Below are 238,902 nucleotides of genomic sequence, written 5' to 3'. Positions count from 1 at the left end.
CTATGAGAAGCCTTCAGCTAACATCATCCTCAACGGGGAAAAACTGAGAGCTTTCCCCCTGAGATCAGGAACACGACAGGGATGTCCACTCTCACCACTGTTGTTTAACATAGTGCTGGAAGTCCTAGCATCAGCCATCAGACAACAAAAGGAAATCAAAGGCATCAGAATTGGCACAGAAGAAGTCAAACTCTCACTTTTCGCAGAATACATGATACTCTGCATAGAAAACCCGGCAGACTACACCAAAAGCCTACTAGAACTGATCCAAGAATTCAGCAAAGTTGCAGGATACAAAATCAACGTACAGAAATCGGTTGCATTTTTATACACCAACAATGAAGCAACAGAAAGAGAAATCAAAAACGGATCCCATTCACAATTGCCCAAAAAACCATAAAATACCTAGGAATAAACCTAACCAAGGATACAAAAGATCTGTATGATGAAAACTATAGAAAACTTATGAAGGAAATTGAATAAGACACAAAGAAACAGAAAATCATTCCATGCTCATGGATTGGAGGAATAAATATAGTTAAAATGTCATTACTACTCAAAGCAACCTACACATTCAATGCAAACCCAATTAAATTACACCAGCATTCTTCTCAAAACTAGAACTATCCTCAAATTTGTATGGAACCACAAAAGACCCCAAATAGCCAAAGTAATATTGAAGAAAACCAAAATGGCATCACCATCCCAGACTTTAGCCTCTACTACAAAGCTGTCATCATTAGGACAGTATGGTATTGGCACAAAAACAGACACATAGACCAATGGAACAGAATAGAGAACTCAGAATTGGACCCAAAAGTGTACAGCCAACTAATCTTTGAAAAAGCAGGAAAGAGTATCCAATGGAAAAAAGACAGCCTCTTTAACAAATGGTGCTGGGAGAAGTGGACAGCAACATGAAGAAGAATGAAACTAGATCATTTTCTCACACCATACACCAAAATAAACTCAAAATGGATAAAGGACCTGAATGTGAGACAGGAAACCATCAAAACCCTAGAGGAGAAAGCTGAAACAATCTCCTTGACCTCCACCACAGCAATTTCTTACTTGACACGTCCCCAAAGGCAAGGGACTCAAGAGCAAAAATGAACTATTGGGACCTCATCAATATGAAAAGCTTCTGCACAGCAAAGGAAACAATCAGTAAAACTAATAGGCAGTTGACGGAATGGGAAAAGATAGTTGCAAATGACATGTCAGATAAAGGGCTAGTATCCAAAATCTATAAGGAACTCACCAAACTCCACACCCAAAAAACAAATAATCCAGTGAAGAAATGGGCAGAAGACATGAACAGACACTTCTCCAAAGAGGACATCCAAATGGCCAACAGACACATGAAACGATGCTCAGCGTCCCTCCTCATCAGAGAAATACAATTCAAAACCACACTGAGATACCACCTCACGCCGGTCAGAGTAGCTAAAATGAGCAAATCAGGAGACTATAGATGCTGGCAAGGATGTGGAGAAACGGGCACCCTCCTACACTGGTGGTGGGAATGTAAATCTGTGCAGTCCCTCTGGAAAACAGTGTGGAGGTTCCTTAAAAAATTAACACTAGAACTCCCCTATGACCCAGCAATAGCACTGCTAGGAATTTACCCAAGGGATACAGGAGTGCTGATGCATAGGGGCACATGTAACCCAATGTTCATAGCAGGACTCTCAACAATAGCCAAAACATGGAAAGAGCCTAAGTGTCCATCAACTGATGAATAGATCAAGAAGTTGTGGTTTATCTATACAATGGAATAGTACATGGCAATGAGAAACGATGAAATCTGGCCATGTATAGCAATGTGGATGGAACTTGAGGGTGTTATGCAGAGCGAAATAAGTCAGGCAGAGAAGGACAAATAACACATATTTGCACGTATAGGAGGATTAGGAGGAACTTAACGAAGGACCATGGGGGAGAAGAAGGGGGGAAATAGTGGGGGAGAGGGAGGGAGGCAAACAATGAGAGACTCTTGAATACCAAGAACAAACTGAGGGCAGATGGGGTGGGGGAAGGGGGAGGGGAGTGATGGGCATGGAGGAGGGCACTTGTGGGGATGAGCCCTGGGTGTTATATGGAAACCAACTTGACAATAAACTATTAAACAAAAAAAGAAGAATGAATGGGCTAACCAAGAACTTAAAGAGGAAATTAAAAAGTACACAGAAGCCAATGAAAATGATAACACCACAGCCCCAAACCTCTGGGATGCACAAAGGCAGTCATAAGAGGGAAGTCTAGGTCTCAGATACACAACTAACCTTACAGCATAAAGAGCTGGAAAAATAACAGCAAATAAAACCCCAAGCCAGCAGAAGACATGAAATAATAAAAATTAAACCAGAAATCAATGCTATTTAAACAAAACAAACAAACAACAAGCAAACAAACAAAAACAAAACAGTAAAACAGATCAATGAAACCAGAAGCTGGTTCTTTGAAGGAATTAACAAACCTGATAAGCCCCTACCCAGTGTGATCAAAAAGAAAAAGAAAAGGACCGAAACAAATAGAATCAAGAATGAAAGAGGAGAGATCACAACACAGCAGAAATACAAACAATAATAAGAGAATATCAGGAGCAATTATATGCCAATAAAATGGGCAATCTGGAAGAAATGGACAAATTCTTAGAAACATATAAACTATCAAAACTGAGACAGGAAGAAATAGAAAATTTGAACAGACCCATACAGGAAAGAAATCGAATTAGTAACCAAAAATCTACCAAGAAAACAAGAGTCCAGGGCCAGATGGCTTTCCAGGGGAATTCCACCAAACATTTAAAGAAGAATTAACATCTATTCTCTTGAAGCTGTTCCAAAAAATAGAAATGGAAGCAAAACTTCCAAACTCTTTCTATGAAGCCAGCATTACCTTGATTCCAAAACCAGACAAAGACCCCACTAAAAAGACGAAGTATAGACCAATTTTCCTGATGAACAGAAGACAGGAAATATTTCTGGATGCAAAAATCCTCCACAGATATTAGCAAACTGGATCCAACAATACATTTAAAAAATTATTCACCATGACCTAGTGGGATTTATACCTGGAATGCAGGGCTGGTTCAATATCCACAAAACAATCAATGTGATACATCCTATCAATAAAAGAAAGGACAAGAACCACATGATCCTCTCAATAGATGCAGAGAAAGCATTTGACAAAATACAGCTTCCTTTCTTCATAAAAACCCTCAAGAAAGTAAGGATAGAAGGAACATACATCAAGATCATAAAAGCCATATATAAAAGGCCCAACAATAATATTATCCTCAATGGAGAAAAACTGAGAGCTTTCCCCCTAAAGTCAGGAACAAGACAGGATGTCCACTCTCACCACTGTTATTCAACATAGTATTGGAAGTCCTAGCCTCAGCAATCAGACAGCACAAAGAAATAAAAGGGATCCAAATCGGCCAGGAAGAGGTCAAACTTTCACTCTTTGCAGATGACATGATACTCTATATGGAAAACTCAAAGACCCCACCGAAAGACTGCTAGAACTGACCTATGAATTCATCAAAGTCGCAGGATATAAAATCAATGTACAGAAATTGGTTGCATTCCTGTACACCAATAATGAAACAACCGAAAGAGAAATCAAGGAATTGAGCCCATTTAGAATTGCACCAAAACCCATAAAATACCTAGGAATAAATCTAACCAAAGAAGTGAAAAATCTTTACACCAAAAACTATAGAAAGCTTATGAAAGAAATTGAAGACACAAAAAATGGAAAAAATATTCCATACTCCTGGATAGGAAGAACAAATATTGTTAAAATGTCAATACTACCCAACCTACATATTCAATGTAATACCTATGAAAATAACACTAGCAGTCTTCACAGAACTAGAACAAACAATCCTAAAATTTGAATGGAACCAGAAAAGACCCCAAATAGTCAAGCAAATTTGAAAAAGAAAACCAAAGGCAGAGACATCACAATCCCAGACTTCAAGCTGTATTATACAGCTGTAATCATCAAGACAATATGGTACTGGCACAAAAACAGATACACAGATAGAACAGAGAACCCAGAAACGGACCCAGAAACATATGGCCAACTAATCTTTGACAAAGCAGGAAAGAATACCCAATGGAATAAAGACAGTCTCTTCAGCAAGTGGTGTTGGGAAAACCGGACAGCTACATGCAGAAAAATGAACCTGGACCACTTTCTTACACCATACACAAAAATAAACTCAAAGTGTATGAAAGACCTAAACGTAAGACAGGAAGCCATCAAAATCCTTGAGGAGAAAGCAGGCAAAAACCTCTTTGACCTTGGCCGCAGTAACTACTTACTCAACATGTCTCCAGAGGCAAGGGAAACAAAAGCAAAACTGAACTACGGGGACCTCATCAAAATAAAAAGCTTCTACACAGCAAAGGAAACAATGAGCAAAACTAAAAGACAACTGATGGAATGGGAGAAGATATTTGCAAATGATGTATTAGATAAAGGGTTTAGTATCCAAAATCTATAAAGAACTTATCAAACCCCACACCCAAAAACCAAATAATCCAGTGAAGAAATGGGCAAAAGACATAAATAGACACTTCTCCAAAGAAGACATGCAGATGGCCAACTGACACCTGAAAAAATGCTCAACATCACTCATAAGTGGGGAAACACAAATCAAAATCACAATGAGCTATCACCTCACAGCTGTCAGAATGGCTAACATGAACAACTCAGACAACAATAGATGTTGGTGAGGATGTGGAAAAAGAGGATCTCTTTTGCACTGCTAGTGGGAGTGCAAACTGGTGCAGCCACTCTAGAAAACAGTATGGAGGTTCCTCAAAAAATCAAAAATAGAACTACTCTACAACCCAGCAGTTGCACTACTAAGTATTTATCCAAGGGATACAGGTATGCTGTTTCAAAGGGGGACATGCACCCCAATGTTTATAGCAGCACTACTGACAATAGCCAAAGTGTGGAAAGAGCCCAAAAGTCCATCAATGGATGCATGGATAAAGAAAATGTGGTACACACACACACTGGAGTATTACTCAGCAGTAATACTGAAAGAATGAATCCTTGCCATTTGCAACTATGTGGATGGAACCAGAGGGTATTATGCTAAGCGAGATTAGTCAGTCAGAGAAAGACAAATATCCTATGACTTGACTCATATGAGGACTTTAAGATACAAACCAGATGAACTTAGGGGAAGGGAAGCAAAAATAATATAAAAACAGGGAGGGGACACATAAAAGACTCTTAAATATGGAGAACAAACGGAGGATTGCTGGAGGGGTTGGGGGGGCAAAATTGGTACAGGGCATTAAGGAATCGATTCCTGAAATCATGGATGGAGTATATGCAAACTAACTTGGATGGAAATTTAAAAACAAATAATTAATTAAAATAAAATAAAATAAAATAAAGGCAGGGTGGTAACAGGTGAGCAGAGCAGCAAGCCACCTTTGAGAAAGCAAAGATACTAGTCAGACAGATTAAAGCTCTGGACATCTTTCAAGCAGGGCTACCATTTGAATCAGATGTGTCTGTGAGTCTAGAATGTATAGGCTGGGCACTATAGAGGGGATAACAGGAGAAAATACCTCTAGGATTTTGGTCTCAGTTCTGGAAAGAGGAAAAACCTGGTATACCTCCATAGAGCAACGGTTCCTAGCAGTGTACACAGTGCTCCTGCAGATAGACTGTCTCACAAAGAAAAAGCATAACATATTAAGGCTTCCCTTTCTATCAAGGGATGGATAGAGAACATGTTCCATTGACCCACTTCTGCCATGGCTCGGACTCCCACTCTGACTAAGCGATTATGCCTATGGACAGCAAAGGAGTACCCTGTCCACCAGCCCACTGTCTCTAGAAATGTGGGTGCTACTAGGCCGAATAGAACATATAGATCCTCCAAACGCTCCCACCCCTATTCCCGTGGCAGCCCCTGAAGAGGGAATGAGGAAAATTCCTGCTGATGCCTGATAGATCTAGTCATGGGAACTCTCCCACATGGAGTGCAGAGGCTATTCACCCCAACACTGACACCATCTGGATGGAAACAGAAATGAACCACAGCAGCCAGTGGGCTGAACTCAGCAATTTAGCTGGTAATCACTGACTGACTAGCCGTGGCCATTAACCCTTCATACTGACAGTTGAGTTTAAAGAGACTAACCCTATGGCTTAGACAATGAAAAGCAAAGGTGTAGATGATCATAGATAAGCCCTTATGGGGTCAAGAAGATTTACCTGCAAGAACCTGAGGTAGTCCTCACCGTCTTCCACGTCCCAGTTCATAGGGCAATTGGGAGACTGATTCCCTAGCTTGGGTAAAAGCCCTCGCAACTGACTTTTTAGTAGATACAACACAGTGGACACATAGAAAGAGAGGCCACCACAACACCCAGATTAAATGGCATATTACCAAGGATGTCAGATCGCCCTTAAGATGCAGTGGCTTGCTTAATGCAGTAATAAATGCTGTGTGTTCTCAACAACACTCAAGGCACCTGCCAAAGGAGTCTGGGACCATCCATCAGAGTCCCCAGATGGTGAAGGATTGGCAAATTGGTTATATTTGCCCCCTCCATCTGAGTAAGGATTCTAAATATGCCTTGGTTCATGTGGGCACTATGTCTGGCCTCATCCAAGTTTTCCTCTGTGGCTGTGAAAACCAGGCTTCCACCAACAGGGGATTATAGAAGCTGAGCACCAGGTACAGATACCCTCATCAAATAAAAAATGATCAAGGATCACATTTCAAAGGCCATGATATCTAAGAGGGGACAAAAGATCATGACATTTAGAAGCTCCATCTCCCCTGTAACCTGCAAGCAGCAGGACTGATGAGAAAAAAAGAAATATTAAAGCAGCAGATTAAATTACTAACAAGTAAAACCACCTGGCCAAGCAAACTAAAGTACTATCCCAAGCTTTAATACGTTTCATTTTCTTAAGTTGTTTATTTGTTTTTGAGAGAGGCAGAGACAGAGAATGAGCAGGGGTGGGACAGAGAGAAAGAGAGACACAGAATCTGAAGCAGGCTCCAGGCTCTGAGCTGTTGGCACAGAGCCCAGTGTGGGGCTCGAACTCATGAACCGTGAGATCATGACCTGAGCAGAAGTCGGACACTTAAAGGCTTTAATACATTTAAATGATCAACAGTAGGGCCTATTACCCAATATGCCAAATTAGAAACCCCTGCCAAGGCCTCCAATATCGTAAAGGTATAAAAGTTGAGGGAGACAGCCATTGCCCTGAGTCCCACCGTGGATCACTGTGCTATGATGCTGAGAACATCAAGCCCAATCAGGCCTGGGGAAGGCATTGTGTATGGGATTCTCAATTATACAGTCCACCAGGATAGATGAATACTTCCCAACCCTGGGTGAAAGGGAACTGCTCAGTCTCTAATGGGATCCCATCATCCTGCTATGAGCCAGACCTGTTGAAACACACTATACCCGGAATAGAACATGCACCACTGAAGGAGGGGAGAAGGTGAGGGTCGTGGTCTGGCATATCCCGCCTCCAGTCCTGCCTGCTTCCTTCCCCAGCCAACAGCATGGCATATATAACCAGGTCCAATTTCTAAAGCTACAGCCACATTAACATCTAACAATCAGGCTGTGCGTGTAATTCTTAGAGAAAGGGGAGAGACTTTCCCATACAACTTCCTGTTAAATAACTGTCTTGTCAACCTTACACATCGGCTGCCTGTAAGGTGTCCATTCATGAGACAGACTCCTAATATAAATACCTTTCCACAGTGGGCCCACTTGTATGCCCAACAAAAGAATCAATCTACCTTGGATATATGAGCAGCTGCCCCTTTCTAGCTCATCAGGATTGTCACCACTCTGGGGAATGGACTAAAAAGTCCTTGGGACCCCTGGATGGCTCAGTCAGTTAAGTGTCCGACTCCAGCTCAGGTCATGATCAAGAGTTTGAGCCCCACAAAGGGCTCTGTGCTGACAGCTCAGAGACTAGAGCCTGCGTCAGATTTTGTGTCTTCTCTCCCTGCCCCTCCCCCGCTCACGCTCTGTCTCTTTCTCCCTCTCTCAAAAAAAAAAAAAAAAAAACATTTAAAAAAATTTTTTAAAGAGGTCCAAAGCAGTACATTTAAAAAAGAACAGGTCAGGACTAGTACTCTTAATTCATCTGATGTCACCAATACTACTCTAGAAATCTGGCCTCTGGCATACAGCATCTGTAACACTGGACATGAGTAGTATTTTCCTGCCAATCAAACTACACAGGCAGCCCATCAAACTGCTGGCCAAAAGGGTCCTAAAAAATACCATTTGTTACTACATGATTCCACTTATATGAGGAATCTAAAACAGTCCAGCTCAGAAGCAGAGAATAGAATGGTGATTACCAGGGGCTGGGGCTGGGGGAACATGAAGTATTAGGCAGAGTACAAAGTGTCAGTAATGTAAAATGAATAAGTCTTAGAGATATACCATGCAGCAACAGAACCTACAGTTAATAACAGTGAATTGTACGTTTAAAATTTGGTAAGAAGGTAGGTCTTATGTTCAAAATTCTTATCTCACACACACACACACAAACAGATGATCATCATCATCATCATGATCATCATCATCATGGCAGGAGGAAACTTTTGGAGGCGACAGATAGTTTTATTGCATAGATTGTAGTGATGGTTTCACAGATGTGTACTTATCTCCAAACTCATCAAATCGCATACGTGAAATACATACAGCTTATCATATGTAAATTATATCTCAATAAAGTGGTCTAAAAGAAAAAAAATACCATTTGAGCCATGGGTGACTATGCTCATATTTGGGATATATTCACATGGCTCACCCCAGGCTATGGACATTTGAGCCCTGGAACACCAGGCACCCCTATGTTGCGAACAGAAAAACCACTCTAAACATAACCAACCCGGCTGTACCAGAAATATGGGATGGATGTCGCTGGATCTATGCAGTCATTCTGTCACACTGAAGGATAACAACTAGTTTGACACTGACTGGTCACAACACCTACCTGAATGGAACGCAGTGTATGTAGCACAGATCTTTGGCCGCAGCTTCCAGCTGGGTGATTGGGCCACTGCACTCTGGCTTTTCCCTGGGCACAAAGGAGAATCCGCCCCATCCTAATAGCAGTTGCCAACCCCATTCTCCTCAAGGCCAGATGGGCATGTTCTGTTCTCCACTGGTATGCTCATCTGGCCACCATTTTCCTTCCACTGGCCCGGAAGACATCGTGGCACACCAAGAAGCACTTACTGAATCCGCCAAGCAAGCCTTAAATGTCAGCCAATAAGGAAAGAGCCTGCCCTTACTGAGCACTAAAATATCTCTAATGAAAAAAGCTAAGGGCACCTGGGTGGCTCATTTGGTTAAGTATCCAACTCTTGATCTCCACTCAGGTCATCATCTCATGGTTCCTGCGATCGAGCCCTGTTTCGGGCTCTGCACTGACAGCTTGGAAACTGCTTGGAATTCTCTCTCCCTCTCTGACCTTCCCCCGCTGGAGCATGCACTTGTTCTCTCTCTCTCTCTCTCTCTCTCTCTCTCTCTCTCTCTCTCAAAATAAATAACCTTAAAAAAGAAAAAGTCTATCCTCCAGGATCAGGTGAACATTCTCACTGCCTCTCAAGAAAGCATCTATGCCATTATCTAAACAAAATGCTTGTGTTAATACCTGATAAATCAGCTAATGTACCATCTTTATTAAATCACATAAAGAAACAAATAAATATCCTGAGTTATCTGACCTCCAACCTAGAGGACTTAATAAATCAATGATTCAGATCATTGGGCTCTTAATTTTAAAAATTATTACTTATTTTGGGGGCGCCTGGGTGGCTCAGTCAGTCAAGCGTCGGACTTCAGCTCAGGTCACGGTTCAGTTCATGGGTTCAAGCCCCGCATCGGGCTCTGTGCTGACAGCTGGCTCAGAGCCTGGAGCCTGTTTCGGATTCTGTGTCTCCCTCTCTCTCTGACCCTCCCCTGCTCATGCTGTCTCTCTCTCTCTCTCAGAAATAAATAAAAAACATTAAAAAAAATTTTAATTATTACATATTTTGGAAATCATGGTCTTAATCTGTGTTTCTTCTTGCATGTGCCTAAACTATTTCTGTGGCATCTGCCTCCAGTGCGGCCAGATAGTCACCAAACACGCCACATCTATGCTGGTAAAACCCGGACTTCTCAGGGCACTTGACCAGTGCACAGATCATTATAAGAGCCAGTCACAAGAGGTAAGACCCTGGAGAAGGTCATTGAGAGGACATGGATGCCATTTGACCCACGAGCTGGACCCAGGCGATTGAGGCTCTTCTCCACCTCCCCTGTCCATGAAGTACGCGTTCTGCCTGCTTTCCTGCCCTAAAAGCTGCCTCAAGGGCACAGACTTGAGATTGTAATGTGCTGTTGAGATGTCTGGATATAATGACTGGATGTACCCTCTGGTAGACATGACTGGACCCAGTTAAGGCCTCTGTATAAACTTTTAAGGCTCTGACAGGTGGGTGCAGAGATCTGCTCACTTTGCAGCCGACCAAGCCAACCCTCATAAGCAAGTTCCCTTGTTTATTAAAACTGCCACCTCCCAATCTGGAGGGGTCCGCCTCTTCTTCAGTCTGCCCTTGCCTCCCATGTGCAGGGGCCAGTTTCAGATTTCACCCGGGAAACTCCAAGGTTACAAATCCACAGGGCGCAAGAAGAGGTTGTTGCCAGGAGAGGCCACCGGCCGCTGGGCGCTGCGGGTCGTCATGCTGTGCGGGAGCCGGGCCCGGGGGAGGCCGTGTGCGGCGCGGGAATCCGGTGTAGGAAGAGCTGCTCGGGCTGCAGCAGCCAGACCTGAAAGCCCCGCTCGCACCTGCGCTGCAGCAGCCTGCCAGGGAGCCTTGAGAGCCTGCCAGGCAAGCACGAGCGAACCACAGGCACGACTCCTTTCCTCCTCCAGTATCTCTCTGGCACCCTCTACCGACAAGGTTAGCATCGTGCCAGCTGGCGAAGGAAACATTGAAAGGACCCAGATCCATTTCACAGTCTAGGCGGTGAAGGGAAACGTTGGTGCTGAGACGAGCTCCGCTGGTCTTCAGGGAGAGACTAAAGCTAAACAAAAAGCCATTACAAATCTGTAACGAAAAGACCTACAACCCTAGAAAGGAAAAAAAATACAGAGACGCACAGGGAAAAGCAGAACGCAGAAGGCGAGATAGAGAGAGACAAGACGTCTGAGGACCTCGGCTTTTCTTCCTGTGGGCTCACTGCATCCCTGTCCTTTGATGCTAGGGGACTCCTCTGTCGCTTTCTTTTTTTTTTTAATGTTTTATTTATTTCTAGGAGAGAGAGAGAGACAGCGTGAGCAGGGGAGGGCCAGAGAGAGAGGGAGTCACAGACTGAAACAGGCTCCAGGCTCTGAGCTGGCAGTCAGCACTGAGCCCGACGCGGGGCTCGAACCCACGAACCGCGAGATCATGACCTAAGCGAGAGTCGGACGCTTAACCGACTAAGCCACCCAGGCGCCCCTCCTCTGTCGCTTTCTAACGAATGCCTCCTTTTTTGTCAGCTTACACTAGCTTGGGCTAGCTTCAAGCCCTGCGACAAAGTCCTCCTAGTCAATAAGAAGTGACTGACTTAAAATCTCAGTTACTAATTTTATCATTGCCAAGTCCTTGGAAGAGGTTACAGTTGTTTGTACCTGCTGTAATTTTGTCCTGTCCGGTTTGGGGAAGCACTCTTCCTTAGCCGAAAATTTCTGTAATTAAAAAATTGAAATCCTTTCCTGTTCTATTCACTCTGAGTGGCACAGCTGGATTTCATCTGGGCCTCGTTGTCCATTTTCCCTGGACCTCACCTCAGATTCCCTGTTACTATTAAGCTCTTGTAACACCTGCCAATTGACATTTTAGAGCAAGACTATAAAGCCTTCCTTGTTAGTCTTTACTTTTTTTTTAGGCGGGGTGAGGAGCAGGGAGAGAGGGAGAGAGAGAATCCCAAGCAGGCTCCACACTGTCAGCGCAGAGCCCAACGCGGGGCTCGATCCCACAAACTGTGAGATCATGACCTGAGTGGAAACCGGGAGTCGGACGCTTACCCAACTGAACCACCCAGACACCTCTGACCTTTTTTATGTCTTGTCATGCAGGGGATAAATAAGATCCATCTGCAGCAATAATTGGGGCAAGTCTTCTACCACCTTTCCAGAAGGCGTCTGCACAATGCCGTAACACATTGTCACTTGTTCCTGCCTAATCATTTGTAGGACGCTTTGATGTGGAGCCATTTATTCTGCACTTTGTTTTATTGGTTCTTATACATGGGCTGCTTCACGTTACTCTTCCAGTTGACTGAGTCAGCTCATCAGCCCCATTCTTCACCCACCATAATTAGCATGTTATTTTGCCTTTGGTGGTAGGGAACATTCCACCCATGGGGGTTTTCTTCAGCTCCTTCAACAGGGCTGTTTTGTTCCCCAGGCTGCTGGTAGGTGGTTTCCATCCTCTCGTGTCACATCTCTCATCTGATCATTTGTTTGGGTTTGGAGGACAGTACTCTAGCTGTGTTTTAATGTGTGACTTTAACTGAATTTTCAATTTTCTCAGCATCTGTTTTTCTTTTCACCAAATTCCTTCTGTCTCGTTCACGATGCTCATCTCTTCTCCCGGTGTTTCTCATTACCCTTGTTCACACGGTCATAATCCATTTTCATCTTAAAGTACTCCCCACAAGCTTCCTGGCTCATTTACATCTCTCTATTCTGTTCTGGCTGGTGATCCCTTTTCATTTTCATGCAAGATCCCGTGTCTTGTTGGGACAGGCATTTCTTCCACATTTGTGAGAATGATAATGACAATCCCCTTAGTTGCAGGACAGGTGTCACTTAATCCACCCCCCCCCCCACACCCTCACTGTTCCCTGCCTCTTTCTCACTGGGCCTGAGACCACCGTAATAGGAGAGAGATGTATACAGACACTATCGACTGGCCCAGTGGCTCCCCAAGTGAACGACTACATCAGAATCCTCCTGTGCTTATTAAAACAGATTCCTGGGTCCCACCCAGCCCACCTGAATTCTAACCTCTGGAATGGAGCCTACAATCTGCATTTTAACAGTCTCTCCAGGTGACTTTTCTACATCCTAAAGTTGAACAGATGGGAGCAGTATCGTGTTCTGAGAGTGGAAGGGGCTGGTCTGAAGTTAGGGATGAACTTCCACAAAGTTACTCCAGACCCTGACGTTTCCAGCAGGTATTCTCTCTGCCTGCAGAAATAAAGATCAAAGTCCTCTTCCAAGGACCCCTGCCCTTAGGCATCATAACCATGTTTCAGAGTTCATCTCTGGAACCTAATCCTCGTTCCCGTAGTGTCCAGTTCTGGGGAAGCCAAGAGAAAGCCCACAAATGACAGGTAAGCTGTAACCAAGCAAAATGGGTCACGTGCACATGGTGGGTCTCCACCTGCAGGGGCATAACTGACCGATGGCTGCAAAAGTGCAACACTCTGAAATTGGTCACTGTTCCATGGCTCGCAGCAAAGCCAGCCTTCCGACGGGCCCCCGCCACCTGTGACTGGTGCAACAAGGATAGACATTTTGGGCTCATCCTCATGATATGTGGGACGCCCCTGGTGGGTGGCCTTGGCCAGAGGGCTCCCAGTGGCCTTGCTGAACTTTTCTTAGGACTGCACTGACGCCAAAGACGCCTCCACCCCGCCTCGATTCCTCCCACTCCTCCTCCCCTCGGGTCAGGCCGCACCACAGTCTGACGGCTCTAGGCACTCCCGGCGCTCTGCTTGCTCTCACAGGCCTTTCCCCGCTCTTGCTGTCCTGGTGACTGCTTTGCCAAGTGGCCACGCTGACACCCATGAGTTAGCTCTTGCAGGAGCAGTCCCAAAATAAGAAGTCTCTTCCCCACCCCAGCACTGGTGTGGAAGAGCAGCGGCAGGGGCATGGATGTGGGACCGACAAGCCACCTGTTAAAGAAACATTGCACCAGAGTTCAACAGGCAAGGACGACTTTATCCAAGACTATTGCAGTAGGAGAGAGAGATTGAACTCCACTTCACACAGAACAGGGACACGTGGGGATTTCTAGCCAATGGGCAGCGGGAAGGAATTGGATAGAAAATTACTACGAAGAACTTGGTTAGCTAACAAGGTCTAGGGGGGAGCAACATAACTGGATATCAAGAGTGGGGGAGTTCTCAATAAACCAATTTAGCAGGATTCTTTGCTAAACCTGAGCTGGGCAGGCCTACGACAGGCCAAGGATGGCATCTCGCTGAAAAGAGGGCTCAGAGGAGCTACACCCTGAACCAGAACCCCTGGCCCACCCAGCGGGTCTATTCAGGAGGGCTGGCAGGGGAGGGGCTTGAACTGAGTGTGCATCGAAGTTTCAGACAAATAGGACTGAGTCTGAATTGAATTGAAACGGCTTGCGTGACTGATAGCTGCTGCAGACTTACAGAACTAGACCACGATTGTTACCAGAGCCAGCTCTTTGCCTCCAAGGGGAAAGAAGGGCTGGTCAGAGCATAGCTGGTAGCACCACCGGACACGGCAGGCACTCAAAGAAGGAGACTGAGGGGCACCTGGGTGGCTCAGGCAGTTAAGCATCCGACTCTTGATTTCAGCTCAGGTCATCTCACAGTTCGTGAGTTCGAGCCCTGCACTGGGCTCTGAGCTGGCAGCATAGAGCCTACTTGGGAGTCTGTCTCTCTCCTCCCCTGCCCGCACAAAAATAAATAAATAAACTTTAAAAAAAAGAAAGAAAGAGAGAGATTGAAGGAAAACCTGAGCGTGGCCGTAGCAGGAAAGCCTTTCCCGATGCGGCAGGGAGAATATGGCCTCCAAGATGTTCAGGGGCTGCTATGAGCTGCTAGACACTGAGGTGGGGAAATAGGTATCTGGACTCCTAGGAATGAGCCTTCACCTGGAGGTGTGCCCCATATAGTGGGGGGAACACCTAAACCCAGAACCAGATGAAAGGTGAGCTCGCACGGCCCTAGGAAGGTCTGAAGGTTTGGAGGGACCGTAACTGGCCTGCCTGAATGTTGTGCCTCCAACAGCACTTTCCTACACATGCAGATGTCCGGCCTCTGTGAAGGCTCTGGGGAATCAGTGATCCCCAAGATTCTAGAAAGAAGCCCTGAACCCAGGAAGCAGTCAGATCTTGTGGTGTAGACAGCATGGGGTATCTGTGGGAAAGACGCATCTTCACCTGCAGCCGCGGTGTCTCAACAGACAGAACCTTAACTCTGATTGCAGGGCTGGGATGAGGCCCCACACAGCAAGGATGCGGCGGCAGCAGCCCAGGGAAGCTGCAGACACGGATTCTGGGACAGCAACGCCAAGCTGGGCAGGGAAACCAGAGAGCTGGGCACTCGGCTGGCTGCTTCCCTGGGCATCTAGAGCCCCACAGTCCAGAACTCGCCTTCCTACTGACGGCAGCACATCCACTGAATCTGCGTCAAATTTAGGTTCCAAACTGAAATTTGACTCTGATTCTTTAAGTGACGTGGGGATAACAGTAGTGCCTGCCTGAATGGGTTGCCTGGGCATCTAAATGAGACCATACAGTCCATTCTGCTGCTCACACGTGTTTTGGAAATGGAAATTTGGTCCACTGCAATGGATATATCCCGGGGAAAATGAGAGTAGAACACAATCTGCACATTTGATTATACAACTCATCCAAGAGAATTACTAGGTGAACCCAGAAAACCACGCCCAGTTGAATCAAGCTGCACGGGAACACACAAATCGCTCGGCACACACCTCACAGCCGCCAGCTACCCCAGCAAACCATGTGTGGTGAGCCACACCCAGCCACATCCCTTGTTCCCACCGTGCCCGAGCGCAGAAAACTCTTGTTGCACCTCTTCACAGCAACACACACACGGCAGTCCTTCCAATGCCTGCGTCCACAATCAAACTCAGGTCTGTTTCAAGGTAAAAAAAACCAAAACCAAAACCAAAACAACAAAAAAAGTATCTGCTGTAGTATTGACTTCTTCATCATTTAACATGTGTAAAACTGTGCTACCGTTTTCATCAACCTCCTTTTAATTTGTATGTGTCACTGACGAAGTTTCTGAGTGCCGGGTCCCCGGCCCTATTTCCCATCAGCCTCATGCTTGCACAGTTTTGTGTAGCATTATGACTTTTACTTTTTTAATGTTTATTGTTTTGAATGACCTCTCCAATCACCTTTTTTTTTTTAATGTTTATTTATTTTTTAGAGGGAGAGAGAGAGAGAGAGAGAGTGCTGGAAAGGGGCAGAGAGAGAGGGAAGACAGAATCTGAAGCAGGCTCCAGGCCCAACATGGGGCTCGAACCCGTAAACTGTGAGATCATGACCTGGGCCAAAGTCAGACACTGAACTGACTGAGCCATCCAGGTGCCCCAGTGCTGTGATTTTTAGGAACTGACATGCTGTGGGCATGTCAGAGGACTGAGGGCACATGTAAAACACTCAGCTCACGGTAAGCATCCAGTGAGTCATCTACTGAGATCATAATAATAATGATTAAATCTCGTGCTTGAATAACACTTGCCGTTTTTTCAAACTTCTTTCTCCACATGAATGGACTTTATCCTCATGCTTTGCTTGTGGATTATTTTTCTGATTGGACACAAATGAAAATGTAAACCCAGAGAGGGCACTTGCCCAAGATCACACAAGCAAGTCCCAACAGAAAAAAGACCTGTTCCCTGCCTTCAAATTTCTTAAGAAACAAAAAATACAGATATTACTTCTAAGCCTATATCCAAACACGAGAGCAAAACGTACATAAGAGCATGGCCATTTGGGAGTCAAAGGTGGACAGGAGAGAGGGCATTTAATCATAAAAGAATCCTCGAAGAGGTAAATTGGGACTGTGGAAAAATAGTGGGCAGAAGGAAGAAAATTGTAGAATGGAGACAAGTCAGTGGATATCAGGGGTCTCAAACTCGGATGCCTACAGGGGCCAAGCAAACAACAGGGATGAATGGAATGTTCCAGGTGTAAACAATAGAGAATGGGGGGCGGGGGGGACTGCAGTGACTCAGGTGTCACCAAAGGGGTAGCTGCTAGGGAGTGCTGACTAATTTGCGTCACTCCTAAGAAGATCCAACATCTGTTTTTAAGAGAAGCAGAAAATTCAGATTTTATATGAAATTTCTAGGTTGCGTTTTTTGCTTTTTCATTTTAATTGTGGTCTAAACATCAATTATTTTCTAAACATTGGCAACGAATTCAAGTATTTTAAAAACACTTTTCAGGCCAAACTAACACATCTACAGGCCACGTATGGCCCACGGGCTGCCAGTCTTCAGGCTCTGATGAACGATGATGCCCAGGGCTCAGGGCCCCAGGCAAAGAAGTCTGAACAATGATGGACACAAAATATGTTATTTATTGTCAATTTCTGCAAAGACACATTTAAGCAACAAAATATACATTTGTCAACCTTTTAGAATTTGTTTTATACATTAACAAATACAATGTGCTACCATAGCAATAAATTAAATGTACATTATTTACATTACATAGGCAGTCGGGGTCTACGAATCACCTCCTCAAGAAGAGGAAAGAAAGAAAAGTCATCATCACATGGATCATCATTTCCAAGCTACACTTCTTAGGTTCTATCACACAAAGGGATCTCTTCACACTAGAACATCAGCACTCCCCAGGCTGGAGCGTGGAAGGGGGACACCCAGGACAGGGGAGAGTTGGCATACATGCTAAGGAGTGGGAAGGAGGAACTGACTGTTCCAAGCAGAAATATCACAAAATCAAAGATGATGGCATTTAAATTCCAGTCTTCCAGACAAACACCCTCTCTCTAGGGCTGGTAAGGCACAGGACAGAGCCACTGCCCCAACAGCCTCTCACTAGGCAGGGCCCCACTGTCCTCGGCCCTAGTGGGGTTGGTCTCCTTCCTCCCAAAGGGGCAGATGGCCCAGCTGAAGGGAAGGAGATGTGGGGTTGGGACGGGTAAGGGGCTAGTGGTAAAACAGATAGCAGAGCTTACAGAATGCTCCTTGGCAGCCTTGGCAAACTCCACTGACCCACTCTCACCTTTGAGAAAGAGAGCAAGGGATCTGGGGAGAAGCCGTGGGGTCCCAGGCATGGCTGGATGGCTGGGTCCCAGCCAGCCACCTACTTGACCCCTGACCATCCCCCACGATGACCAGTCTCTGTGGACTCACAATGAAATGAAGAAGGTAGTGTTTGCACTGGCACCTTGAACAGCCAGGGGAAGAAAGCGACGGTGGCTCTCATCCCACCTCGTCACATGAGCCTACCTTTTTACTAACCACCGTTAAGGATCAGGGAGAACAGCAGTTTTCTCTTGCCACTTTTCTTAACTTAAGAGGGGGTTTAGTTAGTTAACTGCATCTCTGCCCTGGCCTCCACCCCCACTACAGGGCGGGGTTGAAGAACTGATGTTACCCGGAATAGTCCACTAAAATCTCTTGCCCTCCTCATTTTCTCTGCTCAAGCTGCATCCAAAACCCCAGGGCCCTCACTGAAACACTGAGAGACTATCCCTCCTGTTGAAAAGAACAGAGACTGAGGCCCCACCTTGACTGCGGACAGCTCCCAACCAGTGCTCCGGCACCAGCGAGGCTTCTCCAACACTCAGGGCTCCGGCAAACGCAGCCACTTGTTGAAGCGACCATGTAGGTGGAGCAGACAAAAGGCCCTGGGTTGTGGGTTCTAGTCCCAGCTTTGCCACTCGCTGGTCGTGACCTCCACTGAGTTATTTCCCCACTGGAGCTGAGGTTTCTCAGCGGGACGATAATCTGGATGGATTAGATATCAAAAGGGGCCCGGATGTCTGGGACACTGAGATGATGCCAACAAGGCTGAACCACAGGGTATTTTCCACTCATTTTTCATTCATTCATCATTTTCCATTCATTAGAAACTCTAGCTAAGATTTTCTCTCTCAAGTCCTTTCTGCCTCTGTTTTTAAGCAGCAACTGAGTAGAAGCTAATGGGTACCCTAAAGAGCCTGACAAGCATTGTTTCCTCCATGAGTCAGGCAGTTCCCAGAGGCAGATACATGTCCAGGAAACACTCCTCCTGTGTCCAGGTCACAAGCAGAGCGCCTCAAATACCAGCATGAGCACCGTCAGAATGAGTCTGGTCACAGGGACCGAGGAGACTTGAGCAAATCTTTGAGCCCCAAGAATGGGCGCAGCAAGTAAAGGAAGTTTGGGGCCAGAACAGATGCAGGAGAATATGGGGGAGGAGCCTCCAGGAACCCAAGCCGCCTGCCCCATGGTCAAGGGGGTGAGGTAAGACTGCCCACTCCCTGCCCTCCTCCCCCTCAGCCCCAGGATATAGGGGGGCTGGTCACATATACTCTAGAAGCCACAGGATGAGCTTTCTAGGGAGGGTAAGACAGGACCCAGAGGGAGGGACATTTCAGATCCAGCCCAATGTAACCCCAGCAGCAAAATTTTGTGGAGAACCACCTCTCAGGCCTGCTTCGTAGGGAGCACCCCCGTGCCTCTCAGTTTCCCTGGACACGGCCCACCATCCTGGCCACTGGCTCAGAGGCAGGGACAGGCCCTCCCCAGGTGGCGGGGGCTTGCGGGAGCAGCAGCGAGAGCACTGGAGGGAGGCGGGTGTGAGGTCCCCAGGCAGGACAGCGTGTGGACAACCTGGAAACTCCAGGGGACCCCAGATCACAACACAACACAGCACAACAACCAAGCAACTGTAAATACCAGCTACCCAGAGAAGCAAGTGGGAACCTGGAATCTTTTTTTTTTTTAAATGCAGCTTGACCTTTCAAGATCCTTCAGAAACTCAGCCAACAGCACGCTGCCAGGGTCCGCAGACCTCGTGCCAGCAGCGGGGCCGCTCCGGTGATTTTCAATAAAAGCTACACAGACATGTGTTGACCTTCTCACTAGAAGAAATTTCAGCGGACTAGTACTTTAAATAAACACATTTCCCAAATAGTGTGAAGGGAGAGGTCTACCCAGCCTGCGAATAGGACACCACAGCGTCCACGTGAGTGAGAGACGAAGGGCCAAGGTTTTGCTCTGATGGCAAAGGCAACAGGGAAATTGTCACATCGGTCAAAAACAAGTAGAACATTGACTTGGGGTTGCTTTGACTTGGGAATGGGCCCAGAACCCAATGCAAATAAAACATCTGGTAGAAATCCTTGTCATCTGCTCCTTAAAGTAGGAGGCCAGCCTGAGTCACCGTGGCTGTCCCGTGTCACAGAGGCCCTGCGTGCACTTGAAGATGTGGCACCTCCGAGGTTCTGCTACCCAGACCCCATGTTTTACTTGACACCCCACCATAACTCCCACCGGGCCCGTCAGCGGAAATGACCTTTCACACTACAGACGGGGAAGGGCAAGAAGCACGACTACGGGGCGACTCCTGAGAGTGGACTGGCTCTGCCCGGGGGGGGGGGGGGCGGGCAGGCGGCATCTGAACCGCACCCGGCTGGGGTCCAGGTTGTGAAAACCCCAGCGATGTGACCACTGCCTACAGAGGCAGGATTGAAGAAGAAGGCTGGGGGACCAAGTGCCAACATGGCCTGAGGGCACAGCAGCTGGAAAGAGCCCCCTAGGTAGCACCGGCCTCCCCCCCCCCCCCCCCCGCAGATGCCAGAAGCACACACTGCAGAAGGATGTGGCCCCTTCCCGCACACCTACATTCCATGCCCACACACAGGCCTGGCCTCCCCAGCCCTGCCCGGGTGGTGGGCTGCAGTAACTCTTCTACGAGCCTCTACAGTCGGCTGGGACCCACGGCGCAGCACAGCCCAGCACAGCCCGAGGCCCCAGGGGTCTCTGCAGCCCAGGCCCCGGGGCGCGGCTCGCTGGCTGGCTCTCCCCAAATCCAGTCCGCTCCGGCTGCCCGCCCCGTCTTGGGGAAAACACCTGCTTGGAGCGGAGAGATGAGCAGGCTTGCTTCTCCCACAGCAACGACCACCAGGTGTGCTGACGAAGAGCGCCTCACACGCACTCGGCTGGGTCTCGGCTCAGTGCCGGCACAAGGGACAGAGGTGGCACTGGGCCTGTGTCAGCAGGTGGGCAAGGAAGACATTCCTAGCACAGAAGCACACGGCCGTGGGGGCAACACAGCCGGTTTCTATCAGGACATCTTGGAGGGTGCCTACAAATCTCTGTCCCTGGGAAAGTGGTCCCTCCGCCAGCACTACATGTATTCCCTGTGCCTGCCACATCCAGGACACCGTGCCACCCCACCCCGGGTGCCGCGTCCCACTGGAGGCCTCCGCCCCCCGCCTCACCACTCTCTCTGCCTCTCCTGTCTCTGACTGAGTCTCTAGGACCCACGTCCCCCCCACCCCCCGCCCAACTGTTTCCTCTATGGACAAAACAAGATGACAAAGGACCCAGACACACATCACACGGGACGGTCAGGCGCAGGGGGGCCCTGGAGGAACGAGGCCTTGTCCAGAGAAGGAGAAGTGCTTCCAGGGTGCCTTGGCAAGGGGGACAGGCAGGACCGTGGCCGGATCGGGACACTGGCACAGATAACTGGTCTGGTGGGCAGGGGGCCGGCGCGGCAGCAGGCCTGTGAGTAGTGGATGGCACCCCCAAAGTGCTGGAACAGGAGCCTTCTCCAAGACTGAATCAGGGCTTCCCTGGAGGAGACAAGGAGGGAGATGATGACCAAACGGTGGGTAAGGAAGAGGAGATCACGCGCCCTGAGGCAACAGCCTACTGAACGCGCCTGACAGAACGGCCAAACGCAAGGGTGCCGGACGTTATGCAGCCGGAGAAGTTGGGCACAATCACAGACTTGGTGAGGAGACACCTCCGACGTACACAACGAGGGGTGGAGACGAGCGTCAGAATTCCCACGGTCTCTTCTGCCTTTTCATAGATCAGGCTTATATAAAGTGGGCGGAGCTGTGCCCCCCCTCCCCACCTTGGTTCCATCTGCGACTCACACCCCCAGAGTCCCATGGCAGGGGGAGGGTTGGGAACTCAAATGGGTCTCCAGTAACTTTCCCAGCAGGAGGTCGGGCCTCAGCAGTGTCAAGCTGGACCCGTGCCCTGCTCTGCTGAAAACCACACACTCCCTCAGCTGAGGCTGGGAACGGAAGTCCTCCCTGAGGTCTCCAGCACAGTGTTTAGGGGCCTGGGGCACCTCTAAACATGACTGGGGGGGACACATTTCAGCCCAGGGCCCTGTCCAAAGACACAAGGAGGGAAAGACTGCCAAGAACAGGGAGGCAAGGGGGGCAAATTGCAGACTCCCCCTCCAGGGGAGGGGACCCGCTCTGGGCTGCATGTCTTCTGCCTGCTGGAACCAGGCACCTCCCAGGGCACGGAGACAACTCAGGGAGCCTGGCCCACTCCTACCAGGACACCCTCCCCAGCCACACCGAGGCCACCTGCAGTCCTCGCCATCCGGACCTGAGCGCCACCACAGAGGCTTCGGGGAAGAGGCGACCAGCCCTCCCCAGCTGTCAGGATGTCTCTGGCCATTCACAGGTTACTAGGCCACTAGTTCCCTGGCCTTAAAGCAGACACACTTTGCCTCATGGCCAACGCAGGACAAACACACAACCCACCTTTGACAAGCGAAGGAATCCTCTTTCCCATTAGTGACCCTGTTTCAAGAAAAACCCACACAAGACTTGTAAGTACCGAGACAACGTAATCTACAGCTTCTGTGCAGTCAGCCCTCAACTCCCTGGTGAGCTCAGGAAGGGACATGTGTTTCCGGCTCACACCTGTGTGTCCAAGGGTGTGACTCTAACACAGGAGGTGTGGCAGAGGTGGCTGGCACCCCTTAGGCTGATGCAGGGACGTCAGCGTCACCCCCAGATCAGATCAGATCAGATCAGAGTTTTCCTCCCACAGTGTGATGGGTGAGGCACCCCCTTCCTCGGGCCCCAGGAAGGACAGCTGAGTTTTGGAGGAGGCTGAAACGTGGGAAGTGGGAGGCTCTGCCCACTACCCTTACTCCCCTAGATTCTTACCGCACTAGAGCTGGCATGGCTGAGCTTATCAAAGCGGAATTTCAGGTTTGACCTCGGGGAGTTTCTGCTTTTGGTATCTAGGAGAAACAGAAGTGCCCGTGAAAAGAGAGTGAGGCTGTAGTGGTCATTAGGGCTGTGTGTTTGGGGCAGGGGTGCCGTACAAGGGAGGGCAGGAGCAGGGCCTCCTCCCTCCCCTAAGCACTCCAGCTGACTTGCAGCAGTTTGCCAAAGCCAACTCTTACATTTTCCGAAATGGGAGCTGGTTGGTAAACCCGGTCAGTTAAAAAAAAAAAAACAAATTACATAAGCTTCCAAGTCCATAAATTATATTCAACAAAGGTAATAAATAGGGGCACCTGGTGACTCAGTCGGTTAAGAACCAGACTCTTGGTTTTGACTCAGGTCAAAATCGCCCTGTTCCTGAGCTCGAGCTTCACATGGGGCGCTGCACTGAGCACACGAGGCCTGCTTGGGATTCTGTCTCCCTCTCTCTCTGCCCCTCCCCCTCTCAAAAAGTAACAAACACTTTTTTTTCTGTTCATGATTATCACTTTGTTTTTGGGGAGGTTTTTTTCCCTTAAATAGTTTATTGTCAAGTTGGTTTACATATAACACCCAGGGCTCATCCCAACAAGTGCCCTCTCCCATGCCTATCACCCCCCTTTCCCCTCCCTCCACCCCCATCTGCCCTCAGTTTGTTCTCAGCATTCAAGAGTCTCTCATGGTTTGCCTCCCTCCCTCTCCCCAACTATTTTTCCCCTTCTTCTCCCGCATGGTCCTCCATTAACTTCCTCCTAATCCACCTATATGTGCAAACATATGGTATCTGTCCTTCTCTGCCTGACTTATTTCGTTCAGCATGACATCCTCAAGTTCCATCCATGTTGCTACACATGGCCAGATTTCACTCTTGCTCATTGCCATGTATATTCCACTGTATAAATATACCGCATCTTCTTGATCTATTCATCAGTTGATGGACACTTAGGCTCTTTCCGTGTTTTGGCTATTGTGGAGAGTGCTGCTATGAACATTGGGGTACATGTGCCCCTATGCATCAGCACTCCTGTATCCCTTGGGTAAATTCCTAGCAGTGCTATTGCTGGGTCATAGGGGAGTTCTGTTGTTAATTTTTTGAGGAATCTCCACACTGTTTTCCAGAGGGGCTGCACCAGTTTACATTCCCACCAACAGTGTAGGAGGGTGCCCGTTTCTCCACATCCTCGCCAGGATCTATAGTCTCCTGATTTGTTCATTTTAGCCACTCTGACCAGTGTGAGGTGGTATCTCAGTGTGGTTTTGATTTGTATTTCCCTGATGAGGAGGGACGCTGAGCATCGTTTCATGTGTCTGTTGGCCATTTGGATGTCCTCTTTGGAGAAGTGCCTGTTCATGTCTTCTGCCCATTTCTTCACTGGATTATTTGTTTTTTGGGTGTGGAGTTTGGTGAGTTCCTTATAGATTTTGGATACTAGCCCTTTATCTGATATGTCATTTGTAACTATGTTTTCTCATTCTGTCAACTGCCTATTAGTTTTATGGATTGTTCCCTTTGCCGTGCAGAAGCTTTTTATCTTGATGAGGTCCCAGTAGTTCATTTTTGCTCTTGATTCCCTTGCCTTTGAGCCTGAGATTAGCCACGGCAGGGGCATTTACACATGGAAATCAGCAACGCCACAAACCCAGGGCTTGACTTATTGTGTTGTTATCTGGGCTTAAACTGTGAAGATGTTAAAAACATCAAGAAAATTTGAAAATGCATTGTGTCTGTAGCCATCACATTATGACCAGCACCAAAAAATGAGTATTTGAAAACTGGTGTCTGATTCAGCAAAGAGGCTGCTTGTGTCACTGACAAAATATCAATCATCATTCATGTCAGAGTTATACTTGTTGTTCATCAGCAACTTTCAGTTGCCTACAAATAACAAGGTCAGACAAATATCAATAAGAATATGGGATTTATAACAAAGATTACTTTTTATAAATTGTGTGCTTCAGACCCTCTGTATCAGTAAAATTTATAGTAAATGTGAGTGTGTGTGTGTGTGTGTGTGTGTGTGTGTGTGTGTACAGCAGGAGAGCCAGTTGTTGAACATTTCCCAGCACACCACCAGCAGGGGGGGCCACTGGCTTTCGGGTTTTCCTCTGGCCCAAGGACTCTGCACATCAGTACTCTCCACTCAGAGGCTGCTGACTTATTTCTGGTGCTTCGAATCAAGGGGTCCCACCCAGCACTGTGAGTCTCCCAGTACGACCTGCCAATCCCCTCTCAGGTCCCAGGGAGCCCAGGTGTGACCTGAATGGTTGGGGCATCAGAGACTACGGAAGCCTGAAGTCCGGCCCTCCAAGACACCTCCCTCCACTAGGCCCCGTCTCTCCCCAAGCACAGCCAAACAGCTTAAAACAGGTTTCCAGATCTCTGCAAACTGATGCTGGTCCTAGAGGCACCCAGCTCAACTTCTGCAAGGCTGGGAGTAGGAAGTGGCCCTGAGGTTAAATAACGCGCAGGGAAAGGGGGTTGAGGGAAGCATGTGGTGAGGTGCAATAAGATGGGATGGAGTTACCAGGCCCACTTGAGGTCCCCTTCTGCCCCGGGTGACCTTCAGCAAGTAGCAGACACTCTCTAAGCCTCTCGTTACTCAAAATTTTATTTAGATATTTATTTAATACCAGGTTGGAGCCAGGCTTGTTTATAGATTCTTTCATTCATTCCTTCAATATTTCATTAAGCCTTATTTTTTAAAAATCAGGGAATCTGTATTACTATCCACTTTACAGATGAGGAAACTGAGGCTCAGAGAGGTGGACCTGAGGCCACAACCAGGATTAGAACCCGGCTCTGCAGTGGCCCAGCACAGGGGGTTGAACGAGAGGAGGCGCATGAACCAGCTCTTTCCGTGTTTCTATCGTTTGACTAGAGTTTCTCAGCCTCAGCTCATTGACATTTGGGGCCAGATAATTCTCTGTTGGGGAGGGCGGGAGCTGCCCTGCAGCATCCCTGACCTCTACTCACTAGCAGCACACTCTCCTCCCACAATCCTGAAAATCAGAACTGTCTCAATATTGTCAAATATGCCGTGGGAAGCAAGGGTGCCCCCTGTCGAGCACCGCTTACTATTGTTTATTCCTGTTATTTAACAAACATTTAGGTTAACAGTTCTTTTCTTTTTAATTGTTTTCTGTTTATTAGGTTTATTAGTTTATTTTGAGAGAGAGCGCAAGAGCAAGCACGGGTCGGGAAGGGGAAGAGAGGGAGAAACAGAATCCCAAGCAGGCTCCGTGCCATCAGCGTGGAGCCCGACATGGGGCTGAATTTCTGAATCATGAGATCGTGACGTGGGTCAAATTCAGGAGTCAGACCAACCAACTGAGCCACCCAGGTGCCCAATGGGTCTAAGTTCTGACTCTCTAGGCTCATCTAATGTTCACACAACCAGCCAGAGGAAGCAGGAACTACTTGCTCCCTCCATTCTTTGCTTGGGGAAACTGAGGCACGGAAAGGTTCACTAACCTGCCCGATGTCACATCACTAGTAACTGGTAGAGCAAGGATCTGGAGCCAAGCTCCACAGTCCTGCACCTGTCCCCACACCACGCTGCCCTCCTCGAGGGCCGGACACCAGCAGCAGATTTCTGGCACCAGCAGTGCCCTGCAGTGCCTACCATGCACGTCCCCTCGGATGACCATCCCCTCGGGCTCCAGCCCTTCATCCCTCCCCAGAGGGGCCACCTCCTGCTCTGCCTGATTGCAGGGATCACAGACCCCCAAAGGCCCAGGCTCTTTGCTCTCCCTGAAGCCCTGCTACTGAGCCTCCCTGACATCTCCTGGATCTACATCCTTCTCCCATTGCTCCAGGCACCCCCTGATCCACAGCCCAGCCACCCCGCACTGCCCACCACGACCCCTTGCTGATCTCCCTCCCTGCACCCCTCCCCATTGATCCCTTCTCCTCAGCCAGCTGCGGCCACCGGAAGAGTCCTTCCCTGGTCCAGAAGCACTGCTCTACCTAAGACCGTCCAAGGCTCCCCTCGCCAGCAGGACAGCCAGCTCCTGGCCAGGGTCTGCACGGCAGCCCAGCCTGGCACCCCACGTGCCGTCTCCTCTCACATCTGTCCTTGAGATGGGCTGCAGCCCAAGGAACCGCATGCGGTCCCCTCCACCCGCCACACTCGTCCCGCTTTGTACCCTTGCGTTGTCAAGGTCACCAGCGTGGCACAGGCACCCAGCATCAGTGACGGGTGGGGCAGAAGAGCCTCGGCTTTCAAATCCCAACTTCTGCACCAAATCATTGCACTTTCGGAGCCTCAGTTTCCCCACAAGTAAGGTGACGACAGGAACACAGGAGTCTTAAGGCTGATGGAGCAGGCTAGCAGAGCTCAAGGGCTGACCCTTTGGGGCCAGAGCAGAAACTGCCTGATTCAGCGTGGCTGAGGCTGACGCCCACGAACAGTGGTCAGGGCACAACCCTGCCCCCTCCCGTCGGCCCTAGGGTGCACATGCCCAGACGTCACTGACCTGTAGGACTCCGGCTCATGATGATGGGGGTGGCAGCCGCCCCCAGGCTGGGGCTTTCGCTGCTCGGGGTCGGGCTGTAGACAAACACCTCCTGCTTGAAGGGTGAGGTTGTGGACGGCTGGCTGCTCTGGGGAGAGAGGCTGGGTGAGCAGGGCCAGCTCCACCCCTGGCCGCCCCACAGGGTGGCCCGTGCCGTGGCAGGCCTGACACAGGTTCCAGCAAGCTCAGTGCAGTCCCTGCCTCCCACTGTATACTTGGACCTGCTCTTTCTGCCTCTTCTGACCCTGCCCCAAAAAGTGCCTGTGACCCAGCCACAGGGAGCACTGGCCCTCTCCTCTCCAGCCGGGAACCCCACGGCAGGGACACAGTTCAATGTGGCCTCCGGCCCTCTACTGCTGGCCTTGTGTCACTCTGAGGGAGGCCCCCTGAGCCACTGCTCCCGGAGAGCAGAGACGGCTGACTGGCCCACCCCTCACTTCCCTACCTCCCCTTTCACCCGCAGACTCTGGCTGGGGCTCTTGCCACAGCAGCTAGTTTAATACATATTGCAGGTGTCTGGCTGGGCCCAGGGCACCCCTCCCTGCTCCCCAGGGTCGGACGGAGCCACGCCTACCCCGCTGTCACATTCCTCCATGGCCTCTCCCTCCCCCGCCGTGCTGCTGAAGCTGCTGGTGCTGGAGGAGGAGCGGGAGATGTTGGCTCGGCCATTCTCTTTCAACTTTATGAAGGGCCTGTGGGAACAGGAGTAGGGCGGGCCCCGGTCACTCACCGAGACCCCCTTCACAGGCAGGGCAGACCTAGCGGAGACTGAGCCGGCCCACCAGCGGCTCCCCATGCCGCTGCCTGTTGCCTTTCATGTTTCCAGAGAGTCCTCAAGGCAAAACTGCTGCCTCTCCACAGACGGCATATTCCAGGGCTCCATCCCAGGGCTCCGTCCGAGTGGCTAACGCCAGCCCTCCTCCCACCCTCACTCTCTTACTTCTCCTTGTTGGGGCAGATTTCCGGAGAGCTGGGATTGGATGAGGCCTCAGACTTTATCTCTTGAGAAGAGTGTGCACCCTCCGGGGTCTTGGGGTTGCTGGATGCACTGTCACTAAGGAAACAGGAACAAGAAGGTGTGAAGCCACGGGGCCGGCCCCTAAGCCTCCGTCCCACCCCCAGGCTGAGACAGCCCCAGCAGGCTGTCAGCGCCACCGGGCCTGTGGGGTCACAGCACGCCTACCAGCGCATGGCCACCGCCTCCCTGAGCCCCACTCAGACAGCAGGGGACAATGGGGTTTTTGGCTGCTTCAGGCGCTATTCTAGGCGCCTGCATGAGCCAAGACCTATCAAGCAAGAGTCCTCGCTTGATGCTCCTGAGCCCAAGTCCACTCTCCACCTATGCTGACCATCCCCCCGGCAGAGCTCTAAGTCAAGAGCAGGCCACAGTGGGGATGGCGTGAGGCCTATGACATCCACTCCCACAGCAAGGACACAACCCAGTGCACTTGGACTCCTTGGCGGTGCAGGCAGGGGACTGTGCCTAAGTCCAGGGGCCACTCTCTATACAGACCACAATATGAGCTCCCCGGATCCGTGTGAAAGGCCACCTTTTATGCTGGGAAAGGGCATCTTGGTAAACAGGCTACTCTCGGCCAAGGGACCAAGGGCATTCTTCTTCTGTAGTTTAACAAAGACCACGTACTGACATACACAATTTGTCCTGTGCCCCCTAATGGAGACAAGCCAGCCTTGTCCTCAGGGCACTTCTATTTTTATAGCAACTTTACTGAGATACAATCCACATATAATAATTGACCCATGTAAAGTTTGTAATTCAGTGGTTTTTAGCATATTCACACTTGTACAGCCATCACCATGATCTAATTTTAGAACATTTTAGACCCCTATAAAGAAACTCCAATCCCATTCCTAATAACTCCCTGTCTCTCCCTCCCCAGCCCCTGGCGACCAACTAATCTACTTTCTGTTTCTATGGATTTGCTTCTCCCGGACATGTCACTTAGTCGGAATCACACAATGTGTTGTGGTGTTTGGTGACTGGCTTCTTTCCCTTAGCATAGTCTTTTCAAGGTTCAACTAAGTTGCAGCATCTATCAGTGATTCACTCCTTTTCACGGCAAAAAAAAAAAAAAAAAAAAAAACCCATTTGATGGCTACACCACATTTTAATTATCCACCTTGGGCTATTACGAATAATGCTGCCAGGAACATCTGGAACTGCCGGGTCATATGGTAACTCCATGTTTAACTCTCTGAAGAGCTGCCAAGCTGCTTTGCAAAGCAGGTGCATTAGTTTGCGGTCCTACCAGCAGTGCCTGGGGATTCTAATCTCTCCACGTCCTCTCCAACACTGCTTATTATGTCTCTTTGATTATAGCCACCGAGAAGCACGAATGCCTCAATGCACTGTTAATGAGGGTGCTAATGACCTCCTCATTGTCCACCCAAGCAGGGGTTTGGGTCACGGTGCAGGGCTTCTCTGCACGTTGACACTGCTGACTCTCCATCCTGGAATTCCTCCTCCTCGAGCTTTCCCTCCCTCATCTTCCCTCCTTTTCTTCCCTTGCCCCTCAGTGCTGGTGTCCCCCAGGCATTCTACACACCCCCTTGAGTGGTCGTATTCACTGATCTGTCTTTGACTCCCTGCTGCGGTCAAGGCCTCTCTCCTAAACTTAAGACCTGCATTCTGGCCACTCACAATTCTGCATGTCTCTGCCGGGGCCGCAAGGACTCTCACATGTACTGGTTCCGGAGGTTTTCATCCCTCTCCGTAAACCCACCCCTCACCCTGCACGCCCCAGCTCGGGGCCTGGCGCGCCCATCCGCGGCGGCAGGCAGACAACCTGGAAACCTGGAAGTCAACCTAAATGCCTCCCTCTCCCTCGCAAGACTGTAAGCTTCTGGAAGGCAGGTTTGTGCCTCCCGTCGCTCTTGCCCGAGCACTCACCCCAGCACGTAGCAAGACGTGTGCTTGCTGAATTAAAGGTCAAATGGTTCACCATTAAAGGATCAGAAAGACAATGAGCAAGAACAGGTTAACACAGTGCAGTAAGAAAGCTGCTTTCAAAAAGAGAGAAAACATTCTAGAAGCCTAAGGAAAGTTAATTCACTGTCTTGGCAGAATCAGGGAAGCCTTCTGTAAGAGGGAACATTTGAGTGAGCTTTGGAAAAGGAGGCAAAGAAAGAAAAGAATCCAAGCAACGTTTCTAGTTTGGGTCCAAATATGACACGGACAATTCTGGAAAGTCCCGCACAGAGACTGGCCAAATCTGCCTTGGTGGACAGAGTGGAGTGAGACAGGTGCCTGAAGTAGGGACCAAGGTTAGAAGGACATCGTCTCCCAAAGCAGCACAGAGCCTCCCCTACCACCGCCCCGAGGCTGGGCATCTGGCAGCTGCCATGCTGGAAGGACCCTCAAACCCGCACTGGACAGTTACCATCGTGTCCGGCCGTCGCCTTGGCCTTCAGAGCCTGTGTGCAGACGGGGGAAGAGCCCCGAGCGCCGCTTGATGGGGCTCCGCGACTGGTTCTTCGCTGCTGCCGCCGTCGCCACTGGAGGCTGCCGATGAAACCACCAAAATGAGTGTTTGTGGCCCGCCCCGACCCCGGTGTCCTTCCCTTCACCACCCATTTCTGGTCTACAAATAGCCTGTGCCCCCAACCAGCCTGGATCCCACAAACAGTGAGACTGCTGGGAAGGCGAGGCCGCCATAGCAGGAGCTGAGACCCCACAACTCAAGCCATTTGCAGCCCATTGTCCTGTGTTCTTAAGCCAAACCTTGTGGCCCCAGGTAAGAATCACCAAAGACCAGATTCCTGGAGGAACCAGGGATCAGAGCCACGGTAAGGAGAGCCCAGCATATTGAGAAGGTCAGGATGATTCACGGGGTCACACACTGAGAACCAGAAAGCTGAGAGAGCCTGGGGGTGACCTGGTCCAACTGCCAGCTTTACTGGTGAGGAAGCTGAGGAGTAGGGGCGAGGGGACTGTGCTAAGGTCACACAGCAAATCATGTCAGGACAAGGACAAGAGCCCAGGCTCTGACTCTCCATCCGCTCCTCACAATAACCGGGCCAAGCTGGGCATCTCGGCAATAAGACAGAATGAGAGCGGCAGAGTCGGGTCCACATGCACCCGCAGGCGGGGAACCCACCCAGAACATGGCTCTGCTTCAGCCACGTGCAGGGGGCAGGAGCAAGGGGTGGGAGATTGAGGAGGGGGGACTGCAGACATCCTTGAGAGCCCTTAGACCTCCAACCCAGGCCCCAACTTCTGCCACTTGTGTGCTGTGCAACCTTGGGTGAGTGGCCAAGCTCTCTGGGCCCCAGTCTCCTCTCCCACATAATGGGGGTGACTGTCCTGCCCTGCCCACTTCACAGACCTTCTGGGTGGAACAGACAACAGTATGAAATATTTGGTAAGTTAAATGAATTATGTAAGACCACTTATAGTGCCAATCCTTAGTATCATAGTGGGTATCTATCTGGAAAGAAGGGGGAGGGGCAGGAGGAGGGGGAGGGAAGAGGAGAGGAGACGAGGGGAAGGGGAGGGGAAGAAGGGAAGAGGCAAGAGGGGAGGGGAGGGGAGGGGAGGGGAGGGGACGGGAGGGGAGAGAAGAGAAGAGAAGAGAAGAGAAGAGAAGAGAAGAGAAGAGAAGAGAAGAGAAGAGAAGAGAAGAGAAGAGAAGAGAAGAGAAGAGAAAGCCCTACTCTATCCGAATCCAAAGTCACTTTGCTTTTTAAAAGGACCAATTACGTAGTTCTTTCACCTGGCCAGTCCCTGGTGCAAACAGACCAGACCCAAGCCCACAGACACACCAGGCTCTTCCCCTGGGAACTGCGTACACAGCGATTAACAGCAAAGACTTTGGATCAGGGAGACATGCACTCAAACCCCAGCTTTTCGGCTTAGCTCGGTGACCTGTGGCAGGTTACTAAACCCCTCTAGGCCTCCCTTCCTCAAGTTTGAAATGCAGAACACATCAATTCCTGCCTCGAATAGTTGTTACAGGGATCGGATGAGGCAAGGCCCAAGAATCACTTAGTTCAGTCCCCAGGGCACAGCAAGCCAAGGGAGTCTACTGTCATCATTAATAACAAAGCAAGGACACCCCTCCTGCGTCCCCAGCCCCTGGCCAGAGAAAAGTGCCCCAAAATGATTCTGCAGGGTGGGCCCTGAGGAAGAGGCCCAGTCGCCGAGGGAATGAGGAGAACAGGATGATGGAGAGCTGGTGGTACAGTGAGAGCAGAGCCGCCTTCTGGAGAACAGGGTAACGGGAAGGCTTGCGGTCCGGGTCAGCCCTAGCTGTACCTGGGACGGAGGCTCCATTTCACAGGCAGGGCCCGGGGTCACCCCCAAACAGCCTCAATGTCCCCCGTTCCTGCTCAGGTCACCTGGCCCAAGCCTGGGTGGATGCACCAGCCTTCACGGGCCTGGTGGGGGTGGGGGGCCCTGCCCAGGAACCGTGCGCTGCCCAGGGGCTGGGGCGCTCACCGAGAAGGTGGTCTTGGTGACGTCCATGCTGTTGTGGGAGATGCCCCCACTGAGGCTGCCGGGGATGCCCGCGCTGTGCTGCTTCTTCTGGCTGCTCACCATGGTCTCCATGGAGTGGCTGCGCACACGGATGGCTCTCTGGGGGAGAAGACACGGCGCCCTGATAGCTGCAGCCCAGCCCACCGGACGCCCCTGCCCTCCTGGTTGGGTCTGTGATCAGAGCCCTCAGATCATGCACACTTGGGCCACTCAGGGCCACCAAGGAGGAAAGGGCACATCAGCAAACAGCCAAGTGTCCAGGAGGGGACACCCAGGATGATCAGGGGCTTGTCAGAGCGTGGGCACAGACAGGAACAGAGAAAATCAAGGCTGCTAAGCCTATGACAGGGACAGGCCTGGGAAGTGGCAACGCTCCTGCAGACCACTCAGCAGGTGTGTGCTGCTCTGGAACCAGGACCTAGAGAAGCGGCCATAGTGAGGACAGCTAGTTAACAGAGAGGGAGCACTCCCACAGGCCCTGGGTCTTTTCGTGTCACCCTAATTTTAGGAACATGTCTTGCTTCCCTAGATGACTTCGTAGAGGACACTTCTTGGAGGCAGACATCAGGTCTGACATTTCTCTGACTCCTCTCCTGTAATTCTCCCAGCTCCAGCACAGGGATGGCGCACGGGAAGCACACAAACAGAAGAGTAGCCACATTTACTGGGGACTTACGATGCTCCAGGCCCTCTAAGAGCTTCAGCTGTATTCTCCCAACAAGCCCGTCGTGTGGGTATCCTCCACCCCACTTCACAAGTGAGGCTCAGAGAAGCCAAGAGACCTGATCGGGAGCACCCAGCTAAGAGGCGGTAGAACAGAGGGCCCAGAGGTAAACCCCAACATATGCCAAGATACAGAGATGGAGATATTATATGAGTTGCACACATAAGAGTGCCAAACCAAGCATATTCCCCAGTGCAAAGCCACTGGCCCAATTTTCCCTCTTCCTCCACAGGACAAGGGAGTATCGTGATCAGTCTAAGGTGGTCATGTAACCAATCCCCTTGCCAGTGGGGCATGAGGGGGTGTCTGATGGGAGCTGTGGGGAAGGAGTTCCTCAAGGATTCCCAGGGGCACTGGGTGGCTCAGTCAGTTAAGCATCTGTCTTCAGCTGGGTCATGATCTTGTGGTTGGTGGTTTTGAGCCCCGCGTCAGGCTCTGTGCCGACAGCTCAGAGCCTGGAGCCTGCTTCGGATCCTGTGTCTCCCTCTTTTCCAGTCCATCCCCTGCTCGTGCTCTGTCCCTCTCCATCAAAAATAAGTAAACATTGAAAAAAAATGGTTTTAAGGATTCCCAAAAGAGATGTGACATGCTGCACCTGAAACTGCGTGGCCACCCTGGGGCCATGAGGGACCAAGCCTGCGGGACAAAGCTGACAGGCTGGGATGGCAGATGCCAAGGGCCACACTGGGCCATGAGCCCCCCAAGTGTCCTTGTTAAGTGGGCTCGTGGGTTTTCCTTGCTGTGGGAGCCGGCCGAGGTTCTCAGACACTGAGCTTCAGAAAACTGACTCAGAAGGACAAAGGCATGGATGCAAGAAGCTGATTCAGGACAGAGGGCCACTGGCAAACACGAATGCTCTGGAGACAAATCACTTCTGCAAATGAGGCACGGAGCCACCAGACTCTTAGCCCTGATGTCGTCTAGCCTCTCCCGTGTGAGTCAAATACACTGCCTGAGGGACGTCATCTCGGACCCATCTTTTTAGACCACAGAACAGAATCGCCTAGCAACAGTTTCCAGCCAGTACATTCTATTCATTCCATCTCCCAAAGACAACATTAAGTCATACACCCTCTGGAAAACTGAGCGCAGGAATGGTGTGGCGCCACACCGAGGTGTCCCTAGATAAACAGCAAGCCTCCCTGAGCGAGTCAAGTGCTCCATAAATCTCAGCGTCGTGACATGATGCCGCCGCCACCACCACTGTCATCAACAATGACTTGTCAGTTAATCGTGTATGTTCTGATGCCCTCCCCACGGTATCTTTCCAAGAAAGATGTGATGTGGTTTGATGGGATCTGGTCTACTGGGTTTCATACACATGAACTCCCTGAATCCCTGCAACTCTGAGATGCAGACAGGACAGGCACCGATAGAAAAGGTCCCAAAAGACAAACAATCACCCAAGGCCACTGCAGGTGGGAGACGGAGTGAGGACCCAAACCCGGGACCCTGGGCTCCAGATGAAAGGCCCCAGTATCCCTGAGATGGTCCAGATTGAACGTACAATTGAACGGGCTGATCGACTAAGGGTGATCAGAAACCAAGGGCTTTCAACTCTCCTCAAAAGAAGTCTCCACGGCCGATGTCAGGAAGGACGTTTTCTCCTCAGTGCCCTTGGTGCCGCTGTGTGAGCCGGCAAGATACATCCGAGGAGACGATGGCTGACAGGGACGTGCAGGGTGGCCGTCGCTGCTGGACGCTAACAGAAAGAGGTTTGAGTCCTGGTCCTCCCGGCACAGTGTATGAACCTCTCTGACACATGGCTGCCTCGTCTGCACAACGTGGTGACAGTCCCGCGTGAGGAGGGCGTGAGACCGTGTGTGAAACCCACTCACTCAGGCCCGGCTCTCCTTCCCCGCTCTCGGGGATGGAAGGCGAGGGACATGACGATTGCACCAAAACCTTAAAACAAAGCTGCGTCTGGACAAAATCATCCAGTGACGTGGTCTAAAGTCTTTTACACTGGATCTGCTGTGGAGCTGGAGGCACTAGCCTTCTCAAGCCGGGCGGGAGAGCCAGGGAAGGGCAGAGTCTCCCCTCTGCCTGCATCCTCTCAGGGACAGGCTTTCAACACGGCCTGCCCCGGCGGCGGACGGCCCGACCCCTGCAATGGCCTTCTGTGCACCAAGCTGCTATCTTGCCAGTTCTTCACTCTTAGACCAGTCTGTTCCATATTTCACACACTGTCCCTTAACAAGTGTCCTCAGAGAGTGCTCTCCTCCCAGCTAACCACTGCCGCCCCGGCATCCCTGCTCACGGTTTTCCAGCCCTCAGCTCGCCTCACGGGTTACCTCATGTCTCACCTTCGAGCAAGCTCTCCTTTCGTGGGGGGAGGGGAGGTGGTGTCACTTTCTATCTGCTTCTGTCGCTTTGTGTCAGCAGGGGTCTGAGCTACCAGCTAGTGTTATACAGGGAGCAGGTCTCCTCTGGGCCAACCACAGCCTTGCCTCCTTGGGGGCCTGTGCTTCCTCGTGATGCCACACGGGTTTTGCGAGTTGTTTCAATGCAACACACTTAGGGGACACAAAGCGCAGATGTGAGCGCTGAGGGGGATGCGCCTCTCTGCATATGGCCAGCAAATAAGGGAGGGGTGCTCGGACAGAAAGATGCCAACTGCTCGCCTCCTGAGACGGCTCCTCGTCAGGAGGTGCCCTGAGGCCTGGAATGGGCTCTCCTGTCCCTCCAGCAGGGCAAACAAAGGATGCAGGCTTCCAGGAGGAGATGCCCCTCCGCCTCTCCACAGACCAGAGCTCCCAGCCACGAGCACCCAGGCTGCCGCTGCCTGCGGGTACCCTGCCCGGGAAATTGCAGCCTCGTGCCCTTCACCGGCCACTAGGGGTCACATCACACCAGTGCATTAACTATCGCTACCCCTCAAAGGCTGGAAAAAGCGGCTGTCCCTGCTTGCTGTGGTCCCCATTCTGCCACTGGGCCTTCTCTCCATTGTCCCTTCGGCACGATGAGGTAACGGAGGGCCGGGCCAGCTCAGTGTTTCTCAAAATGTGGCTTACACGTACTTTGTGTACACATCACGGAGCTACATCAAGGAGTGTTACTTTTTCTTTTTTCTTTTTTAAGTTTTATTTATTGGGGGGGGGGCAGAGAGAGAGAGAGAATCTAAAGCAGACTGTCAGCACACAACCCCAGGTGGAGCTCGATCTCATGAACTGCAATACCATGATCCGGGCCAAAATCGAATCAGATGCTTAACCGACTGAGCCACCCAGGTGCCCCTGAGGACCATTACCTTTTCTTTTCAACTCATTGTGGACCAGTAAAATTTCAGCAGCAAGTAGCAGTGGCCAAGAATGGTACTTGAAAACAATGGCCTAGAGATCAGTATTTTTTGAAGGTGAATTAATGTATAGTTTTATTTTTATTTTTTTTAAGTTTATTTATTTTGAGAGAGAGAGAGAGAGACAGTTGAGCTGGGGAAGAACAGAGAGAGAGAGGGAAAGAGAGAATCCTAAGCAGGCTCTGCACCATCAGTGCAGAGCCCAACATGGGGCTTGATCTAATGAACCAAGAGATCATGACCTGAGCCACAATCCAGAGTTGGACGCTTACCCCCAGGCATCCCGCAGCTCTTTTATAAAGAAAAATACTCTTGCAAGACCAAGAAAACATCCACAGGCCACCACGGCAGTGGTCCCATGGACTGCACCTACAATATATTTACTTCTTCCACAGAAATGTCTTTTAATTGTGAGTTTCACTGCATAAGTTTAGTCTCTATAATTGGAAATATGTATATTTTTAGGTTATCATCTAAGTGAAAATGCAAAATTTTTAAGTGTTTGTAGAACTGGCAGATTCCTGAGACTATCTCCAAGCACTCAGTTTCAGAAGCAGGTCTCGACATCCATAAACCAACTGTTCTGTTTCTCGTGGAAGAAAAGCTTAAATTACAGCCAGTGGGACTGAGGTAAGAAGTGAGAACTATTCTACGCGGCGTGAGGTGCCAGGCAGCATGATCTAGGGCAGCGATGGGGCTGCTTCTCCAGAGAGGGACAAAGGGCCACTGCTCTGTAGGGGGGTGGAGGGGAGAACGGTCCCCAGAGGCAAAGGGATGGACGGCTGGGATTGCTTTTAGTCCTGAGAATTCTCAACTGTTTCCACGTGAGATGAGACCTTTGACCAGAAGGAGATAAAACACACAACTTTTCTTTCTGGAATCACTTTGTGCACCACTTCTTTCCAGAGGTGCAGGTGAGGAGCTGCATGAGGAATACCACTAATTCTGACACCACAGCACCGCCCCAGGAGTGCATGAAGAAATACGACAACAATGAGAGGTAGTTTCCCGAGCTGGGTCAGGCTGTGTGCCTGGCCACAGGCACAGCCCAGACATCAGAAACCCCCAGGCTGCTGGGCTCTCTGCCGCTGCTCCCGACAAGCCCCCAGCTCCGGCCTCCACGGCCTGGGAGATAACCAGGTAATGGTGGTGGAAACAGGGTAAAAGAGCTCCTGTTCCCAGCCTGGGGTTTAAAAATGCTCATCATAATGACCAGAGCTCTGAAGGCTTGCTCCGTGTGACCGATCGTGACCGCCCCTCCCGTACCCCACAAGCGCTACCCGGGGCATGCGTGGAAGCAGAATGCACCAGCAGATGTCTTCAGCCCACAGGTGGAGGGATTAAGGGTTGAAAAGAAAAAGATCCTGGACTACTGGATCAAAGATGAGTAAATGTTAAAATCTGGAAGCCTCTCCTCTGTGGGAAACCTCTTCACTCAGACCCACTGGAGTCGAACACAGATCAACTGCTACTCCCCAGAGGCGGGGGACTGGGCAAATGGCCCGGGGCCACCCTCCTTTAGACCCACAACCTGCATGTAGCTGCCGGGCCATTTTATCCAAGGGCACCGTGGGCAGTGTACACAGCCTACAAGTGTTTCCAGGTTATAAAAACAGTTGAAAATTGAAAGAAAAACGACCATGAGCTTCAAAACACAGAAAGAAACTTACAAAACAACACGCTTCATTAAAATCTACAAACTATCACATTATGTTAGCCACCTGCAGCTTAAGCCATATACAAACTACAGTTTACCCCACAATGTGGGAGCACAGTGATGTGCTCGATATGATGGGGGGGGGGGGGTGCTACAAAAGTTTTCCTATTTCCTGGGCTTCACATTCCCCCTCCGCTTGCTGGGCTAGCCAGCCTGGCCTCCCTCTTTCCTCCCCTGCCCCTCTTCTCCCTCAGGCCCCTTCTCTCTTGATCTCCAATTTCTCCTGTTGCACCCTGGCTGCTACTGTCCATCAGGCCTGAAACAGATGTGCCAGGAATCTCCCACCAGCCTGGACAAGCAGCTCGGGTCCCGTCCCCACCCCCGTGAGGAATCCCAGCAGCTGCCCCGACTAGGGCCAGCAGAGCCATGCCCTGCTCTCTGTGGTCCCGCTGGGCAGCCAGGGACGGACCCCAGGCTTGCCCAGGCCCAGCTGACGTGGGTGGAATCCTAACTGAGTCGGGAACCAGAGGCAGCAGCACACAGAACACGGGCTCTGCAAACCAGCAGACTCAACTCAACGCTTGGATTCAAGTTACTTTGTCTCTTTGAGCCTTAGTTTCCTCACACATAAAACTACACCCATAATTAATAAAACTGGAAATGAATGGTTATCCCCATCATAACAGCCTTCCTCACAGGGCACAGAGGGCATTTGTGACGCTTTAGATGGGTTGGCGCACGTTAAGCTTTCACCTTACGCAGCAGTTACAGCTAATGCTTTCACCAAGCCCTTGCTGTGTTCCAGGCAACAGGTACCCCCAGGTATTACTTCAGTGAATTTGTCCAGCACCTCCAGAGGCCCAATTTACCATCCGTGAGTTGTTGAGCAGTACACTGCGGCTCTAAAGACCAGGCCCAGGGTCACACCGAGCTAGGATTCTAGCACAGGCAGGGCTCACCCTGACCCCACACATGCTGCCCCCAAGACGGCAGCCTGGCAAATCATTCTGCAATGGGGGATCCAGCCGAATGCTAACCTAAGAACCAGAAAGGCTGAGTTTGTTTCTCTACCTCTAAGTAGGTGTAAGGTTTTGAGCAGTCCTGCGGCCCCTCTCGGCCGCTGCCCTCACATGTGAGTGGGAATAACAAGACTTGGCCTGTTAACTACACAGGAATACAGCCACGGTCAAGCGAGAGGCTGGACGTAAGAGCTGTGTGGACCAAAAAGCACTTCATAAACATGTGACGATAAACAATAAACCTCCTGTATCTCACACTGGCTCACACTGCTGCCCAAGCTCTACTTGAATACTTCCAGGGACAGGGAGCTCACTACTTCTTTTAGCAGCTCGTTCTGGTTAGAAAGTTCTTCCTTTTGCAAAGTCCACAGGGATTCACTTGCCTGTAACTCCATCCCACTGGCCCGGGGCAGATCCTCCAACGTCCTGCCAGGTGGATCACTGAGGTACCACACACTGGCTGTTAAAGACCCCTGAGGTTTGTCCTGGCTCTTATCATCCCGTCCTGGGCTCCTCATCCCGACACAGAAGGAGGAAGTGGAAGGCAATAAAGTTCCTGGTTTGTGCTGGCTCCTCTCCTGCTGCCTGCTGATAACTTTTTCCCTGTCCCTGTTTCTCAGACCCCTGGGCCAGGAGGAGATGATCCAACTCAAGAAAGGATGCAGAAGACACCAGGGACCCAGCTGGCGGCTCTGTTTGCTCACCCGTCCTGACATGTGCCAACACTGTGATCCTGGCACTTGGGCTCTGGGGTCAGGACCACAAAGACCTTGGACCCCCTCCCTTGTTTGTCCCACCCTCACCCCCACCAGATACAATCCCCAGCCACTCCTGTGCCCGTACCTTAAAAGACTCCAAGAATCCCCCATGGCCCCCATTCTCAAACTTGTCCTCTTCTGGGCCCAGGCCCAGCATGGCCTGTGTGTGGGTGTGAAGCTCATCGTGAAGGTTGTCCAGAAGGGCGGCCCTGGTCCGGTCCTAGAAAAAAAGAGGGTAGGGACGATGGAGCTGGCACCGAGCACAGAGATGCGCCCGCTCCCAGGGGCTTCAGACCCCTGACCACCAGCATCCCAGGTGACAGCATGGACCTCGGCCTGGCTGGGCTCCAGGCTCAGCAATACTGCAGTTCACACCACCGCTCCGTGGCTGGCCTCCGCCCTCTTCCCCTGCCCCTTCTCTTTGAGCCATCCCACAGCTCTACCCTGCGGAGGCCCAGCTCAGATCTCTGCCTCCAGCTCCACAGCTGCAGACCCAGCTGCCCTTCTCCATCCAGAGGTGCGCCAGGGCCAGGCACGCAGCCTCCAGGGGGCGCCATGCACACACAGCAGGACCAGCCCTTGCAGCAACCCTTGCCCGTATCTCTAGGTCAGCAGATCCTAACAGACTCATCTCCTGATGGTCTTCACTGACTTCCCAGGTCAGTGAAGAGCCCAGGCCGAAGGCCCAAGAGCCACCCTGCAATTCCCAGCCTATACACAGGAGTCCTTCAAGTCTTCCTAACCCCGCCCCCAAACCATTTCCTCCTGTGGCCGCTGCAAGCAAGCCGTCATCATTTGTCCTGGGCTCCTGTAACAGCCAACTTGCCCCCCTTCCTGCCCTCCTCCCTGGCAATCTGCCCTTCTCAGCACATCAGAGTCATTTTCTAATATGCAAAGCAAACCAGCACTCTCCTAAGTATTTTATTCGCACTTCATCACCTCTAGAGTTCAAAGCCCTTCCTGACCTGACCCAACCAACCTCTCCAGCTGACTCTCCACCCCTACATGATTCTCTCTAAGGCCATGTCAAACCCTCTGGGGTTCCCTCAAAAGTCATGCTCTGATCTGCCTGGCCTTTCCTCATGCTATTTCCCATGCCTAGAATAACCTTCCTCAATCTTTCCTCCTGGCAGAAGCCTTGTCAGATATCCAGATTCAGCAGTTCAAGGGCCACCTCCTCCAAGAAGCCCTCCCTGAACACATCCCAGTTGTCCATGGGCAGAAGCAGTCACAGCCCCTGTGATGGCCTCCATCACGGCCCAGTGCGGACACCATATCATACCTGTCTCTTAAGTAATGGCTCCTTCCCACCAGCCCCAAAGCTCTGTAAGGCAGAAACTGTCTCACCCCTGTATCACAGGGAATAGAACAGAGCCTGCCACACAGCAGGTGCTCAATAAATGACTGGCCAGACATAATGTTTGGATGAAGTTTCTACAAGAGGAAAGAGTTCCTTTATTAACACAGGACTGAAGGCTTACTGGGCCAAAGCCATGCCCTGCACCTTAAGTGCCCCCAAGAATAGACCCCAGGGACAGGCTGGCTGAAAGCAGCCAGGAAGGAAGGAGAAAGACTTACAAAAACAGTGCTCTCACCTCCAGCTTTGCAAACTTGTCCGACTTGCAGCAAGCGTTCTCTGCGTTGGTGAGCTTGGTGAGCAGAAACTCCCTGAACTCCGGGCCCTGGAACAGACACGACGCTCTGGGATTCTCCCAGCTTCAGCTGTGGCTGAAAGGGCTTTCAGCAACAGCCATGGGCAGGCGGAACAGAGGGCCCGAGGAGAGTCCCTAAAAGGCCCCCTTCTGACATGTGGTCATGCTCTAGCCCAGGCCAGGCCCACCTAAGATGCCAGCGTGGAGACGGGCTCTCCTGCTCCCAGGAAATCAACCCCCTGCCACACCGTTTTCATTACTGAAGGCGATTCTTGTCCAAGGCTTCTGGGACTGAGGCATAGGTAAAAAATGCTTCTTCTAGCAGAAAGGCAAAGCCACTGTCAAACACTGTGACAAGAGGCGCTGTACTAGGGCAGGCTGGCGGCACCGGGACGAGGGGAGAGGCCCCAAGTACGGACATTCTTCAAGCCTGCCTAAGGCGCTTCTGATGTTCCCAGCCCAGATTCGGCCCCACTCCAGCCACTGCCACTCAGATGCTGAAACCTGGAGTCAGGGATAAGAGAAGAGCAGAGGGGAGTTTCTTACCTTCTGGAAAACAGGAGGACTGGGCAGAGGTGGGCCAAAGGCGGGCACATCTTCCCGTGCGGTGACTGACACCTGAAACAGAGTCTCAGTGTGGGCCGGGAGGGAAGGGATCCCGGCTGAGGATGATAACGCATTCGGAGCCCTGGCCCTAGGGAAGCCCACCACCCAGAGCAGATTCCTTCCCCTCCCCTCTCCCCGCTCCCCACAACTCAAAGCCAGCGCTCCCGTGATCCATCACCAGCACGGCCCAAGTCGTTGTTCCCAGAAGTGGGGCCGGACTGCACAGAGCCACATCCACATGCTCTCAGCTACATTCCTGGAGGCCAGAAACAAGTTTGGCAAGACGACCGGACAGGACTGAGGAGTAGCCTGGGACCCTGCTTCTAATGCCGTACAAGTGCCAGGAGGCCTTATCTCGTTGCTTCATTTGACTGGATACTAATCCCACGGAGAAGGCAAAGTGCGAACTGTCACCCCTGTGTTACTGACGGGGACACAGATGCCCAGAGACTGGGAGCCATCTCCCCTCAGACACATAGGTGATTAGCCAGAGAGATGACCAGGGAATCCAGACCTCCTGACTCTGCTCTGGGTTCCTTTTCCCACAACACTGACTCCCAAACCTGGCCATACACCAGAATCACTTCCAGTGTTTAAAAAATAAACACCCATGGCATGGGCTCCGCCCCAAACCTACTGAGTCACAGGCTCTGGGGTGGAGCCAGGAATCTGCAACAGTTAAACACTCCATAGAGCTTTTGTGCGGTTGGCTGACTACTGTTTGGGAGCCCTGGCCCCACACACAGGGTCAGACAGTCTGGCGAGGCTCAAACCCACAGAGCTGGGAATTGTGGGTAGGGGGACATCACGGTGCTCCGTGCAGGGTGCCCCCAGCGCTGGGTGTGGTGGCCACTTCCGGCCGGCCTGGGGAGGTAGGAACTAACGGAGTGAGAGCACGTAGGTGCTCCCTGTGGGGGTGTCCCAGGCCTGGGACAGGCCCAGCATGACCAGATGCTCTCGCTGTGTGGATGTGCCCTGATTTCACCTGCTCTCAGCCCACAGGCCGCAGGCCTCTCTGGAGACTCTGCCCTCTCCAGCTCCCAGACTGCCGCTGACGTGAGCCTAGCCCTGGCGTGCCGCCAGCCTCCCTGGCCTATGAAGTAGGGCAGATGCAGAGAGTCTGCCAGCCCGGGAGAGCAGGCAGCTCGGAGCTGGGCCAAGGGAAGGCCCTGCCAGGGTCTGGAAGGAAACAGCGGGAGAGAGCTGGTCAGGATTGCTTTCTCTCCCCAGGCTCAAGGCTGTCTGCATGCCCAGAATTAGGAAATGGTGTGTGTTCAGCTGACATGATCTCTGGCTGCTTCCAGCTGCCAAACATAGTCCCCCGCCTTCCACCACCCACTGCACATGGGAATCTGAGGTGAGGGGGCCAGAGGTCAGCCCCCACCCCCCCAGCAGCCCTCCTTCTCGGGCTTGCTCCAGAGTGGTCTGTGCTGGCTGGGTAAGGAGCTCCACACGTGCTCTTCAACCTGCCGCGTCTCCCAGTCGCATAAACCACCAGAGCAGCCATGTCAGAAAAGCAGGGGACACGATCCTCCCCAGTGACTGGCCATGCATCTTCTATCCCCATTGTGTTCCCTCCCCTGATCCCTTTCCAACAAAGTGCCCGGGTCTTTGCTGTTCCCTCCTCTTGAGGACAGGTGGGTTGCTGGGCTGAAAGCAGAAGCTGTGGGAACACAGCCCCACCTTCTCGGTTTCTAAATTCAGTGCGGGCCTCCCAGCAGGGGGCAGGGCAGGGCTGAGAGAGAAGCACAGGTGACCGTGGGGAGAATTTTCGAGGCTAGAAAGCAGAAGGAGGCTTGGGGCCTCCTTGTGAGTTCAAGGATACACCAGGGAGGTGGGGAGCCTCCAAAGGCTCCAAACTTGAAAGGCACAGCCAAATGTGGCCTGGGAGTCTTGGAGAACTGTGGAGGGCTGCCCGGGCAGCAGATGAGCAGTGAGTGGAAGGGGGGCACGCCGGCAGGACCCCTCCCCAGTGCTGTGCTGCCCACAGGATCCCTGAGACCTCTGCTGGCCGTCAGCCATCAGGAATCAGGGGCAGGGTGACCTGAGACAGGAAGAGGAGGGAGTTCTAGGGACGGTTCAACTGGACTTCCCTTCCCACCGGGCAGGACGGGGACAAGATTCCTGTCGGAAAAATCATCCGATGTAACCTTGCATTTACACCTGGGCTTTGGAGCCAAGCGCCCACCTGCTCCGACGGCTCAGTTACGGAGATCACAGGCAGACCTGGGCACACTTCAGCTCCACCACTTCCGGGCTCTGCGGCCTCCGGCCTCAAGTGGCTTAGGCTCTCTGCCTCAATTTCCTTCCTGTCAAATAGGGCTAACAAGTGACACTGCCTGACCAGGGGTTCGTGAAGGTCCAAGAGGCAGTGCTTCTAAGGGCTGAGCACAGTGCCCGGTGCAGAGCAAGCACCCAGTCAGGGGGAACCTGTTACCTGGGGCTTTAGGTTTTTTACTTCCCCTGTTGACCTGCACCTAATAAAGGACACTTGAAATACTAGAAAGTTCTGCTAAATCATTTCCTTCTCTCTGACTCTCTCTCTCTCTCTCTCTCTCTCTCTCTCTCACACACACACACACACACACACACACACACCCCTCTTCCCCAAGTCCCCCGACCCCTGACTCCACTTCCCCTCCCGCAGCACGTCAGGGCTGGAAGGAACTCAGAGGTTGTCTAGTCCAACTTCCTCATTTCACAGATGGAAGCTGAGGTCCAGAGAAGGAAGGAACTGGCTCAAGGTCATACAGCGGTCAGAGGCAGGGCCAGGACCAGAACACCCAGCTCCTGAGCCTCTGGGCCTGGGGGCCTTTCTTGTCCTTCCCTCCGTTTCCTTTCCTTTCCAGTTTATCATCCCCAGCGGAGGCCTCCTGGGACACTGCTCAGCCCATGGGGACATCTTGGCCTCCTTTGCCATAGCCCCTAAATCTGCAGCAGTCAGCGGAGGTCCCATTCCACCCTGGACCCGCTGAGGAATCTGACCAGGTGCTCCCGGGTCTTCTCACCACCTGGGGTGCCGCCGGGGATACGAATGGACAGTGCTCTCGGGAGCGTGTTGGAAGGCTGGCATCCCGCCCTCCCGCCGCCCCATTCACGGGTCTGCCTTCCACTTGGATGCTGGCCCGGCAGGGGAACCACACAGTCCCACAGCCTGGGGACAGAGCCTGGCTCTCCCTGTGGGTCCTGCTTCTCTGCTCATTGCCACTCTCTGTGAGGACAGTGCTTCTCCCTGGACCATGGGCTTTGGCTGGGAAGACTTGGTAAAGACTTCAAGCATCAAAGCTGGAGGTGGGGTGGTGTTTTTTTGGATCTCTGCATTTTCCCACCCCACTAAGCTCTTGAGAAAGTGGAGAAGCCAGTTAGCTGAGTTCCATTTCCTATCGGGAGCTAAAAACAAATACTTAAGCTCCATGAGAGGCCCCTTCTGCCAGCAGAGGCCCAGCAGACAAGCCAGGCGTCCGCACATGACTGCCTCGTGGGGTGTGGGAGCCCCCCGGACCCTCCCCAGGGGCTCTCTGCCTCCACGGGCTGTGAAAAGAGTCAGCTGGCTGTCCGAGTGGTCCAGTGGCTGAACTGCACCCACTGGCCCTCTGTCCCTTCCCTGTAGGTCACTTCATGTGTCCCACCCCTAACACAGTGCCTGGGACACAGGGGGCACTGAAGGAATAAACTTGCTTCCATCAACAACTCAAACGACCGTTTGAAGGGAATGACCATTTTGGTCTAAGGAGGTGATCCTCCAAGGAAATGCCCAAAACGTGGCTTCTCTAACTTTCCAGCTAGAGCTGCTCAGTGACAGAGGAGCATGAACACGAACATGAACATGAACACGGGGATAGAAGAGAATCAGCTTTCCTCACAGGAGAGAGTGTGGGGTTTTGTCTACAGTCTCATCTCTGGTTTTAAAGTTGATGTGCATTTTGCACTTAACTACGTGGGTTTCTACTGATGTACTAATTATACGTCATCATTTTCTTTTCCAGAATCTTCAAGCAAAGTGGATGCTTCATGAAGATGGCCGTGAAGCACTCGAGCTTTGGGAGCCTAGGAACCAGCACTGGCCTAAGCTATTACACAGGTAGTCCAGTTTCAGATCATTCCAAGTTCCCAGTAGCAACGACAGGCTCATCCCCCTCTCCCTTAGAACCGCAGTTCCTAACTCTTGTGGGGAACAGGGAGCCCTCTGAGAATTTGACCTTTGGTCTCTCTCCCCCTAAAATGCAAGGAAGCACACGAACACAATATCTTGAACGTAAGTGTTCTGCATATATCCGCAAGAGGTTCAAAGACAAACATCCACCTTAAAGGCCCTGCCTCAGTCTGTCTCCCTTGGAGCCCACAGCCCCCAACACCAGTGAAATAGAAACTGTTGCCCATGAGGTCAGAATTGCTTCTCACGGAAAAGGGGAGGGGAGGGGAGCGCTGGCGGCACAGGCTTCGGGAACAGGCAGGGTGAGGGCTGCCAGGGCCTCCCTGCAGCGGGGACACTGAGCCAACCCAGAAGACCGCTTATTGATCTGGAGGTTTAGACTCAGGTGCTTACAACCCCCCCACCCCCCTGGGAATCTTCAAATTAAGACCAATCATTTATTCCAGAACAGCTAAACGAGAAGGGCCCACCCTATGGCCAGGGTCTACCGGGCCCCCTGCTCTCCACCGCTGTCACCATAAACACTTCTGCTTTCCTTTCTTCCCCTTTGTTACCACACTTCTTCATCTCCCTTTCCCGATGGTCCTCCCCACCCTCCTCTCTTTTGCTCCTCTCCTCTGGCTCTGCCTTAGTCCAGCCAATGGCATCACCAGATTCCAAACAGAGGCACTGGGGGCTTCTCAACCCTCGAGTTGGATGCTGTTGAACCTGGAGGCAGCCAGATGGAGGAGACGACCTCAGAAGGCGACTTCCACCAAGAGTCCAGTTCCCAAATCCCAAAACCTGGGATTTCTAGAAAATTGATCATACCAACGCTAGGAGTACCATTTTGGAGAATGGCCTGAGGAGCCATTGAGAACTAGTGGTTCTTGATTTAACCAAATCCACAAGGTGTGGTGAAGTGCCTGGGCCCACCACTTCCTCCAACGTTCTCACCTTGTAGGATGGGGTCTCTGTGCCTGGGTTCTCGACCTGCACGACAATGTAGGCATGTAAGAAGTTGGAGGCAATCATATCGGGGACAAACGGTGTGTTTTCTTCTTGGAAGATGATGGCCACAATGTCATTCCCAATGTGTCTCTTTCTCTGGAGCTAAACAGAAAAGTGTTTCATTGTTATAAGCCAGTGAGGAATATCCTAAAAACAGAATCATCTATATAGGAAATTCCTCATTACTCTATCTTTATACACAAACCCTGAAACTCTGGGATCTACCTCTCTAGGGCCTTTCCACCCCCACCTTCCCGATCTTTAGAAGGCACCAAAAAGAAAAACTGGGCAGGACCCCTAAGATGTTAGGTAGAGGCTAGCAAGCATCTTACTGAGCTCCAGAGCATGCAGAGCCCTGACTCGGGGCTCACGGAGGATCTCGAAAAGGTGAGGGGATGACTTTCGCCCTGATAAAGCCTGTAACTGATCCAGAGGAGACACAAACTCAGGTGAAACTACCTGAGAACAGTAAAAAAGGCACCGGCCAACAAGTGCTAAATCAGCTGCCACACACAAAGTGTCCAACACTATGGAGGCAGAGAGGAGAATAAAATCAGAGGCCTGATGCTAATCTGAGAAGGCTTCCTGGAAGAGGAGATGGGGGAAGACAGAAATGTGGATAGAAATGTGGATGAGCAGGGAGGAGCGGGCGGATCATTCTATACCAGAGGGAAGGAGAGCCATGCTCAGAGAAAGAGGGCAACCTGGCTTGGCAGAGGTCACGGGAGAGAAATCCAGCCCTGATTCAGAGTCCCAAACTGTGCCAAGTGCTTTCACAGGTGATCTCGATCACTGAGCACCAACTATGTGTCAGAAGCCACGCTGGGCTATTCACACGCATGATTTCAAATGTTAGGGCCCTCCTGTACACTGAGTCCTGCCTAGGTGCTTAGCTACATATTTCTTCCTTTATTAAGCACCTACTGAATGCAAGCCCTATGTTCCACATTGAATTTCTCATTTACTATAAACTCGCCCTGTGCTGGGCATTTTTACACAAATTGTCTCACGTATTCCACCCACCGCCTCCCATTTCTTGGGAAAAAAAATTAATATTTATTCAGTCCTCACAGAAGGCTCTGTATACTTCCCACCAAATACAGATGAGACTAAAAGAGCCCCAGGCTGGGGCAGGGCGTGAGGAGTCCATGAGGGAACAGAGACTAAGGTGAAAACGTAGAGAGAAAACCTACTTTGGATTCAAAAGGAATCCTGCTCCCATTTGTTTCTGGAACATTCAGCGGTTATTTTAGAGCCAAATCACAGTCTCGTTTGCCAATTTCCTTTTTTCCTAAGAAGCCAGGCACTATGTTTACAGTATTACATCTGTGCTCCCTCCTCAGCTCCCTGCTCAGAAAGCACTGGGTCAGAGTCTGGTGAAGAGCCTGGCTTCCTTTCTGATTTTCCTGTAGACTGAAAAGGCACAAAGAGTGGGAGGGGGCAGATGGTGCAGTGGCCAGGCCTTGGCTGCTGGTCTCAGGGTCCATCAGAAGCCACATACGAGAGGGAAGGCGGGAAGACCCTGGACGCAGAGGTCTCACCCCAGTTCAGGTAAAGGCCGAATTCCTGCACACAGGCAGGTGTGGTGAGAGATGAGGCCCACGAGATTAGAAAGGCTGGAAGGCGAGGGGTGTCTCAGGTGATGGGCACCTTGCCATCCACCACTGGGGTAGGAAGGAGGAGGACAGACAGCCCAGTGGCCTGCAGAGCAGACACGTGTCAGGAAGGAAGCCTGCCGCGAGCCAGGCAGCCTACTAAGTGCCACATTCAGAAGCTTCTGTGATGCCCACAACAAGCCTCTGACTTAGGTGGTGTCACCCCCGCTGTACAGCCGAGGGACACGAGGCCGCGAAGGTTACCCAGCTTGCCTGGAATCACATACCCCTAAGTGGCATCGAGCGGCCCTGTGCAAACTCCATCGGGTACTGTTCACCAGCACCCTACAGGGCACGGCACTTGAGCTCTGCTCCCAGCTCCACCCCTCATCAACTGGGACGTGGGTTTTCACCACACTGGGCTGCAGGTGCCCCACCGATTGAAGCGGAACCACCAGGAAACCTGTCCGGCCTCCTCCAAAGCCTGGGGCAGAAATCACCACGGAACAGACTTCCACGAGAGCAACTTAACAGACAGGCCTCTGGATTAGAAACTGGGGAGGGGGCCGCAGTCCCTCAAGGGTCTGAGACCAGATGCCGCTGTCACCTCACGCGCCCCGTGCTCCCGAAGCCCTCCGGAACCAGGTTACCTGCTGGGCGTCTCCTTCAGTAAACGGCAGCTTTGTGGAGACGTGAAACATGATCTCCCTGTCCCGGAATATCGTGTATACTGATTCCACCCCCGTCTGTCCGTGGGTCACATCCAGGCCACCTCGGAAACTGTCGGTAAAACAGGGCAAGAGCAGGGAGAGAAAGGGTGAGGAGAGGTGGGCTCCCTGGTACCACCTCCCCTGCGGATACGGGATAGGAGCGTGGATGAGAAGACATGGGAGAGCGAGGGCATAGAAACAACACTGCGGGCATCGCAGGGAGCTCCGTGCTTCTGGGCAGACGAGCCCTGAGGTTCCAACCGCAAGTCAGTCTGTTATTTAAAACAAAGGCAGAACATCCCTATGGTCACATGGGAAGGGAGGTCGCCCATCCACAACCCAAGACAAATGCCCTCCAGGTGCCAGTGGCCCTCAGGGCTGGGCATAAGCCTCTCCTCTCTGCAAGGCCACGTCCAAGTCCTCAGCCCAGAGCCAGGACAACCAGCCATCCTGTCGGAAGCATCCAGAGTGAGCCTGAAGAGACGACAGATGCTTGGACTCCTACCCAGTGAGCCCCTGATATGGGGACCCAGCCACAGCAGCACCCAACATAGATGTGTCCCAGGAGCCCCTCTCTGGTTATCTCCTCAAAGGCAGGAAAGAAAAGTACTAAGGAACATATATCATCATATATTATATGATTCCATTTATATAACAGCTTCTGGGAACTACCCCTTCTTCCTTTACAGACATGCGGCTTCTGGCCATGGATCATTCTTCAGCAAGGGGAGGAAGGTGGAGGTTCCTTTAAGAAAATGAAATAACACAGACCCTGGACGTCAGTCCCCACAAGCACTGTCATACAAACCAGAAAATGTGTTCAGCCTGGCATGGCAGAAAGCCCACCAGGCCAAGAGTCAGGCACTCCAGGTTCAAAACCTGCTTCTGCCACCAAGTCAGCACATGATCTTGGGCATACCACTTCATCTGTCTAGGCCTCAGGTTCCTTTCTCTATACAATAAAGGGATAAAAGTACATGATCTCTAGGTCCTTCTTGGTTTTAACATACTTTATTTCATGTATTCTAAAATATTTTTAACTCTTATTTATTTTTGAGACAGAGAGAGAGTGTGAGCCGGGCAGGGGCAGAGAGAGAGGGAGACACAGAATCCAAAGCAGGCTCCAGGCCCTGAGCTGTTAGCACAGAGTCCAACACAGGGCTCAAACTCACAAACCATGAGATCATGACCTGAGCTGAAGTCGGATGCTCTACCGGCTGAAAGCACACATTTTTTCATATCTTAACATCTCTGAAAAGCAAGATGTATCTTACAATGAAGGCATCTCAGAGTCAATGGAAGGTGGTATAAAAAGTGCTTCACATGCATTTTTCTACTTTAATCCCTTAACAACGTGGCGGGGCCAGTACTATCTTTATCTCCCTTTTACAGATGAGGAAACCGAGGCTTCTGGAGGTTATTCACTTATTCAAGGTCACAGCACAGAGCCAATAAGTGCTGGCGGTAAGATTGTAACTCATGTGACCGACTGCAGATGGCAGTGATGACCTTGGACGGGGAGGAAGATGGGGGGGGATAGAAGATGGAAGAGTAGGAGAGGAGGGGGTGGAGGAAAAAAGTGATTACTAAACACCTACTACACACCAGGCCCAGAGCTGGTGGGCACTTTCGTACCTGTTAGGAGGTCCTGTTAATTTGGTCACTGACATGGGGCTCAGCAGTGTTCCAGCCACAAAGCGTAGAACACGCTGACCATGTCTGAAGCCCCTTCTCAAACGTCACCTTTGTCAAGGAAAATCAAGGGCCAGAGTTTTCCAAGCAATGGCCCCAATAGTCTTTCTGTCCACTTAGAGACAGTTGCATAAAGTCTCGCCAGGGAGATGACTGTATTTCTACCAACTCTTAATTATCCAACCTTTTTATATATTACATGAAATGGGCCACTTCTCTCCAAATTACACAGGGCCCTCTTTCCTGAGGCTCATCAGGCCTCCTTAAGGCTGGCAGGTGAGCAACAGGGAGGGTGGATTCATTTCCCTCTTGGTCAGAGCCAAATGTAATTAGGGGGAGAAATCTGAGGTGGAGCTGTTTCATCATTTATCAGAAGGCCAAGGTCATGCCGCTCAGATAATGTGCCATTCTGGATTCTCCCCCACATCACCCGTTTCCTTAGGAATGCAGGTGAGCATTGATCACTCGCTGAAGACTAATCCTAAGTTTCTTGCGTATGTTTTTACCTCTCACATACCCTTTGAGACTCAGCTGGCACCCCTCTCCCTTCCTCTAGGGTGTCATCATTGGGGCCGGAGCCATCACTTGGCTGAAACCCACCCTTTGAAGTCCTGCAGTGTGATCGTGTCCCCCAACAGGTCCAAGAACTCCTTGAAAGCTGGGCTCTCTTCGTTGTTCCCAAATAACTCCTCCTCCAGGGTCTGAAAGAGAAACAGAATCAGCTGTAAGAGTTTAGAAAGGCCTTCTGATGCCTTTGATGCTTCTTGATGCCAAGGGATAGAATGTGATTGTCCAGCTACCTGGTCCTTTTCTTCCTTCCTCCCCACCCCCGCAACATTCGCTAACCAGTGGGTCTGCTTGACTGGAGGAAGGACAAACAGAGGCTCGCTCACTCGACAGAGCTGACTTTTTGGGCCTAGGTGTTGAGGACTCTCTATTTCAACAAATGCTGCTGGTCAGTACAAAAGGCAAAGCTGAAGCAAAGAATTCTTAGAGTTGATACCAGAAGCCAATCTATAAATGAAAAATTAATAGCTGGACTTCTGATGAAGGACTAGTATCTAGAATATATAAAGAACTCTCAAAACTCAGCAGTAATCAAAATCACAGTGGGATACCATGTCACACCCACTGGATGGCTCTAATCAAAAAGAAAGACCAGAACTGTTGGCGAGGATACAGAAAAATCAGAAGCCTCATACACTGCTGGTGGGAATGTAAAATTGTGCCATCTCTTTGGAGAACAGTCTGGCAGTTCTTCAAAAGGCTAAGCATAGAGTTACCATATGGCCCAGCAATTCTACTCCTAAGAATATATCCAAGAAAAATGAAAACATAAGTCCACACAAAAACTTGTACATGAATGTTAATAGCAGCATTATTCATAATAGCCCAAAAGTAGAAACAACCAAAATGTCCATCAACAGACAAATGGAGACATGAAATGTGGTATGTCCATACAATAACATATAATTCTGTCAAAGGAGTGCAGCGCTGACTCACACTACAATACGGACGAACCCTGAAAACATGTTAAGCAAAAGAAACTAGACATAAAAGGCCACATACTACGATTCCATTTATACAAAGTGTTTAGAACAGGCAAATCCCTAGAGGCAGAAAGGAGCTTTGTGGTGACAGGAGCTGGAGAGAATGGGGAAAGAGTGACTGCTAATGGGCACGCAGTTTCTTTGGGGATTAATGACAATTTTCTAGAGTTAGATAGTGGTGATGGTTTTACAACTCTGTGAATATACTCCAGACCACTTTATTGAGATCTAATTCTCAAACCGCTGTGAAGAGTATTGTGAGTTATACCTCAGTAAAGCTGTTATAAAAAAGGTTTTGAACAGTAAAAAAAAAAAAAATTAATAATAATAATCCAATTAGGAAATGATCAAAAGAGGGATGTCTGGCTGGCTCAGTCGATGGAGCATGAGACTCTTGATCTCAGGGTTGTGGGTTTGAGCCCAACACTGAATGTATAGATCACTCAAAAATAAAACCTATCTTATAGGGGCGTCTGGGTGGCTCAGTCAGTTAAGCCTCCAATTTCGGCTCAGGTCACGATCACACGGTTCGTGGGTTCGAGCCCTGTGTCAGCCTCTGTGCTGACAGCTCAGAGCCTGGAACCTGCTTCAGATTCTGTGTCTCCCTCTCTCTCTGCCCTTCCTTGCTTGCACTCTGTCTCTCTCTCTCTCAGAAATAAACATTTAAAAAAAATTTTTAAATAAAACCTTTATTAAAAAAAGAAAATGGTGAAAAGACATGAAGAGTCATTTTGTGCAAAGAGATGTACACAGATGGCAAATAAGCACATGAAAAGATGTTGAACACCATTAGCCGCCATTAGGGAAATGCAAATTAAAACCATTATGAGATATCACTACACATCTATCAGAATGGCTTAAATTAAAAAATAGTAACAACAGCAAATGTTGGTAAGGATGTAGAGGAAATGGATTACTCATACATTGCTGGTAGGAATGCAGACTGGAACGACCACTCAAGAAAACAGTTTGGCAGCTTCTTACAAAACTGAATGTGTAATTACCATATAACCCAGCATATGCTGCTAAGCATTTACCCCAGAGAAATGAAAAACTTATGTTCACACAAAAACCTGTATACAAATGTTCATAGCAGCTTTATCTATAATAGCCTCAAACTGGAAACCACCCAGTTATCCCTCAAAGGGTGAACAGTGAAACAGACTGTGGTATATTTATACCATGGAATACTATTCGGCCATGAAAAGAAATAAACACTATTGATACACTTAAGAATTCGGATGAATCTCACCGAGGGAAAAAGAGCCAGTCCCCAAAGGTTATATACTGTATGATTCCATTTATATAATATTTTTGAAATGACAAAGTTTTAGGGGTGCCTGGGCAGCTCAGTCGGTTGAGCATCCAACTTCGGCTCAGGTCATGATCTTGCAGTTCGTGGGTTCGAGCCCTACATCGGGCTCTGTGCTGGCAGCTAGCTCAGTGCATGGAGCCTGCTTTGGATTCTGTGTCTCCCTCTCTCTCTAACCCTCCTTTGCTCACGCTGTCTCTCTCTCTCTCTCTCTCTCAGAAATAAATAAAACATTTTAAAAAAAAGAAAGAAAGAAATGACAAAGTTTTAGAAGCTGGAGAATAGATTAGTGGTTGCCAGGGTTTGGGGGCTGGAGGTGGGAAGGGATCATGGAGGCAAAAGGGGCGTTGGCATGGTTATGAAGGGGTCACACAAGGAACCCTGGTGTTGGTGGACTTCTCCTGTATCTTGACTGTGAAGCCTACACACACGATGAAGTTATATACAACAGGGTGCCTGGGTGGCTCAGCTGATTAAGCATCCGACTTGGGCTCATGTCTTAATCTCAGATCATGTGCTGACAGCTCAGAACCTGGAGCCTGCTTCGGATTCTGTCTCTGTCTCTCTTTCTCTCTCTCTCTCTGACCCCCCACTCGCGCTCACATGCTCTCTCTCTCAAAAATAAATAAACACAAAAAAATTATATACAACAAAATACACATACACCCCACAGATGGTCACACATAAAACTGCAGAAGTCTGGACAAGATCTGAGGAATATGTCAGTGTCAATATCCAGGCTGTACTATTGCACTACAGTTTTATGAGACCTTACCTTTATGAGACATTTACATTTACGTTTATGAGACATTACAAGAACTCTCTGTATTCCTTCTTATAATTGCATGTCAATCTACAAATAGCTAGGAATTAAAAGTTTAATAATTAAAAAAGAATAGAAAGCAAAGCTGAAAATAGTATTAAACTCTGCACTTATGACAGACTTAAGACACCGCATGGCCCTGCCTGATCGACAGGCTCTGCCCACCATGGCGGAATCAGCAAAGAGCTGAAGGCTTTGCAAATGTACATAGATGGCAAGGGCCGCAGAGGACACAGGGAAACCACTATGCACAACCACTGCAAGGAGAAAGTTCCTAATAAGTGATCCTTTCGCACCTCCTTAACACCTCCTTTATAACAAAAAAGAGCAGACTTCAGGTTCAATGCCCTCAACAGGAAACAGAATCTAGCTAGATTTCAATAACTCTGTTCTTTATAGTATTTCTTTTTAGAGCTACCTTCATTTCATACAAGGGATACTGATTTTCTAATTAGAGTAGTGGCACATTTCTTTAAACAAGGCATTGAAGGTGAAAAAACAAACTTTTTAAAGAAAATGTTAAGTAGTTAATAGTACAGGCATGAAAAAAGTATAATGGAGGCATATGGTAGACAACACGATCTTGAATATCACTTATGAATGTCTGAAGTTTGGGAAACATTACTTTCTAGCAGGGTCAGCGCACTATAGCCCACAGGCCAAGTCCAGCCTGCTGCTTGTTTTTATAAATAAAGTTTTATTGGAACACAGCCAGGACAATTCATTTAGTGTTGTTTATGGTTGCTTTCGCACTACAAAGGCAGGGTAGGGTAGTTGCAAGAGACAGTATGGCTCGTGAAGTCTGAAACATTACCTGTCCGGCCTTTTACAGACGTGCGCTGACCCCTGCTCTATAGCATGCCGCAAAGGCATCACGCTCTGACCCAGCATGCTGTTTACCCCACATCCTGAGGCCAGAAAGTGGGAGAAGAACTGCTTCCAGGCAACGTACATCTCCTACTGGGAAAACAATGCAGCTTATGTACTTGGGTGTGCACTCCTCTGTAGGATTTACACCTAGCCTGGTATTAGCATTGTCTTTATTTTTACCCTGGCCATGAGTTTGACCATGCGCTCAGGGAGGGGGTCTTAGTCATTGTCGTATCCCCCGTGGCACTTAGCACAGTGCCGGACACACAGGAGAATGAGATGGGACTTATTTATATCCTAAGAACGGCACACAGCTATCATGCCACAAATGTTTGTATTAATAGCCCCGCAAATATAGGTTTGCAAAACAACTTTTTAAAAAGTGTTAAGAAAAAACAAAGACTGGGGTGCCTGGGTGGCTTAGTCGGTTGAGCGTCCGACTTTTGCTTAGGTCATGATCTCGTGGTTTGTGGGTTCGAGCCCCGCGTCGGGCTCTGTGCTGACTGCCAGCTCAGAGCGTGGAGCCTGTTTCAGTCTGTGACTCCCTCTTTCTCTGGCCCTCCCCTGCTCACACTGTCTCTTTCTCTCTCTCTCTCTCCTAGAAATAAATAAAACATTTAAAAAAATTAAAAAAAAAAAAGAAAAAAGAAAAAACAAAGACTTTTATCTCCCTACGTGCCTCCACCTTGGCTCAGCAGCATCAGGTAAAAACACAACACGCAGACCCCTTTTCAGAGGTGGACGGTTAATGTTCGGTAATTACAATTTTGCTGGAACCCTGGATTGTAATCACCTGATGAGATCTGCTACGGCAAATTTCACAAGCAAAGAACTTTAATTAGGGGGGTTGTATTAGCAGAGCTGTACAAAATAAATATGCAATATGGAAAAATAATTAGAGCAGCTACCTGAATAATCTCCCTTCAATTATAAGATTCATCTGTGTTGGCCTTTCGGCTCCTAAACTCTTCACTTAATTAGAATGTTTTTAAGCAAACACATGTCTCTTGTGGTCTAATGTCCTCACACAAGGAAGTCAGCTATCATCTAGGCAAGAAAGACATCATCACACAAAACAAACAAACAAAAGCCCCACAGATAATACTGAAAAAGATCCTATCAACCTACCATAAGAGCATCAAAACTTTTATCCATTAATTCACACAGCAAAAAACTATGAGTGTATTTCTATAAAATCACCACACTAGGCTCTTGGATGATAGAAAGATGAAATAGGTGTGGAACCCTCGAAAGATACAACCTAAGTGAGGAAAGATGGGTGTGTTCCGCAGACCACTTCTCAGCATGTTAACAGATGTTCACCGTACGTAAGGTGGGAAGTCTGTGGTCAGATCAGTATGGGAAACACTGAGTTCAACAGTTATAAGAGTTCTTGACCTTATAAATTTATAAAATTGTAAAATGTTCCCACAAAACTGCCCCACACCCACGAGTCATTAGTTCACAGAGTACCTCACAGATTAGTGTCCCACGGAACACACTTTGAGAAGCACTCTGACCAACTAACCCCCAGGCAGCATCTAAGTTCTACAAGAGACAGAGGAGGATGAGCAGCGGTGCACTGATATATTTTTCAACAACCGCCTTTCGACAGAGGGAAAGCGGAAGCCCGGGTTTGCCCATTTCCATGGTGTAAATACTTGCACCGCAGCTGGTCTCCAGCAGCCAGCAGGACACGGCTAAACTCCACGCTGGGAAGAGGGGCCCGCCGTGCTCCAGCAACCTAGGGAAGTTCGGGGACAGAAAACGAACTCCCAGCTAGGAGGACAGGCAAGGAGAAAGCAGCTTGTGTTGATCTGTTCCCTCTGCCCAGTCTGATTTTTCCTGCGGCAACAGCCCCCAGTTGAGGCTGCCAGGAAGAATTCGAATTTACTGTACAGAAAACTTTACTGCTGCTTAAAGACCTGCAGGCCTGCTGGTGAGGAGCAGCCGCCTTGATTCTGTCGCCTCCAGCCTAACTCCCACGTGAACGGTGGCTGCCGTGTTCAGCCCATGTCAGACCCTGAGGCAGGGCTCCTGTGCCTGAGGGAGGTGAAGAGTCCCGCGGGGAAACCACGGCATCTGGTGACCGCTTCAGATTCGTGGTGCTTACCTGCCTGGCTTTTTGATAAATGACCCCAAATTTGAATGTGTTGTTGACATCGTGCTCATCATAGGACACAATCATTTGGGAGGCCTGGGAAAGCGTGGAGAGAAAAAGTCAGGTTATTTACTAATTTGGAGGTAAACAGATAGGGAAGCACCCATTTTGGTGGAGAATATGCGCCCCCCCCACCCCCGGCCCTGCGGTGTAACATCCGTGCATATGGAGGGAGGCAGCCAGAGGTTTCTGCTCATTCCCAGACCCGGGCATCCCCCCACGAGGGCCAAACTTCTGGATTCCCACTCCATTCCCACCCAGATCTGCCGGCCAAGGTCTGGGCACACAGGGAGCCCAGCAGGGCCCAAGCAACGGACTTACTCCAGTGCCTTCGTTGGGGTGTAAAAGGTGAAGCCAGGACCCTGGGACTGGTCAGTGAGTATGGCGCTGGCTCTACTTCCACCTCTGCTCAGCAGTATGATTTTGGGCAAGGCACCGCTTATGCTCAGACTTCAAACCCCCCTACCCACCAAATGAGAGGTCTCTAAGGAGGGGCATATGGCCCTAATCCATATGCAAGGGGGAGGGGGAATAAAATAAAAGAACCCTGAGCACTGGTTCTATTTAATTTTCTATTTTGCTTCAGAGTTGGTGTCCAGGGCTCAGAAACATGAAACTCCAGAACTTGAATCCGCTGCTTTTAGCTGTATAGCCCTGAGTGTGCCACTTTACTTCTCTGGGCCTCAGTTTCCTCCTCCATTAAATGGAGATGTGTGGTTGTTAAGATTCAATCAGATCAGGCACATAAAGTGCTGAGCACAGAGCAGCATCACTATCACCATCATCACCATCATCACCATCATCATCATCACCATCAGTGTAACCCTCCAGACAGATTACAGCTGAACCAGCTTATTAGGAAAGGGGAAATTTGGGTGTTACTGCGATAGTCTCTGCAGTAAAAAGGGGGGACCTGACCACGTGTTATACGACAGGAAGAACGAGGCATGACTGTTGGCTAGAATATGTGAGCCGTGTGAGGCTCTCAGCTGCCTGAGGGAAGGGACGCTTCACCGCTCCCCCTGGGACAGCACCACTGCCCAACCCGAGGGAGCCCCCACTCCCGCGTGGAATGAGCCAAAGGTGCAGAGCGGCTGTCGTGCCAGGGAGAGGCATCCAGCCATGGATACCTTCCAAGGAACGTTCTCGGCTCAGTGGATGTTAAACACGCACACACATCTCGGCCAGATGAACATCGCGGCCGGACCAACCAGTCCTTCAAATACAGAAAACATGGAAACACAGCCGCTCTTCCATTATCACCAGAGCCCGAGGCTTTCCAAGTTACAGAGAGAACCGCGCAGATGACTGTCACTGGGTTCTCTCAGCGCATGGGATTTGATGACAAAAATTGCCAAACTTGTAGTTTTCATGTTTGGTTATATCTCACTAACTCAGCTTTAATTATAAGGGGGAGAGCAATCTGTTTTGTTTTGTTTTTGTTTTATTTATTTCTAGGAGAGAGAGAGAGAGACAGTGTGAGCACGGGAGGGTCAGAGAGAGAGGGAGTCACAGACTGAAATAGGCTCCAGGCTCTCAGCTGGCAGTCAGCACGGAGCCCGACGCGGGGCCCGAACCCACGAACTGCGAGATCATGACCTAAGCGAAAGTCGGACGCTCAACCGACTAAGCCACCCAGGCGCCCCAAGGGGGAGAGCAATCTGAAGGACAGAAAATGTTCAGTGGAGGGCGGCTTATTACTGGTAAGTGCCTACAGATGCCCAGGCTAACAAGAGGTGTCTGAAAGAAGGGCTTGGCATGTTCTCCGGGCAGGAGAGGACCCTGCCATCAGCTCTGCCGCTGCACAGGGATAAACGGCGTCGAGCCCAACCGTGCACATACGAGGCCTTTGTTCCAGGGGGTTCTGGATGTCTCAGCCAGGATAGGGCCTCTTCTTCCCCACCAACTTCTCACCTCACGGTCCCTAGCTATCAGAAGTGGGACTCGGGGAAGGGACTGAACCAGCCCCAGCAAGCCTCAGCTGCCCCAGAGTCGGCGCTCTGCGCGCAGGCAGCTCTGTTTCCGCTCCCAGGCCCTGCAGGCCCGTGAGGAGGCGCTCAGCGCGCTGGCTCTCTTCCTGTGGCCAATTTAAAGCAATCCACTGTCCGTGAGTGATTTAAGTCCTGTCATGCCATAATTGTTCTTGAGTGGGTTTGTTGATTTGTTAAGTTATTATTGCTCCTCTGCCCACCCCCATTCCCACATCATAACTGGGGTCAAGATCAGGCCAATCCTGAGGAAACTGATAACAGAGAACCAGCCAGTTTATTAACTAGGGCTTGGCAGGGGCTTGTAAGGCCTCGGAGCTGCAGGAACACTGGCAATGGGGAGTCATGATCTGGCCTTTTATTTCTTAATGGGGGTCTGCCATCTGCCACCCTCAACCTCCGTGATGGCAGACCAGACGTGTGCTAGCCCCCCAGCTATAGGTGGAATCAGTCCCCACCTCAGTACTGGCCTCCGGGAAGCAGGACCAGTGTAACCTGGAGAGCTCTATCACCTCCACAACAGATGGGGACCGATTCAGGTGGGTCTCTACCCAGGCATGGCTGATGACACGTTCCACCATTATGCAAAGGGGTGGGCAGGGAGAGCAGGAGACACGGAGGTTTACTGGAGGCCCCCCCAACAAAACCCCACCAAGATGCAGAGAACATCCCACAGAGCCAAAGGTGTGCAAATCCGTGCCGAGCTCTAGAGCCCTGGGTAGGGGGAGGAGGTGAAGATCCTCACCTTGGGGTACAGGACAGCATTGAATTTCAGCCCCACTGCATCATCACAGAAAGCCTAAGTGAGAAGAGAGAGACACATAGTTCAGGGGCCACTTCCACTGAAAACGTGTGGGCTCCTCCACCCACCAAGAGGAAGGGCACAAGAGGGTAGGACCTGCAAGGTCAGAAGGCCTGGGGTTGAGTCCTGGCTCTGCTCCCTAACGTGCAGCTAAGAAAGTTGACTAACCTTCCCGAGGTTTCCTGGTGAAGTGAGGACACAGAAGGCATTCGGCACAATTCTGCTTGACATTTCCATTCCCAATGGGTGGGTCCAACCCAACCCAACCCAACCCAACCCAACCCAACTGACCATCCTTGTCAGCCCACTTTGCCGACTCAGTTCTCAAGTTCCCATTATCTCAGAACAGTGACATGGGTCCCTCCACCAGCTGATGAACGGCTCCTTCCTCGAGGGGGTCCTCTGTCTGGACCGACAGTCCGGCCATCCTCCAGCCCATCTCTCCTCTGCTAGGAAGGCTCCCCGGCCATCCCACCCCTTCCTCCTCTCGAGTGCTACAGCACTCTCCATAGCCAGCCCTGTCTTTCCATCTCTCTGGCCCCCTGAACTGGCTGCAACCTTGGGGGCAGAGACCATGAGCAGCCTCAGCTGTGAGGATGAGACGGGGAGGTTGTAGGGAAGCTGAGGGCATCTGTCAACAGCCCTCCCCACCCCATCCATGCAGTCAAGGCCCAAAGAGTATAGTGGCCTTCACCTCTCTAAGGGCAGAGCCATCTCCAGACAAGCCTGCAGTCCCACCTCAACCCCAGGCTGAAAGAGGAAGCCACCTTCTCATAGGGGTTCGTTTTTACCTTTGCAATCTGAGGGACGCTGGGCAACTTGCTCAGTCCAGCCAAGGGGATCCGCTCATGCACGGTCTTCACTTTGGACCTGCACACGTGAATGAGGGTGAGAAAAGCGTGTCCGCAAGAAAGGGAGTCCACTGGGAAAGGGGCTTGAGATGGCGCCTGAGATCACACAAGGCACAAGACACACAGCACACTCACTCTGTGTCTCCCTGCAGTCAGATCTGCCGCATTTCACCCAGGCCATGAGTTAGGTGCCACACTCAAATGGTGAGAAAATGGAATTTTGTAATTATCGTGGAGGAGGAGGAGGAAACTTAAAGAACCTGCCTGAGATAGGGGAAATGCAAATAGTCGCCTTCAAGTTCACCATGATTTTTTGGGTTGTTGTGGGGCTTGTGTTCTCCCAAAGAACTGGGCACAGCTTCTGGATACACGTGTATTCTCACATGTGATTAAACCTCTTATGAAAAGAAAATCTAAGATTTGAAAATCTGGATTTACTCAAAATATAAACGGGATGAGAGTTGCTTTATAAAGGGATTTACCGTAAGACTCTAAATTTAGCCTGTTCCCTGATTCATTTAGCACATTAGGAAAGTGTTGAATTTTACTGAATGCTTTTCTGCATCTGCTGAGACAGTCATATGGTTTTTAATCTGTTAACCTGGTAGATTAGATTTCTGTTGAGCCATCTTTTCCGTCCATGGGTAAAACTCACTTGCTTAAGATGTATTGTTTTTTTCATATCCTGCTGACTTTAATTTGTTAATATTCTATTGAGACTTTCACATCAATAGCAACACTGGCTTTTTTTTTTTTTTTTTTTTTTTGCACTTCCCTTAGGTTTTGATATCAAGGTGTTATCCCAGCCTCATAAAACTGCTGAGGAGTTTCTGATCCTTTGAAATAGTTTGTATGCCATAGGGATTTTCTGTTCCTTAAAGGTTTGCTAAAATTCATCTGTGAAATCTCTGGGCTTGCTGGGTTTTGCGTAGGAGGATACTTCTGGCTACCAATTCAGTTATTTTTTTTAACGTTTTATTTATTTCTGAAAGAGAGAGAGAGAGAGAGACAGCGTGAGCACGGGAGAGTCAGAGAGAGAGGGAGATACAGAATCTGAAACAGTTTCCAGGCTCTGAGCTAGCTGTCAGCACAGAACCCAATGTGGGATTCGAACCCACGAACTGTGAGATTGTGACCTGAACCAAAGTTGGACGCTTAACCAACTGAGCCACCCAGGTGCCCCTCAATTCAGTTATTTAACGGTGAATATTTAAGTTTTCTGCTCCTGATTGAGTCAATTTTGACAATTTATGTTTTTCTATATAATTATCTATCCGACACAGGGCACTGGGTGGCTCAGTTGGTTGAGCATCTGACTTTGGCTCAGGTCATGATCTCGTGGTTCATGAGTTCAAGCCCCACATGGGGATCTCTACTGTCAGTGCATAGTCTGCTTCAGATCCTCTGCCTCTCTCTCTCTCACTCTCTGCCCCTCCCCTCACTCATGCTCTCTCCATAACATTTAGAGAAAAAAATTATCCATCCAATGCATTGATATACAATGGGTTTTGGTAAGAACTTAATCTGTACCTAAAATTGCATCCCTTCCTTCACTGCCATAACATTGTTTGTATCTTTACACCTTTAATCAGTCCTTGATGGGGTGTATCAATTTGATTAATCTTTTCAAAGAGATACCTTTTGGTTTTGTTGTCTCTATTCCTTTTTATTGTTGCTTTCTACTTCCCTGGACTTGCTCTTGTCTTTTTTATTTTCTGCCTCCTATCTTCTTTGATTGTTTTCCCCCTACTATTCTTTTTCTAACTTCCTGACTTACATGCTTACACAGTTATTCTTTTTTCTTTTTTCACAAATGCATCTAAAAGTATACATCTTTTTCTAAGTACCACTTGAACTGCATCCCACACATTGGTAGGGAGTATTTTCATTGTCATTCAGTTCTAAATATTTTGTCAGTTCTGTTGCAATTTCCTCTTTAGCCCATGGGTTATTTAAAGGATTTTCTTCTTTTCTTTTAACTTTCTAAATGTATGATATTTTCCTTTGGTATTTTAATTGTTGATTTCTAACTTAATTTTCTTATATTCAGGGAACATAATCTGTATGTTATCTTACATTTGTTAACTTAATACACAGAGAGTTTTTAGGTTCCATGTGGGCTTAAAAACAATGTATTTTTTTTCTTTTGTTGAATACGAGAATGTATGTTACAAAATCAGATTTGTTAATTGTACTGTTCAAACCTTCTGTAATCTTACAATGGCTGTCTGCTTGGTCCCTCCGAGTGTAAAAGATCTTACTGAAATTTCCCACTAGAGCTGAGGATTTGGCAATTCCTTATATTCCTATCGGGTTTTTTTTTTTTAATTTTTTAATTTTTTAAAACTTTATTTCTGAGAGAGAGAGAGAGAGAGAGGCAGCATGAGCAGGGGAGGGTCAGAGAGGAAGATGATACAGAATCCAAAGCAGGCTCCAGGCTCTGAGCAAGCTGTCAGCACAGAGCCTGACGTGGGGCTTGAACCCACGAACCATGAGATCGTGACCTGAGCCGAAGTTGGATGCTTAACCGACTGAGTCACCCAGGTGCCCCCAGTTTTTGCCTTTCTAAATTGAAGACTCTATTGCTAAGTACAACTTCATGACTGTTAGATCTTCTGGGTGGACTGTCCTCTTTATCGTCATGTGGGCTGAGGCCTCCACGGGTCCAGTAAAGGGCACTTTTCTCTGCCCAGGCAACAAACAGATTCAGAAACAAAAAAATTAAGGGTAAGGGAGCTGGAAGCCAAAACAACTCCTTTGTTACTGATAAAGGCCACCCGCCTTAGTGTAAAGATGAAATGAGTCTTCTAAATGACCCCCAGGATTATCCACCAGGTCACAGGCAGTGGGGGCAAGAGGCAAGCCTCTGGAAGAGTCTGCCCAGGTGGGCCCTTCAGCACACAGGAGCAGAAGCAGCACTCTGAGGGCAGCTAGCTCCGAGCGGGGGGAAAAAGGAAAGACCAGGGCTACACACGTCTAGTTCTTGTTCCCAAACTCATCTGTCAGAGAAAGCAGAGAAAGCCGGGGCTGTTACACAGAAATGTTCCCTCCACACAGCAGGAAACATCAGGACAAGTTATGAAAGACCACACTCCCTTTATCCCCACCAATGCTTTTTTCCTGAAATTCTATTTTGTCTGATTTTAATGTTGCTACACCACTTTTCTTGGTTAGCATTTTCCCAGCATATCTTTTTCCATTTCTTTATTTTAAATATTTTGATATTGTTTTTCTTTGGGTATGTCTCTTATAAGAAGAATATAGCTTGGGGCACCTGGGTGGCTCAGGTAAGCGTCCAACTCTTGGTATCAGCTCAGGTCATCTCACAGTTCATGAATATGACCCCCTGTCCAGCTCTGTACTCTCCCTCTCCCTCCAAAATAAACTTCAAAAAAGGGGGGGCTGCACCTGGGTAGCTCAGTTGGCTGGGCAACCAACTCTTGATTTCAGCTCAGGTCATGATCTTACCACTGTGAGATTGAGCCTCATGTCAGGCTCCATGCCGGGCACAGAGGCTGCTTAGATTCTCTCTCTCTCCCTTCCTCCCTCTGCCCCTCCCCCACTCTCTCTCTCTCACTCACTCTTTCTCTAAAAAAATAAATAATAGTAATAAAATTTTTAAGGAGAATATAGCCACCACCTATTATAATCTAATAATCGCATTGCTGGGTATTTACCCAAAAAAAAAAAAAATACAAAAACACTAATTCAAAGGGATGCACCTCTATTTTACTGCAGCATTATTTACAACGGCCAAATTATGGAAGCAGCCCGTGTCCATCAATATATGAATGGATAAGGAAGATGTGGCGTGCACGCGCGCACACACACACACACACACACACACAGAGGAATATTATTCAGCTATAAAAAAAAGAATGGAATCTTGCCATTTGCAGTTAACATGGATGGAACTAGAGAGTATAAAAAAGTCAGAGGAAGACAAATACCATATGATTTCACTCACATGTGGAATTTAAGAAATAAAACAATCAAGCAAAGAGGAAAGGAGAGAGAGAGAGAGAGAGAAAGAGAAAGAGAGAGAGAGAGAGAGAGGCCTAGAGCCTGCTTCGGATTCTGTGTCTCCTTTTCTCTCTGTTCCTCCCCACTCGCATTCTGCCTCTCTCTCAAAACTAAAGATTGCTCCCTCAAAATTTTTTTAATAATAAAAAAAATTTAAAAATGGCAAAGGGGAAACATAATATAGCTGTATTTTTAGTCTAATCTGATCGTCTGCTACATTCATATGCTAATTTAGTCTATTTATATTTATTGTGATTACTAATGTACTTGGAATGATTTCTGTTATTTTGTGATTTCTATTACTCTGTGCTTTCTTTCCTTTTTAAAATTCCTCCTTTCCTGCCTTCAGTTTAATTTAAAAATTTTTAATTCTCTTTTTATCCCTCTGCTAATTTGAGCTGTAGATTGAATTTTTATAACTTCCAATATAGACATTTATACATTTTTCCAACAAACTCTACACTTCCTTGCTATCTCTCTCCTGAGGAGGGAAGAGGAAACAGTAACTATTGAACACTTCCTTCTTCATTGTCTTTCCTAGTTTTGTTTATTAATTTAGTTCAAGCCTCTTTTTAAACACTCAAAAACTACTTTTTCCCCCCAATGGTAATTAAATGTATCAACACAATTTACCTATTTCTTGCCACTTTTTAATTGCATCTTTTCTTTCGGTTTCTCTTAGCTTCTGGCTGAAGGATATCCTTTAGTAATTCTTTGAGGGGGAGTCCGAAAACAGTTTTATTTTGCTTTGTGGATAGCTTCTCTGGGTATAGAATTTTAAAGAAGCTTCCTTTCCTTCTTCCCTTTCTTTCTTTTCTCCAACATTTTAAAGATACTGTCCTATTGTCCCATGGCTGATAGGTCTGCTCACAGCCTGGTTGTCACTACTTCATAGATGAGTGTCTTTATCCTTAGGCAGCCTTAAAATTTTTTTCTTTCTCTCTGATGTTCAAATGTTTCACTTCAATGTGCCCAGTAGTATTGTTTTGTCTTAAAGTCATACTCAGCACCACGCTGTGTGCTTTCTTCAGTTCTGAAATATTATCAGCCTTTATTTCATTGGATATCTCCTCTCCACTGGCTTCTCTACTCTTTCCTCTGAAACTCTAAGACAAATGCTGGGACCTATCCATCTATTATCCACATGTCTTCCTTCTTCTTCATATATCCTATCACTGGAGCTGTGCTGTGCTCTGGATGAATTCTTTGAGACTATCTTCCAATTCAGAGATTCACTCTCTGATTCTGAACAGATTATATTAGACTAGATTTTATCCCATATATTGAGTTTTTTGTTTGTGGGGGGGTAACTTTGTTTTTGGGGGGGTTATTTATTTTTGAAAGAGAGAGGGAGAGGGAGCATGAGAGCGAGTGGGGGAGGGGCAGAGAGAAAGGGAGAGAGAATCCCAAGCTGTTAGTGCAGAACCTGACACGGGGCTCAATCTCACAAACCGCGAGACCATGACCTGAGCCAAAATCAAGAGTCAGACACTTAACCGACTTAGCCATCCAGGCTCCCCTGTATTGAGTTTTTTAATTTCAACTATTTTTCTATTTCCAATAATTCCAACTGTTTTCTTTTTGCACCCATGTGTATCTGTTCTTGATTCATTTCCATTCATGGACTGTATCATAATTTATTATCCTATTTATAGATGCTATTTATTCTTTACCTTTTTCAGATATAAGCCATTTGAAAGTGTACCACTACTTGTATTTTACCAGCAGTAAATCCAGCTCTCATTTGTTGATGTTTTCAGCTGTCTTTCTTAATGTCAATTTCCCTGAGTGTTTTGGAACCTTCCACTCATTTCCCTCTATCCTCAGTGCAAGGCACCCTGGTTCAGCTTCCAACAGAGTTTTTGGTTTGCATAGTTCTGGGGGCAGCATTCACTTTAGGCAACCTGGTGGCCTGTATAATCACTTGACTCATCACAGCAGCCTCCTGATTCATCTTCCTGCTTCCCTCCAAGACATTCCCCTTAATCTAGCCAGTGATCATTCTACAATGCACATCGTATCATGATATTCTCCCTTCAGGAGCTCTCCTTTGGCTCACAGAATAAAATCTCAGTTCCTAGACACAGTCCATACATGATTTAGCTTTTTCTTTCCTCTCCAGCATGACCTCTCAACCTTACACACACTCACACATATATGCATTCAGACATACACTCCACATTCAAACTCTTATAAACTTCTTTCAGTTCTGCCATACTATCTATTTCTGAATCACCCTCACTAGCCTAAAACAATCCATGTCCATAAGAAGATGAGTGAGAAGAAAAGCAAGAATAAGAGTACCTCGTATGTAGTGAATGTTTTCTGTAGCCAGGTAATAAGAGATGAGCTTTTTCCTTACATTAGCCCTACCCCTAGAGAAAGTCTGGCACATATTAAGCCTTGATTAAACAAGGCTTTATTTTTAATGAATAGGCAATAGCCCTTTTTGTCACACTGATTGCTTTTTGGCCTCAAATTCTACTTTTCCATATTAATATTGCCAACTCTACCCTTCTGTATTTGATATACCTTTTTCTCAACACTTTTCTTTTTAAATATACTGAGTTACTTTCTTTATTAAAATACAGATACACTGATTGATCCATTAGTGGGGGCAGGGGGCAATGGAGGGATGACTCAAACTGAGAATCTTTGCTGTTTAATAGTGGAATTTAACTCATTTATATTTATTATACATTACATGTATTCAGACTTATATTTATTTATGTTCCCTTATATTCTATTTTTTGGCAGATGTTAATGTTTTATATTCTTTTATTTTGGAGTGTTTTCATTCTAACAATGATTTTATACCCATGGAATATTACATTTTCATCAAAACATGTCAAGCTATTAGTTTCCTTTCATTGACTTCATCTGATATTGGGTGAGTCATTTTAATCTGCAGATTTAAGTCTTCAATTAGCTTAAGAACATCAATTATCCACAAGTTTAATTCCTGCTCACTATCCTCCATATTTATTATAATTTGCTCATCATTCTGGAGTTTTTGTGTTTTCCTCTGAATTATGTGAAAGCATCCTCTCATTACTACTAACTGGGTTTTCCACAAAGTAGATTCTTCTATTCTTCTCCTTACTGCTTCTAATATCATTTAAAAGTCATTTTTTGGCTGTTTTTAGTTTTCTTATATTCTTTCTCTAATTTAACCAGCAACTTTTTCATCTCATTTTGTTGCCTTATTTTATCTTTTGTTTTTCTTTCATATGATTTATTTTTTCTGGAAGTTTGCTGAAAATACAAAGTTAATAGATATCTAAATTTTACTTGGCTTTCTATAGTCAATAATCCTTTCTAAAATTTAATTAGTCCCTACCTTCTAAATGCTAGGGTATGCCTTTTTAGATGCAGACTATTTCCTTTCACCAACCTGTAAGGCGTTTTTTTCTCCCCTACTTCTTTACATCCAAACTTAAAAAAGAAAGAAATCTACGCAGGCTTGTTACTCATTTCCAGTTGTGGATAGACTCTTCTTGGCTACTCTCATAGCACATACAGAAGCTGTCAGAATACTCTTCTCAGATTTTAGCCTGGAGACCTAGTTGTTTTAAGTTGTTTTAATTATCAATTAAATAATCCAGAAGCCTACAAAGAACGAGGAAGAAGCTGGGACAGGAGTCACTGCCAACAGGGGAATTTCACCTCTGCGTAATTTTTTCTTTGTGTCTGGTAAAGCTTCTAAAGCTGTGGGGCCAATTTTCTTATGTCTGGTTTTCAATTTGGCCTGGCCATCACTCCAAGTGAGATTAATGATTGTCCAACTTCCTAGCTAATGTATGGCTTCTCCCAACCACCCCAGTCACTGATTTTCTATTTGAGAAAGCCACATTTGAGATTGCCCATGGGCTCCCCAGGGGATTGATTTCAAATGCTGTTAACCTAAAACAACAAAAGTGGTTCCATGTGGAAAGACCCCTGACTGTTCCAAGGCTCCTACTCACTTCTAATGAGTACAGGACTCAGGATGCCTGGGTGACTCAGTCAGTTAAGTGCCCGACTCTTGATTTCAGCTCAGGTCATGATCTCACAGTTTGTGGGACTGAGCCCTGAGAGTCAGGCCCTGCCCTGACAGCACAGAGCCTGCTTGGGATTCTCTCCCTCTCCCTCTCTCTCTCTCTCTCTGCCCTTTCCCTGCTCACGCTCTCTCTCTTGCTCTCAAAATCAATAAACAAACATTTAAAGAGCACAGGACTCCCCCAGAATTCCTAATTTCTTATATCCCCACGCTAAACTGCTCTGTGAGGAAGATGAGCTGGGGTTCAACTCTCAATACTATCTACCTTGTAGTCCTAACTGCCCCATGGATTATTTTTTAAAATGTTCAATGTGTGTGCTGCATTCCTGGCATCTTTCTCATGTTTTCAGTTCTGAAGCAGCATTTCAAACAGGATACGGTATTGGAAAAAGGGAGTTAGATCCTTGTGTTCAATTGTCAACTTACTCAGAAATCCTACCCAATTTAGGTCTGATTTTTATTAAGAAAGAAAACAACTTTCTTTTTGGAGACTCACCTAGCTCAAAATCCTGTTTGGAGTTGGGGATCCACATATTACTCCCTCAAAAAATCTGCTCTAGCAATTTAGTTAACTTCTCCCTGTCTTGCAAATATGATTCCTGGCCAAGTGAACCTCCGTAAAGAAACTGCTTCCTTTCTTAATAAAAAGCCAAGACTGGATGGGTGCTGACAACTTCCTTGTGCCACCCCCACACACACCCCTCTCCCACAGCACGACTATGTGCCCCTGCTCCCTCCCATATTTATCTCAAAATTTGGGCAGGAAAAAAAAATGTTACTGCTTCCTTCCAAATACCATCAAGGACTTGCAATCAGATTTGACAAACATGGACTGGGAGTTTGGCAGGTTCACAGCATTCTGCTAAGCACTAACACTTGGCCTTCCAGGCTTTTCCACCAGCTCCCCAGGGGCAGAGACAAATAAGATATAGACTCTCTGTGCTCCTACAGCATCCTATGCATATCACTAAAATAATACCAATGACACATACTAAAATCCTCTGCTTTTTTCTCCTACTGGACCATAAGCCTCTAGAAAACAGACCACAACCCAACCATCATTGCATCTTGGTACCTATCAGACTCCCTGGTAAAAAGGCAGTTTTGCAAAACAGGTTAGTTCAACAAAACAAAAACCAGTCCTTGCTCCTGTCCCTGAAGAGAGAGAGGTACCATAGCTTAGTTGTAAATCAGTGCTCCCGCTCTGACCACCTTTCCATCTCAAGGAACCTCGCATGCACACGCACACATGCACGCGCACACACACATGCACACATACATACACGCACACAGAGGCTTTGGGATCTATCTCCCCGACTGGATGGCAGTGTTCTGGCAAACCCTCTCCCAGGCTGATTTGGAGTTGTATATCAGCAGAAAGGGCCATCTCTACTTTTTCTTCCAAAATTCTTCAAAGCCACAGTCCCAGCAAGGCAGAAAGGCAGGTGGGGGTTTGATCTAGGTGACCTTGAGAGTAGGATACGACTCTGACTCCCACAGTTGGCCGCTGGCATAAACACCCAGTCTCCTTGCCTAGCAATGCAACATAGCCCCAGGATTCCAGCCAATCTGTTCTCCCCAGCACACCCAGACCAGACTGGTCAGACTGGTATTTCTGGGTCCCTGCCAGGAGAGGCGTGGCCTCCAGCGGTGCAGCAGCCCCACCTGAGAATGATCCGTAGGTACTCAATGCCCTCCGCCTCCTCATACTTGATGGACAGGAGTAAGTTCCCCAAGCTGCTGCCAGTGCAGTAAAAGTTTAGGTGATCCTAGAAAGACAAATCAGATATCAACAGAGTAGGGGACCTTCCAGACATGGCCCCCCCAAATCACCTTCTTCGCCAGAAACGAGAAGTCCCACAGCAATGAGGAAGAAGGCAAGGATGCTGTGGCTACTATTGATGAAGAGGAGGAGGAGGAGGAGGAGGAGGAGTAAAAGGAGGAGAAAGAGAAAGACCACAGGAGGAGATTCCAACTCCCCAGTCATCGGGATGCACTGGGTGTGGACTAAGCACTTAACACCCACTGACTCCTTAAATCCTGATCACAACTTTATGGGGGATATGACATCATCACATCTCCATTTCATAGATATGTAAACCGGTGTCCAGGGAGGTTAAGTACCTTCCCAGGGCCACACAACTAGTAAGGGACAGATCCAGCGTTCAAGCCCATGTTGAGCACTGAAGCTCAAGTTCTTCTCCACAGGACCCCGCATCCACTTCCTTGCACCCAGGAGGCAGCTCTTGCCGATTCCAACTGTTCGTGGGAATACAGCTAGGAGGAGCTTTGGCTCCTCCACCCATGGGGGGCTCCTCTGGACAATGGGTCTCTCTCAGGCTCGGGGAGCCCACCCCAGACCTGCCATATCAGGGTGGGGCCCCGGAATCTGCATTTGAACAAGTTAGGATGGGGGCTCTGACGCACCTCCCTCCTTCCTGTGAGACGCTGCAAAACTGCCTTAGACTGGAGACTTCCAGAATCTGCCCTTGGGACTTTCGAACCAGGCAAGTCTGAAGGGCAGGATGTATTTAAAGAAATGTAACTTTGTCACTTTTAAACAATCAGAGGCTCACAGCACATCACCCAGGGGACCTGCTGGGCACCAGGAGGGATCTGTACTAGGTGCACGGAAACAACTTCCCAGGTGCGAGAACATCTGCTGGGGGTGGTGTCCCCAAGGACACAACACACTGAGCCTTCCTGACCTCTGCACACCCCCCGGGCCCCCGCCCAGCAGCAGAGCCAGTCGGACCTCCCGGGCCAGGACAGCAGGACAGTGACAGGACCAGGAAGGAGAAGAGACGGGGGGAAAGGGGCGCTGGACGAGGCCGGCCACCTGCGCTGGCAGCTATTTTCGCCCAGGGGCCCTCAGCCTCACCTTCCCTAGGAAGTGCCTGCGGTAGGCCCTGGCTTCGCCCTTGCACTCGAGCTTATAGCCAAATGTGCTGGGGCTGAGACTGTCCTCTTCCTCCTCCTCACAGATGCTGCTGCCAAGGGAGGTCGGCGTCCCCACGTTCTCCGGGTCTTCGATCCAGTAGCCCCCAAACTGGGGCAGGACAATCAGGGGGTACGGGCCTCCCTTCTCCACAACCTGGAAGCAGAGAGGTCTTGCACTGCGGCCCACCCTGGCTCTACAGCGGGAGGGAAGGGGTGGGGCGCCTGTGGCGGTATCTCCCCACCTCTGAACTGTTCCAAGGTGGAGACCCCCGTATTTGAGGCCAAATACAGTAACACAAACCCCAAATTTGAGCCCAACATCTGCTGCTTCGCCTGGAGGACTGGAGTTGCAAGGCTTCGATCAGCACCCCAGGCTAAACATGGCAAAATGGAGGCCACAAAGGAGAAGTCCCAGGCCTGAGGTTCTCTCCCAAATAGGGCAGAGCGGCGGGGGGGCGGGATCAGCTCCCCCAGCCCCACCCGGGAGCTGAGACCCAGAACAGGCTGCTGTATGGCCAGGGGGCTCCTACCTCATCAATGCTGGGATACGGGATATAGTCATCCTGCAAGACAAACCAGACAAGGAGACCGTTAGCCCCGGGGGCACCCGTGAAGTATGACGGCTGTTTCCATTCCCCTCTCCCAGGTCGGGGGTGGGGGCTGCCTGGCAAGCTGCACAAGAGCTTTGAGGGCATCTGGGGCGCCTGGGTGGCTTAGTCGGTTAAGCGTCCGACTTTCGCTTAGGTCATGATCTCGCAGTTCGTGGGTTCGGGCCCCGCGTCAGGCTCTGCGCTGACTGCCAGCTCAGAGCCTGGAGCCTGTTTCCGAGTCTGTGTCTCCCTCTCTCTCTGACCCTCCCCTGCTCACGCTGTTTCTCTCTCTCCTAGAAATAAATAAAAATAAAAATAAATTAAAAATTAAAAAAAAAAAAGAGCTTTGAGGGCATCAAAGGGAACGGCAGAGAGGTGGCTCTGGGATGTAGCTTCCATTGAGTGCTTCCCCAAACTGACAGAACTCGAACGCAAACCTGGCTAGCTGAAGGTAGACTGCACAAAGGCTCTGAACTTCATGCCTTTCCCCCCTAATGAATGAAGGAAGATGGGCCCCTGATTCCACCATGCAAGGGAGCTGACCTCCAAGTGACGGGCTACAGCCCTGGGCCTTGGGAAAGGAAACTGCAGCAGAGAGCTGTAGACCACTGGAGCCCAGAGCCTGATACCCCTAAATGCCACGTGTGGTTCTTTTGCAAGAGCAGGTACAGAAGAACTAGGCTGAGTCACAAGCCGTAGGTCTCACTGAAAGCCTCCACCACACCCCCTCTAAAGCTTCCCTACAGGCATGGAGCTGAAGCCCCTTTACTGCCCACCATGCACCAGTCAACCCGGGCGCAGCCACTTAAGTAGCTCTTGGTGGAAGTCAGGTGGAAGACAGGAGACCCCAGCACGCTGGCTGTCCCCCTCTCAGGCCCACAGGGCTGTCACCTCGTCCACACAGCCCACCTTGTTCTTCTGGGGTCCGGGCTTCTGCTCTTCAAGCTTGATCCCCTATGGAAACAAGGAAAAGAGGATTCATGAAAAAGCAACGATCACAAAAAAAAGGGCCAAGTGGAGACTGGCAAGCACCTGCCTTGCTGAGGCTGGCAATAAAGCAACAGCTGGTGTGTACCTGGTCCTTACACATCACACACCTTGTCACACTCAGTCGCCACAGCAGCTCCAAGTAAGGCGGTAGGGCAGGCAACTAAAAGCATAGACTCGAACCAGATCAGCAGGGTTCAAATCCCAATACTGGCACTCAGGGCCTTGGGCAAGTCACAAAACTTCTGTGGCACCGTGTTCCCAACTGTAAAACCCGAACGGGAATAGCAGCTACCAGTGTGGTAAAGGTTAAATGTTGATGATGTTGGCTACACCCTGGAAAGAGTGACTGGTTTGCCTGTTAGTACCGTCATCCCCAGGCAGCATTAACGTGCCGGCACTGAAATCTCTCTGCCAGACTCTTAGAACCGGTAGGTACGGGGCAAGGATGGGAACCCACGTCTGAACGGTGGCAAGGCCAGCACTCTGGACCTGGCGCCACCACAGCTGCCCCCTCACCTTGGGCAAGAGACCCCCAGGTGTCAGGCAGGTGGCCTGATGCACATTCATTTCTGGGAAGCAGTGCCTTGTCCAGGGGTCCTATGGTCAAGATCTGACTTCACTGGGTTTTTTTCAAGAGGGGAGCACATATTAAGTTAGACTGAATAAATTAAATAAGGGTATGAGATGATGGGATAACTAGGAGAGAGGTCCTCTCTGGAGAGAAGATTGCCCTAATCATAGCATAACACAGGGGGATTTTAATCTTCCTCAGTGTCCTCCCACGGTTGTCGCCTTTGAAGCCCTCAGCATCTTTATACCAAAGGGAAACTGAGGCACAGGGAGGTGGCTGCTTCTGCTGTTGCACAGCTAGTGAGTGGCAGGGCTGGATTTGAAGCCAGGCTGTCTCTCTAGGCGCACAATCATATCCCATAGGCCTTGGAGCCCAGGGCCCCTGCTCACTGGCTGGATTTAGACTTCGGCTTCTCCGGACTTCTCCGGGCTGAGTCACCCTGCAGCATTGCTCAGGAGGGTGTGGGAGGACCCCTCCCACTGGACAGGTGCTCCTCTCCCCCCACAGGGAGAAAACCACCTGGGTGGCCCTGTAGACCCTGTCCATGGAGGCAAACTGGGCAGATGGGGAGGGGGGGTGATGTCAGAAGTTTGTTTTGTTTGTCCTGCATTAGTCACCCCTACCTGGGAACAGCCCTGGGCAGGAAAGCAAACCTCCTCCCCACTCCTCCCCTCCCCGATGACAGAGCCATCACCCAGCTCTGGGCCCTCTCCTCTCCTTTCCATGTATCTGCCCTTGCAATTGTATTATCATTAACCCCCCTTTTCCCCCACCATGAAGAAATCAAGGATCAGACAGAGTGACTTGACCAAGGACACTTAGCTATAAAGCGCCAGGGTTAAAATTCGAACCCAGGACAAAATGGACCTAATAGAGCTTGTGTACTCAGACCCGGTTGCTTCATAGGGATTGTGCCCTTCTTCCAGTTCCTCCACTCTCAGGTTGGGGGGGTGGGGGATCTGGAGTCCCAGATCAGAGTTTCAGCTCTCCACGACTCGTAGAGTGCCCTGGGCATTTGACAGCTCGGAAGTCAATCTCCACACCCACAGTGTGAGAAGAGGTAGCACCCACGCCCAAGGACAGGATCTGGCCCCACCATGCCACCATTTCCCTACACGCGAGTTTTGTACATACGGAGGAGCTGGGAACTGTGGGCCCCCTGGAGGCCAGGGCCCAGCGGGCACATGGTAGGGACCTAAACCCCAGGAAGTTTGATTTCAGCCCCGGGCTGTCCCAGTGGAGATAGGTGGGCAAACAAACCCTTGGGTGTCTGCTCCCACAAACATACAGAGGGAGCATCAAAACCAGACCTCTGCCCTCAAGAGGGTCCCAATCTAGTTGAGAAGTCAAGCCCAGAAGCCTGGAAGCAGAAAAGACAGACAAGCAGGAGGCAAGTTAGGTGGGGCTGAATTGTGTGCTCAGAGAGCCCTTTGCGGGGAAGGCGGGGGCCTCCAGCTGCGGGTGAGGGAGGGATGGCTGGATTGTGGGGACAAACGAAGAGAAGGCAGGGTGAGCGGCAGGGGATTTCCCTGAGGGCTTCCCAGAGTGCTGGGATTTCACGGGCTCTGGTGAAAATCGCAGCTTTACTCCAGGCAGCAGGGCACGTGATTATACACGGCCTCCCACCCCTCGCTGCCAAGGCGCGTGCCATCCCCGTTTCCACAGCCCGACTGTAAGCTCCCGTAATGTGTACAAAATTTGTTTGCAGTGCACACACTGCTGGGCACAGAGGAGGATCTTAATAACTTGCAGGTGATAATGACACAACCATTAACAATATTTTGCCCTCAAACGGTCCCTCCCCTGCCCCATCGTTAGGGAGACGTGGCTTTCCTGTGAGCACCCCAGCGGCTCCACCCGCATCGCTGGGCCGCAGTGACACCTTAACTGCCTCTCCACTAGAACTTCCACACCATTACCACGAAGTCTTCCTTCCTTCAGCCTGTAGCATCTACTTAGGGTAGAAAGCATCATAACATAATGGCTAAGCCTTCTGGCTCTGAAGCTACTTACTAGCCACAACCCTTGAGTGCTTTAAGTAAGATCTCTGTGCCTCAGTTTTCTCACCTGTGAAAAGGGGATAATGATAATAATATAGCTACTTCCTGTGGACTTTATCAGGAAGAAACTAGCCAACACTTGTTACTGTCTGAGACAAGAAAAGTGCTTAAAACAGATAGGCTACTGGGGCGCCTGGGCGACTCAGTTGGATAATCCAACTTTGGCTCAGGTCATGATCTCATGGCTCGTTTGTAAGTTATAAGCCCCGCATCAGACTCTTTGCTGTTAGCACAGAGCCCACTTCGGATCCTCTGTCACCCTCTCTCTCTGCCCCTCCCCCACTCGTGCTTGCTCTCTCTCTCTCTCTCAAAAATAAACATTTTTTAAAAAAATTTTAGGGGCGCCTGAGTGACTCAGTCGGTTAAGTGTCTGACTTTAACTCAGGTCATGATCTCATGGTTCATGGTTTTGAGCCCCACATCGGGCTCTGTGCTGACAGCTCAGATCCTGGAGACTGCTTCTGCTTCTGTGTCTCCCTCTCTCTCTGCCCCTTCCTTGCTCATGCTCTATCTCTCTCTCCCTCTCAAAAATCAATACACATAATAAATTCTTTAATTTTTAAATATATTGGGGCGCCCGGGTGGCTTAGTCGGTTAAGCGTCCGACTTTCGCTCAGGTCATGATCTCGCGGTTCGTGGGTTCGAGCCCCGCGTCGGGCTCTGTGCTGACTGCCAGCTCAGAGCCTGGAGCCTGTTTCAGAGTCTGTCACTCCCTCTCTCTCTGACCCTCCCCTGCTCATGCTGTCTCTCTCTCTCTCTCTCCTCGAAATAAATAAATAAAACATTTAAAAAAAAATTAAAAAAAAAATAAATAAATATATGTGCTGTTGTCAGCATCTTCTTCCCACCCATATCAGCTAAGCCTTCTGGATGTCCCCCCCTCCCCCCAGTCCCCAGGGCACCAGTTCTTACCTGTGAGCCCTGGCCCCTTGGTGAGGAGTAATTATAAAGGCCCCCCAAATCCATTTTGAACACTGATTTTTTTATGCAATGCTTATCAAGTATTTACATACATTATTTTATTTCATCCCAACAACCTGTGAGTGTGTGGGTATTTCTTTAATATTTCTAAGGGCTGTGCCATGATTTATAGTAATAAATATTTTGGTCTTCACCCATTCCTGGCACAGAACTCCTAAAATCTGTTGAATCTCCTAAGTGATGAGAGCAATGGGAGCATTTGGGAGCATCTTTTGTTACAATATTTGGTCTTTTGTCCTTGGTTCCTGAAGCAGCTCCAGAGCCATAAAGGTAAAAGGAAAACCAGAAGGTTATTCATAAGTTTGTCAGTGAGGTGACTTTTGGGACACCCCTAAGGATGGAGCTGGTTGCCAGGAGAACCAACCACGATTAAAGGGTCCAAACCTTCAGTCCCACTCCTCCAACCTCGCAAGAGGGGAGAGGGGCTAGAACTTGAATCAATCTCCAGTAGCCAATGGTTTAATCAATCATGCCTAAGTAATGAAGCCTCTGTAAGAAACCAAATGATGGGTCAGAGAGCTTCTGGGTTGGTGAGTACATGGCCGTGCTGGGAGAATGGTACACCCAGAGGACATGGAGGCTCTTACCACCTTCCCACATACGGTGCCCTCCGCAACTCTCATCCGGCTCTTCCTGGGCTATACGCCTTTATAATAAATTGATAATCTAGTAAGCAAACTGTTCTGAGTTCTCTAAGCCACTCTAGCAAATTAACAGAACCAGAGCAGGCGATCATGGGACCCTCAAATTTATAGCCTGTTGGTCAGAAGCATAGGCGACGACAGGCATCTGAAGCGGGGAGGGACAGGCCTGCGGGACAGAGCCCGCGCCCTGTGGGATCTGACACTCTCTCTGGTAGACAGTGTCAGAACGGAGCGGAACTGCAGGACACCCAGCTGTTGTCACAGAATTGTTTGGTGGGGGGAAAAACAACCACACATTTGGTGTCAGAGAGAGGTGAAAACAGGGCTGTGAACAGACAGAAAACAGGAGCCGGGAGGCTCAGAGAAAGGAAGGAACTTGTGCTAGCGAGAGTTCAACGGTCAGGGTTTGATCTCGGGTGGGTCTCTCACTCTTGGCTCAGCCTCCCAGATTCAAGATGCACCCGTAGGAAGGGGCTTTCTTTTTACGACTTCTTTCCCACCCCATTCCAGGAACTATGGACCCTTTCAAGCCCTCCCCACATCTGTATGTGCATCTGCTCTGCCAGAGGGGTTCTTTCTTCAGGCAGTAGTTTCCCAGAATCCTCCTGCCTTAGGTAGTTCAGCCCAGGGGTTGTGAGTTCTCTCTTCCCTTCCCTCCAAGGCCCCCAAGTTCTGCCTGGTGTCGTATCCCCCAAGGTCAGGGCAGCAAGCATACCCGCCACCCACGGCTTGGCTTCCCCACTTTGGGGACGCTCACCTGCATTTTCTCCAGCATCTCGAAGAACTCCGCCGACTGAAAGACACAAAGAAGATACAACAGTCAGGAGGTCTGCTGAGAAAGCCTCCTCACCGTCTGTCTGCAAACTTAGCCCAGGGCTTCCCGGGGGACAAGAGTCATTTGGATCAAGAGAGAAGGTAATTTGATTTTGCCCCTGCAGGGCTGGAGGGCCAGAATACCCCATACAACAAAAGAAAAAAGAAAACGAAACACGCCCAGGCTGGCAAATGGCCCTGGGGAGAGCGGCCACTCAGGCTCTGTCAAGAGAGAGGAGCCCTGTGGGGCCCCTGGGAAAAGCCAAGTTCCCTAAAGCACCTGTCAGCCCGGGGATGCAGCCTCCAGAAGGAGTGGTGTTTGGAATGTTTTCAACCCCACAGTGGAGCCAAGGAGTCCAACACAAGTAGTGTCCCAGTTTTTGTGGCAACACAGCCCTCCCGGGCCCTCATACAAAATCTCGCTGAGAACAACACAGAAAACCGGCTGCCAGGATGGCCATGGGGGCTTGAGCTCCTCATGTGCCTGCCCCCGTCCCCTGCCCCCAAAGCAGCTCCTTGGGACCCTGGAGCTTGTGATCAAAGCCTGAAAACCACCAAACTGCAGCCGCCAGGGACCTGGGTAGATTGTTTTAACAATCTCGAACTATGTAAACCCAAATTTTTAACCTGCTTTGCTGCCACCCTTGCAAATTCCAGGTAAAGGCAAAAAGAAGAAACAGGAAGTGGAAACAGGCGGTGAGGGGCTAAAAGCTCTGGCCTAACAAAACGCGTGCAGAGAGCTCTCAGCAGCTTCCCGTCCATAAAAATAGCTACACTGTCTTGTCACAACATCACTGCCCACGTCGGGGCACTGGCAAGCTGTGAGTTAATGAGCACCCAGAATACAGTCCTCAGATGAACTGGAAAGAAAAGAAGGCAGTGATAATGAACAATGAGGATGTCTTGTCACTCCTTCACACAGAGGTAGGGCATCCCTCCCTTCCTTGGCCGGAATCACCTGGAGCCCCTCTGCCCTCAGAATTCCAAGAGAACCACCGCGGAAAGGACCCTGGAGGAGTCACCTGGCTTCATCTGACCTGTTCCAGACCAAAGCTTGCCTGTCAGGGGCAACGGTCTCTGACCCACCAGCAGTTCAGGCTCCAGGCTCCGGAAACCCCACGTGTCAATATACAGAGTGGAGGACAAGCTTCAGGCACCCACATCAGCACCCCTGACCAGAAGGAGCCGTGAAACGTGCAACTCCCAAGCGCATCCTCCCCACTGACTGTGCATCCTTACTAGCTCCAGCCTCCGGGAGACCAAGATTCCTGGACAGAAAGAACATATACAAATCAATACGGCTAGAAAGATGAGCAGGAAGAGGATGAAAGGACAGAAACCGTCAACATTTGCACACACAGACTTCTGACCCAGCGACTGGTCTTCTAGGAATCTGTGCTGTGAACGCGCTTCCGTGGGAAGACGAGGGTGGAAGTTCACCACGCCACTGTTTCGTTATGATGAGCGACGTTCAAATACCATGAATACTAGGCGTCAATACATTAAATAACTTTGATGAAATGGACAGTTCTGAGCAATACACAAACTACCCAAATTGACTCACAGAAATGGCAAATCTAAAAATATCTATCATAAGTAAAGAAATGGAATTAGTAATGAAAAAGCTACACAAAGAAAAGCCCAGGTCCAGACGGCTTCAGCTGCAAATCCTGCCGTTAAAGACGAATTAATACTAATTCCTCAGAAACCCTTAAAATAGGAGAGGGAACACTTCCCAACTTATTCTAGGAGCCTAGTGTTACCCTGACACCAAAATCAAAGTCATCACAAGAAAACTACAGACCAATACAGCTCATGAGTAGAGTCACCAAAACTCTAAAAAATACTAGCAAACCAAATCCGGCTCCTTATAAAAAGAATTATACATCATGACTGGGTGGGACTTATTCTAGTAGTATAAAGTTGGTTTAATATCCAAAAATCAATGAATATAAAAACCAGAGGAATAGAATAAAAACAAAAGCCATATTATCAACTCAAAAGACATAGAGAAAGCATTTGACAAAATTCAAAACCCTTTCTTCATTAAAATTAAAACACACACACACACACACACACACACACACACACACACACACCAAACTAGACAGAAGGGAAATTCCTCAACATGATAAAGCACATTTATTTAAAAAAAAATCACAGGTAATAATATTCTTAATAATGGAAAACTAGATACTTTGTCCGTAAAAGAAGGAATAAGACCAGAATATCCACTGTCATCATTTCTGTTTATCAACGTACTAGATGTTTTAGCCAGAACAGTTGAGCAAAAGAAAAAAACACACACACATACACACACACAAAAGCTATATAAAAGGTATCCAAACTGGAAAGAAGTGAAACTCTCTCCATTCACATGATCTTATATAGAGAAATAAGAAATTCACTAAATAAAATCTATTAAAAATAATATAATAAATGAGTTCAGGATGCAAAACACAAGATCAACATACAAAAATAAATTGTTTTGCTATATACTATCAATGGACAATGAAAATAAGAACTCCAATTATAATAGCATCAAAGAGAATAAAATACTTAGATGTAAATTTAACAAAAGAAAAGAAAAACTTACACTCTGGAAAAGCACAAAACATTGATGATAGAAAAGAAAGAAGTTATAAACAAATGGAGATAAATCCCATGATCACTACTAGAAGGGTTGATATGCCTAAGAGATCTATACCCTCCAAACTGATCTACAGATTCAACGCAATCTCCATCTAAATCCTAGCTGAATCCTTTGTAGAAATTGAAAAGTGATCCTAAAATTGACACTGAAAGTCAAGGGGCCCAGAACAGCCAAAAGAAGAACGTTGGAAGACTCAGACTTCCCAATTTTAAACTTACTGTGAAGCAAAAGCAACTAAGACAATGTGGTACTGATACAGGCTAGACCTACAGGTCCGTGAAATAAAAGCTATGATTCAGAAACAAATCCATAGATGTGTGGCGATCAGTCTCCAACAAGGGCGCCAAGACGATTCAATGTGGTCTTTTCAACAAATCATGCTGGGAAAACTGGACAGCCATGTGCAAAAGAATGAGGCTGGATCCTTAGATCCCACCATCCACAAAAATGAACTGAAAATGAATCAACATCTTAAATGTAAGAGCTAACATTATAAAACTCCTAAAAGCAGGGATGCCCGTGTGCTTCAGTCAGTTGAATGTCTGATTTCGGCTCAGGTCATGATCTCGCGGTTCATGAGTTCAAGCCCTGCGTCCAGCTCTGTGCTAACAGCTCAGAGCCTGGAGCCTGTTTCAGATTCTGTGCCTCCCTCTCTTTCTGACCCTCACCTGCTCACGCTCTCTCTCTCTGTCTCTCTCTCTCTCAGAAATAAATAAAACATTAAAATTTTTTTTAAATATTTAAATAAAATAAAACTCTTAGAAGAAGAAAACATAGGAGTGGGTCTCCGTGACACTGCATAAGACAGTGGACCCTTAGCTATGACACCCAAAGCATAAGCAACAATGACAACAAAAACAACCAATAATTTAGATTTAATTTAATTTCACCAAAATTAAATTCAATAGACACTATCAAGTGAAAAGACAAATTCACAAAATAGGAGAAATATTTACAAATCATATATCTGCCCCTCCTCCCCACTTACCCTCTCTAAAATAAAAAAAATTTTAATAAAAAAAAGATTCAAGATGCACTGCTAAGTAATACAAATGGAATTTAAGTGATCTCATTTTTTTTTCGATTAGATATAAAAAACCTGTTTGTGTGTGTATCCCCTCTATGATATATACAAATAGATATCAATATACAGGTATAAAATACATAGATACGCATAGGTATGTTGGTATTGATACAAATAGGTCTGTGTGTGCATATACACACCAGTCATCCAGACAAAAAAATAATAACTTGAAGGATAAACGCCAAAATAAGTTACAGGTTAAGGATTTTTTGCTTTTTTCTTTTCAGTATTTTTTAAGTTTTCTGTAACAACTATAAATTATTTTTGGAGTGACTTGTTACCCAGCAATAGGTTTTAAGGCTTTGACACCACAGCAGAAGCTCTGGCATTCCTTTCTTCCCTGAGGGCTTCCCTCAGCCCCTGCCTCAGGCCCTTCCCTCGTCTTCATTACCGGGTACCCAGGGACACAAGTACACTGCCTCTGGTGTCCACAGAAAGCCCATTTGTTTCCGGCTCTAACCGTGGCTCTGTGGCTTACAGACGGAGGCTCTCCCGAATGACCCTCCAATCCAGTTTACTCGCTGTTATTCATGTAAACTGGCAATCAAAAAATCTTTTGTGGGAAAAGGTACCTATTTGTGTGTTCTTAGATGATGCCCTTGTACTGTTTAATCAGTTAACCCCAACCGATGAAGCACCTGCAAGGCATGGCCTAGACACTGAAGGACTAGGTGAGGACTCAATTTCCAGGGCATTTGATCTTAATTATGAGACAAAGCTGTCTAGTGTTCTGTTACAGATGACCAGTGCCACAGGGGCTCAGAGGACGCATGAAGCACTTCTGGCTGGAAGCTCAAGGGTATGAGTTCTCTACTGCTGCGTGACAAATGACTACAAAACTTAGCCACTCCAAATTTCTTTGGTTCAGGAATTCAGAAGCCGCTTCATTGTACGGTTCCAGCAGGGAGCTTCTCAGGTGCCTGCAGTCAGGACATGAGCTGTGGCTGCATCACCTGAAGCCCTGACTGGGGCTGAGGGATCTGCTTCCAATGGGGTGCACTCACCATTGGAACTGCCAGGCGGCCCCGTTCCTCATCACACGGATCTCTCCAAAAGCTGCTCCAATGTCTCAAAATACTGCAGCTAACCCCCGCCCCTCGCCCAGGGTGAGTGATCTGAGAAGCAAAGCTATAGCCTTGACTGTGAAACTGTACACCATCCTTTCCCCTTTGTCCTATTCTTTGGAAGCTGAGTGTCCACAACCAGCCCACACACCAGGAGGGGAGTTAGCTTCCACCTCTTGAGGACGGAAGTGCCAAAAAATGTGTGGACACATTTTAACACCACCACATCAAGGAAGGCTTCTGGCAAGAAGTGGGATCCCACTAGACCTTAAAGGATAAACAGAAATCGCTTTGCTAGAGAGGGGGAAGAGGCCGTTACAGGCAGTGGTTACTGTGTGGGCAAAGGTGGACAGATGAAGAAACATGATGTGGGCTCAACAAACAGCGAGTAGATCAACATGGCTGATGGGCCTCTGGGTCAACATCCTGAATCAGTGGAAAGAGGTGCTGGGGTCTAGATCTGGGAGTGCTGGGAATCCAGGCTTAATCTGCAAGGCCACAGAGAACTACACAAGTCTGCATACAGTAGGAGGATGGAGGAGACAACAGAATCCAGTGGTCAAAGCCAGGTCTGGGACGTGGCAGACCCGCCGCTGCCCAGCTGTGCGGCATGAGGCATGTTACTCGATCTCTCTTAATTCCCTCACCTGAAAACAGAATCAACCCTGACTTTCAGGACTCACATGAGGAGGAAGTGAGAATGTGGACAGGAAGTACCCAGCCAGGGCCTGGTCCACGGCGGGCACGCAGTTCCTGCTGGTAGTTGCTATTTACTATTAGAAAGCTTGCTCTGGGCTTGCTCAGTTGGTTAAGTGTCCAACCTCAGTTCAGGTCATGATCTCACAGTTCATGGGTTCGAACCCCACATCGGGCTCTGTGCTGACAGCTCAGAGCCTGAAGCCTGCTTTGGATTCTGTGTCTGCCTCTCCCTGCCCCTCCCCGGCTCGCAGTCTCTCTGTGTCTCTCAAAACTAAACAAACATTTTAAAAAATTAAAAAGAAAGCTTGCTCTGGAAGTGGACTGTGTCCTTTTGAGAGATGGTCTGGAAGCTTTAGGATAGTTCCAGATTTAGAACACAGCTTTAGCAGTCTTCCCAGAGGCAGTGTGTTTAGATTACTGTTTAAAAAGGGCTTGCATTTCCCGAGTGAGGATGCTGGGGTCGGCGCAGGTTGGGGGCTGACAGGGCTGAGATCCTGCCTCGCCCCTGAGGAATGCACGGGGCAGCGACTCCTGTGTGGACAGTTCCCAGGAGCAGAGAACAGTGGCACCTTGGCCTTGGCTATGCCTGCCCCACGTCTCGGTGACTCACTGATCTTTCCAATGGGACGGTCCAGCCATGGCAAAGAGCAAGCCTTTTTTCCACACAGAAGCAGGGTGACTCAGGCCAGCCTGGAACGGCAGCTCTGGCCACTCAGACCTACCACCGTCCACACCCCCGAGATTGCATCACACAGCCCAGAGCACACAGAACGCACTCAATAAATGCTCACTGACTCACTAGCACTGTCCCGTAGGTCCTTCGGGACAGAATGAAGTCCGCCCATGGCCTCCTCAGGAAGGGAATCCCCCCTCCGTCAGGAAGCCAGTGTTGGATTTTCAGAGAGAAATGTAATTCAGCCTCCTCATCAATAGTGTCCGCTCAGCTGTCCCATTTATTATTAGCAACGACGGATGCCACCCAAATCCAAGCCACAGCCAGCATGTTCCCTTGGGCTCCACTTTAACAGCCAGTCAAGTAAGTCGTGAGATCATCACAGAGAGCCAGCGCTTAACCAAGGAAGTCACAGATTGGGCCCAGGCTTTTGTCTGGGTTCGACCCTTGTCCTCTCCACCTCCCAACACAGAAAACATCTGGTCTTCCTTTGGAAGGGCAAAGCCAGTCCTGGGGGTGGAACGCAGTCTAAGGCAGCAGGAGCAGCAGTGAACGGGACCGCAGCGCCAGGTTCGAGAAAGCCTACGGATGCCCCTCTTTGTTCACCTGGGTGCCAGTCCCCTGCCCAGGCGATGCGGAAGCCGCCAGGAAGGAGCACGGTGTGTGCGAGAGTAGGAGGCCACCGCCTCCCGTCTCGCCGCCCTGCGTCCTACCTCCCTCTGGTCCACGGCAGCCTTACCTCTAGGTACGGCCTTTCCCTGCAGACAAGTGGCCACCTGTTCTTTCCTTCTTGCTGTATCTCAGCTGGGGACGTCTCCAGCAGCACAGTCCCCTCTTGCTCCTCCTCCCTGACCCTAACTGGAGAAGGGACACTCGCCACCCCCCACCTGCTGCCCATCGGGTCCCTGCTAGGCACGCTGCCCTAGCTCGGAGCTCCTTTCCTCCCCTCCTGGAGACAGGACGTGCTTACACGTGAGCAGCCTTTCTATACCCCCTGCCCCGGAGGTACCACACTCCCACAGCTCACGGCATGGACGGTGTCGTCCGAGCACCCGCGCCTCCAAGTGGGGCTGTGGTGGGCTAACGTGAGCCTGTCTGCGGAGCCTGGCCCAGCACCCAGCACAACACACTCGTGAATGGTGGCAGCTCTCTCCTTGTCCCCTGCCTTTCTGAATCTAGGACACAACGAAGGGGCAAAGGCAACAGCAACAAGAGACATGGAAACAAGACAAGAATGGAGGAGAAGGTGGTCCCAGGAAAATGGGATGGAGATGTGGGCTGGGCGGTGCTGGGGGAGGAGGGAAACAGAGCAAGCTTGTTGCCCCCCGAGGCAAGGAAGACATTGCAAATGAAAAGCATTTCTGGTGGGGTTTTTTTTCTTTTTTAATGTTTTATTTATTTCTAGGAGAGAGAGAGAGAGAGACAGCGTGAGCAGGGGAGGGTCAGAGAGAGAGGGAGTCACAGACTCTGAAACAGGCTCCAGGCTCCGAGCTGGCAGTCAGCACAGAGCCCGACGCGGGGCTCGAACCCACGAACCATGAGATCATGACCTAAGCAAAAGTCGGATGCTTAACCGACTAAGCCACCCAGGCGCCCCTCTGGTGGGTTTTATGAAGAGATTTTTGGAAGGTTGGGAGAGCTAGGAACACAGAGCGTGCGCACGCACACACACGCACACACACACAGACCATGGGGAGCCTAACCACAGTGCAATGCACTGCCCTAACACTGCTGCTGGCCTAGAGGTCCCCATCCACAGCACTGACAGGATGAGGGGGCCAGCTGGCCACCAGCCTAGCTGCCGAAGCCTCCAGAAAATGCTGGGGATGTTCCCCACAAGAAGACAAGGATAGTTCCCTAGAATAGAAGATCCTCATAGTTAGGGTCTTGATTTTGTTCACTGCTATGTCCTTGGGCCTAGAATTGCCCAGCACATAGGAGATGCTCAAGAAACACTTACTGACTGATTTCTCTGCCAAGGAAGCCGAGAATGAAGCAGGCAGTGGAGGCTGTCTTCGGGCTAGGCATGTGGGCCGCAGAGGCCAGCGTTCATGCCAGTAAGTACTGTCTGCTCTTTGGCCGCAGACTGCACCCCTGACACTGGACAGCCAACCCTATCCCCAACAGGTGCCTCCAGTAAGTTGCATCCAGGCACAGGGACCCCAAGCAAGGCTCCCTCCCCTTCTCTCCCATCCTCCCTTCCTGCTCTTCTTTCCCTTCTTTGGTCTCCAATCCTCCCAACTCATGCTGAGCACAGCTCCCCGGCTGCTGGCGTCTGGACACACTACTTCAGCTCTGTCACCTTGGGCCAGGAGCCTCCAGGGCTCTTTATTTTCTACGACAACCGTGATGCAACAGAACCACTGGGAGAGCTTGTCGAAAAACAAGTTTGGGGCCACCTCCCACCCCAAGTTTCTAATTCTTGGGCAGAGAATCTCCATTTCTAACAAGTTCCCAGGTGACACTGATACTCCTGGTCTAGGGACCGCACTGAGAACCACTAACCTGCAGAATTCATTGTACTTAATGCAGGTGATGTGTGACTGGGACCAACCTGGCCAGAGCAGAGATGGAACAGTGTCAGGAAGAAGGGGAAGGTAGCTGGGTTCTTTTGTACATCTTAAAAGTTAGGCAGAAATCTATTTAAATCTCTGAGGCAGGATTCGAAAATGCAAATGACTACAGGTACCAGGCAAGTAACATAAGAGTGAGGGGCTAAGTAAAGAGATCGATTCAATAATCAAAAAGCTCCCAACAAAGAAAAGTCCAAGATCAGATGGAATCATGGTAAACTCTAACAAACATTTCAAGAAGAATTACCACCTGGGTAGGAGGTGAAGGAGGAGGAGGAGGAGGAGGAGGAGGAGGAGGAGGAAGAGGAGGAGGAGGGAGGGGGAGGGAGAGGAAGAGGAAGAATTACCAGCAATCCTTCATAAACTCTTCCAGAATATAGAAGAGGAGAGAACACTTCCTAACTCATTATCAAAACCATACAAAGAAACTACAATGGCAGGAAACTACAGCCCAATATCCCTGATAGATATAGATGCAAAAATCCTCAACAAAATACTAGCACACAATATTGAGCAGCATGCCACATGCCATGGCCATGTGGGATTTATCCCAGGCATGCAAGACTGGTTCAACATAAGAAAACCAATGTAATAGATCATATTAATAGAATGGGGCAGGGCGGGGGGGAGGACACATGATCATCTCAACTAAGACAGGAGATGAACTTGGTCAAATCCAATAATAAAAACGTTTACTCAGGGAACTAAAGTAGAAAGAAACTTCCTCAATATAATTAAAGGACTTTGTTTAGTTTTTTTTTTTTTTGCTTGTTTTATAAACCCAAGTCATGCTCAATGACACTGAAAGCATACCAAAAATTTATCCATAAGACCAGGAACCAAATAAGGACACCCACTCTCACCACTACTATTTAGTGTACTAAAAATTCTAGCCAAAGCAATTAGGTGAGAGAAAAAAGCAAAGGCATCCAAACTGGGAAGGAAGAAATAAAACAATCTCGATTAGCAGATGACATGAACCAATATAGAACCCAAAGCCCAAGTGCGTGCGTGCATGCACGCGCGCGCGCGCGCACATGCACACACGCACACACACACAAACTAAAGCTAATAAAGGACATGTAAAACCATAGACTACAAGTTCAACCAACAAAAGTCAGTTGTTTTTATATATGAGCAATGAGAAATCTGAAAAGAAAATTGAGAAAACCATTCCATTTGCAATAGCATTTTTAAAAATCTAGAATAATTTAACCAAGGAGGTAAAACACTTGTACACTGAAAACTACAAACCAGTGATGAAAAAAATTTTTTTCTTTTTTAAAAATGTTTGTTTATTTTTTGAGAGAGATGGAGACTCAGTGGGAGCAGGGGAGGGGCAGAGAGGAGGGGAGACACAGAATCCGAAGCAGGCTCCAGGCTCTGAGCTGGCAGCACAGAGCCCATCACAGGGCTCGAACTCACGAACCACGAGATCATGACCTGAGCTAAAGTTAGACACTTAACCAACTGAGCCACCCAGGCACCCCATGAAAGAAATTAAAGAAGACATAAATAAATGGTATGACATCCCTTGTTCATGGGTTAGAAGACAATATTCTTCAGACAGCAATACTACCCAAAGCAATCTAGAATGCAACCTCTATTAAGAACCTCAGCTGGGTTCTCTGTAGAAATTGAAAAGCTGATCTGGAAACTCAAGGGAACACATTCTGCCAAAACATTCTTTTTTTTTAATTTGAGTACAGGTGAGTTACATTAGTTTCAGGTGTACAACAGTGATTTGACTAGTTCATACATGTTGCTACGTTCACCAACAAGAGTAGCTACCATCTGTCCTGATACGTCGCTATTACAATGTCACTGACTGTACTCCTTATGCTGTGTCTTTTATTCCCGTGAGTTACTCATTCCACAATCAGAAGCCTGTATCTCCCACTCCCCTTCACCATTTTGCCCAATCCTCCAACCTCCTCCTGAAACTGATGGCAACCATCAGTTTGCTCTACGTATTCATAAGTCTGATTCTGCCCTTTGTTTGTTTATTCATTTGGTTTTTTTTAGATTCCGCTTATGAGTAAAATCATATGTATTTTGCCTTTCTCAATCTGACTTATTTTACTTAGCATAATGCCCTCTAGATCCATACATGTTGTCTCAAATGGCACAATTGCATCCTTCTGGCTACATAATATTCCACTGTGTACATATATACCACACCTTCCTTATCCATTTGTTAACAGACACTCTGCTTCCACATCTTGGCTATTGTAAATAATGCTGCAATAAACATAGGGGTGCATATCTCTTTTCAAATTAGTGTTTTCATATTCTTTGGGTTAATACCCAGTAGGATGACTGGATCATATGGTGGTTCTATTTTTAATTTTTTTGAGGAACTTCCACTGTTTTCCACAGTGGCTGCACCAATTTACATTCACACTGTCAGTATATGAGGATTCATTTTTCCCTATGTCCTTGCCAACACTTGTTATTTCTAGCCATTCCGACATGTGTAAAGTGATATCTCATTGTGGTTTTAATTTGCATTTTCCTGATGACGAGTGAAGCTGAGCATCTTTTCATGTGTCTGCTGACCATCTGTATATGTTCTTTATAGAAATATCTGTTCAGGTTCTCTGTCTGTTTTTTTTTTTTTTTAATATTTTATTTATTTCTAGGAGAGAGAGAGAGAGACAGAGGGACAGCGTGAGCAGGGGAGGGTCAGCGAGAGAGAGGGAGTCACAGACTCTGAAACAGGCTCCAGGCTCTGAACTGGCAGTCAGCACAGAGCCTGATGCGGGGCTCGAACCCACGAACAGCGAGATCATGTCCTAAGCGAAAGTCGGACGCTTAACCGACTAAGCCACCCAGGCGCCCCATCTCTCTGTTTTTTAATCAGACTGTTGGGTATGTGTGTTTTGTTTGTCTGTCTTTCATTTGAGAGGTTGGGGAGGGGGGAGCATGAGTAGAGGAGAGGAACAGAGGGAGAGAGAATCCTAAGCAAGCTCCACACTCAGCACAGGCTGGATGTGGGGCTCAATCCCAGAACCCTGGGATCATAACCTGAGCTAAAACCAAGAGTTGAACACTCAACTGACTGAGCCATTGGATAGGTTTTATTTTATTTTTGGTGTTGGATATTAACCCCTTGTCAGATATATCATTTGAAAATATCTTCTCTTATTCACTAAATTGTCTTTTTGTTTTGTTGATGGTTTCCTTTGCTGTGTAAAAATTTATTTTTTTATTTTTAATTTTGTGTAATGTTTTATCACTTATTTTTGAGAGATAGACAGACAGACAGAGTATGAGCAGGCAAGGGGCAGAGGAAGACACACACACAGAATCCAAAGCAGCTCCAGGCTCTGAGCTAACAGCACAGAGCCTGACATGGAGCTCAAACTCACAAGCTGTGAGATCATGACCTGAGATGAAGTCAGATGCTTAACTGACTGAGCCACCCAGGCGCACCAAAAGGTTTTTATTTTGATGTAGTCCCAATAGTTCATTTTTGCTTTTGTTTCCCTTGCCATAGGAGACATGTCTAGAAAAAATGTTGCTATGGTCAATGTCAGAGAAATTACTGCCTGTGTTTTCTTCTAGGATTTTTATGGTTTCAGGTCTGGGTCTTTATTTTGATTTTATTTTTGTGTATGCTGTAAGAAAGTGGTCCAGTTTCATTCTTTTACATATAGCTGTAACTATTTCCCAACACTATTGAAGAAACTGTCTTTTCTCCATTGTATATTCTTGCCTCCTTTATCATAGATTAATTGACCATACAAGTGTGGGTTTATTTCTGGACTCTCTTTTCTGTTCCATTGATCTATGTGTCTATTTTTGTGCCAGTACCATACTGCTTTGATTACTACAGCTTTGTAGTATATCTTGAAATGTGGACTTGTGTTACCTCTAGTTATGTTCTTCTTGTTCAAGATTGCTTTGGCTATTTGGGGTCTTTTGTGGTTCCATACAAATTTTAGAAGTATTTGTTCTAGACATGTGAAAAATGTTGGCATTTTGGTAGAGATTGAACTGAATCTGCATACTGGTTTGGGTAATAAGGGCATCTTAACAATATTAATTCTTCCAATCCATGAGCATGGAATATCTTTCCATTTGCTTGTGTCATCTTTAATTTCTTTCATTAATGTTTTATCATTTTTGGAGGACTTTCAACTCCTCGGTTAAGTTTATTCCTAGGTATTTCATTCTTTTGGTTCAATTATAAATGGAAACTGTTTTCTTAAATTCTCTTTCTGCTACTTTGTTATTAGTGTATAGAAACGTTACCAATTTCTGGGTATTAATTTTGTATCCTGTGACTTTACTGAAATCATTTGTTACTTCTAGTAATTTTTTGGTGGAGTCTTTAGCATTTTCTATGTATAATATGTTGTCTGCAAATGGTGACAATTTAACTTCTTTACCACTTTTGATACACATATATATACATATATATTTGGGGGGGGGGTCTCATTGCTATGGCTAGAACTTCCAGTACTACGTCAAAAGTGCCAGGATAGGACATCCTTGTCTTATTCCGGATCGTAAAGTTAAAGCTCTCAGTTTTTCACCATTGAGTATGATGTCAGCTGTGGGTTTTCATATTTGTCTTTTATGTTGAGGGATTTTTATCCTTCTTTTTGTTGATGTGGTTTATCACTTTGATAGATTTGCGATTATTGAACTATCCTTGCATCTCCAGAAAAAATCCCACTCGATTGTGGTAAACGATCTTTTTAATGTATTGTTGCATGCAGTCTGCTAATATTTTGTCTAGGATTTCTGTATCTATGTTCACCAGGGGTGCTGGCCTATAGATTTCGTGTGGTGTCTTCAGCTGGTTTTGGCATCTCAGGATAATGCTGGCCTCATAAAATGTATTTGGAAGCCTTCCTTCTTCTTCTACTTTTTAGAATAGTTTGAGGAAAACAGGTATTAACTCTGTTTTGGCCAAATCAGCCCACAAGACAGAAGTTCTGAGCTCTGCCTTGTACAATAGGAAGCCAAGAGGAATGTTCCTGAGCTGGAAAATGGGATGATATAAGCAAAATTTTAGGAAGCCCCAAGGTGTCCTCTGTTGGGCACCCATGATGTCCCAGGCACTGAATCAAGCACTTCACAGATGCCACAACAAAAGCCTCACAAGTGCCCGGGGAGTAGGTGAGAGGGTGGAAGGGTCAGAGCAGTTAAGCAATCTTCCCACAGTAAGCACCCAGGAAAGGGAGAACCCAGAGTCAAGTCCAGATCCATCTGGGTCTGCCAACTCCACACCTCACACAGGTCTGCTGGGCATCTCAGACTTCTCAAGGCCCAGTGGAACATCCATTAGAACTCCCATTAATGTTTTTCCTTGAAAGCCTTCCTCCACCCAACCTGAAGCTCAGGACAGATCTCCACGGTCGTCATTGGATTCTTTATGCCTCATTCCCCACCCGAAATGTGACTGCAAGTCCACTGTCAAAATATATCCCAAGTCTGAGCACTTGTCCGCATCCCCCCCCCGCCCCCACTGCGTCTACCACATCTCAATGCCCCTCAGCAGGACCACACAGCAGCCTCCTCACGAGGCTCCCAGCCTCCATACCAGAGCCTCCCTAATCAGCTCCCCATATGACAGTCACATGGTCTTTCTGAAACATAAATCAGATGACATGGGTCCCCAGCTTAAAACCCTCCAACAGGGGCACCTGGGTGGGTCAGTCAGTTAAGCGTCAACTCATGATTTTGGCTCAGGTCATGATCTCAGGGTTCATGAGATCGAGCCCAGCATCTGGCTCTGTGTTGACAGAGCAGAGCCTCCTTGGGATCCTCTCTCTCAAAATAAATAAATAAACTTTAAAAAAAAAAAAAGAAAACAAAAAAACTCCAACATACCACTCCACACCACTGCCAAGGTCCAGGGGGTTCAGGCCATTTCTGCTTAGTAACGGGGTCACTAGGCTCACCCTCTCTCCTGGAACTAGCAGCAGCATGGCCTCAGATATGGAGGGCTCCTTAGCCCCTCCCAAACAAGGGTCCTATCACTGCCCACATGCATCCCTAAACTGTCACCCTCAGCTCCCCTAGAGAAAGGAAGGTAACACAGCCCACCCCAGCCTGCAGCAGACAGGTCTGTGAGTGAGGAAGAGCCCGGCAGTCCCAGCCTCTCCCAGTCAATCTAGGTCCCCCATGTTCCCTAGCACGGTATAAAGGGCCTGGCCCAGGGAAACAAGGGACCCACAGAGTCTTCAGGGAGAGGATCTTGACTCCTCAGGCCAGCAGGGAACATTACACACACACCACTACCTAGTGCACACTAGCTGCACAGCCCTAAGGCTCTGTGACAGCACGCTAAGCCCCTGCCAGGGCCATCCAGAGCACCCCAGCACAAAGGGGAGAGGGGGCTGGCCTTACAGGGAAGGCCTGGCCAGCTCCAAGTACGTGCAGCCAGGCGGAAGCCCAGCTCCAGCGCCCCTCCTCCTCCCCTCACCTGGGCCTCCCCCACCTGCACCACAGCCTGCAGCTGGCCAGGGGCCCCTCAGGCTCCGGCACAGCGCCAACAGGCCTTGTCAGACCTGCACTGAGATGAGCTCTGCCCAGTCCCGTGCCAGGACCCCATCTCAGATCTCCAGGGCAGGGAGGAAAGGCTCTTGTCCCCAACTCTGCCCCACGGCCTCCCACAATCCGCTCCGCACACATAGTCCCCCCCCCCCCCCCCCCCCCCCCCCCCCCCCCCCCCCCCCCCCCCCCCCCCCCCCGTCTCTGAGCTATGTGCCTCCTCCCCCTGAGTGACAGGTGGCTTCCATGCCCCATGGTAGGCCAAGAGCCACCAGGGGATCCCTGCCAGGCGAAAGGAGAAGGGACTCTGGCTCCTCCCCCGCCCACCCACTGGGGCAGCAGAGCCCCGACAGGCACTCCCCCCAAGCCTGGGGACACTCACCAAAAGATTCTTTAAGAAATCCATCATCTTCTACCAGTGCCTTCCCTGCAAGTCAGGGGGCCCGTCTGTCTGCCTGAGCACCGCTGTAGCTGCTGCTGCTATAGCCCCAGCTGCTGGGCTGCTGCTGACGTTGGACAACTTCCTTAAGATCAAACAAGGAACTGCAGGATTTGGGTGTCCGCCCGGAGCTGTTATTCCATATTGACTAGCCCTGACCTTTGACCCCTCCTTTGCCAGTGCCGGTTTCCTGGGAACCCAGGGCTGGTGGTCATGTGTCATCAGAGCAAGGGGTGCCTCCCAAGGGGTGCATCACTCCAGCAGGTTGGAAGGGGAGACCCACTTGGGAGCGTAGGAAAGTCAGGGTGCAGGAAGCATCCCGCCCTTCTATCTTTGGATGAGTTCTCAACGCTGCTGGTCTGCCATGGGGGATGGAAGGCAGGACCCTGTGTGCTTGGGACCTCAATGTTCTCATCTGTGAACTGGGAAGCCCTATACACGAGGAGAACAAGAACCAAGGAAAAGAACAACAGCAGATACCTGTGACTTTAAAGGCCTTCACGTGAATCCCACAGATTCTGAACCATCGTCCTGCTCAAAGGTTTGAAGAACCACCTGAAAGAGTAAGTGTCTCCTTTCCAGAAGGGGCTTGTACGAGGAGGGTAGAGGCAGGCCAACTGCTTTCTTTCACAAGCAGCCTGAGGGGTTTGTTCGGTTTTTTTTGGAATCATTACATGCATTTCTTTGGGTAAAAAACAAAATTTTTAATGTACTTTAAAAAGAGAGCAGTCCTCGTGACCTATGGTTATCCCATATGGAAAATTAAAAATACATAAAGCAAATGGCTTGGAGAGATGCACTTGGCCTGCACAGCTCAGGGCCCAGAGGCGCCAGAGCCCCGTGCCATTAACAAGAGCACAAGTGTAGGAGCGAGGAGCCAAGCCCCGGAGCTCAGCCCAGGGCTCACCTGGGTGCGTGAGTCTCTTTCTAACACTAATAAACTTATCACTTTTAACAGCCATCCACATCCATAGGTCCCATTCCCTCTTTGGGCAAGAAAGCAATGTCCCAGGCTCAGAAGGAGAGGAATGAATTTTTTTAATCCCTCCAAAAGAGGCAGTGTGGTGTGGGGCAGCCCCGGACTTGCTGTGCGGCAGACAAGGTTTTAACTCATGGCTCTGCTGCTACAAGCTGTGTGAGCAGCTTCTGAGCCTCAGTTTCCGTATGTGTAAAATGGAGAGATCTGCCCCACTTTGCAAGGTGTTTTAGAATAGGATTGTGGTGTGTCCCGTGGAGGACAAAAGACAAAGACCTTCAGCCTTCCAGCTGATAGCGTGAGAAGCACCCCAGCACCTGCTCCGCGCCACCCCAGAAGCTGATCCCGTCCCTGCCTTCCTCCTCTGACCCAGCCCACCACCAGGCGCATGGCCCATCTCCTCTCCCCAGCCCAGCCCCACCCTGCTCCTGCTTGAGCTTCAGGAAATGTCCCCAGAGGCTGGAGGAGGGCAAAAGCTCAATGGAGGTCAGAGAAGCCTTGGCATGGGTCCATCCCTGGGGGCTTGAAATGACACCGGAAGTCATAAGGGGTGGGGAGAGAAGGGCAGAGCTCTAGGATATGCACACAGCTGTAGGAGCCGTGAGCTAAGGGGAGCCCTGGCTGCAGAGAAGGCTGTTAGTGTCCCTTCCAACTGCCCCCCAGGGAAAAGAACCCAGAGGAAGGCTCCAGACTCTTCAACACCTGCCCTGTTCCCTCCTGCACCTGCTTCTGGCTCATCTGCATTCCTGCTCAGAGCCAATGAGTCACCCCTCACCCCGCCTTGCCACACCCACTCTTGCAGGCCAGCTCCCCGGGACACCTTCCCCAGAATACTTCTGCAAACCCCCCTGCCACAGTGCCCCAGGGTCCGGTGAGCCTTGGGTCCAATACCCTGCCCCTGCACAGCAATGCATTCGGAGGCAGCAGCAGTGAGGAAGGGAAGAGGGAATGACTGATCCCCTCTGAGGCAAGCACTGGCTTAAGGCAGGGCACCCAGTGAAGACCAGCCTCAGTCACTCTCTTACCTGCTCCCTTTTATTTGGTTGATTCCTACTTGCCCTTTACGCCTGAGCTTGCAAATCACCTCTTCTAGGAAGCCTTCCTGGCTTCCATCCCTTCCCCAGGTGGTACTCCCACAGTATCCTGCACATGCCCTAGGGAATCCCTTCTCGCTCTGTATTGTAATTTGTTTGCTCCCCCCACTTCATCTGTAACCTCAGCACCTGGCACATAGGTGCTCAGTAAATACCTGCTGAGTGAATAATCGAATAAAAGAACTGACTTCCATCTAGTGACTAAGACAACCACCTAAGTAAAGAATTACAACCCAATAAAAGAGGAGCAGTGATGGGGATAAGCCTGCACGGATGCACAGAGGAGTATGCTACAAAGGAAGGACTTTCCAGAAAGGAGTTACTCTGCCCATTCCGCAGGTAAGACCATGGAGATACAAGGAAATTAAGTCCTGCACCTGAGGATGCACAGTGGTAGAGCAGGAGTCAATACCCAGGCCTAGGATTTGTTCCCACTACCTCCCATTTGACTCTTAGGATAATCCAGTTGGGGAGGAGGTGGGAAATGAAGCTCAGAGAGGTTAACTGACCTGCTTAGGGTCACAGAGCCTGTGAGAAGCAGAGCCAAGTGTACCAGGTGAAAGAGGGGACAAGGTGGAGAGACCGGAGAGGAAGGAGGGCAAAGGGTGGGGGGAAGGTGTCTGCCTTTGCTAAACTCAAGAGAGCAGGAAGGAGTCTCGGGGCAAGGAGGCCCACGGCCCCTGGCAGGGTCCTGAGCACCGGTGGCACCAGGACTGCACCCCGGTGGCCTCTCCAGAGCGGGCAGCAGGGCAGGCCCACAATGAGTCCTGAGGACAGAAGGAATGAGGGCCAGGGAGACAAACAGCCATGCTGGGGGGACGAAGCTGCCCGCCGCCCATGCGGAGGTGGAGACGGGAGATAAAGGTCTGGGCAAAGCTCCCCTCTGTCATATTAGCCTCCTGTGCCTTTGAAATGAGACCTCTCTTCCATCTACACCAGAAAATACACTATTAAGGACCCCCAACAAGGGGGTGCCTAGGTGACTTAGTCAGTTAAGCTTCCGACTTCAGCTCAGTCATGACCTCCTGCTTCGTGGGTTGAAGCCCCACATCATCGGGCTCTATGGTGACAGCTCTGAGCCTAGAGCCTGCTTAAGAGTCTGTGTCTCCCTCTCTCCCTGCCCCTCCCCTGCTCATACTCTCTCTCTCTCTCTCTCACTCAACATAAATAAACATTTAAAAAAAAATTCTAAAGGACCCCAACAGTAATAATTTGATTAGAAAATATCCCGCCTGTAGCAAGTTCACCTGGATCAGCAAGGTTTCCTTCCCTGCCTGGAATTTTTCACCAGCAGCTGTGGTCCAGGAGAAAGAGCACCAGAGTGGGAGTCAGACAGACCAGCATCCAAATCCCAGCCCAGCCACTGGCCAGCTGTGTGACCTTGGGCCCCATTTTCTTCATTTGTAAAATTGGAATAACGATCTCCACCTTCCCGGGTGCTTCTGAAGATGAAATGAGATGATAAATCTACGTGCTCCTAACACAAGGACAGCAACCGATCAACAAGCGTCTGCTGAGTCTGAACCTTTCAAGTTTATAGACTCTGCATTCGTGATGGGAGCATTTACTGGGCTCTCGTGACATGTGCCAGGTCCTGGACTCTAATCTTCATGACTCCTAGGAGGCCGTCACTATTATTATCCCCACTCTACATGTGTGGAAACTGAGGCTGAGAGAACAAATAACTAGGTCAACAGCCAGCATCGGCGAGACAAATACAGTCAGCCTCCGGAGTCCAAGTTCTAACCAGCATGTCAACAGGGTCGCGGGGCAGGGTTTGGATCTGCTGGTGGGTATACATGCAGCAGAAGGCTCAGGCTCCAAACCCCACCTGTCCTTCCCTAAAATCGTTCTGAAAGCCCTCAGCCAGAATTCCCATAGCACTTGACTTGATTTGGGTATGTACTATGTCCTGTTTGCCCGTAATGGCTAGGACTGGCTGATCTGTCCTCTCAATGAAGAACTCCTGGCAGGCAGAAGCTATGTCTATCCACACCAGATCTCACCACATCTAAAAGTGATCTCCATTGTAGGACACACATTATTTTATGCATCACTAACAAAGCAAAACCACCACGAGCCACAAACTCTGACGTGCACTGGTAGTGAGATGCAGAGGATTTCAGAGACATTAAATGGGGGGCTGGGGTGTGTGTGTGTATCTTAGAAGCGATGAAATACAGTAGAAGCTGCACGGCAATTATTTGTACTCAGTAATTATTTCTTGGGGTAGCAGAAAGAATGCTGAACTTGAAATCACAAGCCTCAAGTTAGTGTCTTACCAGCTGGCTAAGGGGAGTGCTACATGTCCCTCTCTAAAACTCAATTTTCGCATCTATAAAATGGGGGAAAGAAATGTTCCCTTCCGAGGTAGTTGTGAGAACCAGAAGCATTTAAGAAAAGGCATCATAAACTGTAAAGCTCTGTCCCAGCTACAGCATTAGCAGGATGTACGGTGGCTGATAGACATCATCAGTGGTTACAACCGAGGCCCGGAGACCCTGCGAGTGTTTGCAAGGGGCACTGCCTGGGGTGACCCAGCCCCATTTTCCAGGAAACATCTGAGGTTCCTCCTTCCAGGGTGTCCCTACCTTGGAACAACGGCATGACACTTGTCCCCAGGCCTGCGCTGGTTAAGGAACTGTGGAGTCTACACAGTAGAGGCTCTCCAAGCCAGCCTTTGGGGTGCCGGGCTATACAGCTTCTGCAGCTGGTCTAGTCTGTGGCCTGAAACTTCCAGGCTCTCCAGCCAGGGCGGGCTCAGCTTCAGGTCCAAGCCTCCTGGTGGAGGACTGGACACACAGCTGTGCAAATCTCATCAGGTTATCAAGTTACAGGCCTGCGCAGGGCGAGGCGAGGTTGCAGGCAGCGGCCTACACAAAAGCTTATGAGCAGGAAAGTGAGGGGGTTAGCCGAGCTCTGGTCTCGCCAGTGGCCACACTGTAGCCCGCTGCTTCTGTCTATCCTGAGGAACAGGAAATATAGCAACCCTGAGGCTGAGAGGGTGGGAGCAAAGGGCAGTGTCGGCCTCCAAGAAAACCTCTGCTTCCCCCCCAAGCCTTCTTGTCCCTGAAATGCAGCGTCCGTGGCATTTCTCTCTCCTAATTGGCGCTGGTGGGTGGGTGTCTGGCTGAGTGTCAGAGACATGGCTCCTTCCCTCCATCACTCCTTGGTGGTCTTTACTTATTCCTCGGGCAAGGTCCCTGCACAAACCTGGGTGCCTGACCAGAGCTCAGTTCACTCATCTCCAGGATAAAGATTATTCCTGGTCTCACTCCCCAACTCACTCTGAAGCTTCGGGCAAGACTGAGTGGGAGGATGCCAGCTCCACTCCATTTCTAAAGCACCTACCCTAACATATACCACATACCGACTGGCCTTCTCAACAGGCCTCTCCTAGCTCTGTGCCTCAGTTTTTACACTCATTCAGAGTATACAGGGATCACCCTCCCCTCCACAGGGGCCACGCTGCCACCCTAGGGACACAGACCCTCCTCCCTGGGAGGTGCTCCCAGCTGGACAACCCCTGCTCTGAGACCATGAAGAAAAGTAAAGCTGTCCCGCCCCCATGCCCACACCAGCACAGTTACTAAGTGGCAAGAGCGAGGTTTAGAGATTATCTAAGCCAGAATTTCAATTATCCGGGCTCTTCCTGATAACACTTCCCTCCATCCAGGACAACAGATCCCTGGGATTTGGCTGAAGCCAGTCCCTTGCTTAGAATAGAGCAGGTTCTCATCAGATGCACTGGACTGAGAACTGAATAAATCAATACATGTTTTTGTGCCGCTGGGCTTGGCTAAGCAAAGGGCAGTATCAGAAAAGAAGTCATAGGAAATGGGTAACTTTGGGGGCTCGTGCTCCCAATGTGCCTGAGAGATGCCATGTGAGTCATCCTCAGGCCTGGTGGCCCCTAAAATGCCCAACTGTCTCCTCCCCCAGTGGGAGAAGGCAGAAGGAAGGCTGGGGGGAGGGGGAGGGCTCCAGCCTCCTCCCCCCTCTGCTGAGGGTTTCGTTTCAGGCTAACCTGCAGGAAGGGGATGTCTGCAAATTGCACGTTCTTTCCCTTCTCCATCTTCCAATTAACAATTACCTAAATAAATGCTTCAGTCCCGAGCGATTCTAACAGGCCCAGAGCTCTAACAGCCTAATTATACACACACAGCCGCGTGGGGACGGTGACACTGAACAGCTCTTTCCCATAAACCATATGTCAAGTTACATGACTTCCCGCTTGCTTTTGCCAGCTGAGACTGATGAATGGGTGCAGGGGCCAACGCAGGCCCTCGTAAGATTGGGGCAGGGCCGCTGGGCTGCCCACCTCAGGCCCAGCCATCCTGGCTGGAAGCAGCAGTGGGCTACAAATACAGCACACCCACACGGGGTCCCATGGCACCTACTCAGACATAGACACCCAAACAAGGGATCTACAACAAAGAACAACCCAAATGTTCACATGCACCATACACCCACCCCAACACACACACACACACATGATAAACACTCACTCACGCAAACACACACGCCTGGTCCTCTGGGGTTTGGGGGCCCCCGAGGTGAGGACCATTAGCCAGCTGCACACGGCCTCCTGCAATAAACAGTTGTATCTGCTGCTGCTTCTAATTTGTCTGCCCAGTGGTCCCGCCTCAAAAGCAGACAACAAAGGAGGGTGCTCAGAGTGAAGGAGGACCAAGTCGAAGACCTTAGCCTTTCTCTCACAATCCACTTCCTCTTCTACCAAAAGATCTGTGTGTCCAGGGGATACGCTGGAAGCGGCGTGGGCGCCCGGCTCTGAGGGCCGGTGCCACCTTCCGGACCTCACGCTGAGGCTGTACACAGGGCAGGACTGACACCGCGGATGAGCATGCGGTGCAGGGAACGTGGGACCCGCAGCAGACGCACCCATTCTGCCTGACGAGGTGCCGCCATCCCCGCGTACGCCAGGTCTCCCTAAGGATGTGTTCAGGAGCACCTGGCTGGGGAGGCAGGCAGCAGACACGGGGTGGGACCCGAGCTGTTGGCAGCCTGACCCCCAGTCTGCCCAGCTGACTTAGCAGCCGGTGGCCCCTGAAGCCCCAGCCCTGGGCTGCTGGCTAGTGTTGGTGGTACTGGCCACAAGGGGGCCTGGTGAGCCACATGGAGAGTCCAGACCCACAGCTGGGCTCCAAGTCCCTCCCTGTGACGGGAGGATGAAGTGGAGACAGGTGATGCCGGAGATCCATCTAAAGAGGGTGCTGGCCTTTTACAGACCCAGACACACTTCCAGGACCTTTTCAGGTCCCCAGCGGGCGGGTGATATGCCCTAGCCCCAAGGCATAGCCCCACTTCCACTAAATTGGGAGTTCCTTTTGGCCAGGAGGCTTGGGCTGGTAGGCCTACACTCACCCATATGACCTCTCATAGCACCCCCAGGCAGCCTGGATTTGTTCCGCCCTGGGAAACAGTGAGTCCTGAATGCGAAAGGAGCACTGCCTTCCCAGGGCAGGACAGTCACAGGGCCTTAGCCACCAGGATAGTCTGGCCACGCACAAGAGGCCACACCTCCAGCTCCAGCTATGCTTGGCCAATTTGGTCCGTTCTGTGGAATTCTGTGCACCTTACGTGACACAGTCTTCCTGTCTCCATGGCTAATCAAAGTGGCCCCAAAGCTCCCCTGAAACCACTCTTTTCAAGGTCACCAATGACCTCCATGTTGCCAAATCCAAGAACTTTTGCCCTTATCATCATCTCTCAGCACTACACCCGCTTCCAAATCAGCATTTCCAAATGCGTATTTGTTTTCCCACTTCACTGTCTCATGAATATCCAAACACGGCCCCTCCAAAATTGAGCCCCTGATCTTCTCCCCAGAACCTTTCCAAGCCTTTCCATCTCAAAAATATGGGACCAAAACACCCATATAAGCAATGGCTCAAGTCCCGTCTAGGACAACGAGGCACCTAGCTTCCGCCCCCGTCCAGCCCAACAGCACATCCTGTTGGCTCAGCCCCTTTAATACAAGTTAAATCCATCCATTTCTCCTCATCTCCACCACCAACCCGCCCCCAGTCTCAAGCCTCCTCCAACTTTTTGCCCAGACTAGACCCCAGTCTGATCTCCCTCCTTCCACTTCTGCTGATCCACAGTCCACGGGGCCCATGCCCACCACACAACTCTCTGTGCAGTCGAAGACACAGTCTGGACGCACAGCCCCAGAGCCCCGACCTGACCCAGGCCACCAGCCCCTGCCCTCAAAGCCCCAACCAGCTGAGGAGGCCAGGCCAGCCCCAGGGTCTCTCAAGAGTCTCGCCCAGGTGACCAGGGTGATCGCCCTCCTGGGGCTGAGGCCGTAAGTCCCCCGCTTTGTCCCTGTCCCTCACAACAGCTGATAGCCAATTCCCAGAAGAGACCATCTGGGTCTCAGTGCAGAGCACCCCCCATGCTCGTGCATCATGGAGATTTAGAGATTATCAGTGAGCTGGAAGGCCCCGCGAGGGTGTTTGCATACCCGGTGATATTGAGTTTTAAACATGTGTGCCTATTTACTCTCCCAGCCAGGGCTTTGCTGGCCGCTCTGTAGCCAGGCAACACTATCTGACCTGGGGGACTGAGAGGGGGACTTTCCGTGCCAGGCAGGTCACCTGGGGAGGGTTATCTAAGTGCAGCCGGTCTCAGCATAATGAAGCTCCTGTCTCCGCTCCCACACCTTGCCTCCCTCACCCCTGGATAATCCGGGCCCCCAGGCCCCCAGGCCTAGAGCAGCCCACTCTGATGAGAAGGAAGAAACTAATGGGAGGAAGAGGGCAGGCAATGGCATCACCTTTCAAGAAAAGAGTGGACACCTCCACATCAGGGCTGAGGGCAGCTCACATAAGTCACTTTTTTGCCCTCAAGGCAGGGTACTATTTCCACCTGGATGAGGGAATCAGCAAATGGCTGACCTGACGTAGCAGAATTGAGGTCATATCTCAGCTCTCGACAGCATGAGTGTTGTGTGGCCTTTTCTCTGTGGAAAAGCTTAGGGACAAACGACACGCCTGCCCTCAAAACCCAAGATCAGGGAAGGACGTCTGAACTCATATACTTGGTCATGGTCTCACAGAGCAATGAAATCAGGCAGACAGACCATCAGCCACGGAACTATGGAACCCACAGGAAGAAGACATACTGTGTGTTGGGCTTCTAGGATTTCCTTAGGAAGTGGGTACAAATCCTCCATCTTATAGATGAGGAACTCAAGTCTTAACAAAGCTCAGTGTCTCCTGCTGAACTGTGGAGGTGGCCTGACTTTGTCATAGGCTGAATAATGAGCCCCTCCAAAAGATGCTCTTGTCCCAGTCCTCAGAACCTGTGAATGCGGAAGGTTACGTGGCCACAAAGGGGAATTGGGTTGCGGATGAAATTAAGGTTGCTAACTCAGCTGAACCTAGGGTGAACAGGACCCTCGATTACATAGGTGTGCCCACTGTAATCAGGAGTCCTGATAATCCGGAGGCCAGAGGAAGAGAAGCAGAGAGATGGCAACGTGAGAAGGACTTGGCCCAACGTTGCTGCTCACAATGGAAGGGCGGAGCCCCGGCAACACCTTGATTTTAGCTCAGTGAGACCCACCTCGGACTTCTCACCCCCAAAACTATGCGGATAAATCTGTGTTATCTTAAGCCACTAAGTTTGTGGTCATTTGTTTCAGCAGCCATAAGAAGCTAGTACTGACCTCTTGACAGGAACCGTGAATGAAAGGGAGGAGCACGACGCCTCTCACTGGGTAATCTCTCCTCACTCCTCAAAACTGAAATGCTCTGGCACATATTCACAGCCTGGGGCGAACTTTTATTTTGATAGCTGCCCTGAAGCTCTTTGTCAACCTTCAAGAAACCAGGTGGGGACTCCTGACCGCCACTCGGCCTGGGACTCATGTGGCAAGAAGACTACCCAGGCAGGTGGCAAGGAATCAAGCCATGCAAAGAAGAGCTGGGGCCCTGCCTGTCCACAGCCACGCAGCTGGTGTGATGAGCTGGGATGCCCGGGTCTCCTGGCTCCCACCTCCGCTGCCAGCACCAGCCTCGGGGGCCTGGGGCTCTGGGCCCCAGTATCAGCCTTGCTCTCTGGGTGACCAGGTCCAACCCTGACACTTACTAGACCCTTCCAGTGCTGGAAGAGCCACCTTTCTACTCCCCAGATCTGACCGTGGTTCCTAAGCTACTTTCTGCTTCACTGTTCTGGTGCTTGAAGGATTTGCTCTGGGGCTCCCAGACCCCAGGATCCATCCCCTCATGGGGAAGTGGCAGAGCCTCATGCAAGGATTCCCTGCCTTTGTGAGCTTACCCGGGCTGCTCTCGTCTTCACACCCAAGCAGGGACCACTGGACCCTTTAAGGAAGGTCATGTCCCATCTTGGGTCACTCTCAGAGGTAGTTTCTGGGGCTTCTGCCTCCTCGCAGCCATCATACCCTCAAAGAGTAGAGATCATATCTTCCCAGCTCAACAAAAGGTCACCCAGTATGAAGAGACAGAGATAAATAAGCCATAGCTCCTGCCTCCTGTTTCACATGGCCTGACTCTCCTGACCACAGAATGACCACCTCAAAAGGACACTCAAATGCTGTCCCAAATTCTATCTGGACATCCAAGGGGAGGTTGGGGGGACGGGGGAGGGAGCGGTGGGGATCTGGCTGGATTCTCAGAATCATCCTGATTCCCAATGTGTCTGTGGGGTGAGATGCAATTCAGATCTCCTAAGCCCAGGCCCCCCACCAGGACTAGCCCCTGAGAAGGGAGAGCTCTAGAAAAAGCAGGTGGACATCTGGCAGAGGTCTTAAACACAGCCACTTTCAGGAGCCGGGGAAGATATGAGAAGAATGTCTGTAAGAGAGAGCACATCCCTTCCAATAATACTGAAAGGAATCTTTCACCATCATGGTGGTCAAAGGAAGCCTATGCGAGGACTAACTGGGGCCAAGCCCACCAGCCCCCCCACCTCAGCTCTCCCACCCCTTTCCACCCCTTGTCTTGCCTTCTCACCCTCCACCCTCTCCTTGCCTCTTCTCCCCTCCCCACACCCTCTTTCCCTTGTCTCCAGTCCCCCTTTCCCTCTCCTACCGCACATGACACCACCCGGCCATCTACCCCTCAGTCCTGCTTTCCATTTAGAGCCAACCAGCCATTATATTAACATCTGACATTTCAGGAACTTCTCTATCCTGCTGCCAAATCAAATCAGCTCAGCCCAATCATTTGCTAACAAACCCAATTCACTCCCAAAACAGGTTCCTTTTCCACGTGTAACTCAGCTGGGGGGGAGGGGGCGTTCAGAAGCCTTCCCTCCATGGAGAGAGGCCCTGCCAGCCCAGCCTCCTGCTAAGGGCAGGGCTGCTCCCATCCAAGAGTGTGTCATGTCTGCTGAGGGGCCAAGTTCACAGACTTGAGCACCCCCTCCCCTCCAAGGAGCCAACCACGGTGTTACAAAGTTGAAATAATTTAGCAAAATAGTAATAATGTCTCCACCTTCAAAGATTTGTCATTGTTCGTTTGCTTTAATCTTTTACCTCATCTTTAAAGGACTCTTCTAGAAATTAGTATCTCTTACAGAGAGGAAACCTTTACCTAAACTTCAGCAATTCCTTCTGAGCTGCCTGGTTTTTTTTTCCTCACTGGTTAAATGCAAGTAAAATCAAATTTAACTCTTTATTACAAAGGAGCACAAGCGGTGAGATCCCATTTATTTATGCCTCTATCTGTGTGTACGATGCCGCCGAGAGGTCTGTATGCTTAGCAAACGGTAGGAAGGAATATGTCTGGATGGTAGGATTAGTATTAGGACTTTTTTCCTGCTTTCTTTGTATTTTACAATTGCTCAATTTTTTTAATAAGAGGCATGTATCATTTTATTAAAAATAGTTTGGGTTTTTTTGGTTTTTTACTCACAAAAAGGTCTTATGAAAATTCTCCTCCAAGCAAATATTGGGCTTTTATGTTCAATGCCACATTCTCAAGGCTGGATCTGTCAATGAAGATTCATAATCATCTGTTATGAATATTTATTAATGTTTTTTAATGTTTATTTATTCTTGGCGGGGGAGGGGCAGAAAGAGAGGAAGACAAAATCCCAAGCAGGCTCCAGGCTCTGAGCTGTCAGCCCAGAGCCCAACACGGGGCTCAAACCCACCAACTGCAAGATCATGACCTGAGCCAAAGTCAGACACTCAACCAACTGAGCCATCGGGCATCCCTGTTATGAATATTTATTAAGCACTGACCACTAAGTGTTTATAAAGCACCTACTGTGGGCCCCTAACGTACTAGGCCCTGTGGTAGCAAGAATGGGAAGAACATGCAGCGCTCCCTCCGGACAGAGCTGGAGCTGCACTGAGCCAGTCTCTCCTGCCCCTGCCCCTACCCCCCCACCTCCCCCCCCCCACACACCTCCAATCACACTTGAATGACATCCAACTACACAGGTGCTGGCAGAACTTCTGGGCCTCACTGAGCTCCCATCAGGAGTTGCCAGGAGTGGGCAACCCATGCCCCAGAGTGGGGTAAATGGGAGCCCCCCAAAACATATGTCCACCCCCAGGAACCTGTGAATGTCACCTTATTTGGAAAAAGGGTCTTTGCAGAAGTAATTCAGTTAAGGATCTCAAGATGAAAGCACCCTGGATTACCTGATGGCCCAAACTCAATGATGAGCATCCCACTAAATGACCCACCAAGCAGAGGCACCCGGGAGCAGAGAAGGCCAGTGAGGACAGAGAGCGGGGTCATGAAGCCATAGGCCAAAAGGATGCGTGGATCTACCAGAAGCTGGAAGCAAGCAAGGATCCTCCTCCCCCTTAGTGCCTCTGGAGGGAGCACAGTCCCACTGATGCCTTGAGTTCAGACTCCTGGCCTCCAGAACTATGAAAGAATACATTTCTGTCACATGAAGCCACCAAGTTTGTGGCCTTTTGTTACAGCAGTCCCGGGTAATGGTATACACTCCAAGGCCTGGAACTCCATCTCCACACTCAGCGAGGAGCAGAGAATCTGCCAGGGGCCGGGGTGGGGTGCAGAAGCCAACAGGAGAGAGACACGCAGGAGGTACCCATTGGGCTCATCACGTGGGGGTAACAGCTCTTCAGGATCAAAAAAAGAACCCACCATCCACTGTCCCCCAAAGCACCAGACACACTGGGCTCAAGAGTCAGGTAAATGACACATATGCATGGGAGAGGGGGAGTAAGGCGAGGCCCGGAATCTGGGAGGACCCACTCCCGAGCCACCCTCTGCGAGGAAGTGTCTATGTCAGCTGGAAGAGAAGAGTGGGCTCATCAATGAAACCACCCCACAAGCATTTAGCTCACTGCCCACAATAATAACCACTGGTATCCCCTACGTACCAATGTATAACATGTGTGTGTGCTTTGTGAAGCCCTCACGCCCCCACTTCCTTCTGTAATCCTCGCGGCAACCCTGTGGGGTGGGCTCAGCCTACAAATGAAGGAACTGAGGTCCACAGATCGCTGAGCTGCACAGTGTCACACACTTGCTACATTCCAGGCCCAGGCCCCAGGCTCTGTCCCACACATTCATCACAGGAGGCAGGACCCAAAATAAGCAGGGATGTCAGAGTTGGGGGTGGGGCAGCTGGTCAAGCCTTCAAAGGCAGGTGGCATGAGGAGGGCTGGAGTGGTGAAGGAAGCATCCCCAGGGAGACTCCCGGAATGCCACTGCTCTCTCAGGGCACAAGACCCATCTAGAAGCATAGGCTCATTTTAATATTAGCCATAGGCAACAGGAATTAGGAAGGACACTCCTAACGAGGACAAACATAGTGAGATGCATTCCAAGGCCAACCCTGGACTCCCCAAGGCCCTGAACTGCCCGGGTCTACACTCAGTCCAACCCCCAAATCCTTCATGCAGATGCTGCCCTTGCAGATCCTTTCTGTCACCATGGGGACCAGCCTCGCCTGTCACCCCTGACTGGCTCTGGGCAGCCCAACCAAAAAGGATGGAAACATGATCCAGAGGGATACCCTCTCCCTGAAGACCCTTGCCCACGTCTGAGTTTGCTGGGCAGGACCCTTGGTTTGGGCCTTTTTCCAAGACCCTCACTGTCACCCACATTTATCAGGCAAGGTTTGGGGTCTGAGACACAGGGCTCAGGTGGGGCCAATCACACAAAATGCAATTTCAGTCTGGTTCATTGGACAGGGAGAGGCACCTCAACCATGGTCACCAGACAGAGCAAGAAATCAAGAGAAACTGAGAAGAAACTATTAACAACAGAACAATCAGTATACTTCCTTCTAGACTTTCCCTCTAAGCATTGCTGCTCTCTGGAGGAGTCATAGTGACTAACATTTCTGGAGCACATGCTAAGTGTCCCTATTCTAAGTGATAAGCATACATCATCTCAATTAATCTCCACCACAACCACATGAGGCAGCTTCTCTTACGTCTCTATTCTACCTATGAGGAAACTGAGGCACAGAGAAGTTACACAGCTAGGAAGTGGTAAAACCCTAAGCCCAGGCAGGCTTGCTCCAGAAACCGTGTTCTTAACTACTACTCAATATTGCTCCACAGCTTTGAGAAAGAACCTCAAAGGGGCCCATGTCCAGGTCAAAGAAATGAGGTTTACCTCCACAGTGGGGGAGACCACACAGGCTGTCAGAAGGAAAGGGGGATGGGCTGGAGACTCCAAGGAGAAGGGAAGAGGATTCCCGGAGAAAGGATTCTGGAAGCCTAGCCATTCCCCCCACACAAGGGAGAGAAGGAACAAAGCCCAAGTGGCCCACATGGCTAGTCCAAGTCCTGTGGCCTAGGCTCCAATTAGCAATGTCTAGGAAGCAGGGTTCCTCTCTGGTGCCTCCAGTCCAAAGGCCAGGATCCCAAAGCTACCTGGGAACAGGCCGGGGATGCCCATGTGCTGGTGGCTCCCAGTTCCCTAGAGACAAGCCCCCTGACTACATGTTTCTCAAGGGCAAGAACCACATCATCATCGTCGTCATCATCATTGTCGTTGTCGTCACCATCATTAGCGTCTGGCTAGCTCAGTTCATGGAGCATACAACTCTTGATTTCAGGGTTGTGGGTTCGAGCCCCATGTTGAATATAGAAATTACTTAAAAATAATTTTTTTAAAAAAATTACCATCATTATCATCACAACCAATTACTGACCACCTACCATGTGTCAGGCACTCTACTAGCTATCTCATGGATTACCTCACTACTGCTCACACCTCCTCCTCCAGGTCAGATGGCCATTGTCCCTCCACTACAGGAGAAGAAATCAGAGGTTAGGGAGATTAAGTAACACACTCAAATGATTCACGCAAAGGAGTCTGGAATAGTGTTTAAGACAGCACAGGCTCCAGAGTCTCACAGACAGACATGAATCCAAATCTGGCTCTGCACACACCAGCTATGGGACCTTGAGCAAATAACTTAACCTCCTCTGACAATTTCAATCAGAGATGCCAGAACTAATTCCTCTCAAATGTCAACTCCAATGACTGGCGGCGGCTGCCCGCGGTGCTTCGATGGAGAGGATTCTGAGACCACATCCAAACTCATAGGAAAGAGTGCTGTGATCAATCACTAACATCCGCCGTGGGCCAGGAGGATGGAGTGACAGCACCAGTGTCACGTATTTGCCATTCCCCATCTAGAGAGGCATCACGGCTTGTAGAAACAACCATACAGACACACTGATATGGCCAGTGGACCTTTGACTAAAGCACCAGAGCAATTCAAAAGTCTTTCCATAGCTGTATGGGAATACATGGACTGAGATTCTATACCATGCTGTACACAATTAAACTTCAGTGGGTGTGAGACCTACAGCTAAGACCATAAAGCTTCTAGAGGGAATCATTGTGATATGGACAGAGCACGCACTTCTTAGGACACAGAAAGCAACAGATATAAAATGAAAAATTAGACATCGTCAAAATTAAAACTTCTGCTCATCAAAGGCACTGTTAAGAAAAGGTATGAACTGGGGCGCATGCCTGGCTCAGTAAGCGGAGAGTGCAACTCTTGATCTCAGCATTGTAAGTTTGAGATCCATACTGGGTGTAGAGATTACTTAAAAATAAAATCTTAAAATAAAAAAAAAGTAATGAACTTGTATCCAGACTACATGAAGAACGGCTACAATAAGACAACCCGACTTCAAAGGGGAACATGGGGCAAAAAGAATTATGAGATGGGGGCGCCTGGGTGGCTCAGTCGGGTAAGCCTCTGACTTCAGCTCAGGTCATGATTTCACATTCCTGGGTTCGAGCCTGACGTCGGGCTCTGTGCTGACAGCTCAGAGCCTGGAGCCTGCTTTGGATTCTGTATCCCCCTGTCTCTCTGCCCCTTTCCCTCTCATGCTCTGTCTCTCTCTAGCTCAGAAATAAATAAAACATTAAAAAAACTAAAAAAAAAAAAAAAGAAAGAAAAGAACTATGAGATGGTCCACAAGGATGTGAAAAAATGTTCAATGTCATTAGTCATCAGGAAAATGCAAACTAAAACCACAATGAAGTGCCCCTACATGCCCACTCAAGTGGCTAAAATTAAATAGACTGACAATGGCAAATGTTGGTGAGGATGTGGAGCGATCGAAATTCTCATGACATCGCCAGCGGGAATGTAAAACAGTACAACCATGTGGCAATTGGCGGGTGCGTATAAGGTTAATCATCCACCTACCCGTTGACCCAGAAATTTCACTCTAGATATTTATCTAAGAGAAACGAAACACATCTCTGAAAAACAAAAACAACAAAACAAAACAAAGCAAATCAGAGTGTGCATAGCATTTGGCTATTCATTACAGCCAAAAATTGGAAATGACCCAAGTGTCCGTCAACAGGAGAATGGACAAATTGTAGCATATTCACACAATGGCAGTAATAAGGAACAAATTACCACCACAGTCAGCAGCTTGGGCACATCTCACAGACCTTAGGCTGCGCTGGACACAAGGGAATACATAATACAGGATTCATTTCAAATGAGCTCTAGAACAGGAAAGATAAATTTATAGTGGGGGAAAATCAGACCACTGGCTGCTTCTGGGGCCGGAGGAAGTTGTGGGGTGGGGATGGGGGGATGACTAGAAAGGGATACTGTAGAACATTCTGGGGAGACAGAAATTTCCTATCCCTGAATCAGGTATGGGTCACATGAACATATCCATTCATAAAAGTGTACAGTTAAGATCTATGCATTTCAACGTAAGCAAATTTTTTAAAAAGCAGTTACACTTAAAGTGATGTGCAACAAGTGTAAGCCAGCTGGCCTTAAAGCATGAACAAAATCAGGACAACATACATGTGTGCACATATGCACACATGAGGTGTGGCACCCTGCTGGTGGTGTGCACAAACATCTCCATGTCCTGAAAGCCTCCGAGGCGCCCCCGCAGACACAGATCCAGGAAGGTCCTTCCTCACGGCCGCACTGTCCTTGGGCTTCTGGGAAGCAGCTCCCAAGGGGATGACATCTAGACAGGTGACATAAATGTGGTCTATGTGGGGAAGAGAGACAGCTCTCCCAGGGCCCAGAGCATCACCGAGAACCTCTGCCCTGATGGTGGTAATGAGGGAACAAAAATGTCTCCTAATTCCCACATGCCCCTCCGGGGCTTGAAGAGGGACAAACCAAACCTTCCTGCTATGTCCTTGAGCCCTTTTTGGCCCAAGAAGGTCCCCAACATCCTTCCCACAAATGCCTCCGGACCTCATCCATACAAAATGGGTAGAGAGTCTGAGGGCAGTCTCTCTCACACCTTAAAGCATGAGCCTGGGAGGAGGGGAGGAGGACCTGCACCGCTCTGCCCAAAGGGAATGAAGAGGGTGCAGAGAAGACCCCTCGGATTCCATTTTCTCTCCTAGCATCTGGAGACTAATACCTGCCTGACCTACCCCTGAGGGCTTTGAGGGCATTCGTGAGTCATGGAGAGTAGAGTACCAAAGGAGCAATGTAGGAACAAGACTTCCACTCATTCCCACAGCAGGAACCCCAGGCTCCCATTATCATCTTCTAGAAGAGACAAGATCTGAGAGGGGCTGCCCTCAGACTCACACAAAGGGGCTGGAGAAGGTGGGGGGCGGAGGGGGGCTACCCTCAGACTCACTCAGGGAGTATGGAGGAGACTGAGCAAGGGTCACCTCCCAACTTCCCAGGCCACCCCAGGCCTGGTGGGGATCCAGAGATGAGTACAATCAAGGTCACAACAAGTCCCAGCAATGTCACCTTCAACGAGACACCCAGACATTTACTGTGAGCTGGGACAGAATCGAAAGGGTCAACCCCAACCTGTTCACTTCACGAAGCCCAGAAAGGCTGTCGTCTCCTGTTAGTCCCAGGGGGTTAGCCAAACCTCACACTGGCCATCAGGGCCCTCCCGTCTCCCACCGCCTCCTCAAGAAGCCATCCTCACTCCTCTCCACCCCCCTGAGGAGCCACATGCCACATTTGAGCTCGTCACATGCTGAGCCATATGGGTTCTTCTGCTCAGTGAAGGGAGGGGTGAGGACCATGGCCTCGGTTTGACCCCACAGAGCCCAGCACAGTGCTGGGCACACACAGTGGGCCCTCTCTAAATGCCTTTTGACCATTTGGGCATGAAAACCAGATCACAGTAAGTGTGGACCTGGAAGCAATCCACAGCATTCCCAGGGAGACAGCCCCAAACCCCTCTCCCAGCTCACCCTGCACCATCCACAGTGTGAGTTCGGGCTGGAACTGGGCTCTCGTTCAGCCCATCTGCTTAGCATCTCTTTGGTTGCTTTTTCTCAGTTTCACATTAGAAAAAAAAAAAAAGGAGAAAGAAAAACCCTGAAAAATGCAAACAGCAAGGGGGCGGGGGAGGGGGAGTGAAGACCAGTTGCACCAGGCACCCAGTGCAGGCAGGGGTCTGGTTTGAGGAGGCTGGAGGCTCCCGCAGCCCTGGCAGTCCCTTCCTGGTGGGAGGGGCGACCAGCAGCTGTCCCGGCTGTGAGGGCCGGGATGAGGGGGCACTGTACCCAATCTGGTTTGGGTCTTGGAATTTAGCCTACTGTGCCGACCACAGGAGAAACACAACTATCGTCAGGGGGACCTTCGGTGAGTCCAATTTCCCACCCAATCTACCTATAAAAGAAATGAATCGTCCATCCCTGGCATTCTGTGACTCCCAAGCTAATCCACCATAGGGGTGCCACCCCTGCCCCAGGCCTTCGGGGCCAAGGGAACCAGGGGAGACCTGCCCCTGCGGCCCAGATGCTGGGAGTGGGGCAGGGGCGGTGCTGAGACCCGGGAGAGAACCTGGCCTCCACACTGGATGTCTCAGCCCTTGGCGTGCAGTAATAACCGGGGGGCGTTGGACGGTATCAGCGAAGCAGAGGCCTGATCCCACCCTGGACACGGACATCACAAGTGTGAGCCCAGGTCCATGCAGGTGAGACCCCACCTAAAACTGACTAGGAAGGAGGGAGCCTCAGGCATCTTTAAGAACGCATGTGTGAGGGCTTAATTTAGAAAAGCATCACCCAGAGAGAGAGTCTGCTGCGATGTAACATCCAAGCAAAAGCAGAGGAGCAGCTCTGGCTCCTCCGAGCACAGGCTCCTCCGACCTGATGTCCCTTACAGCCAACACAGCACGAACGTCTACCAGGTGCCACCCCAGCCAGGAGGCCCAGCGACCAGGATGGGGGCTGCCCTCAAGGAGATCCACGCAGGGAATTGTTGGGATAACCAGCAATGTGACTCGGTACGTGCAGTCACAAAAGGGACGCTCCCTCTGTGATGAGCAGGCCGGCGTGAGGCTTGTGGTTTTAACCGTATGAGTCAGTCTGCTTTGCCAAAGGACAAAAAATATCCCAGCCACAGACAGCCTAGTAACCGCAGCCACAGGCTAGGTCTGTGCCACAGAATAAGCCAAATAACAATCATCAAGAGACCGTTAAGTCCAAGCACACATGCGCACGCGCGCACACACACACACACACACACACACTGACCCCCAATACCAGCCACAGAAGGGTCTCAACCCCAATGTGAGTCCTCCGGGTGACCCCTCACATCTTCCTCTGAGTCCTCAGCTCTAACCTTGGCCTTGGGGCTTTGGACAGTACAGCTGCCCTCATAGGTTGCCACTCCGCTCTGAGGATGCCTGGAATCCCCATCAGGCCAGCCTTCCCTTACCCCTGGCCAGCCTGCCGGGCCCTGTGCTGGTCAGAACAGAGCAGGGTCAGGTACCCAGGGTACAGTCATAAATAATTTTTTGAATGAATCACTATGTTAACTAGTAAACTCTTCCTTGTGCTCCAGATTCGTGATCGGCTCCCTCCCTCCGATACCCACACATCCTCCTGGCTCTCCCCTTTCAACATTTCCCCTCACTCCTCAACACACCCCTGCCTGCTGTCCAGTTCTCCCTCCCCGGAACTGTTCTGAGTCACAGCAGCAATGCCACCAGGCCGCTGTGCGCTCGGCGTACACTTGGTCTCTCTGCAGCTCACATGGCTGCCCGCTCCTCCTTTGAGAAACGCTCCTCCATCCAGTCTCCAGCCTCCTCCACATCAGCCTTTGCCTGGGGGAGCCCCTCAGCGGCTCACTGACAACCCCACTGGGGTCTCAAGCATGTGCAACATAGCACTTAGAACTTGAACCCTCAGCCTCCCTTTTGGGTCCACCATCTCAGAGAATGGCTGTACTATTTATCAGCTCTTGCTCCAACCTGTCCCCACACCTTCCTATCTAATCAATATACCTCCTAGGAAATCAGAGATCTGATCACTCCCACAGACCCCTCCGAGACAGGCTACTGTCATTTCCTATACCCCCTCAGCACCGGGACTCCTTCACTGGCCTCCCAATCCCTACCCCACTTTCCGCTCTGTTCCTCCTACAAATTCTCCACCCAAGGGCCAGGGTGATTTTTCCAAAAGCTGCATCATCTAGCTAGTGCTCTGACTAAAATCTTCAATGATATCAGTGCCCTTAAGTTAGGATAAAGCCCAAAATCTTCACTTGATCTTAGCCAAAAGGCGAGAAGCTATGATAAAGCCCAAAATCTTTAACAAAACTTCTAAGGGTCGAGGTGGGCAGAATGGGCAGAGTAGGTGAAGGGGATAGAAGGTACAGGCTCCTAGTTATAGAATAAATAAATCACAGGGATAAAAGGCACAGCATAGGGGCATCTGGGTGGCTCTGTCTGTTAAGCATCTGACTTTGGCTCAGGTCATGATCTTGAGGTTCATGAGTTCGAGCCCTGCTTCAGGCTCTGTGCTGTCAGCCTGAAGCCCACTCTAGATCCCCCTCATCTCTGCCCCTCCCCCCACTCTCTCTTTCTCTCAGAAATAAATAAACATTAAAAAAACAGAAAGGCACAGCATAGGGAAGATAGGCAATGGTGCTGTGCCAGCGTGTGGTGACAGGCGGCAGCTACACTTGCGGTGGGCACCATGTAACATGTAGACCTGTCCAATCACTACGCTGTACACCTGATACTCGTGTAACATTATGTGTCAGCTACACTTCAACACACAAAAATGTTCTCAGATCAAATTTAAAAAAACAAAAAATAAAATAAAACTTGAAAGGGCCTGCCTCTCCATCCGTAACTGGATGCTTTGGCAATTCTGCCCTCTTTCCTGACCCAGGTCCCATCCCTCCTGGCCCAGGGCCCCTTCCCTCCCACCCCAGGCCCCTTCTCTCCTGCCCGAGGCCCCTTCCCTCTGCCCCAGGGTCTATCCCTCCTGGCCCAGCTCCCCCACCCCCACCCCCAATCCCTCCTGCTCCAGCCTCCTGCCCCTGGCCACTCAGAGCCTCCATCTCTCTGGCTGCAATGATTGGTTCAGAGATAGCCAGGTGACCTAGGCTAGGCCCTCGAGCTTCCTCCCCGGAACTTTTGTTAGAACTGCTGGGGGAAAGATACTCTTCTTTCCACTGAAGTTACTTAGCAGGTAGGAGTTACTGTCACCATCCTGCCACCACAGAGACAGAGCTTGACAAAGAATGAAACCAACACAGAAGAGAAATAGAAAGAGACAGATCCCAGATGCAGCCATGCCTGGAATCTAGAGTTGCCATTAGAAATAAAGAACTCCCTTTTATGCTTAAGCCAAAGTGAGTTTATGCTTCAGTCACTGGTACCCAGGAGTCCTGACTAATACAACATTCAAGCAAATACTGGGTGTTGAATGAATTAAATGAGTATGTGAGTAAGTGAAGTCTGCCAAGGGAACTCAGGGACTCCTCCTAGGACACCCTCAGGGTTCTCCCCGCAAACTCCTACCACCCACGAGCGCGGTGACAAGCATCCCACATCCACACTTGCAGACCGAGGGGCTGACACCCAGAACGGTGACGTGCTTCTCGGCATTACCCCTTGCAAACTGGCTGACACAGGCTGTCTGGCCGTCAGTGCCCCTCCAGGTGGAAAGCAGGGCTGTTCTCACGCAGCCCTGCGCCCCACCCACTCCTGAACCCCTAATCCAACCAGGGCAGGCTCTAGTTGTCTTCCAGGATACTCCCCCTCGATGCACACCACACGGCTCTCCACACGGTGGGCATTCGATATGGGATGATAATGGAAAGGTGGCTCCCTTCTCCTTCCTCTGGGAGGGGGTGGTATCACTGTGCAACAGATTAGGTCAGAGAAGAGGGGCACAGCAGAGAGCAACAGGGGAGAGATGCTTAATCATTTCCTTATGAGTCATTTCATAGCAGAGCCCCCTGGACACAGAGGGAGGCTGGCCTAGATGTCCCCTTAGATGACTCAGTAAGCAGGTGACCTCTTCAGAGCTAGTCGTCACCTGGCAAACTGTGAGAGGGTGGCAGAGAGGGAAGGAGGTGCCTTGATGCCTAGGCAGGAATACTGGCTGAGCCAAAGTCCTCCCTGAGAGCCAGCTCAGGCCTGTGACCATCCTGGCAGAGGGGGCAGGCTGGGGTTGGGGGCTGAAAGGTGAAGGGGTGGGTAAGGGCATGGTGGGCAGAGCGTATGGTGGCCTCAGCTCCGCTCCAGGAATGAGTGGCCAAGGCCAGGGTTGGGGGTTCTGGGAGGTGATCTCCCAGGAAAGAGACTTGTGAATGAAGTGCTAATAGGAAAAGAATTACCCCAGAAGCTCCAGGGCAACTCTCCCACATGGGGGTGACAGGGCCAGCCCAGGAGGGCCAGTCAGAGGCAGGAAGACCAGCATGCAAGTGCATTCAGGTCCCAGGAGGGTCCCACCCCACAGGACCCCGCCTTCCCCAGCCCCAGAGCAAGGCTGCCCTTCTGGGCAGTGCTCCCTTAAGGCACCAGGCTGCATCTCCAGGCTTACTCCTCCTGCCTGGGCCCCTTGTGCCAGACACCACAACTCCCCAAGACCTATTGCCAACCCCATTCAGCCCCAGTCTATTTCCTCACCGCTCCTGACACCCCCAAGTCTCAGTCACACTTTCCTCCCATGCCGGTGAGCTCAGGAGGACACTGCCTCCTAAGGCGTCAGGACACTCTATGGCTCCCACCGGACGGAAGCAGCCGGGCCTGGAGCCAATGGGACAGCCACCTCCCCTGCCCACTCACCAACTCTAAGCTTCTTACCTTCATGGTGGGAGGCGCAGTGAGAGGAGGGGACAGCGGCCGGTCTGGGAAGGTCACATCCGAGCTGTTGGCCAGCTCCTGCTTCCTGTGAAGAGGCGACAGAAGAGATGAGTGAGAGCCTGCCTGAGCCAGTCCCTCTCTCTGCCAAGAGCAGCTGGCCACGGGGACCCGGTCTAACACACACTGCGTGAGACCAGAGTGGCATGCATCCTCTGCTGGGATGTCCTAACCCTAAAGCGGGGCTATTCGATGTGTGGTTCCTGCCCCAGCCACATCAGCATCCCCTGGGAACTTGTTAGAAATGCAAATACTCAGGCACACACCAGAGTCTCCAGCCACGGGGCCTGGGAATCTGGGTCTTACGGTCCCTGCAGGCAATTCTGACGGACACTGAAGTTGGGGGGCCACCACTCTAATGATATACGGGACCCACAACGCCTAAGGGTCTCCAAGGCACCAACAAATGCTTCCAGGCATCAAAGTAAACTGTTTTAGCACAACAGCAAAGTTTGACATGGTGGAAGATAACTAGGCCCTGAAACCATAGCAATTACCATTTATCATGAAGTATTTTCATTTGTCACAATGATAGCGATTAATAAAATACTGTACATCTATACATTTAGGAGATGTATTTCAAATACATTTGAATTTAAGGACTAACAAAAAGAGAGAGACAGAAGAGGAGCATAAACGTTTGTGAGTCATCCTTCCTGGGTGCCCTTGGCCCCTACACGCACACACATACACACATATGCGCTCACGTGCACACACTCACTCACGTGCACACCACGGCCAGAGAGCTGACCTCTGCAGGATGGGGCTGCCTGCTGTGTAAGCTGCAGGTAGAACTAATTTTAGTCCATGTGGGCTAGGACCGTGGAGCAGCAGCTAAACAGAGTTGTGTCACCATGACAACATGACTGTGACAAGTTCACTGCTCTCACACGCTCCCCACTTGCCATCTGGCCCTTGCTGGTGACCAGGGAGTGCTAGTTCGCAGTCTGATCACCAGGCACAGTGTCTGCAGTGGGATAAGCCTTGGAGCAATGATTATGCAAAGGGCCAGCTGGGCAGAACCTGGGGGAGGCCCCCTGAGGGGTGGTGTCTTTGACAAGCCCCAGCTGTCTCCCGGGACAGCAGCAAGAGGTGAGTATTACGGGCCCAAGAAGACCAAGCTGGGCCTTCAAAGCTCCCAACTCTGCAACTGTGTCCTTCCCCGGAAGCAGCCAAGAGGGTAAGCGTGACACCTGGGTCACACTTACATGACTCAAGGACCCCACTGCCACCTTGACAGAATGCTTCTGTACTTTCCAGCCCACATCTGGCCACAGGGATGACAGCCCCAACCCCAAGCCTCCTTCATGAGAGAGGCCTGGTCTCCCCACGGAGCCTGGCCTCCGCCTTTCCGGAGGCAGCCCTTGCCCTGAGAGCCACACACCACCTCCGCCTGGCTCCCCTCAGCCCACACGGTAGGCCCAACCTAAAAGAAACCAGGCCAGGGGCCGCGGGGCCCTGTGTCCCCTGGCAAGACCCTTACCTGCCCCTGTAGCCAGCCACGCCTCGTTCTCACCAGGCGACCAGAGAGAGGGGCTGAGGGAGCATCCTGGCAGGGGACCCACAGGACCCCATTAGCCTCAACCTGCTGATCCCCCTTTCTGATCCTCCATTTGCCTTCCTCCTCTTGTCTTCCTGGACTGAGTCTCACTCTGAGGGCGGGAAAGTTGGGGGGCCCCTCCCTCCGAGTCCAGGCTACAACCGGCACAGGAATCATCTGGGGCCACGACTCGGCAGGAGTGCGTGTGCACACGCACATAACACACACACACACACACACACACACACACACACACACACACACCAAGGGATGAATGAGGCTCCTTCCACCTCTCAGAGCCGCTGCCTCCCCTTTGTGGCCTTGGACCAGTGTGGGGTCCAGCTCAACTGCTCTGGCCCTCACCTGCCTGTGGACCCCACAGAGCTGAGTCCCAGCACAGACTCACCCCTCTGGCCACTGCTCCTCAATGGGCCCAGCCCCTAAGAGCCATGATAGGAGAAACTGAGAGGGGGAAAGATGATCAAGGATGGGGGCACCACCCTCGGGCCCCCTGAGGTGACAACGGACAAGGGCAGCTCCCCTCAGGGGCTGGGAGCCAAGGAGGAAGAAGCAAGCCCCCTCCCCAAAGTCTACAGGCCTTCGGGGGTTAGCTGAGGACCTCTAGACTAGTGCCCTGGAGGAAGCTGTGGCAAACTTGCCTGACAGCAGCTGGAGTTCTCTGGGGACACTAATCCTAGATTAGGTCAGCTGGTCAAGGGACGCTCGTATACTAGTCACTCGTCCACTTCTCTCCCTAAGGCACATGCCGTCCTCTCCCATGGGCCCAGAGCAGACCTGATTATTACCCAAGGTCCCTGAGTCTCGGGCAAAGGACCACTGCACCCAACACTCCTGGGCTGAGCCTCCCTTCCCTGCACCAGCCCATTTTCCCTGGATGCTGCAATAAGCCCCTGGGCCCAGTTTCCAGGGAGTGGTGAGGAAAATCCAGGAGGAGCACAGGGCGTCTTCCAGCCAGAAGGATTTCCTGAATGGTGTCTGGAGCCTGGAAGGTGCTGGAGCAGGAATGAGCACCAGGGGCTTGCAGCCTCGTACCAGTTCCGGCCTCTGTCCGAGATGCGAGCCGGGATGCCCGGGGCGGGGGGGAGGAGGCAAGACCGCTGCTCTCAAAAAGATCCGAACTGATGAGGCGCCTGGGTGGCTTAGTCGGTTAAGCTTCCGACTTTCCGACTTTCGCTTAGGTCATGATCTCGCGGTTCGTGGGTTCGAGCCCCACGTCGGGCTCTGTGCTGACTGCCAGCTCAGAGCCTGGAGCCTGTTTCAGTCTGTGACTCCCTCTCTCTCTGACCCTCCCCTGCTCACGCTGATTCTCTCTCCTAGAAATAAATAAAACATTAAAAAAAAAAAAGATCCGAACTGAGAGTACATTCAGGCCCCTGGTCGAAATCGACCCTGCCCTGATTGGTATACCGATGGCTCAAGTGGTCTATGGGAAGGGATGGGACACTGGCCCCTTCCCCATGCTCAACTCTGAGGAGCCAAAGGTACTTAATTAAGAACCACCCGCCTGTTATGGGTTGAATCATGTCCCCCCAAACAATATACTGAAGTCCTAACCGCCAGGCCCCATGAACGTGTCTGTATTTGGAGATGTAATCAAGAGACCCTTAGGGCCGCCCCTTAATTCAACCTGGCTGGTGTCCTTACAGGAGAAGGCGGCCTTACAGGGAGAACGCCACGTGACAACAGAGGCAGAGACTGGAGGGATGTAGCGGGTCGCCAGCCACTGCCAGAAGTTGCAGGAGGCAAGGAAGGAGTCTAGCCCAGAGCCTGCAGAAGCAGCAGGCCTGACAACTTGATTCTGGACTTCCAGCCTCCAGAACAGAGACAACAAAGGTCTGCTGTCTTAGGGGCCGGTCTGTGGCACTTGGTTACAGCAGCCCTGGGAGACGAATGTGCTAACCAAGTCCCAGGTGCTAGCCTTGGCCCTGTAATTAGAGGACCAAAATCAAAGACAATGAAATCCCCGCTTCGGAGTCACCAACCCTGCCATGGTCAGCAGGGCTCAACCTCGTCCTGCCCCCGCTCTCACAACCAGTGACATTCGTGTGGGAGCCACCTTCCCAGGGACAGCCGGGCCCAGCCTGGTCACCAGCTGGTGCTGAGATAAGGCAAAGTCAGAACTTTGGTGCTCAGTGCCATTCCACGCCTTTCTCAGGCAAACAAATCATACAGAAGTAGGTGAAAGTGACACGACTGTACCAAGAGATAACCTTCAGTCTGCTCTCATTTATTAGAAGCATAAGGCAAATTATTAGCAGAGGTACGGTCCTTACTATTATTCATAACAACTTTCTTGAGACCCACAGTAATCCTGACATTGCCGTGGCACTGAAACTGCATCACTGACCAAGCCAGCCGAATGTTCATACACAGCTCTGATGACATGGGACCCATTGGGGGCAGGGGGGAAGGAGAACAAAGAGGGAGCAGATGGGAGAGGAAGAAGATTAAACAGTCAGCTAAAAGAGAAAGGTAAAAACAGGCATGCAGGGGAGGGTCCGGGGCCTCCTCCAGCCTCGAGGGGTCCTGGAGGTGCTACCCCCTCGTCATCCCTCTGCCCCAGAACCACCTGCCACTGAGGGTCTCTGCCCTGGGATTCCTTCCCCAGAAGCATGGGCGACCCCGGGGCAGCTGGGAGAGGGCCTGGCTGGCTTTAGCCAAATGCGAATCTTGGGAGGAGTGATCAAGGGACCTTTAGGAGAAGCTGAGAAAGCCAGGACATGGGTCACTACATGGGACTACTCATAGGGCACTGGACACACCCCAGGAGGGGGCCCTACTTACAGCACCCAGGCCTCCAGCTCCTCCCCATCCAGCTCCAATTTCTCTGCCCTAGTCCATCCGAGGCCACTGCAGCCACTGTGAGCCCCGCCCTTCTATGAAAGTGCCCTACGCTTGGGATCAAGAGACTCCCGGGTTCCGGTCTGGCTCCGCCTGCCACTCCACTGCCTGACCTTGGGTAGGTTACCTCACCTCTCCACATCTGCAGAGATGGGGGTGATGATGTTCTGAGGAGTTAACTGTAACAGCTGTGAAACAAAACATAAAGTCCTTCACAATGTAGACCATTGTCATTACCATCATCTTTATTGTTACTATAACCCAGACAACGGTGATCTGGTCTCCAAGTGGAGAGAGAAGCAAGGGCCCAGGACTGTTTAATGCCTTTGAAAACATTTCTGGCATTTCAAATAAGCACCCATGCTAGCCCCAGGGATCTACTCTCAGGATCATAACCACTGGTTAATAATCAACAACAGGAAAAGCATTCACCTATCAGCAGATGGCTCTGGGGCCAGGTTTAAGCCTTCCTTCTGGCAGAGAGTTCTCCCAAACCTACAAACCCCCTTGGTCTGCATCTCTTACCCCACCACATCCCCGGCCACCCAGCCACGCTTTGCTCTGCTTTCTACCGTCTTCCAAATAGCCAAGCTGGAGCAATGCAGACAGTGGGCCACTTAAGAAGCATCCCAGGAAAACCCAACCAAAAGGGAGTGGGGCATACCAGGCACACAGCCAAAAGGTGGAAATAATCCAGTGTCCATCACACAATGAATGGATAAACAAAATGTGGTCTGTGGGTGGAATATTACTCAGCCATAAAAAGGAACAAAGTACTGACATATGCTACAGTGTGGATGAGCTCCGGAAACATCATTCTACATGAAGACGCCACACACAGAAGGCCACGTTACATGATTCCATTTACATGAAATGTCCAAAACAGACAAATCCAGAGACAGAAAGTAGACCAGCGGTTACCAGGTGCAAGTGGGGAGTGGGGAAGAATAGAGAGTTTCTTTCCAAAGTGACAATAATGTGTGGGAACTACATGGTGGTGATGGCTGCACAGCTTTGTAAATAAACTTTTTAAAAAGCACTGAATTATATGCTTTAAAAGGGTGGGTGTTATGGTGTGTAAATTATAACTCAATTTTTAAAAAGGAGTAAGAGAGAAGGGGCTACATGGGCTCTAGTTCTGTCATTTCTGCTGCTTACTTTCCTCTCTGGCTCCCTTTGGTGCCCACAAGGCCCCGGGCTGTGCGCAAGCTCTGGCTGTGTCACAATACTTCAGACACTGACTGGGGTCCTAGCCACGCCCTTTGTCCCCACTGCCAGCACTCAGGGGTACCTGCACTGGTCATTTATTTGGAGAGATCTTCTGAGTTCTAGCTTCTCACATTTCCTCACCCTCTACAACCAACTGGACCATAAGCAAAATGAAATAACATAAAAGATTCATGAGAAACCATTGTAAGAATCAGACACAATGAGAGGAAAGAATTAGAAGCCTGACAAGCTGACCCTCCAAGTCTCAGTCTCTTGCCTTTTTCATCTGCAAAATGGGTGGGTGACTAGTGTCTTGACAGTTTTTATGGTAGCAGATAATTATGTGGCCCCTGGGTAAGGCGGGCCAGGGGGAGGGATCAGCAGGGGGTACCAGGCTGGGTGCAGGCTGAGGGCCCATACCCAGAGCAGTCTGCCTTGCCGGCCACAGAGACCCCACCCAGCGCCACAATCACGTACCCCTCGTTCTAGCAGCCAGCAGCGCTGGGGCATCCGCCTGGGTGGAAACACACTGGAGAAGCTGTGAGCAGGCGTGGTCCGTCAGCTGGGCAGGAGGCCGGAAGCACAGAGGGCCAGGCTCCGGCCTCGGGCAGTGCATATAGTATATCAGAAGCACTGGCTTTATGGTCCAACAAGCCTGGATTTGAACTCTAGCCCATACCCTGATTAGCTATGCGACCCTGGTCAGGTCACTTCGTCTCCATGGCCCTCCATTTCCGCATCTGGAAAATGGTATAACTAGTCTCACCTCACCAGTGGCCTGAATAAGGCCTGTAAAGCACTTAGCACAGTGCCTGGCACACAGCAAAAACATAATACCTGGCCGCTGTTGTTGTTGCCAAGGCTGCCAAAGGGGGGAGGGAGTGTGTGCAGAGGAAGGGGGTCAAGGCAGAAAGCGAATCAGAGCGCAGAGGGGAGGCAGGGACAGTTTCCAATCTGGGGGAACTCGGGTGCCCACATACTTTGGACCCTAAGCCTGGGAGGCAGGGACAGGAGAGCCCAGCCACCTTGTGGGGGCCACCAGGTTGCTGGCACACGCGCATGGCTTGATTCCAAGCCCCAAAGGGACATACACACAGGTGAGGGTGTTAATGTCTGTCCTGTGCTGGGGCCAATGTGGCCAGGAGAAACACACAGCCTGCCGGGGCTGGCAGGGTAGCTAGGGGACAGAAGGGGGCACAGGGTTAGAGAATGAGAGGCTCCGGCAGGGGAAGGGAGGGAGACCCAATCCCCACTGCTTCCCCTTGAGAAGGAGCAGCTACTGCTCACCGGGAGCACCTGGCAGGGTTGACTTTGGTGGCATGTCCCATCCCCGTTCACACTCCAATTGGTTCCTGGAGATTCGGACCCCAACTCTGGACCTTTGATGACTCAAAACTCCTCAGGGATGCAAAATGGCAACCCCTCGCCCGCACCAAACCCACCCAGTCCTGGGGTTCATGGACATAGACCAGCAGCTTTGGGAGAAACCATTAGAAGCCATTCAGCAGCCTAATCACACAGGCAGGACTCTGAGGCCTGCAGAGGTGAGGGGAGATGCCCAGAGAGTGCCGCTCCCAAATCACCTCAGCACAAGAGTGCAAAACGTGAGCAGGTCACGCCCCAGGAAGAACCCATCAGGAGGTACAGCTGGTTTAGGGACACCCACTCATAAAGCATTTGTGTTGGGGCACCTGGCAGGCTCAGTTGGTAGAGCATGCAACTCTTTTTTTTTTTAAGGCTTTTTAAATAGAGCGTGCAACTATTGATCTCAGGGTCATGAGTTCAAACCCTATGCTGGACATAAAGCTTACTTAAAAACATTTTTTTAAAAAGGCAGGAGCATCAGGGTCCGCAGGATCTATGGGTCCCCCACAAGGAACGCACTGAGGCCTGCAGAAGCCAGGACAGCACAGGAGGTGAATAGGTCACACCCTGGGCGATGAGAGGGGGGCTATGCATGGGACCAAGGGGAGGTCTGGGCGATGCCTCATGCCTACAGCTTCAAAGAACACACTGGCTTCTCTCCAGATGAGTTGGGGTAGGATGGCACTGCCCTTCCCTGGAGGGCCCTGAATCCCTCGACTGGGCCAGGGGTAGGAGAAAGGACAGACACCAAGAAGAACAGGACAGGAGGGTGACCCTGCTGGGGAGACCCGGCCATGGCCCCTGGTTAGGAACAAGTGAGCCTTACATCTCAGAGCTGATGGACCAGCCTACACACACAGGCACATCTCCACACTCCTGGGAAAAGCCTTACCCAACAGACAACTGTTAGGACTGACTGACGCTGTACAGCTCACACATGAATAAGCGCAGACTCTGAGGGGTTTGGTGTGGGCCTGAGAGTCACGGAGTCAGAAATTTGGGTGTTCGGGGCACTTGGGTGGCTCGGCCAGTTAGGCTTCTGACTTCGGCTCAGGTCATGATTTCATGGATATGAGTTCGAGCCCAACATTGTGAGTTCGAGCTGACACCACAGAGCCTACTTCAGATCCTCCTCTGCCTCCCTCTCTCTGCCTTTCCCCACCCTCATGCTTACTCGCTCTCTCTCTCCTCTTTCTCTCAAAAGTAAGTACACTTTAAAAAACTAAAAAGGATCACTTAGTGATATAGCAGGAAGAAGAGAAGCTAAAAGCCTGGGTGTCAGAAAACCAAGTGATGGGTGCTTCGAACAGGACACATCTGACGAGAACTAGGTTTGGAGAGACAGATGATAAAGTGTTCATTCTGGACATACTGCAAGTCAGGGGGCGCTGGGAACCCAGGAGAGATCAGAAACGTCTGGAAGTCTTCGCAGAGTCAGGAGCGAGCAGAAGAGAAGCGCAGATACGCGTGTCACCCCACCTGAACGTGCTGTGTCACTTGGAAACTGCCGAGCAGGCAACTTCCCTCACGTGCTTGGCCTCAGTGCTCAGCCGCTCTGCTTGGCACCGTCTGGCCTCAGTTGAAGGAGCAACATCACAGTCAGGACAAAGACGGCCAGCTCACAAGGTCACGGCCTCAGATAGCTTCAGAATCAAAATCACAAACCACAGAGCCACGAAAGCAGAGAATATCAGCATTTTCCCAGCCTGTTAGTATTTCTTGACCTAGATGGCAAGTACGTGGGTGCTTACTGCATAATTCAGTTAAGATGTATGGCATGTATTAAAAAAACAATTTTTTTAATTTTTAAATGCTTGTTTATTCTTGAGAGAGAGAGAGCGTGCGTGCAGGGGAAGGGCAGAGAGGGAGACACAGGATCTGAAGCAGGCTCCAGGCTCTGAGCTGTCAGCACAGAGCCCGATGCTGGGCTCGGACCCATAAACCACGAGACCATGATCTCAGCCATAGTGGTACACTTAACCAACAGAGCCACCCAGGCACCCCAACAAAAAATAATTCTTTTTAAAAATTCTTGGGGCGCCTTGGTGGCTTAGTCGGTTAAGCGTCCGACTTTCGCTTAGGTCATGATCTCACGGTTCGTGGGTTCGAGCCCCGCGTCGGGCTCTGTGCTGACTGCCAGCTCAGAGCCTGGAGCCTGTTTCAGAGTCTGTGACTCCCTCTCTCTCTGACCCTCCCCTGCTCATGCTGTCTCTCTCTCTCTCTCTCCTAGAAACAAATAAAACATTTAAAAAAAATTCTTTTTTAAATTCTTTAATTCTCTCTGAGAGAGAGAGAGAGAGCAAGCATGAGCAGGGGAGGGTCAGAGAGAGGGAGACACAGGATCTGAAGCAGGCTCCAGCACAGCCTGACGTGGGGCTCGAACCCACGAACCATGAGACCATGACCTGAGCCGAAGTCAGATGCTTAACCGACTGAACCACCCAGGGGCCCCCAAAAAATAATTTTTAAATACTTCTCTCTTACTTCCTTTGGGAGAGACAGATATAAACATGGATACGGATACGAACATAGAAGTAGAGACAGACTGTATCTGTCTATGTTGAGACTTCCATGATGAACATATCAGACTGATTACCTGCATTTATTTCGCTTCTTCTGAAGCCCCTTAAAATGATAGTTTTTAAAAAACAAGTGTGAAATGACAAGAGCAAATGTAACAGAAGAGAAAAATTCAGGCTTGTGCCTGGAAGATGGGCTGGAATGACCCCAGGGGAGTGTTAAGACACGGAGCCTTTGGATAGCTCCCCAATCTGTCACTTCCTCAGCAGCTGGATGACCTTCCCAACCCCCACAACCATACAAAACTGAACAATAATCCCTGAGAAAAGACATCTGGACTCCAATGGGAAGGGCAGATTGCTACCTAATCATCACCCTGTATGAAAGCTCCCAGGTGGCATGGCAGCCCAAGCACAAAGAGCTCCCAACCCTGCCTCAACTCTTGGTTCCTCTTGCCTCACTCTTGGGTCCAGAGAGACAGCCAGGGATGGCCAGACGGCTAGGAAAGAAAGACTCCAACATCAGGGAGAGACGTCAAAATACTCAAGAGGAACCTGAAGCTAACAGTCAATGCAAAGAACCAATGGGGACCTCAAAAAAAAAAATACTATAAAGTAATATCCCCAGAGAGATGACAAGATTTTGTATCCATGACACAAGGAGAGAATGCTATAAAAAATGGACCAATCAGGAAAGAAAGAGATCTTAGAAAATAAAAATAGGATGAAAAGACTAAGTCAAAGTCTCCCAGAAAAGCAGAACCAAAAGACAAAGATGTAGAGAATGAAAAAGAAAAAGTAAAAACATTAGAGGATCCAATATCTGACCAAAAGTGGTTCCAGGAAGAAATAACAGAGAAGAAGAGAGGTGTGGTGATGAGTACATCACTTGATGTTGATACCCGTGTACCTCCCCTGGCCTCGAATCTGCACTGGCCCTGTGACTCAGTTTGGACCAACAGAATGGGATGGAAATAACATTACTCAACTTCTTCCAAGGCTGAGTCACAGGAACGCTTGAAGCTTCCACCTCAATCTCTAGGAATATTTACTCTAGGGGAAACAGCCAGCATGTAAGAAGTCCAACTACCCAAGAGTACCATCCTATGGCCAGTCACACGGGGACTGATACAGACACCGGCCAAATCCCAGATGTTTCAGACATCCAGCCCACACCGTATACATGAAGAAACCATCTTGGACATTTCAGCAGCAGCAGATGCGACAAAGAAACCTAGGAACCAAGCCAGAACCGAGGCCCCAGACGTATGGCCCCAGCTGAGTGCCCCAAGCCATCTCCAGCCGTGTGAGCCAATCAGGATGAGGTCTCAGACACTGTGAAGGAGACATGAGCCAGCCATCTTGGATGTGCCCTGCCTGAAACTCTAACCAACAGATTTGGCGCATTATAAAATGTCTATTCTTCCACCATAACAGGAGCAGTAGGGGATAGAGGGCTCTGGAAGTGAAGTCTCCAGATGAAAAGATGGAGCTGACAGTATATCTAATAGGTGCAAACTCCTGGTAGAAAAAAAAAGACTATTCAAGGAATTATGATAGGATAAATAAGAAAGGTAAAATGGAAAAACAAAAATAAGTACACAGAAAACTATGCTAATGGAGGAAACGTGTTCATCATTAATTCCAGGAAAAACAAAAGCTTCTGCAAGAAAGGAAACACAATTATAGTGCCCTCCGTGGCTCAACAATAAGCGATTCTTACACAATCGTAGTAAGGAAACCTTGACTATTGAATTGAACCAAAAACTGATGCTAACATAAGGACATACTGCTTACTCTGTGGTCCCAAGTCTTGGCAGAATTCCTGGTAGACTCTAGGAGAGAAAGAGCCCCACCTCCTCGTGCCAAGCACAGGCGTGTGTTACACCATCCATGCAAAGAAACCGCCCAACTATCTGCTGGCCTTGGGGTCACCTCACTGAGCTATCACTGCACCCCAATCCCAGACTCTGCCTCTTACCTCTTAACTCTTCTGAATATGTTATTACACAGTAACTTGCCAGTTAGAGAGTTTTATGATTGGTTCAAACTATCGAGTCTTGGTGGAGACACACCATAGAATTTCAGGGTAAATATGTACGGTCTTTTCAATTAATAACGTTATTCCCAATCTCTGAAGGCTTCATTCATTAGACAAATCCATAGAGCCATTTTCCAATACTGACACAGAGCACATGGCCCCTTCTCATTTTTGCCCTTTCTTGTTGGTGACCTTGGTACATGGAGGTGAATGGCCAGGGCAAGGGGGATCCACCCGGAGCCAAGCAACCAAGCATAGCTGACTCAGCCCAGGGGGCCAGGGCTGCCATCTCACCTTACCAACATGCGCCAACCCAACCTACAGAGCCTAATGCCGATGAGCCAAAGCAGTGATACCAGCCCCCTTGTCTCCTACTAGCATCAGCGGCTTTCCCTGGGACAGGAAGACGGAAGGATAGGATAACTGCGCATTCCCCAGGAACACACGGGAAAACAGGCATGCCCCTGGCAGTACTGTATGGCCAGAAGGTTCAGAGAAAGGACTTGGCAACTCAGAGCACCACTGGATAACCAAGATCTCCAAGCGATGAGCAGAAACTCACTCCCCTGGCCCGGCCCACTTCCTGACTCAGTGAGAACAGAGGGCCTTGATGGGCCGACCCTGTCCAGGCCCCTTCCCTGGGCTCTGGCATGAACCCTGCCTGCCAGGCCAGCCCCCAGCACAGTGACCGGTGATGAATGAACGGTGAATAAGCAAAATGAGGATCTCACAAACCCTCAGAGCTGGAGGGCTAACAGAGCAGCACGGGACGGGCCAGTGGTACCTCCACTGCAATGTGGTCTGAGTAGACCAGACTGTTGCTTTGCCTGACCTCAACTTCCTACTCGAGAGGCAGAGGCAGAGTTAACCCCATTCCCTACTAGATTGATCTAAGCTCATGTCATTCCCTTGATCTTGGATTACTCCTCTGGATGTGGATGGTAAAGATAATAAAAGTATCGTTCATCATCCTCATCATAATACTAGCTGATATTCATTTAGTATAACGTAAAGCTCCTGACAAGCATTATTTCATTTAATCTTTTCTTCAACCCCATGAGGGAGGTACAGAACCATGCTCCCATTTTACACATAAAGAAACTGAGTCTTAGAGAGGCTAAGTGACTTGTGGAAGGTCCTACAGCAAGTAAGTGGCAAAGCTAGAATTCTAAGGAACCCTGGGTGGCAAGTTCTAAATGGCTCCCCACCACAGCAGCCCTGGTCTCTGAGAGCCGGCAGCTCAGACGCTAAGATCATTGGCTACACTCTGTTGGGAAAAGGGTAGTTCATGAGCCTTGAGGGTTCCCTCCTAGACCAACATGATGCCCAGAAGATATGCTGCTTGGGAAAAGAGCCTGACAGGAGTTATTTCGGTTCTTGAGTTTTTTTTCAAGAGAAAGCTGTTTTTCATCTGCTAACTCCCTACAGAAATATCTTTTAAATATAAATAACCTACAATAACCTGGATTATTTCAAAGGACATTATTGAGGGGCACCTGGGCAGCTCAGTTGGTTGAGCGTCTAACTTTAGCTCAGGATATGATCTTGCAGTGCATGGGTTCGAGCCCCACATCAGGCTCACTACGGAAGCATGGAGCCCGCTTCAGAACCTCTGTCCCCCTCTTTCTGCCCCTTCCCCACTTGCACTCTCTCAAAACTAAATATTTTTTTAAAAAAGGGTATCACTGAGTGAGAGGCCATCATTCTATCTCTGAATTTTGCATTTTTATTATAAATATCATCACATACTCATTGGGGGGAAAAATTCAAAGAATCCAGAGGCATCTATGAAGTGGCCTGGGTGTGGGGAAGGGCTTGCCACATCTGCTTCCTGCAACCCATCAAGCCAGAGCCCATGAGGCCTCAGGGAGCAGCCCTGGCACCTGCCACGGGGAAGCGGGGCTGAGGAGAGGCTGCTGCTGTGGCCCCCTGCTGCATCATTTCCAGCTGCCCCGGTCACTTAAGTGACAAGCCGATGCATCAACGTCAGTAACACTGGAAGGGTCTGTCCACGGAAATAGCATTATTCTCCCCAGGAGGCATGAAGTCGGCCTCCACAGGCAGCTGGGGCCGCTGAGAATTAAGGGTCCCTGCCCAGGACCTCTGTCACCCCCTCCCAGATCCACTCTCTGCCCCCCCTGGCCAGACCAAACAGGAAGAGGTCACAGCTAGGCCAGCCACAAAAATCATCCAGCAAATGAGCACTGCTGAAGCCCGTGGACTCAGAACCTGAGAGCGTGGAGTGGGATGTAGCGGACATAGAGCCTCCTTCCACCAGAGGAGCCAGGCACAGCTTCAAGACTTGGGGGGCACCCGGGCCCCTTGCTGGCCTCCAGCGTGCACCGAAACATTGCCTCGTTCCTGTGGCCACTCAGTAACTATCTGTTGAATGAATTGAAGAGCTTGAGAGCCATGCTGGGTCAGTGCCCCATGAGAAAACATGATGAGAACCTTCCAGCCAGATCCTCCATAAAATGTGTCTAGTTGCAGGCCGGCTATACGTGTTCTGAAGGCAGGGACCCCGCCAGCCATCTCTGAATAGCCCATAGGGCCCAAGGCTGCATTCCTTCACTGTAGGCCTTCAAATAATAAGACCTTACATTTGCATAATAATTACACTGATGAGGCTTCTCATCACCTTCTCTGTCAAGCACAGTTCTGTGAACATGATCAGGACAAGGAGATGCTTTCATCTTCTACATACGTGAGTCAGCTGGGGTTTAGGAAACACAGCTACTTCCTGGAGGGAGCCCAGAACTCTAAACTCAAGAAGTCTGACTCCACGATCTGCGGTCCAAGCTATCCCGTTCACGCAGCGAGTGAATGAGCAGGCCCAACAAAAGCAAAGACAGCTGCAGCCCCTCTGCCCCACACCGCTCCCTCCGCCCTTGGGCAGCAAAGCATGGACCTCGCTGAACTTCCTCTTCCCTGTTCGTCAGGGTCCAGCCCTATGAGCAGAATTCTCACTGGCGGTGCAAACTCCAAGCTTCTGAGGACACCCAGCGGGCTCCTTACGTCCCCCTACACCTCCCATGGTGCTGAACACTAAATCCCCCTCTGACCAAGCCAAGGACATGGCCATGTGCTTGTTTGGGTAGCTCCTGCTGCTGTTGCGGGGAACACAATGAGCCATGGGGCGGAGGTGGCCCTCCCCAGCAATCCTGCCCTCCAGTCCCCACGCTCTCCCTGGAGAGGGGAGAGCAGTCAGACGTCCAGTCTGCCAAGAAGCCAACAGGCCACCCAGGCGGGGGTGGGGGGGTGGGGGGGGGGGAGGTGCTGCGGCAGCCTGCCTGTCCTTTCTCGGTCCCCCTCTGGACCAGAAGGTGAGCACAGAGCCACCCACCCACCTATCTGGGCCACAGCCTCTGAGGCCTGACCGACAAGGCCGGGGGCCACATGGCAGTGCCCTGGATCTCTCCGCCAGTTGTCCCAACCGCACAAACAGCTTATGCCCAAAGCTCAAAAGCTGGCTCCCGAGGGAGGCGGCAGCTTTCTCCTGCTTTGAGCTGCACATGGAATAGATGAATGGGATTTTTTTTTAACCTGTTTGTTTTACAGATTTGCAGAAGGAGATTCGGGGTGGGGAACCGGGCAGAGGAGCAGAGGATGAACAGGGAGAGAGAAAAGAGAGAAGAGGGGGGAGAGAGAGAAAAAAAGGGAAGTTTCTTTAAGCTTTTAGATCGAATGACACTTCCCTCCCTATCTAGGCCAAAATCCATCATTAAAAGGCCGCAGAGCTGGAGAAGCCCCAGCAGGTCAGGTAGCACCCAGAGGCAGGGCCTGGGGCAGGAACGTCAAAGAGAATCGCAATAAGGGCTGGGTCAGGTCTTTCTGGGTCCTCCAGAACCCGACCACGGAAGCCTCAAGAGGGGAGGAGACCTACTAGCTCTCCCTGGGTGTCCCTGGAGGACCAGTGGGGAATTTCACACGGCATGGCCTATAAGCAGGAAGCACTTTACCCCAAGGCTGGGGACCCCAGAAAAGACTCGATGTCCTCAGAGGTGCCAATCCAGTCCTAAATGACCCCCCACAGGTTCACACCCTCCCCCAAAAAGCCATTCTCTCCAGCTCCCCAGCCCCACCCATGTGGTCTCCTGAAGCTGGAGACCTGGAAATGAAGAAGGATGTGGGTGGTCCTGATCGGGGGGCTCTGTAACCCTGAGCCTCCCTCCGAAGAGGGGCTGCCCGAGACCTCTCTTCACCTTCCCCTCGAAGACCAAGGACACTTTCAGGCAGTCATGGGAAGGGCCATCCGTAAGAGCACAAAGACCTTCAAAGGCCCCATTTCTCTTCCTCGGGAATCGAGTGTTGGGTGAGTATTTTTAAAGCACCCACTAGGTGCCGACACAGTGCCAGCCTCCAGGGATATGATGTAAGTCATGCTTGAGCCCCCTCTTCCCCACCCAAGGCCTCCAGTGCCTCACTAAGTCCTCAGCACCTCCCAAATCGATTCTATTCTCTCCACCCCACTGTCACCTATCAATCTCTCACCTGGACAACGGCCACCCCCATCCTAACTCATCTCCATCCACTGCACCCCTCAATCTACTCTCCAGACACTGGGATCTTTGTAAAGTGAAAAGCTGATCACACCCACCAGGATAACCATAATTTTTTTTTAAATAACAAGTGTTAGCAAGGATGTGGAAAAACCAGAACGCTGTACAAAGCTGGCAGGAATGTGTAACTGTGCAGGTTCTTTGGAAAACGACTGGCAGCGTATCCTTCAAAAGCTAAACACAGAGTCAGCACACGACCCAGCAATTCCATTCCTAGGAATATGTCCCAAAGAACTGAAAACACAGGTTCAGACAAAAACTTGTGCACAAATGCTCACAGTAACACTACTCACAATAGCCAAAATGTGAAGATAATCCAAATGGCTATCCACAGATGAACAGATAAATAAAATATGCTATGTCCTTTAAAAAGACAATATTATAATGAGCCTTTAAAAGGAATAATATACTGGGGTGCCTGGGTACCTCAGTTGGTTGAGCATCTGACTCTTGATGCTGGCTCAGGTGGTGATTGTGTGGTCGTGAGATCGAGCCCCACTTTGGGCTCTGTGCTGACAGTGCAGAGCCTGCTTGGGATCCTCTCTCTCCCTCTCTCTCTGCCTCTCCCCTGCTTGTGTGCTCTCTCTCTCTCGAAATAAATAAACTTAAAAAAAACTTTTTTAAAGGAACGATGTACTAACATAGGCTTTAAGACGGAGAAAACAGGATGTCAGGTGAGAGAATTAGTCACAGGAGACCACATATTATAGGATTGCATCTAAATGAAATGTCCAAAATAAGCAAATCCGGAGACAGAGGGCAGATTGGTGGGTGGTTAGGGGGTGGAAGGGAAAGGGAGAGACTGCAACTGGGGACAGACGTTCTGTTTGGTGATAAAAAAAAAAAAAAAAAGTTCTGGAGTATAACGGTGGCAATAGCTACACAGCACTGTGAGTAACCTAATGCCACCAAACTGTACACATCCAAATGGCTAAAACTGTAAGCGTTATGTGTATTCACCACAAAAAAAAAAAAAAAAAGAAATGAAAGTGGAAGATGAGTGCAAAGTAAATGATGGCGCCCTCTTTTCAATGGCTCCCCTCCATCATTAGGACCAAACCCAACTCTTTAACATGCCCTCAAGGGCCCCTTGTCATGGGCCCACCCAGCCTCATTTCATCCCTCTCACGTCCGCTCCTGACCTGCCCCCCTGCCCACAAAACCCATCCGCTTGTCCACTGAGCCACCTGTCACTCACACCAGAGCCCTCCTTCCAGACCCTTCTCCTTGCCCACAGCCCCTCTCCAGACTTTGTCTACCTGGGTCCTGTTAATCCCCTGGGTCCCTGCTAGAATGTCCCTTCCTGGAGATGGTGTGCCCACCCTGGGTCGGGACCCCTGTGTCGTCTGCAGCTGCGGTACAGCCTCCTGTGACACAGCACCCAGCCCCTCCACTACAACCACCTGCTGGATCCCTCTCTTCCCCTCCCGACGAAGTGCTCCATAAGGGCAGGGATCAGGCCTGCCCCATCCCCACTGGGTCCTCAGCACCTCCCCAGCCTCAAGGACAGAAGTGCAACGGGGGACTGGACGAACAGATGGACACCACCCCCAGGGAGTTTACAGCCAGGCTCAGAATGGAAAAGTAAATGGATGAGAGACCAGCCTGAACGTATGGGCACCAGCAGGGGTGTGATTCAGAGCAAGAGAGATCATGGGGACTGATCTAAATGGAGGGAGAGGGCTCAAGCCCAAGAGAGGGCGGGAGGAAGCAGGACCATCATCGTGAGAAGTGTTTGGAGGTGGGGCCAAGCCAGGCGCATACGGGGGAGTGGGGAGAGGGGCGTGGGCAAGGCCAGTGCCCATCCTGACCGTGCGCACCTCTGGAGAGAACTGTTACAACCTTGTAGCCTCTGGGTCCAGCATGTTATACACAACATCTCACTGACCCTCTCAACCACAGCTATCAGTACCGTCATGCAGGCCCAGAGAGGTGATGTGCCTTGCCCAAGTTCGCCTGGGAAGTGGGAGCTGAGACCAGGTTCGCCGGAGTCCACACTGGGGGTCCAAGGCGGCAGAGCACCCAAATGTTCCAGGACAGGCCCATCAGGACAGCTGCACCGAAACTGGAGGATGTCGTCCCTCCTCCTTGACAACCAGAGCTGTCTGGCTTCCTTCATGTGCCCTGGGCTGGCCACTGCCTTCAGGAAAAAGGCTCCTGCTCATTTTCTTTGTGAGGCTATTAGATCCCCAAGGTCAGAACAGTATTGAATGAACCTAGTGAAGACATCTGCCCCACATCCCATTAGGTATCTTAACCAATGCCCTTGCCTTGGCAATCCATCTTTCACGGCAGTAATACAATTTCCAGAGGGTAGGGGTCCCCATAGCCCTGACCACCCTCAATGCACCCTGTCCCTGCCCAATCTCGCCCACAGCAGGGCTGCGTCTGCCATCCCTGTGAGGACCCCCCCATTGTCTGTCTCCTGCTCAGGCCTCTCCTTCAGCTTCAGACCCCACTGCCAATGGGGGGGGGGGGTGGATCTCCACTTGGGATCTCATAGCACCTCCAAATCAACATGCCCAGAAGGGACCTCCTTTCCCTCAAACCATTCTTCCTCCCAAGTTCCGTCTCCCAAATAAAGGCACTGAGCACCCCTGACGCTTCCTCCTGCCTTATGCCTGACATCCAGCCCCTACTACTCAAGCTGTGTCATGGAGCGGCAGCAGGGGCATCCCCTGGAAGCTGGTCTAAATGCAGTTTTTTTGGGCCCACTCCAGACCCGCCAATGGGAATGTGCATTTGACAAGATGGCCAGGTGATGTGCGCACACAGTAAAGTTTGAGAAGCACAGCTCCAACAATCAATGGTCCCTTCATTCTGCCTACTTCATTTCTCCTGGACCCATTGATATCCCTCCATCTCCCACCATCATCAGAAGCCACTGACATCTTCCTAACCAGTCTCTACAAGCCCACTCTTGTCCCCCTTCAATAATTTCTCCCCAGGAGCTCCAGTAACCTTCAAAATGTAAACCTGATCATATGAGCCCGCCACATAAAGCCTTGAGATGTCATCCTGTTACCCTCCCTATGAAAACCAAATTTGATTCGTTCATTCTTATTGAGCATCTTCTATGTACCGGCACTATTCCAGGCCACTGAGAACAATGAACAAAACCAACAAAAACCTCTGCCTTCCTGGAGCTCATATTCTAGTGGAGGAAAGAGGTAATCAACACCTAATATTGTAAAAAGTTTAAATATGAGGTGTATCTAGGGGCGCCTGGGGGGCTCAGTCGGTTAAGCGTCCAGCTTTGGCTCCGGTCATGATATCACGGTTTGTGGGTTCGAGCCCCGCGTCGGACTCTGTGCTAACAGCTCAGAGCCTGGAGCTGCTTCAGATTCTGTTTCCCTCTCTCTCTGCCCCTCCCCTGCTCACGCTGTCTCGCTCTCTTTCTCAGAAATAAATAAAAAAAATTTTTTAAAAATTAAAAAAAATAAATACGAGATGTATCCAATGCTGACAAATGCTTTGAAGAATAAGGCAGAGAATGGTTTGTAAATTTCAACAGGGTCATCAGAGAAGGCCTCAATGAGAAGATGACATTTGAGAGATGACTTGAAGGCAGTGAGGAAGCAAGTGGTGAGGGCATCTAGGGAAAAGCATTGCAGGTAGAAGGAACAGCAAGGGCAACTGTCCTTAAGTAGAAGCATACCTTATAGTCAAGAAGTCACAAAGGCCAGTGCAGACAGAGCAAAGAATAAAGAACACGGGCTGAGGGCAGAGAAATCATGGGGAAGAAGGAAGGAAGGAAGGAAGGGAGGGAGGGAGGGAGGGAGGAAGGGAGGGAGGGAGGGAGGGAGAAAGAAATCACAGAGAGCAGATCATGTAGGGTCTGTGGCCATGATAAGAACTTTGGCTTCTTCTATTAGGAAACAGGAAGCCATAGAAGGCAGAGTTGTAAGCAGAACAGAGATGTGATCCGACTTACAGATTCAAAGGATCATTCGGCCACAGTGTTGAGAACCGTAAGGGGGCAAAAAGTGGCAGCAGGGAGGCCAGTGAAAAAGTCACCTCGAGGCATCTGGGTTGCTCAGACAGTGAAGCATCTGACTCTTGATTTAGGCTCAGGTTATGATCTCACGGGTCCCACATCGGGCTCTGTGCTGGCAGCGTGGAGCCTGCCTGGGATTCTTTCTCTTCCCTTCTCTGCCCCTCTCCTGCTTTTGTTCTCCGTCCCTCTCAAAATAAATGAATAAACTTCAAAAATAAACAAATACAAATGAAAAAATACCAAGTCACCTGAACAAGCCAGGGCAAGAGATGCTGACGGGCTGGACTGCACTGACAGTCATGGAGATGGACTGAATGAATATGAACGAATATGAAGGCAGAGCCAACAGGATTTGCTGACCGACTGGATGTGGGCAACAAGAACAATACAGAGAAGTCAAGGGTGAGGCCAAGAACTTGGGCTGAGCAAGTGAGATGGCGAGGGCTACTGGAGGGATGAGGAGGGGGCTGGAGAGACAGCAGGAATTTCACTGTGGACCTGCTACATCTGGAATGACTTTCAGACACCACTGAGGAAGACACGAGGAAGCTGCCTGGGCACAATGCGTGGAAGTCAGGGAAGGAGGAGGAGTTGGACTTGCCTGGAGACAGAGGGAAAGTGAGAGGGCGAGCTTTTCACCAGCAAAACGGAGAAAGCATTCTAAGGAGGGACCACTTAGCTGTGTCAAATGACTCTAAGCCGAGGGCAAAAAGGCAGCTGCATGCAGGGTGCGGAGCAAAGCCAGAGGTGGTCTTCTAGAAGCTCTGCTGTAAAGGAGAGTGGAGAGAACAGTAGCTGGAGGCGGATAAGGGGCTGAGGGAGGTCGGGGCTCATTTGTCTGCGATGACTGCCTCACTTTCTCTAGTTTCAAACCTTCATGCTTGGACCTCTCAGCTAACCTCAGACTCTGTCCATCTCAGGTCTGATCCTCGGCTGCCCTTTCTCCCTTCTCCTAGCTCACCCCCCTTTTTTTCCTTAAATAGTTCATTGTCAAGTTGGTTTCCATACAACACCCAGTGCTCATTCCAATAAGTGCCCTCCTCCATGCCCATCACCTCCCTTTCCCTACCCCCCCAACATCAGTCCTCAGTTTGTTCTCAGCATTCAAGAGTCTCTCATGGTTTGCCTCCCTCCCTCTCCTCCACTATTTTTCCCCTTCTTCTCCCCCACGGTCCTCCTTTAAATTCCTCCTAATCCACCTATATGTGCAAACATATGGTAGCTGTCCTTCTCTGCCTGACTTATTTTGCTCAGCATAACACCCTCAAGGTCCATCCACGTTGCTACACATGGCCAGATTTCATTCTATCTCACTGCCATGGAGTATTCCATCGTATAGATGAACCACATCTTCTTGATCCATTCGTCCGTTGATGGACACTTAGGCTCTTTCCATGGTTTCCTAGCTCACCCCCTTTGCACACGCAGGTCATTTGTTCTCCAGCTCCCAACTCAACCACCTGGGGGCCAATGGGGAAATCAAGGTGAAAGTTAAACTCTCCCAGGGAAATGACAAGACCTCATTGTCCCCAGATAGGAGCTATAAATTTTTCTGAAATTGCGACCATTCCTCCCTTTGAGCCTAGAATGTTTTCAGTCTTATTAAAATGCAAATGTCCCAACAAGAGGGGAGGTGGCAGCGCTCCTGTGGCTCTCCCCCTCCCGCGGAACTAAACTCACAGGAAGACCCACGTTTCCCAGGCACCGAACTTCATCCCAACCTCTCATTCGCCCTCAGAATACAGATTCTTTTATTACCCCCACTTCCAAATGACTATCCTGATTCGCTGAGAAATTAAACAACTGGCGCACAGTCCCAGGGCTACAAAGTAGCAAAGGCAGGATTTGAACCCAGGTCACTTGACTCCAGAGCTCACACTCCATGGGGTTTTTCTGCTTGGTTATTTTTTTGGTTTTTCGACTTTTTTTTTTTTCAGTCTGCTGACTTTTTTTCACTCTTAAAATGGTGGTAAAACATACACAAAATTTACTACCTTGACCATTTTATTTTTTTATTTTTTTTTAAATATTTTTTTAATGTTTTTTTTTATTTATTTCTAGGAGAGAGAGAGAGACAGCATGAACAGGGGAGGGTCAGAGAGGGAGGGAGTCACAGACTGAAACAGGCTCCAGGCTCTGAGCTGGCAGTCAGCACAGAGCCCGACACGGGGCTCGAACCCACGAACCGCGAGATCATGACCTAAGCGAAAGTCGGACGTTTAACCGACTAAGCCACCCAGGCGCCCCAACCTTGACCATTTTAAAGAATACAGTTCAGGGGCACCTGGGCAGCTCAGTTGGTTAAGCGTCTGACTTTGGCTCAGGTCATGATCTCACAGTTCCTGGGTTCAACCCCACATTGGGCTCTGTGCTGACAGCTCTGATCTTGGAGCCTGCTTCAGATTCTCTGTCTCCCTCTCTCTCTCCCCCTCCCCCACTCACACTCTGTCTCTCTCTCTCTCTCTCTCCCTCTCTCAAAAAAAAAAAAACACTTAAAAAATTTTTTTTTAAGAATACAATTCAGCAGCTTCAGGTACATTGGCACCGTGTGCAACACACACTGACAGAGGACTTCTGGCTCCCGAACTTGTTTATCACTCCAAAAGGAAACGATCTGTGGATTTTTTAATAATACAATAATGTAGTTCAAAAACCAAAATGTATTAGAAGGTATATGGTGAGGAGCGCCTGGGTGGCTCCGTTGGTTTAGTGTCAGATTCTTGATTTCACCTCAGGTCATGATCTCACAGTTCGTGAGTTCAAGCTCCACCATCGGGCTCTGTGCTGACAGTGTGGAGCCTACTTGGGATTCTCTGTCTCTCTCGGTCTCTGCCCCTCCCCTGCTCACTCCCTCTCTCTCTCTCTGTCTCTCAAAATAAACATTTTAAGTGTATGTGTTTAAACATATATACATATGTGTGCATATGTGTGTGTGTGTGTATACACAGTATACAGTGAAAGGCATTGTCTTATCCTGTCCCAGTCTGTGCAGCTCCCCAGCCACCTCATGAAATGGTGGTTACATACCCTTCTGCAGTTTCTTTATGCAAACATAAGCCAACACAAAGATGGAGTCCTATTTCCCCCTTTTTTTATACCAAAAAAAAAAAACAAAAACCCAGTATACATCGTACATTCCATCCTGCACCTTGCTTTCTTTACTCAAAATAACTTGGGAGAAGTTTATGTTGGTCCATAGAAAGCTTCCCTATTCCTTTTTAAGTCACACGGCATTCCAGGGCATGAATCCAGGTGCCCAGTTCTCTACTGATAGGCATTCGGTTGTTTCCAGCACTTTGCTGTCTCAAACAATATTGCAGTGAATGACCTTGTAGTGTATCGTTCCACATATGTGGAACTACAGATGTGGGATCGATTCTCAAAGGGGGTTCCCCGGGTCGAAGGGGCTATAGATATGCATAATGGTGATGGTTGTTGCCAAACTGTACTGCTCATGGGATGCTATTAATCGATCTTTTGTTAAACTGGTATGAGAATGAGGGCCCATGTGCCCACTCAAAACACTGTGCTAGCCCCCCAGGGCTGCAACCAATGCCAAAGCAACTTCTGTCTATGGTTGCCTAGCCCAACTCACTCTACCCCTTCATCTGATAATGGAACTCCCCACTTTTACTTTAGGGATCTGCTCCTCTCCCAATGGAAGGGACTCTTACAGTCACAACACCCACACCGGCCACAGGGATAAGCCCTGACTCAGGCTGGGCCACGCATAAATCCCCACCCCAACCCTCATGTAGGGATGAATGCAGATGGGCATGTGATCCAAACCAGTTGGAACTCCTTGGGGTTTGTCTAAATGGAGCTGGTGGAAAGGAGATATATTTTTTTTTCCCTCTCTGGAGGAAAAGCATAAAAATGTTAAGCCCACAGTGGTCTGTAACCATGGTTTCCACATCAGAAGTAGAGATGGCCCATGAGAATGAAGCCAACACAGAGAGAAACACAGACACAAGAGACAGAGAGGAAGAGAGATTGCTCAAGGTCCTGGATCCAGCTGTTCCTGAGGCCCAGCCCTTTCTATAGATGGGTTAGGACAGCCAATACCTCCCCCCATTTTGTTTAATTCCACCTGGGCTTCTGACACTTGTCCCCAAGAGTCCTGACTAATACACTATATCTAAAGTATAATCCCTATTTTGTTATAATATATAGAAACAGATGTAGATGCAGATGTAAATACATTGTGTGGGAGGGTATGTGTTTAGAGGGAAGAAAAGACCAGAAAAAAATATATTAAATGTTAATAGTGGTTATCTCTGCAATCCCCCATCTGGGATTGCAGATGATTTTTATTTTAGTCTTTGTACTTTTCTGTGTTTTCCAAATTTTCTGCAAGGAACATGGATTTTAAAAATATAATAAACATTTCTTTTTAAAAAATCAGATTGGCAAGAAGCAGCCCAGGAAACGCTCAGAAGAAGGTTCTAAGCCTGTGTGATGGTCAGGAACGGCAGAGATGTTCACCCCTGAAGCCTGCTCTCCATGCACAGCACCCCCTGGAGTGGCTGCTGTCCATCTCCGGGCTGGCTGGCAGTCACCGAAGGCATCCATGTTGCGGGCACCAAACCCAAGCCTTCTGTTGTGTGGCCACAGGCTCTGATCCGTGCCCAACGTCAGCTCAGAGCCAAGACTCCTCTCTCCACACTCCTGTTGGAACCCATGCTGAGCCCTGGAAGTCCCCACCCATCCACTACCAGTCCCCTTGGCCTCCAAGGAGAGCCCCATAAGGCACTGGCAAACGCCTGTCCAGGAGTCCACAGCTGCAGGAAAGAAAAATGCTGGGACAAAAGGTGAGCTCACCCAAGGTGGCTCCAGAGCCTTCTCCCTGAGCCAACTTTCCCATCAACACAAGACCACTGGAGGAAGCGGGTGGGCTTGGACAGGACAGAGGCCTTGGGGGTCGTCAACTTCAGAACCTGTAGAGAAGGGCGGGCTGTGGCTTCCCCAAAGCACTCTGGCCCCAAATGCATCTCCGTGTCCATGGAGACCGGATGAGAGCTCCCCCCACCTGCTCAGCCCATCGTCAACCAGAGAAACACTCTTACCTGTTCTTCCGCATGAGGGTCTGAATAAGATGTCTGCTCTCTTACCACCTCAGCCATTTTCAAGTGTGCCGTCCCGAGGCTTTCAGTGTTATGCAACCTTCACAGCTGTCCATTTCCAGAATCTCTTCCGTCATCCCAAACAGAGACTCTGCTCCACTGAGCAACAACTCGTCCCCACCACCCCCCAAACCCTGTTCACTCCATTCTGGCTATCTGGCTATCTGCCTTTCCCTATTCTAAGTACCTTCCATACGTGAGACCAGGCACATTCCTGTCCTTCTGTGTGTCTGGCTTATCCCTTAGCACACCGTGTTCAGGTTCATCCACACTGTATCGGAATTCCATTCCACTTTATGACTCAGTACTATTTTGTATGGATATACCACATTTTCTTTATCCAGTCACCTGCTGAAGGACACTTGAGTCGTGTCCACTTTGGGCTGTTCTGAATAATATTGCTATAAACATGGGTGTGCAGATATCTGTTGGGGTCCCTGCTTTTGGTCCTTTTGGGCCTATGTACCTAGGAGTGGAATTGCTGAATAAGAGTTTTGTTTATACAAATAATTCCAGTGAAAGAACAAGTGAAAATCATTCATTCTTTAGATCTAGTCCCATTTCACAGATAGGGAAACTGAGGGCCACTGCTGGAACACCATGTCCATTCAGGATCACATGTGGTGCTACTTCCCCTGGGTTTTTCTGGAAGGCTTCAGGCTGCCCCTCTGCCCTACTGCAGTTACCTCCCTGTTATCTAGGGGCCCCCACCTCTCATACCCCTGAGATCTCTGCTGGGCCTGGGCTTCCGGCAGAGGGAGGGATCATGCAGTCTGCCCCACTCTCAGACAGGACCTTGTGACCCACTGGCTAGGTGGCCACAGGAAGTGGCAATCTAAATGGAAGGAATCCAGACTTTCTGGGTTGAGAGGCAAAGAACCCCCACAGAGCACCAGCAAAGGAGGATGGGGAAGTACCACTGAACTCCAGAGCTGAGGGCACAGACTGAGCAGGGTGGGACACAGTCACACAGCTGACTGCCCCAATGTCCAGGACAGACTCTGGGAAAGGGGGTCCCCAGGAGTGTGTTTATTATGACTGGGGGATCCAATACGCTGCATCGGAGAAGAAGAGAGAAGGCCTCACCCAGCAGAGGCAGAGGGGGGCGTCTCTGCATCCGGGAGAGTACCAGCATCTGCAGCCACCAGCAAAGTAGACAAGACTGAACAGAGACCAACACCAATGAAGCCACCAGGGCCAGGAGAGCACACAGCTGCCGTTTTCTCCTGTCCAGCTTCCACTCCCTGGTCTCCTGACAGCAACACACCAAATACCTTAGGCGACCCGCCCCTCCATCTTTAGAACCAGGAAGGGGTACAACACACAACATCTAGACCCAGTTAATCGGTGTATGTCATCCCTCTGGCCAAAGTTAAGAGATGGGCATGTGACCCACTATGTTCAGTATGAGTCATCACTGGGACTCCCACAAAAATTATTAGAAAACACACTCGCTCTTCCTGTTGCTTGGCGTTGCTACACCGGCAGAATGTAAGCCTGGAGTAGCCATCATCTTTCTCTGTGGATAACCTGAGGGTGAACCCAACCCAAAAGAAACCATAGCTTAGAGACGGGAAGAGAGAACCAGTGTCCAGAATACCATTCTAGCCCTGGATCCAGCCATGCCTGAATCTGTCCCCCCTTGAACCTTCCAATTACCTAAACCAATATGTTTCTCTTTTTCTTTAAGTTAATTAGGATTGGGGTCTGTCACTTACAACCAAACGATTCCTGACTCATTTAGCTAAACTGCCAATCAAGAGTCGTCTGAGGGGAACACCCCACCACTCCTCCAACATGAAGACCCTCTAGCCCCAAGCCCCAATAAACAGAATTACAGTAAAACAAAAGTTGCAGAGCTCCATTTCAACTGTCATGCTAATTCTGTTTCTCTAAGAGGGCGCCAAACTGCCTTGTGAGTTTGGGGAGGCAAGGAACAGAAAAGCCTAACCTGCTCTTCACTCCTTGGCATTTAGCACCAACAAAAATGGCCTCAGGTGACCCTGACAGCCTCATTTCCCACTATTGCCTGGCGTGAAATCCGCACTACGGTCCGACTGAGTTCTGAACGTGTCCCCCGCTCTCCCTACCTCCGTTCCTTGCGTACCCTGGCCCACTTAACTAGCATGTACTTCCCTACTCCATCTCCCCCTTCAGGAATTTTTGTCCAGTCTCCATGGCCCACCTCAAATGCCACCAACTCCATGAAGCATTCCTTGGGTGGTCCCTCCTTCTTTTGACCTCCAGGATGGAGGTCACCATCCATCTTCTGTATGGGGTTCTCACCTTGGAGCACCAGCAGCTTATGGCAGGGAGACTGTCATATTCTCCTCCTAGAGCCTGTTGTCCAGTGCTGGTACACACCTGGCCTTCCACAAACACTGATGGAAGTGACGGGAAACTGCACAAATGCACGTTTGGAACACAATCCACTTATAATCAGGACCGCTGCCTATATCTGCATTCATGCAGGAGAAAGACAGGGTGAATGCTGCAGAGGGGGGTAGGGGCACTTTCCAGAAAAGGGAGAGGAGGGTCAGGGGAGCTACAATGTGGAAGCCAGGTGTCCCTGCTCCCATCGCTTGCGCCACGGCTATGTCCTGCCTCTACATGGCCATGCCCTTGGGGGACCTTTTCAGCTATCGATAACTGGCCTTTGCTGAAGTCACATTCAAAAGCCCTTCCTGGCATATTTGGAGATCTAGTTTTCAGGCAGCCTGTTTTCGTTACCTCTTGCTTTACACCCTGTTTCTGTCTTTGCATCTCAAGATTAAATCTTATTAAAATAAATGTTCTGGGGTGCCTGGGTGGCTCAGTCGGTTAAGTGTCCGACTTCAGCTCAAGTCATGATCTCCTAAGCTGGGTTCGAGCCCCGCGTCAGGCTCTGTGCTGACAGCTCAGAGCCTGGAGCCTGTCTTCGGATTCTGTGTCTCCCTCTCTCTCTGCCCCTCCCCTGCTCATGCTGTTTCTCTCTCTCTCAGAAATAAATAAAAACATTTACAAATTTTTTAATTTAAATTAACTAATTAATTAATTAAATGTTCTATTAAGATACTGATGGCACAGGTAACCCGGGCTCCAGCCCAGATGTTCCCTTTCTCATAGAGAAGCAGGAATTTCTGTTCTAATTAAGTGAGGACAGCAGCCAGGAGCCCTTTCAGCTTATCTGAAGCCTCATAGATCACACTTCCCCCCCGTTCTAGGCTCCACTGCCTCTTCCCTTGCCCCAGCTCAGGCCCAGTATTCAAAAGGAGCCCAGCTGCCCGAGAGAATCTAGCCTCTTCCTTAAAAAATAATGAGAATGAGTGAGGGTGCTACAGTTCTTAATGTTTTGAAGGGTTTTTCATGCACCTGGAGTGCATTTCATACATCTGAGCTGCATCACCATCCATTTCATAGACTGTGAAAGTCAAGGGCGGAGAGGTCAAGTAACTCAGCCAGGGTTACCATGAAACTGGTGACAGGAGAAAAGGCATAGAATTTGGCATCAGGCAGTTTTGGACTGGAATCCCAGCTCTGCTGTATGAGCTGAGTGACACTGGAAATGTCACCCCTTTTGAACCACAGCTTTCTCCTCTATGAAAAACGGAGAAGATGATAATAAGCGTGTTGCAGAGAATGAAATGAGACAAGTGGGCCTGCAGTGGCAGCCTCATGCCACGCCCAGGGTGGAGGCCACGGGAGCTCCCGGCCCAGTCCCTTCTCTTAGGCTTCCTGAGTTTTTATACTGCAGTACATAGCCTCCCAAAATTTCTGTCATTTTATTTGGGGGTAACTGGGGAGAAAAGGGGGGAAGAACATCTAGAAACAAACAATGGCCGTTCTGCAGCCCATCTCCTGCAGGGACCCCTCATTTCCAATCACAACGGACCTGCCCCAAACAAAGGAAGCTCAAAGGGCATGCAGGGCCCGGAAGTGGCCCCCAGCCGCAGCCTTCGGTTGGTTACATCTGGAGCTCCCCTCCTTGAGCCTCCTGCTTCCCCCACTCTACATCCAATCCCTCGGGGTGGAGGAGGCGGCACAGGTGCGGCCAGGGGCGGCCAGGGATGTGTGCAAAGGTGAGCAGAAAGGGACCATCCCTGTGCTGAGTGGGCTGCTGGCAGTTCGGCTGTGATGCAGGGAGGCAGGCCCACCAATGTTGCGAAAGCTTCTGATTTCTCCAGAGAAGACCGAAAAACATATTTGCAACAGAGAACCTTCCAATTTTAAAATATCAGCTTCAAAGGGAAAAACACACGTGGATCTAACAAAGCCCCTCGAGAATGGGCGGGGCTTTGCATCTGTGTGGTGCCCTGCTGAGTCCCCAGCATCGAGAACACTGTCGGGCACACAGTAGAGGCTTCGTGAAGATTCGAGGAATCTGCAGAGGCCACTTCCCAACCCCTGCCTCAGACACCTGGCAAACTTCCCGGTGTCGGGTGCTGCTGTCGGGCTCCTGCAGACAAGACAATGTGGGGGTGTAGCAGGTGACAGTGAGGGATGAGGGGAGGGCCTGCCTCCACCCTTCGGAGGGGTCTGTCCTGTAAGCCGGGTGAGAGCAGTGCCTTGTGTGCGGGCCGTTTCAAGTCATCACACCCAAGAGTAAGCACTTACAACAACATATGACAACAGCCCTGTGACTCTACCACACACGTTCAGCGTGGCTGGGAACGATCTTCACAGTAAAGAAACAGAAAAGCAGGGTAGGGGGCGTCTAATCAGAAGAGCAGCTCCCTCCTGCCTTTGCAGAAGTGGACTAGCCCTGAGGCCTGACAGGGTCGCCCCACCACCACCACCACCACCACCACCACCACCCCACCCCCCGGGCTCCGGGAAGGACTTGGCTGGAGTTCCAGCCTTCATGAAACAGTGTGTTCATAACTGATAAGCTTAAAAGCAAGTGACAATTTTTCAACCCACCCTTGCTCCAAGGGCAGTGAATAAACGCGGCATCGGCTCCAGCTTCCCCACTGACTGTGTCTAGGAGAGGAGGCAGGGAAACCAAGCTTACTCACCCTCAGAAATTAGAGTGGATTCTCTGACACCTTCTTCTTGAGGACTGAAACAGGCTGCGCCGCTTAGAAATCCCAACTCGTGAAATCCCCAATACGCTCTTCCCTTTATTCTGGGTGTCACGGCTACCCAGGCATCCCACACACAACGTGGCCTGACTCCACACTGATTATAACTGGACTGTGGGGAGGCAAGAAGGAGCCTGCTGGGGTGCAGGAAGGTTCTACGTCTTCACATGGGTGCTACCTCCACAGGTGAATACATATGTGGAAATTAACTGAGCCGTGCCCTGAGATTCACACACTTACCGTATGCATGTTACACTTCTGTACGTTCATAGTAACAGCAGCCACAGCAGCGGCGTTAGGCACCTCTCAGAAGCCAGGCACCACACTGCTGCTTATCCCAGGTTCCTAAGAATACAACAGCAGCACAGCCTCTGGACCTCGCCAGACCGGGGCTAAAATCCCTCTTCCTCCACCTCTGATTCTGGCCCCAGCATGCACCCCAAACTCTGAGCCTCTGTCCCTCTACTAGAAAATAAAGATAATAACTTGTAGAATTCAGACAGGTATGTAACCTCAGCAAACAGTAAGCCTCAAAAGATGTGAGCCTGGGGCACCTGGAGTCGGTTGAGCGTCTCTGACTTTGGCCAGGTCATGATCTCACAGTTCATGGGTTCGAGCCCTGCGTCGGGCTCTGTGCTGACAAGCTCAGAGCCTGGAGCCTTCTTCAGATTCTGTGTCTCCCTCTCTCTCTGCTCCTCTCCTCACTCATTCTCTTCCAAAAATAAATAAACACTTAAAATTTTTTTAAATAATAAGAAAGAAAGAGAGAAAGAGAAAGAAAGAAAGAAAGAAAGAAAGAAAGAAAGAAAGAAAGAAAGAAAGAAAGAAAGAAAGAAAGAGAAAGGAAGGAAGGAGGGAAGGAAGGAGGGAAGGAAGGAAGGAAGGAAGGAAGGAAGGAAGGAAGGAAGGAAGGAAGGAAGGAGGGAAGAAAGAAGGAAGGATAGATGGCTTGCTACAACCATTCAGCCTTCAACCACCCCAGGATGCTGGTCCCACTTGAACACATGAGAAACATGCCCCCTTCCTTCCAACAGCGCTCCCCAAACTCCAGGCATTTCCACATCATCTTCTCAATTCTCTCCCAGATCCACGTACCACCAGACTACTTTTCTTAACACTTTTCTTTAAATTGATCACAATTTTTTACTTAAGCAAATTTACTTTTTAAAAATGTTATGTAACCATCATACACGGAAAACCAGAATCACTTGGCAGAACTCATTTTTTTTAAATAGCAATTAAAATAAAAAGCACTTGTCCACCTGAAATCATCTTGCCTACCTCATTTACATTTTATGGATTCAAGAGGGAAAGAAACTCAGTTTGTGGGGCGGGCATGGGGTAGGGATGGCAAGAGGGCCTCACCTGCTTAAAACAACTGAGAAATTTCCTGAGCCCTTCAGTGGCCCCCGGCTGCACAGAAGTGATTTTCGTTGGTTTAACCAAACGGGCTTGGCAGACCCTGTATTTGGCAACATCCTGGTAACCAGCCATCTGTGTACCACGCGGGCTCCAAAGAGATAAAGCTGCATTTAGAAAAAATATATATCCACTAATGGTGGGTGCTCACTAATGCAGACACCCACTGGCCCCTCTTGGCCATGAATGAAGGGAGCCCACGTCTGTCCACCAGACAGCAGGTCCAGGACCCAAGATCCAGGAATTCAGTGTCAGGACAGCCCTGGCGCCCAGTCCCAGCTTCAGGACTGAGCCTGGACACTGCCCTCCCGGTCTGTGGGTCCCCAAACCACACAAGGGCAGGAAAAGAGTCAGAAGAGTAAGAATAGCACTCCCTGTGTGCACGTAATCACTTGCATTTCTGTCCAAAAGCTCTTCCAAAGGGAAATGAAAGGGAGGGAAGGGGACATTCCCCAATCTCAGACAAGAAAAGGGCACCTTGAAATCTGTGTCAGAGGGCACTACAGTATTAAGAGGACCCCAGGGAACAGGCAATGGACATATTTCTTCTGGGGAGTCAGTGAATCTCGAGAGCATCCGTTCATTCATTCATTCAGCAAATATTTACTAAGCACCTCCTATTTGAGCAATGAGGGCCCAGGAGTGAAAAAGGCAAAGTCCTTGCTCTTAGAGAGCTCATATTCTAGGAGTGGGAATGGTCACTAAACTGTTTATTACATAAGCCAGATAATATCAGTTAATGATAAGTGCCATGGAGGAAATAAATCAGGGTAAAGCAATAATGGCTGGAGTGAGCTGCTTAAATGGGATGGTCAGGGAAGTCCTTTTAGAAGAGATGATGGGGCGCCTGGGTGGCTTAGTCGGTTAAGCGTCCGACTTTCGCTTAGGTCATGATCTCGCGGTTCGTGGGTTTGAGCCCCGCGTCGGGCTCTGTGCTGACTGCCATCTCGGAGCCTGGAGCCTGTTTCAGTCTGTGACTCCCTCTCTCTCTGAGCCTCCCCTGCTCACACTGTCTCTCTCTCTCTCTCTCTCTCTCCTAGAAATAAATAAAACATAAAAAAAAAAATTTAGAAGAGATGATATTTGGGGCTCCAAGGTGGCTCAGTCAGTTGAGGGTCCAACCTTGGCTCAGGCCATGATCTCACGGTTCATGAGTTTGAGCCCCTCATTGGGCTTGCTGCTGTCAGCACAGAACCCACTTGGGATCCTCTGCACCCCTCTTTCTGCCCCTCCCCCACTTGTACTCTCCCAAAAAGAAATATTAAAAAAAAGAGAGAGAAGACTTTTGAGCTGACATCCAACAATGAAGAAGTGCCACTCAATTAAGTCATCATAAACACCACATGTAAAGGGCCTGGGGTAGGAACAAGCTCGGTATGTTCCAGAAACAGAAAGGCCTTTGCAGCAGAGACACAGTGACCACAGTGAGTGAGAGGGAAACTGGTAGTGAGGTCAGAGAACCAGGCAGCGGATGCAGGCCCAGCTTCAGAGTTTGGACTTCATTTAAATTATAATAGGAAGCCTATGGAGAGATTTCTACAGTGGAGACACTTGATTTTACTTGAAGTTTTAAAACCCAGCTCTGGCCACCATAAGAATGGAGGAGGACAAGGAGTGGAGACACCAAATGAGAGATTAAAACAGTGGCTCCAAAGGAATTAAAAAACCTTGAGGCGTCTGGATGGCTCAGTCGGTGGAGCATCCAAACTCGACTCAGGTCATGATCTCACAGTTCCTGAGTACGAGCCCCATGTTGGCCTTTGCACTGACAGCCTGCTTTGGATTCTCTGTCTCCCTCTCTGTCCCTCCCCTGCTAGCTCTCTGTCTCAAAAATAAACACTAAAAAAAAAAGTCTCATTTCTGCCTCTCCCTTAACTGTTTGAGTCTAACTTCTCAGGCGCTCAGTGAGGCTTAGAGAAGGGAGATGTTTGTTCCTTAAAGCTACAACAGCCAAGCGAGTGCCATTCGGACATCAGACAAGAGAAGGCAAGAGGCCCTTGCACAAGGTAGGACCCAGCCGCCTCGTAAGCAGAGAGCAGGCAGCCGTCTGCTCTGGGGCCAGGCGGCAGATCCGCTCCCGCCTGTGCCCCGTCCGACCCTGGGACTCTGGGACTCCGAGGCCAGGATTCCTGCACACTCCACGGGCTCAGACCCCAAATCCGGCCAGTTCGCGGGTATGTCACACACTCCCCCACGGCAGAACACAGGTATCCTCCAAGACACCAGCCTTCAAACTCCAAGGACAGAATCAGTTAGCGACTGTTAACATCACAAAAACAGACAATTAGACAAACTCCAAAGCGTGGTGTTGCCCAAAAAACAAACAAATGTGATACAACCTCTAAAACTAAATACCAGCTTACAATATCACAGGGGACAGCAGAACATGTTAAATGACACCAGGAGACACCACCCACAAAATCCTGACTATGGGAAACTCCCCAAGATAATCAAGTTTCTCTAATAAAGAAATTATAAAGATGCGGCGCTGGAGCGCCCAGGGGGCTCAGCCGGTTAAGCGTCCAACTTCAGCTCAGGTCATGATCTCGTGGTTCAAGGGTTAGAGTCCCACATCAGGCTCTGCTCTGACAGCTCTGAACCCACTTATTCTGTCTCCCTCCTTCTCTGTCCCTCCCTCACTCACGCTCTCTTCTTCTCTCTCTCAAAAAAAAAAAAAAAAAATTCTTTAAAAACCCAAAAAAAAAAAAAAGAATAAAGAAAAAAAAGTTAGGGAAGAAAACGTATAGTGATTATCACCAATTATATTGATATTTTGAATCCTGACTCAAAAAATTTTTGAAAAACCGTTATGAGACAAGTAGGGGAATCTGAACACTAATTCAATATGATATTAAGAAATCACTGTTGGATGGGGCACCTGGTGGCTCAGTTGGTTAAACATCTGACTTTGGCTCAGGTCATGATCCGGCAGTCAGTAGGTTCAAGCCTCGCGCAGGGCTCCATGCTGACAGCTCAGAGCCTGGAGCCTGCTTCAGATTCTGTGTCTCCCTCTCTCTCTGCCCCTCCCCTGCTCACGCTCTGTCTCTGTCTCTGTCTCAAAAATAAACATTAAAAATTTTTTTAAATAAATAAAAATTTAAAGAAAATAAATTAGTTAACTTAGGGAATATGATAATAGTGATTTTTGTTTTCTTACAAGAATTCTTACCTTTAAGATGTATACTGAAATAATTAAGAATAAAATGATACCATGATGGGATTTACTTCAAAATAATCTTGGAGGGGAGCCTGGTGGCAAATAAAAGAAACAAGACTGGGGCGCCTGGGTGGCTTGGTCGGTTAAGCGTCCGACTTTTGCTTAGGTCACGATCTGGCGGTTCATGGGTTCAAGCCCCGCGTCGGGCTCTGTGCTGACTGCCAGCTCAGAGCCTGGAGCCAATTTCAGAGTCTGTGTCTCCCTCTCTCTCTGACCCTCCCCTGCTCACGCTGTCTCTCTCTCTCTCCTAGAAACAAATAAAAAATATTAAAAAAAAAAATGAAACAAGACTGGCCATGAGTTGATGATGGCTCAGAATGGGTATCATATTACTCTTCTCTCCACTTTTGTGCATGCGTGAAAATTCCCACAATAAAAAGTAAAAAAAAAAAAGCTGGGGAAGAACTTCTTGTTGCAGAGGCTTCGTGCTGATCTTCTCTGTATCGGTCCAATGTTAGTATATGTGCTGCCAAAGCGAGCTCAGGATGGACCTCCGGAGGACTAACCCGCTAGACGTCATACCCCGTGACAGAGGGATCAGATCCGCTAGATTCCCTGCCATGCCTCCCAGAGCCTGGGTGGTTTGCTGAATAATAAGCGAATTCATGTCTTCCTCCTCATAAACCCCATGGTGGGAGTTGTCTCAAAATAACTACCCCCACCCCGTCAGAAGTAGATGTCCTTCATTCATGCTAACTTAACTAACCTCTCTCCAGTTCAGAACATCACTCTCAAGGCCACACAACTTTATCCACACCATTTGGAACATATATATTTTGATTGTGTTTCTCTGCCTCAGTCCTTCCCACCAGAGATAGCTGTCTTCCCCCTCAGAGGAAAGCACCCTCCCACCTGTCCACTTCTATGACCGAGGCGGTGCTCTGGATCTTACCCAGATCTGCCACAACCATAAGAAAGCAGGGTCGGAGAAGCAAAGCACGTTAAAGGCGCTCTCCGTTACAGTGGCCTCCAAAATGCCATCTGCAAGAAAGGCTTCATTCAGGTGCCTCCTTGGGACCGTGCTCAAATCAGCCCCCCTGGAAACACACCATTGCCTTTGCAGGATCCCAAGGGACGGAGTCCCTGGAAGAGGGTCAGAAAGGCAGAAGTTCCAGGATATCCCGCACCCCCACAGAGAGTTGTCAAGTCAAGGTCGATAAGCACCACAGCCACTTCTCCAGGAGGCAAACTGGGGCTGGGCTTTCAGTATAGTTCTCAGGACCTCCCGAGAGTGACCCGCAATGTCCTGGTTCTGGGCCCATTTGGGATACCTGTGTCATTACCATCCTCCCTGATCCACCCGCCTCCCCCAAAATGCAATACATCTCCAAGCAGCCTGCAGAGGGCAGGAAGATGACAAGGACGACGGGGCCATCAGTGCAAAGCGGCACAGGACCACTCCATCCCTTAAGGCCAACAGCCAGGAGTGTTATCTGCATAAGCCTGTCAATTAAAGGTGCTAGGAAGATGGATGGATGGGTGGATGGATCAAGCCTTCTGGGAAGGATGAAGAAGGGGTCTTAGTCTGACCTGTGATGAGAGTGGAGAGGACATGGGGACCCAGCAATTAAACACCCAGCCTAGAGTCTGGGGAGCACAAAAGAGAGGTTGGCAGCTGCAGCCCGCTCCAGCGCACCCCCTGTCCTCCCCATCCCCCACCTCCCACCCCCACGGCTGGTGCCCACAGAGCAAGGTTCAACAGTGAGCACTGCACTGATTTCAGACACTTAAAGACAAAGAAACTCCAGATTACAGCAAGGGAAGCAAAGGTCATTTAGCACCAACATGAAATCAATCCCTCGCTCTCCTTGGGTAAGTTAAGTCTGTGGCCAAAGCAATCAGGACGACAGAGGAAACAGCAGAACAGGACGCAGGCAGGGGCTGCGAGGGCCTCGATGTCTGCTGCATTGCAGGGAAGGGCACAGTGCATCCAAGAGGAGGGGCAGGATACCATGAGCCTAAGGCATCCCTCACCGCTGGCCAGTCCTTCCCTGTGCCTCGCTGCACCTGGCTGCGTCCCGGGCCCATGCATGGCTGGTCTTGATGACTGGCGGGGCTGTCACCACCAGACATCTTACCTTACCTTGGTTTCCGGGAGCACAAGCGCACAGAGAGGCGAATGGGAACGGTTCTGCTCAAACCTCTTCATCCTCATGGGGCACTTCACATCTTTCAGATGCATCTTCACCCACATTATCTCACTTGAGCCTTTTGTATGGACACAGAAATAGGCTCAGGGAGATCACATCTACACCAGCACGTCACAGGCAGTGCACAAGCCAGAACTGCGCAGGCACTTTTCCACCCCACCACATGCTCTGCACCCAGAAACAGAACTGGCCTGCCGGTCTGATGCAGCTGCCTGTCTATCAAGCACATCATCCTTCTGATTTCTGCAAGCAGACACCCTCGTCTCAGAGAGCCACCCCTACCCCTCTGACTTTAGAGGCCTGGCCTATTCACCCTCCTCCCTTTACATATAAAATGCTGAAGGACAGGGGATGGAAGTAAAATGGGGCCCGGACCTGGAGCACTGGACTCCAGGGTCCCACTGGTAGCTTCTTCCGCAAGACAGGTTTCTCCGGGATGCCAGCTGTTCCCTACATCGCCTACAGGATTTCTGCCACGTTCTATATCCTTTGTACTATAACTGTTTCTATTAAAGGAACTCACTCTTGTGACTTAATACATTTAATTTAGAGTGCTGCCTTATATCATCACCACAAGGAAGAACATCAGTACCACTGACCATAACTGGGAGCAAATCCTAAAATTAAATAGCACAAAAACAACCTAAATTGTAGGCAGGCACTGTTTCCCCACTTAAAGGCCCTGAGCCAGAGGTCTGCTTTCTCTTTGTTACGAAACAGAGATTAGCAAGTGTTAAAAAGGTGTTAAAGCCAGACTAGCACCAACCTGAAAGTTTCCCCTTAAAGAAATCACATGGATTAGTACGGAACTGAAAAGGGAAGAACGTTCTCACTAGGTGACTCAATATTATCTCCTGCTTAACCACCTGAAGTCATCTCACTGGAGAGTTACCTTAAGCTGCGGGAAACATCAAATTAGACTGAAGGGGGACAAGAGGGACAGGAGTCAACCACATCACATGGGCAACCAACGCCAGCTTCCGGAGGTGCTCTCATCCATTGCCCACCACCACCACCCCAAGGCAGGCCCGGCATCCGGGCAAGCCCAAGAGTCACCTGTCACCACCCAGGTGTCTCTGGCTCCACTGCCCTTGTTCTGCCCCCTGTCTAATGCAGAGCACGGCACTAACCACTCCAAACTCCTCTGCAAATCCAGATCCAGCAAAGCCCCTGGAGCCACCCCGAACTGTCACAACACCTCCATGGACAGTCAGATCTGGTGACCCCCAGTTGTTGGGAAGCTTTGGACAGTGGGGTGGGTCTGTACCAGCCTGTGTAAGCACCTCCCTGAGGTCTTGAGGGCATCAAGTCCAGCAAGCTGCCCCAGAAGCCCCTCTGCCTGTCCCAAATGCCACCTCTTAACCCACAGGTCACCCAGAGTATCTCTGAAAATAGCTCGAGAGGGCGATTTTCAACATCCAGCAGCAAACAATTAGGAGAGTAAACCCAAGAAAGGTGAAGCGTCAAAGAGAAAAATCCAAAAAAGGGGGTGGGAGCTGTCAAGCAACCTCCAAACTTGCTCCTCGCCTGCCGGCACTGTGCGCAAGGCAAGCAGATCCCGGCCTGGCGGGCACCTCGCCGGCTCGGCCAAGTTGCAGAGAACCAAACGGCATCTCCGGCGCAGTGAGATACTCGGGCCGGGCCAGCGGCTGCCGCCCGGGTCGGATCAATGCTACTCGCTGCAGGCTTCGGGAAGGGCGCCGCGATGGGAAAATGCCGGGAATGAGGACGGAACACTGGGCGCCCCTCTGTGAATGATGGAGCCCGAAGAGCCCTCCCAGCCGCCCTCCGACCCAGCCAATGTCCTGCCTGGGCTTTTCCCAACAGTCAGTGTCCAGGGCGAAGCTCCTGAGTCGCTCCCCCGACGGCGCACAGAGCAGAGGTTTTTCCCTACCAACTCGGGGCCAAAGGCCCTTTTGGAAAAGTCCACCCCAAAGAAAACGGGGATTTAGCATAAGAGTGGAGGGAAGGGGGAGGCGGCGCTGCCAGGCTTTACCTTTTCTCTTTATTCTGTTTTCTGGATTTGTGCAGGAGTCCAATGAGCACCACGGCGGCGCGGATCCCTGCCTTTCGGCAATGCATCCTCCCCGCGGGCTGGGACATGGCGAGGCCGCCGGCGGTGCCCGGCCGCGCCCTCGCCCGCCCGCCGCGCGCCCCCGTCCGCCCGGCTCCGCGCGCTCCGCGCCGCCCGCTCCCAGCCCCTGCGCCCGCGCCCAGGCCCCCGGCCGCCCGCCTCTCATGGGCCCCGCCCCGCCTAGGTGCGCCCCGGGGGTCAGGTGACCGGGCGCTCACTTCCCGGCGACCTTCAGCGTCTCCTCGGAGCCCGCCGGGCGGCAGGCGCCCGCTCCCCCAGCGCAGGCATTTCCAAGGCTCGCTCCGGGCTCGGCCCGGACGGGCGGCTCCGGGGCTCCGGCTCCGGCTCCGACGCGCCGCCCGCGCCGGGACCCCGCCCCGGCCCCGCCTCCCGTGCCCCGGCCCGGGCGCCCCGGCAGCGGGCGGTTCAGGCGGCCCGCTGGCGCTCAGGGCCCCCGGGGACTCGGCGCGGCGTTTGCCCTCCGCTCGGCTCCCGACTCCCTCCTCTCCCCTCCCCACCTCCCCTCCGGCGGACAGCAGGGCCCCCCGCCCTTCTCTCGCGGCTCCCTCTCCGTCCCCTCCTCTGCGCTCCCCCGTCCCCGCCCCCGCTGGCGGGGCCCCGGGCTCCCTCCCCAGGCAAAGGCGGCTGACGCGCTCTCCCAGCCCGGCCCGCCGGGATACTTCTCCAATGCTGTCACTGTCTTTGAAGCACAGGAAGAAAAAACATGCACCGAGACCAAACGCGCGTTCTCAGTCCGTTCGAAACTGCCTCCCGGCCCAGGACCAGGCGGTTAGAGAGGGCACCCGGCGCCCGGTGCCTGCCCTTCCGGCCTGAGAGGCTCCCGGGCGTTTTGACCCAGCGGGATGCTACCTCCTGCCTTTCCCCTAGTCCGGGAAAGAGCTGTCGCCCGAGGCTGGAGGGGGGTATCCAAGGTCGGCGCCTACCTGGGCTGGCGTCTGTCCCCAGCTTAACCTTTGTTTGCCCGGCCCTGGAAGTTTGACACAAAGAGGGGTCAACGATCGGTGTCAAAGCGGCTACACCTCTGCCTCGGGTCCCTGGTTGCCAGGGAGCCCGAGGGGCGCCCACACCCCACCAGCACCTGGCACCCCACTGCCTTGCACACCCCGTGTCAGTTCTTCCCTTTCTCCTGCATACCCCATGCAAGCTTCGGCTTCACTTCCGAACCGAAAAGACAGAAGGTCACTGGCCAGCCGCAGGGAAAGAGCAGTGGCCGAGTCCCTTATATGGGCAGGCTGGGGCTGCTCCGAAGCCCCACTCACTCACTTCCGTGGGCTGTCTGGAAGCCTAGCCCCTTCTCACTCCAGGAGGAGGGCTGGAGGGAATTAAAATAAGCCAATTAGTCCATCCTCAGACACAGCCCTGTTGGGGCCAGAAAGGTCCGGGAGGCAAGTTGCCTTGTTGCGAGTTTTGTTGTTTTGTTTTTATTTTTAATATAGTCTAGTGTTCATGCAAGCACAGAGAATCAGGCAGGGAGGGGGACCTGGCTGGACAGAGACAGTCCTGCAAACGAATTCCAGGGCCTGAGGCCTCAACCCTGCGCCTCCAGTGGGCACAGTATCTTGCTCCCACTGGTGCTGGGGTGGAGAGGAAGTACCAGGGTGGTGCCAAAATGTGCCTGTTTTATTTATGAAGCATCCATTAGCGATGGCCTCAGCCCTCCTGGGCCTGCCTGGGTGGTGGGGCATCACAGAGATAGCCATGGACATCTATTTATAGCGAGAGAGTGAGTGACCCAGGCCCCACCCGGGGGACCGCAGCTAGGCCTGCTGCTTGGAGTACACCCGTGGGGACTTGAGAATCAGTCTGGAAGAATGGGGAAATGAGTGTCCTCAGTGGGGAAGAGGGCAGAAGCCAAGCACACGGAGCTCAGGGCTCTCGCTCCGGCAGAACACAAAGCTGACAAGTTAGCTGACAGATTATTTCAGCTAGAGGGCACTGCGGGTGCCCGGGGCACCGGCCATAGGTCCAGCCTGGCATGGGCGTGCTCTACCCACCCGCACGCAGGAGAAAGCTGCATCTCAGTGCAAGGCCTGACCCCTTCCCAGGCGGGTGAGTATGGGTGGCCCCAGCCCATCCTCCACTGCCTGGGAGCTATTTCAGGTCAAGTGCACCAGTGGGCAACAGGGCACTGGGATGAAGGCAAAGAATCTTCCCACCAAGCAGGTTATCCTTGTTCTAGGGTTCCAGGCATTCTCGGGTCCTCTACAACCACAATGTTTCCAGCCGCACTGTGGCTGAAACTGCACGGTTGTCCCTAAAAGACCAAAACTTGATCTGATTTCTGAGGCCCTAGAGGCAGAAGTTCCCTGAGGGTGAGGGAGCTCCTCCTTCTGCTCACACCCCACAAGGAAACCCATCCACGGCAGAGAACAGAGAACGCAACGGCCATTTGTACTAGACTTCCCCATTCCGCCAACATGTATTAAAATACTTTGCGCAGGGAGACTAGGGTAAGTGAGAGAGAGAAGACAAGACAGGGCTAAGGCACATGAAGCCCCCGATTAGGCCATTCACACACCACCTTCACAATTTTTTTGCCTCAACATCATATACCCTGTTATTTAGTTATTATTTTGCTTTAATTAAATCAACTCCCTTTTTTACCTAGTTAATTTTAAAAGAAAACATTACCACCCTAAATGAAAATCGATTATCGCTTGTCATTCATACCATGAAAACAAATACCAGTTTATTAAATTCTTGCTCAATACTGTTGCCTGACCAAGGCTCTGGGCTTACAGCACCTTCGTTAAAAGAGAAAAGTAGGGGCGCCTGGGTGTCTCAGTAGGTTAAGTGTCCGACTTCAGCTCGGGTCATGATCTCCCGGCTCGTGGGTTCGAGCCCCATGTCAGGCTCTGAGCTGTCAGCACAGAGCCTGAAGCCTGCTTCAGATTCTGTGTCTCCCTCTCTCTCTGACCCTCCCCTGCTCATGCTGTCTCTCTCTCAAAAATAAATAAAACATTAAAAAAAATTTTTTTTAATTAAAATAAAAGAGAAAAATAGGCAAGCGTTAGGCGTTGGCCTCATGCTTACACCAAACAAAGACACAGTCCGTAAAGAAATCACAAAGTTTGAAAGAGAATCAAAAGGGAACAATCTTCACAGTAGTGACTCAAAGGTCTTCTAAGGCCACATCCTTGGGGCATTTTGGGGCGAACAGAGAAGGCTGGACACCCAGGCTGCTGCAGAGAAGGAGCTGCCCGGATCTCCACTGCCCCGCAGTTTATCCCCAGCAGTGTCCCGGCTCACAGGATCTCAGAGGTCTGTTCCAGCCCACCCCCAAGCCTGCAGTGCCTGAGAACAAAGTGCCAGGCAGCTGCCAACCTGGGTCTCTGCCCCAATCCGGGGAAACCCAAAGGCTAAGGGGGCCTGGGTGGGAGTGGGGGGAGGGCACGCCAGAGAAGTTAATCATGAACAGAGGGCAGACAGCTGCACAGCTCGTTCCTAAGGGGCCAGTGGGGTGAGACAGACAGACACGCATGCTTGGTCCTGAAGAAAAGGACCTTCTGTGCCTGGGAACCCGCTCCAGGAGACACATCCGTGTGAAACTGGGAATGAGCCCTGCCACCAGTGCCCCACTCCACCTCCGGCCCTGCTGCCTCCAGAGCTCTGCAAAATGACTGCAACCCTTCTTGGCTAGAATTGGGAGTGATAGGCGGCAGAGAGCGGCCGTGGAGCTGGCAGGGTGGGGCCTTTTATGAAAACCAGACTTCTTTCAGATGACTTGCCCCGCCCCTTCTGCAGGGGACAGCATCCCCCTCCTCTCTGTGGGTCACACAACCTTAGACCTGCTCAGGACAGGACAGCACCCCCACTCTCTTATGCCTTTGGGGCACACCCATCTATACAGCAGCTTGGAGAAATCACTCGGAAGCCCCTCTCAAGTCTCACTTCTGCAGAGCACTCACACCTGTGCTCTTTAGGCAACGGGATGCCATTCATTCTTGGCAGGTACACCAGCGCCCCCTGCTGGGTTGTGTTATAGTTGCGTCTCTGGGATACCACCACAGGAAGAAAACAAGGGGCCAGGGGAGAGGGAGAGGGGGGCAGGAGGGAAAGAGAGAGGAAGGGGAGGAGGGAAAGATTGGGAAGGTCATTTGAGGTGTGGAAGCCATTTCTACTTGGAAAAAAGGCGCCGGAGGGATCTTTGCCAACACCCAACACACTGCCTCTCCTCCCAGCTCCTGACAGCCCTTCTCAGAGCCCACGTGCAGCCCCTTAAAAGGGCCCATCCCACCACTACAGGGTCCTGCAGTGACAGTAACAGGTAATGCTCTGGCGGGGCTGGAAGGCCTCAAAGACAAGCCTCAGGAGCCCTGGCACAGCCATACTTTCCTGGAGCCACACATTTCATACTAAACAGAAGATCTGCCTAGAAACTGGCTCACATTTTGGAAACGGATCTTGGTGACTTGTGTGGCATTTCCGAGCTTCGGGGAGAGGAAACCATGCCTGAGGAAACCCACAGATCCCACTCGGTGGCGGGCATCCAGCCCTCGGGCTGCACATCATTTGGTACCCAGAGCCTGCCACGCATGATGCCAATCAGACCTTTGCTGATTTTTTTGTCCGGGGGATACAAAAACGGGGGTAAACGGCAGGCAGAGGGATGAAGGAAGTTCTCTGTCTATTCTTTGGGTTACTGAGGGTATTTAAAATACTTCTTTTGGGTTCATTTCTGGAATGTGAATCCATGAATCGAAGTGGCGTGACTGTAATTTTTCCCACAGAACAGACATTCAAAAGGATTCTTCTGTGCACGGTACTTCTGAGAAACGTGAAGAAGCAAATTTTGCACCTGGGTGTCCCCTGGTCCCCCCCCCCCTCCCCCCCGCCGCCTCACAGATTACCAAGCCTCCCCAGCTGTGGCCACCACTGAAGCCACTTCCACTCTAGGGTTTTCTGGGGCTGAGTGGAAAAGGAGGAGGAAAGCTTCTTTCCATAATATTAGCAACATTGCTTAGCAACATCTTTCCAAGCAAGAACCGGCAGACGCTCCAAAAACCTATTCTGTTTGGATCTACAAAGAACAGAGTGGTTTCTTAGACATGTATTATTTATATACTATTTTATATACCCAGTCGTGCCTTCTGTCTCTGGTTTCCTTGGGAAATGACGTAGTACACCTAACTGAGATTTCCAGACAACTATAGCTCTGAGTGGCAAAACTTTTTCTTTGCTAGTTTGCTTTTATTGTAATAATCTTGACCGGAAATTTCCCTAAAAGTCTTACACATTTTTGTCCTATTTAAAAACAGGTTTAATATAACCTTTTCTTGGTGACTCAGAGTCATTATTATCAATACTAACCATTGTATTGTGCTAAAGCTCAGTTTTGAACAGTCCACCAAGGTGAGGACTCATTTGTCCCAATAATTAATGACCCCAAACAGCTGTGGCACAAAGAGACCGCAGTGCAGGAATTAAAACTAAGAGCCCCTGTAGTCAGAAAAACCTACATTAAAGTCCCATCTCCACCTTTCATTATCTGGGTGGCCTTGGGCTAGAAATTTAACCTGCACCTCAGTTCTGTCATCTGTAAAATGGGGATGACAACAGTGCCACCCTCTTAGGGTTCCTGCAAGAATTAAATGAGCATACACAGTCCACACAAAGACCCGTATGAAAATGTTCATAGTAGCGTTATTCAACATGGACAGTCCAGAGCACCTGGCTGGCTCAGTCTGAAGAGCATGCAGCTCTTGACCTCTGGGTTGTGAGTTCGAGCCCCACGTTGGGTGTAGAGATTACTTAAAAATAAATACACGGTGGGGGGTTGGGGCGCCTGGGTGGCTCAGTCACTTAAGCATCCGACTTCAGCTCAGGTCTTGATCTCACGGTTCACGGGTTCAAGCCCCGCATCGGGCTCTGTGCTGACAGCTCAGAGCCTGGAGCCTGTTTCAGATTCTGTATCTCCCTCTCTCTCTGACCCTCCCCTGCTCATGCTGTCTCTCTCTCTCTCTCAGAAATAAATAAAAAATATTAATACATACATACATACATACATAGGGGTGCCCGGGTGGCTCAGTCGGTTAAGCATCCGACTTCGGCTCAGGTCATGATTTCATGGTTTGTGGGCTCGAGCCCCGCATCGGGCTCTGTGCTGACAGCTAGCTCAGAGCCTAGAGACTTTCGGATTCTGTGTCTCCCCCTCTCTCTGCCTGCCTGTTTCTCTCTCTCTCAAAAATAAATAAACATTGGTGTGCCTGGGTGGCTCAGTCAGTTAAGTGTCCGACTCTTGGTTTTGGCTCAGGTCATGATCCCACAGTTTCATGAGTTCAAGTCCTGAGTCAGGCTCCACACTGGTAGCACAGAGCCTGCTTGGGATTCTCTCTCTCTCCCTCTCTCGCTGTCCCTTCCCCACCTGTGTTCTCTCTCTCAAAATAAATAAACTTTAAAATAAATAAATAAATAAACATTAAAAAGTTAAAAAAAAAATAAGGACATAAACTTCAAAATGGACAGTCCATTTACAAACTGACTGCCACTTAGTAATAAAAAAGAACAAAACAGGGGCGCCTGGGTGGCTTAGTCGGTTAAGCGTCTGACTTTCGCTTAGGTCATGATCTTGCGGTTTGTGGGTTCGAGCCCCGCATCGGGCTCTGTGCTGACTGCCAGCTCAGAGCCTGGAGCCTGTTTCAGTCTGTGACTCCCTCTCTCTCTGACCCTCCCCTGCTCACGCTGTCTTTCTCTCTGTCTCCTAGAAATAAATAAAACATTTAAAAAAAAAAAAAGAATATTAAAAAAAAAATAAAATAAAAAAGAACAAAACACCAATATATACAACATGGCTGAATTTCTAAAACATTATGCTGAGTTAAAAAAGCTAGATACAAAAAAAAGTATGATTCCATTTATATGAAGCTCTAAAAGAATCTAAGGGCCAAAATTAGGACAGTAGTTGCCTCTGGGGGTAAGAGATTTTTCTCTGGAGAGACAGAAATGTTCTATATCAGGATAGGGTGGAGGAATCCATTTGTCCAAAATGTATAATTAAGATTTGTGCATTTTGGGGCACCTGGGTGGCTCAGTCAGTTAAGCGTCCGACTTCGGTTCAGGTCATGATCTCACAGTCCATGAGTTCAAGCCCCATGTCGGGCTCCATGCTGACACCTCAGAGCCTGGAGCCTGCTTCAGATTCTGTGTATCCCTCTCTCTCTGCCCCCCACTCCCCGCTTGTGCTCTATCTCTCTAAAAAAAAGTAAATAAACATTTAAAAACTAAAAAAAAAAAAAACAGATTTGTGCATTTCAACATGTGTAAAATTTACCCCCAAAAAACTGAAATTAATAGTAACAGCAATAGAGGTGCCTGGGTAGCTCACTTAAGGGTCTGACTCAATTTCAGCTCAATTTCATGGGACTGAGCCTGGTGTTGGGCTCTGCACTGGCAGCATGGATGGAGGCTGCTTGGGATTCTCTGCTTCTCTTTCTCTTTGCTTCCCCACTGTGTACATGAGCATGCACATGCTCTCACTGTCTCTCAAAAACAAATATTAAAAAAATAGTAACAGCAATAATAATAGAGTGGTAAAACACTGAGAGAGCAGCAAAAATATAGAGAGGTCTCAGTGACCAAGGGCAAAACGTTGATAAGTACTGGGGGTATGATTCTATTTGCTTTGTATGTGCTTGACATTGTCCATAATAAAGAAGTAAATGTTCATTGTGGGGGACAAATAAAGGTTAATTGATTATTTCAGGGAGTAATACAGGTTTTTTTAAATGTTTATTTATTGGGTAGGGGGAAAGAGAGAGGGAAAGAGAAAATCCCAAGCAGGCTTCACACTACCAGTACAGAGCCTGAATCTCATGAACCATGAGGTCATGACCTGAGCCAAAACCAAGAGTTGGACACTTAATCTGAGCCACCCAGGTGCCCCAGTATGATGGTTTCTATTATTGTCTTTATATTTTTCTACTTACAAATTTATAAGGACTATGTATTAATTTTCTTTCTTTTTTTTCTTTTCTTTCCTTTTTTTTTTTTTTGAGAGAGAGAGCATCGCATGCGAAGGGCAGAGAGAGGCAGGGACAGAGAATCCAAAGTTGGTTCGGTGCTGGCTGCAGACAGCCACATGCGGGGCTTGAACTCACTAACCATGAGATCACAACCTAAGTCCAAGTTGGACGCTTAACCAACTGAGCCACCCAGGTGCTCCAATTTTTATTTTAGAAAGAGAGAGAGAGAGAGCATGTAAGTAGGGGAGAGAGAAAGAAAAAGAGAGAGAGAGAGAGAAAGTGAGAATCTTAAGCAGGTTCCACGCTCAGCACAGAGCCTGACATGGGGCTCAATCCCACACCCCTGGGATCATGACCTGAGTCAAAACCAAAAGTCTGATGTTCAACCAATGGAGCCACCCTGGTGCCCTGCACTGTGCTGCTTTGAGTCCTTGCTTGGGGGAGACTGTTCATGGGGAAAGCAAATAACAAGCTTGACAAAAATTAAGGTGAGTGTGAGAAGTAAGGGAGATGATTCATTTTGAGAAATACCAAATAAAAGCTGTGCTATCTAATTAACAATAGGTTTACAACCTATTGGAAATATGTACGAATCATCCCTCCCCCCCCCTCACACACACACATACAGTAGAGTCCCAAACCCTTAGACATTTCCTTCCTGGTTCTTCTTCCCCTTTCCGCTAGTAAAGCTTTGCAGTGAGCATGTGCCAAAGAACAAAGGGAGGAGGGACTGAAAGCCTCTGTACCACCTCAGGGAATGTACCTTTGTTCCAATCAGACTCCTTTTTTCCTTACATGGGCATAGTTACGTAGTACTCAGCCAATGAGGAACCAGGGGAGGGACTTGCATGCTAGGAGATAAACTGTCTGCTGTAGCTGCCTTGAGTGTGCCTGTCCATCAGACACCTGCTCTTGCAAGAACGTTGATTAAAGCCTCACTTCACTATGCTCTGAATGTCCATGTCCCTCCTTTGATTGGGCCGGTGGGCTTATTTCTAACAGTGACCACCTGAGGGGTGTTCTAACCCTTTAATTTTTTTAAATATATTTTATTTATTTTTGAGAGAGAGACAGAGACAGCATGAGCAGGGGAGGGTCAGAGAGAGGGAGACACAGAATCTGAAGCAGGCTCCAGGCTCTGAGCTAGCTGTCAGCACAGAGCCCAATGCAGGGCTCAAACCCACGAACGGTGAGATCATGACCTGAGCCAAAGTCAGACGCTTAACCGACTGAGCCACCCAGGCGCCCCACCCTTTAATTTTTTTTAATGTTTATTTATTTTTGAGAGAGAGAGGGAAAGAAACAGAGAACGAGCAGGGGAGGGCCAGAGAGAAAGGGAGACACAGAGTACAAAGCAGGCTCTAGGCTCTGAGCTGTCAGCACAGAGCCCAGTGTGGGGCTCCAAGTCAGGAACCACAAGACCATGACATGAGCCAAAGTTGGACAATTAACCCACTGACCCAGGTGCCCCATTTTTTTTTTAAATTTTGACCTTTACTCTAGAACCTCTCTTTGGCCCCCTTTTTGTTTCTGACTTGCATGTATTTGCCAGTTGCAAGAGTCTTTAGGAAGACCGCACGAGCAGGCAACTGTTTACCTGATACACACACAGACACCCTTGGTTCAAGCTAGAATTTAGGTGCCCACGCAGTGTGTCTGGATTCCCTGCACACTCCCTCAGGGTGTGAGTGTGTATGTGTGTGCGTGCACACGCGTGTGTGCACAGGGATGAGAGGCCAAACAGAGTGTGCAAGCTGGCACTAGACCAGGCAGGGGCACCAGCTTCACCTCTGGGTCAACAAGAGGACCCCTGTGTGGATTGCAGATAGCTCATGTGTCTGATCGACCAGGATATTCATTGGTTATGGCCCCATCTACATGATTCCTGATAAATCTTCATTTTGTGTTTTCTGTTGTCTGAACTAATCTCTTGCTTCTCTGGAATGGATACTCCTTTCTAGAGGAAACTGCCCCTGTTGGTGGGTGTAATCAAAGCTTTTCTGCTCAGCTGAAAGGCGAAAGGCGGCTCCCTCACAATGGACCCTGGACTGAACTCACCGCTCTTTCCCCCCCCAACACCAAGTCCTCTCAGCCTCAAAGACAAGCACAAAGCTTATGTTCCTTGTTGGAACAGACTCCCTGAGCTACGCCCCCACCCCACGGGGCCCAGCCCTGAGGGTCCCGCTCAGCAGCTGCGTCTGCACTTGGCACACTCTTTACCAGGCCAGCCTTCTGCGGCCCTTGCCCTCTTTCCGTTGGGAAAGTCCTTCCAGCTGTCTAGCCTGTGTCACTCCTGTTGTAATCTAAGCTCTTTTGATACTCAACTCCCCTTCACCCTTAGGGAGAACCTCACTTAGTTCCCACCTTCTTAACCACCCCCTACCCCCCTCTCCCCACCCCACCACCAAGTCCCAGAGCAGCTTTAAAACAACGGCACCGGCCACGTTCCTTTTACCAAAGGCTCGACATTCGTTGCTTCCATCCATTTTCTCCCTGCCCCAGCCCCCTTTACCCAGTCAGTCACAGACAGGGTCAGGGGCTGCGTGGGGGACTAACAACTGAAGGACCGAGATTTCCCAGTTATTCCTTTCTTCTTACCAGATTCGAGCAGTTTCAAGGTTACGGGGAGCCGAGCTCAGGAGCCAGCTTCGTGTGAACACCATCCATCAGGCCCGTCACGGCAGGGGACATGTAGGGAAGCGTGTCCTCGGACAGTCTCCAGGCAAAGCCGTCAGTGACCTTGGTGTGGCCCCATGTCAGATAGGAGGCTCGCTCCCTGCATGACGCTGGGAAAGCAGGGTCTGGAGCGGAAACAGTTGCAACCCACTGGGCCCCCGCTAGGCAGTGAGCTGCACCAGAGTAAGTGCCGGCAGGACAATGAATGGACAGTATAATGTCACCAAATGATCCAATGGGGAAATTAACAGAGCTGCTTTCTCAGCAGCTGATCTGTCCTAAGAGAATCCCCCTCCCCAGAGAGGCCTTCCTTGAGCACTCACCTAGAGTACATCCCTTGGTTACTGTGCATCTGGCTGGGGTCCTTTTTTTTTTTAATTGACTTGTCTGTTCACTTGTTTGTTGGTCTTTCTGTTCCATCTGTCCCAGCAGCATGTAAACCCCGCACAGGCAGACACTGGGTAGGTCTCAGACATCACCACCATTTCCCTTCTCCCCACCCGGCACCCAGAATGGCATCTCACACGCTCTAACTCTCAGGAAACATTGCTGGCACAGAGGAAGGCAGGAAGGAGGGGGAAAGAAGGGGTTTAAGACGGAAGTGCAGAAGGGTACCCCTCCAGGAAGATCCTGTGTCCTGGAGTCTGAGCGTCCTTGGCCCCAGAAGATCTTCACTGAGGCTTCTGACTTGACAGAGCTGGTCTGGCTACAGCGGAAGGCAGAACCCTGAGGTCCCAGGGATGGAAACCCGCCCTTCCCCCCTCACGGGCACAACAAGTCAGGTTGGGGGGCTAAAAGGGTGCCTCCGTAGGGCCTTGCACTAACTTGGTGCGGCCTTGTGAGTCTAGCAGCCGCAAAGCAGTGGCTCCAACTCCAGGGTCTCTTTCAGAGCACCTGAAAGCCACTCCAGCTTTTAGACAACCCTAGGGAGGGGAGGGCTCCAAAAATACTGTATTTCCTGCCAACCCTAGAGGGATTTTTTAAAAGTGTTTTTAGAAAAGTAAGCATTTTTTTTCTAAAAAGAAAGAAGAAAGTAACTTCTTTCACGCCCAAGGGTGGGAAGTCAAATCCCTACCTGTTACCCAAGCATGGGCCCCAAATTCAGACTGAGCTCATTCAGCATTGGCCCTGACCAGCTACTGACCCAGACAGGTCCCTCCCTGAACTGTGAAAATGAGAAGGGTACTAATCCCACCTCTCACCCCCACCTCCCCCACCCCTGGCTGTGGAGTGAATGTTCACAGCAGAGCCTTCCTGGCCTCGGGCTGTGGAGAGGTTTGACAGACCTGTTCAGAGCCCAACTGCACAGGGTGCTGCCACAGGGCCCCCACGGCTCCCCCAAGCCTCTGGGGCCCTTGAGAAACATTGGGGGAGGGGCAGGAGGGCCAGGAGAGAAGGGAGACGGGAAAGGTCACGCCCCAAGGAGTCACCATGCCCATCCCTTGGGGAGGCTGTAGCTCTTCTGGGCTGTGTCTGGGGCTTCTCGGGAGTCACAGCTATCACTGTCCATGAATGTACACGTGCTTCCTGTTCCGTCTTAAGGAGACTTTGGAAGCAGAGGAGGCCTGTGTATCTTACCAGCCCACACTCTCAATATCTTCCTACCTCAAGAGTTCCTCTAACCTCTATCATTCAAAGATGGCTGTTCTGATGTCCTATTACTTTTATCTACTCAATACTTTTCTTAAAATCAACTTACCTTTTAAATTAATATTTGTAAAAGACTTTATATTACTGCTATAAATGGATATAACAGTTTTCCATAAATAGAAGGTAACTATGAGGGGCAATATAATACCCTATCCCTCAGGTGTGAGCTGTTCAGTGACTTCCTTCCAAAAAGTACACTGTGGATGGGGGCGGGGAGGATAAAGGGTGACTTTACAGAGGAGAATCTTGACAAATACTAGAGCATCAACAGTGATAAGTCATGTTAACTGAAGACACAAACAAACGGAAAGGTATTCCATGCTCAGGGATTAGAGAACAAAAATTGTTACAATGGCCATACTACCCAAAGCAATCTACAGATTTTAATGCTATCCCTATCAAAAATACCAACAGCAAGGGCACCTGAGTGGCTCAGGCAGTGAAGCATCTGATTTCAGTTCAGGTCATGATCTCACTGTTGGTGAGTTCAAGACCCACATAGGGCTCTGTGCTGACAACTTGGAGCTTGGAGCCTGGAGCCTGCTTTGGATTCTGTGTCTCCCTCTCTTTCTGCCCCTCCCATGCTCACACTCTGTCTGTCTCTCTCTCTCTCAAAAAACAAACATTAAAAAAAATTTTTTTAATACCAATAGCATTTTTCACAGAACCAGAACAAAGAATCCTAAAATTTCTATGGAACCACAAAAGACCCCAAATAGCCAAAGGAATATTGAAAAAGAAGAGCAAAACTGGAAGTATCACAATCCCAGATTCCAAGATATACTACTACAAAGCTGTAGTCATCAAAACAGTATGGAACTGGCACAAAAATACACACAGATCAATGGAACAGAACAGAGAGCCCAAAATAAACCCATGATTATATGGTCAATTCATCTTCAACAAAGGAGCCAGGAATATGCAATGGCAAGACAGTCTCTTCAACAAATGGCATTGGGAAACTGGACAGCAACATGCAAAAGAACGAAACTGAACTCTTACACCAAACACAAAAATACATTCAAAATGGATTAAAGACCTCAATGCGGGACATGAAATTATAACAATCCTAGAACACAGAAAATAATTTCTCTGACATAGGCCATAGCAACACTTTTCTAGATAATATCTCCTAAGGCAAGTGAAACAAAAGCAAAAGTAAACTATGGGGACTATGTCAAAATTAAAAGCTTCTACACAGGAGGGCACATGAGTGGCTCAGTCAGTTAAGTGTCTGACTTCAGCTTAGGTCATTATCTCACAGTTCATGGGTTTGAGACCCGCATCAGGCTCTGTGCTGACAGCTCAGAGCCTGGAGCCTGCTTCAGATTCTGTGTCTCCCTCGCTCTCTGCTCCTCCCCCACTCATGCTCTGTCTCTCTCTTTCTCTCAAAAATAAAATAAACATTAAAGAAAATTTTTTTAAAAAAGCTTCTCCACAGCAAAGGGAGCCATCAGCAAAATAAAAAGATAACCTATGGAATGGGAAAAGTTATTTACAAAGGACATACTCAGTTAGGGGTTAGTATCCAAAACATACAAAGAACTTATACAACGTGACACCATAAAAACAAATAATCCAATTAGGAAATGGGCAGAAGACAGACATTTCTCCAAAGAAGACATCAAGAATGGCCAATAGACACACAAAAAGATGATCAACATCACTCATCATCAGGGAAATGCAAATCAAAACCTCAATGAGATACCACCTCACACCTGTCAGAAGAGCTAAAATCAAAAACACAAGAAACAAGTGTTGCTGAGGATGTGGAAAAAAAAGGAATCCTCATGTACTACTAGTGGGACTCCAAACTGATGCAGCCACTCTGGAAAAGAGTATGGAGGTTCCTCACAAAATTCAAAATAGAATTATATAATCCAGTAATTCTACTACTGGGTATTTACTCAAAGACTATGGAAACACTAATTCAAAGGGATATATGCACCCCTATATTTACTGCATTATCTACAAAAGTCAAGAAATGGAAGCTACTAAGTGTCCACAGATAGATGAACGGATAAAGAAGATGTGGTATATATATACAATGGAATCATATTCAGCCATATAAAAGAATAAAATCTTGCCATTTGCAACAACATAGGTGGATCTAGAAGTTATAATGCTAAATGAAATAAGTCAGAGAAAGACAAATACCATGTGATATCACCCATAAGTGGTATTTAAGAAATGAAACAAATGAGCCAGAGAGAGAGAGAGGAGAAAGAGAGACAAACCAAGCAACAGACTCCTAATTATAGAGAACAAATTGGTTAACAGAGGGGAGATGGGTGAGGAGATGAGTGAAATTGATCAAGGGTATTAAGAGTACATTGATCATGATAAGCACTGAGTAACATATAGAACTGGTGAATCACTATATCATACACCTGAAACTAATATAACAGAGTATGTTGATTATACTGGAATTACAATTTTTATTTTATTTTTTTTTAAATTTTTTATTTATTTCTGAGAGAGAGAGAGAGAGAGAGCAGGGGAGGGTCAGAGAGAGAGGGAAACACAGAATCTGAAACAGCTCCAGGCTCTGAGCTAGCTGTCAGCACAGAGCCCGACGCGGGGCCCAAACCCACGAAATGTGAGATCATGACCTGAGCTGAAGCTGGACGCTTAACCAACTGACCCACCCAGGCGCCCCCTAAAGACTATTTTTATAAAAGTAAATATGATGGTTTTTTGGCTTTCAGCTCACAGGCGGCGAAGTGCAGGTGTCTTTGGTTGTCCTGGCGTCATCAGACACCAGGACACCAGCCGCCTCTACCAGGCCGCCTAAGCTCTGCCCCTGTGAGATCAAAGTCCGACACCTGCGGTACTCTGGTGGGGAAGTCGATGCCACGTCTGTCTGCCCTGGCCCCAAAAACTGGCCTCCAGGGTCTGTCTCCAAAATGGTTGGTGATGACATCACCAAGGCAACCAATGATTGGAAGGGTCTGAGGATTGCAGGGCAACGACTCAGAACAGACAAGCCCAGAATGAAGTGGCACATTCTGCCTCTGCCCTGATTATCAGAGCCCTCAAGGATCCGCCAAGAGACAGAAAGAAGCAGAAGCATTAGCACAGTGGTAATATCACTTTGATGAGGTTGTCCACACTGCCCAAGAGATGTGGTATCAATCCTCAGCCAGAGAACTCTATAGAACCATTACAGAGAGCCTGGGGACTGCCCAACGTGGGCTGTGTGTTGATGGCTGCCACCCTCATGACATCAACAGTGGTGCAGTGGAAGTCACGCTAGTTAGGAACTACAAAGGGGGCGCCTGGGTGGCTCAGTCAGTTAAGCATCCGACTCTTGATTTCGGCTCAAGTTATAATCTCACAGTTGGGTAGTTCAAGCCCTATGTCGGGCTCTGCGCTTGGAGCCTGCTTGTTATTCTTCTTCCTTCTCTCTCTGCCCATCTCCCATTTGCTTGTTCTCTCTCTCTCTCTCAAATAAACATTAAAAAAAAAGAACTACAAAGGAAAATATTTCAAAAAAGGCACTTAGATGGCTCAGTCGGTTGAGCATCTGAACTCGGCTCAGGTCATAATCTTGTGGTTCGTGGGTTCAAGCCCCACATAGGGCTCACTGCTGTCAGCATGGACCCTGCCTCTGATCCTCTGTCCCCCAATCTCTCTGCCCCTCCCCACTCATGAGCTCACTCTCTCTCTCTCTCTCTCTCAAAAATAAAAAAAAAAATTTTAATTAAAAAAATAAATGGACATTTTAGCACGCAGCTGAGATGTTCTCCTTGAGGTTGTAAGGAACCTTGAAAGAGAACTGAAAAGGGAATGGCTTTGTCAGCAATGCTGTATCCTTGTACCACCTAACGTCACCTTCCCCAGTTCCAATTTTGGAACTGCTGTGCCATTCCATGGACTTCCACCTCTTCCTTTCTTCATCTGGAACTCGGAGAATGAGCAAAGGGCTCAGATGGTCCCCTTGTGGGACAGTGCTATGGTCCTCTGTGGAGAAAATCACCCCTCCCATCCTGAGGGCTCCATGGCCTGGGGCTGGCCACCATCCCAGCTGCCCAGGAAAGTTCTGAGGGTAGACATTGCTCACCCTGAGCAGGAGAACCGCCTCAGAGGGTAATGAACACCATCCCCTTGGGTACAGGCATTTTCATACCTGCTACTCCACGGGATACTCACAGCTCTGTAAGGAAAGGATATTCATATCCTCCCCATTTGCTAGATGGGTAAACTAAGACCAGACAGGTTACTGCTTCTATCCAGGATTACATGGCTATAGAGAAGCAGAGCTGGGACCCAGCCACAAACAGATACTGACCTACCCCTTATAGATACTGACTCCCACAAAATCCAAAATGAAGAGTCCTGGAGAGCCCAGCAGATGAGGTGACGGCTGGGCAGAGGCTCCCATGCTCATCATCAGATTTCTGCCTCTCAGCACCCAGGCCCTGTCTCCTGGTTGACAGACCTTGATTTTCCCTTGGGAAGCACTCTGACACCACTGTTGTTTTTTGTGATTCCAATGGGACTGTCCTTCTCTCAACTTACGCATCCTGAACTCTAAGGTGGGTACGTGAGCCAGGCCTGACCAATCCATGTATTCCACGCCCTCAGCCACAGTGATTGCTTCAGCGATGGACACACGCACCTGGCAGGTGCACAGTGAACCCGAGTTTTTGCGGGCACCACAGGAAGAAGCAGCTTGCCAGCTCCGGGGGCTTCCAAAGTCAGTGGCTGTCTTATGAGAAAGGAGTTGCCTGCGAATGAAGTAAACGCAGAGGAAACCAAAGCCAAGAGATGGGGACAAGCAGATTGTCTAATGTTTTCTGAGCCACCTAGATACAGCCATTCCTGAAGCCAAGGGTTCATAAAGGTATCTGTTACAAGAAGGTTTTTGTTTTTATTTTTCCTTTTTGTGTCTTTTTTTTTTTCCTTAAGCCAACCTGACTTAGATTTCTGTCATGAGTAACCTAGTTAATTAACGTAAATCTATACTCAATGGGTAAGGAAACACATGAGGGGGCAAAGAAAGAAGGTGACATCACTCCCTCACCCCAGGGCAGCAGCCCCCAAAGAGGGCCAAGGAGAAGCCTTCCCAGGAGGAATCCCTGGAGCTGCGTCTCCAACACGCACACACCTGATGCACCAACCCACCCAATGAGTGACAGGCTTGGGGACAGTCCATGGAGAGTCCTCTTGACCCTGCCAAGGGGAAAGCAGATGGCACAACTCTGACCCTGCAGATAAAACAGTAATTTCTCCCTTCCTCTCTGCTGTCAGCATGCAGGTCACTCGTTTTATCTTTTTTCAATAGGATCAAAGACTCTTCAAGGAAGATGTAAAAAGAAAAAGAAAGTAGGAGGTGGAGGACATTCAGACAAATCTAAAATGTGGGACATTCTATAAAACAACTTTGCCAGGTCTGCTGTTCCGTATTTAAAGAGACTAAAAAGACGTCACAACCAAGTGCAGTAAGTGACCATTAGTAATAAGTCAATGACAGGGGCGTCTGGGTGGCTCAGCCAGTGGGGCGTCCAACTCAGGATTTCAGCTCAGGTCATGCTCCCAGGGTCGTGGGATCGAGCCCCATGTCGGACTCTGCGCTGAACATGAGAGATTCTCTCTCTCTGCCCCTCTCCCCAACCTGTGCTCTCTTTCTCTCTAAAAACTAAAAAAATAAATAAGAAGAACTATTAGTCAATAATATCACCTAATATGCAGTCCATATTCAAACTCAGAACAACTGGAAACATTTAGATATGGACTATATATTAAATTATATTATTAAATTAATATTAATTCGCTTACACGTGATAATAGTATTGTGCTTACATCAGAGAATGGTATTGTTTCGGGGAGGTTTTAGTTGAATATTTAGGTGTAAGGCGTCATGGTATCTTCGACTTGTCTCTGCCTCGCCATCATTAGGCAGAAAAAGACAGAGACAACAACTGCCCAATGTTAGTAACTGGAGAACCGGGGTGAACGCAGGTGCTCACTGTACTCCTCTTCTGATTTTTGCATAAATTGGTAATCTTCAAAACAAAATGTTGAAAAAAAACCCACATTACCCTTGCCTATCCCTGCCCTCAAATATGCACACACGGGGTGCCTGGGTGGCTCAGTGGGTTGAACGTCCAACTGTTGATTTCAGCTCAGGTCACGATCTCACATTTGGTGGGATTGAGCTCTGAGTTGGGCTCTGCACTGGCAGCACGGAGCCTGCTTGGGATCCTCTCTCTCTCAATAAAAAATAAGCTTAAAAAAATCTGCACACACATATGTGTGCATGTGCAGCAACCACGTGTATACACACATGCATGCATGTGTCCTGCAACACGGCAGACTGGTGTGCAAAGAGCACTGGGCCAGAGTCAGCAGAACCAGCTTCCGGACCAGATCCGTGCTCTCATGATCTGTAGGTGCCTTCCCTAGTCCGTTTACTCGGCTGTAAGGGGAGGGCTGACGCTTCTGCACACCCCCATGATATGGATGGGACAGCACAACGAAGGGGATAAGAACTGAAGGGAGAGGCCAAGATGAGAAGGTCCTTCTTCTAAGCAAGAACTGTCTCCGAGGTTACCCCTTCCTCCCCGATTGCCCAGTTCTAGGTCTCTCAGAGGACCCAGTCCTTAGAACTTGACCTTAAGACCAGCAGACACCCTGAACTAGCCCAATGAGAACTAGCCTCCCAGCTTAATCAGCAAAGGAAATGCATCCGAGAAACCTGCAGGGCAGCACTGGTGCCTTCTAACTGTGAAGGGATGGAAAGCCAAGGCCATTCCCCCTGAACTTCGCTGGGAGGTCACTGCATTCAGTCTCATGTCAACTTGCTAGCCATCTCTCGTCAATAAAGCATTCTGGATTCCTGGGGCTTCTGAACAGAGAGAGGTGGAGGGTATTCTCAGCAAGAGACCTTCCTGCAAAGGTCCCAGACAGGTGCACGAGCTGCAGAGAAGGCAACGGTCCGCTGACCGAGATGGGACTGCGCTGCTCTGCGCAGAGGGTGTGGAGGGCGACCAACATCAGGAGAGACACGGGAGGGTGACAGATCAGACAAACGCAGTCATAACAAAGAGGACACCTAATCCAACAAGCTGGCCAAATGTACAACCTACCAATGATGGGGGTAGAAGCTGGCGACAATGTAGCAGTATGGTTAAAGTAAGTCACCTGCCCTACCCCAGCAGTACCACCGCTAAGGTTTAGTCAGATCTACAGAAACATTCCCACCTGCGTCCAGAGACAAGTACAAGAATGTTCACCGGAGCACTTTCTGTACGAGTAAAAGAAAATACCAGAAACAATCATTTAGTGAGAAAACAGGTAAGTAGGATGTGATATGGTCACAAACTAGCTACCATACAACAAAATATAGTCCATACGAACGGACATCTATGGCTACTTAAGATGCATGTAAAAATATTTCTTTAGTATGTAAAAGAATATGTACCAAATTCTGAAAAGCGACTACTCTGGGGAAGAGGGGAAGGGAGTGGAATTGCTGGCAACAGGGGATTTTACGTTTAATTTATCTGGGGTTGTTTTGCTTTTGTTTTCAGTATTTTTGAGAGAGAGAGAGAGAGCACATGCATGGGCGTGAGCAGGAGAGGGGTAGAGAGGGAGACAGAGGATCTGGACAGCAAAGAGTAATGATCTGGTTTTTGGGTTTTTTAAATGTATTCTTATATTGCTTATGTAATATAAAAATAAGCTTCTAAAAAGAATCATCGATCTCTGAAAGTAAATCCACACAGCAAAATACCACACTGTTATAAGAAAAAGAGGACGCAGAGGAGGAATAAGAAGCTTCCAATGGAAACATGTGGAAAGACCTGCAAGATATCTACTGTAGTAACAAAAAGCAAGACACAGGGGTGCCTGGGTGGCTCAGGTGGTTAAGTGTCTGACTCTTGTTTTCAGCTCAGGTCAGGATCTTATGATTCGTGAGATGGAGCCCTGCGTCAAGCTCCATGCTAACGGAGCACTTGGGATACTCTCTCCCTCTCTCTCTGCCCCTCCCCTACTTGTGCGTGCTCTCTCTCTCTCAAAATAAATAAACTTGAAAAAAAGAAAAAGTAAAGCAAGACATAAAATGGTGTTGTGGCAGACACTACTTTTTATGTACAAAATAGGGATAAGAAGAATCTCTATGTGTTCATATTGTATAGAAATATACACAGAACCGGGGCACCTGGGTGGCTTAGTCGGTTAAGCATCCGACTTTCGCTTAGGTCATGATCTCGCGGTTCGTGGGTTCGAGCCCCGCATCGGGCTCTGTGCTGACTGCCAGCTCAGAGCCTGGAGCCTGTTTCAGTCTGTGACTCCCTCTCTCTCTGACCCTCCCCTGCTCACGCTGTCTCTCTCTCCTAGAAATAAATAAAAATATTAAAAAAAAAAAAAAAAGAAATATACACAGAACCGTGGGGAAGAACCTCTATAAGTGGATTTAGGAAGGAGGTGACGAGGTGGACCTGGAGTAAGAGCAAAACTGCTCACCATATATATTATTATGCCAATCTGGTTTTTGAACCAAATACACGTAAATACCTCTACCATTCAAAAGAAATTATAACTAACTATATCACAGCAGTCAGGATAACAACAGCATCGTGGAAACACGCAACAACAGCCATAAAAACAGAGGTCCAGACCCTGTGGGTCAGTTATTCCATCCCTGGGAATATATATCCTAAGGAAATAAGTTCTGCATATGCAAGAAACTACATGCATGAAAACAGCTGTGCCACTGGTGTTTCTGGTGATGGAGAATCAGAAGCAACCTAAATGCTCACTAACAGGGGACTGGTTCGTGTACGGATGCTGTGGAGACAAGGCTGCTGGGCAGTCCAGAGCCCGCCCCCCTTGGGATGCTCCTCCACACCCGTCCCAAACATGGGTCTCAGGACAATGACAGTTGAGTGCTGGTGAGCAGCCTTCCAGTGACCAGGATGGCTGACAGCACCCACTGGTGAAAGCCCCTGACATGCAGGGTTTCCAGCGGGAGCCCCATACTCTGTGCGCCTGAGCACAGTCGCTGGCCATCGTGAGAGCTGCAAGTTCCCCAGGTCACCCTCCAAATTCCAGTTCAGCAGGTCTGAGGTAAAGCCGAGGAATCTGCATTGCAACAAGTATCCCAGGTGGTCCGCTTTGATAACCACTGGCCTCTGTCAATGCAAACTTGGAAAAAACTCTGTTAGGGAGAGAAGATTAATTGCAGGAGCCTTTTGCTTCACTTTTCTGTGTTTTCTTTTACTTCTCGGTTTCTATTATTATTTTTTTAGGTAGGCTCCACGCCAAATATGGGGCTTGAACTCACGATCCTGAGATTTAGAGTCGCATGCTTTACCTACTGAGCCACCCAGGCACTCCTTCTTATATTTTCTTTAACACTGTGTTACATTATCTTCCCAGTAAATACACAGACCTATACACATGGATAATGATTTCTGTATACAAGCACAAGCATGGGAAGGTGAGGTTTTCTGGAAGCAAACGTCTGAGTCCTATTTTCCAGGCAGACCAGAAAGTTCTATATATTATACTAATGATACGTTACCAATTTATTGCTATTATTATATTAACATTAATTACTCATTAATGTATTATAAGTATAAGCATATTATTATTAACAAATGTTATTATAACAAGCAATTTCACTGCATTTGCTATGCGTACTGTTGGAAGCACTTTACACTTGCTGACTCAATTAACCCTCCTGACAACCGTATGGTATTACTGCTAATACTCCCAGTTTACAGATGTAGAACCTGAGAGACAGAAAGGTTAAACAACTTGCCAGGGTCTCGACATAAGGCACAGAGCTGCACTTCCCAGCAGGCAGGAGGCTGTAAGAAGCCAAGCTCTTCAGCACTGAGCTCACCCGACAGCCTTGACCCTGCCAGATGATGGCCAGGAGGTCAGCATCCAGTTGCGGACAGTTCGGTCTCCACTGAGAAATCACTCAAAGGGCATGTCCTAAATGTGACGTGGGGTAGATGCTTTATCTCTGTCGGCTGAAATGACCTTTTCCTAACAGTCTCTATGGTGAGCCCTTCTGCTGTCTCAGCCAACTGTTCTGCTGTCCAGCTCTCCCTTCCTGGCCCACGTTCCCACTGTCAGGGATGACGTAAGGCTAGGGCCGCTCGAAGGAGGTGCTGCAGGTGCACTGGGCAAGGCATCCGGAGGTGGGCCCGAGGAGTCCCAGAGCAAGGGACCCCCGGAAATATTCTCTGCTGATGGAAGTCACTACCCAAGCTCTGGCCTTTCCTTTCGGAGAACTGAAGCTTCAAGAAGAGGGGTGGGCACAGAGATAAAACACAGTGCCTTCCTGACCTTAACTCACCACTCCCTCCATCTGAGCTACATCAGGAAAGCACGTAATTAATCTTTGAGACAGGAACCAGCTGCACCAGGGAGCAACGGGAGAGCGGAGGAGCAGAGACTGGGAGAGGGCAAACCAGAGAAGCAAAGAGAGGTGGGAAAAGCACAGATACCCAGAAACGGGGAGGGAACAATCCCCAACAGACAAGCTGAGTAAAGAATACGCTGAAAACAGCACAGCAGAGGGTGCGCAGCAGTCAGGAAATCATCACCTGCTCTTTTGGCCCTGGCCAGGGCTCCCTCTCGCATGGACCTCATCTCCCCAGACGGCAAAAGCACATATCCCAAGTTATACACCTGAGGTCAAGGCACCCGTTCCCCATCTGCCCGGCCGGCCACCTAGAGAGCAGGCAGCCTGTGCCAACAGCACCATCTGCTGGCACAGGGGAGAACTGTGCGTTCCCACCTTGCCAACACCCCAGACAAGCTGGACAGGTCTTGTTCCACTGCCAACCTCCTTCAGCATCCTTGCACCTGCCAAGCCTGTCCCCTCTCAACACATGCGTTCTGTTCCCACTGCCTGGACGGTTCTTCGCCCCAGATATTCTCATGGCTGGCTCCTCCCTTCCTTTGGGTCTCCACTCAAATGTCACTTCTATGGAGGGGCTATTCCTGACCACTCACCTAAAGTGGCCCCTGTCATGCCCTCTAATCACCTCACTGCCATGTTTCCTTCCCAGGACTGGGAATTATCTGAAACTACCTGGTTTCTTGTCCTCCTCCCTCATTAGAAAATACCACAAGGCCTGTCTAGATCTTAACAGTCCACTTTTGTGAGGCCTGCACACAGAACGGGCCTTGGCAACAAGCGTGGTTGAACGAATGGTCGCATATTCACTCAGCTGAGCTACCCTGAGTTCCAGAACGCAGCTTCAGACTCCTCAAGGATGACCCACAGCTTCTCCCTGCTCAAGCCCAAAGTCATTATCTTCCTCTGCAAACTGGGCTTCCCTCCTGCACGCCCGGCTCAGTGACCCACGCCTGCAAATTCTCTAGGCGTGAAATTCCCATTTCTATGGGACTCTCCCGTCACACTGCTCACACGGACCACACACCTCATGAGAAGATCCCTTACACATGGCCGTGGCCGGGCCCCTCCCTCCAGCCCCAGCCCCCACCTCCAGGCTCTTCAGGAGCAAGTTTCCTCACCTCCCAGACCCATTCCGAGGACAGCCAAAGCTGCCTTCCCAGGGACTCCCTTTCCCACTCACCCAGGGCACTCGTCACCTCCCCAGCACCACGCTGAGCATACCCCACTCCTGCCCCAGTGCCTGACTCACTGTCTCCCAAACAGCTCCATATACTCATCCACCCCAGCCTCTTTGCCCTTGTCCCCTCAGTCTTAAATGCCCCCCCTCCTAGGGGATTCCTTCCTTTTCAACTTCCAAATGCTGCCTCCTTTAGGAAGCCTTCCCTGATTCCACAAGGAAGAATTCACTGCTCCTCCTACATCTTTACTGGCATCGCCTCAAACTTTGCAGTTGGCTATTAAATGTCTCCTCCCATACACGTGAGCTCCTTGGGCACAGGGACCAGGCCCTGGATCCCTAACCACTGTCAGTGTCTTTAGTAATGGCTGCGGTCATGAGCACTAAAGACGGTGCTAGGCACTTGCCATGTGAGTTCATTCAGTCCTCAAATATCCCTATGAGGTAGGGACTCTCATTATCTTCACTCTCCAGATGGGAAAACAGAAGCTCAGAGAGATTTGGGGGTTTATCCAAGGAACCTCATGAGGAAGGGACAGAACCAGGATCTCCAGCACCCAAATCAGTGCCTGGCACAAAGTAGGTGCCCAATGAATATGTATGAGCTAAACAAACAACTCTCTCTCTCCTGGATCAGACCTCAGTGCTGTTCACAGCCCAGAGGCATGAACACCCTGTGTCCCTGCCTTCTCTGTGCTGACTCTGACCCAGTTATATCAGCCGAGTTTCTCTTCTTCTCCCCTGCTTCCCGCTCCTGTGAGCCAAAACAGGACTCTGCCATGTCAGGTGAGGGAAAGACTACTGACAAGACTGTTTAAAGGGCATGTAGGTGAAATTAGACACTGAACACGGGGTGCCTGGGTGGCTCAGTCGGTTAAGTGTCTGACTTCAGCTCATGAGCTTGCGGTCCGTGAGACCGGACCCTGAGTCAGGCTCTGTGTTCACAGCTCAAAGCCTGGAGGCTGCCTCGGATTCTGTCTCCCTCTCTCTCTGCCCCTCCCCCACTTGTGCCACACATGCTCGCTCGCTCTCTCTCTCTCAAAAATAAATATTTAAAAACAATGAAAAAGAAACTAGACACTGTACAGGGGCATGCCTCAAGGCTTCCGGGTGTACCTTTCAGAATCGCTCTGGGCGTCTACACCTACCTCCTTGTCCTCTTCAGCAGCCGAGCCTCCTTACATCTGCACTGTAGACAGAATTCGCAATGCACTATTTCCCATTTCAATTGTGTTGTTTCCCCACCCTGTGTAATCAGTAATTGCTCTAGTACTGCTTTGTACTCTTTCCACCTGCGTTGTTTATTATACAGCCACTCAGGAACATGGCTGCCTCTTCTGACCTTGACTCAGTGGGTATGTGAGTTGTGAGTTGTGGACAGCTAACCCGAGGGGGAGCGTGCAGTGCACAGCCAGCCCACATTATTCTCTATGCTCCAGGCCCACCACAGCCGGTACAAGAGCACCTACTCAGTACCTGCAGTTGAATAAGAGCAGACTGTGAAGCATCAAGAAAAAGATAAAGGCAAACATGGTTTTTAACTGGAGTAGCATCCCAACAGCATTTCCTTCTCAGACCCTTACAAATTCCTGAACCCACATCATTTGGGAGGCAGGGCATGCTGACGTCACTGGGTCCTGACAAAGCCTGGGTCCTAGTTCACTCCAAGGAACTTGGGCCCCAGAGCCAGAGACCAAAACGCATAAGGCAGAGCTGTCTTAGGTGTCCTTTCTGAACACAGCCCTCTTACACCCACGAGCCTGGAAATTAACTTGGTCAGAAGGGAAAGAGAAAGTGCATCCGACTCCAGGGCTGATGCAGCTTCCACAACAGCACTGAGAAGTCCTGGGTTCAAGTGTAAGCAAAGTACCAGAGGTCAGGTATCAGGAAGCCAGCCCTACTCCCATCTTCATCCCCACAACATCCAAATACTCTGGGGCCCGGCACACCCACAGCACTCTACATGCCTGTGCCTCATACCCTTGGGAGCAGCCGTCGCTCCCTCCCAGTGTGAACTCCCTCCAGCACTCCACGTGCCCCTCAGTGGGACCCGCAGCATTGGCACGTGTCTGTGTGAGTGCAGAGCACAGCTCCGCCCTTCCAAGCCTGAACCCATGTCTGAGCATGACACTGGGTCTGCCTTCGGGCCTGTGCTCAGAATTAAGCGTGATCAGGAGAACGGATGGCAAAGCTTATGGAGTCAGACAGCCCTGCTGGCCTCCCGCTCCATCCTGGGCCACCTCTACGACGGGGCAGGTCACTTTACCACTCTGAGCCTTGGTTTCTTCCATGTTAAAATGGCAAGAACAGGAAGAGCCACGTCATGGGACAGTTGTGAGGCTGGAATGAGGTAAGACAGCCAGTGCTCTGGAACTGGCAGCTATTTTTATTGCTGTTATTAAGAAGTGTGGCATCAGGGGCGCCTGGGTGGCTTAGTCGGTTAAGCGTCCGACTTTCACTTAGGTCATGATCTCGCGGTTCGTGGGTTCGGGCCCCGCGTCGGGCTCTGTGCTGACTGCCGGCTCAGAGCCTGGAGCCTGTTTCAGTCTGTGACTCCCTCTCTCTCTGACCCTCCCCTGCTCACGCTGTCTCTCTCTCTCTCTCTCTCTCTCCTAGAAATAAATAAAACATTAAAAAAAAAAAAAAGAAGAAGAAGAAGTGTGGCATCAAACATGCTTGTGCTTTTTAGAGACTGTTTCCGAGAGTGGATGTGACTGTGTGTGGCTCCGCATGAGGTCCTGTCTAAATGCACCCGTGTGTGTGTGAGTGTGAATGCAGGAAATGCCAGGGCCCGTGACTTATTACAGTTGGCCTAATGAGCTGGACATCAACCAGTTCTCTCTGCTCCTGTCCCCAGGCCCAAGGAGAACAGGAGCTGTGTGTAAACTCCCTGCTGCCAAAGAAAACTGCTCCTGGCCGCCTCCTTGGCGCCACCTAGTGGCACTGGGTTTGTGCAGTTCAGACCCCTTCTGGCCTGGCAGTCCAGGAACATATCTGCACCATGTGACATGTCACAGACTGGAGAACCTCTGGGCTTGTCCAAATCTTGGAAAACCTCCAAGAGAAGTCTGGCCTCTATCTCAGCCAGCGCTACCTAACAGAACATTCTGTAATGACGGGAACGTTCCGTACCTGTGCTGTCCAGGACATCGGCCGCTAGCCACACGTGCTCATTGAGCACCGTAAGTGTGGCTGGTACAAACAGGGAATGGAATTTTTAATTGCACTTATTTTAATTAATTTTACTTTACATTGCCACACATGGCTGTACAGGGCAGCACTAGTCTGAGGGCTGTCTGAGCCCTGAGATCCAGGTATGGCCAAACCAGACAGACCAACTCCCTGGGCCTTCCAGCCACAAGAACCAAGGCACCCCCTTTTCACAAAGGCTGGTTTGGGTCTGGCCATGTCCAAAGAGTTCTGACCAATCAGATGATGACCAACCAACCAATCGGATCGTCTCCTAGAGCACGTGAATACAAGAGGCACTCAAAGAAGGCAGCAGGAAGCAAGGACACCTGCCACTGAAGACCAGAGGAGCCAGGCCCCTGGGCGTGCTAGTGGGTTCCTGGGGTTGCCAGTGCGCCATGCTTCTAGGGCGCTGCACACCCCGATCCTGGAAGAGGTAGGGTCCCACGTGACTGAAGAGCCTCCAGGGCAGACAGAAGCTTGGACTTAGAGACAGATACACTAGGTTCCGTTCTCAGATTGCCAGTTGTGTGACCTTAAGCAAGTGACAATCTCTCTGAGGCTAATTTTCCTTGCCTGTGAAATAGGAATCAGAATACAAATGTCCTAAGGACTGGGTAAGGATCAAGATAATGCATATAAAAGCATCTCACACAGTGCAGGTGCACAGAATAAGCATGCAATGTTTGCTACATTATTATTCGTTCTATGTAGCTTTGCATTAAGCCATCAACATGTAAGTTTTTACAAACTGAAAAAAAATAACCTGAGTAACAGAACAATTATCTGGGTCATCCAGATTCCACGCCAGGACATACGCGCTGCCTCCCCTGCTTTCCTTCCAATCACATCCAGCCAGCCTCCACATCTTGCAGATCCCACCCCGTAGCACCTTGCAGCCATCCGTCCACTTGAAGCCGCCTTCATCTCTCTCTTGACCAGGTGCGGGTTCATGTCCAACAGCTCTCAATGGAGTCCCACGGGGTCTCCCTTGGCAGCCAGGGTCACCTTCCTATAAAGCTCCATGCCTCCACTCAAAGCCTCCGACTATCTCCCTGAGGCTAAATAAACTGAAGGCACACTCTGAAGTCTGACCGCCAAGGCCCACCTCCACTACCCAGGCCCTGCACCCTTTCGACCCGATTCCTCTTCGGATACTCCAGCCCCGTTCGTTCACTTGAGCAGACATCGCTCTCTCTCACGTCTGCGCTAGTATAAGATTCAACAGACAGAGCAGAGGAATCAAACAGAAGCCCAGAAAGATAGCCTTGGATACATAAGAATTTAGTAACGAAAGTGAAAAAGCCAAGTCTAGTGCTGAAATGACATATCCAATTATTTGGAAAAATAAAATTATAATTTCATGTCTCATCTTATACCAAACTAAATTCCAAATGGATTGAAGAGTTAATGTGAAAAGGAAATAAATGAATGAATGAATGAATGAATGAATGAATGGAAGCATCAGCTTCCTGGTTGGAGAAGGACTTTATTAAGCATAAAAGTAACAAAGATGTCACAAGTGAAAAGTCTGACAGATTTTACTATTTTAAAATTTAAAACTTTGCACCAAAAAATAATAGTAAAATTTAAGGGCAAAACATAAACTGAGAAAGATTATTTGGAAATAAAAATATGAATGATAAAGGGTTCACAACTTTAATTATAAGAGAGCTCTAGTAAGTCCACAGGAAAGATATGAACATCCCAATAGAAAAATAGGCAAGAGTCATTTAGAAATATTTTCTCAAAAAATAAAATTTAAAAAAATCTGTGAAAACATGTTACCTTTAGTGGTAATCCAAAAACATAATCAAAGACACATGCAAAGGTTTATATTCAAGGATATTTTTCCAGCATTATTTATTAGTAGTTAAAAATGTAAAACAACCTTAATATCTAAAAAATAAAGGAATGATTAAATAAATTGTGAAACATCGTAATGATAGGATTGTTATGCAATCTTTTTAATCATATTTTTAAAGAATATTTCATGGTGTCGAAAATGTAATTACATAAGTTTTAAAAGGAAGCTATAAAGTACAAAAAGACTAAAGAAACTTCAAAATGATAATATTTTGGGTGGCGGGGTATGGGTTTTTATTTTTCCATCCTAATATTTGTATGCATTTTCTAAATCTTCTACAGTGAGCATGTACTATTTTTATAATCAAGAAAAAAGCTATTTTTAAAAAAAGGGTGAAAAAAGACTGTACTGATATGGGAAATGCTTGTTATACAATGCAGAGAAAAGAAGGCCCAAGGAGGCCGCGAGAGCTTTTGTTCACTTACTCAGAGTGACAGTAATGTTGATGTACCAGAGAGTAAAATAAAATGTACCTGATTGATCAAATCAATGTCGAAGTTAAATATCAATGAGGACAAGGGGATTGAAACCACATCTACCCCTGACAGGAATGTTAATGGTAAAATCTCCGGAAGGAAGGAAGGAAGGAAGGAAGGAAGGAAGGAAGGAGGGAGGGAGGGAGGGAGGGAGGGAGGGAGGGAGGGAGGGAGGAAGGAAGGAAAAAGGAAAAGAAAGAAACACATATAAACATACTTTGCTTTATTGCAGTATAACTCACATACAATGTTACATTCCTTTCAGCTGCACAATAGTGACCAAACAAGTGCATACATTATGCTCTGCTCACAAGTGCAGCGGCCCTCTGACCCCACACAACACTACTAATTGACTATATTCCTTATGCTGTGTCTGTTATCCCTGACTTACTCATTCCGTAACTAGAAGCCATCACCTCCCACTCTGTCCCCTGACGGTTTGTTCTCTGTATTTACGATCTGTTTCTGCTTTTTGTTTAATCATTCGCTTTGTTTTATTGATTCCACATGTAAGTAAAATCATAAAACTTCTTTCTTTTTACTTTAAATTCCAGTATAGTTAGCCTACAGTGGTATATCAAAATAAAAAGGCTTCTGCACGGTGAAGGAAACAATCAGCAAAACTAAAAGGCAACCTACTGAATGGGAGAGGATATTTGCAATGACATATCCAATAAAGGGTTAGTATCCAGAATATACAAAGAACTTTTAGGTAGGGATGACTGGCTGGTTCAGTCAGTACAATACACGACTCTTAATCTCAGACTCATGAGTTCAAGCCCCACATTGGGCATGGAGCCTACTTAAAATTAAAAAATTAAAGTAAATTAAGAAATGTAAAAAATAATTTGTACAACCCAACACCCAAAAAATGAATAATCCAATCAATGGGCAGAAGAAATGAACTAAAGCCTCTCTTGAGGGCAATCTGCCTACCCCTGGAAGAGCTCAACCCAACAGTCCTGCCTCCTGGTAATGCCCCACCCCCCAAACTTCTCACGCAAACGCAGAGGGTCACACCAGGGGACAGTCACTACAGTATTGTCTGCAATATAAGAAAATGGAAATGACCCAAGAGCCCAATAGGACATAAAAAGGGGAAACAAAAAATGTGACAAGTTTGTATAAATAAATACCACATGGCAGTTAAAAATAAGGAACTCGATCTGTGACACCATGAATAGATTCCAAAATCTACATGGAGGGGCATAAATGCAGAACTACAGTGGTAACATGGAATACCGTTCTAAGCATCTGATGTACGTAAGCTTAGGAATCCCCAAAACAATCTACAAGAAGGTTTTAGGTTTTGCTATGATTCCCATTTTACAGATGACTAAACTGAGGCACAGAGAAATTAAGTCACCTGCCTGAAGTCTCAAAAGATGGTAAGTGCCAGAGCCAAGACCCGTACCCCAGCAGCCTGATGCCACAACACCACCATGACATTCATGTATGTTTGAAAGGACATTATGCATGTGGATTCTTAATACACATAAGAAAGCATATAATGTTTCTAGATGCCTATCTATGGATATGACAGTATTAAAAACACTGACTGAGAAAAAAAACACCATATTCCTGATAGTACTCACTTCTACGGATGGGGGAAACAGGCCGAGAAGGAACGATTACGGGAATTTAACTTTATGCTCAAAAAGTTTAAGATAGAATTATGATATGATCCAACAATTCGGCTTCCGGATGTAGACGCAAAAGAACTCAAGCAAGGACTCAAGCAGGCATTTGTAGACTCCTGTCCATGGCAGTATTATTCATATTGGCCAAAAAGGTCCAAGTGCTCATCCACAGATGAACAGATAAACAAAATGTGGATAAATAAAATATACACACGATAGTCTTCAATCTTAAGAAGGTAGGAAATTCTGACACGGTACAACATGGATGAATCTTGAAGACATTTCACTAAGTGTAAGAAGCCACACAAAAAGGGGCAAATGCTGTACAGATCCACCTACCTGGAGCCACTTAACTTAGAGTGGCCAAATTCATAGACAAAAAGTAAAATGGTGTGGTTGCCATGGGCTGGAGGGAGGGAGCGAGGAGTAGGGAGTTGGTGTTTAATGGGTGTCGAGCTTCAGTTTGGGATCATGAAAAAGTTCTAGAAATGGTTAGTGGTGATGGTTGTACAATATTATAAATATACTCAATGCCACTTAACGGTACATTTAAAAATGATTAAAATAAGGGGTGCCTGGGTGGCTCAGTCGGTTGAGTGTCCAACTTTGGCTCAGGTCATGATCCCATAGTTTGTGAGTTCAAGCCCCACATCAGGCTCTGTGCTGATAGCACAGAGCCTGGAGCCTGCTTTGGATTCTGTCTTCCTCTCCCTCTGTCTCTCCCCCACTCATGCCCTGTCTCTCTCTGCCTCTCAAAAATAAATAAAAATGTTAAAAATATAAATAAATAAAATAATAAATCTTATATTAGATACATTTTACCATAATATTTTAATGTTTATTTATTTATTTTGAGAGAGAGAGAGCACAAGTGGGAGGAGGGGCAGAGAGAGAGACAGGAGAGAATCCCAAGCAGGCTCCACACCGTCAGCACAGAGCCTGAGGTGGGGCTCGATCCCATGAACCACTAGATCATGACCTGAGCCAAAATCAAGAGTCAGCCACTCAACAGACAGACCCATGCAGGAGCCCCTATTTTACCACAGTGTCTAATAAGGTTTGGTGAAAATGCAACAAAATGTTATTGGGCTCTGCGCTGACAGCATGAACCTGTTTGGGCTTCTCTCTCTCCATCTCTCTCTGCCCCTCCCCGGTGCATGCACGTGCTCGCTTGCACACGGTCTCTTGCGCTCCCTCTCTCTCTCAGAATGAATAAATAAATTTAAATACAATCAAACAAAACAAGGGCCTCGGCAGAATAGGCCTTGCAGGCAGGACGCCCTCCCAGCTGGCTCAGGCCCTCCCATCTCTTCCCTCCCCTCCTGCTTTTACTGTATTGTGGTTGCTATGGAAACAGAGCACCTTGGGCACCCGGAGCTCAGCCCAGGTGCTGCTAACTCCAGGACTAATGTCAGAGTATAAATAAAACAAAAGCCCAATCACCCGGGCCTCACACACACGGCACACACACACACACACACGCACGCACACGCGAGCACGCACGTCTGCACTCCTGGGGGGTTTACTACTGAAGCTGTGTCCATGCACGCACCTGCAGGGATACCGCCTGCCCGTACCTGCCAGCAGCAGACCTGGGGCTGGGTGCACACGCGCCCAGTTTGCACCTGTCGTATGCCTGCGTCCGTGCGGGCATATCACATGGGCACATGCGTACACACAGCCCAGGACTATGATTACTAACCTCGGAAACACTGTGGCAGGTAACCCTTACCAGGCACTCACTGTGTCAGGCAGGGTGCTCCACGCAGGGATCATCCCCTGGGAACCACACAACAATAGGACCCACATTTGTGATCCCCAGATAAATGAGGCACAGAGAGGTTGTATACCTTGCCCGAGGTCACCCAGAGCACATGAACCTAACCACTGAATCTAGGTTGTGGGGAGAAGAGCTTTAAACATCACTGGTTTCCAAAGAGCCACAAACACGGCTGAATCAGAAGCACTGCCTCTGGCCCTGATAAGGCCCAGATCTCCCAGCCCCAGTCAGGCCTAGGGATGCAGACTCCCCAGGGAGGGTCTGCACAGGGGCTGGGGGTGGGGAGCACCCCTGATCCCGCCTATGCTGAGCAGGCAGGAGGGTCGGGGCAGGGCATGGCAGGGTGAGGTCCCTTCAAGTCCTCTTTCTGGGCCCAGAAATGTACCTGGAAAAGTCTGTAGCCCAAAGATCCTCAATTCCAGATGGTGTCCAGTGGCAGCAAGGCAACCAGCAAAGCGGCAATGGCCGTCATCGCTCACACGCGTGCACACATGTGTGCGCGCGCACACACACACACACACACACACACACCTCAGGGCAGGGCTCCAAAAGTCAGTTATGTGGCTTTGTGGGCTGCCAGGCACGGATTTCCGCCCACTCCACCCTCTAAGAATGAGCAGAGTGTGGGATGGAAGATGACACTGCGGTAACCTGCTGGTTCCCAGCTCAGTCCCAGGCAGGGAGGGGTCAACCACCTCACCTAAACAACAAACCGTTATGGTGACAGAGCTGGGCTGGGCACCCTAGAGGCTCCCACAGCCTCAGATTTCAAGGGGAGAGGGACGCAGGCAGAAACCACTGGACCGCCGCAGGGCGGGAAGAAGTAAAGGCATTTCCTGCTAAGGGAACAACATAAGCAAAGACGTAAAGGCATCAAGGCTAAAAAGTGCCAGAAAACAGCAAGTCACACCATCTGGCTCGGAGCTGAAGATCAAGAGGAGGCACAGTTGTAAGAAAAGGGAAAGAAAACAACTTACCAAAACCCTAGAAATGTGCTGAGGCACAGAGAAGTTCAATAACTTGCCCAAGTTCATGCAGATGGCAGACTCTGCATAGGCTGCCTGACTCCAAAGCGCACAGAATAACCACTAAGACGGGGCTCACGCCAGTCAGAGTGGCTGAAATGACCAAATCGGAGATCTCTAGATATTGACGAGGATGTGGAGAAACGGGCACCCTCCTACACTGTTGGTGGGAATGTAAACTGGTGCAGCCCCTCTGGAAAACAGTGTGGAGGCTCCTCAAAAAACTAACAATAGAACTCCCCTAGGGCCCAGCAATAGCGCTGCTAGGAATTTACCCAAGGGATACAGGAGTGCTGATGCATAGGAGCACATGTACCCCAATGTTCATAGCAGCACTGTCAACAATAACCAAAACATGGAAAGAGCCTAAGTGTCCATCAACTGATGAATGGATCAAGAAGATGTGGTTTATCTATATTATGGAATACTACATGGCAATGAGAAAAAATGAAATCTGGCCATGTGTAGCAACATGGATGGACCTTGAGGGTGTTATGCTGAGCAAAATAAGTCAGGCAGAGAAGGACAGATACCATATGTTTGCACGCATAGGAGGATTAGAAGGAACTTAACGGAGGACTGTGGGGGAGAAGGAGAAAAATAGTGGAGGAGAGGGAGGGAGGCAAACCATGAGAGACTCTTGAATGCCGAAAACAAACTGAGGGCTGATGGGGGTGGTGGGGAGGGAAAGGTGGGTGATGGGCATGAAGGAGGGCACTTGTGGGGATCAGCACTGGGTGTTATATGGAAACCAACTTGACAATAAACTATTTAAAAAATTTTTTTAAAAAAGATGGGACTCACTGGTTGGCAGCCTTCTCCTCTGGGCATATTCAGGAATGCCGTGATGTGAGCCCAGTATACCCAGAGCAGTGGTCTTCTTTGGGGTCGGGAAGCACTCTACTCCCTCCCCCCAAAACTCAGCAATGTCCCTGCTAGGGAGTGGGTTGCTAATATCTCATAAGTAAAGGCCAGAGATGCTGTCAACATCTACAATGTACAGGACAGCCCCCGAAACAAAGATTGATCCAGCCCCAAATGTCAACAAAAATCTTCGCCTAGAGGGACTCACCCACCTGGAGCCCCACTTTAACATCCAACCTGACTGGAATCATCGACAATCAGCACACTTGTTCATCCCCAAGGACTGGGGTTCCCAGATGCTGCTGCACATTAGAATCACCTGGAAATCGGGCCCCTGGGTGGCTCAGTCAGTTGAGCATCTGACTTCAGCTCAGGTGATGATCTCACAGTTCAGGAGTTCAAGCCCTGCTTCAGGCTGGTACTTACCGCTCAGAGCCCAGAGCCTGCTTCAGATTCTGTGTCTCCTTCTCTCTCTCTCTGCCCCTCCCTTGCTCATACTCTGTCTCTCTCTCTCTCAAAAATAAACAAACATTAAACAATTTTTTTAAAAAAGAATCACCTGGAAATCTTTAAAAAAATATATATTGATGCTGGGTCCTACCCCAGACATTCTGATTTCCAACTCTGGAACTGGGTGTGACCTGGGCATGAGAATCCTTTAAAGCCTCCCAGGTGATAGCAAAGTGCCAGAGTCTGGGAACCACTGCCTTGAGGAGGGGGAGGATCAAACTATCTGCTATGGACCAGAGACCATTAGTGGATGCTAATGCCAGAAAGGGAGGACACTGGAAAGTCAACACGACCAAAGACTGCCCAGCCCCCCACCAGCTTGGGGCAGGGACGGTCCCCACACCAACGTCCCGGGAACAAGACTGTGTGCAATCAGCACTAACAAAGCCTGCCACGGGCACAGGGAGGGCAAAGCTGGAGACGGCTTTGGCGTGATGGATTAGTCACAGCTGGCAGAGGCCCGGGGAGGAGGTTAATTAGAGAGCCTTTGTCAACTGTCTGGACAGGGGATAATGGGCCTGAACCAGGAGGAGGGCGGGAGAGGACCTCGTGACTCAGGGACTTCACAACCCGGTGACAGAGAAAGAACTGGACTGGAAGACAGAGAAGGTTAATTGAGAGTGAGTGTGGTCTGGAGATAGAGCAGGAAGTGATCAGTCAGCGGCTGAGGGCGGAGGTGAGCACCTGGGAGGGGGTGACCTGGGACAGGGACTCGGGAGTCAGCCATGGGGAGACAGGGAGCTGGAACCTGAGAGGGATGACAGTGCCAGATCAGAGGTGGCCCACTGGTGACCCCTGCGCTGAATCTGGCCTGCAGGGCAGGTCGCACGTGGCTTGAGTTAGCTGTCAAGACTTTTCCTAAAATTCTAGATTTCCAGCTTCCCTTGGACAGTGGAGGGTCTGGGGAGACGGGCAAGCACCCCTGCAGATGCTGATGTGTGCTCCCAGACCCCTGCCTGTGGTGGTCTTGGGCCCTGCCAGATGCCCACAGCCATCAGGCCGTCAGGCCTGTCCTCAGAAAGAAGAGACAAGACAACGTGCTAAGCCAGACAGTGGGGATGATGGAGGAGCTGCTGGGGGAGCAGGAGAGGAGCCAGGTGCTGCACAGAGCCAGACAGCTCTGCCCTGGTCCTGCACCTCCCCCCTCAAGTTAGGAACATCCCCGCTAGGGACCTCACGTACCGATCTGTAAACAAGGAGGCTGGCGCCCATGACCTCTAGCTGTCCACCCTTGTGTCCACTGGGCTCCTGCAGGCTGCCCAGGTCAACCCCTCTGGCCAGGCTTTGAGATGAAGCCTAGAAAACCTGACTCTTTCCAACACAGATTATCCTAGGCAGTGAGAAACCCCAACTACAGCTGAAGGGGCCAGTGATGACCCGCCGGGGGGAAGAGAACACAGGGAACAAGAGCCACCTTCCAAAATATGAAAGGGTGCAGAGAGAAAGAGGGATTAGTCTTGTCTGGGGAGGGAAGGGAGACAAGGAATGGCAGCTACAGAGATTCCAGATGAAAAGAATAGTCATCTTTGAACAATCGGGATTGTATTGTAATAGAATAGGCATCCTTACAAAGTAATGAGCTCCCTGTTACTCGAGGTAGCCATGCTCAGGTTCAGTGACTAGTTTCAGGGGCACAATGAATTCATATAGTAGCTAATTTGACTTTTTTATTTCAAGTTCTGAGACTCAAGGATTCCAGAGATCTGGAGATCTCTCTTAAAGGCACTCCTCCCAATGCTCCCAGGGAAAGCTATTGGGGATCAGGCTCTGGACTTGCCTTCTAGAAAAGAAGGGCCTAGATGGTCTGGAAAAAGCACAGGACGCCCCCTTGACCTTGAGCAGCCCCACAACTTCACAGCCAGACTTAGCAACTCCTGCTGCGCGGCCCCCATCCCAGCAGAGCCTCATCAGGGGAGGCAGAGGGAACAGCTAGCTCCTGGGGGAGGGCCCTCCCAGCACAACCCAGAGGGGCCATCTACATCCCCTCCCTACGTTCCCATCCCCACTCTCTGCTGTCAGCCCCAGAGGGCCTGCAAAAGGAAGGAGATCGAAGCAAGACTTCCCACATCCCCAGGCACCTCTAAGTGCTGCCTCAGCCCCTGTCCAGCAGGAGCCTGTCTGAGGGCAGGGGGGTCACACCCAGGGGTCCACAGTGCATGGACAAGAAGCACATGGGATGGACACCGTGGGGAGTCAGAGCCTCTCTTCAAAGCCCATAGGAACAATTCTTCCCCAGCCCTGGCCAAATCCAGCCCGTGGTCAGCCAAGCAGAGCCCTCTGGTCTCCTCCCCATGGGACCCAGAGCCTTCTCATCAGGCCAGCAGGCCTCTAGGTCTGGGGAGACCTGTGAAGAAGCTCAAGTACATGGCCAAGGACCTGAGGATTGAAGGACTCTTCCAGGGAGCTAAATGGGATGAAGGGGGCTCCCCCAAGCAGAGATGGGCCCAGGCTGGTGGGCCCCAGGCTGCCCATCTGCATCCCACTGTCCCGTTTCTCTGCCCTTGTCCCCTGCAGTCACACACGTAGCCCTGTCCCATGGGATCAGTAAGGACCACTCAGCTCACCAGCCACCTGGCAGACACCCCCACAAGGCCCCGGGGATAAGCAGAACCCCTCCTTTCCATAGTCTCAGACCCATCTCAGAAAGGCCCAATGCCCAGTGCCCACTGAACAGAGCTGCCAGACAGCTCCCTGCGTGCCCATCAGCAGACACTCACCAGACCTGGTCAAGACCCAAGGAGCTGCCTGGCCACTAAGAAACCAGAACAGGGACTCACCAGGGCCTCCTAGGCATGGCAGGGAGCAGCCGGGATGAGGGCTAGGAACATACAAATCCCTGGAGTTTGCAGACCTGGCTGCCTGGCAAATGGCACCTCCAGGTGCATCATCGGTATCTGGCGATGAAATCAGGCCACAGCCCAACTGGCAGCCGAGCGCCCACCCGCCTTGCTTCTCCCCGTAGCCACTCACGCCCTGAGACTCCAGATCCCAAAAGAGACATGTTCGTAGTTACCATAGGAACCCGCTAAAGCCAAAAAAGGCACCACACAGTCACCCACATGGGCCCTCAAAACTCATGTCCACCTGCACACACACACACACACACGCCTACACACACCTATACACGCCAACACCATGCTCAGGCTCAGGGCCCACAGGGCATCCGAAAGTGGGTGCCCTGCATGCGTGGCCCAGCCTGCTGCTGGGTACCAGGGCAGTGGCGGCAGCCAGCGCGTACCTGGAGCCCCCTGCCAAAGGCACCCTAGGAGCTGAGCAGGGTTGGGGGTCACAGCCCAGGACTACTGCCATGTCTGCCTGCAGAGTCAGGGAGAGGGCACTCCCTGGCCTGTTTCCTGGCCACACATCATCTCTTGCAACCTTTCACATGTTACTACTCTCCTTTGTCCCCTCTATGGTCCGGGGGAAGGTAGGTATGAGGGTCAGGATCTAAACCAGCCACCACAGGAGGGAGTAGCAATTATGTATTCAGAGCCTTACTCCCCCATCTCCATAAATGGCGCCAACATCTACCCAAGGGCTCACCCAGAAAGGTGAACGTCTTCACCTTGACCCCTCCCTTGCCTTCACCTCCCACACCCAAACCAGTTCAGGCTGAGACCACCACTTCAATAACTCTCCAATCTGTCCACTCTCTCCAACCCCACAGCCCTCGCCCCAGCCTCCAACCTCTCCAGTGAGTCAGCAGAGGACCGCCAGGACCCTCAGACTCAAATCTGGGTCCTACTCCCCTGCAATGGCTCCCAGTCACCCAGAGAAGCCAGCTCAGCCCTCCGCACAGCTGTCCCATACTGCCAGGGGCCACCCAGCCTGCCCCCTACTCCCACCCCAGTATTCCATCTGCTGGTAGTAACCGTCCCTGGATCCCTCCCACCCCCTGCGTTTCTCACCTCACTGTCTGTGCACTGTTGCTGCCTCTCTCTTCTTCAGGCTGACCTTACTCACCCTTGGATACGGCTCAGGCATCACCAAGTCTGCGGGAAACCCCTTCCATCCTCTCGGAGGACATCTCTGCCAGCCTTCATCACACTCCCCTGCAGCTGTCTGACTGTATGTCTGCCTGCCTGCAGGGCTGTAAGCCTTCATGAGCAGAGACTGTCTTTTTCATTTCTGTCTCCCCACCCCCCCCCCCCCCGCCGGGGCCTGGCACCAGGCTTGGAATGAGGTGCCCAGTAATTATTAGCTGAACTGATGCAGCATTCTAACCCCCAGAATAGCAAGCTCCCCATCCTTAACAACCCAGCAAAGTCTCAGCACATGCCCTGGATGTGTAAGAGGAGGTGACTAAGGGGGCAGTCCCAGAAGGTTCTAGAACATCTTGGCGGTACCTGAAGGATTCTTGTAATCCACAGTAAACAAAGTCCTGGTGGAAAATGGAGAAATTAATTGGTGATCATGGCCCTCAACCAATGCATGAAAAGAGCCATTGAATTGGAATCAAGGGTGGACTGTGGAGCCATGGCCTTTCTGGAAGGAAGGCTGGAGGCAGACTTGATGCACTGACCCCTGGGCCTGACTCTGTTCCCTCCCCAACATGAACATGTGGCCCTGCCAACAACACAAGAGCCAGAAGCAGATGCCTGTAAAGGTAAGCATCTAGATTTTGTGTGTAAGTCTCACAGAACGGAAATGGAAGCCCTGAGTTTAAAGCCCCCACCCTGCATGAACCAGGGCTCCAGCAGCTGCCATCAAGGACCCCAGGGGCCAAGAGAAGATATGCTGTGTCCGCTCCTGCCCTGTGGTCACCCGCTCCTAATAAAATGCTGAATTCTTAGCTGGTGAAATCTGAACCTGGAGGAGGGGTGGCCATGTGGGGTCATCTGGCTGAACCACAGGACACATGCGGTGCTGCTCTTAGCCAGGCTGCTGGGAAGCCTGCTCCGCCAGGCCTTCTCCTCTCTCTCTTGAGGAAGAAACAAGAGGGCACAGTCACCTCCAGGCTTCATCACATGCTTTCTCTCTATTCAGAGATGCCATTTCTTGTGACCAAGAGCTGGGACCACCCATTAGAAAGTTGGATTTCGGGGGCGCCTGGGTGGCTCAGTCAGTTAGACATCAGTCATGATCTCACAGTTTGTGGGTTTGAGCCCCATGTCAGGCTCTGTGCTGACAGCTCAGAGCCTGGTGCCTGCTTTAGATTCTGGGTCTCCCTCTCTCTCTGCCCCTCCCCCACTTGCATTTTGTGTGTGTGTGTGTGTGTGTGTGAGAGAGAGAGAGAGAGAGAGAGAGAGAGAAATAAATAAACAGAAAAAATTATAAACAGAAAAAAGAAAGTTGGATTCTGTTTCCAACAAGGCAATGGTTCCAGATTTCCAGATTTCCCAGGCATGAGGAGTGTGCCTGCTACTGGCTGGAGCATGGCTTACCAGCCTTGGCAGCAGACGCACACATGCACGCACCCACGCACACATACCTGCCCATCTTCTTTAGCAAAGAAGCAAGGGTCAATGAGGGAGGGCAGAGGCAGCAAAAAGGAGTGGAGGAAAGTTATCGGAGGCTCCCAGCTCAGGTTCTTTCTCATCTCCTGGATGCTGCGTCAAGGCCCTGAGCAAATCCTAGATACTGGTCCTACCAGGCTTGGCTCTCCTCTGGGGAAATCTGTCTATGGCTCAACTACTGCAGTTGACTAAGGGGTCAGCCCCAGAAGGTTCTAGAACATCCTGGTGGTACTGAAGGATTCTAATAACCTTATCCCAAGCTGGCCCCAGATCCATCTGCTGATTCTGCACAGGACAGGCTAACCATAATGACCCACAATTGAATCATTCACCAAACCTAGACTGAGAACCTGCTATGTGTCAAGCACGATGTTAGATGCTAGGAAGCCAGAGATGAAGTGTGCAGACCGCCTGTTTTCAAAAACATTCATTCATGCATGCATGTGTTCACCTTTTCAACAGTAAGTACCTACCATCATCGAGGTCCTCAGAGAAATACGAAAGGACAAAAGTCATGAAGGACAAAAGTCAAGAATGTCAAAGCTATGAGAGAGCAGGTTAGACAGTAGTCCAACAACCCTCCGGCTTTACAGATGGGGAAACTGAGTCTTGGAGAGGTTATATGGATATATATCAATACATATGAATATATTCATATACATATGAATATATATATGATTTGCCCATCTGTTGGCCTGGGGCTATAACTGGCCCTCCCAACGCTTTCTCCTGTGTACACTGCCACCACCTGCCTCCCCACTGTTCCGGTGTGGCTCCGTGCCCCCTGCACCACCTGCCTGTGAGGGTCCTCATCATCCAGGCACCAGACATGCCACTCAACCTGGGCCTCCAGCAAGGGCATGTGCGGTGAAGGCAGAGGTGCATTCTGTGGCCAAGGCCCTATACTAGATACACAGCCCCTGAGCATAGTGAGGATAAAAAAGGGGGAAAGCAGAGTGGGTGGGGGAGGTGCTGAGAACTACTCAGCTCCAGCCCAGAAGAAACCAGCCACGAAGTACAGACGTGGATTCAAACCCCAGCTCCAAGACTTACTGATGACCTTAACCAAGTGTCCTAACCTCTCTGAGCCTCCATTTTCTCATGGGTACCACACAGAGAGTCATAGCAGCTGCTCCCGGAGGCCGTTGTGAACCCTCAGGGAAACCGTGCAATGACAACTTAGCACACAGTAAGCGCTCAGCAGTGGCGAGGCCAGAACCCCCACCTTCAGAGCTGGATGGCTCAAGGACACCTCCAGGAGGTACATGGCTGACTGTCCTTGTGTCGAGAGCACCAGGTCCCCAGAGAAAGAGCTAATACAACTGGGAGCACTGGCCACAGCGCAGGGGTGTTTGGGCTACACTAGCAGAGAGAAAGGTCTCACCCAGCAGAGGCAGAAAGGAAGGTGGCACCCTGGTGCCTAGGAGAGGTGTAGCCTGTGTAGTTGGCTTCCTGAGGGACATATCAGTGGGGCGCCTGGGTGACTCAGTCAGTTAAGCATCTGACTCTTGATTTCAGCTCAGGTCACAATCTCACTTTTGAGTTCGAGCCCTGCATTGGGCTCTGCGCTGAGAGTGAGGAGCCTGCTTGCGATTCGGTCTCTCCCCTCTCTCTCTGCCCCTACCTTGCTTGCTCTCTCTCTCAAAATAAATAAACTTTTAAAATGTTAATATAATGGGGCGCCTGGGTGGCTTAGTCAGTTAAGCGTCCGACTTTCACTTAGGCCATGATCTCGCGGTTCGTGGGTTCGAGCCCCGTGTTGGGCTCTGTGCTGACTGCCAGCTCAGAGCCTGGAGCCTATTTCAGAGTCTGTGTCTCCCTCTCTCTAACCCTCCCCTGCTCACGCTGTCTCTCTCTCTGTCTCCTAGAAATAAATAAAAATATTAAAAATAAAATAAAATAAAATGTTAATATAATGGACCTATCAGCGAGTAGAGCCATACCCCGGGCATCCAGGCAGGTCTCCATATTAGGTACTACCCATGGAGGGGAGGGAGAAGGATGGAAGAGCAGGTACTGAACTCCCTTTTAGTCCCAAGGGTAGTGGCGGCTAGCTTAAAGCTCCTATGGTGTCTGTCCAGCCCACAAGCCACCTTTCTTCTTGGAAACTAACCCCTCCCACAGAGAGGTGACCACAGCAGCCATATTTTATCCATAAAACTTCATCTCTCCCGCTAAACTGATTGGACCAGGGGTACAAAACTGACCCAAGTTGGGTCAGTAAGATTCTCTCTCTTTTTCAACAGTTTTATTGAGATGTAATGCATACATCATACAATTCACCATTTTAAAGTATACAATTCAATGGCTCTTAGTATATTCACAAGGCTGTGTGGACTACTATCTAGTCCTCGGACATTTACATCACCCCACATAGAAACCTGTATCCTTTAGCACTCACTCCCCCTAACAACCTCCCCAGCCCTAGGAAACCGCGAATCTATTTTGTGTCTCTATGGAGTTACTCATTCTAGACATTTCATATAAGTGGAATCACACAATATGTGGTTGTGGTGTTCACTCAGCATAATGTTTCCAAAGTTCATCTACGTTGTAACATGTGTCAGTATTTGATTTCTTTTGATGGCCAAATGATATGCCATTGTATTGATGTGTCACATTTTGTTTACCCATCCATCTGTTGATGAACATTTGGATTGTTTTCACTTTGGGCCATTATTTATTAATCATGTCACCATGAACATTCGTGTTACAAGTTTCTATGTGAACATATATTTTCATTTCTCCTGGGTATATACATAAGAAAGGAATTCTAGTCATATGGTAACTCTGTATTTAACCTTTTGAGAAACTGCCAGATTGTTTTCCAAACCAGCTGCACCATTTTATGTTCCCAGCAGCAGTGAACAAGGGTTTCGGTTTCTCCCCATTCACACCAACACTTGCCATTATCTTGCTTCTGATTATAGTCATTCTAGTGGGTGTGAGGTAGTATCTCACTGTGGCTTTGATGTATATTTCCTTGACGGCTAACGATGCTGAACATCTTTTCACGTGCTTATTGTCCATTTATGTATCTTCTTCAGATATGATTTGCAAATATTTTCTCCCACTCTGTTGGACTGACTTTTCACTTTCTTGATGGTGTCCTTTGTAACACAAAAGTTTTTAATTTGGATGAAGTTCAATTTATCAATTTGTTGTTGTTCCTTATGTTTTTGGTGTCATATCTAAGAAACCACTGCCTTATTTGAAGTCACAAAGATTTACTCCTATGTTTTCTTCTAAGAGTTTTATAGTTTTAGCTCTTACATTTAGGTCTTTGATCCATTTGGAGTTAATTTTTGCATATGGTGTGAGAGAGGGGTTCCGTCTCATTCTTTTAGATGTGGCTGCAGCCGTCCCAGCACCACTTGTTGAAAGGCTGTTTTTCTCCATTAACTGTCATGACACATTTGTTGAAAAATCAACTGACCACAAAATTTCTGGACTCTGAATCCTGTTTCATTGATCTAAATACCATCCTTACACCAGTACTGAACCATCTTGATTTAGCAGCCTCGTACTAAATTTCAAAATCAGGAAGTACAGTCCTCGAATTCTGTCTTTCTTTTTCAAGACTACCTATAAGTTTAGGGGTGCCTGGGTGGCTCAGTTGGTTCAGCGTCTGACTGATCTCACTCAGGTTATGATCTCATTTCTTGGGATCGAGCCCCACATCAGGCTCTGTGCTGATAGTACTGAGCCTGCTTGGGATTCTTTCTCCCTCCCTCCCTCCCTCTCTCTGCCCCTCCCCCACTTGTATGCTTCCCCCCACTTTCTCTCTCAAAATAAATAAATAATCTTAAAAAAAAAAAAAAAGAAAAGAAAGAAAGAAAAGACAACCTTAAATTTCCATACAAATTTTAGGATCACTGGAGCAATTACTACAAAGAAGTCAACAGGAAGTTTGACGGGGAGGCTCTCCAGTTCCCGTTCAACCCCTGCTTAACTCTAGCTCTATCTCCTCCCCTGGGTTCCCTGAGACACCCTGGAACGTTTTCTGTAATTCCCTTAATTTTGCTTAACCAGATTACACTGAGTTTTTCTTTCTTTTTTCTAAAATTTTTTTAATGTTTTATTTATTTCTAGGAGAGAGAGAGACACAGCGTGAGCAGGGGAGGGTCAGAGAGAGAGGGAGTCACAGACTCTGAAACAGGCTCCAGGCTCTGGGCTGGCAGTCAGCACAGAGCCCATCACGGGGCTCGAACCCACGAACTGCGAGACCATGACCTAAGTGAAAGTCGGACGCTTAACCGACTAAGCCACCCAGGCGACCCTGAGTTTTTCTTTCTTACAGTCAGAAGAATCTTAACCAAGTACAAGAACACAGCCCTACACACTGTCCCAAACAACCATCTTGGTACTACATCCCCAGGACCAAAGCCCTCAAACAGTCCCCCAGATACCCAGTCCCAATACTGGCCAGTGCCTCTGGCCTTTCACTGCTCCTTGTAACTAGTTCCCTTCCAGGTTACACACTTCATCTTTACCTGTTAAAAGGGCTCTCAATAAATGCTTGTGAAATTGAACTAAGTATCCCAAAACAACACCATAAGAAATATTCCTACCACTTCACCCCACTTAGTAACTCTGCTTCGTGCCTAATTCTCATTCAATATGCAGATAAGAAGCTCTAGGAAAATCAGACCTCATAGGCAGAGAAGGACAAATATCATATGTTTGCACGTATAGGAGGATTAGGAGGAACTTGACGGAGGAACAAGGGGGAGAAGAAGGGCGGAAATGGTGGGGGAAAGGGAGAGAGGCAAACCATGAGAGACTCTTGAATGCTGACAAAAACTGAGGACTGATGGATGTGGGGGGGAGGGGGGATGGGCATGGAGGAGGGCACTTTGGGGATGAGCACTGAGTGTTATGTGGAAAATAATTTGACAATAAACTATTTGTAAAAAAAAAAAAAAAAAAAAAAAAAGGAAAATCAGACCTCAGACAAAGGATGCAAACACCGAAGTCTGAAGAAATTAAATGCCTTGCCCATAAGTGATGACTTGCCCTGAACTCTGAGCCACACTGATGCACACCCCCCGCCAACCAGCATAGGCACAAGTGCACCCATTGTCCCATCCCAACTTCAAGAGCTGCTAGAGAGGCTACCCCCTCCTGGCAGTCTTCTAGGGCTGCTCCCACTGCAGAAAGCTCTCAGAAGTCAGGGACTGTCTGCCATTCATCCCTGTCCTGCTAACTGCTCACCCTCACTGTTCCGAGCAAAATAGCCTCTTATTCTCACCCCCTATATGCCAACTCTCAAGACCAGCTATGCTTTGCCCAGGGACCTGTACCCAGGGCATACACGGCCATTGCTAGCAACTAAATGGCACGGCAGAGGGAGGCCGGCCTAGAAAACCTTTCCGCTGAGACGGGGCATCATAAGTGGCCCGAGCTGCCTCTGAAGGAGAGCACTCATTGGAGGAATTTCTCATGCACCAGCTAATTCACACATGGCAGGATAATATTTTGGGCTGTGACCAATGCTATTTTTGCCTCCTAGAATTTCCCTCCTTTTCAATTCACTCAATTGGAGCAGGTGGTTGGTCAGTACTCATTGCCCAGAGAAGGGATGAAGATGGAAGCCAACTTTTTTAAAGTCTGAAGGAGGAGAGGGGATCAGGACGCAAACACAATGGTTTGATGATACATACACGTGGAAAAGGAGCAAAGATGGTGAGGGAAGAGCAGGTGGGGGTTCTGGGAGAGACGTGTGTCTGCTCAGGGCTTCCTAGACAGATGAGCAGACATATGGCCCACCGTGGCAGACAATCCCCAGCCCCCGGATCTGGTGTTGAAGCCTCAAAGAGCCGCAGGGCTGGACTCCTCAGGATGACATTCATCTGGTAACAGATGACTCAGTGACCAACTGACCACATGCACACTGGGGTGTTTTATGAGGCTCTAGAACTAGGTGGCACAATTCTCCAGGTAGGTAGGAATGACAGAAAGCCCGATGGAATGGGGGCTTCACATAATAATTAAGGAGATAGGAAATAAAATTATCTTTCTCCCGTCCACGTTATGGCCTAAAAGACATGACCATACACATTACCATCAATCTGGTGCCTGCTGCTTCCATTCTGGCATGCCTTTCTCCAGACGCCCCAGGAATCAAGAGCCTGGCCCAACCTCTCCAATCCAGAGCCCCTAAGGCTGAGACGGAGGATCTGATAAATGCTACAGCCCCACTCAGGCTCCCCACAACTCCAGGGGAAATGAGGGGCCCAGAGGGGCTCTGGCCTGCCATCATCTCTGATTGCTACATAACAGGAAGTGACTACTTACTTGACCTTCAGGCTCGCCAGCATGGTCTTGTCGATCCTGCCAAGAGAAAAGCAAGGGCTTTGGTCAGTGCCGAGGCTGAAGGCTACCACCTAGCATCTGCAGGGGAGGTCCCAGGCCAGTCTAGACCACCAGACTGGCAGAGTCCTGCAGGGGACAGCCACTCCAGCCAGGAGCTCCCCTCCAGCCCAGGAAGAGAGGGCTGTGAGCTCTGGGAGGGCTGGAGTCACATATAACCCTACGAGGCAGGCACCGTTATTCTTCCCAGTTTAGAAATGAGCAAACAGAGGCTTAGGAGGATAACATCACTGGCCCAGTCTGAATCTAGGTTCTGACTCCAAACCCAGAGACCCTTTGTATACAGCATCCCCCTTCATTGCTCCCTTGCCCCGGCTCCACTGCAAGCCAGCTCATTGGTCACCAGTGGCTGGGCATTCAACACATCCACATTCCCTGGGCTTCCGCTTTGGAAAGAGGCTAGCACCCCAGCACCCCCAGCACCGGGACCTTTTCTGGGAGCTGCCAGTCAATGCAAGGAGGCAGACCCCACTCCCGAGACAGAACCCAATGGCAGGCTCAGGGTGCACAGACAAGCGGGAACTGCGACACGAAGCTCAGAGCAGGGAAGCTCACACTCACAGCAGGCTGTCCTGACAGCCAGCCCCTCCACCCCAGGCTGCGCCCACCCTTGCTGGAAGACAAGGCAGTGCTGTTAAGCTTCTATTTTTACCCCGTGCAGATGCCAGCCCTTATGGCTGCTAAAAGAGGCCCCTTCCTCTCTCCAGACACAGAAAGGTGGGCGAGATCCCCACTGTCAGTATCTCTTCTTGTTTGGGGGTCACAACCACCCATGTCACCACCACCCCCATGTCATCAACACCACCATTGTCACCATCACCATCAGTGTCACCACACCTCCATGTCAGCATCACCATCAGTGTCACCATCACTATCGAGGTCACCATCACCCTCAGTGTCACCACCATCTCCTGTGTCACCATCACCAAAAATGCCACCCAAATCACCACCACGTCCAGGATGCTCGAAACCCTGGAAAGATCTCTCAGCCACCTGATCCTGACTGTTCAGCTTTGCCACAAGCATGCACACGACTATCAGGACGGGACGGGAGCAGTGTCAGAGGCCACGCGGGGAGGACACAGAGCTGCCGCAGCAATCACAAGTCAGCACCAAGCCCCTGAGCTGGGAGGAGGGACCCTTTCACTCTGAGTAAACTCCCAGCACCTTCTGATCTCAGTTCCCAGCAGCAAAACAAGCCACAGCCCAAAGCTCCTGGCCCAGGTCCCCCCAGCTTCTTCCCCACTGCACGCGGGGCCCCTTCCATGGAGCCTCCACAACTGGTCCCAACGGGTCCCACATGCCCCCTCTCCCAATCAGCCCACCACAGCGGGGAGGGTGAATCCAGGAGGCCGATGCCCCCATTCTGCTGCAATATTTGTAACCCACAGCTACAGAGCTACCTAACTGTAACCCCAACAATAAGCCTTTGCATTTCATGTTTTCTCAAGGAATCCCTTTTAATTCTTATAACATCCTGTGCATAAGGTGGAAATCCCCACTTACACATGGGGAAACTGAGACCCAGAGAGGGGAAGTGTCCCATCTGAGTTCCTCAATGAGCCAAGGTGGAGCCAGCACTAGTACCCAGACTTCTGGTGTGGCCCCCTCGCAACCCAACCCACACCCCGCCCTGTGGCACTGCAGGTCACAGCAACCCCTGGCCCAGCCCCCACATCCACACCTACCCGGCAGTCTGTCCACAGGGTTCCCACGCTGGGGTGTGGCCGTGGGAGGGCGGGGCCTGTGGCCTTAGCAGGGCTGAGACAGGAGATAGGCCAGTAGCTGTGAAACAGCTTTTCTCTTGCAGAAAGCCAAGCTCCCAAGGTTCTCCCTGGCACCTTCTCTCTCCTCCCCACCCCCTCTTCCCTCTCCTCACCTTGTCTTCTGCTGATGCCACTGGCTATCCACCCTGGCATCCAAAGGAGCTTCCAAAATACCAGCCCCTGAGATTCTGTTCACCGCGTGGAGTGGACCCGGGCTCCAGGGATCTGCGCTTTAGTCTCCAAGCCTCCCAGCTGGCAGCCACTTCCAGATGACGCCTGCCCTAACCCTCCAGGCCCACTAGGAAGCCCTACGCCCCCTTGGATTCAATGAGCCCCTACCCAACGCCTGTCGTGGGCAAGAAACACTTCACTTAGTCGTTCCATGAGCATGTGCACGTGCCACACAGTTCCTCGTTCTGCTCTACGCCTCCCAGAGAAGGGCGGGTCTCAGAGGGCACCCTCTCATGGACTGAGCCCTGCTCTGTAGCGACCCCAGCCAGCCTGACTGGGAAGCAGACAAGGTGACTTGGACCCAGAGCTCACGCTTGGGACAGGAACCCCTTGGCCCCGCCGTCAGGGAAGACCTGTGAGTGGGCACTAGGCCACACTGTGCCACCTCTAGCATCATCTCATCCTTGCTGTCCCCATCTGCCAAACATGGGACACCCATAAGCTCTTCTGCCAGAGGACGGACGGCAAAGAGCCTTCAAAGAGGAGGAAAAGGGAAGTCAGAAGCTGCACACACACAGAGGCATAATCAGTCGAAGGAGTGGAGCCCACCTCCTGCCAGACCCTGTGCCCCCTCCTTCTGTCCCTTGCCTCTCCGCCTCCCCCAATTTGCCCACCAGTCTCCACACCAGGGCACCCCTGGCCACCCTCCCTGCAACAGCAGGAATATTTGACAAGGCCCCAGGCCCACAAGCTGAAAGGAAACCGATAATGAAAACCACTAGACCCCATTCCCCAGCTGAGGAGAAGTTACCAGCGGCTGGTAACCATAGACAAGTCTTTGACCTTGGTCTCCCGGGTTGCTGGCCCCCCGGGGAGGAAAGAGCCTCTCCCTTGTCCCAGACAGAAGCTTAGTGGCAAAAGGTGGCCCAGAAGCCCAGGCAAGAGGCACTAACCCAGCTGGGACAGAGCTGGGATTGGCTGCCCGGGTGGGGGCGGGACCTGTGGAGATGGGTGTGCCCCGTTTTTTCCACCTATGCCATGGAGAGGACCGGGCCCCAAGGTCCACTGTGCAGGAGATGCCCCACCACAACGTCATGTACGGAGCTGACACAGACAGGAACGCGGCACACCTGCACAGACGAGAGCACACGAAGCTCGAGAAGCCCAGACGTGCACACATACCTGTTCAGAAGCGCAGAGTGCACGCGTGGTCACACACACAGCACACCCACCCAGCCAGGCACACACTTCATACCTGGCTGTACAGACTGGCAGCTGCAGACATGCCACACACACATCGGAACAGACACAGACACACACGTTCAGCCACAGCCACGCAGCCTTGTTCACACTGGCTCCAGCTCCAACCTTCCTGACTCCCTAGGTCCTACTCCAGGGTGAGTGACGGAAAGCTAGTGTCTGGTACCCTGGCCCCCTCCATCCAGCCGTGGCATCTGCAAAGCCCCCCTACCCACCTGGGTCTCAGGCACAACCCTAGCCCTCTGCCTGCACAGGCAACCCCAGCAGACGCAAGACTTGGCAGCTAGGTTCGCTCCCATCCCTCCAACCGCCGTCCCATCTGTCACCCACCATCCGAAGCCCCCAAAGGAGACGCTGCGTTTCCTGCGAAACATGGCTGTGGCCGTGGGGCCCCGGAACCCAGCGATGTCCCCAGGACTGTTGGCAAAAGGGTGGCAGTGCAGCAGGGTCAGCGGGGCCACAGGCACAGGGCGGGACACTGGGCGTGGCACCTCCGCACTGCCTGCCCCCAACCCCAGCACTTCCTGTGGGTGAGGCCTTGGGGCTGGGAGGTGTGTCTTGCCCTCCTGGAGGCACCCAGGAGGCAGGGGAGGTCACAGAGGGCAGCTTCCCCATGCCCAGAGGAACCCGCAGCTCCGGAAGGGGCTCGGCTGGCAGATTGCATCACAGACCATGCTGGCAGCTCGGCTCCACACAGCCGTGCTTCCCGGAGCCCCTGGGAGGCCAGAGGACTCCCACAGATGTGCCTGGAACGGAGAGAAAGAGCTCACTGGAAGGTTGGGGAGCCCAGCAGACGGCCCCGCACCCCCGCTCCCTGCGGCTGCCCGGGATGGGACCTCTGCCTTCCTGGCCCACCGCAGCTCAGCACACACCAGATGAACCAGCCTCACACAGGTTAGGACACCCACACACTGTCCTCCCACGAGCACAGGGTCACGTACATGTGCACATACAGACGCACAGGACCCACAGGTGCACACAGGCATGCTGACATAAGTGTCGTTACACACCCACACACACATGAGCACAGGTACTGCACACTCACATGCAGTTCATACAGACTCCACAGAGTCACCTGCACGTACATCTCATATACACAGAACTACCCACGAAACAGGCTCACACATGGACGCAGACCCACGTGCACACGCTCAGACTGCACACACGCCCCTCAAGACATTCACACGTACCCACGCACAGTCACAGATCTGTACTTCTCAGAACCCCTCGAGTGCCTAGACAGAGGTCAGCAGTGGGAAGGTGACACGTGTGTGCAAGTGTGTTTCTTTCTAGCTGGGACAAAAAGCTAGCCCTCATCTCTGCACCAGTGCTGACCATGGCAGGTATGCAGCAGGTGCTCACTAATGACAGCCCATGGAGGGCCGTGGCACATATGCTACCACAGACTCGGTGGGGGGACACAGGCGGGGACGGGCCCCCGCCCTGCCCCTGGGCAGTGGAGAATGGGAAATAAAGCTACCGTGGCTGCTGCCACTGGCCTCTCTCACTGGCCTACCCTCCCCACAGTTTCCCGGTTGGGGTCCACTGCCACCCCGGGTTTTGGATCTGTACTGTGAGACCAAAGGGCCTCTCCCCCACCCCTCCCAGGTCATAGACAAAGGGCACAAGCATTTCTATGGACTCCCCTGAAGCAGCGAAGGCTACATGGGCCGTAGGAGCAGCTTCAGGGGCAGTTCAGGTCTGGGCGTGGCAAGGGCGGGGCCCTTTCCTCTAACGCAGCGGGCCTCTCAGCAGAAGCCTGGTCCTCAGTTCAGGCCGCATCCTCCAACCCCACCTTCACCCAGAAAGGAAGGATGGTGTGCTTCACCCTCTGGGGTTGCGTCAGACCACTGGCTCCCTGCTGGGTTCCCACCCCACGCCCAGACCTCTCCCCACACTGCACCCCCACACAGATGTTCAAAAGGCACCATCGACACCTTGGGTCCTGCCTGCCCTGCATCCACTCAGCCGCCCTCTGAGTAAAACAGTTCTGTGCTCCATCCACCCCCAGAGGGAGCACCTGGCCAGCCTGACCACCCAGGGTACCCAGTAACTAGCTCAGGAGTGGGCAGGAGAAGCCAGTGGACCCAACAAGACTCACTCCCAGAGCACACCCTTCTCCTGCCGAGGCTGCTAAACCATAGGATGGAAGCACCACGCAGAGGAGAGCAGGGGCACGAACGGCCACACAGTGAGCAGGAGAAGGATCCGGTCTTCAGGGCATCATCAAACCTCCTGAAGGGGCGCCTGGGTGGCTCAGTCCGTTTGGCATCCGACTCTCGGAATCGGCTCAGGTCATGATCTCCCAATTAGTGGATTCAAGCCCTGCACCAAGGCTCTGAGCTGTCAGAGGCTATTTCAGATTCTGTGTCTCCCTCTCTCTCTGCCCCTCCCCCACTCATGCGTGCCCTGGCGCTTGCTCACAGTCTCTCTCTCTCTCTCTCTCTCAAGTAAATAAACAATAAAAAAAATTTGTTTTAAATAGAGCTGAATTTCTCTCACTCTCCACGGAGGAAGTCCCAACTAAGAGGGAGAGTCTGATGAGAGCAAGAGTGAAGGTCAGAAAGGCCCATGGCCGCTCAGCCTGCCGCCTCACCAAGTCTGACTCCAGGCCAAGCACCGCGCTGGGTGCAGAGAGTGGCAGGGCGAGAGCCCGGGCCTGGGAGTCATGTGCGTTACTAACAACATGTTTCCTGTTGCAAATTACTTACTTTTTCATCAATTAGAGGGAGTTCAGAGTGAACCCATCATGGGAGCACGTCATCTGGCGTGCTTCTGTGTGGGAGAGAATGAAGTGGGGTTATACCAATATGCTGGGGCTCTTCCAAGCACGCGTCATCTAGTCCAATCTGTCCACACATGTGACCCTGTGTTCCTGCTGTCCGTCATCGTATTCTAGGGGAAGAGGCAGCTGAGAGGCGCGCTTGGGCCGGTCCTCGCGGTCTCCAGACACCCAGGTGAACACGCAGGCCACAACCCAGTAGGGATGCAGGCCTGGGTGCGAGCATCTGGAGGTCGGGCAGGGCGGGCGCCCTGGGGAACAGGCAGGGAAGAGCGTGTCAAGGCCCCCCGCTGCTGCCACCTAGAGGCTGGATTCTCCCACCTCAAAAGGCAGGGAGTTATGCAACTCAGCCGCTTGGCGGAGGAGCAGCAATAGCCTGCCTGTGTCAGCAGGAAGGGCACAGGACTCACAGCGTCCTGGATGTCCTTGAAGTCACTAAGATCTGGGAACCATGGAGAGTCCAGATGCCCCACACCCGCCTCACTCCAGAGTGAGGGCCTGGAGGGAGACAAGGAGGTTCCCAGATGGCTTATGTTTTACTCTCTGAGCTCCAGAGGGAGGCAAGAGCCATTCTAGAGCATCTTTCACTCTCTTTTCCTCAGCGCCAGGCTCCCACGCTTTGGAGCCACATGACCACCAACACATAACCTAACCTCCAAGGCCTCAGTTTCCTCCTCTGTGATATGGTTGGCTGCCACCAAGCTCACAGGGTTACAAATACATGTATACATTTAGCACAGGCCTCCCACACCATTATGGGAGCTATTATAATGATTATCTATAACAATTCCACCCCCTCCTCTGGTCCTGCTCAGCTTCCTGTCGCCCCTGCTCTGAGCCCTCAGTTCCTCTTCTGTGTGGGGGTGGGCAGCGAGGGGTCTGAAGGCTCCCTGGGAAGGGTTGTGAGTCAAGAGAAAAGAGAAGCACTCTGAGCGCCAGGCCCTGCCTCCTACCCCCACCAAGCACGGCCCAGCTTCCTCCCTGACCCCAGCTGACTCGATCATCAGGCCATCAGCATGGAGACCAGGACAAGCTGTGGGGGCAGAGGAGCCAAGGGCAGCGCCTGTATCTGCGAGTGTGCTATGGGCCAGGCCCGAATTACCCGCGTGGCTCCCTTCGATCTCACAGCCACCTCTGAGATGATACCACCGTTATCCTCATTTTACAGATGAGGACGCTGGGGCCCGGAAAGGTTAAGGAACTTGACAAAACTTGCCTGGCCCAATGGTGGCAAGGCGAGGTCTGATTCCAGACACCAAGTTATCAGACACTGTTCTATGTGATGATCTGCATCGGCAAGTGCCGATCACCAGATCAAACTTGCCCCTTTGGAACCTACACAAACGCCCATTCACACAGTGCCCGTTTTACAGACGGGGGAGCCTAAGAAAGACAAGCACAGCTCAACGACTAAGAGAAGACAAAGGTGAAGTCAGAAAGACGAGTGCCCGAGTCCTTCCAACACCAGGCTAGACCGGCTTCTTCTGTCCTGAGGTCACGCCTTGCCCCGTCCACAAAGCCAGCTCTGGGTCACCAAATCACAAGGCTTCTCTGGTGGAGGCCTGTGGGCGTTCCTGGTCCAGCTGGGAAATAAGTCCCAGCCAGAGCCCCAGGCTCAGGACAGAGCTCCAGGGGCCCCACCCAGCTCTCCTCCTTAGAGGACTGTGGAGCTGAGAAAGCCGGCTGGGGTCGGAGGAGGAGGAAGCCCGAGCCCCCCGCAACAGCCCCTCGGCCCTGTGGGCAGGCCCTCGGTGGCAAGAGGGAAGGGGAAGACCGTGTGGTTTCCTCTACTTGGACAGCTCTGTCCTCACAGCCGCTAGTGAGAGCTGAAAGAGGAGACAAACTCCGTTCCCAGGCACGGGGAGAGCAGTTACAGGAAGCGCAGGAAACAGATGCCCCTAGAGAAGCGGGCACTACATCATTTGGCCTAGATCCTCCCCTGCTCCACACAGCATGAGCCACCAGGGGTGACCAGCTGGGGCTCAGCTCTCCTCCCACCTCCACTAAACCACCTTGAGCGGGCCATGTGGGGGCTTGGGGCTTCAGTCGAACTTTCCTCCAAGGGGGGCCAGATTCACCCCTGCTTCCTTCATAAGCTGGGTGAGGACAAAGGACAGTGGCAGAGAAGGGCATTCTGATCTCCAGGAAACAGGGTGCGATGGCACCCTCAGAGCCAGCAAACCGGCAGCAGTTAGCAATCCACACTTCGGAGATTGAGACAAAATGACGTGTAACATCTGCACTGTGATTTACGGCACGCCGATCACCTCCCAAAGCACACTGTCTCTAGGGCTACACTGAATTTCCCATTGTGTGAGTTCTGCAAAGCAAGGCGATGACAAAAAACTGCAAGAGCAGTGCTCGTGGAAAGCAGACTCCAAGAGCACAGCCCTGAGCCGTGACCACGGGGTTTGTTCTGATCTGCGCAGTACTGCGAGCAGCACACGGCTGCCGACTAAAAGGCCATCAAGTGTATCACAGCTTAAAATCTCTTAAATAACGACAAGGTGTCCCTTTTGCCCATCAGATAGTAAAGGTTAAAAGAAACCTCAGCAATGATATGCGGACATAAGGACACGGGCACTCCGACCATGGGTGAAGATATTTGGCAATATCTATCAAAACTTCAAGAGCACACACCCTTCATGCCAACAATTTTATCTTTAGAGACTTAGTCCACACGTAAACTCATACAAGTTGACAAGATCTATGCATACAGATGTTAGTTCTACCATTGTCTGAAACAGCAAATACAAAGAATAACATCAACGACCGTCATCTAACCATACCGGAGAAAACGCAGGCCATGGCATACAATGGAGCCATTGAGAAGGAGGCAGAATGTATATGTGTTACTATATAAAGATAACCTAAAAACTCGAGTTAAAAAAAAAAAGACAGAACAGTTCATCTAATAAGATCTCATTAGTTTAAATAAACACGTAAATTCTGACGCATGCCAAGACAATTTCTGGAATGGTACATAAGCAATGGTCCGAGACTGGTTACCTCTGAAGAAGAGCCAGAGCTGGAAATTTGGGGGAAGGGACTTTTCACCCTACGTTCTGTGTGCTGCTTGATTTTTTTTTAACCGTTAACATGTTATAATTTAAAGAAAAAAAGGCTAAATCTATGCATGGCTTGCTCTTAAAAACAAAGAAACAAACAAGGGGAGAAACCAGTAGCAGCTACAAAGGCTCATTTCCTTTTTTTTTTTTTTTAATGTTTTTTATTTATTTCTGAGAGAGAGAAAACAGTGTGAGCAGGGGAGGGTCAGAGAGAGAGGGAGACACAGAATCTGAAGGGGGATGCAGGCTCTGAGCTAGCCATCAGCACAGCTAGCCTTGACGCAGGACTCAAACTCATGAACCATGTGATCATGACCTGAGCCGAAGTCAGAGGCTTAACGCACTGAGCCACCCAGGCGCCCCCAAAGGCTCATTTCTTTAAAAAAACCTTAAACTATCTGGAGCTCAAACTGATGCTGATCCGAGCCCCCCTGGGACCATCCCTTTATTCTGAAGTCGGTCTTGCCCCAGAAAGGGTAGGCTAAAGCTCTCTCTCTCCCTGCCTGACTCCAGATGGTTCTTCTATCCATTCTGCTTTTAGACAAAGAGTTTGTGCTTTAATCTTAAGAAACTCAGAGGAGAGCAGCATACAACTTTGCTGGAGGAAATTTGACAACACAAATCAGAATCCTTATGTGCACGCCAAGGGGGCTTCTGCATTACATATCAAGGCGTGTTTTTGGAACCGGGTATTGGTTTTAGATGCGTGCGTCAAGTTTATGGAAATTCACCCATACACTTAAAACCTGTGCACTTCTCTATATGTACGTTATGTTTCGATTAAGAGGCTTGTTTTCAGGGCACCTGGGTGACTCAGTTGGTTGAGCATCTGACTTCGGCTCAGGTCATGATCTCACGGTTCGTGGGTTCGAGCCCCGCGTCGGGCTCTGTGCTGACAGCTCAGAGCCTGGGGCCTTTTTTTTTTTTTTTAAATGTTTTTTATTTATTTCTAAGAGAGAGAGAGNAGACAGCGTGAGCAGGGGAGGATTAGAGAGAGAGGGAGTCACAGAATGAAACAGGCTCCAGGCTCTGAGCTGGCAGTCAGCACAGAGCCCGACGCGGGGCTCGAACCCACGAACCGCGAGATCATGACCCAAGTGAAAGTCGGATGCTTAACCGACTAAGCCACCCAGGCGCCCCTGGGGCCTTTTTCGGATTCTGTGTCTCCCTCTCTCTCTGACCCTCCCCTGCTCATGCTGTCTCTCTCTCTCTCTCAGATATAAATAAAACATTAAAAAATTTTTTTTTAAAAAAAGAGGCTTGTTTACTTCATATGCATGCTTTTTGACCTAGCAAACCTGTTCACGATTCCACACCATCCCAAGGAGAAAAAAAAATCAGAGCTGTGCGACGAGTTGTACTTTCCAGGGTCTCCAGCTCATTGTTGCCATAACGACAAAACAATGGGAATGACCTAAATTACCAACAGGGTAGGTTCAAGAAACATAGTATCTCCCAACAACTGGGTACATTCAGGAGGACACGTACTGACAAGGGAAGACAGTTACGGCATTTTCCTGAGTGGAATAAAATAGGCTAAATACTACGTTCAGGGCTATATTGTACAGGGGTGACATTAAGGATCATGACTTTTTTTCTTTTCTTCTTTTCTGTTTTCTGAATTAAGCATGTCTTACTTCTATAATTAGAAAAGCACAATAAACACTACTTAAAATAATGACAAATAAAAGGAAGCAAAAGGAGACAGGAAAGGAGACAGGCCCGGTGTTATAAATTAGTGGTTTTCAAATGCACTAGGCGTGAGAGTCACCTGCGGTTTAAAATAACATGGGTTCAAACCCCAGCCCTGCTGCTTACCAGCAGTGTGACCTTGGGCAAGTCCCTCAACTTCTCTGTGCCTCAGACCACACTCCTCATCTATAAGATGGGGATAATGATAGGATCTACCTCAGAGGACTGTTGGGAGGCATAAATGCGCCAATGTGCATGAAGCCTTCAGACAAGCGCCTGGCATCGATGTTTAGATGTGGTAGCCAGTGCGACTGCTAAAGTTCTGAGCCCATCGTTCTGGGGTGGGGCCAGGGAATCTCATGTTTAACAAATGCCCCTGATGGCTCTGGCCCAGTGAGAAACGCTGGTAGGAAGTCCACTACAACACTCCCATGACCCTTGGTGTCCCTGGAGCTTTCTGTGGAAGTCTTGGGCACTGGGAGCTGTCTGAAGGAGATCTCCCTAAAGCAGATCAGGAGCCAGCTCTCTTGGCTCTCGCTCCATCCTGTTCCAACCTTCCTCAGCTACTCAGAGACGCTCCTGAACGTGCTGGAAAGTGGGCATCAGCACCCTCTGCAGGCAACTTTGGGTACTACAAAGAATAAAAGGGGGCGTCTTGGGGAGCTCAGTCTGGGTGGCTCAGTCTGTTGTGTCCAACTCTTAGTATCAGCTCAGGTCATGATTTCATGGTTTGTGAATTCGAGCTCCACATCAGGCTCTGTACTGACAGTGTGGGGCCTGTTTGGGATTCTCTTTCTCTCTTTCTGCCCCTCTGCTGCTCATACTCTCTCAAAATGAATAAATAAAACATTTTTTAAAAAAAGAAAAAGAGGGGCACCTGGGTGGCTCAGTCGATTAAGCATCCGACTTCAGCTCAGGTCATGATCTCACGGTTCGTGGGTTCGAACCCGCATCAGGTTCTGACAGCTAGCTCAGAGCCTGGAGCCTGCTTCAGATTCTGTGTCTCCCTGTCTCTCTGACCCTCCCCTGCTCATGCTGTCTCTCTCTCTCTCAGAAATAAATAAAACATTAAAAAATAATTTTAAAAAGAAAAAGAAAAGAGAGCGTCTTGCTTGTATTTCTAGGATGGTAGCCATGCTGCCCCCTGGCAGAAGGGATTGGGGGACTGGGGATGGGGGAATTCTAAGTCCCAGAGGAGATAAGCACAACCATGGGCTCCGGCCCTGGTTCTGACATTAAATAATAGCTCTGGAGAAATCCCTTTAATGCGCTCTGCATTTTTTTTTTATCTGTAACAAATAACTGCGCTCATTTCTCAAAAATCTCCCATGAACCAGTTATGTCATACTTTCTCCTTTATTTAATCCTTGCCACCACCATATCCTCAATTCCAGTGAGAAAATGGAGTCAGGGAGAACTTAAGGAACTTGCCCAAGGTCACAGGGCTGGTAGGTGGCAGTGGCAGAATTCAAACCAGAGGCCCTGCTTTTCACAAGGCTGCCATGCCTATAAAGAATGAGGACGGCCCCAGGTGTGAGCTGCTGCCAGGCAGGGCCCTGGCCAGTGCCCAGCCGAGGAGCAGCCCCAAGCTGGGCCAGGACGGGCAAACCTTGGCAAGCTGGGCTGGGGAGTGATCCTTCCGGCAGAAGAGCAGTGACTGGGGCAGAGGCAGGCTGGGAGGACAGAGCAGAGGCAAGGAGCTCCCTCCAACACTTTTTTAAAAAAGCCCTGCAGCTCAAACACAACATGTTCGTGATTCATCTCTCGTGACTCCCGTGAAAAAAGACGGGGGCCCTAGTGACATTTGCCCTCCAGGCACAGAGAAATCCGCTGGAATCCCGGCCTTGCTACATCTCTGTCAAAATTTGTCCCTTGCCCCTTTGAAGGGAGCAGGGCTAACTTACAAGGACATAATAAACGGAGACACTCCGTTCAGGGTCCCCTCATCCCTCCCCACTACTAGCCCCACCCTCAAAAGGGCTCAGAACAGTGAGGTGCCTCCTGTATTACATGCAAGTGGGTGGGAAACTCGAGCTGGATCCTGTAGTTTGCTGAAAACTGGGGCCAGTGCCTCACCTGAGGCCGGCAGAACTGTAGGCGGAACCAGTCACTAATAAAGAAATAACCCGGTGAAGTACATTTCCATTTTACAGACAGAAAAATGGGGGCACTGAGAGACTCGGTAATTTGCTCAAGGCCACGCTCCGAGGAAGGAACTGTGGCAGACAGATTGTATTTTCCAGACAGGTACACCATCCCCCAATATATCCCGCACCCCACATGCTCTTGTTACCAGGTGACGCTGACACCCCTCCACGGAGAGGTGGAAACTCGGTTCCCTCCTGGATCTGGGTGGATCTGTGGCTGAGGTAGAAGCGACGCTGCCTCATTCCCAAGTTTGGATAAGAAAAGGTAAGATAGCTTCTGCTGGCTCTCTCCCGGGGTCCCTGTCCCTTAACCCAGCCACATGCTGTGAGGAAGCCCACACAAGCACACAGGGAGACGGCCTGGGTGACAAGAAGATGGAGCAAAGGGAGAGGCCCATGTGGTTGGGCCGAGTCCTCAAGCCAACAGCCAGCATTAAGTGCCAGACGCGAGCCACTGAGCCTTCAGGCCATGCCAGGCCCTAGTCTTTGAGTCACCCCAGAGGATGACCGCAGGCAGACAGAAGCATCCCTGCCAGGCCCTGCCCACACTGAAGATTCCTGAGCAAAATAAATGTCACCACTGTTTTAAGCTATTAAGCTTCTGAGCAGTTTATCTCACAGTAAAAATACCCAGAACAGTGGTAGAGCGAGAACTAGAACCCAGTGAGCTGGCTCCAGGCCTGGGTCCCTGGGCCCTGTGCATTGGTCTCTGCTGTGTGAGAGACAGCAACAGAGGAGGGGCTGGGGCTTGGGCCCTGTGTCCGATATGTCGTCATTCATTCATTCATTCATTCACTCACGCATCCAGTGCTTGTACACTGCACCCGAGATACTGTGATTCATGACAAAGATACATTTGGTCTTCGTCTACAGTTCCTGGCTCACAGCTCCCCAAGCCCTTGGAGTTTCAGAAGTGCAGAGCCTGGTAAAGGTGTCTTGTTCTGTGAATGAGGTGACTTTTAGAAGCACCAAGGCACCAAGGCCAGTTGCCAAGAGAACCAATCACGTGATTAGAAGGCTGGAACTCTCCCTCAGACCTCCAAAAGGGGGAGAGAGGCTGGGATTGATTCAATCGCCAATGGCTAACGATTTAATCAGTTGGGCTATGCAATGAAGCCTCCATAAAAAGACACAGAACCAGACTGGGAGCGCTTCCAGGCTGGGGGACACGTGGAGAATGGGACAGTGGTGCTTCTGGAGACAGCACAGGCCTCGGTGCCCTCTCCTCACACGCTGTCCCACACACCTCTTCCATCTGCCTGTTCCTCAGTTACATCCTTTCATGATAAACCGGCCATCTAGCAAGCAAAAGGTGTCTCTGAGTGCAGTGAGCCGCTCTAGCAAATTGTCCCAACCGGGGCAGGAGGTCCCGGGAACCTCTGATCTCTAGCCGGCTGGTCAGAAGTGCAGGCAACAACCTGGGCTTGGGACTAGTACCTTGTCTGACCGAACCCTCGCCAGTGCAATCTGATATTATCTCCAGGTGGCTTGCGTCAGAATTGAGTTGAATTCTCAGACACCCTATTGGTGTCCAAAATCTGTTTGGTTACAGGTGTGGGAAACCACGCCCCCTACCCACACCCCTACCCACACACAATGGAATTGGTGTCAGAAGAGCAATTTACATCCCTACTGTGTTCCTGGCTCGCTGCTGGTGCTGAGGATATTTCGGTGATAAGACAGATCCCTGTCCTGGGGGGACTGGGAGGGAAGAGGTGAAAGATAGGGGCGCCTGGGTGGCTTAGTCGGTTAAGCGTCCGACTTTCGCTTAGGTCATGATCTCGCGGTTCGTGGGTTCGAGCCCCGTGTCGGGCTGTGTGCTGACTGCCAGCTCAGAGCCTGGAGCCTGTTTCAGATTCTGTGCCTCCCTCTCTCTCTGACCCTCCCCTGCTCACGCAGTTTCTCTCTCCTAGAAATAAATAAAACATAAAAAAAAAAAAAAAATTTTTTTTTAAATAAAAATAAAATAAAATAAAAAGAAAGATAAAAGAGGAGTAACTCCCCCGGGGTATTTACAACAGAGTGATACGATCCAAAGGGGACCGGGTGGGTGGGGAGCCCTGACTGGAGACTGTGATCTGGGACAGCTTCCCTGAAAGAGAAACAGAAGGAATGGGATGGTCCAGCTTTGTGAAGAGTGAACAGAATGGCAGCAACTGTGGAGAACAGACCTGTGTTAACTTGTGGCCCCGCTACTTACTAGCTGTGTGACCTTGTGGAAGTGACCCCGCTTCTCCGAGCCTCCACTTCCTCATAAACTGCAAATGCTTCCAGAACCCACCCCCACAGTATTGTTCTGAGGAGTCCAAGAGCTAATACATGTACAGTGTGCAGTCTAGGGCCTGGCACAGGAGAAGCTCCATATATATAAATGACTGCGGTACAGGAATTACTCGAGGCCAAGGTCCCCATTGGAATGTCCAGGGCCCCAGAGACCACTCTGCTCCCTGTGGGAAATTAAGCTAGCCACAGCTAGGGGAAGAGAGCACGGGCAGTGGGGGCTCGGGGGGCTCGGGGGGCCCTCCCACAGCTGCACTGATACCCAGGCCTCTGAGGGGGCAGTTAAGTGTATGCGGCACACACATACGTCCCTGAAGCACACTGACACATACAGCCAGGCTTCTGCCCACCCGCTATGGCCATTCCTGACTCATATCCTCAACCTTGGGCTTACCCACCTGTCACCCTGAGCTCAGAGCTCAAAGGATGGGGCTGAAGGCTGCCGTGGTTATCCCTCCCCAGGCCCTGCCCCAAAGGCAGTGGGCACCCACGCAGCCAGCAGGGGAGAAGCAACTTCCTCAAGGCAGACAGAGGGAGAGACAGGGACAGGGACAGGAAGCCTGGAGACAGGGCACAGCTGGGCAGGGCAGAAGACCCAGGGGCCCCAGGGGGGCCAGGAAATCCTGCTGGGGTCAAGTATCACCTGCCATCAGACAGGCACACCCTTTAGGACTCTAGAGGGCTCCCAGTGGGTGGCCAACACACACACCCAGAGGAAAGAACGCAAGCAACCAGCACGCAACAATGCGTGCAGAGACACAGTCAGAGGACCCACACGTACAGAGAAGTGGAGCCACATGCCCTCCACAGATGTGCACACACGTACAGGCACATCTCACCGGGCGTGGCTGCCTGGCACTCCCCTCCTGCGTTTGCTCACTACCAGTCATCTAATCGGCAGGGTCCGCCAGGTGCCCATGTCCACTGCCATCTGCTGACCCAGACCTTGCAGGGCCCAGCCGGCACACCCAGCATAATCCAGGAAGGAGACTGCCAGCCTGGATCTGACCGAGAGAAAGGGGTGGGAAACCACCTGGCCCTCAGAGCAAGCTGTAAGTCAAGACCACAGCTTGGCCGGGGCCAGGGACTCGGAACAGCCTGGCTTCAGGCCAGGTCCCCCCAAAGCACAAGCCTTGCCTTGGTGTCCCATCTGCCTTGGAAGCCCCCATGGCTGCTTTACATCTTGAGCATGTTAAAAGGAATCCCCTTGAAATATCCAGAAGCCCTGAAGGGTTGTGGCAAACAGAGCCAAAGAAAAAAATAAAAATACAAACCAAGTGCAGTATGGTGAGCTGAGATCAGATAAAACGCAGAACTTCCCACTAGGGAAGCACCAAAGCACTGTAAGGGAGATATGGACCAGAAAAGAGTGTTATCTGGTTCCATTCAGAATTCCTCTTTGTTTTTTGGGGTTGTTTTATTTATTTCTGAGAGAGAGAGAGAGAGAGAGACAGCGTGACCAGCAGAGGGTCAGAGAGAGAGGGAGACACAGAATCTGAAACAGGCTCCAGGCTCAAGCTGGCTGTTAGCACAGAGCCCGACATGGGGCTCGAACCCACGAACCGTGAGATCATGACCTGAGCCGAAGTCGGACGCTTAACTGAGACACCCAGGCGCCCCCAGAATTCTTCTTTGAAAAGGGAGATTGATAGACATTACTGATTTTTTATTTTTTACTAAGCTTATTAAATAAAAACAAACAGAGTCCCAAATTGCAGAGGTCAGGGGAATCTTGAAATGGCTGTAAATGAGGACAGTGGCTGCTGAACACCCCCAGCCTAGGCTGGGTATGACCTTGCCGACAGGCAAGAGACGGGCGCAGTGAGCTTTGCATTGCCAGCCTCAGCCTCTGGCGCATGAGCAAGAGGCCACCAGACCCCTTCCCCACGGTGCGACCTCTCCCAGTGGGGGTGGCACGTTGCTCAGAGATGGCAGACGGTAGGGAGGCCGGGCCAGCACAGTGCAGGCCTCGGCAGAGGCACATCCTCGACAGGACCAAGTGTCTGCAGCCAGCATCTCCCCTGCCAAAGCAGGAGGTGGCCTGGGAGGGGCGGGTGGCCGCTCTGGAGGGGGGAGAACAAGGATCTCAAGTCTCGAGGCTGCACGCTGATATATGAAGCCTGCCTGGCTTACACCCTTGGACCCCCACCTACTCCTCAACCACTGACGTCCATTCTCTCATGCGACCCCATAGCTCTCCCAGAGGCCCAGCCTGTCCCTGCCACCCCAGCCACCCAAGCTGCCCACTTTGCCCCACGGCCCTCCTACCTTCTCATTCTTGGCCACTCTCCCTTCCCCTCCTGCTCTCGCCCTCCTCCACCTCCTGTGCTGAACTCCCTCCCCACCTACGACAGGGGCCCAGACCAGTGCCCACAACCTTCTGCCAACCCCAAATGCCAGCACCCGTCCTCCTGCCACTCCTCTTTCAAGCACCGCTCCCCTCGCGCCCCCCCCACCCCCCACCCCCCCTCCCCCCCTCCCCGCTCACTGCCAGAGACAAGCAAGAGGCACATCTGAGCAGCGGGCTCAGGGACTCCAATTCACAGAATGTGAAACAATATTTCAGGGGATGTGGGAGACCGGGCCACAGCTCCAGGAGGAACTGACCAGGCCTGGTGTCTGGCCCTCGAACCTCAGATTCTACTGCCAGAGGCGGGGGGGGGGCGGGGGGGATCTTTAGAGGTCACTTAATCCAGCCTCTTCCGAGCCGCCCAGAATGTGCTGTCTTCCCAATTATACAAAACACAACATTTAGGGATCCATCGCCATGTTCCAAAGTGTCATAAATATCTCATTTAACACTTATAATCTTATAATCCCTGACAAGGAAACTGAAGTTAGGTGATTTGCGCAAGGTCAGGCGGTGTGCTGGGCACTCAGCAGGCCACTCCAGCCCTCTCTGGCCCACTTTTTACTCCAGCCACTTCAGCCACAGCCAGCTCCCTGCAGGCTGAGCAGCAGCACACGGTCCACCCGGCAAAACTTCACCCAGGGCTGTGTGGGGCCTTCCTTGAGGTGCAGCGGGGTTGCCCGCGAGAACCCACTTGGGCCTCACACATGTGCAGCCTGGAAGCATATGGGACTTAGTGTCCACGAAACCATCCTGGCCAGTGGGGAACAGAGCTGATGGAGGGATGCTTCCCTATTTCTCTCCCCAACGGGCCAGTTCTGAAATGGGTTCCATAAGGCTCCCCAGGAGACTGCCTGGGGCAGAGTGGTGCTAATAAAAATAATGCATCCTTGTACTGCTTTCCCTGTTTCCTTCTTTTTTTTTTTTTTTTTTTAAGTAAGCACTATGCCCAACATGGGGCTTGAACTCAGGACTCTGGGATCAAGAGCCCCATGTTCCACTGACTGAGCCAGCCAGCTATCCACCCCGTGCTTTCCTCTTTTCTCCTTCATGCCCTTCGCCCCACCCTCGTTCCCCAAGACCACCTCTCAAATCAGCCACCACACACAAGCCTTTCTCTCAGCCTCTGCTTTGGGGGAACATGGGTGGAGACACACAGGATGGTGGGGCTGGGACTCAAACCCAGGTCTGAGTAACAACAGAGCCTTTATGCTTACCCAGCTGCTGCCACCACCATCCACGCCAGGGTCCCTTTTCCTCGAGGTTGAAGTCATTCTGAACCACAGTGGCTCAGCCACACTCGATCCAGACAGGACATGGGAAACAGGGAGCAGAGGACACCTGCGGCAGGTGGGTCACCTCTCTGGAACTGAAGCCACCTCTACCAAATTGCCTCAACACGCTGGGCTGAGCAGGAATCCCAGCCAGATGTGCCCTGGCGCTCCCCACGCTTAGCATCTGCCTCCACCCAGGAACTTCCGTGGCTCTTCAGCTCCAGTCCCCCATCCCAGCCCCCAAGCAGGCCCTCCAAGCTCACCGGGCTCTCCAACACCTTGGAAAGGAGAAGGGACCTGAGGTAGTTTCCTGCAGCCTGAGCAGCCAGATGCAGCAGACAGCCACCGTGCCCCACCTCCTGGGTTCAGAGAACCCAACACGCCTCCTTGGAGGTGAGGACAGAGCCCCCACCCAACTTCTATCCAAGTCACAAAGATGTGATGGAACTTCCCTGGGGGAAATCACTCAGGGACCTCACATGCCCTGAGTCACTCCCAGCCTCCCTCCCCAACTCACCCCTATGCCCCTCCCACAGCTGTTTGAGCTCTCCTTACCCTGCAGCAAAAGCAGGGGGGGGGGGGGGAGGATCTTCCCTCTCTCCATGGGAAACTGAGGCCTGTGGAGCTTAAGGTACAGCCACAGGGTCACACATCATGAAAAGAACCCAAGAGCCCTGGCGCCCAGCCCAGGACAACCCTATTATTCCCTAGGGAGGCTGCTGTGAAGGGGGCCACTCAACTGAGGCAGATCCCAGGCATTCAGAGCCCAAACCTCACTTGCATGTAAACACCCTTCGGTTTGTTAAGAAGGGTGTGGAGGGAGCTGCAGGAGACAGATGAGGAGAAAGAAGGATGTCCCCCCAACCAGCTCCCAGGTCCAGACACGCAGTATCTGGTGGTGGCAAAGCCAAGAGGATGCTACACAGTCCTGAGGTCCCCTGAACACACACCTGCCCTGGAACCCCACCCAAGGCTGATTCCCCCGACACTCACCCACCCAGGGCCTCCAGAAATGAGCAGCAGGCTGGTGGCTGGCCCAGCCCCTGGTGGGAGGGGGGGTGTCCATTAAGGCCTCTCAGCCAGCACCCCGACATCCTAGCCCCCCTCTCCGCAACAGTCACAGGTTGGAGTGAGGATGGGGTGGGGTTTATGGCCCTTCGGCAAAACAAACAAATCAACCAAGCCAGCCTAGTCACAGGGTCCTCCTGGGGTTCTGGCTGTTTCCTTCTCCCACCACCTGTAAACACCCCGCCTCTAACCTGCACCGCGGTCAGCTTCTCTAGCCAGAGACTTTAACAGGGGCTGAGCAACATCTCACTCACGCACACACACCCTGCTACAGGATGTGTGTGCGCAATGCCCCACCCGCATGGACTGCTGAGGACAGTCACCCCATCTCCCAAACAGAACCCGTTACGTTTAAATGCCCTGTGGAATCGCAGCACAGCGCTCACTCACGTACGGGCTGCCTTTCTCCTTGCGAGCACACGCATTTACACTCAGCATACACCCCGATTCCGCGTTCAGTCACACCCGGGACTAGCGCCCCGATCCAGGCTGTTTATGCACAGAATCGCCGCCCAGCCCCGGACCCACTGACCTTCTCCGACGCACAGCTACCAGAGCCTCGCTCCTCGACGGGGACCCACTGTCAACAGTCAGCGGCGGCGGCTCACCCCGCCCGTGCGCCCGCAGCGGCGGCGTCCTCCCGTCTCCATCCGGACCCGAGCCCCCTCCCGGCGGCGGGCTTCCCTCGCAGCCCGCCCCGCCGCGTGCGCCGTCACCGCGGCGCGCACACGCGCACGGCCGGCCGCCGGCCGCGAACGCACAAAGCTGCGCCCTCCGCCCCGCCGCCGCCGCCGCCCCCGCCCGCGCACCTGGCGGGCGCGCCCCCCGCCGCCAGAGCCGCGCGCCCCCGCCCCCGCCCGCCGCTCCCGCCGCCTGCGTCGCCGCTGCCCCGCTGCGGGGACGGAGCGGGGGGAGGGGGGGAGCGCCGAGGCCCGCGGCCGGGGAGCGCTGTCGCCGCGCTAGGAGACTGCCCCAGGCGGCTCCTCGGAAACAAAGGCACGAGGCGGGGCACGCGCGCCCAAGGGACCTGGGGGAGAGGAGGGAACAGCCCACCAGCCTGCAGAAGTTTCTGGAAGATGGGGCCGCGGGGCGGTGGCGAAGGGAGGTGTTGTAAGCTCCGTGGGGTCCTGGGCTACGGAGGGAGACACTCTGGGGTTCGGTCCAGCTCTGCGTGGTGTGGACGTAGCAGGTGCTACCCGGCCTCCGAAGCAGAAGGCCCCTAGGACTGCCCAACCCCTGAAACGCCCCTGCGTTGTATCTGCAGCCCGGAGCTTTCCTTCATTCACTCCAGACATCCTCCCAGCTTCTGCCAAACCCAGGATGCTCCTGAACTTGAAGGGGTTGGGATGCCTGAGTCTTTCCCTTGGTAATCTCCACACCAGCAGCGGCTGGAATATGGCTTGTACACCTCACTGATGAGAAGCTCACTCCCTCAGGGGGCAGCCCACGCCGTCCTGAGGCAAATCTAAGCGCTAGAAAGCGTTTCTTCAGCTTTATGGAAATCTGCCTCCCTTCTATTGACCATGGATGGCCTCACTCTGCTCTGGCCACAATGGCTTTCTGCTTCTGGAATATACCTAGGGCCTTGTCCTTGCTGTTCCCCCTGCAATACTCTTCCATCCCATCTCCTGTGTCCCCTTTCCCCATCCCCCAGCAGCTTCTCCATAGGGCTCAAATGTCCCCTTCTCAAAGAGGACTTCCACCTCTTCCGAAGCCCCTACACACCCACTGCTCCCCCATCTTGATGCCCTGTTTTAGCACCTTCAGCACACTGATCATCTTAGGAAATTCTCTTGATGTGTCTGTGGCCTGCCTTTCCCTCTAGAACATATACCACATGGAGGCAGGATCCTTGTCTGCCTTGGGATGAGGGCCTGTAACACCAGCAGCCTGAGCCAGAGCAAGGTGGAAGGAAGAAAGGAAGGAAAGCAGAAGTGGCCAGCCCAGGGCTGAGTCCCTGAAGTTTTATCCATCACCCTGAAATGCAACCTGCTCGGCCATTCCGGGGTGATATCGGGCACAGTGTCACCAGAGGAAAGGCGCTCCGTTGCTGTCCACCAAACAAATTGAACAAATGAAGGAACCTTCTTCTCGGAGTCTGAGACTCAGAACAGCAGGGCCTTACCCCCCTGCCCCAGACTCTGCCCTGAGCCCTTGCAGCCCCCAGATGCAAGCATTTGCTTAAAGCTCAAATCACAGAGCCATTTCCAAGCTTCTAAGTCAGTTGGAACCATGAGCCCCATAACTCTGTCCCAAGTACGAGCAGGACTGGAGGCCAAAGCGGATTTCTCCTTCATCCCTGTTAAACTGTACCTACTGGACTTGGACCTAGAATCCAGCCCCCAGGGCATTTGGGGTCCCAGTTCTGCCATCTTGCCTGTTCCATCTTGCCTGTTGGGATGGTGCCTGTGGTCTGTGACATCGGCAGTGCCACCAGCTCTCCACATCCTTCCTCACCAACCCACTCATACACATGTGGATCAGGACTCAGCCAATGGCAGCCCATTCATCAAACTCAGAACTTCAGTCTTGCGCTCCTCCACCCCCGACCTACTTTCTAGTCTAGAGAACTAATCAGGAAAGTGAATAAGCTTCCCCCAGCATGATGGGTGCTCAGGGGATTCAGTTTGCTCTTCCTTTTCCAAGTGCCACCAAACCATCTCTGTAATAATTTTTTTTAATATTTATTTTTGAGAGAGAGAGAACATAAGCAGGGGAGGGCAGAGAGAGAAGGAGACACAGAATCCAAAGCAGGTCAGCACAGAGCCCAACGCACAGCTCAAACCCATGGCCCGTGATATTACGACCTGAACCAAAGTCAGATGCTTAACTGACTGAGCCACCCAGGTGCCCCCAAACCATTCCTCTAAAAACAGAATCAGGGAGCAGGGGGGGCTCCTGGGTGGCTCAGTAGGTTAAGTGTCCAACTTTTGGTTTTGGTTTCAGCTCAGACCAGGATCTCACCTTTCTTGAGCTCAAGCCCCGCAACAGGTTCTGTGCTGACATCGCAGAGCCTGCTTGGGATTCTCCGTGTCTCTCTCTCTCTCTCTGTCCCTCCCCTGCTTGTTTGCTCGCGTGTGCACACGTGCACATGTTCTCTTTTTATCTCTCTCAAAATAAACATTTAAAATTTTTAAATAAAAATAAATAAAAAATAAAAACAGACTCTGAAATGTGACCAGGACAGATGCTGCATTATGGTTTCTGGATTTAATTCCTCTTTGCAAAGATAGAAATTACCTTAGCTATCTCCTGCCTTGGGATGCATGCCTTATTCTCTGAGAGGCAGTGTGCACAGTGGTTATATGCAATGCAAATTACTAGCTGTTATTTAATCCCTGTGCCTCAGTTTTGTTATCCGAAAAATGGGGAGAACAATAGTGCTCAAAGCCTAGCACTGTTAGGAAGATTAAATCAATGTACTCCCTTAACTATCAATATTCTGTCACAAAAAGTAGTATAATCACAGAGTATGGCAACCTCTTCAACCTCCCTGGGGTGTAGGCTTCCCAAGTATGAAAGCAGAATTTATTTCAAATGGCTCCATCCTGTCTTATCATTGTTTCCCTCCTCCCGGGACTCAGCTCGACTCCTGTGACCCCCAAATGCATTCTTGTTCTTTGGCTCAGAGGACAGAGCAGCTGCGTCAGCCTCAGACCACCTGCAAGGGCAGGAGCTCCCACCCTCCTCTTCTCCCCTTGCAATTACCTAGGCAGGTGCAGCTGGCCCACCTGCTTGGGGCTGGCCTCTCTCCCAGGCTTCCTACACATTCATGGCCTACATTGCATTCATTTGTCACCCTCCTCCCCCCGCCCCCAGGGCCTGTTTAATGAACTCCTTCTCTGAAACAGGATGTCACAGGGGCACCTGGGTGGCTCAGTTGGTTAAGCCTCCAACTTCAGCACAGGTCATGATCTCACCACTCTCTTGAGTTTGAGCCCCGCATTGGGCTCTGTGCTGACAGCTCAGAGCCTGGAGCCTGCTTCAGATTCTGTGTCTCCCTCTCTCTCTCTGCCCCTTCCCTGCTCGTGCTCTGTCTCTCAAAAATAAATGAACATAAAAAAATTGAAACAGGATGTCAGAATACAGCGGAGAACAAGGTGAAAAAGGCCCTGCCCTCATAAAGCTTACATTCAGGGGGTGGGGTCATGGACAATGAACAGAGAGACAAACAGGACCATGTCAGATAGCAGCAAGAGCTTTGAAGGAAAGGTGAGAAGGTGAGGGAGAGGCTACCCTATGTTGATGGCGAATGGCACGCAACAGGGATGCACATGTTGCCTACAACTGAAACCGCTCTCTGCCCTTCATGTCCACGTGTCACTAGCATGCTCCCAGGGCGGCCGCACCAGCCTCTTTCTTTTTCCCTGCAAGCATTCACAATCATACCCTCAGCATTGCAGTTTGGCACCCTTCCCAGCCTGCCTCCAGCTCTAGGGGCTTTTCTGTCTCCCCTCTACATTATTTGAAAGCCACCCTCCGGTGTCCAGGGCGCTTGTCTGACTATCCACTTCCTGACTACCAAGAGTTCCCAGGGCTCCTGTCACTCTCACAACATCATCCAATGAATTCTTCCTCCAGAGTGTCAGATCCAGATCCAGAGTACCCAGCCACCTCACTGTTTGCTGAACCTTCTGAAATCTCGAGGAGACGAGAAGGAGCAGACGCACTGCTCTTAGCTGTGCAGGATCCCTGGCAGATCTCTGGGGGGCGAAGTCTGCTGTGGAACTTCTAACCCTCATCCCTGGGGCAGGCTGGAGAGCAGCAGTACAGCATCATCCCCGTTCTCGTTAGCCAGCTCATGATGTACCCCCAAAGGCATCACCTCCCTCCTCTTTCACTTAAACCACCCCTGGGAGGTGAGGCCTGCTCACCCTGGGCTGTGAGGGTCCTGCTACTTGAGGAGCTGGTGCAAAGAGGCCTTGAGGGGGAAATGGAGAAAGGTTCAGGATCGGGTCTACCAGAAGCCTCGGGTAGGGGTGAGGCTGCAGCAGGGCTACCCAGGATCACTGCCGAGACTGCTAATGCTGGTCGCACCTGTCCACAGTGTGGAGGGAGAGTGGGCAGGGGCCTGGGGCAGGAATCTGGGCCAGGAAAAGCCCTATTGTCCCAGACTCGCTCCCAGCTGGATGCCCTGACGAGGGGAAGGAGGAGACAAGGGAGGCAGGGCTGGCTCCACCCACCCAGCTCAAAGAAGGGGTGGATCCAGGTCAAAGAAGGGGGTGGGAAGGCTGGCACTCTCCCTCTTAAAGAGGAACCCACTGACCCCTAGGCCTTAGAATCTCTGCAGACATCATTTCACTTGAGACCCATGATCTTCCAGTAGAAGACGGAATGTACGATCATACCCATTTTACAGAGGAGAGAGCAGAGGCAGTGAGCTGCCTCAAATCACACTCAGTTCCTTCTAGCTGAACAAGCACCCAGGCTGACAAACTCTTTCCAGAACCCTGGGAGGCTTCTCTGCCACTGGGGACAGTGATTCCCCACTGCAGATTTATGGACGACTGTGGAGCTGGCTGCATTAAGTGCCATCTTTGGGGGTGGGGCTGGGGGTTGGAGCCAGCCACAGAGCGAGAGTAAGGGCTGTGGGTCCCTTTACCTGGAGGGAGACTCAAGGTCAGCGCGGCTGAGGATGCGATGCTGGTGTGGGCTGTAGAGCCACTGGAAAGCGGTCAGTGTCCTCTCCTCGATTCGGAACCGACCTTCCTGCACGTACCTGCAGGCGGGACAGGAGAGAGTGAGGGGATGGCCGGCAGAGCTCCGCAGGGCTTCTTTGGGAAGTTGACTCTGCTTGCTGGAAAAAGACAGATGAAGGGTACCTGTCCCTGAATCTCCCCCCTGCTCATCTGCCAGAAAGCTCTGTTTCCTGAAGGCACTGGTAGAAAACCCTGAAAAGGAAGGAGCTTCAACGTGATAGATGGAAAAGCTTTCTAAAAGGTAGGGTCTGGGGGCCCTGATGGCTCAGTCACTTAAGCATACAACTCTTGCTCTTGGCTCAGGTCGTGATCTCACAGTTCCTGGGATCGAGCCCCCCATCCGGCTCTGTGCTGACAGTGTGGAGCCTGCTTGGGATTCTGTCTCTCCCTGTCTCTGCTCCTCTCTCCATCCGTCTCTCTCTCTCTGTCTCTCAAAATAAATAAATAAACTAAAAAAAAAAACACAATATAAAAGTTAGCTATCTGAAGTTGAGTCATTTGGAAGGGGTGAGTTCCCTGTCACTGGAAGTATGTAAGCAGAGGCTGGGCAGGGGATTCAAGTCTTCATTCTACAAGCTCCTTATAGGACTGAGACCCTGGACTTCTTGATTTCACAGCAGGGAAAGGGCTGCCCAGAGTGGAGATCATGATTCCACGTCAGGATTATGTTCTTCCAGAACTTCTCACAGGGTCTCAGACACTCTCTGGATGAACAGTAAGCCTACGGTAAGAGTGGAGGAAGCTGGCTGGGCAAAGTGAAGACGAGACCGCTCCACTCTGGCCATCCTTCCCTGGTAGACGTGTGAGTCCATTCATTCAGCCAACATTACTGAGTACCTACAATTAATGAGCAAGACTTAACCCCTGCCTTCCTGGAGTTTATAATCTTATGAAGGGAGAAGCTACCAAATAATTACAAGCACAAATATGTCATTACAGACAGGCCCCCTCGTACGTCACCAGCAAGAATATCAGCTGGCAAAAGCTCTCTCAGGACAACCTGACAATACTTGTCTCAATTACAAGTGCAGGTGCGCCTGACTGGCTCAGTCAGTAGAGCATGTGACCATTGACCTTGGGATTGTAAGTTCGAGCCCCATGTTGGGTGTAGAGATTGCTTAAAAATAAAATATTTTAAAATTTTAATTTAATTTACAATAATAAATTATGGGGCGCCTGGGTCAGTTAAGCATCTGACTTTGGCTCAGGTCATGATCTCATGGTTCATGAGTTTGAGCCCCACATCGGGCTCTGTGTTGTCAGCACAGAACCTGCTTCAGATCCTCTGTCCCCCTCCCCCCCCCCCCGCCTCTCCCCTACTGGTGCACGCATTCTCTCTCAAAATAAATACACTTTTTTAAAAAATAAAATAAAATAATAAATTATAAGTGCAGGTCCTCTGTAGCACAAGGATCACCTTTCAGACAATTTATCTACAGATTCTAGCATGTGAACGAGGTTATCTGTGGCATTGTTTATAAGAGTAAAATTCTGGGAACAACCTAAGCAGTCATCAGTATGACACTGGCTAAATACATTATGGTACACCCATATAGAAAAACAACATGAGGGGTGCCTGGGTGGCTCAGTCGGTTAAGCGTCCGACTTCGTCTCAGGTCATGATCTCACAGTTCGTGGGTTCAAGCCCCTCATCAGGCTCTGTGCCGACAGCTAGCTCAGAGCCTGGAGCCTGTTTCAGATTCTGTGTCTCCCTCTCTTTCTGACCCTCCCCTGTTCATGCTGTCTCTCTAAATAAATAAATAAATAAATAAATAAATAAATAAAACATTTTAAAAGAAGAAAAACAGCATGGGGGCACCTGGGTGGCTCAGTCGGTTAAGTGGTTAACTGTCTGACTTCAGCTCAGGTCATGATCTCACCGCTGGTGTGAGTTTGAGGCCCACATCAGGCTCTGTGCTGACAGCTCACAGCCTGGAGCTTGCTTCAGGTTCTGTGTCTCCCTCTCTCTCTGCTCCTCCCTTGTTCATGCTCTGTCTTTCTCTCTCTCAAGAACAAATAAACATTTAAAAAATTTTTTTATTTTTTAAATGTTTATTTTTGAGAGAGAGCATGAGTGGGGGAGAGGAAGAAAGAGAGGAAGGGAGACACAGACTCTGAAGCAGGCTCCAGACTCCAAGCTGTCAGCACCGAGCCCGATGGCGGGCTCTAACTCACAAACCGTGAGATTATGAGCTGAGCCCAAGAAACATTGTTAAGAGGAAAAAATCAAGTGCAGGGGCACCGGGGTGGCTCAGTTGGTTAAGCATCCAACTTTGGCTCAGGTCATGATCGCACAGTTGGTGAGTTTGAGCCCCATGTCTGGCTCTTTACTGACGGTGCAGAGTATGCTTCAGAATCTCTCTCTCCTTCTCTCTCTGCCTCTCTCTCTCTCTCTCAAAAATAAATTTAAAAACTTAAAAAAAAGAAATAGCAGTATTTATAATTTATGTTAAAAGGAGGAGAGAATAAAATAGGAATTCATATTTGTTTATCTTTATATGTAGAAACTCCAGAAAGACAAAAGCTAATAAAAATAGTTACCTGAATGGGGAGGAGGGAGAACTGGGTGAATGCAGGCACTGGAGAGTGACCTTTAACAATGTATGTTTTTATACCGGAGAGATATCGCATATTCCAGATGGGGTGTGTGTGTGAGAGAGAGGCAGAGAGAGAGAAACTACAAACTACATAAAGTGCTATGAAAAAACAATATGGTGGCTCTGTCGGTTAAGCGTCCAACTCTGGATTTGTGATCAGGTGATGACCTCACAATTGTGGGATCAAACCCCGAGTCTGGCTCTGCACTGGGTGTAGATCCCACTTGAGATTCTCTCTCCCTTCCTCAGTCCCTCCCCCACCTCTAAAACAACAAAACCACAGTTGTGCAGGTGCTGTGATTTCGCCCAATGAATGGGACACAGGCTATTTGCTGAGGGAGGGGAGTTCCCAGAAGGCAGGGGTCTGGAGAGCAGAGGGCTTGCACTGCTGCTGGAACCTCCCCCATCAGACCGTCTGTCTCCTTTCACTCTCTTCAACACCATCCGTTGGGCATTTGGGGAAGATCGTCCAAGCTGGTGGGCGGAAAATGGCAGGACTGTCAGGAAAGAAGCCCCCGCAGGTCCAGATGGGGCCGTGGTGGCTTGTACAGGGGGACAGTGTTAGAGATGGAGGGAGGATCCTTCAGTGAGCTATGGAGGCAGTGTTGGCTGAACCCAGTGACGGGCTGGACAAGGGCGAAGCGGGGACAGTTCCCCAGTTCCTGGTGTGTGCAGGCAGTTGGCACCGGACAAGAACAGGTTTGGGAGGGAAGATCATGACGTGAGTCTGGAACATGAACCTCCTTTGTGATATGCTTCCTGCCCCAAGACGACTCCCCTCCCATAAAACCTGGTTCAAAACTTCGTTCCTCCAGGAAGCCCACCCTGATTAATCCCATCCTGTTCCGATGACAAGTTTCTGTGCCTTTCCCCACCCTTGGGCTCCTTGGGACTCAGTCCTGAATGCCATGGCCCTGCCATCTCTGTGGGAGAAACCCGTTGTCTCCAAGAAAGGGGACTGAGCGACTGAGGAGTGCTCTAACCGCTTTAGTGCTTTCTGAATTGGAACCGTGAGAATATGATGTTTTCAAAAAGGAAAGATCTATTTTTTTAAATTAGAGAACTCTGCTGATCATGAAATCTTAGGTCATTAGGACCAGGAAAACTCCAAGAGGTCACTCATCTGTTCTGTTCCAACAGCTTTATTTTACAGATGAGGACGGGAGGCCCAGAGTGGACACAGGGCTTGCCCAGAGATGCCGGCAGAACCAAACCCGATAGTGACGTCCCCTCGCTTCCAGGCTGACAGACCATGACAGGGCTGACCTTGACCCCACCGAGCACACACAGGCCTCCCAGGCTGAGGGAGAAGTAGACCCATCAGGACCCATCCCCACCCAAGCTCTCTCCTCACTCACCACTCACCCATGAGTCTCTGTGGAATGCAAACCACCCCAGCTACCGTGAGTCCCAGATTTCTCATCTGTAAAATGGGAGTAACAATAACACCCACTTTGAAGGGCCGTTGCAAAGAGTAAATGAAAAACGTGCGGGAAGTCCTTGCCACGTGATCATCTTTATCGCCTTCCCTCCCCATCCTCCTCATCGGCCTTCACCAAGTCACAGGCCTTACCTGCTTTACGAATAACAGACAAACCCACACCCTCTAAGCTCCCTGGGAATGGGCGCGCCTGGGTGGCTCAGTCGGTTAAGCGTCCACTCTTGATTTTGGCTCAGGTCATGATCTCAGGTTCGTGGGATCAAGCCCCATGTGGGGCTCTGTGCTGACAGCATGGAGCCTGCTTGAGATTGTGTCCTCCCTCCCTTCCCCACCCATGCGTAATTTCTCTCTCTTTCTCTGACTCTCTCGCAAAATAAATAAAATAAATTAATTTTTAAAATTAAGAAACGAAACAAAAACCTTGGAATGGGCTGATCCCATTTTAGAGGTGAGGAAGAAGAGGCCAGGGGAGGGAAGTGAACTTGTCCGAGGTCACACATGCAGGAAACAGCAGAGGCTGGCCTTCCTTGTACCGTCAGCTCACGGCATCCAGCGTCCTCCTAACCAGTCCCCTCCGCGTGCACACGGCCTCTCCCTGCCCCACACCAGCCCCCACTTCCCAACACAGACCTTGTTAGCTCCTCCCCTGCCCCAAAATGTTAGTGTCTTCCAAGTGCGTACCAAGTGTCCTCCCAGCTCTTCACCCAAGGGTCCAATCTCTCCCTCACTTTGTTCCCTTCCAGTCTTTCCCATATCATGCCACCGCCCCCACAGTTACACGTATGCATTCCTCATCTGTTTGTCCTTCTCCAAACGTGTCCTGCCTGTTATTTTTTTTTTAATGTTTATTTTTGAGAGAGAGACAGACAGACAGACAATGCGGGAGTGGGGGAGGGGCAGAGATAGAGGGAGACAGAATCTGAAGCAGGCCCCAGGCTCTGAGCTGTCAGCGCAGAGCCTGACGCAGGGCTCCAACTCATGAACTGTGAGATCATGACCTCAGTCAGACGCTTAACCGACTGAGCCACCCAGGCACCCCTGTCCTGCCTGTCCTTACCTTGGAGCCTGGGCTCAGGCTGTGCTCTGACCTTAAGTGCCCTCCCTCCATCTCTAACCCAGATCTTCCCACCTTGTGTCAACTCCTCAAAGCACGCTGCCTCTGAGAAGCTGTCCCCAGTCCTCTAACCAGAATACAAGATCCAGGGCTCCGGGGAGGCTTTGCTTAACCTTGATCACAACGTCGCTCTCTTCCCACCTGTACATGAGTTATTTGTGTCTGTCTGTCTCCTGCTAAGTGTAAAGACTGTCTGATCGTCTCTGAAACAGGATCCTGTAACATCCTCTGAGCCTGCCAAAGTCACAACAGCAACAGTGATCAACTCATTACATCCTTGGGAAGCTTTCTTCACAGAGCGTTAGAACATGGATTATCTCTATTAATGAATCCAATTTATTAACTTGAGTGTATTTGCTGTATTGGACCACACTGAATATAAGCACAAACAGAACACCCGTCCCCACGTATATCCCCTATTAACCTGCCAAGTATCTGAAGTTCTGCTGAACTGAAGCCTGGAGGAGAATACTGCAGAGGCCCAACCCTGTAAGTCACTGTCAGTCATTAAAACTTGAGCAAGAACCAGCTTCTCAGATTAGCCCTCGGAGATTAAGAGTCAAGCGTCCTGGGCATATAGTCAGGGACATGTTGAAGGGAGTGAGAAGAGAGAGGGTAAAAGCTGCTGGTAGAAACAGGCCCCATGTGGTGCAGGTGGGGTGACACCTTCAGGAGGGGGTGACCCATCACCAAAAGAGAAAGAGGCCAGGCACCTTACAGGTTAAACCTATTTTTTTTTCCAGTGGAGCATGCAGGTAGGTCAGGCAGCCATTGAAACCTGAGCCTTGCTGACAGTAGGCTAAGTGAAAAAAGCCAGTCACAAAAGACCACAGACTGTATGATTCCATTTATATGAAACGTCCAGAATAAGCAAATCCACAGAAACGGAAAATAGATTCGTGGTTGCTTAAGGCTAGGGGTGGGTAGAGGGGGTGAGAGGGGAGTTGGAAGGTAATGGAGGTGATGGAGGACCACTAATGGCTATAGGATTTCTTTCTAGGGAGATGAAAATGTTCTAAAATTGATTATGGTGATGGTTGCACAATTTTGTGAAATATCAAAAATCACTGAATTTTACACATTCAGTGGGTGAGTTGTAGGATATGTGCATTCAATGTTAATAAAGATCTTTTTAAAAAAACAAACATCCGTGAGTGCATAGTGACATAAATGATCAAATAAATAAATAAACAAATAAATGGGGGAAAGAGACAAATCTTCCATGCAGAAGAATTCCAAACAATATACATAAAAACTCTGCCCTCCAGGGAACAGATCACGACTCCACTCTACTTACATGTGAGCTTCACATAGTAACTTCCTTCCAGAGCACTCTATGGGAAGGGGGAGAGGAGACAGTAACCTTCCAGCAGTGAAGCCTAGCAAACACTAGCTCGGCCAGGTGACCAAAGTCAATGTCAACAGTGATAAATCATGTTGATTGTATGTAGCCTGATATAATGTGATGAAATGGCACTCCATCCCTCTGGTCCTTCTCCTAAAAAGTCATAACCCCTAATTGTGAAGGTTTTTCTCTAATCATGACAAAAACATCCGTCAAATTCCAACTGAGGGACATTCTACAAAAAGCCCAGTACGTCCCAAAATTGTCAAGGTCATCAAAAATAAGGAGAGTCTGAGAAACTGTCACAGCCAACAGGGGCTTAAGGAGACATGACAACTAAAGGTAATGCGGTGTCCAGATGGGGCCCTAGAACAGAAACAGGACATTTGGGGAAAACTAAGGAATCTGAGTAACTTCTGGATTTTAGTTAATAATAATATCAATTATTCTGAAAAGGTAAATGAACATGAGGCTACATAATGACGGATATATAGATCCAGGATGATATACCCATCAGTATAATATCATGCAGAGTATTTTCACTGCCCTAAAAATTCTCTGTGCTCTGCCTCCTCATCTCCCCTACCCTCACCCCACACCCACACAAAACCTCAGGCAACCACTCATCTTTTTACTGTCTCCTTAGGTTTTCCTTTCCCAGAATGTCACAGAGTTGGAATCATCCAGCATTCAGCTTCTTTCCCTCAGTCATGTGTACTTAGGGTTCCTCCATGTCTTTTCATGGCTCCGTGGCTCATTTCTTCTTAGTGCGGAAAGACGTTCCATTGTCTGGCTGTACCAGTTTATTTATCCATTCACCTACTGAAGAACACCTTGGTTGAATCCAAGTTTTAGCAACTATGGACAAAGATGATATAAACATCCATATACAGGTATTTGTGTGGACCTGAGTTTTCAGTTCCTTTGGGTAAATCCCTAGGAGTGTGATTGTTCCATCATATGGTAAGACTATGCTTCATTTTGTAACTATCTTCCAAAGTAGCCATCCCATTTTGCATTCCCATTAGCAAATTTTGAGATTCCTGTTGCTCCTCATTCTCGCCAGCAATTGGTGTCACCAATGTTCTAGCATTTGGCCACTCTAATGAGTGTGCAGCACAGGGAGTGTGCAGTACATAGGTTGCTCAGTTGGTTAAGCTTCTGACTTCAGCTCAGGACATGATCTCATGGTTTGTGAGTTCAAGCCCTGCATCAGGCTCTGTGCTGACAGCTCAGAGCCTGGAGCCTGCTTTGGATTCTGTATCTCTCTCTCTCTCTCTCTCTCTCTGCCCCTACCAGCTTGTGCTCTGTGTCTCTCTCTCAAAAAGAAACATTTTTAAAATAAAAAAAAAACCAAGTGTGCAGTAATATCTCATCATTTTAAGACACGACTTTTTATTTTTTTTTTTAATATTTTTATTT

The 238,902-nt window shown here is 50.2% G+C and overlaps 1 protein-coding gene across 3 annotated transcripts; it reads right to left on the bottom strand.

Moving 5' to 3' along the window:
* Positions 1-21,440: 21,440 nt before the first annotated feature.
* RAP1GAP2 (RAP1 GTPase activating protein 2) lies at positions 21,441-209,068 on the bottom strand. 3 transcript variants are annotated; one of them, XR_005531951.1, is made up of 25 exons: positions 208,954-209,068; positions 205,352-205,387; positions 119,184-119,268; positions 79,840-79,875; positions 74,746-74,790; positions 73,777-73,809; positions 73,188-73,400; positions 71,972-72,075; positions 62,185-62,263; positions 61,337-61,390; positions 58,556-58,639; positions 52,488-52,588; positions 50,136-50,265; positions 47,837-47,992; positions 42,688-42,759; positions 42,085-42,171; positions 40,575-40,709; positions 32,995-33,132; positions 30,938-31,059; positions 28,477-28,590; positions 28,111-28,228; positions 27,498-27,619; positions 22,980-23,056; positions 22,569-22,607; positions 21,441-21,632 (listed from the first exon to the last, which is right to left on the bottom strand). XR_005531951.1 is itself a non-coding variant. In XM_039253300.1 (25 exons), the coding sequence occupies exons 1-24, from the start codon at positions 208,995-208,997 to the stop codon at positions 22,599-22,601; spliced, it is 2,199 nt and encodes a 732-aa protein (XP_039109231.1). In that variant the 5' UTR covers positions 208,998-209,068; the 3' UTR covers positions 21,441-21,632; positions 22,569-22,598. The 3 variants fall into 3 exon arrangements, 2 of the variants coding, with proteins under 2 accessions (XP_039109231.1, XP_039109235.1); XM_039253300.1 differs by having other exon boundaries at positions 27,498-27,624; XM_039253304.1 differs by lacking the exon at positions 208,954-209,068 and adding an exon at positions 208,207-208,248 and having other exon boundaries at positions 27,498-27,624.
* Between the last annotated feature and the right edge of the window lie 29,834 nt (positions 209,069-238,902).

This window comes from Hyaena hyaena, unplaced genomic scaffold, assembly GCF_003009895.1.
Source record: "Hyaena hyaena isolate Hyena2069 unplaced genomic scaffold, ASM300989v1 scaffold_10, whole genome shotgun sequence".
Classification (NCBI taxonomy): domain Eukaryota; kingdom Metazoa; phylum Chordata; class Mammalia; order Carnivora; family Hyaenidae; genus Hyaena; species Hyaena hyaena.
The sequence above is the reverse complement of the archived record's forward strand: the minus strand, read 5'-3'. Positions and strand labels throughout refer to the sequence as shown.

What these genes read in the sequence shown, in the direction of transcription:
- RAP1GAP2 (XM_039253300.1), bottom strand. Translation starts at nt 208,997, where the DNA reads ATGTTTCGCAGGAAACGCAGCGTCTCCTTTGGGGGCTTCGGATG. An exon ending in CTGAAGGAGACGCCCAGCAG is followed by an intron (nt 47,993 to 50,135) that starts GTAACCTGGTTC and finishes TTTTCTGTTTAG; the next exon opens with CTCCAGAGAAAGAGACACAT. An exon ending in GATTCTTGGAGTCTTTTAAG is followed by an intron (nt 33,133 to 40,574) that starts GTACGGGCACAG and finishes CTTCTCCCCCAG; the next exon opens with AGAGCCATCCGTGTGCGCAG.